This window comes from Musca autumnalis, unplaced genomic scaffold (assembly GCF_047663935.1).
Source record: "Musca autumnalis isolate F117 unplaced genomic scaffold, ASM4766393v1 scaffold_2, whole genome shotgun sequence".
Classification (NCBI taxonomy): domain Eukaryota; kingdom Metazoa; phylum Arthropoda; class Insecta; order Diptera; family Muscidae; genus Musca; species Musca autumnalis.
This window is the reverse complement of record NW_027411755.1, coordinates 245,799,720-246,076,251: the sequence shown is the minus strand read 5'-3', so window position 1 is coordinate 246,076,251 and position 276,532 is coordinate 245,799,720. Positions and strand designations below refer to the sequence as shown.

The window sequence follows — 276,532 nt, the reverse complement described above, 5'->3', positions numbered from 1 at the left end:
AGTATTTATATTCGTTCACAGTTCTTAGTTCTTCACCTTGGTAAGCCCATTTCTCTCTTGCCGATAGCTTTCCTCCATTCCTAAATACAATGATCTCTGATTTTGTGTGGTTTAGTATACTGTGTTATTCGCCTCGAATGGGGACAAGTAGGGGTGAGTAATATCGCAATGGTTCGAATGGAAGGAAAATATAGCAAAACATTGATACAGTTCTCGGTCTACATACCGCACGAGGATTACCAACCACCAGGTAAGGTCACTTTCACTGGGAAAACAGTGACACAAATGTCAGAGCACAAAACATCGATCAAGAAGTTTAACTCAAAAAATTGGTCTTCGGACTCATTGAGCTAATATCAATCGGGGTGTATTCATTGATATGAGAGATGTTTCGCTTGTCATTTCGGAAATATTTTTGGGAATATATAGACTAGCCTGTTGACTTGAATAATAAGTTTCCTAAGATATTTAATATTAATAAGTGGTTGCAGGGATATTAAGAGCTTTTTTGGTTATTATCAAATGAAGTACAGAATTCCACATGAAAATAGCATAATCTTTGTAATCATAACAATACGAGAAAAGAACTTTGTGGGTATTCGATGGAGTGGCCGTTATAGCCTACAAAGTTTTCACCGTTGGTTTACTCTGTTGCAAGGTCATCGTGGGCGTATCAGCACGACGGGCGTACGGCATGAACAATTTGACTCCAAGTTGCCTGAAACAGAGTTGGTCTGAACATGAAACTTATTTCGCTGAGGCAGGTTTATGACTGTAAAAGGCTTGGCGGTTGAGTTGCCTGATTACTCAACTTGCGTTACAACAACCACATGAAAACTTCAAGAAACAACTTGGCATCACTTAAGCTAGGGTCACACTAGGCAAATATTTGCTCCAGCGAAAGGGAGTGTGTGTGTACTGAGAGCAAGTGAGCATAAATTTCCATGCATTGATTGCTTTTGTGTTTTTCTTCGACCTTTCTATATTTTATGGATGAATAAAATTTTTCGAGCTTGAGGTCAGTAAAATATGTTTATTTATTTATATAATTTCTCCGATATTTCGAAATTCCATGAATTTCATCTTCAGGGAGTTCTTTTTGATCTACAAATAAATAAACGTACGTCTTAAAATCTATATCACAGCATTGGTAAATAATAAATAAAACACATAAAAAAGGAGACGATCGCTTACATGTAAATAATAATAATAATAATCTGACTTAAAACTAGTGTAGTGTGACTACTACCGTCGAATGTTTATATTGCACTGATTACTATTTTTATTTATTGCAACGATCTCCCTCTCCGTGTTAAATGTCTGTAGCAGTATGCTGTGTTGTCAGCAGTGTGACCAGATTTGAAAAAGTGTTGCAGCTAAATCAGCATTAAAATAATGCTAAATAATGCTAAAATAAATATTAAAATGCCAAAAAATAATGCTAAATTTAAAAACGTTATTTTTTAATAAAATATACCCTCCTATAAAAGGTATATACGGTTGGTTTTCCGTTTGTACTGCATTGAACTCATCATAAAGTATATATTCATGATTCTTAGTCGATCTATGCATGTCTTTCCGTGTGTGGTAATCACTCTAGCATCCACAAAAATTGAGATAAGGCACTAAATTTTTAAAAAATGCGTCTTTTGTTTGCAGTCGGTTCAAGTTCGAAGATGGACTAGGTCGGTCCATGTTTTGATACAGCTCCTATAAAACGGTTATATGTTATTAGCTATGATGTGGTATTTAAGGTTCCAAAAACCTTGTCCACCAAAAAATATGGACATAAAGTCCACGTTTTGGAATAGGTCCCATATAAAGGTACCGGCTAGTTAAAGTTATTTTGGGTGTCATTTGAGTTCAAAGTGGTTAAACAACTTCTTCACCATAAATCAAGGATACATGTCCAATTTTTGGTTATGGCTTCATATAACGGCACTATCGGTTTTAGTTTTTTTTTTTTTTTTTTTTTTACATCTTCGGGCAAAGTTGGACATTATTTGGTATTTAAAGTTCGTTGTAGTCTTCTTCTCCATCGAAAATTGAGTACATATGCTCAAGTTTTGCTACAGCCCCCATATAACGGTACCGCCCGATTTCAGGTAGTTTCAAGTTTTTAGATGACTGAATTATTAAGTATTTGGGGTTCCCAGTGGTCCAAATACTTCTTCACCTAAAATAGTGGCATTGGCACTTTCGTAACAAAAAGAAAAACTAACTATTCCATATCAGTTTTGAATATTTCGTGTGAAGGGTATAACAAGTTCAACCTGGGCAAACTTAAAGTTTTTTACTTGTTTTATTTTATTTGCTTATTCACATTTTATTACTTTAAATCAGAGCAAAGACAAAAAAGTTCGATGTTTTGAGCTGTTCAAACAGCTGTTCTATTCAATTCAACCAACATTTATCAGATTTTTTAATAAAAAAGTACTAAAATATCTGAGATTTCGTGGGTAGAATAATGCTAAATTTATAATGGAAAAATGCTAAGAAAAATGCTAAATGCCAAATGGAAATTTTGCGGCTAAATACAAAAAAATAATGCTAAATTTAGCTGCAAAAATGCTAAAATGGCCACACTGGTTGTCAGTGTCCGTTTTGCTGTTGATTCTTCTTGTTTTTGGCAGACTATTAATGTGGAGCATTTCTAATGTAAACCTCTTATTATAGTTGTTCTCAGTTTGTAACACTTTGACTTCGTCAATCAATGGTTCGTGGTTGTTGCGTTTACAGTGTTCTGCGATGGCTGTTTTCTGTGTTATGTTTGTGTTTCTGAGTTTAATGTCGGAACGGTGTGCTTACTTAATTCTTTGTCGTACCAACGTAAAGTTTTCCGCAATTTTCTTGTTGGTTACCACCACATTCAATTTGATAGATCACATTATGTTTGTCCATTCTAGGTATATTGCTTTTTAGTTTACTGAATATTGTTTTTGTAGTGTTGTTTGAGCTGTGGGCTATATATATTTATGTTGGTCATAAATATCAGACTTCTCCAATCTTTCTGATATATTGGGTACATATATCAGTGATTTGTATATTTTTTGTGTATCAACTTCTTTGGGTTCCTTTTTGTTCTTCGGTTTATATTTATTTATTAGAGAGTTGGTTATTCGTAGTGGAAAGTTATTTTGTGTAAGTAGGTATTTTGCGTATTTTCATCTTATTTTCTTTGTGGAATTCCTCATCACTTATACTCATCACCCTGTTGATTAAATTATTAGCTGTATTGATAATAATCCTTTTGGTATGTTTGGAATAAAAGTTGATTAACCTCCCCGAGGCCGTGGGTTTTTGGTACCAGTTCAATATTATCTGATTTTTGTTGTTCCTTATAACTAAAGTATCTAAATCAAATGTGTTCTTCTTTGGCACGGCGGTGTCGATGATTTTCGGTAATTTACACACACACGACCCGAATGCACAGAAAGAGCGTACAAAAGAGAACAAATATTTTGATTTGTTATTGTTTTATAGCTTGCGTGAATACAAACTTACTAACACACTGTTATAAGTTGCCAATATTTTGAATTTTCTCCGTTCTCTTTTTGGTCATGTCTGATCTAAATACGATATTTTCCCGTCAATCTCTTCTTCTAGTGTAAATTTAATGTTTCTGTTAAAGCCATTTAGTGTTGTCAAATGTCTTCTATTGCATCTTCCCTAATTATTGGAAATAGATCATCCACGTATTTCGTCAATATTTTTGGTTTTGTTGATAGTGAGTCCAATGAAGTCTGTAAAAGTGATTCCATGACCAAATCTGCTATTATGGGTGAAGCTGGGGAACCCATTGGCAAGCCTGCCTTTTGTTTGAATATATTTTCTTCGTATATGAAATATCTGTTTTCTTTTATACAGAACTTTACTATGTTTATGAACAATTGTTTTGGTATTTGTATTGTTTACACTCATTTGCTCTCAGTAAGCGCACACTGCCGGTCGCTAGAGCAAATATTTGCCTAATGTGACCCTAGCTTTACACATTTTTCATGTAGTTGTTGTTTTCAACAAGCAACGCGTGCCGTGCCCTTAAAGGCCTGCGTACATAAGCTGCCTTGCCTGCTTACCTTGCTTACTTCTGATAAAAGAATAAAAACGAAAAGGGCAACCCAGTTCGAAATTTCCTCGGCCTTCTTTATTCTTTTATTTTTATTATGTCAGAAATGAAGCAGGAAAGCAACGCAATCAGGCAGAGCAGCTTATGTACGCAGGCCTTAAGGCTTCTTAGAAAATATTTCTAAATTGCTCTGGAAATTGATTTGAAAAGACGTACATTAAATAAGTTAATCACCAATTCTCCTAAAAAACCACAGTGCAAGTGTTTTAAACGTAATACTCGTTGTAATTAGACTTCCTTGAAGCGTAACACTGACGTCCACATCACACAAAAAAAATTAGAAAATACCTCAAAAGTTTGGGCAAAGTACTTTGAAGCGGAAGGTGATAATTGCTGTGTAATATTACATTTTTCGGTAATGTATTATTTTTCCCAAATCCCAAATCAATTAAAAAAAAATTTCGTCATCTAATTTAGATATCCATTGGATGTTGTTAAAATAAATAAAATCCCATTGGGTATTGCAAAACAATAAAATCATTAAATATTTTATTGCACTATGAATTGGCAATACAAGGAATTTCGATTTTGTGTATGTGACATTCAAATGTACTGAGGAAAAAATAAACCTAATTATGAAGTATAGCAATCATTCCTTTGTAATGGCGATACCGTGGATTTGCGATAATGCGTAATTTTTGATAATTCGGAACAAACAGCCGGTCTCTTGAAAAAATCACGAAAATTGGTAAAATGTTTTTTAAGAAATTCAAAATCTGTATAACCACACTTAATTCATAATTTTTAGTTGCTTACGTCAGGGAATGTATACATATATTCTGAAAGGTTTTCACCATAAAAATGATTTTTTTATTTGATGGATTTTTTGAAGAATATTAAATTGTAAAGATATAAAGATTGATTTTCCCAAATTTCTTAACCCAGTCGAATCCAGATCTTGATTAATCGTAATTCCCGAAAATCTGCCTGGTCACTTGAATTATAAATTATCGGGATTCTACTGTAGTAATTAATTATCATTACAGCAAAAAAAACTTGAGTTGTAGTTTTGGTGCTGTAGTGTATCATAAAATCCGTTTCGAACCAATACATATGTCTGATTTCGAATTAGAGTTGTTTGTAGCAAATAATTGAATAGACACCTAACGACGACGACACCTTCACATAATTGCGTTGCTCTAAACTAAAACATAAATTAATTAAATAACTATGTATGGCATTACAACCGGAAAATTGACTCTTAAATAAGAACTGGTTTTCCGCTCAATAGATTTGGAAAATAAATAACATACTCACATATGTTTTAAATTTTACTTAAAACAAAACATATGTATGTACATATGTATGTATTGAAATAGATACTTTCATATGTACCAAATAATTTTCAGCAAACTAGCTAAAGGAAGAATACGACGATATGGACTATGTTGCGGCATGCTACGTGAACATAGCCTACAGCTAGCCGTCATCGCAATACACGACTCCCCACAGTTACTCCAACAGCAGCTCCCACCTTAGCTGTTCCATTTCCCGAAAATGCATAATTTTTCCGGATTCGGTCCTCGGAAAAGACCAGAGGGGTTTAGTGATGGCTGAGCAGATTGATAGCTCTACATTTTGCACGGTCAATGAGGAGGAACCTACCAGAATGTCAACTGGTCTGACAATTGACGTCATATGGCAGCCACTGGCTTCTCTTGGGTCAGACCATCTCCATACCCTCAGCTTTTAGGCTAAAGAGGATATATACCATAACCATAAATGGCCATAAATGTATCTAATCGAAAAAATGGTTTTAGACCCCAGGTACGTTTGGATGAAATGTGTTTCAGATAGTTTGGAGTCGTTTTAGCCATGTCTGTCCGTCTGTCTGGCTGATGCGCACGATAACTCTCGAACGAAGCAACCGATCTGGTCCAAAATTTGGCATTCATAATGTTTTGTCCAAACTTAGTATAAGTTTGAAGATGGGCCAAATCGGTACACCCCATCGGGTACCTCTTCCACAAAAGTTCCAAATTTTTAGCTAAATTTGTGCGCACGATAACTCTCGAAGGGAGTAACCGAATTGGTAATAACTATGCATAAGGTAATATTACTTCCTGGCATAGATCGGGTTCGAATGTAGACTATATTGGTCCAGTACTTCGGGTGCCTCCCCTTTGACGGTAAATTTTTTGTTGGGGGCAAGTCCATACTTCCTGTGTTACTGGCTTAATAACTCCTAGGGTTTGATGGTACCCACTAAAATGGCAAATCCTCAGGATAACTCTCGCAGGGAGTCTCTGATTGGTCCAAACTTTGCACATCTTATTATCCCATCTAGTCATGTATCATGTAGGAATATGGACTATATCGGTCCGGTTCAGTCCGTCCACACAAAATTTGGAAAACTGCAGTTTAACAGCTCGCCTCGGATAGTTTTGAATTTTTTTTCGAAAAGTTCTTCTTGCTGATCCTGTTACGAAGGCGCATTTTTCCGGGGGCAAGTCTTTCTTTCTGAGGTAATGGCCCAAAATCTTAAAAGAAACCCATCTAAACGGGGTAGTACGTAAGATAACCCTCTAAGGGAGAAACCGATTTGGTCCAAAAGTTTTACATCGTATTATTTCTTACAGCATCGAATTATCTCCGAATATTAACTACATCGGACCACTCTTACGGGTACACCCCACAGAAATTTTGAATTGTAGTTTTAGGACTCATCTGGGATCGATTTTAAATTGTTGTCAACATGTTCCATATGCGGTCCTACTTAAGGCGGTTCAATTTTTACGGGGGTAAATTCATAATTCCTGTGAAATTTACCAGTAGTCAGAAGTATTGTCTTGGCTTCTTTTCTTTAGATCTCTGACTGTACATCTGACTGATACTTTCTTACTTGCTGTCTCCATCGGCAGACCAACCGATTTCATCACCTCTGAACGTCGCACTTTTATCAATCATGGGTAAGCTAATTGGCCTATTTTCACAGAGTTCACCAATCACTGCTTCAGAGATCTGCCAAACTCTTCTGATGTTCGGGTAGCACAAAGGACGTTCCGAGACATCATCACAGTTGCAGCCGCATGCCATATACCTGCTAGTCGAATATTCGAAATGAGACCAAATTTCCCAGCAGAGGCGACGGGATTAGTAAATGAGTGTGATGAGATTCGTCATACCAACCCTGGTGACCCCAGAGCCAGGCAGCTGACACTGGAAGTTAACAGCTTGGTCGATGAACATAAACGAAACAAGTGGTTAAATCATCTGAAGAGTTGCAACATTGGAGCCGGAATATGTGAATTGTGGGAAACGTTTAAGTCATACTTGAACCTTGGAAAAAAGGAAGATAGGACGTGGCAAGGCCACGCTAACATTTTGTCGAGTACCGCTCGAGTGAAAGGGCGAAGCGAAGATTTCTACGTCACATTAGATATCTTCCTGCCGATGACGAACCACCACAATTTACAATGTGCAATTAGGATCTCTGAATCATACAAAGCGTTGAGCACTGTAGGTTTCTTCCTGCAGAGGACGAACCATCACAATTTACAATGGATTGCTGTTGTCAACAGGAACGCTAGATCATCCAAAACTTTGGGTCATGGTAATGCTGAAACAGCTGAATGAGCCGGGAGTCGAGTATCTAACTAAAGATCTCAACCTGTCGGTAGCCATCCACATTGTGCCGAAGCGTAAAAAAAAGTATTGGTCCCGCTACGGAAGCCAGCAAGAATGACAGCAAAGTTGAATCATACAGACCGATTTCGCTTTTGCCGTCCGTAGCAAAGACTCTTGATGCTTCATTCATCTCCAGCGTTAGAAATAGCTATCCAGTTGCTGGTCATCAGCCAGTTCCGCACAGCAGGAGTAAAGAGCTGCACACCATCTCCACACACATTAGCTGAGAATCCAACCAGAGCAAGCCGTGTGACACTGTCAAGCAATCCACGCTGTTTGAGGACATTGGACAGAAAACCCTCCAGCCATGTTTGAAATGTTGGATAAACAACTATATGCGCGGACTCCAGACATACGTGGAATCCAGGACCGAAAATTCCATGTCCCGTAAAGGCGAAAAGGGAGTTCCCCAAGATGCGGTGATATCCGTCCCCTCCAGACGGCACTTATGCTGGTAATTGGATTTCAGGTACCTTCCCTGATGTCATTTGTGAAAGGCTTAAATCCTATTTGACTGATCTTACCATGTTTTTCCACGTGAGGAATATGAAAATAACCGCCACTAAATTTGCGGCCACTCTGGTGAACAGAGATGGCAGAGGTGAGTAATGAGTTGAATGTCATGGTCAACGGCATGTTCAAGTCGTCCGAGGTCTTCAAATCCCCAGCCGGCAGCACTTAGAATGTAGTTAAAGAAACCTTATTGACCACATATAATGCGACAGGTCGAACTAAGCTTTACGGTTCCAGTGTGGTAAGCGAATATTAGTTGAAACATATTCAAACCTGTCAGAATGCCGCCCTGAGAACTGCAACAGGGTGTCTCCTCATGTCTTCAGTGGACCATCTACATGAGGAGATAAATATTCTTCCAGTAGATCAAAACAATGACATGCTTTCGTTGCAGTACTTGCTCGGGTGTTACCGTGATAGTCCACCCAATCACCAAATGTTGGATAGGTCTCCTCCACCCAAGTATGTCAGGGAGGGATACTTTCGCAAATGCCACAAACAACTATCGTCAATTGACACGACAAACCAGAGTAGTTTTTGATCAACTACGCTCGGGATGGTGCAAGCCTTCTAAATTCCTATAGAGCAAGGATTGATGACACCGTGCCCAACATGCGGCACAGGCTCACACGACACACTGCAAGTTTTCAACTGCCAAACCAACTCAATTAACTCTAGTAGATTTCTGACTACAAGCCATTGAAGCACCCAATTTATAGAAATGGAGATATACCCATAGCCAGATGAAGCAGGAATCTGTCATTTGTTTTTCCGGTTTTGGTCTATAGATGCGAAACCGTCCAAAATTCAAACAAATGACCAAGCACAAACATGTGGCCAACATCTCAATATACCACTTTCTAGAACATATGAACTTTCTGGTAATGGTTCTTAGAGGTCTCCAGCTCTGATCTATAGAATCCAAAGCGATAACATTTAATAGATACCTAATTTTTCGAAGGAACTAAAAGCCGAATTACGACAAAGGAACTAGTTGAACAAATGAACTGGTCATAGTTCCAATTGTTCTACAGATGGAATAGTTATTTTAAAATAGTTCGGTCAGGAACGTCTAGAAACGACACTCATATAGGGACGTCGTAAGGCGCGACGTCAACGACAGAGAGCGAAGCCGATCGGCTCGAAGCCGGCTCGCAGTTGCCGCCGACGTTTTGGGCCAGATCTGAGCCGCCGCCGATGTGAGCGGCTTACATCGGCTAGTCGTTCTTTTGGTATGTTGTTAGCATAAAAACAATAAAGTTCAAATGTTGATAAAAACATTTATCTTCAAACAACCACTAATTTTTTAAGCCCATTGAAGAATAACATTTGTATTGATGATATTATTAGGATGATGATACACTGTTTTGTGTGTTTTATTGACGATACATGGCAACCCCCTAAATGTTACTAATTTTAAGTGAGATGGCAATCCCATCTTAAAACCGTTTTATTTACAATTGTGAGCTCAAGTGAAAACAGGAAAAGTATTATTCTAATAATTTCAATAAAATGTCGCAACGAGATATTAGTACCTATTTTATAGCTAATTCCGCACAACACAGGATTCAAGCAGACTCTGACTCGGATGAATCAGATAACAATATCCCAAATGTTTCGTTTCCAACAGATGTGTCCGAGTTTGAAGATCTCCTCAAAAAGCAAAATGATTTGAAAAGAATGCAAAAATTCGTTCTGAATGAAGCTGGTGATGTTGGAAATATTTTGGTGATCTTTACTTCAACAAAAAACATGTACTTCAGAAGTATAAATTCAGAAGTCTGTTTAGAGAAAAAAGATAATTTAAAAAGGTAAGAACACGTCGATTTTATTATAATAGATAACTTATTGTTATTCTTAAGTTTTGGGAAGAGGACAGCAACATCGAAATATTTAAATCATCTACGGAATGTGCACATCATGGATGTAAAATCTTTAAACAGCAAAAAAACTACTATGATGACGAAAAATGCTTTGGAACCTCTGTCAAGTGGCAACAACAAATATAAAATGTGCTGCTGGGATTGGCAGCCGTTTAAAATTGTGGAAAGGCCTGGCTTTAAAAAATTTGTTCATTGTTTAAACCTACTGACAGAACTGTGGCCACTACAGCGTTAAATGATGTATACGATCTATACTTCGAAAATGTAAAAAAAATGCCTTAAAAATACACCAAAAAATTTGACGTTGGTTACGGATATGTGGTCTGCAAAGATTTTAATATGACAAACGTGACGTTGAAAACTGAAATATTTCCGCGGCCACATACTGGATTGGCAGTCATGGACAAAATTGAAAAGGCATTATCAGAGTTCAACATTCAAGACAAAAAAATTTACGCAGTAACAGATGGAGGATCAAACATTGTAGCAGCTTTGAAAATGAAAAATATTACCAGGTGTGGATGTGTGGCGCATTCATTGCATCGATTTTTAATGCACGACGTACTAGAAAACGAGCGCTTCCAAAACTTTAAGCAAATAATAGCTAAATTAAAAAAAAATTACGGAACTCTCGTTTATAGCCACGAGGAAATTTCAAACCTTCAAAATGTCGTGGAACAGGGAGCACTTTCTAAAATATTCTCTGAAGCAGAGACAATTTTGAAGAGCAAGAACAATCCGAGCGGAACAATCCAAGTTCCGAACAATTTACAAGTGGAGATGACTATTTCAACGAAGAATACGAAACCTTTTTAATACTCCGCAACGCAAATCTTTAAAGAACTCTGTGCCAACAAAGTGGAACTCTCTACTAGCTATGATAGAAAGCTACACTAAAAATATTTCTGTCATAAATGTAGCTCTGGTGAAGGCAAAAGAAGAAGCTCTTATCATAAGTTGTCAATAGATTTGTGCAATTTCGCCCTAGACAACATAAAAAACAGATTTAAGATATATCGAATATATATCGCAAAAAAACTGTTAAGTTCAAGAAAAATATTTTAAAAAAATTCCGAAACAATCCCCGAATTCTATGCAACTTCTATATGATGTCCTGGATCCCTTAACAAAAGAAGCATTGGTTCTGGAAGAAGTTGGCAAAACTAAGGAATTTGAAAAAGTTCCACTGTCGTTTGAGCCATCAACAAGCAAGTCTGCCGAACAAGCCGCAAAAAACAGGTATTATGATGTATTTATTGGATGTTTTGACATTGTACTAAAATTATCGCTCTCGTAGAAATTATCAGTGAGCCGTCAAAGAATATTGGAGTTCATGGGGTCATCAACTAATAGTTCTCAAAACGACATAGAATCCGAAATAAACAAATATTTAGAGACTATGGTCGATGCTGTAGAGCCATTAGATTGGTGGAGAGAAAACAAAGATGTAAGTCGAAGATGAATATATTTGAACGCATTTATAATTTGTTGTTTTTTAGATCTTCCCGAATGTTACATTAGTGGCGAATATGTGCTTTGGGATTCCAGCCACATCATCATCAACCGAACAATCCTTTTCCGGAAACTATGTAAATGCAAAGAGGAGCCGGTTACACCCCGCAACAATTAAAAAGCAATTATTTATACATGATAACATGACTATAGTGGAATCTTTATTATAGGAACGTTTGAAAGTGCATTTATTTTTACCAATATAAATGTGATATATGTATAAAATACAATTTAATCACTATAAAATATAAAAAATAAAATGAAATTAAAGTTAAAGTAAAGTTTTTTTCTGTAACAGCCGATTATTTCAGTTGATTTTTCGTAGACGCTGCGAATATATCGGCTAAGCCGACGTCGAAAATCTTCCTCTGCTTAAGTTGACTTTTAGCCGCCGCCGGATGCTTTGCATGGCAGCCGTCGCAAGCCTCGAATAGACATCGGCTTCGTTCTCTGGTCAACGATATTTATAGAGACAATTAAACAGGATAATTCGCACATAACGTAAGAATCTTCAAATTTAAATATGCAGTGTGAAAATATAGATTTATTTTGCTACATTTGCGGGCATTAAGTGAAAAAAAAGTTGCAAAAGTTATCAAAAGGAAAAAAATCTTATTACCAGCTAGTGAGTTCAGGAGAGCATAAACGTTGTTTTTTGGGGAACCAGATTTGGCGGGTGATAATTACACCCCCAATACAGTGTGCAGCTCATGCTATAATTATCTCATAATATGGTTAAATGGAGGCAAATATAGTATTAAGTATTTTAAGCCGGTAAGCTGGATAATTCCCCAAGGTGATCATGATAAAAGTAGTTGCTATGCGTGCGTAAATTACACAAGTCGCCTGAATCGGAATGCTGAGAAACTGAAAATGTATAAAGCAACTGAAACAGCCTAAGCCTGAAAATTTTATTTCGACGAGACCGCCAACTCCAGATCCCAACACTGAATTTACAGGAATAGCAAGTAAAACCACTATATATTAAGATCAGTTTGATACCAATTATGAGCCCGAACACAAACCAGATGGACCACAACTTATATCACAAATAGATATCGATTTTATTGTGGCCATACTATCGCAGAGACTAGCTATTTTTTTAACAGCTTTTTTAAAACAACCGAATGAACGAAACGTGAAGTCCACCGAATGACGAAACGGGAAGCCGAATTTCAGGGCCTCTATTCATTAAATGAAGACAAGTCGTTCGCTTATTGCAACGACATTAAAGCTTTGGTTGACAAAATGGGAATGACGTATATAGGTAGCGAGTGGCCTTAAAGCGGTATTGTTGCATGTTTCAAACAAAATGCCTGCCATTCCTGTCGCAATTGGCACAAACATGAAAGAATGTTATGAAACATTGAAACATATATTGAAAACAATTCAATATCACGAACATAAATGGAAGATTTGTTGTGATTTTAAGGTTATCAATATTTTACAAGGGATCATTGATAAGAGCGGCTTTCCAAAAATCTTTTGTTTCCTTTGTAATTGAGATTCCCGATCACCTCTAAATCAATATAATTGCAGTTCGTGGAAACCAAGGGGAAGTATAAAAGAACAAATTGGACAAAATAATTTGATAAATGTGCCCTTAATAGACAACGCCCAAGACATCTTGCTGCCACCGCTTCACATAAAATTGGGAATTGTTGAAAAATTCATCGAAGTGGCGGTTGTGAATTGCCCAACTACGTTCAAATACTTAAAGAAGAGTTTCCCAAAGCGAAGCGATGAAAAGATTAAAAACGGTATTTCCATAAATTTATGTTATTATCTATGTATGTATATTCATGTTTCATTTAACATGTTTGCTTAATGGTCCTGATATTAGAAGGCTATTCAAGAGCAACTTTGAATCATCGTTTGACGAAAAGCACTGATTGGCATGGATATATCTTCAGCGTGTATGCACCAGAGTCCTGGGAGGGGATCGAGATTCGGAACCAGAAGCAATAGAATGGGTGAAGGAAATGCTGTATTATTTTGAGAAAATCGGTGCATTCAATTTCGACTTTAAAGTTGCATTTTCTTCACTTCCATATTGACGAGTTTATTAAACAACTCCCATTTGAATCCAATGAACAAGGTGAACGGTTTCACCAAACCACAATGTTCATGGAAAAAAAGGTACAAAGGCAAAAAACTTGACGCATTGCTGGCAGAAGTACTACCAATTTTTTCTGCTTTATTAATTGATTTATTTTCGAATTATTTGTAGATATGTTGGTGGAGGATCACCCTGCATGATGTTGAAGAAGTAGAAAACACTGATCATAAAGAGCAGACAGACGAGCTATTGGACGCCATAAGTTCTGAATCGAATGCGGAAAAAGAATTAAACACTCCACATGAGAGAGTACGATTCGCCAGTCCAGAAGCATAGACTAATGAAGGTGTAGACGAAGAATTGTTCTCAGCATGTTACTTAGTATGCTCTGTAATAGTTAGATGACGTTAGTGGTAACTTTTTTTTAACATTGAGCTACTACACGACATATTTGAGCGAAAACCATAGCATATCGAGAACATATTGAGTGGAAGGGCAACATCTATAAAAAAATAAACACATTAAAATTCTCTATCTATAGATTATTTTGTCTATGGAGCTACTACACGACATATTTGAGTGACAACTTCAGGATATCGAGAGCATATTGAATGGATTGGCGCCATCTACAACAAACAAGCACACTACAACTTTCTCTGTCTATACGATTAATTAGTCTATGCTAATGAAGGTGTAGACGAAGAATTGTTCTCAGCATGTTACTTAGTATGCTCTGTAATAGTTAGATGACGTTAGTGGTAATTTTGTTTAACATTGAGCTACTACACGACATATTTGAGTGAAAAACACAGCAAATCGAGAGCATATTGAGTGGAAGGGCAACATCTATAAAAAATAAACACATTAAAATTCTATATCTATAGATTATTTTGTCTATGGAGCTACTACACGACATATTTGAGTGACAACTTCAGGATATCGAGAGCATATTGAATGGATTGGCGCCATCTACAACAAACAAGCACACTACAACTTTCTCTGTCTATACGATTAATTGGTCTATGGTACACACCTTATGTTAAAAACCTTTTAAAACAACAGGGTAGTTCAAACACTGTTAGTAATTTTTGTAGCTACCGGGTGTCTCAGATTATGTTGGCATTCTGTTATCAGCAGTAACGAGTCATGTTAAGTATTTGAATAAAATGCAAGGGACTGCTAATAGATGTCGCCAGTCAAGAAAATTTATATTTTATTTGAAAGATAAAGTAGCAAATAAAAATCAATAAATTGTTTAAAAGATTTCCCATATTGTTGTTTAAATCTTTCATGACAAAGTTCTACCATACCATTTTATATTTTAAGAAGTAAAAAAGTATCAGTCGGCTTTGCCGACAGAGATATACCCTCAGCCTGTGTGAATTGAAACGTACAGTTTTGAAAATTGCCGACAAAAAAAAATATATATATTTGGTTAGAAGTTCAAAAGTATTGTGGAGGATGTACTGGAAGGAATGGACCGACATAGTTCATTTTGGAAGGGGATCTTATTTGGGAGTCATTCCTTTTGATAGATATTGTGCCCACCAGTCATTTCGGTTGGTCTGAAAACATAGACTTGCCCACGAAAAACATAATATCGAGCGTTTTTATACCCTCAGCCTTTAGGCTAAAGAGGGTATTTACACTTTGATACGACCAAAAATGTGCCTCATCGAAATAATGGTTTTAGACCCCAAGTATGTTTGTACGATATCCGTTTCAGACAATTTTGAGTAGATCTAGCAATGTCCGTCCGTCTGTCTGTCTGGCAGGCTGGTGCGCACGATAACTCTCGAACGGATCAATCGATTCCGTTCAAATTTTGGGTATCGAAATATTTTTTCCAGATTCGATTTAAGTTCGAAGATGGGCCATATAGGTCCACTCCTTCAGGTACCTCCCCACAAATGTTCAAAAATTGTCGCAAAACTTGTGCGCACGATAACTCTTGTAGGGAATAACCGATTTGGTCCATACTTTGCACATCGTGTAATTTCTACCAAACTTAGATGAGGTTCCAATATGGACTCAATCGGTCCACTCCTTCGGGTACCTCCCACACCAAATTTCGGAAAAGTTCAGTTTAGGACCTGGTCTCGAATCGCTTTGATTCTTCTTTACGCATGTTGTATTCGCTGTCCTCTATACGACGCTGTAAGTTTTATTAGGGGACAAGTCCATACTTCCTGAGAAAATAGCCTGAAAGTTACAAAAAACCCTATGACACCGTGTGTGGTGGTTGGAGCGCAAGATAACTCTCGAACGGATCTGCCGATTCGGTCTAAAAATTGGCTTTCGTAATATTTTGTCCAAACTTAGTTCAAGTTCAAAGATGGATTATATCGGTCCACTTCTTCCGGTACCTCCTCCACAAAAGTTCGAAAATTCGGAAAATTTGTGCGTACGATAACTCTTGAAGGGGGTAACCGATTTGGTCCATACTTTGCACATTATGAAAGATGAGGTTCCAATATGGACTCAATCGGTAAACTCCTTCGAGTACCTCCCACACAAAACTTCGGAAAAGTTCAGTTTAGGACCTGCTCTCCAATCGCCTTGGTTTTTGTTGTAACATATTGTATTCACTGTCCCCTATACGAAGGTACAAGTTTCCTCAAGGGCAAGTCCATACTTCCTGAAGAAATAGTCTGAAAGTTGAAAAACAAACCCTATGACACCATGTTTCAGGGTGGAAGCGTAATATAATTCTCGAACGGAAATGCCGATTCCGGCCAAAATTTGGCCTTCGTAATATTGTTTCCTAACTTACTTTAAGTTCGAAGATAAGCCATATCGGTCCACTCCTTCAGGTACCTACCCCACAAAAGTTCAAAAATATTCGGAAAAATTGTGCGCACTCATGATGGGAGTGACCGATTTGGTCCATACTTTACACATTGTCATAACATCTACCAGATATAGATCAGGTTCGAATATGGACTATATTTGTCCACTACATCCCGTACCTCCCACACAAAATTTTAGATAAGTTCACTTTAAGACCTGCTATTGAATCACTTTGATTTTTGTTGAAGCCACTTACATTCGCTGCCTCAATTACGATGGTAAAAGTTGTTTCAGGGGCAAGTCCATACTTCTTGAGAAACAGCCAGAAAGGTGTAAAAACCCCCTATGGCACCCCCATGGTCTATGTCGGTCCATTCCTTTAAGTACGTTTTCCGCAAATTTTTTGAACTTTAATCCTAGTCAACATTTTTGTCGGTTCATACGACTAAAATTTTGAAACCCCCTAAATACATAAGTTTTTTGTGACAAAGTGTTTCAATTTGCACAGGCTGAGGGTATATCTCTGTCGACAAAGCCGACTGATACTTTTTTACTTGTTACAACTTCGGACAAATTTCTCAGGAAGTGTGGACTTGCCCCTGATAAAACTTGGCACCTTCACCCAGAATCATAAAAGTAAGAAATGTTGTGTAGCGTTACGTAAAGCTATTTTAAAGGTTTTTTAGTTCATTTTATATGTAATATTGACACAAAGTATATAAATTCAATAGAAAGAGTTCACAAATTTTAGATACAAGTCCTTGGATGTTTAGGATTGACAATGAACCTATCCGACCACGTTCTGTATAGTTCCCATACAAAAGTTGCGCCCGATATTTTAAAGTTTTTAACCAAATTCTCCAACAGAATCGATGCAATAACTAAAAAAATGTTGAAATGAATATTTTGGTGTATCCCAGAAATTTCAACCACATTAGCTCTTTTTGGCATTTTGGGTTCTAATTCCTGCAGATAATTGCTAAAATAGGTCCAGGTTTTCACTATCGAAAGATTTTCAGTATTACGAAGTTATTAGCCAGCCTATTTTTTAACAAGTAAGAAAAGCGTTAAGTTCGGTCGGGCCGAACTTTTTATACCCTCCACCACAAATTTCAGCCATTACAACCTTCAAAATACAGAAATTCGGAAGGTACCGTTCTATGGGGGCTATATGATGGCGTGGACCTATACCTTCAAATTTCTGAGGAAAAGTTTTATACGCCTAAAGAAGACTAAATACCAAATTTCAGCCATATCGGTGTGATAATGAGGCTAAAACGTTCAAAATATCGAAAATCGGAGATATTGTCAACACGTGGACCTATATAAACATTTTATGGTAGAAATGTTTCTTAGCCTCTGGAAACACAAAATACAAAGTTACAACCGATTCTTTGGTCAAATGGGTCTAATACATTCAAAATATATTAAAATGACGCGTACTTTATAAGGGGTCTTATGTGGGGACTACACCAAAACGTGGACCTATATAACTCAACTTTGGTAGGAATGTTTTCTGGCCTCTGAAGACACAAAATACCAAATTACAACCAATTCTATGGTCAAATAGGTCTAATACATTCAAAATATATTAAAATGACGCGTACTTTATATGGGGCCTTATATGGGGGCTATACCAAAACGTGGACCTATATAACCCAACTTTGGTAGGAATATTTTTTGGTCTCTGGAGACACAAAGTACCAAATTACAACCAATTCGGTGGTAAAATGTGCCAAATATCTTAAAAATTCCTTAAAACGACGACGCGTCACGCGTCATTTTGTATGGGGGCTATACGAAAGCGTGGACCTACATAGCCCGCTTTCAATACCAAAAGTCCTACGTAAATATAACATATTTTCCCAAAATTTTATCAACCTACGTCAATCCGTTCGGACGCTAGAGTGATTTCCACAGACGGACAGACGGACAGACAGACAGACGGACAGACGGACAGACGGACGGACATGGCTATATCGATGTAGAATTGCACGCTGATCAAGAATATATATACTTTGTGGGGTCTACAATGATTATTTCGAGTAGTTACAAACGTAGTGACAAACTTAATATACCCCCATCCTATGGTGGAGGGTATAAAAATATAGTCTGTAATATGGATTTTGGAAATACGTTTGGTGAGTGAACCTCCTTGCAGAATGTGGTCAAAATAGATCCACGTTTGAAGGGATTGCATTCGAGAATACGAGGAATGGATATATACAGTGTTTATGTGGTGGAGGATATAAACAGTTCGGCCCGAACATAATACACTAACTTTCTATTTTGTGTTATTTTTGCCTTATTAAGTTTTCAATTGAACACATTTTGACCACAAGGACTGATTCTGATAAGAAGATCTTTCTCAAAAAGCTTTTAATGTTATTTGAATACCAATTATTAATTAATTGAAATAAATACTCGAATCCGCATTGAAATAAATACTCGTATCGAATATTTCAAATCAAAAATTATCTACGGACTCTTTTCCAAAACTGTTTGTATATCCTGCTATTGTGAGAATATAATAATTCTTTTATGTCATAAAAACACCAAAACTTTACTATTTTACCAGTAGTGATAGAACTCGTGCAAGCCAACTAAAAGTTTCAGAAAATAACATAAAGAAAAAAAGAAGAGATTCTTATTAGGATTGGGGCGATTGAAACTACAACTCATAGACTGCGAATCCTATTCGCAGTACTGTTTGTGACTACGAAACACGTATTTGATCTTAACCGTAACAGGAAAATTTGCGGGGATATCGATATATAGAGCTTTTTTATCACACTAGTCTACGAAAAACATAATATTGCTCCTAGGAAAACTTTCGGTGAAAATGTCCAAAGGATCCTCCAATAGACCCTTAACCACACAAAAATTTTGAGAATTTGTGTGGGTGGTACCACAAGATTGGACAGATAGTGCCCAAATTTGAACATAAATTAGGTTTCGACAATATTTAGAGATCCAAAGTTTGGACTAAATCGGTAGCTACGTCTATTTTCGAACTACTCCTTCCGGTACGGACCTATAAGCACCACCTTCGAATTTCATCTAATATTCGAAGAAATATTACAATATCCAAAGTGTGGACGAACGTAGTATTCGGTTCGAGCTCTCCAGCCACTACATATGGTGCCATAGGGGTTTTTTTACAACTTCCGGGCTGTTTTCTCAAGAAGTATGGACTTGCCCCTGAAAAAACTTTTACTGTCGTAATTGAGGCAACGAATGCAAGTTGCTTCAACAAAAACTAAAGCGATTCGGGGGCAGGTCTTAAAGTGAATTTATCCAAAATTTTGTGTGGGATGTACCCGAAGGAGTGGACAAATATAGTCCATATTCGAACCTTATTTATATCTCGTAGCTATATTAGAATGTGTAAAGTATGGACCAAATCGGTTACTCCGATCAAGAGTTATCGCGCGAATAATTTTCCAAACATTTTTGAACTTTTGTGGGGGAGGTACCTGATGGAGTGGACCGATATGGCTTCTCTAAGTTTGCACAAAATATTACGTAGGCCACATTTTGGACCGAATCGGCAGGTCCCTTCGAGAGTTATCTTGCGTTCCAACCACTAAACACGGTGTTATAGGGGTTTTCCTACATTTCAGGCTATTTCCTCAGGAAATGTGGACTTGCCCCTGATGAAACTTACACCGTCGTATGGGTGGCAGTGAATACAAGTTGATACAACAAAAATCAAAGCGATTTGAGAGCAGGTCCTAAACTGAACTTTTCCCAAATTTTGTGTGGGAGATACCCGAAGGAGTGGATCGATTGAGTCCATATGGGAACATCATCTGAGTCTGGTAGAAATTTCACGATGTGCAAAGTATGGACCAAATCGGTTATTTCCTTCAAGAGTTATCGCGCGCACAAATTTTCCGAACTTTTGTGTGGGAGGTACCGGAAGGAGTGGACCGATATAACCCATCTTCGAACTTAAACTAAGTTTGGACAAAATATTACGAAAGCCAAATTTTGGATCGAATCGATTGATCCGTTCGAGAGTTATCGTTCGCTCCAGCCAGACAGACAGACAGACGGACATTGCTAAATCGACTCCAAATTGTCTGAAACACATTTCGTCCAAACATACTTGGGGTCTAAAACCATTATTTCGATGAGACACATTTTGCCCGTATGAAAGTGTATATACCCTCGTTAGCATTAATGCTGAGGGTATAAAAAACCGGCTGAGTCCGGCTGAGATTTGAACCCACGCCCACGAAAACATATGAAGATGTTGTCACGACGTGTTAGTGTTCAAACCCCAACTCAAACCTTCCAAAGGATGCGCTAAAAACGCGTTTGTCGTGGAAGTCTTACAAATTGAACAGACCAATATTCGTCATTGTAAGAACGCATTGCATTGGAGAAGTAAAAGTTCGATGACAGAGAAGTCACTCCCACAGCCGATAAATTGGTGGTTGTGTGCGTTCGTTTTCACTTGCAATACAATTTTCGGTCATTAAAACTCAACTCTTCGTTAAGGGTATGAACCTTTGCACCTGAAATTTGTCCGCATAGGTCCACCTCTTCATATAGCCCCCATAGAACGGTACCTCCCGATATTTTTAAGGTTGTGGCCTCAACATCACACTGAAATGGCTAACATTTTTTATTAAGTCTTCGTTGGGAGTATAAAACTTTCCACCTGAAAATTTTCAGTATAGGTCCACGTCTTCAAATAGCCCCCATAGAACGGTACCTCCCGATTTTCGGTATTTTGAAAGTTGTAGCCTCAATATCCCACCGAAATGACTGAAATTTGACATTTAGTCTTCCTTGGAGGTATAAAACTTTCCACCTGAAATTGGTCGGTGGTGGTGGTCCACGTCTTCATATAGCCCCCATAGTAAGGTATCTCCTGATTTCCGGTATTTTGAAGGTTGTGGCTCTGGTTATACATTTCTCTATTTTATTGACTTGTCTGAAGAGGATTTTAAACAGAAAAATTGTGCACAAAAACATTTTTGCACCTAGTATTGAAATATTTGTTGCATACGAAAATATGTAAAGTGCATACATTTTGCATATGCATATTTTTATGCATTTTGCATAATTTTGCATATGTCTTATGTTTCGATTGCAATTTAATCACAAGCCAAAAATACGCCCAGTCCAAAAATTTGACATGAATCGGACCAAAAATAGGGGTTGCATAAAATTCCGCTGTCTACACTTAACGAATGTTTGAGCATTAATTTCGTTTACGGTTGTTTTTAGCAACAACTTTTTAGTGATAGGAAAAAATTCTGGTGGGAATGCAACTTATAGCAGATATTAGCATTTTATGGAACATTATTATATTTTTTCTTTTACTACTGAATGGATTTGAAAATACAAAATAAAATAATTTAGTGGCTTTAAAAATATAATTTTTACATTGAATGTTAATTCCAAGGAGGTCCTCCTTGAAATTGAATGATCACTTTTAACTTAAAGTTTAACGGAACGCTATAAATCTGTTCGGAAAATCCGAACTATAAAAAAAGAAGACTTATAATAATGGGGGTATGATGTACAATAATATTTTTTCTACTACTATAGAGAATTATAGTAGAAGACTAGAAGACTTATAATAATGGGGGTATATATTTTTTCTACTACTATTTAGCAACAAATTTAAATAAAATATGAATACAAATTTTTGATTAAGGCAGTAAAACAATTTTCTAATTGGTTATCGAGATACATAAAAAAATCTTTCGACATTTTAATGAAAAATCTGACATGATAATTAGATTAATATTACATTATATGGGCCACAGTATAATATTAATTTATAACAATCCCATGTTATTTTCCAATTGGTAAAATACAAGTTGACTGATTTTCCCCAACGTCATTCCCAACAACAACACACAACAAATATATATGGGAGTTTCATAAAAAGTTGGTATTGTTAATAGAAAGATAAGACAAGAGGCATATTTGTTAAGTGTGTCTGCAAAATTTTCTAGCAGTTATCAGCATTTGATTATTTCAAACAAAAGAGAAAAGGCGAAAAAATACAATGCCTTTATTTAATAAAAAAATCTTTATTAGTAGGCAACTAACAGTTAACCTGCCAACAACCATTCTTGCTATGTTAGCACACCCACCCACACATAGAGAGAGATAGCGAGAGGGAGTTAGAGAAAAACATAGGCAATTGTACAATTGTTATAAACAAAAAACAATTGATTTTTATGGCGTTATTAAATTTAACATAATACGAGTATTTTTATGCTATTAAAAGAAAAATATCTCCATCGTAATATAAGAAATGCTACATCACAGTGGTGCCAACAATGCAGTTTTTTAAAGCGCTGGAAATTTTACAAAATATATTGCTTTTAGATTGTTTCTTTTATATAGTTAGAAGTATTACTCTTTATTTTTGTCGATTTGATCTAAAAACCTTAAATATGCAATGTTTATGCCAAATGTAAATTCTCACAAAATCGCTCTACAGCAGTGTTAATCACCACTGGGCTCGCGAGCCGTGTCTGTGTCAACACACACAATCTCAATTGTGGTGAGTTTGAACGTTGCTCTCGTCACCGATCATCTTCTTTGTTTTAGCAAAGAATTAACGCACATGATGTTTATCTAGAGAGGGGATAGATAATCTCGTGTGTGTGCCCAACACAAACGCAGCAGTTGAATTTGTTGTTGCTGGTGAACACTGCTCTACAGCAGACGTGACCAAAAAGAGAACAGCCCAAAATGTGAATGTATTCAAACTATTGGCCACTTATGACCATGTGTTTCTGTGTTTTTATGGACGCACGCCACAAAACAAAAACAAATCAAAACATTGTCTCTTTTTCGTACGCTCTTTCTATGCATTCGGGTCGTATGTGTGTAAATTGCCGAAAAACTTCGGCACCGCTGTGTCAAAGAAGAACACATTTGCTCTACAGCAGTGTTCACCATCAACAACAAATTCAACCGCTGCGTTTGTGTGGGGCAAACACTCGAGATTATCTATCCCTCTCTAGGTAAACATCGTGTGCGTTGATTCATTGCTAAAAGAAAGAAGATGATCGGTGGTGAGAGTAACGTTCAAACTCACCACAATTGAGATTGTGTGTGTTCACACAGACACGGCTCGCGAGCCCAGTGGTGATTAACACTGCTCTACAGCATTGTTAATCACCACTGGGCTCGCGAGCCGTGTCTGTGTGAACACACACAATCTCAATTGTGGTGAGTTTGAACGTTGCTCTCACCATCGATCATCTTCTGTGTTTTAGCAATGAATTAACGCACACGATGTTTATCTAGAGAGGGATAGATAATCTCGTGTGTGTGCCCAACACAATCGCAGCGGTTGAATTTGTTGTTGCTGGTGAACACTGCTCTACAGGCATTGTTGACAATTATCGACAGTTAAACTTATTGTCGTGGTAAAAAAACGTATACTACAAAAATTTGTGAAAATTGGATCAGATTTCGATATTGCAATAAAGGGCCCAAAATACCTAAAATCGACCAAATATTGGATCCTAGCCATTCAAAATCCCTTTTCAGCCACGACAATGAACAGTTTCATAAAGAAACGAAGAAAACCCAAAACACAAATTTTGAACTCCCGACGTCATTAAAATATCGTCTGCTCCGTCGGAAAAGGTCGTAAGTCCCTTTCAATAAATTTTTCAGGAGGAAGAAAAAACATTTCTGCGCTTTATGTATTAAAGATTTTATTATGGTGGTAAAGACAGTATTTTTCGTTTATTTATTCCGCTTCAATACCTGTACTTTGTTTGATAAAATTCCTTCGCGTTTGGGAGATAATTGGATGTCTTTGGACTTACGACCTTTTCCTTGTACAGTTTTGTATTTTTGTAGGGACTTACGACCTTTTCCTACAATTTACGGACGTTTTTAAAATAAAATATTTATACTTTACAAAACAATGTGGATAGGGTATTATAAGTTTGTTTTGTCCAATATTCGTGTAACAGCGCGAAGTATTCGTCGTAGACTCCTTCCCCTTGCCACTTTTTCATATCTTGACAAGATAAAACGATCTAGCTATGTGTGTCCGTCCATCCATTAACAATTTTAATAAAACTCCAGGCCTCAATTTTTACCGATCATCACGAAATTTTCTAGAGAGGTCGGGTTCCGACCAGAAGTGACCCCATTAGATGTTGATTATGATCGAAAGGTGTGAAATGGACCAAATCCACAATTTTTACCCGACTTTGTAGCTGTCCTGTATATCGCAGTAATATTCCGATCGGAGAGAAAATGTAAGAATGATTTGAGTTTAAGACAAAGAATAAGCTTGCACTTTAACATGGTGATGAGATAATTATTAGCGGGTTGAATGGACCAAAACTTTTGTGTGAAATCCTATATATAAAACACAATGTTTCGGGTATAAAACTTTCTCCCATAAATTTGTCTATATAGGTCCACGCCTTCATATAGCCCCATAGAACGGTGCCTCCCGAATTTCGGTATTTTGAAGGTTAGCCACATTGTTTTACCGAAATTGCTGAAATTTGCTATTTAGTCTACTTCATAAACGAAAGGAAACTAATTGAAGTAAAATTCAATACAACTCATGGTGGAGGGTATAACAAGTTCGGCCTAGGCGAATTTAACGACGTTCTTACTTGTTATTGATATTCACTTGCATATCCCAACTAATTTGCGATGCCAAAAAAATTTAATTGACATAAGAAAGGGTAACATGAACTGTTCATAACTGGGCCAGCATCGTGGACCGGTTCGGCTAATATTTAATATAAAACATGACACATTGTACTTACGGCCTTGCATTTTTGCATTACGACCTTTTCCTTTAATTAAATTTCATGATTAATTCCGTTATTGTAAGTGGTTTCTTAGCTACATTGTAATCCAAATAGTGTCCTTTTTTGTCTTCCCAAGTATTTCTGCCCCAAGTCACTGCATATTTTGTTTTTGTCTGCAAACCATGTAGAATCTTTAGCGTGCAATGTATTCCTGCGTTTAGGAAGTTTATCATCAGAGCTTTCAGAATCACCGCGAAAACCATAGGGAACTAGACCCATGACACCATGGTCTAATTCCATTCCAAATTCATACTGCTCTTTGTTAGCAAAAATCATGATGCCTTCTTAGATTAATAACATTTCAATCAATTATTATTTTAGAATCATTTAATAATATAAACATTGCACTTACCCGTCCGTTAGAGGGTATTACTTTATTGAATTCAGAATACAGACTAATCTCGTTATGTGAATAAATGTCCCTAGAGAAACCACAAATTACCAGTTGATAAAGTTAAGTAAGATTTTTTTTTTTACAAATTTTTCAATATATGAGGTATTTGAACAAATACAACATCCCAATTTGTATCAATGAAAAGGCCAGAAGTCCATCTTTCATAATCAGTTCGCTTATAGGGGGAAAATAGATTTCAAATGTAAATTTTCGTTGCAATATAGAAATGATCATATTTTTGTTCAAAAGTTTGGTCCACAGACTCCGCCAAATATCATCCGATTATCATCCAAAGCTGCAGGCTAGTTCTTTACATTGCACGATGGGGCCAATAGCAGGTTTTCGAGGCAAAAAGTCAATTTTTGAAGTAAACAATTTGAAAAAAATAATAACGGATTTCGATTGCCAACACTCTGAATCACTAAAAATAAAAAAATAAATCAATCTGGTAACATCACATAGCGACATACTGATCTGGCAATGGTGACATATTTTCTTATGCATCATTTTCCGACATTCATTATAAATAAGTAGTGAAAGCATTTTAGGCGCCAAAAGGAACATTTCAACATTTTTAAATTTTTTAAACATTGAAAGCTCTTCAATGGGTATGTAAAATAAGATAGTGTTAACAAATAATAAAAATGTTATGTGTGGTAAATGTATTTTTGAGTTAAGATGTTATGTCGTTTTTGGAGTATTTTGCTTTGTTATCCATGTGTTCTCTGGAGTATAACTTTTGAGATCTAGGTAGATCTAGGATATTATATATATGTGGTGAAAGGTATTAATGTGTACTATCATTTTGTGAAAAAATTAGCTGCGCCTAGCTGCGCCTTTTCATAAACATCTGATTTCAGATGTCGTAATAGTTACAAATATGGACATTTTTATGTTTTGGTTGGAGAATAATCGGAAACCCATTAATGTTATCAATTGGATTTCGGAAAAATTTAATAGATGTATATAATAATAATATATAATTTCCAAGACATCGCAGACAAACTTTGGCTTTTGTAGCGGAATCTTAGCCGATTTTACTAAATTTGGAACCTTGTTTTATTAACTTATAACAAACCACAGACAAAACCATGAAGTTTGAACATATGTATATAGGGAGCTATTTCTATATCTGAACCGATTTCAATATAACTTGAAAAACTTATTTGTAGTCCGAATTCCGTAACATTTTCCAATTTTTTTTGTAATTTGATGGAATTTGCATGCTTGGTCAATCATTTGCCTGAAATCGGGCGAACATATATATGGGAGCTATATCCAATTCTGAACCGATTTCAATATGATTTGCCAAAAATGTTTCTATACCAAAATCCGTCACACATTTCAAATTTCATCAAGATTGGACATACATAGCGGGATTGGTGACCAAATACCTAAAATCGGGCGAAAATATATATGGGAGCAATATCAAAATCTGAACCGATTTCAATATAACTTGGCAAACTTATTTGTAGTCCTAATTCCGTGGTATTTCCCAAATCGCATATAAATTGGGCAGAATTTGCGCGTTTGGTCCATCAATTGCTTGAAATCGGACGAACATATATACGGGAGCTATATGTATATATGAACCGATATGAACCAAATTTGGCATATTAGTTTCTAAGCCCATTATAAACATCTGTACAAAATTTGGAAGGTCTAGCTTGCCCCAGTGATTTGTTGCCTCGAAAACCTGTCATTGGCCCCATCGTGCATTGTACCCCAACCATGGATGACGTTAAACATTATATCTGAACTACATTAGCTGTAGTATTCTTTTAAATTATACATTTTCCTGTGGACTTACGACTTTTTCGTACTCAAATTTGTACGTTTTGTGGACTTACGACCTTTTCCGACAATGGCAAAACACATAGAAAAACGCGACATACTACCATTTGTATCATACGACGTGTTTTGACTTGTACTATCATCCTGTAACAAAAACGCGATTTCCAAAAAAAAGTGGACTTACGACCTTTTCCGACGGAGCAGACGATATATTGCTTTAAATCAAGACCTTTTTGAAAGATTCTAACATTTCATTACTTAAAGCCGGAAGAACATGCAACTTAATGAATGAAGCCAGAAATCCTCTTATGTGACGAGGTCTTTAATCAAACAACAACTTATCAAATATGAACAATAAGCTCTTAAAATGTCCCACTGTGACAAAAAATTGCTGGTGGTCCAATAACTATCAAAATGAAGTTTGCATTGTGCACTTCGCATCGCACTATATGCCCAATGGCAGGTTTCTGAGGCAATAGTAACGGGATTAGATTCTTAACACTTCCCAGCAAAAAAAAGTCCTTCCAAAATCATGGGTTTTGTAAGGGATTTTTGGCAGCCGTAACTACTCACAAACCCCCTTTCTTCCCCATTATTTTTACAAGGGCATGTCGCACTCAGTTTGTAGTTATTTTATGACCACTAGAATAACTAGTTATTCTGTGGCCACTAGAAGTTGAAAAGTAAGGTGAAAAAACTTCTATTTTTAGAACAGTTGATGTAGAGAATTTGTTTTTATTATACCCTCAGCCTTTAGGCTAAGGAGGGCATATACACTTTGATACGATGAAAATGTGCCTCATCGAAATAATGGTTTTAGACCCCAAGTATGTTTGGACGAAATGTGTTTCAGACAAATTGGGGTCGATCTAGCCATGTCCGTCCGTCTGTTTGTCTGTCCTGCTGGCTGGAGCGCACGATAACTGTCGAACCGATGAACCGATTCGGTTCAAATGGCTTTCGTAATATTTTGCCCAAACTTAGTTTAAGTTCGAAGATGGGCTATATCGGTCCACTCCTTCCGGTACCTCCCCCACAAAAGTTCGAAAAAGTTCGGAAAATTTGTGCGCACGATCTCTTTAAGGGGGTAACCGATTTGGTTCATACTTTGCTCATCGTCAAATATGTACCAGACTTAGATGAAGTTCCAATATGGACTCAATAGGTCTACTCCTTCGGGTACCACCCACACAAAATTTCGGATAAGTTCAGTTTAGGACCTGCTCTCGAATCGCTTTGATTTTTGTTTTAGCAACTTGTATTCACTGCCTCCCATACGACGGTACAAGTTTCAGCAGGGGCAAGTCCAAACTTCCTGAGAAAATAGCTTGAAAGTTTCACAAAACCCCTATGACACCGTGTGAGGTGGTTGGAGCCAAAGATAACTCTCCAACGGATCAGCTGATTGGGTCCAAACTTTGGCCTTAGTAATATTTTGTCCAATCATAGTTTAAGTTCGAAGATAAGCCATATCGGTCCACTCCTTCAGGTACCCCCCCACAAAATTTCAAAAATGTTCGGAAAAATTATTCGTACGGTAACTTTTTGAATTGGTCCATACTTAACACATCTTAATATATCTACGAGATATAGATCAGGTCCAAATATGGACTATATTTGTCCACTTCATCCAGTACCTCCCAAACAGAATTTCGGATAAGTTCACTTTAAGACCTGCTATCGAATCAATTTTATTTTTGTTGAAGCAACTTGCATTCGCTGCCTCAATTATGATGCTAAAAGTTTTTTCAGGGCAAAACCACACTTCTTAAGCAGACAGCCCAAAGGGAGTAAAACCCTCCTATGGCAACGTATGTAGTGGCTGGAGATCGACTTCCATAATGGTAAATGTCGATCCATTCTTTTAAGTAATTCCCCCGCAAAACTTCTGCTCTTTAATCTAATCAAAATATTTGTCGGTTCATGCGTTCAAAATTTTTAAAACCCTCTAAATACCTATGTTTTATGGGAAAAAATTGTTTCAATATACACAGGCTGAGGGTATATCTCTGTCGGCCAAGCCGACTCGATTTCAACTGTCAAATCCATAGGTTAAACGTCAAATGAAATGCAGATGAGCTTTCATTTGACGTAGATATAGACGTGTGATGTATTTTTGTGTAGTCTGTACTGTATTGTTTTTTGGAATAGCACTCTCGGTATCGCGACGTATCCGTTAAAAAAGTGTCTAATGAAAAAAATAAATAATTTTATGATTTCCAAATAACTTTAGATTAATTGACTCCATAAAATTGCATGCGACCAATCGTAAACGTGTAAAACACGACAAACTCTGTTGCAAAAACAGTTGCAACTTTTGGTATTTTTTGAGTAGAGTTGGATTTTTTTGCACAAATACCGAATACAACACTGTATTTTTGGTGGATTTGTGCCGGATTTAAAATAAACCCAACCATGAGAAGATGACGTAGGGGATGAATGATACCAAGCAACGGTCTTGACCGGCAAAACGGCAAAGCCCAGGATTTATCTTGGTCCCTCATTCATCTCAAGTGGAGGGAGGGGAGGTCCCCCGTGGTGTCACCTGGGGAACTGCCTTTAACACCCGTTAAAGGTAGTGAGCTAACAGGTGCCGCGCGTTCACCCATAAGAACGTTAAAAACTTGGGTTTGGGTGTCGGGTTAGTAACCCTCCCCTAGAACAAACATCCTACTATGAAAAAACGAAAGAAAAGAAAAACAAACCCCTCCCGTTTTAAGGACCATGATCTGCGAATCTGCACCTGGAATGTTCGCACTCTTTATAGAGAAGGTGCAGTCTTCGCATTGGCAGACGTACTTGAAAAGTACAAGGCCGATATTACTGTCATACAGGAAATACGATGGATTGGGAAAGGCGTCACAACAACACCTAAAGGTGACGCACTGTATTATAGATGCCATGACGTAAAGCATGAGTTTGGTTGCGGATTCGTAGTTAGTCGGAGACTAAAACATCTGGTATCCAGCTTAACCCCAGTCAATGAAAGACTTACTGCAATTCAAATAAAAGCTAAATTCTTCAACATCAGCTTTATTTGCGCTCATGCTCCCACTGAAGAAAAGGACGAACAGACCAAAGATATATTTTACGAGTGCTTAGAAGAAACATATGACCGTTGCCCTGCCCATGACATTAAATTCATTCTAGGCGATTTTAATGCCAAAGTTGGAAAGGAGAATATCTTTGGCCCAACAGTCGGGAAATTCAGTCTCCACAGTGAAACATCTGACAATGGTATGAGGCTGATAGACTTGGCAGCTGCAAAAAACATGGTAGTTAGCAGTACCAGATTTAATCATCTCGATATTCATAAGGGCACCTGGCTGTCTCCAGATCAATGAACAAGTAATCAAATTGATCATGTTGTGATAGATGGAAGGAGTGTCGTGCTGCTACCGCAGAGAAAAATACGGCATATAGAGCCACTTTACAATCAGTAGCAACGCGTAGCGCACGAGAGAGATATCGGGAGAAAAGGAGAGAAGAGAAACGTCTTTTCCGCAAGAAAAAGAGAGAAATGGAAAAGCGGGAGTGTGAAAAAATCGAGATGTACAGGAGCCAGAATGAAGTCCGAAAATTCTACCAAAGAGTGAAGCATCAAACAGATGGCTTTGGTACAGGCACATCCTCCTGTAGAGACCAGCAAGGTAATCTGGTAACAGATACAGATAGCTTGCTCAGGATATGGAAGGAACATTTCTCCAATCTGCTGGTATTCAATAGTAGCGAAGACGATGATACCACAGATCCAATTCCAGAAGATGGTATAGAATGTATACCGCCCGGCCAAGATGATGTAAAAACAGCTATCAACCGGTTGAAGAATAATAAAGCAGCAGGAGCCGATAGATTACCAGCCGAGCTGTTTAAAACCGGAGGCGACGCGCTGTTAAGGTGTATGTATCAGCTAGTTAGCACCATCTGGCAGGAAGAACGCGTACCCGACGATTGGAACCTGAGTATCCTACGTCCCGTCCACAAGAAAGGAGATAAGACTGTATGCTCAAACTATAGGGGCATAAGTCTTCTCCCTATTGCCTATAAGATAGTGTCAGGGATATTGTGCGAACGACTAAAGCCAATGGTCAACGAAATAATTGGACCATACCAATGTGGCTTTAGACCTGGCAAGTGCACCATTGACCAGATATTTACCCTGCGGCAAATCCTAGAGAAGACCCAAGAGATGCAGATCGACACATTTCATCTTTTTGTCGATTATAAAGCAGCATTCGACAGTCCCCTCCGATCAAAGGTATTCCACGCAATGTCTGAATTTGGTATCCCCACAAAGCTCATTCGGCTTTGTAAGATGACATTAACTGATACTAGGTCCTCAGTTAAAATTGGAAAGAACCTCTCCGAAGAATTTTGTACCAAAAGAGGTTTCAGACAAAGAGACAGCCTTACGTGTGATCTTTCCAACATTTAGCTGGAAAAGGTAATACGAGATACAAATGTCAAAAGAAATGGCACAATTTACACCAATAGCCACATGTTATGCTGATGACATAGACATCATGGGACGATCAGTAAAGTAACTGATACCTTTATGAAGGTCGAAGCAGAATCTGCGAAAGTGGGTCTGGCGGTAAACGGCGATGGTGTCGACGCGCAAAGCGTCCATAGAGCTCGGACCAACCGTGGAAGTTGGTACCTACAATTTTGAGGTAGTTAAAGACTTCGTCTATCTCGGCACTACCATAAACACAACAAACAACATCAGTTGTGAAATAAGAAGAAGAATTGTATTGGCCAACAGATGCTACTATGGTCTAAGTAAGCAATTTAAAAACAAAGCCACATCTCGTCAAACAAAAATAACACTATACAAAACGCTGATACTACCCGTGCTAATGTATGGCTCCGAAGCATGGGTACTTGCGCAAGCAGATAAGGCAGTGCTTGGTGTGTTTGAGAGGAAAATTCTTCGAAAGATCTACGGGCCGATTTGCGTTGACGGCGTATGAATACATGTCCCGTGGCGGTGCGCGCAGAATCGGCAGGCCTAAGCTTCGATGGAGCAAACAAGTGGATGAAGAAATGGAAAGGCGCGGTATTCCAAAAAGTCAAGCGAAAATCAGAGAGGAATAGAGATCTTTTCTTAGTTCGGTCTATGGAACAAATGTTCTGTAATGGGCCAAATAAGTAAGTAAGTAATGAGAAGATTTAATTTTTGTATGGCAAATCTGGTCAGATTTGAGCAGATTAAGCAAATAAATCCTCAAGAAGTGAGGATAATCCCGCGTGCTATAATCCCGCAACAATATATATATATATATATATATATATATATATATATATATATATATATATGTGTGGTAGAAGGTAATTGTGAGTACTACGTGTGTAAAAAACTATCCGCGTATGGCCATGAAAACTTATAGAAACCAATTAGTAGATAGGGTGGCAATTAAAAATTTGGATATCTTTAAGTATTGAGCTGGACTGGGAGTGGGACTTGTCAATATGGCACAAGTCGCAATATTTGATAGTAATCTTATCAGAGTTGTACCAAGCATTGAAATGACGATTAGTTTTGACTGTCAGTTTTGCTAAAATAATCGGTTGCTTGCCAGTGTGTTTTTTGTCAGTCATTAGGCAACCGCAAAATATTTTGTGGTTTCTGGACAGTTTCACATTAATCGATATTTCCCAAAAATCGACAGTCAAAACTGATCGTGTGTAACCCGCTTTAGTTTTATTCCCGCACATCGAGAAAAAAATACTTGGTCGACGGTTTTCGTCACCAGAAAATGCTGTTAAAGTGTTCAAAAATAATATTTTGGAGGTGTCTCAAAAAAATTCCTCGACAATTGGTTTGAGTGTATAAATCTCCAACATTTTAAAAAATAGTAAAACCATTTTTGATGATAAATATTCGCGTTTTAATGCTTTGTTCAGAAACTAATAGTACTTACAACGAATTAAATATTTTTAAAACACTTCAACAATGTGTGTTACGGCGCATTTTGAATTTTTATAATTATATAGTATACCATAATTGAAATTCAATCAATCATCTGTCCAATTTGGGATTCGACGTTGTATGGGCAGGGCAGAGATATGATTGAGCCTGTAAGAAGGTGTGAAAAATAATAGAGCCAACTCAAGTTGACAAGAACAAATTGTAAAGCATTAAAATTAAAATCTATGTAAAAACGTTTATCTTCTTTCATTAAACTTTGTTTTTTATGAAAAAAAATCGCCAAATTGGCAATATTGTTTTAACATAATAAATGAGGGGAATGATCTCACTGTTAACTGTTTGCAGCAAAGAGCTACTAACAGAGACTGTGCAAATGAGAGAGAGAGAACATCTATTTCACTCAGTAAATGTTACTGGCAAAAAACAGATCGGTGAAGTAAAGATTTTTTCTTGAAAATATTTCAAGAAATAGTAACATACGACGGGTGGAATTTGTGAGATCGTATAGAAAAATAACACGGTCGCATGAAGTGATTAACAATATAAATAGTAATTGGAGAAAATTAAATTATAACAAAATTCAAAGTACTTGAATTAAGGCGGAAAATAAATAAACAAAATAAGAAGGAATGGAAAAACGGAAAACAAATTGCAATTTGATAAATAAAAATCAAAGAAAATTTAATGAGACAGACGACATGTGTGAGAAGAGTATTGCTAAAGAGGTTAAAACATAGTGAATAATAACAGCAACAACAACACACAGGCATAAAAAAACAAATGTGCCCCAACCCCAAAAAATGTGGGCCGATATAAAAAACCCAATCAAATAAAAACAAAAATGAATTTAAAATTAAAAAATATTAAAAGTGGAAAATAATATTAAAAAAATACAACAATACGCACGCACTCATACTCGCCGCAGTATTTATCATTATCGAACAAAGAAGAAAGAAAATCCAAACAAAGTTCAATTGTGTGTAAAATTTAATAATAATAAAAATAAACAAAAGTCCAACTTTTTTTGAGTTTTCTATATTTTTTGCATTTTATTTTGTTGTTATGTGAGACAAAATAACCAACAACTGTTAAGAAGTTCAGCAGTTTGACACTCAAAACCACTTTTACAAAGTCAAGTCGGCATCGAACACAACATAACAAAAATCAACTGCAACAACAACATCAAGAGTAATATTGAAATTTGGATTAATTTTTTATTTGGCATAAAAATTTATGAAGACAAGAGGCAAAAAAACAACACATTTTTAATTTATTTATTAAAAAGGTATGAGTAATAATTTGTCCATTCATAGCTTTGAGAACTATATTTTTAAATGGGAAAAGTGTGTAAAAAGAAAATAATTTTATATAGTTAACATATGTTTTATTTTAATACGTACTATGTACACAGTATGATGTCCGTATGTATGCGCCTACAGTGTTGGGGAAAAATCTACATGCATTTCTTTATATAATTAAATACCTCTTATTGGTATCTAATTTGGCATAAGACGGGCTTACGAGCGACCTCCCGATTCTTCAGAAATTTTTATAACATCGTTGTCCCAAATACAACTATATTCATTTCTTCCTATGGAAAGTATGGCCTTCCAGAGATATAAGCTAAAAACACATCCAACGTTTGAGTAAAGTTTTGTGTTGGGCGTCGAGGAAAAAACAACAACAACAGGGCGACGCCGACACCAAAGTCCAGCGTGGATCTCTTTGCCGGCATGGATCTCCCAAAATTGTTTGAGAAGATGGTTACTAAACTACTGTCTTTTCAAGTTTCTTCTATTCTGTCAAATCGTCAATATGGTTTCCGGAAAAGTCGGTCTACCATAACAAATTTGCTTGAACTTACTTCAATTGTAAATGAAGCCTTCAGAAATAGTTGCCAAACAGATTGTATTTACACCATAGACTAATGAATCGTATAGACAGAGAAAATTGTAGTGTGCTTGTTTGTTGTAGGTGTCGCTCTTACAACCAATATGCTGTGTGTTCACTCAATTGCATTTTATGTTTGGGTAAATTGCAAGATTTTGTTGATTTTTTTTATTTGAGGATGTAGATCCGGCCAATATTACGCACATATTGTCTTTTACCATCATAAATAGTTTAAAAATGCATAGTAAGTCCCAATTTACATTGGGCGAGTTTACTTGCGGCAATTGTCATTTTGTAGGAGAGAGAGGTGAGGCATATGGTAACCCTTTGCCTCTCAGCACCCTCTCTCATCTACAAACTGACAATTGCCGCAAGTAAACTCGCCTAATGTAAATAGGGACTTATTGCCATTTTAAAAATTGAGTATCCTGTAATCTGACTCAATTCTCATTGTGTGAGAGAATTTAGGTGAGAGGATTTCTCAGTCTATTCTTTTGTTAGTCTATGATTTACACTGATTTTAGTAAGGCTTTTGACAAAGTAAATCACGAAATACTGTTAATCAAATTAAAATCTATTGGGTTTTCAAATTCATTATTGAAATGGATTAAATCTTATCTATGTGATAGAGAGCAAATGGTTAAATTTGGTGCTGCAATCTCGAATAAAATAAATGTCACATCTGGGGTTCCACAAGGGAGCCATCTTGGACCGGTATTATTTACATTGTTTATAAATGGCCTGCCAAATGTTATACAAAACTCTAATGTTCTTATGTTTGCCGACGATGTCAAAATATTCAGTTCTTTTAGTGATGCATCGAGTCAATATCTTCTTCAATCTGATTTAGACCGTTTTTGCCGTTGGTGCAATACAAATTTGTTAGAGCTAAATGTCCTTAAATACAAACACATGTCATTCTATAGACTAATGAAAATTTACACTCATTATTTAAATGAGCAGAATGTTGAACATGTTGACTCTATTAATGATTTGGGAATCCTTTTAGATAATCGTCTCAATTTCAAACAACACATATCTAAGTAGAGGGGTAATGGCGGTTCCAGATCACAAAAGCGCCTTTTTTGCCTATTCGGCCCACTGTGCAGGCTGTGTGTGTGTGTGTGTGTGTGTGTGTGTGAGTGTGTGTGAGAGAGAGAGAGAGAGTGTGTGTGTGAGAGAGAGAGAGTGTGTGTGTGTGTGAGAGAGAGAGTGTGTGTGTGTGTGAGAGAGAGTACAAGAGAGAGAGAGATCACTAGATCGAGAGAGTATTTGGAGAGATCTTAAATGTAAACATAGCTTAAATATATACAAAATATTAGGGTGTCTCAAAAATATTACCTCCAAAAATATTAGGGTTGCCACATTTACCGCTTAAATTAAAAAAAATTACGTTGAATCATGAAATATGGGGTCCCCAATGTGAGAGTTAGCATAAAGACCAGCCCTAAGAAGCAATTCTTACCCGAACAGCCCTATTGTGCGAGAGAGTTTTATTCAAACAAATGTATGGCATTAGAGAACATATGAGAAAACTAAAATAAGAGAGAGAGAGTAAACTAATAGACGGTTATACGTTTACCCATTTACATGCATGTATCTCCAGATAGTTAGGATAAAGACCAGCCAAAAGATGCAATTTTTGTCGATTTGAACCACTGTGCGAGTCAGTTGGAATTAAACAACTGATTGAGTGGAGTATATCTAGAGGACCACATTTAACCTGTATATGTGTGGGAGGGAGCCAGATCTTGATTTCGGGAGAGAGCCACATTTAACCTGTATATGTGTGGGAGGGAGCCAGACCTTGATTTCAGGAGAGAAACACATTTATCCTGTATATGTGTGGGAGGGAGCCAGACCTTGATTTCAGGAGAGAAACACATTTAACCTGTATATGTGTGGGAGGAAGCCAGACCGAGAAGTTGAGAGAGAACCACATTTGATCGCTAATGTAAACAAAATACATTTCAATATATGTCTATCCGTAAGCATGTCGAGTCATGATCGTAATCAAAGTGGATTTTTCCGTCCGTCCGCCAGTCCCTCTGTGAGCATGTTCAATCATGTTCATAACTTAACATATGTATGCCCAATTAATTTCACAATATTGTGAAATTCATGTTTTAGCATACTACAGTTTTCGTATAAAAAGCAAATAATCTTAAATAAGCTTCAATGTATACCCAATTAATTTCACAAGTTTGTGAAATTATTGATGATGGTCAGGTTTGTTCGTCTTTTGAATTTCATAATGCTATGAGTTGAGATGAATGTCAGAGTTTCTCATATTGCAACAAAAACCCAAGAATAAACATTAAGTGACCATGAAATGATTCGTACAAATTCTCTCCTTTGTTATATTCCATGTTAGCGTACTGGTGATCGATACATTGACCAAAAATTTGATTTTTTGTCACCGAGCATTTAGGCAATTTGTTTACATTTAGACAAATGTAAACAAATCTGCAGTATTCAATGCTGCAAGAATATTTCTTTGTTCGTAGGAAATCTTTCCCTTTGTGGGTATTACCCAGTTTGAGTCTGCAATGCATGTGTTTATGTTGACCATCAGGTGGTGGGGGGGGGATAGGGGGTCAAGTGTGATGTGGAGGGGTATGGTTGAGGGCGGATTTTGATTCTGGAATACAATCAATACTTTGATTCATCCAAATAATTATATATTGATGGGAATTGTTGAGAACATCATCAGTACTTAACAAGTCACGGATTATTCAACATCGCATTCCAAAATTCTAATTGCTATAAAAATGGCTCCCCATATTTGTAATTATTGTGGAAATTCTTTCAATGTTAAACGCGAATTTTTTAAACACGTAAAATTGCATTGTAAAGATTGTGGACAATTGTTTGGCGATGCCAGTCAATTAAAATTTCACCAATTGTCACCACATACTAATCAACAAAAACAACAAGAACAACCAACTGTATCGCAGATGAATGCACCTAAAATAGACAAAATTAATCGGGCCGATAAGCTATGTGCAGAGTGTAACGTTACAGTGAAGAATATGATATCTCATATTCGAAGTGAGAATCATCGCAGTGTTGTTAGAAAAAATCCGTAATAAAAAAATATACAATAGATACATATAGAGAATGCTTATATGATAAAAAGGTTTTGTATGACACAATGTATACATTTAGGTCAAGACAGCATACTATAACCACAGACAAAATTACAAAAATATCTCTAAGCCATCACGACGACAAACGTTTTATAAGAGAAGATGGTATAAGTACATATGCTTGGGGCCACTATAAACTAAACAATATAAATGAGGATTTAAACACGGATAATTTAGATTCACCTGTCCCAATGGACATTGATTAAAATGTAAATATATTAAATTAAGGAATAAAAATAAATTAAGGAATAAAATCTAATGTATAAATATTGGTTACTAATTGCCTTACTGCTAGTATTTAAACATATTATCATTAAAATTTCAGCATTATTTTCATGTTACTTTTTAGAAATTACACATGGTATTTGTACTAATCTTTTTTATCAATGTTTTACTAAATAACAATATATTATTAATAATAATACTAACTTTACACATAAAAACCATTATTTTTACTAATTATCTATGTACTATTACAAACTACATACATTTATAACGTTTTTTGAAAAAATAAAACAATACTTTTTATAATTGAAATTACAAAACAATGTGTTTTATTTTATTATTGAGTTTACATGATATAATGGTAAGTATGCAAAGAACTTATACTATTTTTCGAACGATTCCAGTCAATGGAACATACTCCACCAGACGATCATGGATAATTAAGCAATATGCTGAGGTATTTTGAGGAATTGGTGTATTGGTTTCAAATTGAATTTTTAAATCGATGGGTCCATTCTTCACAGTTTCGTTTTGATTACTGATATCAATAACAGCAATTGGGTTGTCTTTAAAACTTGCATATGTGAGAAGTGGTTGTGGTTCCCTCATATAATACGATTGTTGAAACTTGGCATACATGTCATAGAGTACTGCATAACGATTTTCTCCAAACTTTAGATTCAAATCATCATATGGATAAGTTTCAGAGTTCAAGTGAACTTTAATGTTTTGAAGTTCACAGTGTTGTAGCTTGTTGTCTCTTTCAAATATCAAAGCAACGTATCGAGGTCTTTCATGATTGGCAGACAATTTAACACTCCAGCTGTGTTGTCTTCCACCAGCAAAAGTTGGATTAAAGTAGCAATCCCAGCTGCGGAAAGCTATCGGTAAAGTTTTTCCATCCTTGATTGTTTTCAAGAAATTGATTTTTCTATAGTCTGACAAATGAATGTGTTGTACTTTCCAAACAATGTTTGTAATGGTGAGTTGAATTTCTTCGTTTTCAGTAGTTGAATAACATGCATTTTTATCGTTGGCGCTTCTCAAGAGAATCAGGTCATGTTTACTGTTGCAAATTACTTTATTAAAGTCCTCTGCAAAGCCCAGTAGACGATTCAAGGGAACACAAAAATTGAATGAGCTTGTATTAACGTCACCATCTGGAGCCCATCCTGCATTACTCATAACCTTGCTTTCGGATTCACTTAGAGAAATCCAATTTTTAACTTTTGTTGTGGTACCCAGATAACGAGTACGATCAATTTCAATTCCATTTAGTTCATAGCGAATTTCATCAAACATGTAACCCACACAGTTATTCCTTAGTTTAGCATTCTGCGAAACACCCCCCTTTGAGTTTTTCAAATTTCCTTCAATGTATAGATAGCTCTCCGATGGTAGTATGTAAAGATCTTGATTTTGTATACTTATACGAATTTCATCGTTATTTTTAAATGATTGAATATATGGAACATAGCTATGGTAGTCTCTCTTCACAATATTCTCGTCAGAGAGTGGGCGCTCATTAATATCGAGTATTTCAGACATTTGGTTTGACTTTTAATTTTATAAGCTTTAAAAATTCTTTATTTTCCTTGCTGAGAGGAGGTCTTGACGGTTTGGCGCCTTGATGATGAATGTGTTTTGGTGTTTGTTTATGGGTGTATTTATTGTAAATAATCATGGCTGTCTGGGTCTTATATGAATTCGTAGCGTAATTTCTTCTCCTCTAAAGTTTATCAAGCGGCCTTCTTGATCTAATATGAGTATCTCCAGATGACTTATTTCTTTGACGTTCACCGGCAAATAAATGAGATTCATCGGTCTCTCTGCCAATTTATAGCCTGGAGGGACGTCAAGAGCGAATTCGTGCAGAATATGAGCAGGCGACCCATTCATGAATGAGCCGGTAACAATATTGCAATGTATTTGTATGGCATTAACCTTTAAAATGTTAACTGGAAGGTTTGAAATGTGCTTTTTGCCAGGTTCCAAAACTTTTCCGGTGAAACCAAAGAGTTTTGCAATGGATTTTTCTTTATCAAAGTATATGGGATCATGAGAGGATAAGATCTCTATCTGTAGCGTATTATTGTTGGCTTTAATCTCAATAGATCTGTTAATGTGGATTGCTCTATACTGTGTCTCCAAGTAGTGAGCAATGTCTTGTAGTTCATATGATCCTATGGGTATCTTTATAATTTTGTCTCCGATATGGAAGAGATTGTTATCATTGTCCACATTTGGAATGGAATTGTAGGATTGAAAATCTATTAAACAGCACTCATAACTACCCTCTCCCAATTCAATAGGAGGTGAATAGTTTGAGTGTAAAATTGATGATTTACCCGTCAAAGTAAACGTTGTTGACATTGTAAGATTCTTTCTAGTAATAAGTAAAACATCAAATATACATATGTTTATATAAGGGTTTTATTTATTTTATTAAAATTATTTAAATGTGTTAAGTTTACAATACATTTGTCTTATCTATCCAGGAATTATGCTTGTTTGAAAATCCCAGCCATTTAACAAAGACTTTATCACCCTTTGTTTTTAATATTTTTTCTACTAAGTATGTGTTGGGATATTTTGTGGGTAAAAGTTCTTCTTTATAGAAACATCCATGTATGGGATTTCCTTCGTAGTCTTCTAGTAAATAAGTAGCAGGGTTGGTTAATCGTATTCCTCTTATTTTGAATATTTCTGTAGTCCAATTTGGTGTATACCCCTTTTCAAATTGATGTTTATATTTGCTGATCCGTACATGATCACCAGCACGAAGATTTTGCCTCTTAAAGATTTTTATGTGGTTATATACAGTTTTTAACAACATCTGCTCATTCGATGAGTTTACTTGAATAGGTGCCATTTTTATTGTTCGATGACGAGTTTTGTTGTATTGATCAACCAGGTCTCTATAAATATCAATCCATTGATAATTTCCATTGAAGCTAAACTCCTTCCACATCATGCCCTTTAAAGTTCTATTGAAGCGTTCAACAATTGAGGCTTTCAAGACACTGTATGTAGAGTAGTGGTTTATTGAATGTTTCTGCATTAATTTTTTAAATTCCTTGTTGAAAAATTCTTTTCCATCATCGGTTTGCAAATTCTTTGGAATTCTTCCATCTTTCAAAATTTTTTCAAATGCTCTATATACTTCTGTTGCTGTTTTTGTTTTAAGTGCTTCGCACCAGGCAAATTTCGAAAAGGTGTCGATAACAGTAAGCATAAATCTATATCCCCTGTTTGTTTTGGAATAGTTGCCCATTTCAACTAAATCAGCTTGCCAAAGATCATCGATCCCCTTTGTAATAACCCTTCGTCTTTTAAAATTTCTTCGTGCTTGAGAGTGGAGTTCGTTCACCAATCCTCGCTTTTCCATTATTCAAGTTTTGGGGGATATATTAGAGCAATTGAGTTGAATGGAGGTTGAGATAAGACTTTAAAAATTTCCTTATGTGATTGTTTGAGATGGGATATTTCTTCTCTTAGTTGAGTACACTCCTGAATGATATTTTGGTTTAATACTTCTTGTATGTGCTTGATTTGTGAATGTATGTATGCTTGGTTGACCGCATCCGTTCCTTCTGTTGGGGGTGCAACGTTCCTAATTTTTTTATTTTGCACGTCAAGGTTGTTATCTTCGTCAATATTAATTCCCAGTATTCTCGAAACATTTTCTCTTACTTCTATTGAGTGGGTTTTTGGATTATAATGATGACCAAACTTGTCAACAGTCATAGGTTGATTGTTTCCTTTAAAGTTTACTTAATAGATTATGTTGCCTTCTCGCAGTTCTTCGATAATGGAAACAATCTCATTAGTATGATTATTGTTTCCGGCTTGTTGTGACGCCATCAACAGCTTTAATCGTTCTACCAACTCGTTGGGATCGTCCCAGTATATATAGTTGGGTTTACTTGGACTTAGTGTCATTAAGCCTTTGCCACTGTGAGTATCCCCCATTAACTTTTTAATTATCCGCTTATATTTTTGTCCTTTGTTCCCCTTGATTCTACCATTAGGGTCATAGTTTATTTTAAATGCATTTGAGTCCAACAAGATTGTTTTATATATGTCGAGTTCTGTAGGATCATATTTTTTGGGGTTTTGATAAAATAAGAGTTCAAACAGTCCTGGTGTAAATGCCCAATTTTTATTTCCAATCGTAATCTTTTCATCGCTGATTTTCAGTGGTTTATCTCCAAACATCCATTCACCATTTTCATCTTTATGCGGTCCATATACTGTATCTAGTTTTTTATTTTTCTTCAAGAGTGTTAGACTAATAGGATCGTCTTCATCATCCTCATTTTCTGAATAAAATGTGTCATCTTTCGAGGTGTTGTAAGTATCATCATTTTGTGAATAATCTCCTTTATCCTCTTTCCCCTCCAATATACTTGGTTCAAGCTTAATCTCCGGTTTATATTTTTTAAAGGGTGTACTTGCGACAAAAGATTCTCTAAATGAATCCATATTCTCCTTCTTGGGTGCAATCATTTTGGTTGCATTCTCAGTTGAAAGCTTTAGTAGTTTGTTTATGGGTTCTGTTAATGGTTTAAAAGTGTTTGTCAATTCAGTAGTTTTAGCATCTTCGCCCATTTTAATGCTTTGAAATTTTCTTTTCAAAACATTTTTGGACTTTACAAGTCGTTTCAACATTGCTTCCTCCATGGTTGCAGGTGTACTAATGTAAATATACTATATAACATCTTTTAAATAATATTATGGTTGAATAAATGTATGAAAGCCTTTCCGATATCTCCCAGAGTGAATTTCATCATCTTTAGAAATCGTCAGAAATCCATACTTTTCTTTCCAGCATTCATGACACATGTCTTTGAAGATATCAAAACTCATGTCACATCCAACATGATCGTTGTATATGTGTCTTAAATTCAGATCGTCTTGTTTAAACATGATTATCATATTGGCATTATCACGCAACAAATGCTTTGGGATACGGGTGTATGTTTGACATAAGTAAAATGAGTCAACATTCTTATGTCGTCCCATACTAAAGTAGTTTTTAATATTGTTTTGTTTATCACACGCTACATCGTCAAAAATCATGATTGAGTTTGGTTTTATTTCATCTGGTTGTATAACATCATCATTATTGGTGAATGTAAACAACCCCATCCCTTTTACAGAGGAAATCAGTTTCTTTAGGTACTCATATGACGGTTGATATAGCGATTTTGAATAAATGTAAACATTTTCAAATTTTAATCCATTTGGGCTTTCAATCAAACTAAGCATAACATTCGTCTTTCCACAGTTTGATGGACCCACTATTAATGCTCGTATAGTATTGGGTAACAAAGTACTATGTCGAGGGGTTTTCTTTTGTATAAAGTCCCCATTTCGTACTGTAATTTTAGCTTGTTGCTCAACTAATCTCATGTTTACAACTAATGACTAGTATAAGAACACATGACTATTTATAATATATATAATCAATTTACATATATATTTTGTTTAGCACGTGTGAAAAAGTATAAAATGATTGTTTACAACGCAAAACGATTTATTAGAAAGAAAGCCGTTAAAGGAGGAGGACTTGTAAATAAGTTGATAAACTCTCTTCCAGTCGAACTTCATCTACCAGGTTATCAATTTTGTGGCCCAGGTACAAAGCTAAGAAAACGTATACAAAGAGGAGATCAAGGTGTTAATCCACTGGATGCTGCCTGTAGAAAACACGATATTGCTTATTCACAGAACAAAGATATTGAACAACGACATATTGCTGATCGTGAACTAACTGAACGAGCTTGGGAACGAGTAAAATCAAAGGATAGTAGCATTGGAGAAAAAATAAACGCATATCTTGTAACTAATATAATGAAGACAAAGACAAAGCTTGGAATGGGGATGGGTAATAAGAAACCCAAACAAATACTTGGTCAACAAATATTTAAAAATGCTATAAAGAATGCAACAGATTCCCTTAAAAGCGTTAAACCAACTGATATTAATGCTGCCATCAAAATAGCAAGGAAAGAAATACAAAAGACATTCCGAGGAAAAAAGTCAAAGGTGGTCATACCAAGAGTAATAAGGGTATCCAAAAGGGGAGGATTTCTTCCTCTCATACCTATTCTAACTGGGTTGGGAGCGTTGGGTGCATTAGCTTCGGGCAGTTCAGCGATAACCAATGCAGTTTTGAATGCTAAAAAAGCTAAACAAGAGTTGCAAGAGCAAACCAGACACAACAAAACCATAGAAGCTATAGCTATGGGTAAAGGTCTCTATCTCAAACCATACAAAAAAGGCTATGGAATTTATGTTGATGAAAATGAAACGCCAAAAAACTAATAAAACAGCTACCCAAAGGTCCACTTGCCGATACACATATAAATACCTTTGGAAAAAAATACATACCTCACTTTAGAGGTGTTTATATGCGAGATAAACTACCTAAAAAGCCTTATCGAATCGAATGTGGTGTCGTAAATTTGGATATTGACAGTGGGCCTGGCACACATTGGGTGGCATATTATAAGAATAATAACATCATCGACTATTACGATAGTTTTGGGAACCTTCAACCTCCAGCTGAAATTTTACGTTACTTGGGATCAGCTACAACATATAATTATAAACGAGATCAACGTTTCAATACATACAACTGTGGACATCTTTGCTTAAAATTTTTGTTGCAAATGAGCAAGATTTTATAAATAAAATACACCAACAACAAAATTACTCACTACAGTCTAATACAACTTATCCAAGATGTCGTACCTAATCCAAAGATCGGATGTCGCATTTGCCGACTTTCAATATTGTCATGGAAATGATAAAACCATTTTCATGAAGGAGCTATCATTTATGTGTGGAACTTCTGTTATTCCGAATCATTTTTTGTTTCGACCACCTTATAGTGCAAAGGAGCTTGATGGAGAAGCACTCAGAACAATCAACTACACCAAAGCACATGTGAATGGATTAGACTGGACCGATGGAGAAATCTGCTACAATGATATCGAGGATGTTCTCTCACCATTAAACAACTATCAATACGTTTTTGTAAATGGGAAAGAAAAGAAATGCTTTTTGGAAAACTATCTTCAAACTAATATTGTTAATTTAGAAAGTAATATGAATCTTAGAACTCGTCAAGATTATTTCACCAACTGTCCAATTCATTTAGATTCTAAGTATAAATGTGCTGTTAATAATGTATTTAAGATATTTGTTTTCATTGAACAGAAATGGTATTATATTCGTGATATAATACAAGATGGATTGTAAAAAACCAAAACATAAAATAAAGATTATAAATAAAACAACAAAGATTTGAGTGTTTTAATTTTTCTCAAATTTTATTCATAGAAGTGCAAGCAATGAATGTGAACAATAATACTAATATTGTTTAAAACTCTCTGGTGCCGCAAACATCTAGACCAATTTCAGGGAGGATATCATCTAAAATATCTTGATTGATGGGAATATTGTTTGTATAAAGTCTTCTCATTAGCGGGCAGCTGTATGACATTCGTAAATGCTCTGCAACAGGACAGTCAGCTTCTTCCCATTGATGAATAACTAATTCACAAAAATAACATCTGGTCAAATCTCCTATACCAATATAATAAAATCCAACTGCAGCCATCGTCTTTGTATCTGGATACGGTAATGGCCAACCATTGAAGGTTTTTAAACGCTCGTCTTCCCTATTAAGCGCAGACATCTTTCTAACTAAAGTACTATTTTCATACTGAAACCTCTATCCCCCCAAATTTAAATAAGAACCCACAGCAACTTTAAATTTTATAAAAATTCTTTATTTTTGTTTAATACGGTGGATAATAAAATGTTGGAATTTCCAATTGTTTTAACTCTAATTTATATACATCTGCTCCGCTGGAATCTTTCAGGGTAGATTTTGTGATAGCATATCCTCCACCAGCTAATTGTTTCACATGGTCGTCTCCTAGTGAAAGAAATCTTGTTGGCAAGTAAAGAATAGAGTCATTTATCCTCAATACAATTCTCTCCCCATATTTTGTTTTGCTCTTGAATGCTCCGGTGATGATGTAATCCTTGTTGTCCTCCATATCCTTCAGAGGAATTATTGATTTGATGTTGAAGGAATTGAAGAAAGTAATTAAATCTCCGCTCGCCATGTCTTCACTTGTACTTTAACTTTTATACTGTGAATCTTATTTTCAATTTTTTGCTTTTTATACGAAATTTGTCAACCACCATCAATAATTTCACAATATTGTGAAATTAATTGGGCATACATATGTTAAGTTATGAACATGATTGAACATGCTCACAGAGGGACTGGCGGACGGACGGAAAAATCCACTTTGATTACGATCATGATTCGGCATGCTTACGGACAGACATATATTGAAATGTATTTTGTTTACATTAGCGATCAAATGTGGTTCTCTCTCAACTTCTCGGTCTGGCTCCCTCCCACACATATACAGGATAAATGTGTTTCTCTCCTGAAATCAAGGTCTGGTTCCCTCCCACACATATACAGGATAAATGTGTTTCTCTCCTGAAATCAAGGTCTGGCTCCCTCCCACACATATACAGGTTAAATGTGGCTCTCTAGATATCCTCCACTAAATCATTTGTTTGACTCCAACTGACTCGCACAGTGGTTCAAATCGACAAAAATTTCATCTTTTAGCTGGTCTTTATCCTAACTATCTGGAGATACATACATGTAAATGGGTAAATGTATAACCGTCTATTAGTTTACTCTCTCTCTCTCTCTTATTTTAGTTTTCACATATGTTCTCTAATGCCATACATTTGTTTGAATAAAACTCTCTCGCACAATAGGTCAGTTCGGGTAAGAATTGCTTCTTAGGGCTGGTCTTTATCCTAACTCTCACACTGGGGACCCCATATTTCATGATTCAACGTAATTTTTTTTTTAATTTAAGCGGTAAATGTGGCAACCCTAATATTTTTGGAGGTAATATTTTTGAGACACCCTAATATTTTGTATATATATTATGCTATGTTTACATTTAAGATCTCTCCAAATACTCTCTCGATCTAGTGATCTCTCTCTCTCTTGTTCTCTCTCTCACACACACACTCTCTCTCTCACACACACACTCTCTCTCTCTCTCTCACACACACTCACACACACACACACACACACACACACACAGCCTGCACAGTGGGCCGAATAGGCAAAAAAGGCGCTTTTGTGATCTGGAACCGCCATTACCCCTCTACTTATCTATAATTACAAATAAAGCTTATAAAAACCTGGGATTTATCAAGAGATGGAGTAAAGAATTCACAGACCCGTTGGTAACAAAACAACTGTTTATATCATTTGTTCGCTCCAAGTTAGAGTATGGTTCTATTATATAGTCCGTCTATTCTATCCAAACAAAAGCTATCGAATCAGTTCAAAAATAATTCCTTTTATTTTGTCTTAGGGACCATGGCTGGAACATTCAAACCTTACCGTCGTACAAATACAGGTTAAATTTAATAAAATTACCTACACTAAAAAGTCGTCGAACAATGCTAAATGTTACATTTATTTTAAACGTTATTCAAGGAAAACTATTTGCTGATTATATTCTCCAAAACCTTTATTTTAACGTTCCATTCAGGCTAACACGCAACTATCAACTATTACAAGTACCTTATTATAGGTCAAATTATGCAAATAATGACCCACTACGCCGTCTACTCTTGGAATTTAACAAATTTAGTAACATGATTGATGTCTCTGAAAGTCGAGAATCGGTAAAGAGAAAAATTATACTTTCCCTAAACAGTTAATCTATTTATATAAAAACACTGAACATATGTATTATAATATATTTTAGTCTGTAAGGATTATATGAATCTATAGACTTAAGAAATAATAAAAAATATGAATACGTAAAAACGGCCAAAACTACACAAAACTTTACCCAAACGTTGGATGTGTTTTCAGCTATAGGCCCTCAAAGTTCTACAAAAATGGCGTAGCCGTGAAAGTCTTAAATCACCGTCCAAAGTCCGGCTATTGGATAAGCTTATAATTTAAAATAAAATTTCGTTAGCGCAGCCGACTTTTATACCTGTCCATAGGTGAAAATTTAAATCTATTCGAAAAATATTCCAATTTAAAAGAAAATTTTGGGCCTAAGGGGTGTTTAATCGCGACCCTGGGATTTCTTTGAAATTTTTTACACAAGATAAAAATATATTTTTATGTAGAGGATGTCCATGTTTCCCGAGATATTGGCATTCAAAGTACTGAAAGGGGCAGATCGCGCGTAAATCCGACTTGTCCCTCTAATTTTATTTACTTTAAATACAAGATCTGTTTTTGGATGCTTCTATGAAATCCCCTCAAAATTGACAGTGTTATACCATTTTACATAGGTGGGTAAATACACGGGTATGTTGGTTATAAAAAAATTTATCTTCCGAACCAACTCATTTAGCTGACCAAAATTTCCCCCAAATACGTTCTTAATATACAGGGGGAGGCTGAAATCCCTATAGAGCGCGTCGCAGGTGGCGGATGGCGAATGCTTCCCATATGTGGAGGGTGGCGGATTTACGAATACTTCTCGCATATGGGTGGTAGGAGGGAAATCAAATTGTGGGTAAAAACTATTATATAAGTAATATAGGACAAAATTCAGTCTGAAATATTACATGGTCCATCTAATAGTAAATTTTATTAATGTACATTTAAACGGCATACAGAACAAGTTAAAATGAACAATTAAACATATTATTTAAACACAGTGTTTTTGCAATATTAGATCATAACATCACTCTCACTATTAGTATCACTCCCAATACAAATTATGGAAAAGTTAGGCGTAGAGTGGGTAATACCACTGGACGTGGATGGTGATTCATCCAATATTGGAGATAAATTTAAGATTTCCTCCTCAGGGCATATATTTTTCTGGGAATTACACCTTTGATTTTTAGCTTTATTGCAGAGATTCCAATTGTGAGATATGAAACATATTTTTGCAGCAGTATCTGCACTTAATCTGTTTCTCTTTTTGTAGTGAATAAAACTGTGAGTGCTGAATGAGCGTTCTTTGGCTGCTGATGTGCATGGAGCAGTCAAAATACGAACCGCTATCATTCTAAGTTCTTTTGTGACGCAAACACTGTTCCACCATGTAGTAGGATATATTTCTTGTACGCAGCTCCATACAAAATCTTTTGACCATAGATCCTCTATAGCTTTATAGTTTGCTAGACCCGTCATTACATTTACATTAAAATTTAAACCCATATCATGAATAAATTCCATCGCAATTACAAATTCAGATGAATTTAAGTCATGCCCAACGCTATTGCGGTCAAGTAAACTTGCTGCCAAATGTATGGGTTTAATCGTTTTTTTTTCGTCCTTTTATCAAAGGACGACAATAATTCTTTTTTTCGTCATCATTAATTTCGTTGTTGCTGTTAATGTATTTTGCAGCTTATTACGAATGTCTTTAAATGCAAAATTCACACGATGTATATTGTGTTGATTTGATTCGAAAAAGGTTGTCCATTCAGCTATAGGTTAGAAGAGTTGTAAATTGATGTCTAACGTGTTCCAAAAATCTTCCGAGAGTAATGATGATTTTGTTGTTGAACTCGGGTTATTTTTTCATGCACAACCAAGGCTTGAAGGGATACTTTACTGTTCACTAAGCTTTTTAATGAAGTAGCATAACTGCCCCATCTCGTTTTAACTGGGAGTTTTAGCTGTTCTCCAGATCCTTTTTCTTTACAGATCTTAGCAAATGTGCATGAAAGGACCTTACAGTATTTAATAGTTTTGATTATATCAATAACTAATAAAAAACAGTTCTTCAGCGTGGGACATTTTAAAAAGTCTTCGCTGAGCAAATTAAGGCAATGGGCTACACATCCTTGTGGTACTACTTGTGGATATACCTTTTGAACCTCTTTAAATGCACCCTGCTTATTCCCAGCATTATCGCCAGTGAGAGCTATAAACTTGTGCTCACCGTATACATTCATTACTTTAATAATTTCTTCGGCGATATATGCTGAGGTGTGCTTGTTGTCTTCAGTTGCCAAGCTTCGGACAAACACCATCTCGGTCTTTGAGATTAAAAAGTTGATTACACCTTTACTGCGCACGTTGCTCCAACCGTCACACTGCAGATGCATGTAACTTGCTGCCTTCACTTGCTCAGTAATGTTTTTCGAAGTTTCATCATATATCTTGTTCAAGTACTTGCTGGAAATTGTCTTTCTATTTGGTAATTTAAATGAAGGATTGAATTCTTCGAAAAATTGCTGCCAAAGTGGATGCTCAACCATTGAAAAAGGAGCTCCAGATACAATAATGTTCTGGCAATTATTTGTATTCATCGCATATTTTGAGGCTCGAGTTTGATGGTGGAAGGGAAGTTTATGCGCTTGAAACATCACTGTAGTGGTTCGAATTTTGCAATTGGATGTTCTGTTGACTTGGAATCATTTCACTTACTTCATTTCTTAACGTAATTGGGCACTTGACGTAGTTGACCAAATGTTTTGTCATTTTATTAATATTTGGGAATTTGTAAACCGTGTTGCAGTATCTGCAAAGAACTGCCTTTGAGTTGCTTGGATTTGTTGCAAAATGCTTCCATATTCGTTCATTTTTAGGTCTTCCTATCTTAAAAATGATTAAATTTTATTTTTCCATTTAACAGTCTTCACATTTTAACGCATACCTTATCCACAGATTAATCAGATAGATTAATGTATTTTATACATGTACAATACTTTTTTAGCGGTTCTAACTTTTATTTTAAATAATTTTTTAGACGATTGACAAATAAAAATTTTCAATTTTGTTTTTTTTTAATACCCTGAAAAGGTATTTACCAGATATTTACCCAAGTTTTGGGTAAATACCGGGAAGAATCCCATCTATAACATTAACGAACTGATAAAAATGGCGAAATCACATGAAATAACGATTATTCAAGGTGACTTTAATGTCAAAATTGGAAGCGAGAAGGTATATGGTATAACAGGAAAATACGGCTTGGGAGAAAGAAATGATAGAGGAGATAGGCTAATAGAGCTCTGTCAAGAAAATCTGACTGTTACCAACACACTTTTTCGATTATATCCCCGAAGGCTTTACACATGTAAATCGTCACAAGATAATAGAGGAAACATAGTACGGAACCAAATCGATTTTATAATCATCAATAGATGGTTAAGATCTTCTGTGACAAAATGCTCAACATAACCAGGAGCAGACGTACTCTCAGATCACAACCTTCTGATGATGAATATGCGAATAAAATTGGCAGTAATCCAAAAAAAGAAAACATCCCGTAAATCAACAACCAACAACAAAAAATGAAATCAAGCACCTCCTAAACCATAAACTTGAAGATATTGATGTGAACGATATGGATAATGTATGGAATAACGTCATAGAGGCAATTTACATTGCAAACAACTCCCTAGGAAACAGTACAAGAAAAAAATGACAGATGAAATTATAAAACTTCGAGAAGAACGAAGAAAGTATAAAAACGTAGATTACGAAAAATATTGGGAAATTAATAAGGAAATCCGCGCTGCGACACGGGCTGTAAAAAATGTATTACTTAATCAAAAATGCGGAGAAATTGAACACATTCAATACATGCATGACGACTTTAACCTACATAAAAAGTTGAAAGAAACTGCAGGAATTTACAGAAAAATAGCTCCAGCAATTCTTGTAGATGAAAATAACCAGCCGATCTTCGAAGCAACTGAAAAAAAGAATTTATGGAAAAGATATATTGAACAAATGTTCACACATGAAAATCGATCAGAAAATATAATCGACTTGAATGCTGACGTCACTGGAACCCCTATTACGAGACCTGAGGTGGAACAAGCTCTAACGTCTTTAAAAGACAAGAAAGCAACAGGGCCACTATACAGGCCAATATCCATATGATGGGCTAATCTCAACCTTTATTGCAATACCGAAAAAATCAAATGCAAACAAGTGTTGCGACTACAGACTTATTAGCTTGATGTGCCACATTCTACAATTATTTCTTAAAATGATCCATAAACGGATATATGCCAAATGCCAAATTTCTGCGGACCATTATTAAGGGAAATGTTCAAGGAAATCTAGTTTGAGGCAGAAAAGAGTTATCTTGGATTAAAAACATCCAGGATTGGACTGGATACAGTAATGAAAGAAATCTAACACACGCTGCAAGAAATAGAGAACTAATACCACTAACATAACATAAAATGAAGTATATAAAATAAAATGTACAAAGAAAATATCTATTATATTGTATGATCGCTTTATATCCGAATACCGGATGTGCAAATAAAGAAGAAGAAGAATATACATTGCTTTTGGTATCGATGTAGCACCCCCAGATAACGGTAATGTTTGCAAGGATATTTTTTTACCCAAGATTAGTCCGCTTTTGGAAGGTCATACCCGGCAGGTCTTAGAGGACTTTAATGCTAATCATTAGTTGTGGCATTCGGTCAGTCATAAGTAGACATCGGATTTTGCATATTTTTTAATATTGAAGATACAAAGATTCTGCTTAGACCAAAATTCGTTTCAAAGAAATCTAAATTCAATGGCAGGGTCATATTTCGTATTTATTTTGCATATTTTGCATATGCACAATATATGCATAAAATATGCAAAATATGCAAAAAATATGCAAAATATGCAAAAAATATGCAGAATATGCAAAAAATATGCAAAATATGCAAACAGATTTTGGCCGAAAATCGTCATAAAAGTCGTAAAATTGTCATTTAAAGTTGGAAAAACCATCAAAAAATACATAACAGTGTTCTAAACTAAGACTATTGACCGTAAACTAAGACTATTGACCGTATAACGTCGATTTTTTCAGCAGATTAATTTGTTATTGAGACCATTTACGACAGTGTGGTGTAGGGTATAAAAATATGGTACCGTAATACCATTTTTTTATTATTAAACTATGTAAGAATATAAAATTTGATGAAATATCAAACGTTTTATGTAAAATTCAATATTTTCTTTTTTGTAGCATCTTAATTTAATTTGTAGAATTGGGCTGGTTTTAACTCAAAGACCAAATCGATCTCGGATTTTTTAGCCAGGGAGCCGCCTAAACCTTTTAGTATTATTCGATTTTAAGATTGCCAAAGTTTGAGCACAATTCGAATACGAGTATGTTAACACGTGGTACTGGGGCCTCGAAGTTATGTAAATCTATTTTTTTTGCTATTTGGCGACTTCGACAGCCTATATATGTGAAACGGTTAAAGCTACTTGCCCGTATTACGCATTTAATTAAAAGCTATTCTGTTCTTAACATTTCTTGCTCAACAACAATGTACGTAAGTGTTACTGAATTCGAATTAATAAACCCAATGTCCCGAAAAAGGCCTTAGGGCAAAAATGGAGTCTATTTAACAAAAAAAAACAACTTTTTTCTTCCTATATTATCAAATTTTAGCGAATGAAAACGAATATATTTTACTTTATTTGAAAATGTTGCCTATTATGGGGAAGATCTATTTTAATATTAATTTTAATTCATTTCTCGTTGGAGTCGAGCTTAATGACCGATGATGTTTGCAAGTGAAAAAGGAAAGCCGAAGATTCGAACCCTCACAACCACCATTATGTGACATGGTTCGCCTTTTGTAGAGACTCATCAGACATATCGGCCGTGGAATGGCATCGCTATCCATCAAACATTTCCTTTTTCAAATGAAATTTTGTTTTTACAAAGATGGACATTTGTACATTCATTGTATGGCTTCAATGACAAACGCTTACATTTTGTTCATACATATTTGAACTTACTTATGCCCGTAATTTCAACGTCTGGGTATACGGGTACGCAGCTACCTATTAGTTATCTTTGCCTACGCGCATTTTCTACATGCCATTTACCGAGGCGTGTAATGTTTGAAATGATGTGGTAATATTGGTGATTTTCATTCATGATTTCGCAAAATCATTGCCACATAGAAGTGTTTTACAAGTTTTAACACATTGGCAACGATTAACCAGGTACAATCCTTGGTGTAAGTAACACGGCCGTTTTTGACTCAGTAATGTTACCTATGCGTTGAAATTATAAAATGTTGCTTACACGGGATATATCTGTGAACTCATAGATAATTACGCGTTGAAATTACGGGCATTAAGGGACTGACATAATGTGGTTTTGGAGCCATTTGGGTACAGGACAACTTGGTGATGAACTCGACTCCTTGCTATGTCGCTCACAATTTTCATGTTATTTACCCTCCTTTACCCCTCCTGGTAATTGATGTGCTGTGGTCAAGTTGCAGAATCTTTTTCAAGAAATTCGGAGTTAAAGTTTAATCTCTTGAACAACAATTAAGTCTCACTTGTAATTATGCCTGGTAAACCTTTTTCTAGGAATTTCGGCAGTTGATTTTTGTAAATTTGGATCGATTATTTCTGGAGAAATTTCTATCTTTGCTTTGTTAAAATTTTTGTCGTCTTTTGGATCTTTACGGTGTTTTGCACTATCAGTTCAAACAATGCCAGACAAATAAGTTCAGGACTAAGGTACCACATATGATTTATCATTTTGCTATTTCCTTTATCTGATATTTGTTTGCGAATGCCTTTCGTATTAAGTAAATCTTCAATGCGGTTAAGGTCTTGTTTTGGACCTAAAAATATGAATATCCTTTTCACTATTTTTTGTATTAAACTCAATCTATTGTCTCTATTTCTTTTTAACCTATTGATAATGTTTACCCAATATATCCTATATTATATCTATATAAACATTATCTTGTTCATTATACGTTTTGTAAAATCAATAACCCAAACTCTCACTTATAACACTTAGTTGTTGTCGTGTGGGATACCAAATAAATAAATAAAATAGAAAAAATCATTCTGGGGGCGTCCAGTCTCGAACGATTTAAACGCAAGGTGCTTCTACAGGCTCTTGTTCTTGGGAAGTGGGCTGGGCAGTAGTTTTAAAACACTCTCGCCTACTTCGAACTTGGATTTGTCAATCGCAGACTATTCTTATAGAAATCGCTTGAATATGTTTGGTTGATGTCCGGATGTGCTTCCAAACTTGCAGTCAAAAATCCCTCTCAAAGCTAGACCTCGTTGAAAATCTATTGAAATACGAAAACATAGACAAACATAGACAAACAAGTATCAGAAAAAGAAAATAACAAAATAATAAATCACCTGTGGATCTTAGTCCTGAACTTGTTGGCTTGGCATTGTTTGATCCAACGGTGCAAACGCCGTAAAGAGTCAAAAGGCAACAAAAATCTGAACAAAGCAAAGATTCAAATTTCTTTAGAAATATTCGATCCAAACTTCCAAAAGAGCAACTGCCGAAAATCCTAGAAAAAGATCTGGCATAATTCTTGTTGTTCAAGAGATTAAACATTAACTCCGAATTTCCAGGAGGCGCAAAGTATGGTAAACAACTTGAAAGTTGCGAACTACATAGCAGAGCGTTCTTCAAGTAGTCAGCTGTACCCAGAACCAAAAAACCACATGATGTCTGACTCTCGAATAAATTTAATTTAGAACAAAATGTCAAAGACATTTTTTTTTCATTCCAAAAATTGATAAAAATGAAGAAAATGTTTTTTTAATAGTCTCCATTTTCGCACAAAGGCGTACCTAGTCACGTTTTTCGGGACATTGGCTTTATTATCTCGAATTCTGCAATACTTACGTAGTTTGTTGTTCAGCAAGAAATGTTAAGAACAGAATGGCTTTTAATTTAATGCTTAATATGGATAAAAAGCTTTAACCATTCCAGAGAAATGGGTCGCCGAAATCGCTAAATAGCCAAAAAATCGAGATTTTCATAACGCCAAGGCCCCAGTGGCACATGTTAACATATTCCAATTGTGCTCAAACTTTGACAGTCTTAAAATCTGACCCAACTAAAAACTTTATGCGGTTGCCGCCTTAAAAAATCCGACACCGATTTGTTCCCTTTGAACAATAACCAGCCCAACGCTACAAATTATTACAAAGAAAGTATTGAATTTTACATAGAGCGTTTAATATTCTATCAAATTTTATATTTTTGCATAGTTTAATAATACAAAAAATTGTATTACAATACCATACTTCTATACCATACACCACACTGTCGTAAATGGTCTCAATAACATAATAATCTGCTGAAAAAAAGATGTTATACGGTCAACAGTCTTAGTTTAGAACACTGTTATGTATTTTTTGATTGTTTTTCCAACTTTAATTGACAATTTTACGACTTTTATGACGATTTTCGGCCAAAAACTGTTTGCATATTTTTTGCATATTCTGCATATTTTTTGCATATTTTGCATATTTTTTGCATATTTTGCATATTTTTTGCATATTTTGCATATTTTTTGCATATTTTGCATATTTTTTGCATATTTTGCATATTTTTTGGCATATTTTTTGGCATATTTTTTGCATATTTTTTGCATGTTTTTGATATGACCCCAAATATCGAAAAATTGACCTTTAAAACGCCTAGATCCAAAATTTGAGTCCAATCGGATGAGTAATAAAAAACATGCAAAAATCCGATGTCTAGTCATAAGTGTAAACATGTTTGTATCGTTTTTCTTGTGTTGGGAGCAGCCAGCCCGGAATACCTGCTTCGGATTCGTTTGGTCCTTGCCGGGACGGAGAAAACCCCAGGACCAATTTATTTATGCTCTGTTTGTCACATCCGCATCCACCACACTCAAACTTTGGTGAAATGCAAAAGTGTTGGGAGTGAGGGACTATGTTGCTATGCGCTGCGTGAAAACAGCCCCCAGAGAGTTGTTTTTGTAGAAGCTTCTAAATGTATGTGTATGTCTTCATTTCATTGATTCCGCTCTGCCTCCAACTCCAAGTCCAAAGAGGACGTAGAAAAGTTACAGCGTACCATGCGGACCAGTGCCACATGATGGCACGGGTCTAATAAGAAATGAGGCGTCTACACCAACACAACTCACTTTTGCCTTGGCAGCCGTTGTTCTTCAGCTGCCACGGATGGACAGCATTCAAACGATAGGCCACATAAAGCCTCAGCGACTGTATCAGTGTGAATATCTCCCAAACCTGCCTGATAAGCTTGTTGATCTAGAAGCTCTCTTTTGTATCTTTGGGCCTCCCTCTTCCCTTCCGCCTGGGCGGCGGGTGTCTATGCATAAAGTGGTGCTTTGGATGGGTTAACATCCAAGCGAATATTGCATCTACATGAACTTGTTGTGCCTACGCATCGGCAATATCTTAGACTCCTCATTTATATGGTCCACCGAAGACATGAAGAGACACCCTGTTGCTGATCTTAGGGCTGCATTCTGGCAGGCTTGCAAGTTTTTCCATTGCGCGTATCACTTACGTTGACATAGCTTACCACAGACCGACCTATCGCATTGTATGTGATTAACAAGTTTATTTTATTCCCTCCCCAAGTGCTGCCGCCTAGGATATTGAGGACCTTGTTCCTGCTTCTCATCTTATCGCAAATAACTGTGGCATGCGAGGACAACTTATGCATGCTATCGAATGTGACCACCATGACTTTGTGGTAATTTGTGATCGGAATCATTGAACCATCGACCTGTACATTCAGTGGAAGCTTCATTTCAGCCGTCCATGTGTGTGGATGTTGGGGCGCATATGTTCATATTGCTCGCGTGGAAGAACTCAACAAGAGCAATGACACAAATGCAATCGACGGTGGGACCTGACACCATGAGCGTACAATCATCCGCAAACGTTAACTCAATTCCGTCGGAAGGCCGTGGAATTGCGGAAAGGTAGAGGTTAAACAGTTCCTGAGATATCAATCCTCCTTTAGAAATTCCCTGCTTCACTCTTCACGATGTGGACTTCTTGTTTCTGAATTCCACGTATGACTGGCGTGCACACAATTAGTTGGTGACGCAGCGTTTCAAACAAGACCGTAGGGTAGTATTCCCGACATTCTCGAACACTTGACATGGCTGACCATATCAAAAGCTTTGGTCAGATCCAACGCTACCATCACTGTTCTGTGGCATGGATTGTTCTGGTTGAGACCCCGCCTAATATGTGTGGAAATGGCGTGCAGTGCTGTTGTGGTACTGTGCTGCTTCGGGAATCCGTGTTGATGACCCGCAACTGGATAACATGCTCGGATGCTGGGGAGGAGTAACGCGTCAAGTATCTTTGTTACTGGTGATAGAATTGATATCGGCCTGTACGATTCGCCTTTGCTGGCTTCACCTTTGTTTTCCTACTGGTTTCAGCAGCGGGACCAACCTGCCCATCTTCCAGGCTTTGGGAATTATTAGGGTGGCTAGAGATAGGTTGAGGACCTTGCTTAAATACTCAACTTTCAGATCATCCAGCTTTTTTAGCATCACCATTGAAATTCCGCCAGGTCCAAGCTTTGGACGATTTTGCGCCTCTAAAAACATCTGCAACATCACCCATCGTAAATTTTGGTGATTCCTCCTCGGCTGGAAGAGATCACAAACGACGTAAAACACTTCTCATCGCCCAGTAACTTTCTGCGGTTCAATTCCCTTAGTGTTGGCGACATTTCCTGAGTATTTCCCATGAAAAACTTACTCGGTGATAAAAAAATATGTCCAACATCATTGAGCCAATATGAATCGGCGTGCATTCGTTGATATGGGAGAAGTCTCGCTTGTCTCTTCGGGGATGTTGTGGAAACATATGTATGTGTGTATATAATATCAATATTTGACTGTACATCAGGGTCTTCATCTCCTTCTTAAAATTCTCCATATTCTGGGGCAGCTCCGCAAGCATTGCATGGTACCAAAACGCCAAAACGGTACCATCGTGAGAGCATCTTAATCCTCTTAACGCCGTTTATTTCAATGACCGTCATTAAACTTTTGTACATCACTGTAGTTCAATTATGCTCACATAAATTAATTTTATGCGTTGTTTCCATCGACGTCTATCGCATAAGAAGAAGCATAAGACGACGACGAAAAAAAAAAACAAAACATACGATCTCTTCAAATGTTGTTGCTGTTAATATTTCTTCTTCTTCTAATTGCCCATTATGTTGGGGCTTTTTTTGAGTGGAGCAAATGCTGCCATCTCTTCATAGTTTTCAGGAGGGTGTGTGGGTTTTGTGCGGTGGTGCTCAAAATATTTTGTGCATTAGTCTCTCTGAGCGAGTCTTTCCTTTGCTAAACCACGACAGATGAGAATAAAGAGAACATGCGTTGTTGTTGCAGTCACGTTAACGTATATGGATGATCTTGGCTGGTTTGTGCAAATTCAAAGTTTGAAATTCAAAAGTAATCGCTCTCTTATGCTCTTCTTGGAGTCTTAACATAACATAATTTCTCTTCCAGAGTCTCCACGAAAAGAGGGGCGTTGACATATTAGGAAAATTTGAACAAATGTTAACAACTGGACAGCAAGAACAACAACAAAAACGCCAAAATAAAACAAAAAAATTCAATGCAAATATCGGTTCGTGCGAAGGTCGTTTTTTGCTTTGTAAAACAAATGAGTCGGTTATTTTCATTCAATAATTTTTACCAAGAGAAAGAGAGTACCTACCCATTTAATAAAGCTCTTCAATTTGAAGTGTGATGATAAAATAATAATATTCAACAGGTGTTTGAAATGTAAAATAGATTGCTATTGTAGAACAGGTTGTTTCGCATAGTTTTAAAATGTATACATTTTGAACTACAATTTGTATTTCGCTGAATACCGAATGTCCGCAACTTGAACAGACAGCATGTCGTCACTGAATTAAAATACAGTCGAAGTGTCAATTGTTAAAAATTCCTCATGTGCCATAAAACATATTGATGTAATTCAGTGTGGACGATGCCAGGCAAGTTTTCCAGTAAAAAATGAGGCGTGTTCGATAACCCAACATTTTGTACAAATTTGTACAAACGATGATTTTGTAAATTTTACTCTCTGTATAGAAAGGTAATGATGGAATACTTCAGACTTAAGCAACGATATGATTGAATCTTCAACTAAAACAAAAGAAACATTTGTACAAACTTTTACAAAATGCTGTTCGATAACAAACTTGTTCAATAAGGGGTAGTTTACACTATATGTAAATGTCATATGACACGAAATAAAAATATTCCATATCTACCCACGGAGGCAATGTGGAGACGTAGTTTTTTTACATTTTTGCTGGTGTAGATGCACAGAGTAAATCGCGTAATGAAAATCTCCAATATTGTACATATTAGCGAATATATAACGATGGGAAATTTCATGTCATATGACATTTACATATAGTGTAAACTACCCCTAAAAGAACTTGCAAATACTTATTACTTGCGAAGTTATCGAACAGACCTATGGTATGAAGAAAAATTACAAAGAAAGCGCGACAGTCACAGCTCACTCACAATTGTGATGACTCGAATAGAGAATGTAAAATATGTAACATGCGTGAAACTGAAACGATGCAAGATCTCTTGGGTGAGGTAGGGTTGGAAGATACTAAGCAACGACCCTGACTGGTTTTAACATTACAAAGCCCATGACTTATATTGGTCCCACTTTCATTTAAAGTGGACTCTGACCTATCCGAGGAATCACCTGGGTGGCTGCCTTTAACACCCCTTAAAGGTATTGAGCTAACATGACCCATAATAATGATAAAAACATGGGTTAGGTGTTGAGCTCGTAACTCATCCCGTCAAAAGACAGCTTTGTATGGAATGAAAAACAAACCCTCTAAAATTTACCATGATCTGCGATTCTGTACCTGGTGCAGTTTGCGCACTGACAGATGAACTTGGTAAGTACAAAGCTGATATTATCGCCTTACAGGAATTGCGATGGAATCCGGCGGACGATTATCTTTGCCATGAAACGAAACATGAGCTAGGTGTTGGATTTATGCTCCGAACGAAGAGAAAGATGAACAGACCACGGATATATTCTACGAGCGCTTAGAAAGAGCATATAACCGCTGCGCTGGGCATGGCGTTAAGATTGTTCTAGAAGATTTTAAATTCTGAGGGTACATATCTTTGGTCTCACGGCAGCAAGTTCAGCCTTCATGAGTTAACATCCGACAGCGGATTAAAGCTGCTCCATTTTACAGCGGGTTCCAAAATCTTGATATACACGTGCATATCCCCAGATGGGAAAACCAGATTGATCATGTTGTGATAGACGAAATACACTCTTCCATCTATGGTACGATCAGGGGTGTCGTAAGGCGACTTAAGAGAAGAACGCGGCATACAGAGCAACCCTCCTACCTTTGGTAGCAACACGAAGCGCCAAAGAAAAATATCGCCTTTTTAAAAGAAAAGAGCAAGAAAAACGTGTGCATGAAAAAAACGGGATGTTCAGGAGTGAGAATGAAGTCCGAAAATATGATCAGAGTGTAAAAACACTAGACTATGGTGCAGGCAAAAGATGATGAAAGGAATCTGGTAATTGATACAAATGGCGTACTGAGGATCTGGAACGAGTATTTCAAGAAGCTTTTAGTATGGAATATGGGCGACGTTGAAGATACGCCAGAACCAATCGCAAACGACGACGTTGAATGTCTACACAGCTGATGGCCTGCCTGACGTGCTTTCGAAGACCGGTGTCAAAATGCTAATAAAGTGTATGCATCAGTTAATTAGCGAAATTTGGCAGGAGTACTTTGTGAACGTCTAAAACCTATGGCCAGTAAAATAATCGGGTCATACCAATGCGGTTTTAGACCTGGATAATCAACAATTGACCAAATCTTCACTTCTTCGCCAAACTTCTCCGCCAAAATTTCAATATTTTCGGTTAAATGTAGTTTAAGGGATCAACATCATCATTCTGAAATTTTCTCAAAAGGTTGTCCTTGTAATCCTGATTACAACGATCAATTTTCTTTCGCGAGCAAGCGCATGACTTCTGAAATAATTGTCCGACGTTGACCAACTGAAATGGCTGATGAGCACGTGACGTGACCCAACTGCACAGTGGTGGCACTTACATTGCATGGTGTGAAACTGAAATTGTTATCAATTGGCCATAGTGACCTAAAAACACGCTAAGTAAAATATTGGGGTCTTAGGTCCAAAATTTTGCGTGGTTGCCATGTAATGAATCATTCTGAATTGAAGTATTTTACTGTTACCAATAATGTTTCAACCGAATTTGCTGTAATCCGGTACCACGAGTTTTTAATGCATAGTAAACCTCCCTGAGAAAAATTATCAGTATTAGTCCATTATTTGGTATACTCCCTATATGATTTTTATATCGATTTATTTAGGCAGATGTCAACCAAATATTCTAAGCGAATATGTTCTTATATTGAACTCAGACTTCAGAACACAACCTTATAACGAAATGTCATATCGGTCCCCTTTTGACCACAGCCTCCATGTGGGTTTACCATCCTTTTCTTGGTACCTTATAAGATTTAACCACATTTGTCAGCCAAAATATATGGCAACCCTTGCAATTTAGAGGAATTTTCATAACTAGAAAAAATAAAGCTAAGGCAATTTACTAAATGAGTCAACTTAAGGCGTTAATAATAGTCCTTTGTTTCACAAATTCCCTTAGATTATAACCATTTTTTCTCATTTTTAAAGGCAATTTTTTCTTCAAAATTAGTCATGTTTGTGAAGCTTTTTCTCCTTAAGAACCGCGACAAATTTGGAATGTTTTGAAGCGATTTGCATTTTCAAATTGTTAAAACAGTGTCATGAATATTTTGATTTTTGTCGTTGGGCGCATCCACTGTGAACTGGCGGATGATCATACTATTTTGTTCTTAAACTAGGAAAATCACTTGCGATATAACCTGCTCAGATCATAATAGTGTGATCACCTGCCTTAATCTATATTTTCCGCTGGCAACATTGCTTTACTGTACCCTACATCTAATGCTGATCATTCGAAAAGTACTGTACGCTTTTCATTTTGCAAATGAAAATCTTATAACCTTTCGAATTTGTGCCATGGAATCAGCGGCAGGAATTAAAGATTAATTAGCCTTTGACAAAATAAAGACAAGTAATGAACGCATTTACATTTTGAGGGCGCCACACCGCCACCATTTACATCTTGATAAGAAATAATGATTTGCGGTTTGAAATCTGTCATGATGGATGTAATATATTTCAAAACTAATAAATACACATATAAATAATAGTTCGATTGTTTGATTGATGCCGCTGAAAATTTTGTAAAATAAGCTAATTAACAATTAAAATGTATTACAAAGTATTTGAACATAACAATGGTGTATAGGAACGGAAGTTGATTAGGACATACTCGTACAGTTGAACTTCTCTAAAACGTAGTTGTTGAGGAGAAAATTCGTTGTGAAGAGACAATTTCCTTGAGAATTCATATTTTTTGTTTTATAAAAAAAATCGTTATGGAGGTGTTCGACTGTATTCGTATGAAATAAGACGAATATGAAAAGAAATACAGGCTTTTGGCTAACCTTGGTTATACACACTTTGATACGAATAAAGCGAGGAGACACCATAAAGGTTTTGGACCACAAGTATGTTTGGACGAACTCGGTTTCAGAAATTTTGAGTCGATTTAACCCTGTTCGTACGTCGTCTTATTGGTTCAAACTTTGAACCACGTGATATTTCCAAACTTAGATTAAATGATTTAAATAGATTCACTCCTTTGGTTACATCCTGCAAAGGAGTTAAAATTTGTTAAATTTTTGCAATAATTTTTGGTGTAGTTTAAACAACCAGTGGCTTTAAGTGGGTTAATATAATTATGTTCAATTTGTGGATTTTTTTCTTCTAAAGAGTTAAATCATTCGGTTCAAAATTCCTATTTCGTAATATTTTGTCCAAACTTAGTTTGAAGATGGCTCGTATCAGTCCACTCCTTCGGGTACCTACTCACAAAAGTTTAAAACTTTTCGCTAAAATTGTTCGAACGATAACTCTCGAAGGCAGTAAACGATTTGGTCCATATTCAAACCTGATCTATGTCGGTATATCGGTAACCTCCCACGCAAAATTTTGGAAAAGTGTAGTTTAAGGACTGCTCTCGAATAGCTTTATTTCTTTTTGCATCAACTTCTATTCACTGCAAGGCCATACTTCCTAAGAAAATGGGGCGAAAGCTGTAAAAAACACCTATGGCACCATTTGTGGTGGCCGGAGCTCAAGATAACTCTCGAATGGATCAGCCGATTTGGTCTTAAATTTGGCCTTCGAAATTTTTGACTAAACATAGATCAAGTTCGAAGATGGGCCATATCGGTCCCCTCCTCCGGGTACCTGTCCAAAAAGGTTCAAAACTTTTCGCTTAAATTGTGCGCCGCATAACTCTCGAAGGCAGTAACCAAACTGCTCTCGAATCGCCTTGATTTTATTTGCAACTACTTTTATTCGCTAGGCAAGTCCATACTTCATTAGATGAAGTTCGAAGATGGGTCATATCGGTCCATTCCTCCTCCTCAAAAGTGCAAAAAAATGTGACTAAAAAGCTACGCAGGATTATCTTGAACGTAGCAACCGATTTGGTCCAAACTTTGGATCTTCTAATATTTTGTCCAAATTGGTTAATCTTGGAAAATGGACCATATCGGTCTTCTACACAGGAAAAAACGGCATCTCTAACATATGTCCCAAACATATTTTGCAGCAAACAAATATATGTTTGCAACAGTCCCAAACATAACATATGTTTGGGCCCTGCAAACAAATATTTGTTTGGGTGCAAACTAATAGTTTGTCCAAACTATTATTTTGTCCATCGTTGAACGCTTCTCGTTAGATGTAAAATAAAACACATTCTCCTCAAAATTAAAATCATCAACGGGAAATCGGCATCTGAAATCAAATTGGTATATCCATATTTCCATATTTCAGGGTGACGTAGGGGATGGAAGATACCAAGCAACGGTCCTGGCCGAATTTAACATGGCAAAGCCCAGGATTTATCTTGGTCCCTCTTTCATCCCAAGTGGACACTGACCCCCCCGTGGTGTCACCTGGTGAACTGCCTTTAACACCCGTTAAAGGTAGTGAGCTAACATGTGCCGCGCGTTCACCCATAATAACGTTAAAAACTTGGGTTTGGGCGTCGGGCTAGTAACCCTCCCCTAGAAAAAACAGCCTACTATGAAAAATCGAAAGAAAAGAAAAACAAACCCCTCTAAAGGTGACGAACCCCGCACCTGGAATGTTCGCATTCTTAATAGAGAAGGTGCAGTCTTCGCATTGGCAGACGTACTTGAAAAGTACAAGACCGATATTACTGCCATACAGGAAATACGATGGATTGGGAAAGGCGTCACAACAACACCTAAAGGTGACGCACTGTATTATAGCTGCCATGACGTAAAGCATGAGTTTGGTTGTGGATTCGTAGTTAGTCGGAGACTAAAAAATCTGGTATCCAGCTTCACCCCAGTGAATGAAAGACTTGCTGCAATTCGAATAAAAGCTAAATTCTTCAACATCAGCTTTATTTTTCGCTCATGCTCCCACTGAAGAAAAGTACCAACAGACCCACTGAAGAAAAGTACCAACGAGCGCTTAGAAGAAACATATGACCGTTGCCCTGCCCATGCCATTAAAATCATTCTAGGCTTAAACGTAGCAAACAAAGTACGAACAGACACAACACGAAAGTTAGACATCGGTAAGCTGCAATCACAACAGATAGCCACAGCATATTCCACTCAACTAGCCCAATTGCTTAATCTAAGCACTCCTCATCCCGATAACATATCAGCGCAACATTGCCCACTCCATGCAAACAGCCGCAAAATCCATACTTGGATACCAGAGACCTCCACCAAGGAATCCATGGTATGATCAGGAGTGACGTGTTGCCACCGACGAGAAAAATGCGGCATATAGGGCTACTTTACAATCCGTAGCAACGCGTAGCGCACGAGAGAAATACAGGGAGAAAAGGAGAGAGGAGAAACGTCTTTTCCGCAGGAAAAAGAGAGAGATGGAAAAGCGGGAGTGTGAAAAAATCGAGATGTACAGGAACCAGAATGAAGTCCGAAAATTCTACCAAAGAGTCAAGCATCAAACTGATGGCTTTGGTACAGGCACATCCTCCTGTAGAGACCAGCAAGGTAATTTGGTAACTGATACAGATAGTGTACTCAGGATATGGAAAGAACATTTTTCAAATCTGTTGGTATCCAATAGCAGCGAAGACGACGAAGATACCACAGTCCCAATCCCAGAAGATGGTATTGAATGTATACCGCCCAGCCAAGATGAGGTAAAGACAGCAATAAATCGGCTGAAGAATAACAAGGCAGCAGGGGCCGATGGCTTACCAGCCGAGCTGTTCAAAACCGGAGGCGACACGCTGATAAGGTGTATTCATCAGCTAGTTAGCACCATCTGGCTGGAAGAACGAGTACCCGACGATTGGAACCTGAGTATCCTGTGCCCCGTCCACAAGAAGGGATATAAGACTGTATGCTCTAACTATAGGGGCATAAGTCTACTCCCTATTGCCTACAAGATCGTGTCAGGGATATTGTGCGAACGACTAAAGCCTATGGTCAATGAAATAATTGGACCATACCAATGCGGCTTTAGACCTGGCAAGTCCACCATTGACCAGATATTTACCCTGCGGCAAATCCTCGAGAAGACCCAAGAGATGCAGGTCGACACCTACCACCTTTTTGTCGATTATAAAGCAGCCTTCGACAGCCAGACAGAAAGGTATTTCAAGCCATGTCTGAATTTGGTATCCCCGCAAAGCTCATCCGGCTTTGTAAAATGACTTTAATTGACACGAGGTCCTCAGTTAAAATAGGAAAGAACCTCTCTGAAGAGTTTGGTACCAAAAGAGGTTTCAGACAAGGCGACAGCCTTTCGTGTGACCTCTTCAACATCCTGCTAGAAAAGGTTATACGAGAGGCAAACGTCAAAAGAAGTGGCACAATCTACACCAATAGTCACATGTAACTTGCTTATGCTGATGATATAGACATCATGGGCCGATCAGTAAAAGAAGTAACTGATACCTTTATAAAGGTCGAAGGAGAATCTGCTAAAGTGGGTCTGGCGGTAAACGGTGAGAAGACCAAGTTGATGGTGTCGACGCGCAATGCGTCCATTGAGCTCGGACCGACTGTGGAAGATGGTTCCTATAACATTGAGGTAGTAAAAGACTTCGTCTACCTCGGCACCTCCGTAAACACAACAAACGACATCAGTTGTGAAATAAAAAGAAGAATTGTATTGGCCAACAGATGCTACTTTGGTTTAAGTAAGCACTTTAAAAACAAAGCCACATCTCAAACAAAAATAACGCTCTACAAAACACTGATACTACCCGTGCTGATGTATGGCTCCGAAGCCTGGGTACTTGCGCAAGCAGACATGGCAGTGCTTGGTGTGTTTGAGAGAAAAATTCTTCGAAAGATCTACGGACCAATCTGCGTTGACGTGAATATCGACGTCGCATGAACCACGAACTGTATCTGCTATACAACGACATGAATATTGTTAAACGTATCGAGATGCAGCGATTGCGTTGGCTATTCCATATCATAAGAATGAGCGATGATGAACCCGCTAAAAAGGCGTATAAATACGGACCGCTTGGCGGTGCACGCAGAATTGGCAGGCCAAAGAATAGATAGCGCAAACAAGTGGATGATGAGATGAAAAGGCGCGGTATTTCAGAGTGCGATGCAACAAATAGAGAGGAATGGAGATCTCTTCTTAGTTCGGCCTATAGAACAAATGTTCTGTAATGGGCCAGCTAAGTAAGTAAGTATATCCATATTTCAAATGTATGCATTTCCATTCATCATTTTAATTCAATTATAAAATTTCCATTTAATTTATAAAAAGCACCATTTCTTTGAGAAAACACAAAACACTTGTTTATTGACTCTCTTTACCATCTTTACTCAAGGACTGCCTTGGGTAAACTGAAGAAATAATTTTCTCTTTCTCGGAAAAAGAACAAAAATATTTCATATCATTTTTTCCATTTCCTCTTCGCTTGCTAGGTTTGTTAACTGTTACAGAAAAAATCGCAACAACAACAAATAACGGAACACACGTGTTTGGTCGCATATCACATACACACCACCAAAGCAAAAGCAAACCTTTACAGCGTCCCTTCGTCGCTTCTACGTCTTCTATTGCACCATACACACTGCTCTTTATTATGAAATAAGCGAGAGCCCTGTGGTTACGCTCTTTGACAAAAATCCTCTCTCCACCCATAAAAAATATGTTCTAATATAAAAAATATTTTGGTATACAAAAAAATAAAATTGAGATATGTTACAAAATGTTGCAAACATATATTTGTTTGGATCCAAACATATTATGTCCCAGTCCCAAACATATATTTATTTGGATCCAAACATATTTCTGTTAGGATCTGTTCGAACAGAACCTAGTGGTTCTGTTTACCGCGATATTATGTTTTTTCATGGGCAAGTCCATGCTTCCTGACGTAGTGGTGGAGGGCGCGCTATTTATCGAAAAAAATTACTCCCAAAATAAAATCCACTTCCAAATGGACTTTCCGATGCATTCACCTCCGCAACAATTTTGAGCTTTAATCCAAAATTATACATATATTTTTGTATATGCAAGTTCAGTTCATACGTCAAAAAAGTGCCACACAATCTGAAAACCCCGCTAATACATAATTATTGGGGTAGGCTCCTAATTTTTCAATGTATCTCTAAAGGCCTTACAGCTCAACTCGAAAGAGAATTAATTAAATATCACTATAAATGGCCTTCGCCTTAATAAGGCAAAAATAAAAAATTATTTCAGCATGAGCCAGGCTGGGAGTCGAACCTGGGTCTCCGACAACTGAGTGTCAAGGTTGCCGGTGTCTTAGCGTTCCAAGCCACCATCAACTTGTCAAAACTTTAGTAGACAATAATTGATGATCAAATCAAAAAATAAAAATCTTCTGATATAGAAGAGCAATTACTAATGATGTAGGAATAAAACTTACCGTAGTATTTGTGAACATTGAAAAATGGGATTACCAAGCAAGACTATAGGAAAAGTTTGGAGTTTCAATTAACTGACATAATTTCGCATATACATTTATCTAATGAAGTGCGATATATATACTAGTTTCCAAGCTTTGCCTTCGTCTGCCACAACAACATCCTAATACACCTGAAGATCGGCTTTACTACCCGTGAAACGTAGTGTAATGGTTGGATGCGTGGGAATTCGATAGGCTCCTAATTTTTCAATGTATCTCTAAAGGCCTTACAGCTCAACTCGAAAGAGAATTAATGAAAAGGTTTTTTGTTGCGTAGCCGGTATTCGATTCTATATTGTCCACTATATGAAAGTTTCAACTCACACAAGCTTAGGGTATAACTCTGTCTACAAAGCCGACTGATAGGCTGACTTCCCTATCGTCAGTTGCTTTATTTCTGATCATTTAGTTTCGAGGAACAACGTATGAGTGTGCAACTGAAATATGTTGACCAAGTTTAAACAACACAAAGCAATTGACGATACGGAAGTCAGCCATCCTTTTTTACTTGTTTTCAAAACAGACTCCATTGAACTTGTCCTTCTACACAATTTCAGTCACTTACCTTTTTTCAACTTATCTGAAAATTGTGGAATTTACTGGAAATCAATCCTGAATTCTTTAGCTTGAAAGCTCTACTATAAATGAATCATGAAAATTATTTTCATTGGAAATTATTTTACGTCTTATCACATACAACAGTATATAATTTATATATGTACTACACATGTAAATAAAAAATAAAACAAAACAACAGCGGAGCAATTATCACACGTTGCCCAGCTGATTCGCTATGCATATGTAACATTCATTTTCAAAGAGAAGAGGGGAAGAGTTGGAGTATAGAAAAATAAGAAAAAACTTTGAAGTCATTCATTTCAGATTTGCATATCAAAATTGTGCTTGAATAAATTTCGAAAACTAGCAGAATTTCCTATAAATAATAATGTTCATTTATAAGGGCTTAAATAAAGGAAATTGTATAATTTATAATTAAATTTTTCAATTTTTTTTTTCAAAATTTATGCAGGTAATTTTACTACACAAATCTATTCTATAACCATTTTCTATGTATTTGTTTAAATTATTTCACAATTTTCAATAAATTATAATGTATAGAGAATTCTTATTTGATTTTGAAAATTTATGCAGGTAATTTTAGAGTCAATTTTTTATACATTCAAATTATGTAAAGGGTTTCCTCTTCCGGTCGGTCATCATCATCATATCATCATCATGTAAATATTTAAAATTTGTTTGTGGTTGTTGTTGAAATCCTTCCTTCAGTGGCAATTTAACATCTTTTTGGTAAACATTGCATTCCAAATTACAATTACAAAACACTCACTCTCCCTTCCTTCCTTTTAGAATAATGTTTTATTATTCAACAAAGTGTGAAAATGAAAATCCAAAAAATTCTAAAGATCAAAATCTAAACAAATTATTCCATGTCTAATTACGTGATGATCTTGACTCTGAATAGAAGGAAATTGATCTGCAATAGGTTGTTATGTCTGCTACGCTGTGGTTGCTCCCCGCCACTCAGTGGTGTGAAATGATGTAAAGAGGGTTTTGTAATACTGTGTGTGGTTTTCAGTGTTTTGAGAATTAAGAAATCAAATATCTGGCATCTGTGTTTTATATCTCTATCAGATATTTTGCCTTCCTAAACGACCTATCCATTCAAGATCATATTTCTTAATTTGATAATCAAAAATCATCGCCTCAATTTGAATGCATTGAAAAACAAACAAAGTTACATGAAGAGCACTCATTCAGCACATGTCGATTTAGTTAAATATAATTGATATTTGTTTGTTTTTCTTGTGTGTTTATATTTAAATTGAAATTACTTTGCTATCGAAAGTGAAAGGGCGTTGGCACTGGGCTATATCAGCGGCCAAAACAATAACACGGCGTTGTTGTGAAGCGAAACTATGAACAGATTCCTAATTATACCCTCAGCCTTTAGGCTAGAAAGGGTATGTACACTTTCATACGGGCAAAATGTGCCTCATCAAAATAATGGTTTTAGACCCCAAGTATGTTTGGACGAAATGTGTTTCAGACAATTTGGAGTTGATTTAGCAATGTCCGTCCGTCAGTCTGTCTGGCTGGCTGGTGCGCACGATAACTCTCGAACGGATGAACCGATTCGGTTGAAATTTTGGCTTCCGTAATATTTTGTCTAAACTTAGTTTAAGTTCGGAAATTAGCTATATCGGTCCACTCCTTCCGGTACCTCCCCCACAAAAGTTCCAAAATGTTCGAAAAATTTGTGTTCACGATAACTCTTGAAGGGAGTAACCGATTTGGTCCATACTTTCCACATCGTGAAATTTCTACCAGACTTAGATGAGGTACCAATATGGACTCAATCGGTCCAAGCCTTCGGGTACCTCCCCACAAAATTTGGGATAAGTTCAGATTAGGACCTGGTCTCGAATCGCTTTGATTTTTGTTGCAGCAACTTGTATTCACTTCCCCCCATACGACGGTACCAGTTTCGTCAGGGGCAAGTCCATACTTCCGGAAAGTTGCAAAAAGCCCATATGACACCTTGTGTAGTGGTTGGAGCGCAAGATAACTCTCGAACGGATCTGTAGATTCGGTCCAAAATTTGGCCTTCGTAATATTTTATCAAAACATAGTTTAAATTCGAAGATGGGCTATATCGGTCCACTCCTTCAGGTACCTCCCCCACAAAACTTCAAAAATGTTCGGAAAAATTTTGCGCACGATAACTCTTGATGGGAGTGACCGATGTAATCCATACTTTGCACATCCTATTACATCTACCAGATATAGATCAGGTTCGAATATGGACTATATTTGTCTACTCCCTATGGTACCTCTCACACAAAATTTCGGATAAGTGCACTTTAAGACCTGCTCTCAAATCACTTTGATTTTTGTTGAAGCAATTTACATTCGCTACCTCCAATACGACGGTAAAAGTTTTTTCAGGGGCAAGTCCATAATTCTTGGGAAAAACAGCCCGAAAGGTGTAAAAATCCCTATGTCACCATATGTGGCGGTCGGAGAGCACGGTAACTCACGAAATGTTCAACCGATTTGGTCCAACATTTGTTCTTCGTCATATTATATCCAAACTTGGTTTCATGGGCAATACCGGTGCACAACTTTCGAGGCAACCACTTGAATTTGAATTTGGTCCAAACTTTTGATTTCCTAATATTTTATCAAAATTTAGTTTAACTTCCAAAATGGCCCATATCTGTCCTCCCTAAGGGTACCTGCCCTACCAAAGTTCAACATTTGTGTCTTAATGCAGTTAATTCCTAATGCACATTTTTTTCGGCAAGTTCAAATGTCCAAAAAGGGCCACAAAATTCTGAAGAGACCTTAAGTACATTCGATCTGTCCGTAGCTAAAAGTTTCACTTCACATTGGCTGAGGGTATATATCTGTCGGGAAAGCTGACTGACTCTTTTTTACTTGTTTTAAAAATAATTAGGATTTTCGTGGGAAGCAAAAGCAGTTTTGGAACTTTACAGGGTAAATTTTTAAGCCTAACTGACAGACCCAATTAACACATTCTTCACCTTAAATAAATAAACTTACTTAGCTGGCCCATTACAGAACATTTGTTCCATAGGCCGAACTAAGAAAATATCTCCATTTCTCTCTGTCTATTGCTTCGCTTTCTGGAATACCGCGCCTTGTCATCTCTTCATCCACTTCCTTGCGCCATCTATTCTTTGGCCTGCCAACTCTGCGTGCACCGCCATGAGGCATGTATTTATACGCCTTTTTAGCGGGTTCATCATCGCTCATTCTTATGATATGGCCTAGCCAACGCAATCGCTGCATCTCGTGGTTCATGCGACGCCGATATTTGCCGTTAACGCAGATTGGTCCGTAGATCTTTCGAAGAAATTTTCTCTCAAACACACCAAGCACTGCCTTATCTGCTTGCGCAAGTACCCAGGCTTCGGAACCATACATCAGCACGGGTAGGATGAATGTTTTGTAAAGCGGGTTTTTTGTTTGACGAGTTGTGGCTTTGTTTTTAAAGTGCTTACTTAAGCCAAAGTAGCATTTATTGGCCTAAATAATTCTTCTTTTTATTTCACAACTGATGTTGTTTGTTGTGTTTACCGAGGTATGCGAAGTCTTTTACTACCTCAAAATTATAGGAACCAACTTCAACAACTGGTCCGAGCTCAATGGACGCATTTCGCGTTTCACACGAAAGGCTGTCTTCTTGCCTGAAACCTCTCTTGGTACAAAACTCTTCGGAGAGGTTTTTTCCTATTTTAACTGATGATCTCGTGTCAGTTAAAGTTATTTTACAAAGCCGGGTGAGCTTTGCGGGGATACCAAATTCAGACATGGCTTGGAATACCTTTGAACGCAGCGGACTGTTGAAGGCTGCTTTATAATCGACAAAAAGTTGGTAGGTGTCGATCTGCATCTCTTGGCTCTTCTCCAGGATTTGCCGCAGGGTAAATATCTGGTCAATGGTGGACTTGTCAGGTCTAAAGCCGCATTGGTATGGCCCAATTATCTCGTTGACCATAGGCTTTAGTCGTTCGCACAATATCCCTGACACGATCTTGTAGGCAATAGGGAAAAGACTTATGCCCTTATGAATATGGAGATGATAAAATCTGGTACTGCTAACTACCATGTTTTTTGCAGCTGCAAAGTCTATCAGCCTCATACCATTGTCAGATGTTTCACTGTGGAGACTGAATTTCCCGACTGTTGGGCCAAAGATATATTCTTCTTTCCAATTTTGGCATTTAAATCGCCTAGAATGTTTTTAATGTCATGGGCTCGGATTTATACACTTTCATACGACGAAAAGGTGTTTCATCGAAATATTGGTTTTACACCCCAAGTTTATTTGGACGAATATAGTTTCCGACAATTTGGAGTCGATTGGGCCATGTAAGTTAAGCCTCGAAGGGAGAAACCGATTTGATCCAAACGTTGTACATCGTATTATGTATCTGACCCAAAGAGTTGCGCGAATTATTTTAACCGCCTGTTTATAGAGCACCCATAGACTGATAGCCCAAATAGGGTGTGTTACTTCATATAAGAAGAGCCCTCCCAGCCGAGAAGGTACCACCACAATTTAAGATGGGCTATGTTGCAGATGTCATACGAATCGCGAAATTATCCAAAGCGTTCGGTCGACACGCAATATCAATGGTAATGTTTAAGCAACTGGTTGAACCGGATATGAGTATTTAATACCAGAAGCCTGTAAAATTGGCAGGGTGATCCCGCTATTGAAGTCCGGCAACTATGACAGCATAGGTGAATCATACAAGCCTATACAGCATTACGCGTCATATCTATACATATCGGTAGATGACTGAACCTGAACAGTCGGTGCGACCGAACTGTCATGGTGGCACTTGACCTATCGAAGGCCTGCGATACCATCAACCATGCCAAGCAGTTTGACCAAGACCAATCTCCAGCCGTGTTTGAAAAGTTCGATAATCAACAATATGTGCTGACGACTGCCATTTGTGGAATTCAGAAACAAGAGGTCCAAAACTCGTAGAATGAAACAGGGAGTTCCCCAAGGCGGGGTGATATCTCCGAAACTTTTCAACATCTACCTTTCTAAAATTCCACACCCTCCAGAGGGCATAGAGATCAAAATGTATTCGGATGATTGTACGATATTGGCGTCGGCGTTCGGCGGTAAAAACAATTGTCATATTGTTTTTCAAATAGTATTATGGAATTTCGGATAATACTATTTGACCACAAAGTAGAAATACAACTAATAAAATATGCAATAGTATGCTAAGTCGACTTAGCATGTTTTCAAGTTCTTTACATTTTTATATTTAACGTCCTTTAACTTAAATTCTGTCAAATTTTGGTAATAATCGGTCAATCCGAACAGAAGTTATAAACAAATATTGACTTAGCATATTACTGAAGTTAAAAAAAACTTTCCACACTTTGAGAGCTTCTCCTGCAAAACTCACTTTTTAGATTTAGCATACTATTATTTGGAGGTGTCGATATTGACTAAAATATTTATCGATTTTTTATACATTTTTTTCATCAAGAAAATATTTTTTTAAGCAAAATGAGGAATATTTTGATAAATATTTTTGTCAATATGTGAAATATTTTTTCAGTTGTATTTTTGTTTTCTGTAGTGGGATTCTGTAACTCATTTTTGCTGTTATCGATAATTGTCGGTAAAATTTAAATGCTTATAATTTCGATAATTAACGAAATTTTTCGGTAAGTTAACGATGAATAGAAAGTAGTCGCTAGCCTCTACCGACACAAACAGTGATGCCAACTTTTCTTTATGTTTTTAGTCATAATTTTGCGATTTAATTTTACCGATTTTTGTCGGTAACAGCAAAAATGAGTTACAGAATCCCACTACTGATCAAATAATTTTATCGAATTTTGTCGATATCACAATTTTTAATTGCCGGAAAATCGATACATTTTGAATCTTTGAATTTTTTTTTATCAAATGGCTAAAATTTTTTTTCTGTTTATGATGATCCACACTATTCACCACCTGGAGGGCTGAAATGAGGCTCCCACTTAGCATATTAGTCGATGGTGTACTGATTCTTATCACTAACTACCCCAAAATATTGGGTGCAACGTTCGATAGCTGCTTTAAGTCATCCGCACATGCCACAGCTATTTCTGATAAGATCATAAGGTCCTTAAAGCGCTATGCAAAGACACCTTGTTGATCTCTAACAAAGCAATAGGCCGGTATGTGATAAGCGATGCGACGCCAGCGTGGTATTCAAATGTTAGCGCTACGTAGTGGAAGAATATTTAAAACTGCCAGAATGCCGCACTGAGGACGGCAACAGGTTGCCTCCTCATGACACCAGTTGACCATCTCCATCTTCATGAGAAGGCGAAGATTTTACCGGTGCAACAACAAAACAGGTTGTCGGTGAGATAAGCGAGAAGCTTTAGTCCAACGAGCCTATCAGGCAGGCTTGAATAGCATTCACACTGATGCAGTCGCGTGGGTACTTGCCTTGACGGCTCAACCCCACGGTGTTCTCAGCACCGGGTTGATTACAGGCGACCAACAAACGCCCCTTGCACCATAGTGAGGTACCAATTGTGTTCAAGAGTTTGGTCCTGTTCACCACCTTGTCTTCCCATGCCTCACACAGCCGGTTGCAATGCAACTCCACATTCAAGCCGAAGACTCTCCCCGCGATTTGGGTACAACCACAGCCACCACGATACTCCCGACTCCAACTACCAGACTAGGTCCTTAGACCTAGGGGCAACTAGTACCTGTGGTCCCAGAATTTAGGTCCTGTTTATGTATGAATGCGTAAGAAAAAGTACCAAATTTGAGTGTGTTTTTTTTTTAATTTGTTTTTTTGTTTTGAAGCAAAAGCAAAGGAAATAATATTTCCAAAACCAAGGTTTGGGTGAGTTTCATGCGCACACATTTTCGTTTCGAAATACATGAACAGGGGGCAACTCTGGTACGACCTCGTAACTATAAGACTACTACCAGTTGGTCTCCAAACGGAACCGGGACTGGTGGCCGGAGTACAAAGATACAGTGTGGATACCGTACTTGGTAGCAAAAGAACGCCAGCTGTCAAGGCAAACACGAGTGGTTTTAGCCCAGTTAAGATCTGGACGATGCAGCCGCCAAAATACGTGTCGGGCTTGAATTGATGCCACGATACCCATGCCGCATTTGGATTTGCACCACACTACACGCTGAATTTTTTTAGCTACTAGCTAACCTCACTCGCCTGTCTCCTGATTCTTTATGGGCGCAACCAGCCCAAGTTGAAAAATGTTTGAGTCTGGATACAGAGGAACCAGAAACCATTCTTTGGACATGGGTTTTTTGCTAGGATAATTGGGTACCATGGTATGCACACCCGCCTTGCACTTAGAACGTCTGCGGTTCGATTCCCAGGCCAAGAAACATCATATTTTCAACGGTGGAAATATACCCCCAGTAATGTTGGCGACATTTCCTGAGTATTGCAGCCATGTAAAAATTCTGTGCTAGTGGTGTCTGAAGACATGCCGTTCGGACTCGGCGATAAACAGTACACGTAGAGAAAAAAATATGACTGATCTAACAATATTCGAAAAGCAAAGTATGTATTGTAAAGATATTGTTAAATTCCGCATATAGTATTGTGAGCCCAACAATCGATTTTGTTAATTACAACAATTGTTTTTGTCATATCCAACAATAGTTGTTGTCAAATCCAACTAGAGTTTTTGTCTGCTGGACAATATTATTCTCTTTTCTTCGACAATTTTATTCTCTTCTCTCGGTATTCGATGCCGTGGAGAAAAAAACAACAATTTTTGTGAGTTTTTTTTGTATGAGTTCCATCTTTGTTCTTTTGTGTGTATGTACACCATGATATTCTTGTTTTATTATACCCTCCACCATATGGAGGGTATAATTAAATTTGTCATTCCGTTTGTAACACATAGAAATATTCGTCGGAGACCCTATAAAGTATATATATTATTGATCAGCATAAAATTCTATGTCGATTTGACCATGTCCGTCTGTCCGTCCGTCCGTCCGTCAGTCCGTCCGTCAGTCCGTCCGTCTGTCTGTCTGTTGAAATCAAGATACAGCTCGCAATTTTAAAGATAGAGAGTCAAAATTTGGTACAGAAGTTGCTATTACTTGCAGGATGGTTGGTATTGAAAATGGGATATATCGGTCCACGTTTTGATATAGCCCCCATAGAACGGTACCTCCCGATTTTCGGTATTTTTAATGTTTTAGCTTCATTATCACACCGAAATGGCTGAAATTTGGTACGTAGTCTTCTTTAGGGGTACAAAACTTTCTCCCAGAATTTTGTCGGTGTCGGTCCATACCTTCATATAGCCCCCATAGAACGGTACCTCCCGTTTTTCGGTATTTTGAAGGTTTTCGCTTCATTATCACACCGAAATGGCTGAAATTTGGTACGTAGTCTTCTTTAAGGTTACAAAACTTTCTCCCAGAATTTGGTCGGTGTCGGTCCATACCTTCATATAGCCCCCATAGAACGGTAACTCCCCTTTTTCGGTATTTTGAAGGTTTTCGCTTCATTAACACACCGAAATGGCTGAAATTTGGTACGTAGTCTTCTTTAGGGGTATAAAACGTCCCCTAGAATTTTGTTGGTATCGGTCCACACCTTCATATAGCCCACATAAAACTGTACCTCCCGATTTTCGGTATTTTGAAGGTTGTGGCCTCAATATTCCACCGAAATGGCTGAAATTTGGTATTTAGACTTCGTTGGGGGTACTCAAACTTCCCCTTTAAATTTGGCGGTATAGGTTCACGCCTTTATATAGCCCCCATGGAATGGTACCTCCCGATTTTTCGTGTTTTGAAGGTTGTGTCTTCAATATTCCACCAAAATGGCTGAAATTTGGTATTTAGTCTTCAATGTGATATAAAACTGTTCGCCAGAAATATGTCTGTACAGGTCCACTCTTTCATATTGCCCCATTTCTGACTAAAATTCGTCGGTATAGGTCCAGGTTTCGATGTAGCCCCCATAGAACGGTACCTCCCGATTTTCGTAATACTGAAGACTGCGACGTCAATATTCAACCGAAATGGCTGAAATTCGTTGTTTCGTCTTCCAAGAGTAATAAAATATCCCAGTCCACGTCTTTCTATATCCCCATAGAAGCGTACTTCTTGATTTTCGGTATTTTTTAAGTTTTAGCCACATTCTCTTACCGAAATATAGGAAATTTGGTATTTAGTCTTCTTTGAGCCTTAAAACTTTCCGTAAGAAATTTGTCGGTATAGATCGACGTTTTGAAATAGCCCCCATAGAATGGTGCCTCACATTGTTTTACCGAAATTGCTGAAATTTAGTATTAAGTCTTCTTCATACACGAAAGGAAACAAATTATTCCATTTTACTTCAATACAATTTGTGGTGGAGGGTATAACAAGTTCGGCCCGGCCGAACTTAACGCCGTTCTTACTTGTTTTTTTCTTCTTTCTCATTCTTCTTTGTGTTTTGATAGTTGAGTTACACCACAATCTGAGAAGTGTTTTTGGTCGTAATTTGTGATTTCTTTTCATATTTGTTGTAGATGGTATTTCTTATGTTGGGGGTTTCTTCATTCAATTTGTTGTCTTTTTAGTTAGACCTGGCAAAACCTGACCATGTGTTGTGTTTGTCAATGCTCACAATATTATACGTGACATTTATACCATAGTTATGTGGAAAGTGTATATGAGAATTATATACGATCAAATCAAAAACTTCAGTAACAGGTTTACTGGGCTGACAATAGTTTTTGTAAAAATTCTACATTATGACAATTCCTACCATAGGTATTGTCAATGATTTTTACAATATTGAGGAATTTCGCAAGTTGTTTTTGTTTCGTATCTTTTTTGACATTAAGACCATAAGCCTATAGAAACAGATAGCCACAAAAATTCATGTGATAGGCAAAAACGTCGAGACACGTGTCTTGTCTTGTGGTCTTCTATCACGCTGCGGTCTCAGAATATGGTCAACAAATTACACACAGTGTTACTTACTTCTTCTTCTAATGATACATTCCATTCATTATATTGCAAATATTTATTTTTATTTCGAATTGTATTAGATGGACATTCAAGCTTCTTTTACGAGTATGTCCTAATGAGGCAGAGGTCTTGGTCTCATTATAATTGTTGTGTAATATTAAATTTATAATAATACTCGTAATGAATAATTTTATAATTTTAAATTTAAACTGTGGATTTTAAGTCATTGCCCCAACGCTGTATACAATTTATAACCGCTGGCTTGTGCGGTTGGCATGACAAACAAATTAATTTGATAAAATCGAAAGGTTATAGAAAAGACATCCAGAACAACAAATTAATATGTTTGCATACGAGCAATTTGTTTTAAAACAAATTTATTGTTGCAAAATTGGATGATAAATAAAAGACAATTATGAGAAATCGACAACATTTTGACAGTTTGATGACTAACAATTTTATATTATTTAAGTTTTGCAAAATAATTTCGCATTAGTTTTAATTGTTGATAATTTTACTCAGAACGATCGCTTAAGTATTTTATTTTTGCTTTGAATTTAAATACTGTAGCTACTTAAATCGAAAACACGTTTTATGTGGGTTTATTTATAATGACTTGGTAAATTTGTTTGCAAAAAAACTTACAACAAAGCTGATAAGAAAATGTTTTTGCTTCTATTTCTATTATGCCATATGGACAGTTACTGCGGTGAGAAGGAAGAGGAAACAACACATTTTTTGTCAGCAAATTTGTGTAAAGACGTGGAGGTTAATTTTTGAAACGTGTGCATTGAATAGAGTTACCATTAGGAAAAAAATGAAATCTATTAAATGGCATAATTGATAGAGGAATATTGGTTTGTAAAACTCAAGGCCTCGACACTCCTTGAAAATTATTCTTTAAAAAATCCACAGATAACACTGTGAATACAAATTTTGGGGCAGAGCTAATTCCTTTCGGAGATGAAAGCCCTTGGTGAGTATATTAAGAACCCCGAAGGACAGATCCGTCGTGAGTCGAACTTCCGCGTTATGGCGTAATGACATTTCTGCTAGATACCCTGTAGGCCATCATGAATTAGCGTTATATCTTTGTTCATTGTTGCTTTAGTTTATTTTTGAGATGACATGTCTTCAGTCAAATCGAATGAGGACTATTTTCGCTTTCTTCAATGTCCTTTTCGTCCTTTATTTTAAGCTCCGCTATAAAAGTACCACAAGATGACTTTTTTCACGCCTTTGAAAACTCCCTTAAAAAATATTCTTAAAAAATACACGCCTTTGAAAACTCCCTGAAAAAATATTCTTAAAAAATCCACGCCTTTGAAAACTCCCTGAAAAAATATTCTTAAAAAATCCACGCCTTTGAAAACTCCCTGAAAAAATATTCTTAAAAAATCCACGCCTCTGACAAACCTTGAAAAAATATCCTTAAAAAATCCACGCCTCTGACAAACCTTGAACAAATATTCTTAAAAAATTCACGCCCCTGACAAACCTTGAACAAATATTCTTAAAAAATCCACGCTTCTGACAAACCTTGAAAAAATATTCTTAAAAAATTCACGCCTTTGAAAACTCCCTGAAAAAATATTCTTAAAAAATTCACGCCTTTGAAAACTCCCTGAAAAAATATTCTTAAAAAATCCACGCCTTTGAAAACTCCCTGAAAAAAATATTCTTAAAAAATCCACGCCTTTGAAAACTCCCTGAAAAAATATTCTTAAAAAATCCACGCCTTTGAAAACTCCCTGAAAAAATATTCTTAAAAAATCCACGCCTTTGATACTCCTTGAAAAAATATTCTTAAAAAATCCACGCCTTTGACACTCCTTGAAAAAATATTCTTAAAAAATCCACGCCTCTGACAAACCTTGAAAAAATATTCTTAAAAAATCCACGCCTCTGACAAACCTTGAAAAAATCCACGCCTCTGACAAACCTTGAAAAATATTCTTAAAAAATCCACGCCTCAGACAAACCTTGAAAAAATATTCTTAAAAAATCCACGCCTCTGACAAACCTTGAAAAAATATTCTTAAAAAATCCACGCCTCTGACAAACCTTGAAAAAATTTCTTAAAAAATCCACGCCTCTGACAAACCTTGAAAAAATATTCTTAAAAAATCCACGCCTCTGACAAACCTTGACAAAAAGATCCACGCCCCTGACAAAAAGATCCACGCCCCTGACACTCGTTGAAAAAAATATTCTTAAAAAATCCACGCCTCTGAAACTGCCTGAAAAAATATTCTTAAAAAATCCACGCCTCTGACACTCGTTGAAAAAAATATTCTTAAAAAATCCACGCCTCTGACACTCGTTGAAAAAAATATTCTTAAAAAATCCACGCCTCTGACACTCGTTGAAAAAAAATATTCTTAAAAAATCCACGCCTCTGACACTCGTTGAAAAAAATATTTTTAAAAAATCCACGCCTCTGACAAACCTTGAAAAAAATATTCTTAAAAAATCCACGCCTCTGAAACTGCCTGAAAAAATATTCTTAAAAAATCCACGCCTCTGACACTCCTTGAAAAAAATATTCTTAAAAAATCCACGCCTCTGACAAACCTTGAAAAAATATTCTTAAAAAATCCACGCCTCTGACAAACCTTGAAAAAATTTCTTAAAAAATCCACGCCTCTGACAAACCTTGAAAAAATATTCTTAAAAAATCCACGCCTCTGACAAACCTTGACAAAAAGATCCACGCCCCTGACAAAAAGATCCACGCCCCTGACACTCGTTGAAAAAAATATTCTTAAAAAATCCACGCCTCTGACAAACCTTGACAAAAAGATCCACGCCCCTGACAAAAAGATCCACGCCCCTGACACTCGTTGAAAAAAATATTCTTAAAAAATCCACGCCTCTGAAACTGCCTGAAAAAATATTCTTAAAAAATCCACGCCTCTGACACTCGTTGAAAAAAATATTCTTAAAAAATCCACGCCTCTGAAACTGCCTGAAAAAATATTCTTAAAAAATCCACGCCTCTGACACTCGTTGAAAAAAATATTCTTAAAAAATCCACGCCTCTGACACTCGTTGAAAAAAATATTCTTAAAAAATCCACGCCTCTGACACTCGTTGAAAAAAATATTCTTAAAAAATCCACGCCTCTGACACTCGTTGAAAAAAATATTCTTAAAAAATCCACGCCTCTGACAAACCTTGAAAAAAATATTCTTAAAAAATCCACGCCTCTGAAACTGCCTGAAAAAATATTCTTAAAAAATCCACGCCTCTGACACTCCTTGAAAAAAATATTCTTAAAAAATCCACGCCTCTGACAAACCTTGAAAAAAAGATCCACGCCCCTGACAAAAAGATCCACGCCCCTGACACTCGTTGAAAAAAATATTCTTAAAAAATCCACGCCTCTGAAACTGCCTGAAAAAATATTCTTAAAAAATCCACGCCTCTGAAACTGCCTGAAAAAATATTCTTAAAAAATCCACGCCTCTGAAACTGCCTGAAAAAATATTCTTAAAAAATCCACGCCTCTGAAACTGCCTGAAAAAATATTCTTAAAAAATCCACGCCTCTGACACTCGTTGAAAAAAATATTCTTAAAAAATCCACTCCTCTGACACTCGTTGAAAAAAATATTCTTAAAAAATCCACGCCTCTGACACTCGTTGAAAAAAATATTCTTAAAAAATCCACGCCTCTGACAAACCTTGAAAAAAATATTCATAAAAAATCCACGCCTCTGAAACTGCCTGAAAAAATATTCTTAAAAAATCCACGCCTCTGACACTCCTTGAAAAAAATATTCTTAAAAAATCCACGCCTCTGACAAACCTTGAAAAAATATTCTTAAAAAATCCACGCCTCTGACAAACCTTGAAAAAATTTCTTAAAAAATCCACGCCTCTGACAAACCTTGAAAAAATATTCTTAAAAAATCCACGCCTCTGACAAACCTTGACAAAAAGATCCACGCCCCTGACAAAAAGATCCACGCCCCTGACACTCGTTGAAAAAAATATTCTTAAAAAATCCACGCCTCTGAAACTGCCTGAAAAAATATTCTTAAAAAATCCACGCCTCTGACACTCGTTGAAAAAAATATTCTTAAAAAAACCACGCCTCTGACAAACCTTGAAAAAATATTCTTAAAAAATCCACGCCTCTGACACTCGTTGAAAAAAATATTCTTAAAAAATCCACGCCTCTGACACTCGTTGAAAAAAATATTCTTAAAAAATCCACGCCTCTGACACTCGTTGAAAAAAATATTCTTAAAAAATCCACGCCTCTGACACTCGTTGAAAAAAATATTCTTAAAAAATCCACGCCTCTGACAAACCTTGAAAAAAATATTCTTAAAAAATCCACGCCTCTGAAACTGCCTGAAAAAATATTCTTAAAAAATCCACGCCTCTGACACTCCTTGAAAAAAATATTCTTAAAAAATCCACGCCTCTGACAAACCTTGAAAAAATATTCTTAAAAAATCCACGCCTCTGAAACTGCCTGAAAAAATATTCTTAAAAAATCCACGCCTCTGACACTCCTTGAAAAAAATATTCTTAAAAAATCCACGCCTCTGACAAACCTTGAAAAAAAGATCCACGCCCCTGACAAAAAGATCCACGCCCCTGACACTCGTTGAAAAAAATATTCTTAAAAAATCCACGCCTCTGAAACTGCCTGAAAAAATATTCTTAAAAAATCCACGCCTCTGACAAACCTTGAAAAAATATTCTTAAAAAATCCACGCCTCTGACAAACCTTGAAAAAATATTCTTAAAAAATCCACGCCTCTGACAAACCTTGAAAAAATATTCTTAAAAAATCCACGCCTCTGACAAACCTTGAAAAAATATTCTTAAAAAATCCACGCCTCTGACAAACCTTGAAAAAATATTCTTAAAAAATCCACGCCTCTGACAAACCTTGAAAAAATATTCTTAAAAAAACCACGCCTCTGACAAACCTTGAAAAAATATTCTTAAAAAAACCACGCCTCTGACAAACCTTGAAAAAATATTCTTAAAAAACCCACGCCTCTGACCAACCTTGAAAAAATATTCTTAAAAAATCCACGCCTCTGACAAACCTTGAAAAAATATTCTTAAAAAATCCACGCCTCTGACAAACCTTTAAAAAATATTCTTAAAAAATCCACGCCTCTGACAAACCTTTAAAAAATATTCTTAAAAAATCCACGCCTCTGACAAACCTTGAAAAAATATTCTTAAAAAATCCACGCCTCTGACAAACCTTGAAAAAATATTCTTAAAAAATCCACGCCTCTGACAAACCTTGAAAAAATATTCTTAAAAAATCCACGCCTCTGACAAACCTTGAAAAAATATTCTTAAAAAATCCACGCCTCTGACAAACCTTAAAAAAATATTCTTAAAAAATCCACGCCTCTGACAAACCTTGAAAAAATATTCTTAAAAAATCCACGCCTCTGACAAACCTTGAAAAAATATTCTTAAAAAATCCACGCCTCTGACAAACCTTGAAAAAATATTCTTAAAAAATCCACGCCTCTGACAAACCTTGAAAAAATATTCTTAAAAAAACCACGCCTCTGACAAACCTTGAAAAAATATTCTTAAAAAAACCACGCCTCTGACAAACCTTGAAAAAATATTCTTAAAAAATCCACGCCTCTGACAAACCTTGAAAAAATATTCTTAAAAATCCACGCCTCTGACAAAGCTTGAAAAAATATTCTTAAAAAATCCACGCCTCTGACAAAGCTTGAAAAAATATTCTTAAAAAATCCACGCCTCTGACAAAGCTTGAAAAAATATTCTTAAAAAATCCACGCCTCTGACAAACCTTGAAAAAATATTCTTAAAAATCCACGCCTCTGACAAAGCTTGAAAAAATATTCTTAAAAAATCCACGCCTCTGACAAAGCTTGAAAAAATATTCTTAAAAAATCCACGCCTCTGACAAAGCTTGAAAAAATATTCTTAAAAAATCCACGCCTCTGACAAAGCTTGAAAAAATATTCTTAAAAAATCCACGCCTCTGACAAACCTTGAAAAAATATTCTTAAAAAATCCACGCCTCTGACAAAGCTTGAAAAAATATTCTTAAAAAATCCACGCCTCTGACATAGCTTGAAAAAATATTCTTAAAAAATCCACGCCTCTGACAAACCTTGAAAAAATATTCTTAAAAAATCCACGCCTCTGATAAAGCTTGAAAAAATATTCTTAAAAAATCCACGCCTCTGACAAAGCTTGAAAAAATATTCTTAAATAATCCACGCCTCTGACAAACCTTGAAAAAATATTCTTAAAAAATCCACGCCTCTGATAAAGCTTGAAAAAATATTCTTAAAAAATCCACGCCTCTGACAAAGCTTGAAAAAATATTCTTAAAAAATCCACGCCTCTGACAAACCTTGAAAAAATATTCTTAAAAAATCCACGCCTCTGATAAAGCTTGAAAAAATATTCTTAAAAAATCCACGCCCCTGACAAAGCTTGAAAAAATATTCTTAAAAAATCCACGCCTCTGACAAACCTTGAAAAAATATTCTTAAAAAATCCACGCCTCTGACAAACCTTGAAAAAATATTCTTAAAAAATCCACGCCTCTGACAAACCTTGAAAAAATATTCTTAAAAAATCCACGCCTCTGACAAACCTTGAAAAAATATTGTTAAAAAATCCACGCCTCTGATAAAGGTTGAAAAAATATTGTTAAAAAATCCACGCCTCTGACAAACCTTGAAAAAATATTGTTAAAAAATCCACGCCTCTGACAAACCTTGAAAAAATATTGTTAAAAAATCCACGCCTCTGACAAACCTTGAAAAAATATTGTTAAAAAATCCACGCCTCTGACAAACCTTGAAAAAATATTGTTAAATAATCCACGCCTCTGACAAACCTTGGGAAAATATTGTTAAAAAATCCACGCCTCTGACAAACCTTGAAAAAATATTGTTAAAAAATCCACGCCTCTGACAAACCTTGAAAAAATATTGTTAAATAATCCACGCCTCTGACAAACCTTGGGAAAATATTGTTAAAAAATCCACGCCTCTGACATACCTTGAAAAAATATTCTTAAAAAATCAAGGCCTCTAACACACCTTGAAAAAAAATATTATTAAAACATCCACACCTCTGACACACCTTGAAAAAATATTTAGAAAAAATCCACACCTCTGGCAACCCTTGAAAAAAATCTTAAAAATATCAACTAAAGTCGTGAATGCAATGCTACCGAACAAATGTCGTATTAATTTACACTTTTACTTAGTAGAAAATTATGCCATCAGTTAAGTAGGCGTTATTCAACGACCACTAATGGAAGCTCAATTGCCCTGCGGTATGTCATGTTCAGTTGAGATGATATTTGCATCTCATAATATGAGTATGTCAGTAAATTAACAAGTTCTAATTGGCTATTTACATAAGTAAAACTGAGAAGTGCTAATTACAAAAAAAAGAGTATTTAAGACCAAAAACAAGTTATGCAAAACTGAGATCTTATAGGTTGGGTAGAGTGATCAATGAAACTTGGGCACATTGAATTTTAGGTGGACATGAACATCTTAGAATAGTTAAGAGGGGGGCTTGATCAGTTTGGCCTACAAACTTTAACACTTAGACTCGATGTGTCATGACAGGACATCATCATTTTCATGCCCAATCAACCTTTGCATCGGCTTGACATACCATGTCTTCGTTTATTAGAATTGCTTGAATTATTGTTGCCGGAGACATGACATGTCTTGAATTGGTTTATGCCCCAAGGCTTGATTGAAGAAACAAGTGGCTTGGTCAGATGTCGTCTAGTGTGTAGTTAACTTTGAATTATTTTCTATTTTAAAAACTGTTAAGGATCTCAAAACTCATGTGTCATGACAGGACATCAAGTCGGATCAATCTTTTTATACCATTGTACTTAGTAAGTGCTAACCACTTGATTCACTTGAAAATGTCTTGATCGTGTCGTGTGCAGACTTGACATTGTAATGATCAGTTCATGTAAGATGACATTTGCAGACCGACCTTTTAGTCGTTTTAGTTGGTCGTTTATTAGAACAGCTTGACTTGTTGGTTGTGTCGACATGGCATGGCATGCATGACTTGTTCAAGCATTGGAGCATAGCTTGCATGAAGAAGCGAGTGACTTGGATTACTTTGCATCGGCTTGACATGCCATGTCTTCGTTTATTAGAATTGCTTGACTTGTTGTTGCCGGAGACACGGCATGTCTTGAATTGGTTTATGCCCCAAGGCTTGATTGAAGAAACAAGTGGCTTGGTCAGATGTCGTCTAGTGTGTAGTTAACTTTGATTTTTTTTCTATTTTAAAGACGGTTAGGGATCTCAAAACTCATGTGTCGTGACAGGACATCAAGTCGGATCAGTCTTTTTATACCATTGTACTTAGTAAGTGCTAACCACTTGATTGACTTGAAAATGTCTTGATCGTGTCGTGTGCAGACTTGACATTGTAATGATCAGTTCATGTAAGATGACATTTGCAGACCGACCTTTTAGTCGTTTTAGTTGGTTGTTTATTGGAACAACTTGACTTGTTGGTTGTGTCGACATGGCATGGCATGCATGACTTGTTCAAGCATTGAAACATAGCTTGCATGAAGAAGCAAGTGGCTTGGATTATTTTTTTATAGAATTTGGCACACTTAACACAGTTCTTTGCTTAGATCAGCATCATCGTTCATAATTTTTGAAATTCTGCTTGTTCATTGGATACTTCATTCTCCACTTAACATGTGTTTATTATTTAATAAAAAAATTATGCAATTATTCAAGAAAACCACAGCGTCTCCAATTTCCTTTTGTCGGTTAATACAACACAACAATTTTGATTCATTCACAAAATCTTTTTCATAATAAAATCATGCGATCAATTGCCAGCATTCAGCCAGCATCACCCCCGAACAATGCTTCTTAACACATAATTTTTATATTAAATGACAATTGCAAAGCTGAAAGTATGCAGGAAGCTGTTCGCAATTGGAAAACAACAGGTCCGCCAGACTATTGATATGATGTGTGGTATGGCTACGCTGGTCGGTCGGTCGATTAGGTATTGCGTTTCAAATTTTGCTGCCACCACTAGCAGGCCTCTTAAGTTTCAATAGAAATAAATTTCTTGATTTAAATTTTTACTTAAAGTGATTTTTTTTATTTTCAACTTTTTATTCATTTGTGGATTTATTATTATTTGTAAATAAGTGAGTGAGGCGACAAAGTGAACGAACTAACGAATTAATGGCAAGGCATCTTGTGCGGGTGTACGAACATTAAGGTGGGTTGAAAGGAAACGAGATAAAAACTCTGAAGGTGATGACTTTTCGACTTGATTCATTGATGGAACTGTTTGACATCGCCAAGATAAAAGGCGATGGATGCTCATGAGGAAAATAACCTCTGAATACTGCAAATTGACAGCAAAGGCCGCATTGGATACTCCAGCGGCAGGCCTGCTGATGCCAATACCTTCCACCTATCAAAGCGAAAGAAGAAAATGGAGGCGATCACCAAAGTAGAAAGAAATTCATTTCGGGGGTCACTAGACCACACTTGACTTTTTTGAAGCAAAATATTCAACCTTAAAAGCACACTTTGTACGTCCCTGAAAGCAAACGATGTTAACGATTACCAGCTCAGAGATACCTGATTGTTCCGAAAGTAGCACGGGCTCATCGCACAGCAGCTGAAATTCTCATGTCATTCTACACGCAGAGAAAAAAATATGATTGACCCAACAATATTCGAAGAGAAAAATATGTCTTTACAATACATATTTTTCTCTTCGTTACTATTGTTAGATTCCGCATGTAGTGTTGTGAGTCCAATAATCGTTTTTGTTAATTACAACAATTGTTTTTGTCATATCCCACAATAGTTGTTGTCATATACAACAATATTTTTTGTCTGCTTGACAATAGTGTTCTCTTTTCTTCTACAATTTTATTCTCATCTATCGGTTTTTTATTTTATCTTTGTTCTTTTTTTGTGGATGTACACCATGAGATTCTTGTTTTTATTTTTTTCTTCTTTCTCATTTCATTCATTCATTCATTGTGTTTTGATAGTTGAGTTACACCAACACGATCTGAGAAGTGTTTTTGGTCGAAATTTGTGTTTTCTTTTCATATTTGTTATGGTTTTATTTATGGTATTCCTTATGTTGGGGTAGGTACTTGGAGGATGAGCGCAATGGAGTAGTTATGTTCCTTCATTCAATTTGTTGTCTTCTTAGTTAAATCTGGCAAAACCTGGCCATGTGTTGTGTTCGTCAATACGTGACATTTATACAAAAGTTATGTAGAAAGTGTATATGAAATTATATACGATCACTTCAAAAATGTCAGTAACAGGTTTTCTGGACTGACAATATTTTTTGTAAAAATTCTAGATTATGATAGTTCCTACTATAGGTATTGTAAATTGTTTTTACAATATTGAGGACTTTCGTAAGTTGTTTTTGTTTTGTATGTTTGGGGCAAACGATGGTATTTTTGGATTGCAATTGCAATGCTTGAACAAAACAAATGAATTGTTGGAACAAAAATTGATATTGTTGTTCCAACAAGGCGAAAAATATTTTTTCTCTGCGTGTAGCCTGAAACCCAGAACAGTTTACGTAAAATCTGTTCAATAATTTCTTGATCATTGACTGTTCAATGGTCAACTATTCCTCGCTGAAGATTATGATTCTTCTTTACTTGTTTTTGTTTTCATAATTGACCCCCTCTAATGTCTAAATGTATTGTTATAGATAAACTGTAGCTTTTCTTTGGCACTGCTTTTCTATATTACAACAAAAACATTTAATTTACTACAATAAATGTTTTACCCAATTAGGAGGGAGACGATGTGTGAAAAGAGAAGTACATTTTCTCGAAACACGCCACCATAAAAATAGGCCTATTCACAAGCAGCGATTAGAGGTGTGTCAAATCACATCACTTTGTTAAATATTTATTATTGTTTTGTTGTTGCTGCTGTTTTGTTAATAGATTTTTGTAAACAAATCCGCCAATTTCAATAGTTGTGAAATATTTCAATAAATATGCAAATATTATTATATAAATTATTATAATTTTTAATTGTTTAATTGTTTTTAATAGTTTTGTTTAAAAATAAACTGGCAGCCGGTAATAAGATCACTACGTTAAACAGGTTTTCCTTGCAAAATAGTCTATTCAGAATCTCAACAAGTTCAGTGAATTTCAATTAAAAATATGACAACTGAGACTTAAATCGGAGGTCAATCAAAGTGATAAAAATATTAATTTTGACACATTTTGGAACGTTAAAGAAGTTCAAAACTTTAATGTTAGAAAGCTTTAATGTATTTAAGTTTATTTTGATTAGGCAACAATTTGTATACTCTCAAGGAACTTTTGTAAATGTCATAAGTGAATTGAATTTGAATTGAGCTTTGATAACTGCAAATGCAAACAAAAATCTCAAATAAAAACAAGTAAAATGCGTTAAGTTTGGCCAGGCCGAACTGAACTAATATGGAATTCCCACAGTTTTAGTTAGAGAAGTTCTTTTTTTGACCACTGGAAACCCAAATACCTCATTTTAGTTAATTAGTGCCCGTAATTTCAACGCCTAGGTAAAAGGGTAGGTATCCAGCAAAATTAAATGTAAGTGGTTCTATGTGAAATCATGATTTTACTGGTTCTTTTGCATGAGTTAAAATGAAGTGGTGAAAGATCCCATCTTTTGCATCGAATTATCATGAGTTCGACTGGAGTCGTGAAAATCCCATCTTTTTCATCGAATTATCATGAGTTCGACTGGAGTCGTGGAAGATCAGATCCTTTTCATTGAATTTTGATGAGTAAAATTGAAGTCGTGAAAGATCCGATCTTTGTAATCAAATTTTCATGAGTGCAAATGAAGTGGTGAATGATCCGACTTTTATCATAATATTGTCATGAGTTTAAATAAATTGATAAGTTTCCGTACAATAAATGATCAAATAATCATGTACCCGAATAATTGTTTACTTGCAAAAGTAATTGTTGAAATGAAAATAAAAGTCAGAAGAAAGTGATCGATAGTGGCAAAATTTACATATTTTTATTAAAAATACTATGTAAATTGTTAGAAAACAAAAAGAAAAATATATTTTGTGTTTGGAAACCTGTTTCATTTTGTGGAATTAATAATAAGTATAAAAGAGGTCCGGTCTATAAACCATTTGAGCCATTTGATGACAAAACTCCAATGGAAAGACCAAGTTGAATATGATTGCATTGGTGCAAAAAGTAATGACAAAGAACTGGTGCAAAATGCCATGACAATGAACTGGTGCAAAACGCAATGACAATGAATTCGTGAAAGCGTGTATCACCCACCCCCTTGTAAATTTCATGGGTGATTCACCCGAATTTTCATCGATGCCATGTTGCCATGTTGCCCATGATTCAACTCGTGATTTGTCATCGAACATTTTGCTGTGTAGCTACCCATTAGTTACACTGTGCAACATTTTTGAGCCATTCGAGTGCAAACAACTTCTGTCCAGAATTTTATGAATAGGCATAAACCATATTTGGGTTTTGTTTTCTTTGATCGGATTCGGTTTTTATGGCCTCATCTAAACATGGTTAAAGATCGAATTTTTAAAACAAATCGGGGCTGTATCTCTGAAACCAATAAGTATCTTGTTTTGACATCTGCAGCAAACTTGTAGATAAGAGTAAAAAGAAAATATTAGGAGGAATAGTGAACACGAAAAACTGCATTTATTGCCTCAAATTTTATAATATATCTGAAAATTGTTAAATGTTAAATTCTTCTTAATGTTACTTTTTGGGAAAATATTCTCTGGAATGTAATACACAACTCTTCAGAACATTACATTGTTGTAAAATGCATCTATCGCCTTGTTTATAGCAAATTTTTCAACAACAATTTGGTAAATATTTCAATAATTCATTGAAATCCCCAACATGAGAATAAACAGCGTGTGTGAACATTGTTTGAAATAAGTTTTGTAAAAGGTATGTTATGAAATACCCCTTAAACAACGTGAAATAACAATTTTAGAGTTTCAAAATGTTCTGAAGAATTGATGGTCACATTTTTTGGAAAATTTTTAGAATGGCTACTTGGCTATATTTTAACGAGTTTGATGCGATAGATGCAGCTTTTCATTTTTCATCTGTTTGAAACATAAGTTCTACTACTTAAGGGCTACAATATTGCTGAAGACTGCAAAGCAAAATTCTTATTAGTTTCGGAGATAAAGGTCCGATCACTGGAAAAAAGGCTCATTTTAGCTCGGTTTAGATGAGGCCATAAAATCTAAACCCGATCTGAGAACACAAAACCCAATTAAGGTTTTTGTAGTCTCAATATGTACTTTCAGAAAATGACCATTAGAAGTTGTTTGCATTTCCAGTGTTGCACAGTGTTATCTTTACCTACGCGTTTGGTAATTTCTACGTGTCATTTATCGAGGCGTGTAATTTTTGAAAATATGTGGTAACATTGGTGATTTTCATTCATTATTTCGCAAAATCATTGCCACATCGCCGTGTAGCTAGTTTCATTCTGAAGATAGCGTGATAACAACAGACGGGCGGACGGACAGGGCAAAATCGACATAGAATTTTACGCTGATCAAGAATATATACTTTATATTCGATGAATATGGGTCACTAGAGTCAAGCTCAAACGAGGTAGATCTACTGGGCAGACCGGTGTATAAGGTGGGTAAGTCCTCATCCCCCGCTTCTTGTCCGCACCCAAAACGTTGTAACCATCACAAGGTTGCAAGCTACAGCTTCGACTCATAAAGTTTACGATTTCGCCGAATCTGTTGCGGGGACCGTTGCAATTGAATAGAAGGAATGATACCCTTTCGGAGCACTGGACAAAAATATGTGGTGTTCGATCCCGCGTGTTGTTGGTGAGGATGTCTCGTATTCAGACAACGACGAAGATCCGGCAGCGGATTCTTTGTACTGGATTGACCCGAAACCAAAAACATTTTGACCACCGCACAGTGGTCGAAATCACTGATTTAGCGGCGCGAAATTAATAACTAGGAAACGAATGGAGGTAACTTTCTGAAACTTTGCACAAACTCAGTCTGTGTCCGTGGGTAATAATGCACTAAATATGAACAACATTGGCTAATATTTTGGTATAGCCTCTATATAACGGTACCTCCTGATATCGGTATTTTAAGGATTTAAGCCACCCTTTCTTTCCAAATTAGTTGTAATTTGGTACTTAGGGTTTCTAGTGATCACTAAACCTTTTCACAAATTGTGGTCATAGGTCCACGTTTAGGTATAGGCCCCTTTTAAGGTACCTCCCGATTTTCAGTATTTTGGGGGTTTAAAGCTACATTTTCCGGCCAAATTATGTGTAATGTGGTATTTGGGGTTCCCAGTGGACACAAAAATACTCCACCAAAAATTTTGGATATAGGTCTACGGTTTGATATTGTCCCCATATAACGGTACCTCCCAACATTCGGTATTGTTAGGATTTTGTCTACATTTTCAGACCAAATAAGCTGAATTTTGGCATAGGAGGTTCTCGTTGGTTATACATCTTCCCCACCAAAAATTGTGAACATAGGTCTACATTTTGATATAGCCCCCATATAACTGTACCGAGAGATTTTAGGTATTTTGAGAATTTAAGCTATTTTTCAAGACCATTTATCAGCAAGATTTGCAGCTAAATTGTGGTTATTCGGAACCTAGGAAGTCCAAATTAATTAGTAAAAAATTAGACTGAACCTCAGTGGACATTGGTAGTTACGCTCCATTCAACAAAAGTATATTGCACTAAAAATAAAAAAAAAATAATTTTTGAAAATTGATTGCTACATAACTATCTAAGTCCCAATTTACATTAGGCGAGTTTACTTGCGGCAATTGTCAGTTTGTAGGTGAGAGAGGGTGCTGAGAGGCAAAGGGTTACCATATGCCTCACCTCTCTCTTCTACAAAATGACAATTGTCGCAAGTAAACTCGCCCAATGTAAATTGGGACTAACTTCAGGCCCCAAACATTTTTTTTTAAATTTAACTTACACCCTCCCCTATCAATAAAAAATAAACTTTGTTTAGTTTTATTACGAATTTATTAAACAATTAAACAAATATGAAATCAGGTTTTTAGCAACAATTTTGTTAAAATCTGATGTATCAAAATTTCTTGCACTTGACAGTTACCAACTGAGGGAATATTTACAACAACAAAAAATTTTAAAACAAAATATTAGTCAGCAGAGTGTCTGTAATCGATACAATGGAAAACATTTCGCAATTTTATACTTTGATTTTTTTACTTTCGCGCCGCTAGATCAATGGTTTCGACCAGCGTGCACCGGCTCCATTCCACGATCTAACCCTATGTTGCTACAACAACGATGTTGGAGACTCGCTGGAAGATGATCTGGTGCAGTATGCACCAACATAACTCCTATCTCATTAGCCCTGTAGGCGGCTAAGACCTGTTCAGCCTTTGAATTGCACCCATTACCTCTCACCGAAGCAGACATATGTTGAATGCGGATCTGGTAAACATAACAGATCCATTTGTTATTCGCTATACCGACACGGACCAGGCATATTTGGATATATTGCCGCTCCCATAATGAAAAAACTATACGAACATAAACACATGATTATAGAGATGACGACCCCTGGTCCAAAATTTCTCCGAGTCAAACCGGTACATAGAATCGGCCGGCGTGAGGTTGATTAAATGAACGTCGGTGTTTTCGCTTCATATCTTGATTTAGATTTGTGTGTAGAATTCATATTTCACAGTGTCTTCAGCATCTTCTGTGGGCACATACCACTTTATTATGGTGACGTTTCTTACATTGCTCTTGAATCGAGCCATTATCACAAGGTCAGATATTGGTCTACATGTCTGCAACGACCTCTTTAGCGTTCTTCGACATTATGATCCCAACTCCGCTTTCATTACCATTTTCTTTTCCACTGTACATAGTTATCGTTTTCTGTGGTAGAGTCATCGCTCTTACTCTATCTTATTTCGCTTGTACCTAAGACTTCGATTTTATATAATGTCATTTGCGGTTCTAACTGTGCAAGCCTAGATGATTAACGAAGAGTTCGTACATTCCCTACATTCTTGCTTATTTAGTGTTGCCATTTTCCTCTGGGTGGTGCTTTCTCCTGTCATTCCTATTTTAAGTTATCCTCGTGCTTTGGTGTTAAAACCGAGGTTGGTTATTAGAATGTCAATGGGCTTCGGATGGATTTCATCTGGACTTCATCGCTTTTACACCATCTCATTTCGCTTATACCTAAGACGTCGATCTTATACGATGTAATTTTCTGTTCTAGCTGTGCAAGCTTTGATGCTTCACGAAGAGAATGTACATTCTATTGGGCAATGAGAGTCCTATTTTGTATACCCTACGTCATTGTCATACGAATCTGTTGTTGTTCGTTCTGTCTTGTAGTAGTTTCGTTAATCAGTGTTTTACTCTAGCTAAGTACATGATTGGTCGCTGTAGGCTGCCTGTCCTAGGTGGTGAGGTTGCCATATATCGTGGTATTTGCTTATTTAGTGTCGCCATTTTCTTCTGGTTGGCGCCATCTCCTGCCATTCATATTTTGGTTGTTGTGTTGATACCGAGGATGGTTTTAGAATGCCAGATGTGTTTCGGATGGATTTTTTATTCAAGCTAAGTAGATGATTGGTCTGCTATTGCCTGTCCTAGGTGGTGAGATTGTCATCTATCTATGTTTGCCTAGAATCAATGTCTCCTTGAATTTGTGTAGTGGTTGTTGTTGTAGCCCCTGCAGGTTTTCCACGTATGAAAGAAAGAAAATTTAAGGTTAAAAATAATCCAATCCAAGGAATATTGCTGCTTGGATTGGATGTGTCCAAAGCGATTCAGGTGTCAGTGTTGTGGGTTTTTGTGGGCACATGAAAAGATGCCTAGTTATGTACGGAGACTGTACACAATCTGGGCACTCGTTTTGTATTTCAAGGTGTAGGAGGCATAGGTAACTATTTAGGTACCTCGATAGTCCAGACCTGAGCTGTGCTAGAATGCATCTGGTCTCTCGTGGTAGCTTAGTTTCCTCTTCGCTGATTGGAGGAGGTCTGCCACCTAAGACGACACTATAGGTGTAAGCATTTATAGCTTCTTGTACAGCGTTTGTGTGAGCTAGGTTTATTGCTCGTTTAATTTCTGTCTCATTGGGTTTGTTCAATGGGGGAAGAGTGTGCTTGTCCCTCCTGAAGTCCCATCTGTTTGGTGTGTCCCTCTCTGAGGGGGGATTTATGAACGTGAGGTGATTTGGGTGGGTTGGGGAGAGACACTTTAGTTGGTGTTGTTTTGTGAGGAGTTTTGAATGTCTTTTGACATTCAGCATCTGGCATTCATGATGCAGATGGTCTTCGGGCGCTCTAGAGTGACATCCCGTTGCCAGTCTGAGGGCAGTGTTTTGTGTTATTTGGAGGTTATCCCACTGAGTATCACTAATATTGGGGGTCCAGACTGGGGCAGCGTAGTCAAGTAGTGGACGGCCTATGGCTTTATCGATTGCTACGATAGTTTCTTTTTCTTTACCCCATGTGCTTCCAGTTAGAGCTTTGAGGGTTTTGTTTCTGCCACCTACCTTTTTTGCCGTTAGTTCAGAGTGTTTACAGAACTGGAAAGTATTGTCGAAGGTGACTCCTAAGATTTTGGGGTATTTGACAGTGGGTATGGCATTACCGTTGATATTTATTTTTAATGTTGTATTTACCTCTTTTGTCCAGGTTGTGAACAACATCGCGGAGGATTTGGGAGCTGAAAGTTTTAGATTTCGACTTTCGAAGAAGTTTGAGAGGAGGGGGAGATACTCATTTAGTCGATTTTCTATGGTGGAGATTTTTCTGTCAGACGATAGTACACTGCAGTCGTCTGCATAGGATATGAGACTGATGTTTGGAGGTGGGGTAGGTGCTTTCGCCACATAGAAATTGAAGAGTAGTGGTGATAGTACTACTCCTTGAGGGACCCCTTGTTTGGCCAAGTAATTTGCCATACATCTCTTCAAAGAATTTGGTAGAGTTGTCTCTTTGATATCATTTAGGAGTGTGGAGTGGCAGACTGTGTCAAAGGCCTTTTACACGTCCAGGGCTACAGGTACTGTTCTCTTGTGAGGTCTTTTGCTATTGAGCGACTCAGCTATGGTTGCTGTTATTTCGCAGAGGGCTGTGGTCGTGCTCCTTCCCGCACGAAAACCATGTTGGTGCTCTGCGAGTTGGAGGTGCTGGGAGAAGTATGGCTTCCAGGATTTTTATCATCGGAGATAGCAGGGTGATTGGACTGTATGACGATGCTAAGTGTGGGGGCTTCCCCGGTTTGGGGATGGGGATAATTTTACCTATTTTCCACGTATCTGGTATATCAAGAGAGTTCATGCAGATATTGAAGGAGTAGGCTGGGAAAGAAATGCCTTTGGGACCGATGTGCTTTAGCATTTTGGTGGCCAGACCGTCCGGACCGATGGCCGTCGAGCTTTTGGCAGTTTTGATGGCGTTTGCAACATCTTCTTCGGTTTCTTTAATGACTGGAAGTGACGTTTCAACTTCCTACGCGTGTTATTTCTGTCGGTGGAGTGTTCTACCAATTGACGACAGAAGGAGGAGGCAGTTTTCCCATGGCTTTTGGGAGTGTTGCTGTCAAAAGTAACTGCTATTTTGTCGTTTCTCCTTGGATTGGAGAGGTTTTTTATGGTAGACCATAGTCTTTTGTTGCCCAAGTCGGATTCTTCCAAGTGTTTTCTCCATTTGTCCCATTTATGATTTGCTACGAGCCTATCAATTTCTTTCTCTGATCAGCTGGATCAGTTGCTCTGATAGCGTCCCTTTAATTGGCTAGTCTTGTGGCTTCAGTGGGGAAGTTTGGCCTGATGTGCGGAATCCGTCTCGAGGGAATACACCTCTTGCATGCGTTTAGAATGATGGTTCTGAAAATTTTTTCACAAGCGGGTGTTGTGTTTGGTAGAGGGGTGTTCATGAACTTGTTTTCTGTGGTTGACGTGAAAAGGTTCCAATCTTCTGACGAGGAGAACTCTGATTCTGTGGAGACGTTTATGGTTGTGGGAAGGTGGTCCGAATTAAGGGCTATGTTTACATGCCACGAAGTGATTATGGCTAGATCGGGACTTGTGATGGTTATGTCGTGGGAGATTCTACATGTTGCAGTAATGCGTGTAGGGTGGTCTTCGTTCATGACACAGTTGTTCGTGTCATCAATCTGTTGGGCAATGAGGTTTCCTCTTTGGTCGTTACCTAGTTCTGAGAACCAGGATTCGTGGTGAGCATTTATGTCATCGAGAAGGATGGTGTTTCCCCCAGATAGGTATGGTCTTATGTCGGGTTTGAAGCCTGTTCGGCATGCTGACTCCGGAAGGATGTATATATTTATGAGGTTTAGCTCTTTCCCGTCAGTAAGAATCCTTATACCCTGAATTTCTATGTGGGGATCACGGCTTGAAAGGGGAAATGGGCTGTAAGTTATTGAGTCGTGTACAATGAACGCAATTCCTCCGCCAGCGTCTTTTTCACGGTCTTGTCTTATGATAGTGTAGGCAGATGACCTTGCTAGGGTATTTCTGCTGGTCATTTTTGTTTCTTGTACCGCTGCGCCGTCCATGAAGTCAGTGACTTCTGTGATTTTACGGGTCAGCCCGTTACAATTCCATTGGAGGATTTTGGTTTTGTGGGGCTTGGCAGTTGTTGTTGTTCATTTCCTTATTTCTAGGCAAACTGGCTCCCGTTTAGTTTTCCCCCTATAGTGAAATGTTGGATATGGTATAGGGCAAGAATATGCACATGATTCTTCGCAAAAAGACTGTTTATGAACGTTTGCAGCTAGTTTTAACCTCATTTACCGCTTCGAGTAAAATATACTCAATTTTACCTGCCTGGAGATAATTTGGGAGCGACTCACGTTTTTCAATGGAACAAACGTGCTACGTCCTTTTTTGATTCGGTGTAGTATACCTTCTCTGCTCGGAACATTGTCGCTTATAATGATCCCAAGGTATATTTCGGGGATCTCCATTCAACCGACTGCTCCACAATTATTCGCAACGTGTTCACGTGGTCAACGCACGGTCTGTGCGGTCGGAAACCCATCGTTTCTCTTTTCAATAATGGTTCCAATGGTTCACCAATGCACTCGGTCATGATATGCGATATTACTTTCCCTACTCCACTTCAGTTCCTGCATTCTATGAGGTTGTCTTTTTACGTAGTTTGATTATGTTGGGTAGGGTATCACTTATCCAAAAGCTCTGAACTACCGGAAGTATAATCTGCGCACTGATTTCGGTATCAGCTGTTAGTAATTCTGGTGGTATATTGTCAAGACCAGGTGCCTTGTTTTAGATACTTGATAGCTTCTATAATCTCGTTCCGGTTTTGTTCATGCCTTCCCTATGTATCATGTATATCAGTATTACTTCTCCACATTTTATTTCGTGTTCTTAGCTTCGGTGTTCACCTTCAACCTTACCCGTATCTTCCATCAAGACGAAACAAAAGAGGTTAACTCCATCCTTTAATTTATTTTTCTAAAACTTGATTTTTTCCCTTAATGTCATCTTTTGCCGCCTTCCACTATTATTTGTTTACATTTGTAATTTATTGTTTATTTTATTAAATGTTAATTTTATTATCTGTCAAACACAATTCTGTTATTAACAGCTGTAATTCTCATACTTTCATTTATTTACAAATTCTCTCATTTTAATATATTTATTTTTTTTTTCTCTTCTCTTTTCATGTTTTGTTTTTATCTCCCCATGTCAACTGAACCCAATCAATTCTCGCTCTCTGTTTGGCTGATGATATCTCTCTCATGTGGGTTATTCATTCATTGATAAAAAAACAGCCGAGTGGAGCATAGATAGCCAGACCCACAAAACAAAAACAGATCGTTACTCAAATAATTTTAGGAAACTGTTGACAACTTTCAAGGTTGGGCCATCGTTCTTAACCGTCACGAAAAAAAATTACGTCTACGGGTATAACGGCGACGGTGTTCGTTCGGTAGTGTTAAACAAAGTTTCCGGTTTACCGGTTCCTGCGGCGGCGTTATGACTTCGCAGCAATGTTTGTGTATAAAACGTTTCCTAATTGTCGGTATTGGGTGTCTGTCGATCCTGGCCGGTGTCTATCTGTATCTGAATTGGATAGAAATGTTTACGGAAATGCGTGGAAAGGTAAGTAATCGTGAGTGAGGAAGAAGTGTTTGATTGCAAAGAAAAGTGAATGTATGATGGAGGGAGTAAATAAATTATAATGGAGGTGGAATAGTGGAAAACATGAGGGCATTATGTGCTATGAAGTTTGTGGATTATTTGCAAAGTGTGTTAGAAGTTTTTTGCCCTCAAAAAGAAAAAAAAACAAAAACAGACAACTAAACCTGTTGATTTACTTTTCACAATTTGCTTGCCATTGTTGATTTACTTTTCTTTACCCCTTTATCTAATCTTATATACGGTGGTGAAATTTAGAAAAAAAAAACTTGGCGATAACTACCATTTTTTGCCTGCAGCTGGCTGGTTAGCTATATTCATGACACTTTAATTCAGAACAATGAGGAATAGAACAAAAAATTTAACAAAAATTATTATTGCGCAAAATTTTGAATAAACAAAATTTACTACCAATTTAAATATAGTATATGCGAATTTTGAGCAACACTAGTGCAATGAACTTTTCGGGAGCACTTATTTTTGAAAACAAATTTTATTATTATGAATAAAACGTGTTCAGACATTCTATAACAAATTTAATGTTTTGCTAATTGAATTGCAGCACATTAATTTTAATATAATGTCGGTCTGCGGTAATGGTTTTTCATGAGATATGTTCATCTAAATTATTTATTGCCGTCGAGGTATTTCGCTTCTGCCTTGACAAGGGGCAATATATTAATTTTTTTAAAAATTCTACCCCAAATAACTTTATATTGTATCTAATTTTAAGTCAAAATACCGGAAGGAGTTGAAGGATATAAGCCATCTACGAATTTGATGTACCCAGATTGGGTAGCATGTCTCCCATCCCTCCTCAGATGGCAGATTGAGACATGTTCTGGAACACGAATTGGAACATGGAACGTCCGAACTCTCTTGCTACTTTCCAAACTGGCACAACTATGTAAGGAATTCAACATATATAAGCTCTTACTACTCGCCTATCAATTGAACTTACGTAACCAAAGGATCCTTAAACAACAACTCAAAGCAATGCCTTTTGAGCAAATTTACCGATTCAAAATATTCACATAATAAATAAATTTCAGATTGAATCCGAAGAAGGTTTAGATGAAGCCATACTCAAGTTCACTGCACTAATTCAAGAATCCGCTTTCAAAAGCATTCCCAACGGAAATCCACTGCAAGTCCACAACACATACCCACCATATATAATGGACAAAATCCAAAAGAAAACTACGTAAAAAGTGGCACCAAACAAGATCTCCCTACGAATATTCTTCCTATTACTGGCTTAGAAATTTTATCCAATATCTTCAACTCAGCTATCCGCCTCCAATACTTTTCGATTTAATGGAAAACATCAGAAGTAATTATGTTACCTAAACCTAAAAATAAGGGCAACCGCAAATCTGGAAATATATAATATTACTGCAATATGCTATCGGTAATGACACGTCCTACAAAACAAATGTGTGACTGTAGCAAACACGTTGACAGGGAACACATGAACATTCAAAGCTGAAACTGGAACGAGATTACAGAAGCTATCATTTCTCTACGAAAAAACAAGGCACCTGGTCCTGACAATATACCACCAGAATTACTAACAGCTGATACCGAAAGCAATGGGCAGATTATACTTCCCGTAGTTCAGCGCTTTTGAACAAGTGAGTCCCAACCCAGTATAATCAATAAACTACCTAAAAAAGGCAACCTCACAGAATGCAGGGACTGGATAGGTATATTGCTAATGAATGCAGTAGCAAAAGTAATATTGTATATCATGACCGAGCGTATTGGCGTATTACCCGATTTCCGACTGCACAGATCGTGCGTTGACCACGTGAACACTTTGCGGGTAATTGTAATGCAGATTGGTTGACCTACACAGAGCTTCCAGGTATATCTGGCAGGCACCAATTTCAAGATTCACTGTATAGGTTTCACTTTCCTCTTGATATGGGGATGAGGTCTATCTTTCACCATAAAAACGTAACCGGTCAGAATTCGTAATTGAAACTCGCTCCAGTTTTAATTCTATATTTGAATATTTCTCGCGTGGAAAAAGTTTGTAAGCTCAAGCAAATAGGAGTTTAACCTTTCGCAAATGACATCAGGTGAAAGGTCTTGATCTTGAAACCTTCTGAGGTCACCAGAAGACCTCTTAGATCTACTATAGACAACAGAAAGCCTCACGAGGACAGCAGCAGATCTCTTAGGTCACCAGAAGAACTCGTTTGGTCTTCAAGAAACAACTGAAAGCCTCTTGGTTTATATTAAGGACAATCTAAGGTTACTTGAGTAATTTCAAGGTCAACAGAAGACCTCTTGGATCTGGAAAGCCTTTGGGGTGATTCTAGGAGAACAAAAACCTCTTGATACCTCTCCTAAGGTCAACCGAAGACTTGGGTCTTCTCTAGGGAACTGAAGGCCTTTCCATGCCTTCTTAGCACAACAGCAAACTTCTTAGGGCAACAGAAGACCTCGTTAGATCTTCAAGAAACAAGGAAAAACCTCTTCGGTTATTCTGAGGACTAATTAAGAGCAGTTAGGCCTTCTAAGATCCACAAAAACCCTATTGTGTTTTCTATATACAACAGAAAGCCTCTTCTGGGTCTTTTGTTGACCTTAGAAGGTTTCAAAAGGCCTTGGGTTGTCATTAAAATATACCTAAAGTTTTCCTTTTGTCTGTTAAAAATCTAAAGAGGTTTTTTGTTCTTCTTAGAAGACCTCAAAACCTCTTTAGATTTTTAACAGACAAAAGAAAAACTTTAGTGATATGTTAAGGAGTCCCCAAGACCTTTTGAAACCTTCTAAGTTTAACAGAAAACCTCATTTGTCTTCTTTAGACAACAGAAAGCCTCTTGAGGTCTATATGGACAACTTAGGGCAATAGACGAACTCGTTAGGTCTTCAAGAAACCACGGAAAACCTCTTGAGTTTTGATAAACACAACCTAAGATCTCGTACAATTATCCGCATACGTAACAATCTCAACGCCATCTGGAAAGGGTGAAATACAGAAAATGTAGAGCTTAAACAGTTCCCGAGATACCAGAATACCTTGAGAAGCTCCCTGTTTCAATCTACAGACTTTCGACCCCTTGTTCTAGATTTCCACGTACGGCTGGCATCCATCATTATCCACCATTTCAAAATTGGTCGGAGGGTATTCTGCTCAATATTCTCAAACAGCGTGGAATGCTTTAAAGGCTTTTGATAAGTCGAGCACCATCAAAACCTTCTTCTGTTGACGGCTTGTTATGGTTTGAGCCCTTGACTAATTTGTGTGGAGATGGCGTGCACTGCTTACTCAGCTGTTAATGATCGGTAACTGAATATCTATTTCTGATGCGGGTAGAAATAAAGTCTCAAGAGTCTTTGCTACGGGCGACAGAAGCTGATATGGAGGTGGCTAGCGAAAGGTTGAGAACTTTCATAAGAAACTTAACCCCCAGGAAGATATATAATGCGATACGGACTCGTCTCTTCGCCTTGTCATACCCAAGGTATGACAATGAAAATGATTTGCGCACCTCTTCGTATCTGTCAGCTTAACATAGCCAAACGTGACTGAGGTCCTATCTTTTTTCTTTCTATGGTTCGAGAGTGACCTAACCATTGTCCACAATTCACTAGGTGACCAGTCCCGACATGTATGGTATCAAACTGGTAGTAGTGTCGATTACAAAGTCTGACCAGAGACTCTTTTTCTGCCGAAAGCTAGACCTCAACTCCTTACCAAGAGAGAAGTGAAGCCTGTACATTGGATCTTTAAATTGGTGCCTACGGAATAGACCTGGGAGCTGAGTGGATAGCAACAACTCTCTAAAGAGCACTACAGGTATTTCTAAAGGGGCCCTGGTCGACGCTTGTAATCGCTGCCCTAGTGCAGTGGTGCCCATCTTCAACGTCACAAAATCCAACAACGTCTGATCCACATGGGCAGCTTCCTGGTCTGTGTCGGACTTCATTAGGGGCGGCAGTAACACAAAATTTTCCGCCCTTGCGGGTATTAAGATCGAGACCAGTAAAATCTTCATTATGGCATACTGGGCATATAACTGTATATTTACTTATCCCCTAGCCTGACAGTTGTAGTATTCCGGAATCTGAGTAAGTGTAGTGAAATATTCATGCTGCATCTGCCTCCGTCCTACTAACACCTAGGAAATCTTTAAAAACGCTCTTAGTTATATCACCACCAAGATGGGTGCGAATTTTCATGCTTGTCCTGGTTTATACGGTTCTTGCTCTGAAAGCAGTTTCTCATACAGATTCTGCGTCAACCCTCGCATGGCCCAACCTGCTTATATAGATAACCATGGGACCGCAAAACGTAACTTCACATCGGTTTCAAGTTTGGACCCAATTACAATATTTACCAACAATGAAGTAGATGGAGCTAACAACCCTTTTCAGACAAGCGGAATGACGAAACGCACCCCGCCCAGGGTTGTAACGGCCACAACGAGCTTCTTTCTAAAAATATAGAACAAGGGTGACCAAAATGGAGAAGACGACAAAAAACACATGGCACACGTTAAACTTGGAAATAAGCTAAGCAGCGATGATGCGAAAAACATCCACAAAACCCTCAGAGACGCTCACGCTTATTTCCTAATCCCGCCGTCTCTGTTAGGAAAATTTGTTCTCACTTCGAGTATTCGACCAGCAGGTATATAGCGAGCGGTTGCAGTAATGAACATCAGAAGGCACGGGAAGTTGTCTGAAGCGGTGATTAGTGAACTCTCTGAAAATTCGCCAATTATATTTCCCACGACTGATGAAAGTGCGGCGTTCTGAGGGAATGAAATCGGGCGGCCTGCTAATGGAGACAATACTGGGGAAATGGTCTGACCCAAGAGAAACGAGGTGTTGCCAGGTGATGTCATTTGTCAGACCAGATGACAAGATGTTTTTGTCTGGCGAACTGTATCATTCTCTGCTAGTTGTGGTAGGGGCGTGTAGAGCAGCAATATACTAAGGCAGTGATATATGCCTCTTGTCATTTCGCAGGACCGAATGCTACAACTCATGATGACCATTAAAATCCCCCTGAGAGCATACTGTTATTACTTTCCAAAAGCGGTCTCATGTTGGGCCTTTACTCTGGAGTAGATAGCTCCTTATTGAACAGATTGGTGCAATAGGAGAGGTCCCCCAGCTCAACTTCGGGCATGATCTTTCCTCAGTACGTTGTAACCATTAGAAAGTGCTTAGGTGTTGTTGAGCTTATCATCATGTACCACCCCGACCATATTACTCTTCCGAAATCAACTTGCTTTTATTCGAAAAAAAAAATAATAGCGGTATTCACTCATGGTGGTAAAGTCGCAATGTAGATCTTGTACATCTTGTTAATATTGTAGATCTACAACTGTTTACAATACCTCAACAACAAAATACATGCAAGTTTAGTTTACCACAGAGTTGTTAATTTAAGAGCAGTACACATTGTCAGCTTTGAATGTCGATATTTCGCAATTATCGATTACTGTCCACAAAACATTTTGCGGTTGTATGATGAATGACAAAAATAAACGGCCACACTAGCAAGCAACAACAAAGCTGTCATTCAAAACTGACAATGTGTACCCAGCTTTACTCGACGTCATGGCACAATTACCCGCACAATACATCGTAAAATTTTGAATATGTTATGTCAAAACTTTCTTTATGTTGTTGGGGAAATTACAACAAAAACATTTTTTATAAAGGAATTTGACTTTTCATGTTCGATCAGCTGGTGTGATACCACTACCTGGTAGTTCTGCCATGCTCGACGTAAAAGTATTGTAAACATTCCATTGTACTTTTACAAGGGTGTAGAACAGCTGATTGTTTTGGCGTCACTTTGTTGTGATTTTTATATTATGTCGGAGTTTTGTTTTGTGGTAGAAAAATGGGAAAAATAAAAAGAATAAAAGATTGGAGGCAATGAAAAAACAACTTTTTATGAAAAAAGTGTAATAAAACTGAAACTAAAAGATAGACTTACTACGACGATAAGATGTTTGATTTGTTTACAATATTTACAAAAAAAGACGTTCACACTTCGTTGTAAAAAACCCATATAGTGCATTAACAAGAGCTGTAAATCTACCACCATGAGTGAATACCGCTAATAATTAACCTACAATCTATAAGAACAGTTCTATGGGAGCTATAACGAAATGTGGACTCATGTTAACAGATTTTGGTAAAAATAATATATGTATATACATATATAACAAATTGAATTCTAAAAAAAAATACTTGCAATCTGTAAACTAGTGTAATATCACTTCGAGTCATATGCCTGGGCACTGGATATGATTTAAAATTATATCAGTTAATTTATTATATATTTTTTATTTTTGCCAAATATATTTTCAACAAGTGTCCATTGCATTCTTCTTCTTCTTGCTGTTTCGCTTTGTGATTGATGAATTTTGATAGCAGAAGGTCTTTTCGCTACTGTATACACGCTTTGATAGATAGTTTTTTATCAGCGAAAATAAAAGTCATTTCCAAAAAAAAAAAAAACGACAAAACGATTTTATAGTGGCCTCTTTGATTGAACAGGTGCTGGCGTTCGTTCTATTGCAAAAAAAAGTAATTTATTTTCCATTGTTGTTGAGGTTATCTTTATGAGAATTATTATCTACAATTTTTGTTTGTGTTTCTTCTTGTTACATGGAAGCCAAATAATGATAATGACACAATTATTGGCATTTATTCCAACAAAAGCTATGCCCCGAATACCGTCCTCAAATAGCTCTTGCAGGTTTTGTCTTCCTCTTTTTTTTTTTATTTTTTGAGTTTATTTGAGGCCAATTTTCAATTTGTAAAAAAACGAAACAGTTGCCTAATTTTTTGTCGTACGTGAGCAATTCTAAAAGTGACTGGAATTTTATCTAAAAAGATAATTGATTTTGATTCTTCAGTCCAGTAGAAAAAAATGCTTAATGATGAACTGATTTATGGATTTAATTTCAGGTTTTAAATGCTCTCCGACTGATTGACCTTTTTGTTTATAAACGATTATCTCAATGTCATGAACAGTCTAGTTACATGCGTTTAGAATATGAAGAACTTATCATAATTAAAATAAATAGGTACCAATGTTACCAAATTGTTCCGATTTGGAAGTTCTAATATGAAGTACAGGAAGCTATTTCCATACAGGTGGTGTTTTTAGACACGCCGTTCCTTATGGGTTATAAAAAGTGGGTCTCGTATCATTAAGATGATATGAATCGGGGTGCACTATGGGATGTTTTTGAAAACATAGCTTCTGGGTTATAAAAAGTGGGTCTCGTATCATTAAGATAATATGAATCGAGGTGAACTCTGGAATGCTTTTGAAAACGTAGTTGGAATTTTACCTTTGTCTATTGGTCAAAAACTACAAGATATAAAATAAAAATAAAATATGTTCACCAATATTTATAAAAATACGTCATTGCTAAAAAACCCCAAATCAACTTTAAAATATATTGATTTATTTTGATGTGATACACGCACACATGTTTACCTGTGGATAGACCAATTGTGATCTACAGATAAGGCGATTAATAGGTTGGATTAGTAATGAATCATATGAGTAAGTTGATTACACGGTGCGACAGAATTTGTAAACAAAATGTTTTCAAAAATTGTAGTTTACTATACTGAAAAATCTACGTTAAAAAATATTCTTAAAAAAATCTAAATTTTTATTATACATTAATATTTTATTTTTTTATAATTAATATTTTAATTATCATACTTTATATTTTATATTTTATATTTTATATATTATATTTTATATTTTATATTTTATATTTTATATTTTATATTTTATATTTTATATTTTATATTTTATATTTTATATTTTATATTTTATATTTTATATTTTATATTTTATATTTTATATTTTATATTTTATATTTTTTATTTTATATTTTATACTTTATATTTTATATTTTATATTTTATATTTTTTATTTTATATTTTATACTTTATATTTTATATTTTATATTTTATATTTTATATTTTATATTTTATATTTTATATTTTATATTTTATATTTTATATTTTATATTTTATATTTTATATTTTATATTTTATATTTTATATTTTATATTTTATATTTTATATTTTATATTTTATATTTTATATTTTATATTTTATATTTTATATTTTATATTTTATATTTTATATTTTATATTTTATATTTTATATTTTATATTTTATATTTTATATTTTATATTTTATATTTTATATTTTATCTAATATATAAAAGACAATGTGTGTATGTTACTATGTTTGTATGTTTGTATGTTCCGAATAGACTCAAAAACGGCTGAACAGATTTTCTTGAAAATTTCAGATAATGTACAGGGAACAGCGGTGGTGAAAATAGGCTATATATTTTCTTGAATGGTCGTCGCGGAAGTGAAATATCGCGGTCATTCCAAATTATTCAAAAACGAAAAGACTCGAAAACGGCTGAATAGATTTTTTGGAAAATTTCCGATAATGTACTGGGAACACCGGTGGTGAAAATAGGCTATATATTTTCTTAAATGGTCGTCGCGGAAGTGAAATATCGCGGTCATCCTAAATTATTCAAAAATGTACTATTTCAGATAGTATAGCAAATTTTAGTAAGCGTGACTATAAAACCGCTATAACACTGGCTTCTATGTGTGGGATAACGCGGTCAACGCCATATTTTGGAATACAGTAAAATCCCAATAACTTGAGATGTCACGATAAAGCAATTCCGAAAAATCGATTGGGAAATCTTATAAAATTTTGTATGTGAAGTTTTTAGGTCTGAGAATAGGTCGTAATCTATTTATTTAACCCGCCAAGTGTAGTGACCGGTGGTCCTCCCCACAATTTTTTAAGAAAACCGCGAAATTCAAGATACTTTTTAAAATATTGTTTACAAATTGTTTGCAATGCTATGGTAATTACTGTCTTGACCCTGAATGGTCGTCGCGGAAGTGAAATATCGCGGTCATCCCAAAATTTTCAAAAATGTATTATTTCAATTAATTAGAACGTTCGTAAGCTGTTTTTATACGACTGAGAGTAGTGACCGGTGGTCCTCCCCTACAATGTTTTTAATAAAATCTGAAATCGCGGTAATCACAAAGTTTTCAAAAATGTATTATTTCAATTAATATACATAATTTTAGTAAGCGTGACACAAAAATGATATAAACACTAGCTTGAACAAGTGGTAGTGGCCGGAGGTAGTGACCGGAGGTTCTCCTTCAAAATTTAAAAAAAAAAATCTGAAGTCCATGATATTTTTGAACGTATTGTTTACAGATTGTTTGCAATACTATTGTAATACTGTCTTGACCCTGAATGGTCTTCGCGGAAGTGAAATGTCATGGTCATCACAAAATGTTCAAACATTTATTATTTCAGATAATATACATAATTTTGTAAATGTTCTTAAAAAACGCTACAAACCCTGAACACTTAACAATAAGTGGGATAGCTCGATCAACTCCACATTTTGGAATACAGTGAAATCCCGATAACTTGAGATGTCACTAGACCGAAATTCCAGAAAATGATTGGACATCAGACAAAGTTATTGATATACAATACAATATCATCATTAGAATCAGAATACCGCGATAGTGTCCGATTTTTGAAAATATTACAATTACGGATAAAAGCTCAAAATGTGGGAAGTGAAACTTCATGAGCATTGATTTCAGTTTATAGTTTATAGTAGTAATTTTTTATGAATTATATAAATGGTGCCATACATATACCGAAGGAACATACATTTCGCTGAGGGGTATTATACCATGCAATAGTGGTAAAATAGAGCGCGTAGAAAAAAGGCGTTACGTTCGATCGGGCTGAATGAGGTTAAATCCACCAAAAATAGAGAAAATTAGTCGCCACCGTTCTATGGGACCTATGTATATCAAAACGAGGACGTATACTGAAAATTTTCTGCAAGACTGTTTACGACCCCCTACAGTGGCTATATCTCCGAACTATCGAAAATCGGGAGGTACTGTTTTTGGGAGATATATCAAAACGTGAACCTATAGCTGTTGCACACCGAGCGCAAAGAAAAATGCGTGTCTTTCGGTCGATCCGAATATTTATGCTCTCATCTTTAAATTATATTAAAACCAGGTTACAGCCATTTTGGTGTGATAATGATGTTAAATCCTAAAAAAATAGTGAAAATCAGCCGGTACCGTTCTATGGGAGCTGTGTATATCAAAACGTGGACCTATACTGACAATTCTCTGCAGTAATATTTATGACCCCAACCGAGACCAACAAACCAATATATAGCAATGTTAATTGACCTGCACCGACCATTATATGTGGGTCACAAATCGCTTTAAACTGTCCATTTATGGTGAAGGGTATAATAAAAGAGATTTTATATCTTAAATTTGGGAATGGAATTTATGTCAAAACATTGACATCAATACTGGACAGATAACTAAAGTTTACACAGAGAACCCAAACAACGGGCCAGCAACGCGGACCGGGTCAGCTAGTATTTTATATTTTATATTTTATATTTTATATTTTATATTTTATATTTTATATTTTATATTTTATATTTTATATTTTATATTTTATATTTTATATTTTATATTTTATATTTTATATTTTATATTTTATATTTTATATTTTATATTTTATATTTTATATTTTATATTTTATATTTTATATTTTATATTTTATATTTTATATTTTATATTTTATATTTTATATTTTATATTTTATATTTTATATTTTATATTTTATATTTTATATTTTATATTTTATATTTTATATTTTATATTTTATATTTTATATTTTATATTTTATATTTTATATTTTATATTTTATATTTTATATTTTATATTTTATATTTTATATTTTATATTTTATATTTTATATTTTATATTTTATATTTTATATTTTATATTTTATATTTTATATTTTATATTTTATATTTTATATTTTATATTTTATATTTTATATTTTATATTTTATATTTTATATTTTATATTTTATATTTTATGTTTTATATTTTATATTTTATATTTTATATTTTATATTTTTTATTTTATACTTTATATTTTCGTTGGCCCTTTAAAAATAAATTACAAAATCCATTATTATGAAAAGTTGTATATTCTATTTTTTCTCAATAATGAATCGCATGACACTATGAACAGATAAAGGGTAACCTGATTTTGAATAAAAATAACAACATTATGATGACTCATTTCTTGGGGATTTCTTTTCCTTCAATGATTTTGCAAAACTTTTTTTTTTACAATCATGTCTTCTGCTTTATCTCTGTCTTATTGTACAATGACATCAACTAATTCTTATCTCTTACTTTGTTTTATTTTTCTGTGTCTTCATAGGAAATGGCATTGAGCCCCACATCACCAACCTATGACGGTTGGAAAGTGTCACCGCTGCCACTAGATTTTGATGTTTATCTATTCAATTGGACAAATCCAGAAGATTTCTATGTGGGATCACCAAGAAAACCCAGATTTGAACAATTGGGACCCTATAGATTTCGTGAAACACCCGATAAGGTGAATATTGTTTGGCATCCAAGTAATTATTCGGTGTCATTTCGTAAAAAGGCCACATTTCAATTTGATGCCGAGGGTAGTAAGGGGTCGTTGGATGATATTATAACCACTGTGGATACAGTGGCTCATGTAAGTATGAATTTTGGTTACTAAATAGAAAAAAGTCTAATTTTCTGTTTTTTTTCTCTTCCAGTCAACTGCGCTACGTGCCAAAGATGCCAGTGGCTTTCAAAAAGGTATTCTGGCCATGACTCTAAGCAGTCGCCAAGTGACAATTACAAAAACCGCCGATGAATGGCTATTTAAAGGCTACAAAGATCCCCTGGTGACAATCGGAGGATTTGTGGCAAAATTCGTTAAAGAAGTTGAAGTACCCTATGATCGTATAGGTTGGATGTATACGGTAGGTGGTCTTGATACTACCAATTAAGACGTTAGAAAATATTAAAAATGTTACTTTCTTCCTTTAGCGCAATGGCAGTTCCACCTATGATGGTCATTTTAATATCTACACGGGTGCTGATAATATTGAAAAAATGGGTCAAATCTATAGCTGGAACTATAGAACACATAATGGTGTCTTTCCTGGTGAATGTGGTCAAGTTAAGGGTTCAATGGGTGAATTTTTCCCACCCAATTTAACACCCGAAGATACGGTATGGATGTATGTACCAAATGTATGCCGTGCAGTACCTTTGGAATATACAGAGACCGTAAGAGTTCATGGTGTAACGGCTTATAAATATAGTGGAAGTCGAAGATCAGTGGATAATGGTAAGGATAAAAAAACTGTAGGCAAGTTATGTAATGGAAACCATTTCGAATCTGTTTGCCCATATTTCAAATCTATTTATCATCATAGGCAAGTGAAATAATCGAATCGGTTTCCATATAATAGGTCCAATACAAAAGCTCGTGAAATTTTAAAAATATTTTTCTTGAATTTTTAAAAATATTTTTAAGAGAATCTGCAAAGGCTCGTGGAATATTAAAAAATAATTTTAGGGCTGGTGAATTTTTAATAATAATTTCGTAGAACCAACAAGGGCCGGAGATTTTTAAAAATATTTTCAGGGAACCTACAAAGGCTCGGGGATTTTTAAGAATGTTTTCAAGGAACCTACAAATGCTCGGGAATTTTTAAGAATATTTTCGTAGAACCTACAAAGACTTGTGGATTTTTAATAATATTTTTAGGGTGCCTACAGGCTGCTGGATTTTTAATAATATGTTCGTAGAACCTGCAAAGGCTCTAGGATTTATAAAAATATTTTTAAGAGCAAAGGCTCGTGGAATTTTAAAAAATACTTTTAGGGTGCCTACTAATGCTGGCGAATTTTTTCTAAAATTTTCGTAGAACCTACAAAGGCTCAGAAATTTTTAAGAATATTTTCAGGGAACCTATAAAGGCCCGGGGATTTTTAAGAATATTTTCAGGAACACCTACAAGAGTATTTTCAGGTAAACCTATACTTTTAGGGCATCTACAAAGACTCGGAGGTTTTTAAGAATATTTTCAGGAAGCCTACAAAGGCTCGTGGATTTTTAAAAATATTTTCTAAGAACTTACAAAGGCTCGGTGATGTTTTAGAATATTTTCAGGAAGCATAGAAAGGCTCGTGGATTTTTAAAAATATTTTCAAAGAACTTACAAAGGCTAGGTGATGTTTTAGAATATTTTCAGGAAGCCTACAAAGGCTCGTGGATTTTTAAAAATATTTTCAAAGAACTTACAAAGGCTCGCTGATGTTTTAGAATATTTTCAGGAAGCCTACAAAGGCTCCAGGATTTTTAAAAATATTTTCAAAGAACTTACAAAGGCTCGGTGATGTTTAGAATATTTTCAGGAAGCCTACAAAGGCTCGTGGATTTTTAAAAATATTTTCAAAGATCTTACTAAGGCTCGGTGATGTTTTAGAATATTTTCAGGAGGCCTACAAAGGCTCGTGGATTTCTAAAAATATTTTCAAAGAACTTACAAAGGCTCGGTAATGTTTTAGAATATTTTCAGGAAGCCTACAAAGGCTCGTGGATTTTTAAAAATATTTTCAAAGAACTTGCAAAGCTCGGTGACGTTTTAGAATATTTTCAGGAAGCCTACAAAGGCTAGTGGATATTTAAAAATATTTTCAAAGAACTTACAAAGGCTCGGTGATGTTTTAGAATATTTTCAGGAATCCTACAAAGGCTCGAGGATTTTTAAAAATATTTTCAAAGAACTTACAAAGGCTCGGTGATGTTTTAGAATATTTTCAGGAAGCCTACAAAGGCTCGTGGATATTTAAAAATATTTTGAAAGAACTTACAAAGGCTCGGTGATGGTTTAGAATATTTTCAGGAAGCCTACAAAGGCTCGTGGATTTTTAAAAATATTTTCAAAGAACTTACAAAGGCTCGGTAATGTTTTAGAATATTTTCAGGAAGCCTACAAAGGCTCGGGGATTTTTAAAAATATTTTCAAAAAAACTTACAAAGGCTCGCTGATGTTTTAGAATATTTTCAGGAAGCCTACAAAGGCTCGGGGATTTTTAAAAATATTTTCAAAGAACTTACAAAGGCTGATGTTTTAGAATATTTTCAGCAAGCCTACAAAGGCTCGACGATTTTTAAAAATATTTTCAAAGAACTTACAAAGGCTCAGTGATGTTTTAGAATATTTTCAGGAAGCCTACAAAGGCTCGTGGATTTTTAAAAATATTTTCAAAGAACTTACAAAGGCTAGGTGATGTTTTAGAATATTTTCAGGAAGCCTACAAAGGCTCGTGGATTTTTAAAAATATTTTCAAAGAACTTACAAAGGCTCGCTGATGTTTTAGAATATTTTCAGGAAGCCTACAAAGGCTCGAGGATTTTTAAAAATATTTTCAAAGAACTTACAAAGGCTCGCTGATGTTTTAGAATATTTTCAGGAAGCCTACAAAGGCTCGTGGATTTTTAAAAATATTGATAGTGATAGTTTAGAATATTTTCAGGAAGCCTACAAAGGCTCGTGGATTTTTAAAAATACTTTTAAGAAACATCCAAGGCTCGTGGGTTTCTGTGAACCCCTACAAGAAGCCAATAGCGCTTGTCGATTTTAAAAAATATTTTTAGAAAACCAATGGATCATATTCCCATATTTCGGTGACTCCAATTCATGTTCACATAAAAGTTTATCTTACGACTATATAATCGATAATGTATTTATTTCCCTCATATTTCCCTCTCTTTCTAGGTACCTGGTATCCCGAAAATAAATGCTTTTGTGTCAATGATAAATGTGAAGCATCGGGGGTCTTTAGCATAGCACCCTGCAAATACAATTCTTCAATTTATATGTCCTATCCCCACTTCTACAAAGCAGATCCCGTATATTTGGAAGCCATAGAAGGTTTGAAACCCGAGAAGGAGAAACATGAATTCTTTATGACATTGGAACCAAATGCTGGAGTTCCCATGGATGTGGGCGGTGGATTTCAGGCGAATTATCTGATGGAACCTGTGTCGGGAATAAGGTAAGGCAATTTTATAAAATGGGAAAAAACAAAAACGTTTTAAAGTATTCTCCATAAGAAGGATCGCTTCCTCCACTGGTACCGACCACAGGATATCGGAAGTCAATCAGAAATATTAACTACAAATACTTCTCCCGAACATTTCCAGAGAATTATACAGTTGGTTTAGTAGTTTTGCAGTTTAAAAGAGGCACAGTATTAGACAGGCCTATAATCCTTCTTAGAGCCTTTTGGAGCAGTATTTGACTTTCTTTGCCTTTGTCGCCGCCTTTTTTGAAAAATATTGCACAGTTTTGTGACAAACGGCCGATCATGTTTTTTTGTGGGCTTATTAAGTCGACTATTCCACGGCGGCGAGTTCTTCGACGCCGATTGATCCGCAACCTTTCTACATCATGTTTTTTTGTGGGCTTATTAAGTCGACTATTCCACGGCGGCGGGATCTTCGACGCCGGATTGATCCGCAACCTTTCTACATCAGCGTCCCGGCCAGCGTATTCCACCTACATACACATGTTTGTTTTTGTATCGTTTTACTATGTTGGAAGCAAACTATTCCGCCTGGATTATTATGGTCCGTGCCGAGACGGAGGAAACCCCAGGACTAATTTGGATGTGCTCGGTTTGTCACATTCGCATCCGCCACACGCGAATTTCAGTGAGATGCAATTGATGTCGGAAGGTCATAATCGACAAAAAGTGACCTAAGGTCACTCTAATGCAGTCCTAAGTAATGGCCAGAGGGGTATATCGTTGGCCGAGCAGATCGATAGGTCTATGTGTTGCACGGTCAATGAGGACGCTCCTACCAAAATTAGCGGAGAGTGTCACATTTCGTCAGATATATGTAACTATCGTGTCACAGATCAGACCATCTCCCTGTAATTGTCTCCATAAGTAGATCGCTCGACCTCATCACTTCTGAACGCAGCTCATTTTTAGAGTGTTCACCAATCACCGCTTCCGAGTGCTTCCCAACCCTTCTGATCTTCGAGTAGCAGAAAGGACGTTCCGCGACATTTTCATAGCTTCAAATAAGCGAAGTGAGACCAAATGTCAAGGCTGAGGCGGCGGGTCTATAGCTTTGTAGAGCCAACCCAAATTTCAAGGCTGAGGCGGCGGATCTATAGCTTTGTAGAGTCAACCCTACTGATCCCAGGGTTAGGGAGCTGAGCCTGGAAACTGATAAATTGGTCGGGGAGCTACCCAACCCTTCTGATCTTCGAGTAGCAGCTGCTCAAATAAGCGAAATGAGACCAAATGTCAAGTCTGAGGCGACGGGTCTATAGCTTTGTAGAGCCAACCCTACTGACCCCAGGGTTTGGGAGCTGAAACTATAAACTAATGAGTTGGTCGGTGAGCCCAACAACATTGGAGCTGGAAAAAGTGAATTGTGGACAATGGTTAATTCACTCTCCAACCATGGGCAAATAGAGATAGGACCTTAGTCAGGTTTGGCGACATTACGGTGACTAATCCGAAGAGGTAATCAAGTTATTTTAATCGGCAAGTTTTCGAGCACCCTGGTAGGGACAAGCCGAAGACAACAGTTGGGTGAACGTAGGACATGGAGGAGACCACCCTCCGGACAGGGTTTGAAACGTCGAAACCCCATAGAGTGAAGTAGGGAGTTCCCAAGGGTAGGGTATACCTTTCAGGTATACTATTTGAAACGTCCAAGCCCCATAGAGTGAAGTAGGGAGTTCTCCAGGTAGGGTAATACGGAACAGCTTAACCTTTATCTTCCACGTACTCCACCCCTCCAGACATTCCACTTCCTCTAGGCTTACGTATGTGGATATCATTTTTGAAAATCTGAACTCCTATTTGTTCGAACTTCCTATCATGAAAATACCCGCCACTAAGTCTACGGCCACATGGACTGCTGACATAAGCACAGAGTGGGACGTCATGGTGATAATTTCGACCACCTCAAGATTCTAGGGGTAACATTCGACAGCATGTCCACCTAGTCCGTGCATCCCACAGTTAGCTGCGACAATCTGAGATTTACTAACAAGGTCGTCAAGTCCCTAGCCCTACAGCACTTGGGGTGCAAAAAAAAAACATAAAAGCGACGGGTCGGTCTGTGGTATGCTATGCGGGGCCAGTGTGATCCCCGAATATAAGTGTAGCGTGATGGTAAAATATTCAAAACTGTTAGAATGATGCACTGAGAACTGCAACAGGGTGCCTCCTAATGTCTTCAGTGGACCATCTGCATGAGCAGACAAAGATTCTTCTAGTATAGCAACTCAATGGCAATACTTGCTCGGGTGATATCGTGAGATTTATCCTAATCACCGTATGGTGGATAGTCCCTAGCCCTGCAGCACATGGGGTGCAGATGCGACGCCAGAGTGGTCCCCGAATATATGTAACTGCAACGTGATAGTAAAATATTCAAAATGGTTAGAATGCTGCCCTGAGAACTGCAACAGGGTGCTTCCTGATGTCTTCAGTGGACCATCTGCATGAGCAGACAAAGATTCTTCTAGTATAGCAACTCAATGACAAGCTCTCGTTGCAATACTTGCTCGGGTGAAAGCGTGAGAGTCATCCTAATCACCGTATGGTTTATAGAATTGGGGAAGACTTAGGATCATCATGATCTACAGAGAGATAAAGGTCCAATGTTATAAGAGAGAAATTCGTGTGAATGCAGTCCTCGGAGAATATCCACCATCTACCGCAGCTGACAGTCAGCTGCCACGAAAAACTAGAGTAGCTCAATTAAGCTCGGGATGGTGCAGCTGCCTAAATTCTTACAGGGCAAGGATTGATGGCACCGTGCAAAATATCCGCCCATCATTCGAAGGAGGCCCCCACTACACACTACACCTTTTCAATTGTCTACTTGAGGTCTATTTCTATGACACAAATGTTTTATTGTGGTTAACGAGGGCACAGTTAACCCAAAGGTTGAGGGTATAAAATAGATAAATATTTAGACATTATTCATCCATAATTTTTATTAAAGTAATACAAAATTTCCCTTTTCTTTCCAGACCCTATCACAACATACCACGTACCTTTATACCGATTATGTGGGCTGAGGAACGGGTACGTGTTACACCTGAAATTGCCTCCGACATTGCCTTGGTGCCGTTGATTGTTTTAATTGGCCAATTGATAACGGGTGTCCTGTTTGCATTGGGCGCCATTATGATCTGTTGGTATCCAACGAAATTCGTGACGCATCTTTGTCAAGATCCCAAAGGGAAAAATGTACTACTTCGATCATTTTCTACGGCGAGTAAGACTACTACTAGTGTTAACATAACTCCTGCTGCAGCTAACAATAAACGTAAAGAAAAGGTGTCTCTGCTTGAACGTAATGCTGGTGTAAGTTTATTGCGGGCCCATAGCTCGCAAACTGAGGGTCTGCTAAGTGGTGGTAGTAGTAATACATCTTCACAACACAACTCAACTGATGTGATATCGTGTTAAGGGCTGTGCGGTAGCGGCAATTTGGGCAAGGGAAATTGCTTACTTGAGTCCAGAGTGTAAGTGGTCCTAATGTAAAGTAGTTTTTCTTTGACCCACTGTCGTTGTTGTAAAAAATGTATTTTTTCTTGTGCTATTTTTTTTTGTAAATATTGTATTAAAATGAATTAAAAGCATACATATTTGAAATAAGTTAAAAAACTGTAATAATTTATACTCTATTTTTTATTTCTTTTCTTGCATGACATTTGCATTTGTAAAGTCCGATGTCAATGGCTAGGAAATTAAACCCAACTAGAACAACGAATGACAAATAGTCTACCTTAATATTCTGTCCTAAAATACAAGCTTTTATTTAGATTAATTTAAATATATAATACAAATGAAATTTAGACAAGTTGTCATTGTCATCCTCAGGCTGTAGCTCACAACCCATACTCGCTCATATGATATGTCATCTCCCATTATATATAATTGCCTTTGAAATAAACACGGTGCTACCAAAATGAGAGTAAAACAAGGTGTTTAGAAACCCCCTAAGCTTTCCATGTAAATATTTTTGAAACACTGTGCCATTATCACAAGTCCAAAATCATGACTTCTCGTCCAAATAACAGCCGTTTGCAAAATACACAATTCTGTTTAAACAAAAAATAGCTATTCTTTTATTGTTAGGAAAACAAAAGTAAGCCGGGAAGGCTATATTAAAAAGACAACGTTTCAAGTCACGTTCACAACAAATGAGATTGATCTTTTTTTCTACATAATTAACTACAAGTACACACATCAGACACTCAAACTTGTGACCTGCTAGCTAGCTACATAGATATACCAATTTATATGTTAAAATAGGTAAGGAAGAGTCAAATTCATAGCAGCCATCTATTTATAAAGCTAATTAAAATATTAAAAAAAAACTTTAAGTTCAAATAAAATTAAAAATAACCTTCTCCCAAAAATTAAAAACCAAAAGTTAGGAAAAAATAAGTTTTTTTTGTATAAGAAAATCTTATTCTAAAAATTGTAAATTCTTAAAATTCTAAATCTTTACCAGTGAGTTAATTTTTTCTTAAAAAAAGTATTTTTTCAAAATTGGATTTTGATTTTTCATTATTTACATATAATGTAAAATAAACCCCATTTATATATTTAAGTTGCAGTGATATCATGAAAAATAAGCTTTCATTCAAAATCATATTTTGATTGTAGTTATAATTGAATTATAATTAATTTTCATATTTGTATTTGTAATAAATATTTGTATTTATTTCACATATATAAAACAATATATTTATATTGGATATTTGTATTAGCATTTATAAATAATAATTATTTACATATATATATATATATATATATATATATATATATATATATATATATATATATATATATATATATATATATATATATATTTAGTATTTAAAGCCCAAAAGAACATATATTAATAAACAAAAATATTTTTAAAAAATAAAGAAAAAAAATGAGAATAAAAACATGAAGTTAATGAAAAAATTTTTATTGTATTTCTTTGTATACAAACAAGTAAACAAGTGGATTTTTTAAATCATTTTTATTGCCCACCTATAGCCCCTTGGGCGTGGATTTTTTAAATAATTTTCATTGCCCATCTATAGCCCCTTGGGCGTGGATTTTTTAAATAATTTTTATTGCCCATCTATAGCCCCTTGGGCGTGGATTTTTTAAATCATTTTTATTGCCCACCTATAGCCCCTTGTGCCTTAATTTTTAAATCCTTTTTATTGCCTACCCTATAGCCCCTTGGGTGTGGATTTTTAAAATCATGTTTATTGCCCACCTATAGCCCCTTGGGGGTGGATTTTTTAAATCATTTTTATTGCCCATCTATAGCCCCTTGTGCCTTAATTTTTAAATCCTTTTTATTGCCCACCTATAGCCCCTTGGGTGTGGATTTTTTAAATCATGTTTATTGCCCATCTATAGCCCCTTGGGCGTGGATTTTTTAAATCATTTTTATTGCCCATCTATAGCCCCTTGGGCGTGGATTTTTTAAATCATTTTTATTGCCCACCTATAGCCCCTTGGGCGTGGATTTTTTAAATCATTTTTATTGCCCATCTATAGCCCCTTGGGCTTGGATTTTTTAAATCATTTTTATTGCCCATCTATAGCCCCTTGGGCGTGGATTTTTTAAATCATTTTTATTGCCCACCTATAGCCCCTTGGGCGTGGATTTTTTAAATCATTTTTATTGCCCATCTATAGCCCCTTGGGCTTGGATTTTTTAAATCATTTTTATTGCCCACCTATAGCCCCTTGGGCGTGGATTTTTTAAATCATTTTTATTGCCCACCTAAAGCCCCTTGGGCGTGGATTTTTTAAATCATTTTTATTGCCCATCTATAGCCCCTTGGGCTTGGATTTTTTAAATCATTTTTATTGCCCACCTATAGCCCCTTGGGCGTGGATTTTTTAAATCATTTTTATTGCTCACCTATAGCCCCTTGGGCGTGGATTTTTTAAATAATTTTTATTGCCCACCTATAGCCCCTTGGGCGTGGATTTTTTAAATAATTTTTATTGCCCACCTATAGCCCCTTGGGCGTGGATTTTTTAAATAATTTTTATTGCCCACCTATAGCCCCTTGGGCGTGGATTTTTTAAATAATTTTTATTGCCCACCTATAGCCCCTTGGGCGTGGATTTTTTAAATAATTTTTATTGCCCACCTATAGCCCCTTGGGCGTGGATTTTTTAAATAATTTTTATTGCCCACCTATAGCCCCTTGGGCGTGGATTTTTTAAATAATTTTTATTGCCCACCTATAGCCCCTTGGGCGTGGATTTTTTAAATAATTTTTATTGCCCACCTATAGCCCCTTGGGCGTGGATTTTTTAAATAATTTTTATTGCCCACCTATAGCCCCTTGGGCGTGGATTTTTTAAATAATTTTTATTGCCCACCTATAGCCCCTTGGGCGTGGATTTTTTAAATAATTTTTATTGCCCACCTATAGCCCCTTGGGCGTGGATTTTTTAAATAATTTTTATTGCCCACCTATAGCCCCTTGGGCGTGGATTTTTTAAATAATTTTTATTGCCCACCTATAGCCCCTTGGGCGTGGATTTTTTAAATAATTTTTATTGCCCACCTATAGCCCCTTGGGCGTGGATTTTTTAAATAATTTTTATTGCCCACCTATAGCCCCTTGGGCGTGGATTTTTTAAATAATTTTTATTGCCCACCTATAGCCCCTTGGGCGTGGATTTTTTAAATAATTTTTATTGCCCACCTATAGCCCCTTGGGCGTGGATTTTTTAAATAATTTTTATTGCCCACCTATAGCCCCTTGGGCGTGGATTTTTTAAATAATTTTTATTGCCCACCTATAGCCCCTTGGGCGTGGATTTTTTAAATAATTTTTATTGCCCACCTATAGCCCCTTGGGCGTGGATTTTTTAAATAATTTTTATTGCCCACCTATAGCCCCTTGGGCGTGGATTTTTTAAATAATTTTTATTGCCCACCTATAGCCCCTTGGGCGTGGATTTTTTAAATAATTTTTATTGCCCACCTATAGCCCCTTGGGCGTGGATTTTTTAAATAATTTTTATTGCCCACCTATAGCCCCTTGGGCGTGGATTTTTTAAATAATTTTTATTGCCCACCTATAGCCCCTTGGGCGTGGATTTTTTAAATAATTTTTATTGCCCACCTATAGCCCCTTGGGCGTGGATTTTTTAAATAATTTTTATTGCCCACCTATAGCCTATTGGGCGTGGATTTTTTAAATCGTTTTTATTGCCCACATACAGCCCCTTGGGCGTGGATTTTTTAAATCATTTTTATTGCCCACCTATAGCCTATTGGGCGTGGATTTTTTAAATCGTTTTTATTGCCCACATACAGCCCCTTGGGCGTGGATTTTTTAAATCATTTTTATTGCCCACCTATAGCCCATTGGGCGTGGATTTTTTAAATAATTTTTATTGCCCACCTATAGCCTATTGGGCGTGGATTTTTTAAATCATTTTTATTGCCCACCTATAGCCTATTGGGCGTGGATTTTTTAAATCATTTTTATTGCCCACCTATAGCCTATTGGGCGTGGATTTTTTAAATCGTTTTTATTGCCCACCTATAGCCCATTGGGCGTGGATTTTTTAAATCATTTTTATTGCCCACCTATAGCCTATTGGGCGTGGATTTTTTAAATCATTTTCATTGCCCACCTACAGCCTATTGGGCATGGATTTTTTAAATCATTTTTATTGCCCACCTATAGCCTATTGGGCGTGGATTTTTTAAATCATTTTTATTGCCCACCTATAGCCCATTGGGCGTGGATTTTTTAAATCATTTTTATTGCCCACCTATAGCCCATTGGGCGTGGATTTTTTAAATCATTTTTATTGCCCACCTATAGCCCCTTGGGCGTGGATTTTTTAAATCATTTTTATTGCCCACCTATAGCCCCTTGGGCGTGGATTTTTTAAATCATTTTTATTGCCCACCTATAGCCCCTTGGGCGTGGATTTTTTAAATCATTTTTATTGCCCACCTATTGCCCCTTGGGCGTGGATTTTTTAAATCATTTTTATTGCCCACCTATAGCCCCTTGGGCGTGGATTTTTTAAATCATTTTTATTGCCCACCTATAGCCCCTTGGGCGTGGATTTTTTAAATCATTTTTATTGTCCGCCTATAGCCCCTTGAGCGTGGATTTTTTAAATCACTAACACTCGAGCAAGTGCTGCAACGAGAGCGTGTCATTGTGTACCGCTGTACCGGAAAAATCTTTGTCTCCTCATGTAGATGATCCACTGGAGACATGAGGAGGCACCCTGTCTCAGTTTTGGACATTCGCGAACCATACTGTAGCCGCATAGCTTACCGGCCTATCGCGTTATATGTGGTCAACAAGGTTTCTTTATCTGCACCCCAAGGGCTGCCGGCTAGGGACTTGATGATCTTTCCAGTTTATTGCAGATTGCTGTGGCGTATGGCGAATGTGACCTCTAGATTTTTGGGACATTTTGTGGTCGGGATTCTGCTAATGTCGACCACGACATTCAACTCTCTTCCAAACTGCGCTGTCCATATGGTGAACAGAGTGGTCGTAGATTTAGTGGCGGATATCTGCATACATATTCATCGAGTGGAAAAATGTGGTATGATCGGTTAAATAGGAGTTCAGTCCTTTACAGATGTCATCAGGGAAGGTACCTGACACCAAGATCGTACAATCATCCGCATACGTTACGATCTCGATGTCGTCTGGAGGAGGTCGAATACAGGAGAGGTAGAGGTTAAACAGTTCTGGAGATATCAACCCACCATGGGGAACTCCCTGTTTCACTTTACGGGATTTGAAGTTCTTGAACTGCTGTTTGGCCTTAGTGGAGATTTGTGGTGGTTTTTAACACAACTTTTCAGTTGGCATCCCTGTTTGCAATTGACATTTGAGCCACTTGTAGTATCGTCCATTCTTGTAAAACACATTTTTGGCAGCTACAATGGTTTCCATTGTTGAACAAGCAAAGCCAGGAACATAAATTCCGAAAAACTAATTGTTAGGATTTTATAATAAATAAAGCAATGTTTATATAATTCACTAAAATTATTACATGTGTTTTAATAAAATCCTACAGAATTAGGGATCCGTAAGAAACTTGTACATAGGGGTTGTTGTGTAGGATATCACATAGTCGGTCCCGTCCCGACTCTAGCCTTTCCTTACTTGCTTTCCCTGCTTATTTTGTGCATCAATATTTCAAAATTACCCTTAAACTGGATTCAATTTGCGATCATTTCCTTCGATACATTACAAAATCCCCAATAGTCTGGTGTTGGGTAAATAGAAAACATTAAGAGATATTAGCACAATGCGAAGTATTCTCTTACTTCCAAAGTTTGAAATACAAAATATTCGACTCTTTCTCTATAGTACTCAGATAAACTACCTTTTTAACAGCGTTTGTTTTAATTTTTATTTTACTCCCGCAAATTCTCACTTCTGGGGGGAACAACTGAATAACAAATATCAGTAACATCGCCATTAGATGGCCGGCCGTATTTGTGTGAAGTTGAGGTGCAATAGGTTGTTGTTTTTTGCACTGAAGGTCATCCATCGGCAGTAACTGAAGGTTGCAAAAACGACAACAATTGAGTGAAATACGTGAAACGTGAGGACTCTTCGGTATTCGAGCATTAAAAAACGTTATTAAATTTGTTAAATTTTAATTTAAAGTAATTCTTGCCGTCAAATTGAAATAAAGTGAAACGAAAAATTTATTAAAACACAATGGCTAATCTACGCGCCAATAAACAAATGGAGTGCAATAAATGTTTATTTGTGGTGATACTTGTTGTAGGTAAGGTATTATTATTATTGTATTTATTTTTATTGTTATACTCTACATTGGGTGATTATGAAACAGAAATTAACACGTTCGCGGACGAAAAAAACACCGAATTATTTTTGGTTTCGAACTGGCTTTCAAATTTGAATGTAATACATTCACGTGAGCGAACTTGTTAAAGTTTGCGACTCAACAATTTTTAAGCGATCTACAGTGATGAGCATTGTTGGAAGAATGTTTACCACTTTTAACTTAAAACAGCTGTAAGTAAATAAACGTTGATTGACTGAATTCCGCCAAATTTTTGGAAATACTTCTTACAACAGCCGCCCCGAACCGGGGAGTAATTATTGGTGTTTAGACAAGCTTAAACACCAATTGAAGTTGCTGCCCTTAGAGCTGTGAGCTGCCAAGGAAGGTGGCAACAAACATTCAGTTCTGCACGAAGACACAAGTATTGGATTATAAAGGATGGGAAAAAACATTTAACAACAATTAAAAAATGGAACTGTTTTTTTTTATAGCAGGGGGTGTTTACATGGTGGAACATCGGCCACAATGAGGAAAGAAGACTGTCTTCACTGTCTTCTACTCATAGATTGAAATTAACATTTTTAGTTCATAAGTGGAAGAATTGAGTCTTTATACCCTTAGCCTTTTTGGCTAACGAGGCCGGGCCTAATAATGAAAATGCGAATATTTATCTTACTTACTTACTTAGTTGGCCCATTACAGAACATTTGTTCCATAGACCGAACTAAGAAAAGATCTCCATTCCTCTCTGATTTTCGCTTGATTTTTGGAATACCGCGCCTTTCCATTTCTTCATCCACTTGTTTGCTCCATCGAAGCTAAGACCTGCCGATTCTGCGTGCACCGCCATGTGGTATGTATTCATACGCATTTTTAGCGGGTTCATCATCGCACATTCTCATGATATGGCCTAGCCAACGCGATCGTTGCATCTCTATGCGTTTAACTATATTCATGTCTTTGTATAGCTTATATAGCTCGTGGTTCATACGACGTCGATATTCACCGTCAACGCAAATCGGCCCGTAGATCTTTCGAAGAATTTTCCTCTCAAACACACCAAGCACTGCCTTATCTGCTTGCGCAAGTACCCATGCTTCGGAGCCATACATTAGCACGGGTAGTATCAGCGTTTTGTATAATGTTATTTTTGTTTGACGAGATGTGGCTTTGTTTTTAAATTGCTTACTTAGACCATAGTAGCATCTGTTGGCCAATACAATTCTTTTTCTTATTTCACAACTGATGTTGTTTGTTGTGTTATGGCAGTGCCGAGGTAGACGAAGTCTTTAACTACCTCAAAATTGTAGGTACCAACATCTACAGTTGGTCCGAGCTCTATGGACGCTTTGCGCGTCGACACCATCAATTTGGTCTTTTCGCCGTTTACCGCCAGAACCACTTTCGCAGATTCTGCTTCGACCTTCCTAAAGGTATCAGTTACTTCCTTTACTGATCGTCCCATGATGTGGCTATTGGTGTAAATTGTGCCATTTCTTTTGACATTTGCATCTCGTATTACCTTTTCCAGCAAAATGTTGAATAGGTCACACGAAAGGCTGTCTCCTTGTCTAAAACCTCTTTTGGTACAAAATTCTTCGGAGAGGTTCTTTCCAATTTTAACTGAGGACCTAGTATCCGTTAAAGTCATCTTACAAAGCCGGATGAGCTTTGCGGGGATACCAAATTCAGACATTGCGTGGAATACCTTTGATCGGAGGGGACTGTCGAATGCTGCTTTATAATCGACAAAAAGGTGAAATATGTCGATCTACATCTCTTGGGTCTTCTCTAGGATTTGCCGCAGGGTGAATATCTGGTCAATGGTGGACTTGCCAGATCTAAAGCCACATTGGTTGGGTCCAATTATTTCGTTGACCATTGGCTTTAGTCGTTCGCACAATATCCCTGACACTATCTTATAGGCAATAGGGAGAAGACTTATGCCCCTATAGTTTGAGCATACAGTCTTATCTCCTTTCTTGTGGACGGGGCATAGGATGCTCAGGTTCCAATCGTCGGGCACGCGTTCTTCCTGCCAGAAGGTGCTAACTAGCTGATGCATACACCTTATCAGCGCGTCGCTTCCGGTTTTAAACAGCTCGGCTGGTAAGCCATCGGCTCCTGCTGCTTTATTATTCTTCAGCCGGTTGATTGCTGTTTTTACCTCATCTTGGCCGGGCGGTATACATTCTATACCATCTTCTGGGATTGGATCTGTGGTATCATCGTCTTCGCTACTATTGGATACCAGCAGATTGGAGAAATGTTCCTTCCATATCCTGAGCACGCTATCTGTATCTGTTACCAGATTACCTTGCTGGTCTCTACAGGAGGATGTGCCTGTACCAAAGCCATCTGTTTGATGTTTCACTCTTTGGTAGAATTTTCGGACTTCATTCTGTCTCCTGTACATCTCGATTTTTTCACTCTCCCGCTTTTCAATTTCTCTCTTTTTCTTGCGGAAAAGCCGTTTCTCTTCTCTCCTTTTCCCCCGATATCTCTCTCGTGCGCTACTCGTTGCTACTGATTGTAAAGTAGCTCTATATGCCGCATTTTTCTCTTCGGTAGCAGCACAACACTCCTGGTCATACCATGAATTCCTTTGTGGAGGTCTCTGGAATCCAAGTATGGATTTTGCGGCCGTTTGCATGGAGTGGACAATATGTTGCCATTGTGTTGTTATGTTATCGGGACAAGGAGTGCTCGCGTTAAGCAATTGGGCTAGTTGAGTGGAATATGCTGTGGCTATCTGTTGTGTTTGCAGCCTATCGATCTCCAACTTCCGCGTTGAGTCTGTTCGTGCTTTATTTGCAACGTTTAAACGGGTACGTTCCTTTGCTGCAACAAGGAAGTGGTCCGAATCAATGTTTGCGCCTCGGAACGATCGTACATCCAACACGCTGGATGAATGTCTTCCATCTATTACAACGTGATCAATTTGATTACTTGTTCTTTGATCTGGAGACAGCCAGGTGCCCTTATGAATATCGAGATGATTAAATCTGGTACTGCTAACTACCATGTTTTTTTGCAGCTGCAAAGTCTATCAGCCTTCTACCATTGTCAGATGTTTCACTGTGGAGACTGAATTTCCCGACTGTTGGGCCAAAGATATTCTCCTTTCCAATTTTGGCATTAAAATCGCCTAGAATGATTTTAATGTCATGGGCAGGGCAACGGTCATATGTTTCTTCTAAGCGCTCGTAAAATATATCTTTGGTCTGTTCGTCCTTTTCTTCAGTGGGAGCATGAGCGCAAATAAAGCTGGTGTTGAAGAATTTAGCTTTTATTCGAATTGCAGCAAGTCTTTCATTCACTGGGGTGAAGCTGGATACCAGATGTTTTAGTCTCCGACTAACTACGAATCCGCAACCAAATTCATGCTTTACGTCATGGCAGCTATAATACAGTTCGTCACCTTTAGGTGTTGTTGTGACGCCTTTCCCAATCCATCGTATTTCCTGTATGACAGTAATATCGGCCTTGTACTTTTCAAGTACGTCTGCCAATGCGAAGACTGCACCTTCTCTATAAAGAGTGCGAACATTCCAGGTGCAGATTCGCAGATCATGGTCCTTAAAACGTCTGCGGGGTTCGTCAACTTTAGAGGGGTTTGTTTTTCTTTTCTTTCGTTTTTTCATAGTAGGATGTTTTTTCTAGGGGAGGGTTACTAACCCGACGCTCAAACCCAAGTTTTTAACGTTCTTATGGGTGAACGCGCGGCACATGTTAGCTCACTACCTTTAACGGGTGTTAAAGGCAGTTCCCCAGGTGACACCACGGGGAGGTCAGTGTCCACTTGAGATGAAAGAGGGACCAAGATAAATCCTGGGCTTTGCCATGTTAAAGCCGGTCAAGACCGTTGCTTGGTATCATTCATCCCCTACGTCACCCGCGAATATTTATCATAAAAAAATGCCTTAGAAATCAATCAAATTTTTTTTTTTTTGATATTTATCATCAAAAATAATTTGATTGATTTCTAAGGCATTTTTTTTTTGCATGACTTATACACTTTTGCAAGCGCTCAAACCTATTTTTTGAACGCAAGATCCCCCAAAAATATTCTTAAAAATCCAAGCCTGTTTGGCCTGAAGGTCCCTCAAAAAATATTCTTAAAAATCCAAGCCTGTTTGGCCTGAAGGTCCCTCAAAAAATCTTCTTAAAAATCCAAGCCTGTTTGGCCTGAAGGTCCCTCAAAAAATATTCTTAAAAATCCACGCCTGTTTTGCCAGAAGGTCCCTCAAAAAATATTCTTAAAAGTGCACGCCTGTTTGGCCGGAAGGTCCCTCAAAAATTTTTCTTAAAAAACCACGCCTGTTTCGCCGGAACGTCCCTCAAAAAATATTCTTAAAAATCCACGCCTGTTTGGTCTGAAGGTCCCTCAAAAAATATTCTTAAAAATTCACGCATGTTTGGCCTGAAGGTCCCTCAAAAAATATTCTTAAAAATCCACGCCTGATTGGCCGAAAGGTCCCTCAAAAAATATTCCTAAAAATCCACGCCTGATTGGCAGGAAGATCTTTCAAAAAATATTCTTAAAAATCCACGCCTGTTTGTCCTGAAGGTCCCTCAAAAAATATTCTTAAAAATCCACGCCTGATTGGCCGAAAGGTCCCTCAAAAAATTTTCCTAAAAATCCACGACTGATTGGCCGGAAGATCTTTCAAAAAATATTCTTAAAAATCCACGCCTGTTTGTCCTGAAGGTCCCTCAAAAAATGTTCTTAAAAAACCACGACTGTTTGGCCGGAAGTTCCCTCAAAAAATATTTTTAAAAATCCACGCCTGATTGGCCGGAAGGTCCCTGGCCTTAGGCCCCTTAAAAAATAAAAATCCACTTCCATGTGTGAGAGCGCGCATCGTCAGGCAAACAAATGATGGTGTACCTCTTAGAATTGACGTTGCTCAAGGGGAGACAGGCGACCGTTTGTTTCGAAGTGCTTCTTCCACGATTTCGGATTTATTGTGCAATCGATGAAAACAGTCTACGGAACATTCCTAGTTTGACTATAATCGTTCTATCGATTTGAAATTTTCACCATAGATAGATCTCGATGCCCTGATTATGAAAATATAAAATTTTGCCGGCGGTCATAACCGGTTATCCATTTATTTGAACCGAAATTACGGTTAAAAAACCGGATATATACACCTATCCAGAAATGTAATATTTCCAGCTGTATATAAACCAGTTACAATTCTAAAGCAAATTTTGTGTACGCGGGCAAAAGTTTCTTTAAAACTGTAAGTTCTCTTAAAAATATATAGTAAAAATACACTTTTTTCTCTAACTCCCAAACCGGGTTTAGCACCTTAACAGAAAATAAATCATTAAAAAGGTGTTTTTTTAAGCTTTCATTTGATATCGGTTCAGAAAACCCGGTTATACATCCGATTTTTACCCGTACTTACGGTTCAAATAATCGGATAACCGGTTATGACCGCCGGTAAAATTCCATATATTCGTAATCAGTGTATCGAGATCTATCTACGGTAAAAATTTCAGATTTATCCGACAGTTATAGCTAAACTAGGAATAAGCTAACTAAACATTTTAGGAGGGTGCCGCATAAAAAATCCGATATCGATTTTTTAAAACCACTCTATTTACAACTCCTATAAATTATCACATTCAAACGGTTTGAATTTTCACTAATGGACTTACGTCATTTTGTATTTCATTATAAAAATACCTTTGTTTATATTACACGTGTAATGTTGTTTGTCTGCTTTTCAAACAATGTCTCCTCTCCATAATTTCTCTTATCAAACCAAAACTGGAATTTGCTCACGTGTATGCCCCCATCTGTATACATAACAACAAGTACCGACCCCCAAAATATTTATGCGTGTATATATAGTGTGGTCAACTTAGCCGATTTTGTTTAAATAATGTCAAAAAGCGTTAAAATTAAACCATTTTATTTTAAAACCAATATAATAGCCATTAAAGCAACCTGGCTTTTGGAAGACACATGAGCTACTTTCTGCATTAGCATTGAGTTGAAAAATAATGGGTTATTTTTTAAAAATTGTACAAGGCGAAACTACTTACTTATCTCATAAGTAAGTAATGAGTACGGTAGCACAGAACATGTAGGTCCGTCTACAAATCCGAGAGTTGTGTGTTCAACGCTCACTGCCGGCAAACAATATTTTAGTTAACAAAAAAACAGAAAAAAGATTAGTTGGAGTCTGTTTGGCTAAAAATCATAAGTTCGTATGATCATTGCATGGAAATCCAGCAAGGAGCAAAATAAAAATATGAAGTGTGTTGAAATTAAAATCAAATTCACCTCAACTTTTCTGAAAATAGAACAAATTTGTTTTAGTGTATTTTCAACGTCTAGTGGCCAAAGAATCTTCTTCTTTATTTGCAAATTAGGTATTCGAATATAAGCGACCATACAATTATATCATACTCGTATTAGCTCTGTTCCTTTACGTTCAAGAATCTTCAAGTTTTACCACTTTTTACTCGAAAAGCGTTCCTTTACTTCAGAAACCATACAATTCATATGGGACCAGTTTACAACTTTTGCTATTTTTGCCGGTTTTACCATTTTCGGAAGTAAAGGAACAGACAAATTATATTTCAATTACATACAGTGAATGTCAAAAATATTCGGTTTTCAATTTCACCAATAATAACACCTCAGTATTTAAGAAGCCCATGCCCAATATCCAAAAAACCAAATACTTAAAATATGTTGGTCTTGTGCCAATTAAAAAATGTATGTAACATGGATCCATGGCAACCCTATAAGCGAGAATAACAAAGAAAACTCTGTTAACCCTGTTTTCTATGCGTCAAAATATTCGGCTTTTGTAACTTTTGTTAAATATTTTCCCAAAAAACAGGTCATTATCAACTTTTTTCTGCAATTTTAGTATACATTTTAATAATTGCGAACAGAATCATTGTTCCTGTGTGTAAACAGATTATATTTTATAGCAAATTATTAAAATTTAGCCCTAGCGAAAAACCCTATCCCAGAAAGGAGAAAACTGGTTATATTTCATTATAAAAACATTTCAACCGTTTTTATAATGAAATATAACCAGGAAAGGAAATTTTGCGTATTTTTAAATATTTAGTCGAATATATATAGTTGAAATAATGTGCAAAAGTCACGAAACTATAGGAATAATAGATTTCGTGAAACACATAAGCCAGCCAAAACCAAAGACTAGGAGGGAAATAGAGCAATCTTCTGAAAAATTACTGCTAAATCGCCCTTAATTTTCTTGAAATTCGTTGCCGAGTCCTAAATGACTTTCAGAAGAAAGAAAAATATGCACTTGCATTCCAAAACAATCGTATGTTTAAAGCTTCTAATAGCCTTGTAAAAAAATATTTTTGCAAAATTTTAATTAATTGAATTTTGATCGAGCTAACATGACCTAAGGAGTTTGCAAATATATATATTAGGTGTGTTCGTTTACGTGATAATTTGTACAAATTTGCACAAATTGTTACGAGATGTTGTTCGTTTACACAATTATCCAGCAAAAGAGAGCGAATTGAGAGAGCACTTTTGACAGTTGTGTGACTGAGAACTTACAAATTCTTGCTGGGAAAATTTGTCCAGTAAGAATTCGTAAGTTCGATCAGCTGTTGAATAATCAGTTGATTTGAGTTGTTTTGTTGTAAACAAAAAGAAACAAGAGTTGTTAAAATACAAATTTACATTTGATTTTTTTGCCAATTGGAAAATTTATGGACGGAAAAAAGTAAGTAAAAATAAATAACTAAAGACTTTCGCTGAACTTTTATTTTAGGTGGCAAAATTTTTTTATATAGCCGGCCTTCGGCCGGGGGTTTAAGACTTTCTGTTATGGACAGGAGCCAATCTAGGGAACAGGAGCAACATTTTCTTTTAAATTAAAATTTTTCTCTAAGTAGCCGACATTTAACAAGGGAATTTTCGGAACTTCGGAGGTCCATATATCGAGAAGTATGGACTTCCGCAAAAAATGTTATATACATATATATTTGTGATGAGGGTAACGAGACCTACCTGTGAAATAAACTTGGTCCCGATCCGAGCTTAATGAAAACATTCAACTTAAGCCTTAATTTTAATTGATTTGTAATGTTTACATTTTAGGACAGGCTGTGGTCGTGCTTAATGTATGTATTTATTTACCCTCAGCCCCCTGAGGCTACATCGAAATAACGGCTTTGGACCCCAAGTATTTTTGAAAGAACAGCTCTTGGAGCATTTATGTGTACCTCCACATAATCTTATAAGTCCAATTAAATAACTCTCGGAACATCTTGGGGTTATCTCCCACACAAAAATTGAAAGGTGCAAGAGGGATTGGATTTAATCGAGGCACCCAAGAGTCTTCAAACATTTTTGGCTTTGTTTAGAATAGAAGGTACGATTCTTGGAGCATTGATACTATGGAAATGTACCCCATAGAAATAATAGTTTGACCTCAAGTATGTTTGAATGAAATCCCTTTCGGACTTTTTGGAGTCGATTAAACCATACCCGCCAATCTGTCTGTCCGACTGGCTGGAGCGCAGGATAACTCTTGATTTGTTCCAAATTTGATTTGATTTATGCAATATTTTGTCCAAACTTAGACCAGGTTGAATCAAGTCCGGAACTTTGGAATAATAAAATTTCTTCCAAACGTACATCGAGTTCCAAGAGTGTTTTCATTGGAAACATCTGTCCTGTTTACAGTGATGTAATGTGTTTCGTGGACAAGTCCATGCTTTCTTAATCCAAACTTTCGCGCACCGTAATATTTGTTTCACACTTAAATCAGCTTGAAATTTTTATACCCTACACCACCTTGTGGTAAGAGGTATTATGTCTTTGTGCATTAGTTTGTAACATGCAAAAGGAAACGAGATAGACCCATAGTTCCTTTTAGGGATATACATAGAATCACTTTCTGAGTCGATTTACGCATGTCCGTCTGTCCATGTATTTTTTTAAACAAAGTACAGGTCGCATTTATTGTCCGATTCGCATGAAAATTGGGGAAGATAGTTTTTTTTGGCAAAAGGACGAACGCTATTTATTTTGGTAGAAATCGGTTCAGATTTGGATATAGCCCCCATATATATCTTCGCCCGATTTAAGGCATAGCACGAAATACGCTATATATGTCCTATTTCAATTAAATTTGGAATGTGCGACTGTATTTACTCCAGAAATAAGTGTGCCGAATTATATAGAAAACGGTTAAAATTTGGATACAGCAGTTTCCTTTTATTATTCATTTTTTTATTGTTCAATTCTTTTTATTATTTTTAAGCGCTCGAAATTACGATTTTATTTATTTGCGCCAATCTCTTTGTTTTTATTGATCAGCTGTTATCTTACAAATGTTTTGTAATGTCAGCCATGCACGCGTCTTTACGAAAAAGTTAACTACAACTCTCTGTCCCATACAAAAACCCAAAATAGCATTCTCTTCTTGTGCATCATTGTGTAATGTGCTGTTCGTTTACTTTTTGTATTTTTTTCTCTTGTGAGAGTCAAATTGCTCTTTTTTCTCAGTCACTTCTTGCTGAGTAAATGTTACGGGAAAAGTAAACGAACACACCTATTTTTATGTGTTAATGGAAAATTTTTTGAATGAAATATTCTAAAACTGTCAACAGTCTGACATTGTATAGTTAGCATCACTGTACAAAAATATTACAGTACTCTCTTACAAAATTGTGCTCTCACAGAGATGCCAACACACTTGTTACCTCTTGTCCGGTGGTGCTCAAAATATTTGGGCATAAGTCTCTCCGAGCGAGTCTTTCCTTTGATAAACGACGACAGATGAGAATAAAGAGAACATATGTTGCTGTTGCGGTCACGTTAACGTATAAGGGTGATCTTGGCTGCTCTTGTCACTCTTCTAAACAATTGATGGGGAACGCAAAACAAAAACAAAGAATGAAATAATAAACAAAAAATCTCATTACACAGACTTTTCATTAGTCAGTTTTGTGTGTAGTTTCGTTCAAGTTCAAAATGTGTTCAATGTGTATAGAAATCAATATTTTAATTCAAATATTAATATAAAAATTATTAAAAATATGAAAAGAGAAATCGAAAAAATGTTGAGGTCTAAAATAAGAAGTCAGCAAAATAATTGTTAATAACGAAACAAAAAAAAAACATTACCATAAGGCCTACTAACTGCTGATGATACAGTGATGAACAAATGAAGGTGTACAGTTTATTAAATCGCCAAATTATTTGCAGCGTATTGAGTTATGTTATTTTTGCTATATGGATTCGAATGTTAAATTAAATTATATTCAAAGCAAAATGCATAAATCATGAAAGGTGTCTTCTAAGAAAATCTCAAAAGAGTAATCCAATACCAAACTACCTCAACATATTTGAAATACTGTGGAAAATTTCTGCTAATAATAACGAAATTCAACATACACACAATGCTACGTAGAAAATCAGCAAGTTCATTTCCTGGTAAGTTATAGATAATTGAATAGATAAAAATATATGATAGCAATGTATTTATGTACGTACGTATTTGCATGCTTATATCGTCATCTGAAATGCCCAAAGGTGACGATATGTATTTATAACAAGTTATAATGGAGTTAGGATCAACCGGCCAAAAATCTTCACAAAGAAGATGACTATGTATGAAAAAAGTAACGTTCAAATTGGGAGATAAGACTTTTCAATACATACATAATACAGGTAATATATTTGATATAACTATTTAGGGAACAATAGGAAGGCTCATTGTTAAGACGAACATGTACAATATAGCGTTAGGTCCAAAAACTCAAAGCTCGAAGGAGAGTAGGACCGAAAAGAAGCCCCCTAAAGAAAAACAAATATATAGGAAGCAACAAAACCATTCTTGAGTATGACACCACAAATCAACGCAGTCTGCAAAAAATCTCTTACGGTCAACTATCTAAAGAAGTAAGATGACTACTATTTGGGACGTTTGGGGGTCCATACCTCAGGAAGTATTGCTTTCCCTAGCAAAAAAGTATATCGGCGTTGTCATGATTATAAGGACGATGAAGGAAGGACTAGAATGAAAAAGGAATGAACAGAAATAGTGAAGCTAGTTTTACTTTTGCATACATTTCTTTCGTTTTAGTTTGCCACCGTACGATTTTTAGAGCTTTTGGGTCATTATGTCATGAAACGTGGACTTTTCCACGAAGACAATTTATATCATTGTAATCAAAATCACAACGTTGTTGTTGTAACAGTGTTTTTATTTTATACCCTCAGCACTTATGCTAACGAGGGTATATACACTTTCATACGGGCAAAATGTGTGCCTCATCGAAATAATGGTTTAGACCCCAAGTATGTTTGGACGAAATGTGTTTCAGACAATTTGGAGTCGATTGAGCAATGTCCGTCCGTCTGTCTGGAGTTCAAATTTTGGCTTTCGTAATATTTTACCCAAGCATAGTTTAAGTTCGAAGATGGGCTATATCGGTCCACTCCTTCCGGTACCTCCCCCACAAAAGTTCGAAAATGTTCGGAAAATTTTTGCATTTGCCCATCGTGAAATGTGTTCCAGACTTAGATAAGGTTTCAATATGGACTCAATCGGTCCACTCCTTCGGGTACCTCCCACACAAAATTTCGGAAAAGTTCAGTTTAGGGCCATCTCTCGAATAGCTTTGATTTTTGTTTTAGCAACTTATATTCGCTGCCCTCCATACTCCATACTTCCTGAAAAAATAGCCTGAAAGATGCAAAAAACACCTATGACACCGTGTGAGGTGGTTGGAGCGCAAAATATTAGTAATATTTTGTTCAAACATAGTTTAAGTTTGAAGATAAGCCATATCGGTCCACTCCTTCAGTAGTGGGATTCTCTATGGCATTTTTTGATTACCGACAAAAATCGGTCAAATTAAAACGCAAAATTACTAATGAAAAGTTAAAATAATAGTTGACAACACTGTTGCTATCGGTAGAACTTTGCGACTACTTTTTATTGGTCGATAACTTACCGAATAATATCGTTAATTACCGAAATTATAAGCATTTTAATTTTAACGATTTTTGTCGATAACTAAAAAATGTGTTAGAGAATCCCACTACAGGTGCCTACCCCACATAAGTTCAAAAATGTTCGGAAAAATGTTTCGTACGGTAACTTTTGAAGGGAGTGGCTGAATTGGTCCATACTTTACACATCCTAATATATCTACTAGATTTAGATCCGGTCCACTCCATCCGGTACCTCCCACAAAAATTTCGGATAAGTACACTTTAAGACCTGATATCGAATCACTTTAATTTTTTTGAAGCAACTTGCATTCGCTGCCTCAATTGCGATGGTGAAATTTTTTTAGGGGCAAGTCCATACTTCTTGAACAAACAGCCCGAAGAATGTAAAAACCCCCTATGGCACCATATGTTGTGGCTCGAGATCCACTTCCATAACGGTAAATGACGATCCATTCCTCTTGTATCTCCTACTTTTTTACTTGTTTTTGTATGTTAATTTGTCTGCTTAATCTGGGTCTATCTCCAGTTCTAGGAATGTGGCTGCTTCAATGGCTTGTAACCACAAAGCTACTGGAGTTACTTAAGTAAGTTTAGCAGTTGAAAAGGTGTCGAGTGTCGTGCGGCCTGTGCGATCGATCCCCAGCGTAGTTAAGCTAAAAATACTCTGGTTTGTCATGGTAGCTGTTGTGTATTTGTTGAAAATAAGCACGCGTTTGATACTGATTAAATAATGATGCTTTATTTAAGCTCTGTTCCTTTACGTGCAAGAATCTTCAAGTTTTACCACTTTTTACTCGAAAAGCGTTCCTTTACTTCAGACACAATACAATTCATATGGGAGCATTTTACAACTTTTACTACTTTTGCCGGTTTTACTATATTCAAAAGTAAAGGAACAGACCATTAATAAATAAGTAACAACAAAGATATATGTAAAAGATTAACAATGGAGTCGAACGGTTTGATCTGGTTGATAGTTGAAATCGAAGTGAACAAGTTAATCATAACTAGTAAGTAAAATGGCTATTACTAAAAATGTAACAAATACTAATTAGTACAAAAGATACATTAGCATTGAGTAGAAAAACTTAACAGTGCAGGGTTGCCATCAAATATCAATACATCATGAAATACACCACAATCTCCCAGGCTTAAAAAGTGCTTTGCCCGAATGGTAAACGAACAGGTCTTCTTTACAACTCAATCGCATTGAATATTCAGGAGCTGCAGGAACATTTGAAGAGTCTGAAGAGTTGACAATATTAATTACACATTGATTTTTGTTCGTCAAATTATTCTCAGAATGTGTTGAATTTGTCGAATTGATGTTGCTTAGTGAAACGAAAAGTTGATAGTTTGCAATTAATTATTTTAAAACTGATTTGTGGTTCATTGCTGTGCTGTTTTTGGTTTCTTCCTCGCTTTCTCCCCGAATTAATTGTTGCAATTTCGACTGAAAATGTTGTTTTTGTTTCGATTGTAAACTGAATGTTCCAAATCGGCATCATTGAAATTGATATTTAAGTGGCGTATCCAAGTACGGCCCACTACTGCTGGATATTTTGAATCGACAATGTATATTTCTTCTATTGATTTTCTGTTTTTATATTGCACTTGAATGGTAACAACACCCATTGGCACAAACACTTCACCGGTATATGAACGAAGTTCTATACTGGATTTCCGTACCGGATTATTTATTTTCAGTTTTTGAAATTGATTTTCCGGTATTAGGGTATATGCGGCACCAGAATCCAACTCGAAACATTGATTTTTTCCTTCAATTTTTATTTTTGTGTAAAAATTTTCAGTATCCTCTGTTGCTGTTTGTTTATGTTTTTGCACTTGATTGATACCAAAAAAATCACTAGTGTCATGTGTATGTGATGAGCTACTATCGAACAGCTGATTGCAATTATCGATCGAATTTGTATATTTGTCGATTTTTGTTTTCCTTTGATTGATTTTCTCCTGAATGCACACTTGTTGTAAATGGCCGACTCTCCCACATAAACGGCACTTTAAGTGCTGTTTTACATTTAAGCGATTTGTCTTACGATTTTTTGTCTCCTTTTTGTGGTGGTTATTCTTGTTAGGCAGAGATGCAAAACATAGTAAGAGAAATTGAAACAAAATTTAGTTTTGCAATGAATTTTGTGCATAAAAAATCATTTAAAGCATAAAATGATTATTTGTTATAAGCATTTTAAAATTTGTATAACATATTTTTATAAAATACCTTCTTTTTACATTAAGTATTTTTAACAAAATGTACACTTGGTACCATGTTACAAAAAAATGCAACCCTGTGTGTGAAATTTACGAAGATGAGCAAAGAGGAGACAAAAAATCGTAAGACAAATCGCTTAAATGTAAAACAGCACTAAGGTATTTTTGTTTATTTTGCACTCATTAGCGAAGTGATTTGTCTGTCCACAACGCACACACATACCATTAAGTCCCAATTCGCTGTAATTAATTTTACTTTGTGTTCTTCGGTTGTTATGATGGGTTTGATTGCGGCTTCGAATCTTGTTGATTTGGCGGCTTTCTTGAACTTGGTTGATTTGTGTTGATGTGTTTTGAGAGATAACCATATTGTTGATTTTTGCTGCTTCGATTGTTGTTGCTTTTTCAACAATCTGTGTAAATGTTGCCTCGGGCGTTTGAAGTAGTTGCTCGCGTATATAATCATCTCTTAAGCCTCGGATGAATTGAGAGCGCAAAAATATTTCTGCCACTGATTTTTTGCATTGACACACAAACATACATGCACTGGCTCGCTGTTGAAGAATTGCAACAAATTCTGATATGGTTTGATTTTCATTTTGAATTTCACAAAGAAACTTGTGTTGCTCCACCAAAATATTTTTCTTCGGACAAAAATGAGAAGTTAGAAATTGAATGATTTCGTCGTACTTCAAATCACTAACGTTTCTTGGGGCAGCTAAAGTAGATAGAGTTGAATATACAGGTGAACCGATATATTGTAACAAAAGCTTTGCACAGGTCGCTTTGTCGTCGAACACTCCTTTCAGCTGCAAGTGAAGCTCCAACCGTTCCTTGTACGTTTGAAAATTTTCCGTTTTAGGTTCGAAGGCATCGAAATTTGTAATTATTTGCACATTGGTGGATGTTGAAGTTGAAGCTTGTTGCTGATTTTGCATTGCTGTTGCCATTGTTGTAATGGCTTCCAACAGTTTCGCCAATTGATTTTGATCCATTTTAGGTTATGGATTTTGTTGAAGTTGAAAATAGATATTTTTTGCACAAAATCTTATTGAGAACTCTTTGAACTTGAGTTTATCCTCGTCGCCAATTCTTTGTTGTGTATTTGTTGAAAATAAGCACGCGTTTGATACTGATTAAATAATGATGCTTTATTTAATAAATAAGTAACAACAAAGATATATGTAAAAGATTAACAATGGAGTCGAACGGTTTGATCTGGTTGATAGTTGAAATCGAAGTGAACAAGTTAATCATAACTAGTAAGTAAAATGGCTATTACTAAAAATGTAACAAATACTAATTAGTACAAAAGATACATTAGCATTGAGTAGAAAAACTTAACAGTGCAGGGTTGCCATCAAATATCAATACATCATGAAATACACCACAGTAGCTGACGTTCCTCAGCTGCTACAGATGGGGAATGTTCTCCGAGGGCCGCATTTACATTCATTGTTTATGCATCTGCGACTGCATCCGTGTGAATGCTATTTAAACATTCTTGGCTCTCACGGTAACATCCGAGCAAATACTGCGACGAAAGCATGCCATTGTGTCGCTGTACTGGAAGAATCATTGTCTCCTCATGTTGATACTCAAAATTACAATGGCTACCTTCAATGAAAATCTCAAAACAATCCTCGAAAAGCCCTTAAAAAGTGTCACAAGGAGTACCTGCGGTGAAAATGTCAGAAATGTCCTCCTTTGTGAGGGCGGTATCCGAAGGTGCTGCCCAATGCACTTTGAAAGAGGTTTTACGATTTGCAAAGTTTCGGCCAAATCAGAGAATCAATAAATTACAGTGATCATCACCCATATAAACTTTAGCTGGTACCGGCAAGTTTTTTCAGTGTGTTAAGGCCATTACCTCAGGAAGTACGGTATTGCTGGTCACTCCCTTCAGGAATCACAGAAGACCATCAGAGTGTCCTTTATGCCCGGAAGGCCATCACATAATCCTATATCTAAAGAAGACCGGCATAATGTCCTCTGCTTACAGATGCCCTTCAGAAGGTCCTCTATCTACTGAAGACCACTAAAAGATCCTCCACCTATCGAAGACCATCAGAGTGTTCTTTAGGTTAGGTTAGGTTATAGGATGCGCAGCTGCTGTAAAAGGCAGCCACTCCACTCGGAGACCTTGTGGTCCATTGTGATCATCCTGTTTTGTTGAGATCGGATATTGTTGTTGATATTGTCTGTTGTTTGGTGGTTCTGCATGTGGTTCTGTGTGTGATTATGACCGTTAATGTGTGGTGATATGATGATGTGTGATGATTTTTGCTGGTGTATATGTGATGGTGGTTGTGTAAGTGTGGTGATAATGGATATTGCATCTATGGAGTTGATTGTTGTGATGTGATGGCGTGTGGTTGTGTGTTCGACTGGATACCAGTTTGTTGTTGCTGGATGGGGGAGGAAGAGGTAGGAGAGGAAGAGACGGGTCGGGGGGTATAGGAGAAGGATGAGGGAAGATAAAAGAAAAACAAGAGAGGTATATTAGTTATTAGTGTTCTCTATGTACGGAAGGCCATCAGATTGTTATTTATCTGCAGAAGACCAGCATAATGTCCTCTACTTACAGAAGATCAACGGAAGGTCCTCTATCTACTGAAGACCATCAGAAGGTCCTCTATCTATACTTAAGACCACTAGAAAATTATCCACCTACAGAAGACCATTAAAGTGTTCCCTAAGTATTAAACACCAAGACAGAAGACAATCATAATGTCCTTTGTTTACAGAGGACCATAAAAATAGCCTCTATTTACAGAAGGCCTCTAGAAGATCCTCCACCTACAGAATACCATTAAAAGATCTCCTTTTTCAAGAAGATCATCAGAACACCAACGTACACAGAAATTTCTTTTTGACCTACGCACAGAGGGGAAATTTGTGTTAAAAGTTGATCAAAAGCCCTAGAAAGGTTATTTATAGTCCGATTGATATAAAATTTTGCACAAAGCATATCTTCTGTACAAGGATTAATCCTATAGGAAATAATGAAAATCGGTCCAGATTTGGATGCAGCTTCCATATATATTCGCATCTAATATGAGATAAAAATGCACCAAAATCACTGAAATTTGACATATGAAACCTGAAGTAGCCTAAAAAACATTGAGCCAATTTTCAAACAAATCGCACAGTTGATTATGTAGTCCCATATACATATATTTCATTCCAAAATTTTATTTTTTGAAACTTACTTAAATTAAATTTTTCTCAATTCATATGAGAAAAGCCGTGAATGTTTCTGAATAATGCAAACATATTTGACAGGTGTTGGTTTAGTCTGATAAATACGAGCCCCGGTTAAAAGGCGGAACAAAATTTAGTGTGAATAAATCTTGCAATTCCATATAAAAATATTTCATATTTTAGTTGAGAAAAATTAGATTTTTTCGGAATATCGCAAATATGCGCAATTTTTTATGATTGAATCTGATATTTGAGACACAAGCGCATAAAACATTAGAAGAAACTATGGTCGGGAAACGACGGGGAAATAGACTTTTTCATTATCGAAATTGTAGTAATCTTAAAAATTATCATTAAAAATGTTCATAAAGAGGATATGTATCACCATTATTAAAGAGCAAAGATATATAACCAATCTGAAAATTTTAAATGCTAATCTTGTTCGGAGACTGTACAAAAACAATAAATCTTGAAAAATATAAATTTTCGCGAAAATAATGTCATTTTAATGTTCACCTAATTTCTTTGTTTTCGAAAATTTAATTTTTGTTTTCAGTATGGCTGAGTTCAATCGACTGCTGCATTGGATTGGTTAATCTTACAAAGTTGAGGATGGTTATAGCAAATGTAGAAAAGAGTCTGGTTGCCGTTTATCAAAATTTTTTCATAAAAAAACGATTTTCATATTTTGAGTTTTGAGCAACTTTAGGCATATGTTTCCCCTCTGTGCTACGGGGCAAATATGACTTTTTGAAAGCAAAATGTTCGAAAAATATATGAACAATTTTCATTTCGGGGGGCCAGGGCCACTATGCCCCACCATCCTGCGTACGTGCCTGGTGCAGAAGACCATCAGAAGGTCATCTTTGTACAAAAGACCATCTGAAAGTCCTCTATGTGCAGTAGACCATCTGAAAGTCCCTATGTGCAGAACACGATTAGAATGTCTAGAAGACTAATTAAACAAAATATTAAGAACTTAAGCTATTTTGTATTTTCCCTAGCGACGTAAACGCGTGCATTTGCACTTTGCTTATTTTCTGCACTCGTTGTCAACCACATAAATAGAAAATAATTTAATAAACTCTAACCCACCCACCCTCACATACCATCCCCCCATAAACAACGTAATATAATTCAACGTCTTACTCTCTGTCTTTCTCTTTACAGCCCTTTTGCAATCTCTCAATGCGGCTTCCGTTCAATTTCCAAAATTAGTCAATGGAACAACTGAGCCAGTGAATGTCTCACGCTATGAGTATACCGTTGATGGTACGACGACGTCCATCAGTCTATCGAACACTGCCGGAAAGGACGGTCAGGATAACGAAGAGGTGAATACAATCAAATTCAATATGCCATCAAAGAATGGTGATGGTAGTGGAAGTGCAACAAATCTAACGGCTTTAACATGGGCTCATGCAGTCAATAGCCAAAAGGAGTTAACGGATGCTCTTAACAGTAAGTAGAGAGAAGTTAAAATCTGTATTGGAAAAAGAAGTGTATGGAAGGCTCCGTTGAATTCTAAAATAAATGCAATGGAAATGAATTTTTATGAAACAGCAGTTGGTGACGTCTATTTGTTATCCAATGGACATAAATCGAATGTCACAAAGAGCCAATAGATGGAAAATGTTATTCAATTTTTAATATGAAATTTAATATTATAAGAAAGACTAGTAAAAAGGAATTTAATTTGTATGTTTCCTAATGGCCTTCATATTCAAGTATCCCATGTTTGAAACTTGACTACCAAATCCCACTCTTGGTCGCTGTTATTTTCATATGATGCCCTGATTGTAGTAACATTTGTCTTTTTCATCTTCCAGGCGACATTGATATGATTGAGGCCGATATTGTTATGGGTAAAATCAATGATACCGGGCCCGATATGCCCGTAATGGCCCATCCACCAGCCAATAGTTCCGATATATCGCTCGATTCTTTTTTGGAACAAATCAAGCTTTACAATGACGAACATAAAGAGAAAATGAAAGGTGTGAAATTGGATTTTAAATCAATAGAGGTATTTGAGGGGGCTCTAAAGACACTGGAAGCCAAGATACCAGAGGTATATATCGATAGTTCATTAATTGATACCAATCACTAATTATTTTGCCCCTTTTCAGATGACTTATCCCATTTGGCTAAATGCCGATATCATAAGTGGACCAGTAAATCAAAACAATACAATACCGGTTGATCCGCAACGTTTCTTTGCTGGTTCCTCAAAGTTCCCACAAGCTGTCTTGTCAATTGGATGGACGACACAATGGTCTTCAGCGGCCAACAATGGTTCCTATACACCTCAAGAGATTGCCGCCATGATATATGCCATAAAAGAAAATAATGTAACCGATTCGGGACAACCAATAACTTTTCCTGTTAGGGCTGGTATTGCCGCAAATAGTCAAGATGAGTTACATGATTTGGTGAAGGCAGTAAATGGTACCAACAACAGCACCTTAACAATATGGTCTTCGCAGAATGATTATGTTGATATTGCCAAATTGAGACAATTGATATTCTCGTTTGGTTTTGATCGTGTCTATTTGGATGTTCCTGAGGAGTTGTCGAGTCAATTGGATTTGGGAAGACAGGATGATGATAATGATGATGGAAATGACAATGGATCTGGCAATGGTGCAGTTGCGACCAACACCACTTTGACATCTCTAGTGAATTTTAGTTTAATAAGTGCTGGTCTTTATTTGTTTAGTTTATATTTGGAGAAAATTCGACTTTAGGAAGAGATTAACTAGGAAAACGTGAAACTTGACTATTAGATGTGACGATATAATACGATTTTTACTGACCCAATAAAAGTAAATATATTTTAAATTGTTTTAAAATGTTTGCTTAATTTTTGCAAAGAAAAATTCTGTTAAATCTTAAGATCTCAAATGAAAGGTGTTGTCCAAAGACAATTTTCACAATACAATCAAACTTCTCTGTTACGTAGCTGTGATGATAAAGCAACAGGTCCGAAACAAATCACTGGCGACATCTATTGCAATACATCTGGGTTGGAATGCGGATGTGATAAACAGAACATATCCAAACCGGTTCTAGTCCAAAGAATCCGAAGCAGACGCACATATCGTGACACCCCGTTCCCATTACCGAACAAATAGATAAATTGCCTGTTTATAGTGACAAAATGTCTACAAAACTATTTAATAATAGGGCAACAAAATGGATTAATGCCCTCTATGTACGGAAGACCATGAGAATGTCCACTACCTATAGAATACCAAAGCCGGTCCTCTGTGTACTGAAGACCATCAGAAAGTCCTTCAAGTACAGATAAAATGGATGAAGAATTGGCCCTAAATATATGCTTGACATATCCAACAGCGACTAAGCGAACAATATATAAGGGATGCATACAAGGAATTTCCAAAAAATACCGGTCAAGTCGAAAGCACAAGAACAACCCTCAGCAAAAACAACACGATTCGAAAAATGACCTTTATCTGGATATAAACACATAAGTGTTTAACTTTTGTGTATGAGGTACCAGAAAGAAAGGGGCGATATAGTCCATACTGAAACTTTAGGAAAGTTTGTGAGAACTACTCAATTCATTTATTATGCATGGACCATCTTGCCTATTAAAATTAAATACAATAATAAACCAAAAAAGATATTACAATGTTGAAAGTTTTGACGATGTCACTCGAGTCATTATCTTAGGGGTCGATTATGGATAGCAACCCAACTCCAGTAGCGTTGCCGATAGCAAATTTATTGATAAAAAATCCAATTTCTACATTGAAATTCTTATTTTTTTACAACTAAATTAGTAGCTGAAGGTTCAAAACACTGATATTGAATGAATTTTTCAATCATTTCTGTCGTTTCACTCATTTTAATTGTTGATTTTCTTTTCTGGCAACGCAACTACAGTTGAGTTGCTATCCATAATCGACCCCTTAGATAGTATCGGGTTCCTCAAAAAGAAAATTATATTCTTATCAGGACCACAAGTATTTCCTTCGGTAAACCTTTCAAAATGATCCTCATGGAGGTAACTGGTATGACCTCAGAGAATTTTAGATCTTTCTGTTTGGAAGAAATATTACGATGTATAAAGTTCGAGAGTTATCGTGCCTACCAGCCGTTTTATTTGTTGATCGTTGGGATTTTTAGAGCTCCAGGACCATATGGACTCACCTGCAGAAAAAATATATCGCTGTAATGAACACCACAACAACAACTTTCGGTAAAATGTTCTAAGCAATCTTCGAACAATCCTTAAATTGCACTCAAAAATGTTTAACCTCTTGCGGGGAGATACCCGAAGGAGCGATTTGCAGAAGATCGGGAAAACTATGCGGGTTATTCTGAACTAAAATTCTCCATGAGTGTTTTTTCACTTTCTTCTTTAAGTTGAAATGGCGGAAAGGCAACGCACGCGTGGAATTTTTGTTTAGAATAACCCCCTATATGTTTCGGCGTACAGAGGTCCCGGTGTTCGGGTGTAGGCGAGTCGTGGATGATCAGGATCTCGATTATTTGGCGTGGGGATGTGGGCGATTTGAGCATGTAAGTAATTCGTATTTGAGCTTGCTCCACGTTGGGGTGAAGGCGATACATAGATGTTGTTGATGTAGTAGCATTTACACCTATGTAGAAGCATAGGTTTAATGCTGGGTTGGCAGCCGCTGTCCGAAACTCTATGGTTTCGAATCAATCCGGAACGAAAGACCCCGCTGCCGAGGGATTGATCTTGCTCCGCATTGGGGTGAAGGCGACATATACAAGGTGGCGCATCAGAAAATGCTATAATTTTTGCCATTGGCCCCTGTTCTGTTTTGACATTTGTGTAGTAAACACATGCGAAATACACGTTGATAAACAATGTTACGCTACACTGCTCCAGAACGCGGAATATTGGTGACTATTTATTTGATCCCGGAGTATCCGTTCTGCAGAGAATATTGCTGCTGTAGCCGAGGATGTCACGGAAGCGCCTTCGACATAGACCAGATGACGTGACACGCAAATGGGTATCAGTTGACGGTCTTTACAGCGAATTTTGGTACCGATATTTGAAGATGTTTCCGTACATAGTCCAGACGGTGCATCAGTTGTTAAACGCTGACCGCCAATCGCGTCTAACATACGATCAATCCATCCGTAATCACCACCAAGAGGAAGATAGGTTATAGGATGCGCAGCTGCTGTATGGGCAGCCACTCCACTCGGAGACCTTGAGGTCCATTGTGTTCATCCTGGATATTGAAAAAACTGGTTGAAGATATTCTGGTGTGATGTGGATACGTATGTGTGACTGTGGTTGTGTATGGATGAAGATTGTAGGTGATGTGGTTGTGGATGTAGGTTCTGGGGGTTCTGATCTGGTGTATGTATGACTTTTCGGCATCTTAGTTAGTGGTGGTGATTGTTGGTGGATTGATGGTTATGGATGTGATTTAAATGAGACCATAGGTGTGGTGATATGGTGTGAAGGTGTTGCCTGTGGATGAGAAATTAAATGTAGCTGGGGTGCGTTAGACAATGCTACTGTGTAGAGGTGGTGTTTGTTGCAATCCCAGTACGTTGGAGCCATTTCAGGCCTTTAGCAAGGTGAAGTATATCGGACGGCTCTGCTTGGCTAAATGCTGTTAGTGATTGGATGGTATGTACCCCCATGGTACACAGTCTTCTGGAAATGAGCATAGGACAGCGGCATAAAAGGTGCTCAATCGTCTCTATTTCTTCCTCATCCTCGCAAAGCCTACAGTAGTCGGCCAAGTCTTCTTCCCATTTACTCGTCATGGATCTCGTTCTGCAATGACCCGTGATGATCCCCACTGCTAGTTTCAGGTCTGGTTTCCTCATTGAGAGCAGTGAGGCGGTTCTTGTCTTCGACGGGACTGGCCAGATTGCCCTTGATGTGCTGCAGCTGGGCAAGTTTTGCCAGTGCTGGCAGAATTTTTCCCGACCTTTTTGTATTATCTCTCTCCTGAAGTGGCACAATGGTGAATTGATAGAGTTGTCGATTTCAATATTTTGTGACTCCGATCCGCAGCGTGCCAGTTCGTCGGCTGCCTCGTTTCCCTCGATGTTGCAATGCCCTGGGACCCAACACAAGGTGACGATTGATTTTAGTGGCTCCAAAGCGTGTTTGCAATCCAGAACTGCCGCGGACTTGATATATAGGGACATGAGAGATTTTAGGGCCGCTTGACTATCAACAAAGATGTCACCGGTCCAGATATATCCCCTCTCATGTTGTTAATCAGTTCCGCGGCCTTCCTGATCGCAAAGATTTCAGCTTGGAAGACACTGCAATATTCGTTCAGCTTGTATGAAATACGTAGATCCAGGGAATTGCTATAGACACCTGCTCCTGTGACTGATTACATCTTAGAGCCGTCGGTATAAATCTCTATACCGTCTAGAGGTGGGCTACTAAGTGTCCAATCATCCCTATGGGGTATATGCACCTTCGCTGCCTCGAACGACATTTGTGGTGACATATAGTAGAACGACCTTTGGTCTCAGACCCCAACTCTTACCAATGGAGTTCTTGCAGGAATATAGAGCTATAAGACCTCTCTTGGTGCGCTCCTCGACGTTCCTTTTCCACGTGAGTTGGTGGTCAAGAATGACGCCGAGGTATTTGGCTTCCGAAGAGAGTTCAAGACTAACTCCATCCAGCACTGGTAGGTTGAATGGTCTGACCTTCCTTTTATTTGTGAACAATACTAGCTCTTTTTTCGATAGGTTCACTCCGACTCCGTTGTTAAGTGCCCATCTAGATAATTTGACTAGAGCTCCTTGCAAGAGTTCTGATAGTGTCTGTGGGAACTTCCCACTGAACATGATGACAACGTCATCTGCATACGCGATCGTCTTTATGCGCTGCCTATCAAAATCCTTGAGTATTTCATTTATCACTAGAAGCCACAGTAGTGGTGATATTACACCACCTTGAGGTGTACCTCTAGTGACCTGCTTCCTAATGGAACTTCCACCGATGCTTGAATTGATTATTCGGCTACTGAGCATGTCGTCAATCCAATTGACCAGTATAGTCGAGACACCTAGATTTATTAGAGAGCTGTGTATGGATTCGAGTCTAACCTTATTGAAGCCCCCCTCTATGTCGAGAAATGCCGCTAGCGTATAGTCCGAGCCATCCATATTCCTCTCAATATGTCCAACTACCTCGTTTAATGTTGTTTCCACCGATTTGCCTTTTAGGTAGGCATGTTGGGCGGAACTTAGGTCTGTGGCTGAAAACTTGGCTCTAATGCCAAGGTCCAGCAGCCTTTCTAGAGTTTTTAGTAAAAAGGAGGAAAGACTAATTGGTCTATAGTCTTTTGGAAGTGTGTGGCTTGACTTCCCCGCTTTAGGGATGTATACCACAGTCACTTCCCTCCATAGAACCGGTATGTACGATAAACACAAACAAGCCCTGAAGATACGTACCAGATGTGGAATCAGTGACTCCAAGGCATTATGTAGCATTGCGGGTATGGTTCTATCTGGTCCGGGTGATTTAAAGGGCTTGAAAGTGTTTATGGCCCATCTTATTTTTGGCTGACTGATGATCTCATCAATAGCACTCACATCTGCATCTACGGTGGCATGGTTTTGTATCGTTGGAACGTCAGTTAGTTCTGATACATCCATGCAGTTAGATGATTTTTCATCAAAAATAATCATGAGTGATGAGGCGCTCCAGACTTCTTTTTGTGGGGCTTTTTGAAGTCGCGGGTTTATGTCAGCAAGCTTCAGACTCTTTCAGCTCTTAAAGACAATATCCGCCAAGAATGTTAGGACCTATCGCCAGAAGTTTTGGACAAAGTGATGTAAAATGCCATAAAAAGGGCTCAAATGACAATAAACTGTGGCTGCGGCCATTTATCTGATATCATATCTTCGACTTGGTGTTAAAAAAATTAAAAGACCTAATAAAAATAATCCACAAGAAAAATCAAAGTTTTTCATTTTTTTTTTAAACTACAGCCAAAAAAACTTCGGAAGATTACTTTTGCGCCACCTTGTAGATGATCGGGGTCACCGATTCCATTGGAACAGTAAACCGAACCTCCTGTGGAACAACGACCCGTCGGCCCAGTGGAACAATGTTCTAGAAGAACAACGACCTATACTAGTGGTATAGAGAACCTACCTTTCTATGGAATAGAGACCGGAAAAGCCCAGTGGAACAAAGAACCAGTGGGTCGATTCCGTATTGCGACACGAGTCGTGTCGCGTTGTCAGTCGTCTCTGCGACAAAATTTAAAATTTGTATTACGTAAAGCGATAGAAATTAATCGCTGATAACTTGTTATCGGCGATGTAGCGGAGCGTTTTTTGTTTTGATTTGAATAAATGAGAAAACAAATATCAGAACAAACTGTAAAAAGGGAATATTTTTTTAAAATTATAAGCTCAGTGGAACCAATTTTTGATGATAGAGGAGATATACTTAAGAAGACACTTAAGAGGGAAATCGAATCAGGAGGGTTGGCGGAGGGAAATCGAATCTTTTAGAATTGCATCAGTATTGTGAGTAGTAGTAGCGAAGCACTAAACAGAGAGAGTTGGAGATCTTTTCTTCGTTCGGTCTATGGAACAAATGTTCTCCCAGCCAAAAGATGACATTCAATCAGGGGTGCAAGTGATCTAGCATGACATCTTTTTAGCATCTTCATCGATGAATTTTATATGAGCGTGGACCCCAAAAGATGACGTTCTTTTCTGGATCCTAAGCATGTCATTTTAACCAATGCGTTGACATGTCATTTCCACCAATGCTTTGGCATGTCAATTCCACCAATGATTTGACATGTCATTTTCACCAATGCTTTGACACGTCATTTTCACCAATGCTTTGACATGTCATTTTAACCAATGCTTTGGCATGTCATTTTCACCAACCCCTTGGCATGAAATTTTCATATTGTTTGGAAAATGGAAATGCTGTATTGATATATGGTTTTCATGAAAAACAAAACAAAATTCAAACGAATTCATGAAATAACTACTATTTATCAGTTTAGTTTTTCAAAAGTTTACATCCAAAATTGCAATGCAATCACCACCGCTGCAACGCAAAAGATTACTCCCTCCGTTCTCCGCAACTGATATTCTTTCATCTTACAAAAGGTTTTTTCAATTATCTTCCCATCACCAGTTCAGATTTCGACATGGACTCCAAATGCACTGCTTTAAGTATTTTTATTTCGTAAATTAGGTTTTATTTTATAATTTTGTTATTTTATAACAACATTTTGGTAATTTATACTCTTTTGTTTAGTGACGGAAATATGTAGGGATCTACAACCCGGCTTACTTTAGGCATCTCTAAGAACAAAATGTAACGAACGGGGAGGAGAGACTTTTTATGGAAAATACCATTTATGATTAATTCATTTATTTTTAATTGTTTCTTTCCAAAAGTAGTTTCTTCTTTATTTTCAGATTCTTGTTTCTTTTCGTTTCGGACTTTTTTTTCAAATTCCAAGAAGCGAGATTTGATTGATTTCATTCTATGTCAGATATAGAACAGACAAGGGAACTTTTAAAATAGCAATGTGTGCAGTCCGATTCTATTTTTAGCTCGATGGTTGGGACTTCATATAATACCAATTGTTTAGAAATTTTAGTTGTTTGATATGCAGGAAATGTAAGACAACATCACGACGACAGTTCTAACAACTTTGGTCTGTTCCAGAACCTGCAAGAATCTACTAATTTTTACTACGATAACAATTTTTCCTTTATGTTATCGGAAAAACCAGTAAGGAAGGGATCAAAGTCGGGCGGGGCCGACTATATGATACCCTACACCACTGTGAATATGTAAAATATAAATCGGAGCTATATTCAGATCTAAACCGATTTTGATATAATTTGGCACATTTATTTCCAGACCGAATTCAGTCACACATTCCAAATATCATTGAAATCAGACTTATATAGCGTGTTTGGAGCAGCAAATATGCGAAATCGGCCGAAAATATATATGGGTGCTATATCCAAATCTGAACCGATTTCGATATAATTTGGCACATTTATTTCTAGACTGAATTCAGTCACACATTCCAAATTTCATCGAAATCGGAAATATTCAATTCAATTCAATTCAATTTATTTAACTTGTAATTCAAAGCCAACCGGCCCATCAATGTAAATTACAAAATGCGTGTTTGGTACAGAAAATACGTGAAATCGGCCGAAAATATATATGGGGGCTATACCAAAACTGGGACCGATATAGTCCATCTTCGAACTTGATCTTCCGACGGCAAAAAAAATGGTATTCCCCAATTTTCAGCGAAATCGGTCAACAAATGCGACCTGTATGTTGCGAACGGACGGACGGACGGACATGCATAAATCGACTCAGAAAGTGATTCTATGTATATCCCTAGAAGGAACTATGGGTCTATCTCGCTTCCTTTTGTATGTTACATACAAATGCACTAACACATAATACCCCTTACCACATAGTGGTGTAGGGTATAAATAGTAAAAATTAGTAGATTTTTGCAGTACTGGAACATACCAAAATGAAAATAAACAGGTGTGTAAATAAAAACACAAACATCATCTCTATTGGATCGATGGAATGGGTACAAATGCTGATGAAAAGATCGGATCTTTCACGACTTCCTTTGCATTGGATCAAATCCTAATGAAAAGATCGGATCTTCCACGACTTCCTTTTTCCTTTCCTTTGAACCAATGCAAAAGATGACATGAAATCACGTCATCGCAAAGAACCCCTTCCGTCAAATTTTGCTGGGCTGTAATGGGCCAGATAAGTAACTACTTGGAATTTCATAAAAATCATTACTTTCCCTAAAACCCGGGATTTATGGGGTGTATGTAAATCTTTGTACCTAACTGTATATTTTTTGCATTTAAACATGATCAGACCGCTCCAAAATAATCGTATACTCGAGTTAATTGACGAACAAAAGATCTTAGAACAGCGGGGTTACTCTGTATTGCGATGCGTTTGGTATTTTGTTAACTCAAGATATTTGCATTAACGCACGATTTTGGCATACGCTTTTGTATTACAGATTGCGGCGATGCATTTTTCTTTCGCATCGCAATAGAGAGTAACCCCCCAGTTTGAGAGTTATGTCCGGATGCAATTATAGTATATACTTCGCCTAATTATCTCTTATGCAAATTTTATATTCGTTAAATGGACGGCTGACGTCCGTATTATCAATTGCTTTACAAATGACAAATAATATACAACGTTTTTTGTTTTTTTTTTTTTATCGCCGATGTACTTAACAACTACGAAGCTACGTGTTTCTTAACGTCAAAAACAGGTATTTTTAACGGAGGTAAAAAGCAAACAAGTATCAATGTGTTGTCTGATGAATTTGCAGGTGATTTTGAAAATTTTGTAATTAAACCAAAAAATATATAATTAAAATGGAAAATGGATGATTCGCGAAGGTTAGTATATATAAATAATAGCAATTATGTATAAAAATTTTGTTTTTTATTTACAGTGATTATATGGAGATTCGAGCAAAAAAAATACTTCTCACAACAAGGCTGCGTAATGAAGGAGATTTTCGTGCGAAGCGAAGAAAGCGGACAGCTTTATGGGAACAGGTCTTAAAAAAAATTAAAGATCCATCCACGCGCGGTGATATTTCGAGAAAATTTTTAAATTTTCTAGTTACGTGTAATAGGATAAAAACGCGGAACAAAACTTCTGGAGAAGCACACTCAGCAAATTTTGACTGGAGGTTTCATTCACGCATTGTGATAAATTTAAAAAATGTTCAAACGGAATTTGTGCGACCGCATTCTTCATGTTTGTTTTCCCCTAATAACATATGTCAGCTGTTCCACATCTTCAATGTAGACAATATCCACAGTTGCATTGTTGTGTACAATGCATGAGTGTGCAACTGAAATATTTTAACTAAGTTCACAAAATACAAAGCAATTGACAATACGATGGTCAGCCGACATTAAACTTCATTTTATGAAATAGATTTTTTGTGTTTTCATCTCATAGTCTCCAATAACTTGGCAGCTCTAGGCGTTGCAAGGGGTTTTTCTAAATGATAAGATACGACCAGCTTATCTTATGAAGAGACAAGAAAACTTTATCACTCAATAATAATTAGTGGCCAATTTTATAACATAACTTTAAATACAAATATATCAAGATATTGGTACTATATAGACCATGAAGTATTCATATTATGGTATTACTTTTCGTTGTAGTACTATATTTATTTATTGATAAATTAAATTGTTTTGCTTTTTGGGTTATTGTAAACAGAATATTAAAAAAAATTTAAATAAGACCTTATAATGACTATAAAATATATAGTGTAAATAAAAGCGATTAAAAAAAAACAATTAAATTATGAACAAAATGTAATGTATGACTAAAATGTTAAGTTGATTTGAAGCACCAGTGTAGATTGGAAGCAATTAATGAAATATATACTTGTTCAGTTCCAGAACTGCAAGAATCTACAAATTTTTACCATTTTTTTTTGATATCGTAGCAAACATTTGTAGATTCTTGCAAGTTCTGGAACATCCATAATTCTATAAATGTTTTAGAAACTCATTTTCGCAATTGTCAGCTAGAGCCAAGAGAAACTTGAATGTTTTACATTTTATTTAGTTCTAACTGATGCATGAAAGGAGATAAGATAATATTATAATACGTTTTAAAATATTGAAATGAACTCATTTTGAGATTTATTCTTAATACCAATAGAGATTATCGAATTTTCACAAATATAAAAATTAAAAAAAAAAAACGCAGAGAGCAAATAAAAAGTTTTTGGAACTTATTGTAAGGTAAGGGAATACGAGATTATACGCAGTGGTGGATGCTCCAAATCAACATCACGAAACTCGTGGGTAAATGATAAAATATAAAAACTGAACACTGTAGCAATAACCCATTCCGAAATGGAACTAATTACATGGAAATACCAACCGCCATCCGAAGGATACCTTTATTTTTTAAAAAAGAAATTGTTTCATGTTTTAATAAACAACAAATCCATTAACAAAATAGAAACAGTTGGACTTACCATTTTCTGGGATTTGATCCTTTGAAAAGAATATGCGACATAATACCGGTAACTGCCAGCAGTATAAACAAAATTGTACAACACACAGACATGCCCAACCTCAAATGGGCATTTGGTTTTGTGCCAGCTATGGGATAGACCATATATGAAATCAATGCCTGCATCCAAAAGTACAGGGTGCCAAAGCCAAAACAACAAAATGCTCCAATTAAATGTAGAATGCGTACATTTGTCTCTTGGAAATTGCCCACAATGCTAATTCCCAGACAGGAGGCAAACCCAAACCACACCGCCAAGCGATTATAACGTAACAAATTAGTGCCCAAGTCAGGATGGTGCTCAAAGAGTTGTAATATTTGGCGATAACGTATGTAGATTGTAATACCCACTAAACAAAAGAAAAAAAACATGTTTAACAATTAGTTGTTAATGAATCACATCAGCAAAATTAATTCTGTGTGTGCGGGGGGGAATCCCATACTCACATAATACACTTCCAATATTTATCATTTGCCCAAAAACACAACTCTCCGGTGAATATGTGGCTGCGTCGCTAATATAGGGTACGGTGGGAACAACATGACCTTGCAAAACTGCAGCAATGTAACTGTAATTAAATAACATTTATTTAGGCTTAAACATCGTTTAGAGGAAACTCTAAGATCTAATCCGAGGGTGCCCATAAACAACGTTATATTGTTAATGATCAATGTCAAGACCCACTTCCCCCGGAGAACTATATTACGATATAACGACCCGAGAGTTGCCCATAAACGACACTTGTTCCATTAACAAAATTAATTGTCCATGTATCAAAAAACAATAAAAGATTACAACGCAAAATCTTCTTGACTCGAAAACAAAAAATTAACTTACGTTCCGAGAAAAGTGACTTGAAATATTAGGAAAACAGCAACTGGAATTAAATAAACTTTAGACATTTCTTATCCTGTCCACTCGCTGCGATAAGAAAAAAACTATCCGCTGCAAGCTTTATACACAACCCGCAATTTACAACAAATAAAATAATTTATTTTTTATTTGCAAAAAAGGTCTCTTTGTTTATGTTTGTTTTCTATTTGTTCTCATTTGGTACCGAAAACTTTGGCGAGAGCCGTGTTTTGTTTGTCAATTTGGTTGAAAGTAGTGGAGAGTGATTACTGAACGATGGAACGAACGTAAGTACGGACGTATTGCTGACGTATGTCACCTACGTCGTTGTTGCATTATTTAAAAAAATCATGTCCCGTTCCACATTAGAGTGATTTCAAGGAAAGAATATCATGAAATTAGTTGTTCTTAGAACGAGGTTTGTCCCGGTCCGCACTAGCGTGAATTTTATTAAAAAATTTCATGAAATTAGGTGTTCTTAAATCGAATTCCCCACTACAGCAACTTTATGATTTTACTCTACTATGGACGTCGATCTAGAGACGCATAATTTCATGCAATTTTTTCAATGAAAACACTCTAGTGTGGACCGGGACTACTCAATTTCATGAAAATATTTAATTGAAATCACTCTACACCTTTTTCAGAGCTAATTCGAATTATTTTAATTGTAATTCGAGAATTATATTTGTAATTCGTAACATTTAATTTGTATTTGCGGAAATCCATTTGTAATTTGAATTACTCCCTTTGTAGTTAAATTATTCCATTTGTAATTCGAACTCATGATACAATGATACAAGGTAACCTCACGCTCACAGCTCACAGAGTTGTATTCGCTTTGCCGTCCCTTCATTGACAAAATGATTTTGACAAACTTTGTATGTATATGTTAAAATATACATATGTATGTATGTATGTATGTCAGTTATATTTACACTTTTAATTTGATAAAAAATTGTATTATTTCAAATTAAATTTTTCAAACAATTTGGAATCGATTCTTCCAGTTGGACTGGAGCTTAACTCTCGTATGGATCAGCCGATGTGGCACACACTTTGGGTATTTTCTGTGCTGTCGAGAAAAACGTGCAATTGTTTATTTACTTCCGATGCTGAAGAAAAATTTCGAGTGTTGTCAAAAAATTCTTTCTTCCAAGGTCCTTTGGAAAGAATGTCGATGATATTCAAGCCCATAGCCCAGACTGATAACAAAAAGAAGAAAAATTAGGCAAAATCCACAAATGAAGCACCTACTGGGGAAAGGGTCGCTCGAACCACCTTCTATGCCTATGGAATCTGATAAGGATGAAACAATGCAGTCATTGCAGGACGGATTAAGGAGGGATAAGATGAAAAAACAAACACAACAGCAAAAGCAGCACCAACATTACTCGAAGTAGCTAAAGGCTCTTTAATAGAGGATGTCGAAGAAAAACAATTCACATGTTCTGCTGGACTGTTGCCTTCCGACGCGGAACGCGACTCACAGCCGACCGTATGTGCCGAGGCCTTAAGTGCTTTTGAGGAAAAGTTTAAGGAACTACTAATGAGAAGACGTTCCGTTTCTTTAATGAACAACTATACACTATTAACAGTAAGGAGGCAGGTACCTCAGAAGGTGTACTCCATGGATTTGGTTAGTTGTCAAGATTATATAATTTCCTGTGATATGGTCAGCACACCGCTAAATACACACTCTTTAAATGTGGCAGTCTATTTTTTGTATTTGATGGGTACAAATTTGAAGGATTACCTGCTGGAGGCGAATCGTGTACTGAAAATGGATGGCATGATGTGTGTGGTCGAGATTCAATATACAATGTCAACGATTTTGTAAGACAACTAGACTCTTTTGATTTCCAGTTGATAAGGAAAGATGTTGGTCAAAAAGTTGTTAAAAGGCTCGCAACGCTTGCAAAGTGGTCAATGTATCAGTACAGAAAACGATAAATCTATATGCTGTGCATTTTGGATTACATTAATGCTTAGACATTTAGTTTAGAATGTGTATGTATATCGGTCCCATCCCTCGGGTATATCCAACACAAAATTGTTGGTGCAGTTTGGACACAACTTTTGGATCGTTATGAAATTTTTGCAGCATTTTTTTCGTAGGCAAGTACATACTTCTTGAGATAACCCAAAGGCTCAAAAATCTGTGATTGTCCCAATTAAAGTGACTGATGAGCACGATTACGAATATAGTATCAGCTTTGCCCGAAATTTGCACATCGAAAAGTTTTTGCAAAGGTACAACAATTCAAAGAGGATGCTTACATAGATTTACATTTTTTTCCAAAGGTATTCCTTGTGATCCTTGTATTATTCTTAAAGGTAGAAACAGATTTCCATATAACGCATACACATTTTTTGTAATTGGCCAGTTAGGGCGAATACGATTTTTAAAAATAATTTTTATTAATTTCTTGTTGGAGCTATGCTGAATGGTCAATATGTTTTACATAAAAATAAAAATATCTTGTTTTCTTTTCATTCGTTTCGTACTCAGTGTGGAAAAACCAGCCAAAGCAACAGCATCCTTGGCCACAACCGAAGTAGAGACATTCAATTTGTTGGCTTACGGATTCATGTTCATGAGTAGATGAACATTGACCAGCGAAGATCTTTGAACTCCTTTCCTTTAGGAACACCTGGCGGAACAATTCGGTATTTTCACAATAGGTAATCTTTTAGGTCCTGATTCCAACGGTGTCCCAGAAATGTATACTTTCAGAGATATAGGCCTCGAAAGTTCCGCAAAAACCCTAAGATGAACTTAAGTAAAACATATGCACTTATCTCGAATCCTTAGAAATTTTGTTACAATATACAATAAGTATAGGAAAAGTCCACAGAAATAGGCCTATGGACAGGTGTCAATCTCGTGGATGGAAACAAAATTAATTTTTAATTGTAAACTTTTCTATAAATAGCCAGCCTTTGGCCGGAGTTTAGCCTTCCCCATACATGTGTATTGTATACTGGTTTGCTCGGGAGGACAATACTTACTTATATGCCTGTAATAAAATTTTTTTGACACGGGTTGAATTTAGTAAATACGTTTAACTTAAGTCCAAATTGGAGTTTTAGTGAAACTTTGGAGGAATATATCTCGGGAAGTATACATTTCCGGGACAAAAGTTTACACCGTTGGAATAAGGACCGTAATTCCGAAGATAGTGGGGACAATGACAATCTTTTCTTCGGTCACATAACCTGACATTTCAATCAATACCATACGTTCACTTAAAGGTTCTGGGATTGTGTGTATAACATTGACCGTGGAATGAAGAGGACACGTGATAAAACCACGGGGACATGCAGATAGTGGTAGAGATTTTGTTCAGGATCTAAAAGTTCCAGCAAGGCTGAACTGGGATCTCCTTGATTGCCACTGAAAGAAAAGGGTAATTGAAATAATAAATAGCTATTTTGGGAAAAGTGGGAACGTTTGTCTTACCATTCAATCTTATCCACCTCTTCAATAAATACAGAGGATTCACTGTCTTGGTCTTCTTAATACATGGTACCTTCCCAAAGGAAAGATAAGCCAAGATCTTCTTGGATGGGTCACAAAGACGAGACTAATCGGAGTTTGTCATCACGCGTTCAGAAAGAGTTCGCTAAGGTGAGCTATTCAGATTCGGTCGAGCCAATTTCACAAGTTCCCCTTGTCAACATTCATAATTTCAGTGACGAGAAGGCACAATCCAAACAATGGGCCAGTACGGTGGATTCAAAATGAATAAGACCTTCCCAGAACAGAATTACCTAAAAATAGGGGTGTTTTTGATCTTCGTGCGAGGAAGACAACTCGTTGCCGAGATCAGGGCGAACAGAAACCTTGAACACTTCCTTCATTTCTATTATTCTAAAATCTGTAATACCGCGAATAACGATACAACAACTTTCAAGTTAGAACTCTTTATACGTTCTGAGGACCGAGAAACATAATTTCGATATGCTTCTACACTGTTTTAGCGGATTTTCACAGAATTTCGACATACATGTCCACACCGCTTACCATGTAATACATATTTTGGGATTTTGTCCCAAAATTACGAACATACTCTATTCTCCAGCCACAGAAAAGCCCTCCATGAACCAATAGAACACCGAAAAGGTAAACTTTCCCACATTCTCGCGATATATGTAAATATTTATAATATTTATAAAAATATAAACAAAAAGTAAACAAATATGTTGTTTTGTTGTAATTGACATACAATAACAACAATAACTTTCATATTGTTTCGAATGCATGGTTGTATTTGGCAGCTCAAGGACGGTTTTTTCAAATGAGATTACCTTCTTATTCTGCCATGATTCGAACTATTCCTATTGTAATTGGAATTATTCCATTTGTAGTTCGGATTATTCCATTTATAATTCGAATTATTCCATTTGTAATTCGAATTATTCCATTTGTAATTCGAATCATTTTATTTGTAGTTTCAAATAAAAAAATTCGAACTTCAATTGGAGTAATTCGTATTACAAATGGAATAATTCAAATTTCGAAAGTCGCCAAACTAGCCAATCAAAAGCCGACAAACATGTTCCAACTTTTTGTTCGCCCAAATTTATCGTAAAGCCGAAAACTCATCCACTTTTCGAGAATGGATGACATATAACTGTACAAAAGTGATTCAAACACCTCCCCAATCCACGGATTTGAATCCTACAGATAATTTGGGTGACGTAGGGGATGGAAGGTACCAAGCAACGGTCCTGACCGGTTTTAACATGACAAAGCCCAGGATTTATCTTGGTCCCTCTTTCATCTCAAGTGGACACTGATCTCCCCGTGGTGTCGCCTGGGGAACTGCCTTTAATGAATTTCACTAAAAAATTGCATGAAATTAGGCGTTCTTAGTACGAATTCCCCACTACAGCATTTTTATGAGTTTACTCTACTATCGATCTAGATACGCATAATTTCGTGTCAAAATTTCAGTAAAATTACTGTAGTGTGGCCCGGCGCGTTCACCCATAAGAACGTTAAAAACTTGGATTTGGGCGCAAACGTTTTAAGGACCATGATCTGCGAATCTGCCCAAAAAGGTACAGTCTTCGCATTGGCAGACGTACTTGAAAAGTACAAGGCCGATATTACTGCCATACATGAAATACGATGGATTGGGAAAGGCGTCACAACAACACCCAAAGGTGACGCACTGTATTATAGCTGCCATGACGTAAAGCATGAGTTTGGTTGCGGATTCGTAGTTAGTCGGAGGCTAAAACATCTGGTATCAAGCTTCACCCCAGTGAATGAAAGAATTGCTGCAATTCGAATAAAAGCTACATAAATTCTTCAACATCAGCTTTATTTGCGCTCATGCTCCCATTGAAGAAAAGGACGAACAGACCAAAGATATATTTTACGAGCGCTTAGAAGAAACATATGACCGTTGCCCTGCCGATGACATTAAAATCATTCTAGGCGATTTTAATGCCAAAATTGGAAAGAATATCTTTGGCCCAACAGTCGGGAAATTCAGTCTCTACAGTGAAACATCTGACAATGGTATGAAGCTGATAGACTTTACAGCTTCAAAAAACATGGTAGTTAGCAGTACCAGATTTAATCATCTCGATATTCATAAGGGTACCTGGCTGTCTCCACTTCAGAAAACAAAAAATCAAGTTGATCATGTTGTGATAGATTGAAGACATTCATCGAGCGTGTTGGATGTACAATCGTTCCGAGGCGCAAATATTGATTCGGACCACTACCTTGTTGCAGCAAAGGTACGCACCCGTTTAAACGTATCAAACAAAGTACGAACAGATACAACACGAAAGTTAGACATCAGTAAGCTGCAATCACAAGAGAGAGATGGAAAAGCGGGAGTGTGAAAAAATCGAGATGTACAGGAGCCAGAATGAAGTCCGAGTCCATCATTGACCAGATATTTACCCTGCGGCAAATCCTGGAGAAGACCCAAGAGATGCAGATCGACACCTACCACCTTTTTGTCGATTATAAAGCAGCCTTCGACAGCCCGCTGCGTTCAAAGGTATTCCAAGCCATGTCTGAATTTGGTATCCCCGCAAAGCTCATCCTGCTTTGTAAAATGACTTTAACTGACGCGAGGTCATCAGTTAAAACAGGAAAGAACCTCTCCGAAGAGTTTGGTACCAAAAGAGGTTTCAGACAAGGATACAGCCTTTCGTGTGATCTCTTCAACATCCTGCTGGAAAAGGTTATACGAGAGGCAAACGTCAAAAGAAGTGGCACAATCTACACCAATAGTCACATGTTACTTGCTTACGCTGATGATATAGACATCATGGGCCGATCAGTAAAAGAAGTAACTGATACCTTTATGAAGGTCGAAGGAGAATTTGCTAAAGTGGGTCAAGCGGTAAACGGTGAGAAGACCAAGTTGATGGTGTCGATGCGCAATGTGTCCATTGAGCTCGGGCCGACTGTGGAAGTTGGTTCCTATAATATTGAGGAAGTAAAAGACTTCGTCTACCTCGGCGCCTCCGTAAACACAACATACGACATCAGTTGTGAAATAAAAAGAAGACTTGCATTGGCCAACAGATTCTTCTTTGGTTTAAGTAAGCGTTTAAAAACAAAGCCACATCTCGTCAAACAAAAATAACGCTCTACAAAACTCTGATACTACCCGTGCTGATGTATGGCTCCGAAGCCTGGGTACTTGCGCAAGCAGACATGGCAGTGCTTGGTGTGTTTAAGAGAAAAATTCTTCGAAAGATCTACGGACCAATCTGCGTTGACGGTGAATATCGACGTCGCATGAACCACGAGCCGTATCTGCTATACAACGACATCAATATAGTTAAACGTATCGAGATGCAGCGATTGCGTTGGCTAGGCCATATCATAAGAATGAGCGATGATGAACCCGCTAAAAAGGCGTATAAATACGGAAATGAAATGAAAACTTTTATAACTAGGCGTTTACACCAGACAGTTTGTCTTCAAATACAACTCTGATTTACTAACACATACATACATTTGTCGTTTGTCTCTCAGCTGTCCATCATTTTTTCCCAGACAGAAAGGAAGCATTTTTGTAAAAAGAAGTGAGATAATAATTGAAATGTGTTGAAAACAAAAAAGAAGGAAAACAAAAATAAATCGATGATTTTCATTCAAAATTTTACAACTGTTTTTGCAGTTGTCGGGACGCCTACGTCACACAAGCAAGTTGTGGGATTTTGACAATCAATACATGAAGTTAACTGTCCTGTCATTTGTAAACGCAGGGTAAAGGAGAAAACTGTCGAATGGAAAAAAATTACAAAGGAAATATTTTTCATTTCAATTTTTTATAGAACACGAATCCAGCCCCAGGCCTCATGGTAGAACAAGAAAAGGTAGCAGCAATACCCAGCTGACTGAACTGGGTTGTAGTGTTAGTGTCAAATTCCATTCGACATTTTATGTATTTATTTCTATGTTCGATGTATATTAGGGATATATATTTTTGAAGAACAAATTTATTCATCAGAAAAAAAAAACTATTTCCCATAAAGACGGCTTCATATCATTGACATGTAACCTCCTCCAGGTCCGAACGACATGCCGCACACTAAAACATCGCTTATAGAGGCGGTACAATTTTGTTAATATGTGTGGTATTTTGTTAAACTTGAAAAGAATAAAGCCCTAATAAACATGTGCTTTTTTGTTTTCAAAAGCAAATGATTGAAACATCTTCTCTTTTTTCAATGAATTACCAGCGACCCGAAACATTTTTGCAAGTATTCTACTTTCTGCGAGAAATTATGCATTTAGTGGAATGATATGGAAACATTCAAATTGAAAATCTAACGAGTTTTCATTCATGTTTTCCAAAATATTCAATCAAATGTGAAAAAATATTAGTTTTTTAAATTCCAATAATTTATAGACATTTCCTTGTTTTGTTTACATTTACGTTGACACTAAGGTTTACAAACAAAAACAAATTCCTTTGTGGTTGTTGTTCGAGTTGTATTTGTTGTAGTATTAACTTTACCTTGTATTTGTTCTACCATGCCCAGGCCTGGACAATTCCTGAAATGTTTCCATTTACGGCAAACGGAGCAAAATCATGGTACGAATATATTCCATACTTTGCATCGATGCAAAAATCAGCTGATTTTAAGGGGCTTGTTACAGAGCCCAAGATCTATTTAACAGGTCACGTAAGTAGCACAACAACAACTCTATTTTGGCCGAAAATTCTTCAATATGTCAAAATATTTGTTTACGTTTTCATACAATTTATTCACAATAACAAAATATTTGACAGATTGAAACCAATCAGCTGGCCGTTTTACGCCACCTTATAATTTCATCATGACAGAGCCTAGAAAAATACATATACTATTTTGCTATATTTTGATGTCGGTGGCACCTTGTTTATTGCACCTTGCGTATGTCTGTACGATAAACGTACTTCACGTTTACGTACATGTTAGGCATTCAAATAAACAACACCTCATTCTGCAAAAACAAACAGCTGTTCTTGAATTTGCAACCAAAAGAACTGTAAAAAATACAGTTTCTCTCAAAGATAAATAAACGTTGGAACGCTGTGTTGCAATCAAATTGCAGACGGAGGATTGAGGATTAATATTTTGCGGCGGTTGGCTGTTTTGCCTGTGTTAACTGGTGGTTATAAAAAATGTAATTTACAAACGTAACGTAAACAAAAAGCTATAAATAAATCAACTAAAAATAGCAGAAAAAAGAAGAAAAAGGAATTCAATGTAATTACAAAAGAAACACAAAATTAAATGTCAAGACCAGTGAACAAAATTAAAAATAGTAGTGTGCTTGGAATTTATTGCCAAATTGAAATAAAATTAGCCGACTAAAATCTCACACAAAATCACACTTTGTTGCATTGTAGTTGTGAGAGTGTGCGTGCGTCCGTTTTTATATAGTTTGAAACAAATTAAATTTCAATGTCAAAAAATTTCCCCCAAAGAACCTTCCCAAATAATTATTGCGAAAGCCTAAAAAATCAATCAAAAGAAAATTATCTGTATTCAACAATACGAAGTGTGTGAAGTGGAGGAGGGTAAGTGCGAATGCATGAACGGTTGTGGGGAGGAGCGGGAAATGAATCTAAAACGTGTGCCAGGGATTTTTTATCGAATGGAAATAAATAAGATATCGTCGGGAAGGAATTTTTGCAAAGAAAAAAAAAAATGCAATTCAAGCATAATTCAAGTGCAGCAAAGACAAACATGTGTTTGTTTTGATTATTGGGCTAAATGAGAGCGAAATAATAAAGAGTGGAGAGAGTTTGTTGTGGATGCCGGTAATAAACAGTGATGTCAATTTGGTGATTTTCTTAACTTCATCACCTGTTGCCGGTTTTTAAGGGAAGAAGGAAGGGATTTTTTTTAAGAAAAAACTCGGGTTAGTACTTTAAAACTTTTTAAATTTAAAAAGGAAAAAGTGACACAAATTTGCATGTACTGGAACAGAGCAATTCGACACAACTCTAGTTCAGTAAAAACTCTCCGTTTTTTTTTGAAATTTTTTCCCGAAGTAGATATTATTGCTGATCACGGAAATGTATAATTTTCTTGGGGGGACGGACCCGGTTATTGGATCCGAAAGTCCGGGTACAAAACCCAGGTTAGACCCGGCTCTACTGAACCAAGAAAATTATACATTTCCGTGATCAGCGCAACAATATCTACCTCTGGAAAAAAATTCAAAAATCGGAGCGTTTTTACTAAACTAGAGTTAAGTCAACAATTCTATATGATAGTTAATGATACTTACTTAGCTGGCCAATTACAGAACATTTGTTCCATAGACCGAACTAAGAAAAGATCTCCAATTCTCACTGTTTCGCTCTTCGCTTTTTGCAATACCGCGCCTTGTCATCTCTTCATCCACTTGTTTGCGCCATCTATTCTTTGCCTGCCAATTCTGCGTACAACGCCAAGCGGCTCATATTTATACGCCTTTTTCGCGGGTTCATCATCGCTCATCTTATGGTATGGCCTAACCAACGCAATCGTTTTATCTCAATACGTTTAACTATATTGATGTCGTTGTATAGCAGATACAGCTCGTGGTTCATGCGACGTCGATATTCACCGTCAACGCCGATTGGTCCGTAGATCTTTCGCAGAATTTTTCTCTCAAACACGCCAAGCACTGCCATATCTGCTTGCGCAAGTACCCAGGTTTCGGAACCATACATCAGCACGGGTAGTATCAGTGTTTTGTAGATCGTTATTTTTGTTTGGCGAGATGTGGCTTTGTTTTTAAACTGCTTACTTAAACTAAAGTAGCATCTGTTGGCCAATACAATTCTTATGTTTATTTCACAACTGATGTCGTTTGTTGTGTTTGCGGAGGTGCCGAGGTAGACGAAGTCTTTTACTACCTCAAAATTATAGGAACCAACGTCAACAGTTGGCCCGATCTCTATGGACGCATTGCGCGTCGACACCATCAACTTAGTCTTCCCGCCGTTTACCGCCAGACCCACTTTAGCAGATTCTCCTTCGACCTTCATAAAGGTATCTGTTACTTCTTTTACTGATCATCCCATGATGTCTATATCATCAGCATAAGCAAGTAATATGTGGCTATTGGTGTAGATTGTGCCACTTCTTTTGACGTTTGCCTCTCGAATAACTTTTTCCAGCAGGATGTTGAAGAGATCACACGAGAGGCTGTCTCCTTATCTGAAACCTCTTTTGGTACAAAATTCTTTGGAGAGGTTCTTTCCTATTTTAACTGAGGACCTCGTGTCAGTTAAAGTCATTTTACAAAGCCGGATGAGCTTTGCGGGGATGCCAAATTCAGACATGGCTTGGAATAACTTTGAACGCAGCGGGCTGTCGAACGCTGCTTTATAATTGACAAAAAGGTGATATGTGCCGATCTGCATCTCTTGGGTCTTCTCCAGGCTTTGCCGCAGGGTAAATATCTGGTCAATAGTGGACTTGCCAGGTCTAAAGCCACATTGGTATTGGTCCAATTATTTCGTTGACCGTTGGCTTTAGTCGTTCGCACAATATCCATGACACTATCTTATAGGCAATAGGGATAAGACTTATGCCCCTATAGTTGGAGCATACAGTGGACGGGATGCTCAGATTCCAATCGTCCGGTACGCGTTCTTCCTGCCAGATGGTGCTAACTAGCTGATTAATACACCTGAACAGCTAGGCTGGTAAGCCATCGGCTCCAGCTGCCATATTATTCTTCAGCCGAGTTATTGCTGTCTTTACCTCATCTTGGCCGGGCGGTATACATTCTATATCATCTTCTGGGATTGGATCTGTGGTATCATCGTCTTCGCTGCTATTGGATACCAGCACATTGGAAAAATGTTCCTTCCATATCCTGAGCACGCTATCTGTATCTGTTACCAGATTACCTTGCTGGTCTCTACAGGAGGATGTACCTGTACCAAAGCCATCTGTTTGATGTTTCACTCTTTGGAAGAATTTTCGGACTTCATTCTAGCTCCTGTACATCTCGATTTTTTCACACTCCCGCTTTTCCATTTCTCTCTTTTTCTTGTGGAAAAGGCGTTTCTCTTCTCTCCTTTTCTCTCTGTATCTCCCTTGTGCGTTGCTACGAATTGTAAAGTAGCCCTATATGCCGCATTTTTCTCTTCGGTAGCAGCACGACACTCCTGGTCATACCATGAATTCCTTTGTGGAGGCCTCTGTTGTGTTGTTATGTTATCGGGACAAGGAGTGCTCACATTAAGCAATTGAGCTAGTTGAGTGGAATATGCTGTGGCTATCTGTTGTGTTTGCAGACTATCGATGTCCAACTTCCGCATTGTGTCTGTTCGTGCTTTATTTGCAACGTTTAGACGGTTACGTACCTTTGCAGCAACAAGGTAGTGGTCCGAATCAATGTTTGCGCCTCGGAACGATCGTACATCCAACACGCTCGATGAATGTCTTCCATCTATCAAAACATGATCAATTTGCTTACTTGTTCTTTGATCTGGAGACAGCCAGGAACCCTTATGAATATCGAGATGATTAAATCTGGTACTGCTAAATACCTTTTTTTTTTTGAAGCTATAAAGTCTATCAGCCTCATACCATTGTCAGATGTTTCACTGTGGAGACTGAAATTCCCGACTGTTGGGTTAAAGGTATTCTCCAATTTTGGCATTAAAATCGCCTAGAATAATTTTAATGTCATGGGCAGGCCAACGGTCATATGTTTCTTTTAAGCGCTCGTAAAATATATCTTTGGTCTGTCTGTTCGTCCTTTTCTTCAATGGGAGCATGAGCGCAAATAAAGCTGATGTTGAAGAATTTAGCTTTTATTCGAATTGCAGCAAGTCTTTCATTCACTGGGGTGAAGCTTGATACTAGATGTTTTAGCCTCCGAATAACTACGAATCCGCAACCAAACTCATGCTTTACGTCATGGCAGCTATAATACAGTGCGTCACCTTTAGGTGTTGTTGTGACGCCTTTCCCAATCCATCGTATTTCCTGTATGGCAGTAATATCGGCCTTGTACTTTTCAAGTACGTCTGCCAATGCGAAGACTGCACCTTCTCTATAAAGAGATTCGCAGATCATGGTCTTTAAAACGTTTGCGGGGTTCGTCAACTATAGAGGGGTTTGTTTTTCTTTTCTTTCGTTTTTTCATAGTAGGGTGTTTTTTCTAGGGGAGGGTTACTAACCCGACGCCCAAACCCATGTTTTTAACGTTCTTATGGGTGAACGGCGGCACATGTTAGTTCACTACCTTTAACGGGTGTTAAAGGCAGTTCCCCAGGTGACACCACGGGGAGGTCAGTGTCCACTTGAGATGAAAGAGGGACCAAGATAAATCCTGGGCTTTGCCATGTTAAAACCGGTCAGGACCGTTCCTTGGTATCTTCCATACCCTACTAGGTATTTAATATCCAGATAAATATCCATACCCTTACAAATATTTTTAGGTGGCCATCTGTCTATAGAAAAAACCGACAGAAGGTCTTCTACGTGTAGAAGACATCATTAGGAGTGATTGCTCCATAGTACACCACTTGTCATCAGATCTGTCTTCTTAGATAATCCGACCTCTTTACGTCGCAAAACGTCAATGTAGGCCGCCCGACTGTGAAGAGAAAATAGAGATGATCGAACATCTGCCATCAAAATTTTCTGTAAAATTCTGTCGTTTTCTAAGTGAATATATGGTCAGTTTTCTGGTATATGTATCACCCCCAAATCTAACGGTTAAGAATCCTTCTTAGCATAGGCAGCACTTTTTGAATATTTCGATTTCACTTCATGGATAATCTATTCAACGCCTCCGAGGACTGATTCGTAACTCTCTCTCTCTCCCTGTGCTTTATTGAGATATTCACCTAATTTCCTAATTTTCTATTTACCTTCACCTGCACTCAGTGTTATTTTTTGTTTCTTTGTGACCATAACAACAATTAGTTGAGATGTCACTCACATGCACGTACTCAACCCCACCAACCCTTCTACTTGATAATGAATGAAATGAATGAAAATGGCTTTACGTTCGATTTTCTGTTGTTGCTGCATCGCATTATGACCAAAACATGCTATTGGCACTAACTACAGAAGGATGACCTCTTTAGATTTTATTCTTTCTAATTGCTGAACTGTTGGGGGAAATTATTTTAAGTATTTAACAAATATGCGGCGGCGATATGGGTTTGTGTGTGTGTGCCTCTTGTTAAGTGGGCGGGATTGCAAATGTATCAATTAATGATTGTAAAGACAGTACAATCCAATTGGCGATGATACGGATTAGCCAACGGAATAAAAAATCTATCCGTGACTGTATAAACAATAAAAGCAGGACTTTGCTTCGCCTCAAGTAGACTGCTTTATCGGGAAAGATTTTCTGAGAATGAAAGTAGTTTTACCATTTATTCAAAAACTAACGCGACTTTTAGCAACTGCATGATTGCGGGAATCAACTTTATCAACATAGTTGTCCTCTGGCATCGAAAAATCGAAGCATGTGCTGTTTCTGTTGTTTATTGTTCCCACGTTTGCATCATGTCTGATGAATATGCCAATTTTTTAGCATAAATTGGCAGGATAGAAACTTTACAACGGTCATCGTAGCAATTCAAGGCTATATGTATTTGAACATTTGGTTATATTCAGAATTGACTGCAGATTTAAGCGTTTGATTTTTCATCATTTTGTTATACCGCCAGTCTAATGGCCGAAGAGAATATATACAAATTGATACGAGGATGTCTTCTGTCTGTTGGAGAGCCAATTTGGAGCGCCTTAAGAGGACTGTTACTAATGAAAACCCCGTTATAAGGTTTTCTTTCTACGGAAGAGCCCGTTAGAAGAACTTTTTACCCATATAAGACTCCGTTAGGTAGCTTTATATTTATAAAAACCCCCCGTTAGACGGTCATCTATATAAAACTCCTCTAGAAGATCACCTTTTAAGGGTGCTCCAAAAATAGTTTAAAAAATCCACGTATATTGGCCTTTAAGGGTGCTCCAAAAATAGTTTAAAAAAAACACGTATATTGGCCTTTAAGGGTGCTCCAAAAATTGTTTAAAAAATCCACGTTTATTGGCCTTTAAGGGTGCTCCAAAAATTGTTTAAAAAATTCACGTGTATTGGCCTTTAAGGGTGCTCCAAAAATTGTTTAAAAAATCCACGTTTATTGGCCTTTAAGGGTGCTCCAAAAATTGTTTAAAAAATTCACGTTTATTGGCCTTTAAGGGTGCTCCAAAAATTGTTTAAAAAATCCACGTTTATTGGCCTTTAAGGGTGCTCCAAAAATTGTTTAAAAAATCCACGTTTATTGGCCTTTAAGGGTGCTCCAAAAATTGTTTAAAAAATCCACGTTTATTGGCCTTTAAGGGTGCTCCAAAAATTGTTTAAAAAATCCACGTTTATTGGCCTTTAAGGGTGCTCCAAAAATTGTTTAAAAAATCCACGTTTATTGGCCTTTAAGGGTGCTCCAAAAATTGTTTAAAAAATCCACGTTTATTGGCCTTTAAGGGTGCTCCAAAAATTGTTTAAAAAATCCACGTTTATTGGCCTTTAAGGGTGCTCCAAAAATTGTTTAAAAAATCCACGTTTATTGGCCTTTAAGGGTGCTCCAAAAATTGTTTAAAAAATCCACGTTTATTGGCCTTTAAGGGTGCTCTAAAAATTGTTTAAAAAATCCACGTTTATTGGCCTTTAAGGGTGCTCCAAAAATTGTTTAAAAAATCCACGTTTATTGGCCTTTAAGGGTGCTCCAAAAATTGTTTAAAAAAATCCACGTTTATTGGCCTTTAAGGGTGCTCCAAAAATTGTTTAAAAAAATCCACGTTTATTGGCATTTAAGGGTGCTCCAAAAATAGTTTAAAAAATCCACGTTTATTGGCCTTTAAGGGTGCTCCAAAAATTGTTTAAAAAATCCACGTTTATTGGCCTTTAAGGGTGCTCCAAAAATTTTTTAAAAAATCCACGTTTATTGGCCTTTAAGGGTGCTCCAAAAATTGTTTAAAAAATCCACGTTTATTGGCCTTTAAGGGTGCTCCAAAAATTGTTTAAAAAATCCACGTTTATTGGCCTTTAAGGGTGCTCCAAAAATAGTTTAAAAAATCCACGTTTATTGGCCTTTAAGGGTGCTCCAAAAATTGTTTAAAAAATCCACGTTTATTGGCCTTTAAGGGTGCTCCAAAAATAGTTTAAAAAATCCACGTATATTGGCCTTTAAGCGTGCTCCAAAAATAGTTTAAAAAATCCACGTATATTGGCCTTTAAGGGTGCTCCAAAAATAGTTTAAAAAATCCACGTATATTGGCCTTTAAGGGTGCTCCAAAAATAGTTTAAAAAATCCACGTATATTGGCCTTTAAGGGTGCTCCAAAAATAGTTTAAAAAATCCACGTTTATTGGCCTTTAAGGGTGCTCCAAAAATAGTTTAAAAAATCCACGTTTATTGGCCTTTAAGGGTGCTCCAAAAATAGTTTAAAAAATCCACGTTTATTGGCCTTTAAGGGTGCTCCAAAAATAGTTTAAAAAATCCACGTTTATTGGCCTTTAAGGGTGCTCCAAAAATAGTTTAAAAAATCCACGTTTATTGGCCTTTAAGGGTGCTCCAAAAATAGTTTAAAAAATCCACGTTTATTGGCCTTTAAGGGTGCTCCAAAAATAGTTTAAAAAATCCACGTTTATTGGCCTTAAAGGGTGCTCAAAAAATAGTTTAAAAAATCCACGTTTATTGGCCTTTAAGGGTGCTCCAAAAATAGTTTAAAAAATCCACGTTTATTGGCCTTTAAGGGTGCTCCAAAAATAGTTTAAAAAAATCCACGTTTATTGGCCTTTAAGGGTGCTCCAAAAATAGTTTAAAAAATCCACGTTTATTGGCCTTTAAGGGTGCTCCAAAAATAGTTTAAAAAATCCACGTTTATTGGCCTTTAAGGGTGCTCCAAAAATAGTTTAAAAAATCCACGTATATTGGCCTTTAAGGGTGCTCCAAAAATAGTTTAAAAAATCCACGCATACTGGCCTTTAAAGGTGCTCCAAAAGTAGTTTAAAAAATCCACGTATATTGACCTTTAAGCGTGCTCCAAAAATTGTTTAAAAAATCCACGTTTATTGGCCTTTAAGGGTGCTCCAAAAATTGTTTAAAAAATCCACGTTTATTGGCCTTTAAGGGTGCTCCAAAAATTGTTTAAAAAATCCACGTTTATTGGCCTTTAAGGGTGCTCCAAAAATTGTTTAAAAAATCCACGTTTATTGGCCTTTAAGGGTGCTCCAAAAATTGTTTAAAAAATCCACGTTTATTGGCCTTTAAGGGTGCTCCAAAAATTGTTTAAAAAATCCACGTTTATTGGCCTTTAAGGGTGCTCCAAAAATTGTTTAAAAAATCCACGTTTATTGGCCTTTAAGGGTGCTCCAAAAATTGTTTAAAAAATCCACGTTTATTGGCCTTTAAGGGTGCTCCAAAAATTGTTTAAAAAATCCACGTTTATTGGCCTTTAAGGGTGCTCCAAAAATTGTTTAAAAAATCCACGTTTATTGGCCTTTAAGGGTGCTCCAAAAATTGTTTAAAAAATCCACGTTTATTGGCCTTTAAGGGTGCTCCAAAAATTGTTTAAAAAATCCACGTTTATTGGCCTTTAAGGGTGCTCCAAAAATTGTTTAAAAAATCCACGTTTATTGGCCTTTAAGGGTGCTCCAAAAATTGTTTAAAAAATCCACGTTTATTGGCCTTTAAGGGTGCTCCAAAAATTGTTTAAAAAATCCACGTTTATTGGCCTTTAAGGGTGCTCCAAAAATTGTTTAAAAAATCCACGTTTATTGGCCTTTAAGGGTGCTCCAAAAATTGTTTAAAAAATCCACGTTTATTGGCCTTTAAGGGTGCTCCAAAAATTGTTTAAAAAATCCACGTTTATTGGCCTTTAAGGGTGCTCCAAAAATTGTTTAAAAAATCCACGTTTATTGGCCTTTAAGGGTGCTCCAAAAATTGTTTAAAAAATCCACGTTTATTGGCCTTTAAGGGTGCTCCAAAAATTGTTTAAAAAATCCACGTTTATTGGCCTTTAAGGGTGCTCCAAAAATTGTTTAAAAAATCCACGTTTATTGGCCTTTAAGGGTGCTCCAAAAATTGTTTAAAAAATCCACGTTTATTGGCCTTTAAGGGTGCTCCAAAAATTGTTTAAAAAATCCACGTTTATTGGCCTTTAAGGGTGCTCCAAAAATTGTTTAAAAAATCCACGTTTATTGGCCTTTAAGGGTGCTCCAAAAATTGTTTAAAAAATCCACGTTTATTGGCCTTTAAGGGTGCTCCAAAAATTGTTTAAAAAATCCACGTTTATTGGCCTTTAAGGGTGCTCCAAAAATTGTTTAAAAAATCCACGTTTATTGGCCTTTAAGGGTGCTCCAAAAATTGTTTAAAAAATCCACGTTTATTGGCCTTTAAGGGTGCTCCAAAAATTGTTTAAAAAATCCACGTTTATTGGCCTTTAAGGGTGCTCCAAAAATTGTTTAAAAAATCCACGTTTATTGGTCTTTAAGGGTGCTCCAAAAATTTTTTAAAAAATCCACGTTTATTGGCCTTTAAGGGTGCTCCAAAAATTTTTTAAAAAATCCACGTTTATTGGCCTTTAAGGGTGCTCCGAAAATTGTTTAAAAAATCCACGTTTATTGGCCTTTAAGGGTGCTCCAAATATTGTTTAAAAAATCCACGTTTATTGGCCTTTAAGGGTGCTCCAAAAATTGTTTAAAAAATCCACGTTTATTGGCCTTTAAGGGTGCTCCAAAAATAGTTTAAAAAATCCACGTTTATTGGCTTTTAAGGGTGCTCCAAAAATAGTTTAAAAAATCCACGTTTATTGGCTTTTAAGGGTGCTCCAAAAATAGTTTAAAAAATCCACGTTTATTGGCCTTTAAGGGTGCTCCAAAAATTGTTTAAAAAATCCACGTTTATTGGCCTTTAAGGGTGCTCCAAAAATAGTTTAAAAAATCCACGTTTATTGGCCTTTAAGGGTGCTCCAAAAATTGTTTAAAAAATCCACGTTTATTGGCTTTTAAGGGTGCTCCAAAAATAGTTTAAAAAATCCACGTTTATTGGCTTTTAAGGGTGCTCCAAAAATAGTTTAAAAAATCCACGTTTATTGGCTTTTAAGGGTGCTCCAAAAATAGTTTAAAAAATCCACGTTTATTGGTCTTTAAGGGTGCTCCAAAAATTGTTTAAAAAATCCACGTTTATTGGCCTTTAAGGGTGCTCCAAAAATTGTTTAAAAAATCCACGTTTATTGGCCTTTAAGGGTGCTCCAAAATTTTTTTTAAAAAATCCACGTTTATTGGCCTTTAAGGGTGCTCCAAAAATTGTTAAAAAAATCCACGTTTATTGGCCTTTAAGGGTGCTCCAAAAATTGTTTAAAAAATCCACGTTTATTGGCCTTTAAGGGTGCTCCAAAAATTGTTTAAAAAATCCACGTTTATTGGCCTTTAAGGGTGCTCCAAAAATAGTTTAAAAAATCCACGTTTATTGGCCTTTAAGGGTGCTCCAAAAATAGTTTAAAAAATCCACGTTTATTGGCCTTTAATGGTGCTCCAAAAATAGTTTAAAAAAATCCACGTATATTGGCCTTTAAGGGTGCTCCAAAAATAGTTTAAAAAATCCACGTTTATTGGCCTTTAATGGTGCTCCAAAAATAGTTTAAAAAAATCCACGTATATTGGCCTTTAAGGGTGCTCCAAAAATAGTTTAAAAAATCCACGTATATTGGCCTTTAAGGGTGCTCCAAAAGTAGTTTAAAAAATCCACGTTTATTGGCCTTTAAGGGTGCTCCAAAAATTGTTTAAAAAAATCCACGTTTATTGGCCTTTAAGGGTGCTCCAAAAATTATTTAAAAAATCCACGTTTATTGGCCTTTAAGGGTGCTCCAAAAATAGTTTAAAAAATCCACCTTTATTGGCCTTTAAGGGTGCTCCAAAAATAGTTTAAAAAATCCACGTTTATTGGCCTTTAAGGGTGCTCCAAAAATAGTTTAAAAAATCCACGTTTATTGGCCTTTAAGGGTGCTCCAAAAATAGTTTAAAAAATCCACGTTTATTGGCCTTTAAGGGTGCTCCAAAAATAGTTTAAAAAATCCACGTTTATTGGCCTTTAAGGGTGCTCCAAAAATAGTTTAAAAAATCCACGTTTATTGGCCTTTAAGGGTGCTCCAAAAATTGTTTAAAAAATCCACGTTTATTGGCCTTTAAGGGTGCTCCAAAAATAGTTTAAAAAATCCACGTTTATTGGCCTTTAAGGGTGCTCCAAAAATAGTTTAAAAAATCCACGTTTATTGGCCTTTAAGGGTGCTCCAAAAATAGTTTAAAAAATCCACGTTTATTGGCCTTTAAGGGTGCTCCAAAAATAGTTTAAAAAATCCACGTTTATTGGCCTTTAAGGGTGCTCCAAAAATTGTTTAAAAAATCCACGTTTATTGGCCTTTAAGGGTGCTCCAAAAATAGTTTAAAAAATCCACGTTTATTGGCCTTTAAGGGTGCTCCAAAAATAGTTTAAAAAATCCACGTTTATTGGCCTTTAAGGGTGCTCCAAAAATAGTTTAAAAAATCCACGTTTATTGGCCTTTAAGGGTGCTCCAAAAATAGTTTAAAAAATCCACGTTTATTGGCCTTTAAGGGTGCTCCAAAAATTGTTTAAAAAATCCACGTTTATTGGCCTTTAAGGGTGCTCCAAAAATAGTTTAAAAAATCCACGTTTATTGGCCTTTAAGGGTGCTCCAAAAATTGTTTAAAAAATCCACGTTTATTGGCCTTTAAGGGTGCTCCAAAAATTGTTTAAAAAATCCACGTTTATTGGCCTTTAAGGGTGCTCCAAAAATAGTTTAAAAAATCCACGTATATTGGCCTTTAAGGGTGCTCCAAAAATAGTTTAAAAAATCCACGTATATTGGCCTTTAAGGGTGCTCCAAAAATAGTTTAAAAAATCCACGTATATTGGCCTTTAAGGGTGCTCCAAAAATAGTTTAAAAAATCCACGTATATTGGCCTTTAAGGGTGCTCCAAAAATTGTTTAAAAAATCCACGTTTATTGGCCTTTAAGGGTGCTCCAAAAATAGTTTAAAAAATCCACGTTTATTGGCCTTTAAGGGTGCTCCAAAAATAGTTTAAAAAATCCACGTTTATTGGCCTTTAAGGGTGCTCCAAAAATTGTTTAAAAAATCCACGTTTATTGGCCTTTAAGGGTGCTCCAAAAATAGTTTAAAAAATCCACGTTTATTGGCCTTTAAGGGTGCTCCAAAAATTGTTTAAAAAATCCACGTTTATTGGCCTTTAAGGGTGCTCCAAAAATTGTTTAAAAAATCCACGTTTATTGGCCTTTAAGGGTGCTCCAAAAATAGTTTAAAAAATCCACGTAGATTGGCCTTTAAGGTTGCTCCTCTCTTCATTTAGGAAAATTAAATTTCTTAAGTCGAAAACAACAACAGTAGTCTGATGGGAAACAATGCTGCCGACTACAAATCGATCATTGATGTTTAGAAAAAGATAAACACAAAAGAGATGGATAATGTAAAAAGTAATTGATTTGCATGATCTTCGTCGATTCGATCGATGGATGGATGCATGGCAGGAAGGAAGAATAAAAACAACACTGTCCGTCCACCAAGTTCCCCTTTTGTCTAGCCATGCGTTCGCGCGATCTTGTCCCAAAGACAAACGTTATAGCCACATAGCATAGAATCAACAAACTATAAACAGTGGTCGCACATAAAGGAAAACGAGAAGAAATCTTGGGTCTTTGCCACACATTTAAAATAGATTGATTCAGTTGCAGTTGCATTTTTTAACATAACGGTTGTGTCACATCGGCGGTGATTAAGATAAAATTTCGGATGAAATAATAACGAAAGCAATAACTTTCATAATTTATTCTTTAAATTGCCGACAACGACGACGAACCACCGACCGACCACTAATGCGCGCCTCCGAATTTATATTCTCGAAAATAAAAACGTATCGAAACAAACGAATCGGAAATAAATTGAGAAACGGTTATTTTATTTGAAAAAATAAATTGTGAAATTTTTTTCTTTTAGAAAACCAAATTTAAAATTGGAGCAAAGCAAAGCAAATGTAAGATAATGGCCCCGATAAGTGAAAAAAGAATGTCAAACCAAACGCATGAACAGCAGCAGCCGCAACAACAACATCAAGGAGGAGACATTATACATACAACGACAGCAACAATACAATTGAGTCATCCTCAGCGGCATACGACTCAGCATCATTATAATCACCACCACCACCACCATGCCAAAGAGAATACCTCCACAGCCTTGCGCGCCGCCAATGCTAGTCCCAATGTCAAGGGTTTAGAAATAAAAGATTTTCACGAATCTTGGCTGGAAGAAATGGAGGTGTACAAAGATATGATGCATGTGCCGAAACAGAAACATGTGCCACATACCCAATTGTTGGGTTCTCACAATCATGCCCATACACCACAAGGCTGCCAAATCGACAACAACAATCATCATCTGCAGCAGCAGCATCATCATCAATCAAGTGCTGCCAATAAGATGTCGTCACATTTGATGGCAACAACACCAACTATTAGCAAGTCAGCATCATCTGAGACAAGTCCAACAAAAAATACGATCACCCGTGTGAGTATAATTACTAATGGAAGTGTCATACGTCGAAATTTAAATGACAACAAAAACACAAAAGTGAAAGTAACCTCAACGTTGGCCGCCTCTTCTGATACTGCTGCTCCTAAGCAGAGGAAATCATCACCCAAAGCAGCCAGTGGACACCAGGTTAGTGTTCTGTGATATTTGAGAATTAATATTTCTGTTCTTTGTTTTTGCGAAATGTGTTTGAGATGTTCCAAAAGACCAATTTCATTTTCATAACAAAACTAACTCTGGCACCCAACTGGGAAGGACATGAAAGGGATCTTTATAGGCGAGTCGTCTTTATAGACGAGCTGAAAGGAGTCTTTAGACGAGCTGTAGAAAGTACTTTTAGACGAGTTGTAGGTATTCTTTTAGACGAGCTGTAGGGAATCTTTTTAGACGAGCTGATGGTAGTCTTTATAGACAAGCTGAAGGGACTCCTTATAGATGTGCCAAAGGGAGTCTTTATAGACATGCCGAAAGAAGCCTTTGTAGACGTGCCGAAGGGAGTCTTTATAGACGAGCTGAAGGGAGTTTTTATAGACGAGCTGTGGGAGTCTTTATAGACGTGCTGAAGGAAGTTTTTATAGATAAGCCGATGAAAGACTTTATAGACGAACGGAAAGGAGATTTTTAGACGAACGGAAAGGAGACTTTTTTAACGAGCTTAAGGGTGTCTTTATAGACGAGCGAAAGGGAGTCTTTATAGACGAGCGGAAGGGAGTATTTAAAGACAAGCGGAAAGGAGTTTTTATAGACGAGCGGAAGGGAGTTTTTATAGATGAGCGGAAGGGGTCTTTATAGACGAGTGGAAGGGAGTTTTTTTAGGCGAGCTGAAGGGAGTCTTTTTAGACGAGCTGAAGGGAGTTTTTTAGGCGAGCTGAAGGGAGTCTTTTTAGACGAGCTGAAGGGAGCCTTTTTGGACGAGCGGAAAGGAGACTTTAGACGAGCGGAAAGGAGTTTTTATAGACGAGCGGAAGGGAGTTTTTATAGATGAGCGGAAGGGGTCTTTATAGCAGAGTGAAAGGGAGTCTTTATAGACGAGCTGAAGGGAGTTTTTTAGGCGAGCTGAAGGGAGTCTTTTTAGACGAGCGGAAGGGAGTGTTTATAGACGAGCTCCAGGGTCTTCAGAGACTCAAAGGAGAGAGCTCAAAGGAGTATTTATAGACGAGCGGAAGGGAGTCTTTATGGACGAGCGGAAGGGAGTTTTTATAGATGAGCGGAAGGGGTCCTTATAGACGAGCAGGAGGGGCGTCTTTATAGATGAGCGGAAGAGAGTCTTTATAGATGAGCGGAAGAGAGTCTTTATAGATGAGCGGAAGGCACTATTTATAGATGTGGGGAAGGGAGTCTTGTTAGACGTGCGAAAGGGAGACTTGATAGACGAGTTGAAGGGAGTCTTTATAGACGAACTGGAGAAGGTCTTTCCACGAGCTGAAGGGAGAGTTTATGGACGGACTAAAGGGAGTTTTAATAGAGTTAAAGGGAGTCTTTCTGGACGATCTTATAGATAAGCCGATAAAAATCTTTATAGACGAGCGGAAAGTAGACTTTTTAGAAGAGCGAAAGGGAGTCTTTATAGACGAGCGGAAGGGAGTCTTTATAGATGAGCGGAAGGCAGTCTTTATAAACGAGCGAAGGGAGTCTTTATAGACCAGCGAAAGGGAGTCTTTATAGACGAACGGAGAAGAGTCTATAGACAAGCGGAGGGGAGTCTTTATAGACGAGCGCAGGGGATTCTTTATAGACGAGCTAAAGGAAGTCTTTATAGATGAGCGGAAGGAGTCTTTATAGACCAGCGGAGGGACATCTTTATAGACCAGCGGAAGTGAGTCTTTATAGATGAGCGGAATGGAGTATTTATAGATGAGGGGAAGGTAGTCTTTATAGATGAGGATCTTTATAGACGAGCGGAAGGGAGAACGGAGTATTTATAGACGAGCTGAAGGCAGTCTATATAGAAAAGAAAGGGAATCGTTATAAATGAGCTGGTGGGAATCTTTTTCATAGCCTTTACACATTTTCTTAACGGACTTTTTTAGAACTAGAGAACTGTAGAGTCTTTTTAGACGAGTTGTAGGGAGTATTTTCTACGAGATGTAGGGTGACTTTTTTAATTTTTGTACAAGTCCCAAACTGATATCAATTTGTATTAACCACTATGTCGTAATCATTGTGCATTTCCTTTTCTTTTACCCATTGCCTTCACTGTTCATGTGTTTGTTTGTTTGTTCCCCGCTATACGTCAAAACGCTTCAAATGCTTCGCTTAACTAACCGAATCAAGTTGCAATTAAAGAGACCACGAGAAGAAACGCCAACAAAAAAGGCGGGAAGCGGTGGTAAAGCCTCATCCGCCAACAGCTCTAGTCACCATAGTGCTAAACGTTCGGGACATAGTACAAATGACACAACAACAAATCCGATTGTCATCACTACTGCAGTTGCAATCAATCCCAAAATGGGCAATACTGTTGCTCCACAAAGCCCTAGTAAAATAACTACAAGTCCAAGTCCTAAGACCACCATTGCTGCTGATAACACCACAGTTAGTAATAAAAATAACTACGCTTACACATCCGCCGCTGCTGTCCCCTCATCCTCCCTTCCACCATCTACATCATTACTAGCCACAAGTCCTAAGAATAATGCCAAGATCATAGTTAATCAATTCCATGCCAGCAGTTTGCTTAATGGCCATCAATTGGAAGAAAAAGAAAAAATACTAACCCTCAATGGTCTAAATCATGCCAAAGCCGCCACCTCAGCCTCTGCTTATGAGGCTAGCTTTTATGCAGCCAATTATTTGAATACTGATAAGGCACGCAATAACAACAATAATATTCCCAATGGTATGCCACCCGCCACTCGTTTTAGCCAAGGCGAGCCGCCCAATAATACTAGTAGTAATTATATTGGTGTCTCTCTAGCTAATCAAGGAATCATCAATGGTGCTCCGAATCAAAATGTTGTTGAATATGTTGATGATGATGATCCTAGTACAGGTGAGACTCACTAAAAACTGATTCTATAACAATAAGTTAATTATAATTTGTTTCTAATTTTCTAGCTATCGATGATGTTAATACCGATACGGATAGTGATTTTGAAGAGGACTATGTTGGTGAGCCATTCCATTTGGAAGATGATGCCGATGAGACACAACAAAGCAAAACAAGTAAGGCACCAGATTGACTTACTAAATTTCAAAAAATTTTATAAAAATTCCCTTTCTTCAGAACCCTACTTCTACTATACCCCCAAGTCTATATTATCGCCAAGTCTGTTCCCCAATGTTCCACCCTATTTAAACTATTCTTCACATGCGGAACGAGGACCACCTATGCCAGCCCAATTACATAAAGTTCTTAAATGGAAATTGAGTATAGCTATGCCAAAAATTGTAAAGAGAGTTGTTCTGAATTCAGGATTTCGTATTATTAAAAGTGAGGTTATCTTTACGAATTGCAAACATAATCTTAAAAATTTAATGTCTTTTTTTTTCAGACACAACGGATTGGATGGCCGTTTGGGAAAAACACATGAAAAGTCCTGGTTTCCGAACAATACGCTCCCATCAAAAGTACAATCATATGCCTGGATCATTTCGCATTGGTCGCAAGGACAGCATGTGGCGTAGCATAAATGATAAAATGAAGAAATTCGGTAAAAAGGAATTTGGATTTATGCAAAAGTGAGTAGAATTTGTAAAGACTTCAAATACCAAGAGGAGAAAATTCCTTCGGGACGATAAAAAATTCCTCCGAAGACTGAAGGGAGTCTATATAGACAAGATGAAGGGAGTATTAAAAGACGAGGTGAAGGGAGTCCTTATGGATGAGCTCAAGGGAGTCTTTATAGACGAGCTGAAGGGAGTCTTTATAGACGAGCTCAAGGGAGTCTTTATAGACGAGCTCTAGAGGTCTTTGTAGACGAGCTCAAGGGAGTGTTTATAGACGAGCTCAAGGAGTCTTTATAGACGAGCTCAAGAGAGTCTTTATAGACTAGCTCAAGGGAGTCTTTATAGACGAGCTCAAGGGAGTCTATAGACGAGCTCAAGGGAGTCTTTATAGACGAGCTCAAGGGGTCTTTGTAGACGAGCTGAAGGCAGTCTTTATAGACGACCTGAAGGGAGTCTTTATAGACGAGTTCAAGGGGTATTTGTAGACGAGCTGAATGGAGTCTTTATAGACCAGCTCTAGGGAGTCTTTATAGACGAGGTCAAGGGAGTCTTTATAGACGAGCTCAAGGGAGTCTTTATAGACGAGCTCAAGGGAGTCTTTATAGACGAGCTCAAGGGAGTCTTTATAGACGAGCTCATGGGAGTCTTTATAGACGAGCTCCATGGAGTCCTTATAGAGAGCTCCAGGGAGTCTTTATAGACGATCTAAAGGGAGTCTTTATAGACCAGCTCTAGGGAGTCTTTATAGACGAGGTCAAGGGAGTCTTTATAAACGACTTCAAGAAGTCTTTATAGACGAGCTCAAGGAAGTCTTTATAGACGAGCTCAAGGGAGTCTTTATAGACGAGCTCAAGGGAGTCTTTATAGACGAGCTCAAGGGAGTCTTTATAGATGAGCTCAAGGGAGTCTTTATAGACGAGCTGAAGGGAGTCTTTATAGACGAGCTGAAGGGAGTCTTTATAGACGAGCTGAAGGGAGTCTTTATAGACGAGCTGAAGGGAGTCTTTATAGACGAGCAGAAGGGAGCTTTTTTAGACGAGCTGAAGGGAGTCTTTATAGACGAGCTGAAGGGAGTCCTTATAGACGAGCTGAAGGGAGTCCTTATGGACCAGCTGAAGGCAGCCTTTATGGACGAGCTGAAGGGAGTCTTTATAGACGAGCTGAAGGGAGTCTTTATAGACGAGCTGAAGGGAGTCTTTATAGACGAGCTGAAGGGAGTCTTTATAGACGAGCTGAAGGGAGTCTTTATAGACGAGCTGAAGGGAGTCTTTATAGACGAGCTGAAGGGAGTCTTTATAGACGAGCTGAAGGGAGTCTTTATAGACGAGCAGAAGGGAGCTTTTTTAGACGAGCTGAAGGGAGTCTTTATAGACGAGCTGAAGGGAATCCTTATAGACGAGCTGAAGGGAGTCCTTATGGACCAGCTGAAGGCAGCCTTTATGGACGAGCTCAAGGAAGTCTTTATAGATGAGCTCAAGGGAGTCTATATAGACGAGCTCAAGGGAGTCTTTATAGACGAGCTCAAGGGAGTCTTTTTATAGACGAGCTCAAGGGAGTCTTTATAGACGAGCTCAAGGGAGTCTTTATAGACGAGCTCAAGCGAGTCTTTATAGACGAGCTCAAGGGAGTCTTTATAGACGAGCTCAAGGGAGTCTTTATAGACGAGCTCAAGGGAGTCTTTATAGACGAGCTCAAGGGAGTCTTTATAGACGAGCTCAAGGGAGTCTTTATAGACGAGCTCAAGGCAGTCTTTATAGATGAGCTCGAGGGAGTCATTATAGACGAGCTCAAGGGAGTCTTTATAGATGAGCTCGAGGGAGTCTTTATAGACGAGCTCAAGGGAGTCTTTATAGATGAGCTCGAGGGAGTCTTTATAGACGAGCTCAAGGGAGTCTTTATAGACGAGCTGAAGGGCGTCTTTATAGACGAGCTGAAGGGCGTCTTTATAGACGAGCTGAAGGGCGTCTTTATAGACGAGAGCTGAAGGGCGTCTTTATAGACGAGCTGAAGGGCGTCTTTATAGACGAGCTGAAGGGCGTCTTAATAGACGATCTGAAGGGCGTCTTTATAGACGAGCTAAAGGGCGTCTTTATAGACGAGCTAAAGGGCGTCTTTATAGACGAGCTAAAGGGCGTCTTTATAGACGAGCTAATAGTCGTGGTGAAGGACGTATTTATAGACGAGGTGAAGGGCGTCGTTATAGGCGAGCTGAAGGCGTCTTTATAGACGAGCTGAAGGTAGTCTTTGTAGACAACTCAAATGACGTCTTTATATACCACCTAGAGGGCGTCTTTATAGACTACCTAATGGGCTTCTTTATAGACGACCTAAATGACGTCTTTACAGACGACATTAAAGATGTTTTTGTAGACGTCCTAATGGACTTCTTTGCAGACGACCTTGAGGACGTCTTTGTAAAGGGTGTCTTTATAGACGTACTAAAGCACGTCTTTCTGGACGACCTAAAGGACGTATTTGTAAAGGGTGTCTTTGTAGACGACCTAAAGGACGTCTTTGTAGATACCTAAGACGTCTTTATAGACGACCTTAGAAGTCTTTATAGACGACTTAAAGGACATTGTTGTAGGCATCCTAAAAGACGTCTGTAGACGTCCTAAAAGATGTCTTTGTAGACCTCCTAAAAACGTCTTTATAGACGACCTAAAGGACGCCCTTATAGACGACCTAAAGGACGTCTTTATAGACGACCTAATAAACGTCTTTATAAACGACCCAAAGGGCTTCTTAATAGACGACCTAAAGGGAGTCTTTATACATGATCTGGACGGAATAATTTGTGCGTATGCCGGATAAAGTCCTTATACATGATAAGAAGGATTAGAAGAAAGTCTTAATAGACGGGTTGAGTATTTTATTTATAGACTAGCTGAAGAGTGTCTTCACAGACAAGTAGGAGGAATTCTTTATAGACGACCAGAAGTGGGCCATTTTAGAAGCGCTTGAAGGCATTCTCAATAGACGACCCGCACATGCCTTATAGCTTCTATATCTAATAAAGGTATTTTTCTTTCATTGCAGATCCTATGTAATGCCTGAAGAGTTAGAGCTCTTGAGAAAAGCATGGCCTAGAAATGTGGCACGTCGAACCAAATGGATAGTAAAACCGCCGGCAAGTGCTCGGGGAACGGGCATAAGTATTGTAAATAAATGGTCACAGTTCCCTAAAGATCAGCCGTTGGTAGTACAAAAGTAAGCTTCCAAAATCAGCCATTTAAAAATGCAATTAAAATAACACTATTTTAAACCCCTGTTTTTCAGGTACATTGAACGACCTCTGCTCATAAATGACAACAAATTTGATATGCGTATCTATGTTGTATTGACCTCCATAAATCCATTGCGCCTGTATATGTACAAAGATGGTTTGGCACGGTTTGCTTCGGGCAAGTGGTTTTCTCATTTGATAACCCTTTGGAATTTCTTTACTAATCGTATCAGCTTTCTCTCTTTACAGTTAAATACAGTTCCGAGTTAAATAGCCTTGATGATGTCTGTATGCATCTAACAAATTATAGCATTAATAAATTCTCCGATAGTTATGACAAAAACGAAGATGTCAATGCGTGCCAGGGTCACAAATGGACATTGCAATCATTGTGGTCATGTCTCGAGGAACGTGGTGTAAACACCAAACGCCTCTGGGCCACATTGCGTAATTTGGTAATCAAAGCTTTAATTAGCGGCGAAGGAGGACTTAATCGAATGTATCGCCAAAATGTTAATTTCCGTTATAATTGTTTTGAACTCTTTGGGTTTGATGTTTTGCTGGATGAGAATTTGGTGCCATGGCTGTTGGAGATAAATATTTCACCATCATTACATTCAGATTTGCCGCTAGATTTACATGTCAAGGGTCCGCTGATACAAGCTGTCCTCAACACCGCCCTATATCAGGTACCACCAAAGCTTACGGAAAAGCAACAGAAGGACATTTTGGAAGAGTTAAAACTCGAAGGTCCCTTGTGTCATGATAGGCGGCTATTTACCACATGCCTGCGTAATGAAGAAATTCGTAAACATAATCAATTCACAAATCGTTCCATTGAAATTCGTGATGATTATTTGGAAGCTATTTTGGAAAATTTACTACCTGATGATGTCCGCTGTTTGCTGCTAAGTGAGGATGAATTGAATCGTTGCAGTCCTTTGGAACGAATATTTCCAACGCCGAATACTTATCCTTATTTGAAATTTGTCGATAATCCACGTTACTATAATCGGCTGCTGGACGCATGGGAACATCGTTATGGGCATTGTCGGGAAAAGGGCAGGGAACTGTTGAGACAATACTGCCGTGATAAGTATCATCTTATTGTGGCCGAAGCTGCTTTTGAAAAGGTATGGAGAACATGATTATTTAGTATCTCGGCTAGAATTCTGAAGGGAAAAAGAGAGAGTAAGAAGGAGTCTTTATAAAGAAGGAGAGTATTTATAGACGAGCGGAAGGGAGTCTTTATAGACGAGCGGAAGGGAGTCTTTATAGACGTGTGGTAGGGAATCTTTTTACAGACGAGCGGAAGAGAGTCTTTATAGACGAGAGAAAGGGAGTTTTTATAGACGAGCGGAAGGGAGTCTTTATAGACGAGCGGAATGGCGTCTTTATAGACGAGCTGAAAGTCGTCGTTATAGACGACCTTAAGGACGTCTTTATAGACGAGCTGAAAGGCGTCTTTATAGACGAGCGGAAGGGAGTCTTTATAGACGAGCGGAAGGGAGTCTTTATAGACGAGCGGAAGGGAGTCTTTATAGACGAGCGGAAGGGAGTCTTTATAGACGAGCGGAAGGGAGTCTTTATAGACGAGCGGAAGGGAGTCTTTATAGACGAGCGGAAGGGAGTCTTTATAGACGAGCGGAAGGGAGTCTTTATAGACGAGCGGAAGGGAGTTTTTATAGAAGAGCGGAAGGGAGTCTTTATAGACGAGCGGAAGGGAGTTTTTATAGAAGAGCGGAAGGGAGTCTATAAAAGGGCGGAAGGGAGTCTATAAAAGGGCGGAAGTGAGTCTTTATAAACGAGGGGAAGGGAGTCTTTATAGGCGAACAGAAAGGAGTGTTTATAGAGGACCAGAAGGTCGTCTTTATAGAGAGTATAGATGACCTTTTCATTTTTAAATATTTTTCTGTGTGGATTTTTAAATATTATTTTTCAATATTTAAATATTTTTTTTTTTTCATTTTTAAACATTTTTCTGCGTGGATTTTTAAATATTATTTTTCAATATTTAAATAGTTTTTTCATTTTTAAATATTTTTTCCAAGCGTGGATTTTTAAGTATTATTTTTCTTTAATATTTAAATATGTTTTTTTTTCATTTTTAAATATTTTTTCCAACCGTGGATTTTTAAATATTATTTTTCAATATTTAAATATTTTTTTTTCATTTTTAAATATTTTTTTCCAAGCGTGGATTTTTAAATATTATTTTTCAATATTTAAATAATTTTTTTCATTTTTAAATATTTTTTCCAAACGTGGATTTTTCAATATTATTTTTCAATATTTAAATAATTTTTTTTTTCATTTTTAAATATTTTTTCCAAGCGTGGATTTTTAAATATTATTTTTCAATATTTAAATATTTCTTTTTTAATTTTTAAATATTTTTTCCAAGCGTGGATTTTTAAATATTATTTTTCAATATTTAAATAATTTTTTTTTCATTTTTAAATATTTTTTCCAAATATTTAAATAATTTTTTTTTCATATTTAAATATTTTTTTCAAGCGTGGATTTTTCAATATTTAAATAATTTTTATTTTCATTTTTAAATATTTTTCCAAGCGTGGATTTTTAAATATTATTTTTCAATATTTAAATAATTTGCTAGTTTTTAAATATTTTTTCAATCGTCGATTTTTAAATATTTTAATATTTTTTTAAGCGCGGATTTTTTAAATATTATTTTTCAATTAGGTGGCATTTTTATTGGGATAGCTTTTACAAATATTTAAATAATATTTTTAATTTTTAAATTTTTTTTCAAGGGTGGATTTTTTAAATATTATTTTTCAATATTAAAATATTTTTTTATTTTTAAAATTTTTCAAGCGCGGATTCTTTAAATGTTTTTTTTTTTTCAATATTTAAAATTGTTTTCAAGCGCGGATTTTTTAAATATTATTTTTCAATATTCAAATATTTTTTTCATTTTTAAATATTTTAAGCCTGGATTTTTTTTTAATTTTGGGGGTTATTCCGTGAGTTCTGTCTTTTGTCAATTTAAGGGAGAAAGTAGAAGAGAAAAAAAACTTACGGGGAATTTTGTCAGAATACCCCAATTATTTTATAGAGGAGCTGAAGGAAATCTTTATAGAACCCAGAAGGAGTCTTTATAGTCGACGATAAAGGGGTCTTTACAGACGGCTGGAAGGGAGTTTGTGTAGGCAGATAGAATTTTAGAAGAGCCTGTAAAAGGAATTGAATGTCACGTTATCTACTTGAATACTTCCAGGAACCCAAAAGTAAAGTAACGGAAATTGATGTGCTGCATGTCAAAAAGGAAGAAACAGAACCATCGGTTGATGGTGTAAATGCCAATCCTTCAACAACTGATGACAATATACCAATTCCTGTTTTAAATTTCAATGCTACGGATATTCCAGGCGATGCTGCTACAACAGTACCAAAGTCACCACAAGCTTCTACGTTATTGAATAACAAAGCTGATGATAATGCTCATCAAAACACTACCAATACTACTGCTGCCCACCATACCAATGAAGTGATGCAACCAACAAAAGAAGTTTCAACTAATTAAACGAAAGTAAATCAACAAAAGGAATCGGTTACTACAAATTCACCCGCCAAAAGTAAAACGCCTAATAAGACGAAACAACAAGTAAGATTTTTAGCGATATAATGTGAATGTGATAATAATTATAATTTTTATTATTTTTTATTTCTTTTCTATAGGAAACTATTACAGAACGTAAACATAAGACTGATATTAAAGCTTCATAATGTTTGCTGTTATTTGCCGCCAATCACCAGAGTTACTATAGTCCTGAACAAATTCTTCTGTAGTATATTGAAAATATATTTTTAAATGTTTGAACATTAACATTTATAGCCGAAAAGACAACAACAACCAACTAACTTCTCAGAGATCATTTACAAAAAAACAAGTGAAGTCAACAACTTTGTAAATGACAATTGAATTGATGATAATAAAAATTTTAAATGAAAACAAATATCTTGAAATGTGGTTACAAATTTATAAAAACTATGATCTGGCCGGTAATTAATTGCATTCTGGATGGAATATGCTGGTGAAAACTTTGAATTGGGTGTGTGTGTATGATATGTTGGGATTTAGGTATGGTTTCATGTTTGAATAATGGATGGAGTTTGTGGGAACTATTATGAAATTAAAGGGATTGAAGGAAATTCAACCAAATCTGTAGGAAGATAAAACTTTTATGAAATTGTATTTGCGTATTTGCATTTCAAACAATTTCCAATTTTAGTCTATACTTTTTTCTATGACTATATGTGATACAATACCACCAATTGATGTCTTCATTTGCAATAATTAATTCTCCGATTCCATGCCAACACTTATAATCCTCTCCGATTCCATGCCAACACTCCAACACTTATAACATAGACTAAAGAAACACACAAAACCTGTTGATGACGACAGGCAACCAAACCAGCAATTCACACGGACTATTGATAGTAATAACGGTTCGGAAAATAAACCATCTGCACAACCAAACCCTATCTTTAGATGTTATGAGAGGAAGGTTTTTCAAATTGCATATAAACCTATTGTAACCGCAGAGAAAAAATTGGCTTTAGATGTTATGAGAGGAAGGTTTTTGATATTGCATATAAACTTATTGTAACCGCAAAGAAAAAATTGGCTTGTTCGTGTAATTGCCACAAAAATGAAAATTTATCTGAATTATTGGATATTACAAAACAATTCAGAAATGAAAATCAGTCCCTGCACCAGGAAATAGAGCGTCTGAAATACTGTTTAAAAAGAGAGATACAATTTTAAATAACTACGAGAAGGCAGAGTTTAAATTGAGGGAAAAAGTGGAGGAATTAAGCACATCACTTAGGTCTTTGCATGACAATGTAATACCTTTAAAGGATGTGGAAAATAAGAAAACAATTGAGTTCTGTAAAATGATTTGTAAACGCAACACAAATTATACTGTTATGCAAAAAAAAAAAAAAACATTGCACAATGCATATTCTTGACCAGTAGAAAGGGGTACAGATTTTTAAGAACAACTTTGGATTTTAATCTACCACATCCTTCATCATTATTAAACTGGCGTCCTATCAAACGTGTGGAATTGACCCCACAGTAATTCATAACATAGAAAATAAGGCAGCAACATTTTGTAAAAAGGAGCGGCAGGTTCTCTTAGCCTTCGATGAAATGGAGATTAAAAAGGAGTTAGAGTACAACAAGGCTGAAGATGTGGTTGATGGCTATGAGGATTTTGGAAGAAGAAAGCGGTGTGAAAAAATGGCAACAAAGGCTCTGGTGTTTATGGTTAAAGGTATATGCAGCAACTGGAAGTATGTATTGAGTTTCTGCGCCTTAAGTAAGGGGGCCGATGGTGGAACATTAAAAGAACTACTTTTTGATTATTTAAATGCCCTACAGCAACTCGGATTGGATGTTAGAGGGATAGTATGTGACCAAGGGTCAGGTAACCAAAAATTACATTCCCTACTAATAAATCCCGGATCACCACCACATTTCTTTCATAACAACACCAAGATTGTATTCCTGTACGACTTTCCACATATATTTAAATCTGTGAGAAACAATTTATTTTCAAACAGATATACCGTCAATGGTAATCCCATTCGGAAGGCATATATTGAAGCCGTATATGAGCACGATAAAAAGAATTTCAATGTCAAGCTATGTCCAAAGTTGACAGAGAGACATATACACTTGTCTAATTGGGACAAAATGAATGTGGCAAGAGCAATCCATATACATATTTAGTAACACTCTAGCATCGGCCATAGAAACACTCATTAATAATGGCGACCTTCCACAAGAGGCAACACACACCAGCCATTTTTTGCGGCCCATGAATACAATTTTTGATCAATTGAATGTAAAAAACTCCTTTTCCCCGAATCCCCACAACCAGCCTATTCGTAAAGGATGCACAAAAATAGAAGGTTTAAAAAGTGCTATAAATTTTCTCCAAAAAATAAAATATAATAAAGAGGTGCGGTGCGTCAAGGGCATGATAGAAACCATCGAAGGCATTATAATCCTGGCATATGAAGTCTTCAACGATTGTGAATATGTTGACTACATTCTGTCAGGTAAACTATGTCAGGATGCTCTCGAAAATGCTTTCTCAAGATTCCGAGCCCAAGGAAACAATAATCATCCTTCTGTCCGAGAGGTGCGCTGCCAAATTTGTACGCATCGCCGAAAATTTTGAATAGTGCCCGTGGCAGCGCAGCTAAAAACTGCAAGGATGATAATGATGTATTTTTAGAATGGAGCAAAACAATTATGGATGCACCTAAAATGAAGATTGAGGAGGATCAAGATCACTTGAAAGAAATTGTCTTATTTTTGGACTCCGCTGATGCCTTTCAAAGTAACACCACGGAAATTCAAGCAGAGCGATATGTTGTGGGTTTTACATTGCTGAAGACAATAATTAATAAAATTAACTGCGAAAAATGCATACAGTCTTTGACAAAGGATAGCATTGAGAAGAGGGCTTCAGAATATTTTTTGAATCTAAAAAATTATAGTGACTCTAAAGCTTCAGTATTCAATTGCGATAATGTAGGAACGGTTCTGTGATAAAAGTAGCTGAAGTTTAAATGTGATTTTATTTATTTAATTATTTATTGTATTAAGTATATGTTGTGGAGTCCAGTTTTTAATACTATAAGGAATAAATAACGATAAAGAAATAAGAAAAGTGAGTTAAACTTAAGTGCAATTATTAACAACTAGCCATATACTAAAATATGTTAATTTTCATTTACTTTGTTACCAGAATTTCAAATAAAAGACGCTCTTGATAAAGTTGGAAAAAGCAAACATGAAATGAAGATTCTATTTATTATCATTTAAAACAAGAACTGACCAAAAAAGCCCAATAATCAAGAAATTTAAAATAAACAGTATTTTAAACCGTATTAAAAATTATTTTATTTTGTATTTCTTTGATGTTTTGATGCCAAAAATACACTTTTTTGAGTTTTCGTGTTTGAGTAACTTGACGGCGAAAAATTGAGTATTCCTTCGTCTATGTTTTCATTAGTCTATGTCTATGCTATGAGTCTATGATTTTATTTTGAGTTTCGTTTTCAGCATACTCAATTCGAACATACTCGGTGAGATCATTCCTTCGTCTATGTTTTCATTAGCCTAAGGCTGCGTAATATCCATCTGTTGGAAACTTGCCGCATTACACATTAGATGTATATACATTTTTAGTCTATGTTAGCTTCGTTCCCGTACTTTTTAATGGTAAAACTCGTAAAAGAGAGAACTGCAAAAAATTTGTTCTCACACACAAGTTTTTTAAAATAGTTCGGGAACGGAAAAATGGAAAATACGACAAAAAAAAAAAAACTGGAACAAATGTCAAAGTCGGCGTATCAGCCAATCAGACGCCGGCAACCATGTTACTATTTTTTTACTCGCCCAAATTTGTCGTGTAAAAAGTTTTTAAAGAGAGCGTCATTCAGTGCCATTTTTGTTTAAAGAGAAGTGAACATTTTACAACTTTTTTGTGTACGGGAACGCTTTTTCGAGTAAAATGTGTAAAAGTCGTAAAAATTGTAAAAACTTTTTAGTTCTAGAACACAGCTGTTATTAATCTATGCTTATAAACTCTCTGATTCCTCAGATTTTTTCGTTGTATTCGAAAATATATTTAGGGATGGTGTCACTGCTACAATTCCAATAAAAAAATTGAGTTGTAGCAAAGACACGGGAATTTTCCTACCGCCATCTGGTGCTCGTAATTAATTGAATCTATTCGTGATACAAACCGCTACAACGCATTGCCAACTACAATTACGTTAACCCATGTAGTGAGAATGATTTTCACATTGAATCAGTAGATTTGGATTATTTACAGAACAGATATTTACGATTATTTGAAGAGATGAATTGATGGATGGATTAGCGCAGAAGCTTAAAGTTTTTAAATAATATTTTAGGTTGAAAAGTAGATTTCAATAAGAACATTCTTAAGATCTATGGAAGCGTGGATTTTGGATTTTTATTTTTTTCAAACGTGGATATTTTAAAAATATTTTTTAAATATTGTTCCAAGCGTGGATTTGTTAAATAATTTTTTTAAACGTGGTTTTTTAATAGTTTTTTTTTCAAACTTGGATTTTATAAATATTTTTTTAAGCGTGGATTTTATAAATATTTTCTTTTCAAAATGTGGATTTTATAAATATTTTTTTCAAATGGGGGTTTTATAAATATTTTTTTTTTCAAACGTGGATTTTATAAATATTTTATTTTCAAATGTGGATTTTATAAATATTTTTTTTTCAAACGTGGATTTTATAAATATTTTATTTTCAAATGTGGGTTTTATAAATATTTTATTTTCAAATGTGGATTTTAAAAATATTTTTTTGTTGTTTTAATATTTTAATCAACTATTTTATTAGTGGAAAAGATTTGGCATTGTTCGCCAAGGGGTAAGGCAGGGAATACTATAGTTTCGATCCACGACACTGGATCTCATCAGTTCTCTTGTTTCTTGTTTGTGGATATTCTCCACCGAAGTTATTTTTCAATAACTTCTTCAACAAGAAACTTTTTATACCCAAACATCAATCGTCAGCTCGAAGTATAAAGGTAAGCAAAGAAAAAGTTCAATGAGAAGTTTTTCCTTGGCAACCTCATACGAAAACAATTCAAACCTCTTCCACTAGTATGTGTCGTCGAATTTAAACGAATGCACACACCAAAATTTGCTTGGTCTGTTTTACAGCAAAAACAACACACGTCGTGCCAGTGTCTTCAATTAGAAGAAACTATTGTATTCCCTGCCTTACCCCTTGGCGAACAATGCCAAATCTTTTCCACTAATAAAATAGTTGTTTTAAAATATTAAAACAACAACAATGGGATTAAGCCAGACTATTTTGAAAAAAAAAAACAAAATTGCAAACGGTATCCCAATAAAAAAAAAAAAAAAAAACGCCACAATGCTTCTAATTGAAGACACTGGTACGACGTGTGTTGTTTTTGCTGTAAAGCAGACCAACCAAACTTTTGGTGTGTGCATTCGTTGAAATTCGACGACACATACTAGTGGAAGAGGGTTGAATTGTTTTCGCAGACACTTTCGTCGGAGTTGTATGAGGTTGCTAAACTATAGTATTCCCTGCCTTACCCCTTGGCGAACAATGCCAAATCTTTTCCACTAATAAAATAGTTGCTTTAAAATATTAAAACAACAACGTGGATTTTATAAATATTTTTTTTTTTTCAACAGTGGATTTTATAAATATTTTTTGTTTCAAATGTGCATTTTATAAATATTTTTTTCAAATGTGCATTTTGTAAATATTTTTTTCAAATGTGGATTTTATAAATATTTTTTATTTCAAATGTGGATTTTATAAATATTTTTTCAAACGTGGATTTTATAAATATTTTTTCTTCAAACGTGGTTTTATAACTCTTTTTTTCAATCGTGGATTTTATAAATATTTTTTTTTTCATACGTGGAATTTTTAAATATTTTTTTCAAGCGTGGACTGTTTTTGTTTATTGTCGATCTTTGATTTTTAATATTTATTCTTGTGATTTTAGTTCGGCTGTAGGTCATTGCAATAAAACAACGAAATTTTGTTTTTGTTTTTTTTTTCAAGTGTGGATTTTAAATGTTTTTTGTCAAGCGTGATTTTTTTAAATATTTTTTCAAGTGTTTTTCCAGGGTATTTTAAATATTTTTTTAAATGTATTTTAAGTGTTTTTTGAAGTGTGGATTTTCAAAATATTTTTTTAGCGTGGTTTATCGAAATATTTTTTAAGCGTGCATTTTTTATATTTTTTTCAAGCTAGAATATTTTAAATATTTCTTTAGAGTGTGAATTTTATAAATATTTTTTCAAAGTATGGATTGTTTAAATATTTTTTAAATGTTGGTTTTTTAATATTTTTTCAAGAGTCGATTTTTTTTAAAGCGTGGATTTTTAACATATTTTTTTTCAAGAATGGATTTTTTTAATTTTTGTTTTCATGCGTGGATTATTTAAATATTTTTTGCGACAGTCGATCTTTTTTTTTCAAACATATTTTTTCAAGAGCGGATTTAAAAAAATTCTCAATATTTTTCTTCACTATTTAAATAATTTTATAAATATTATTTTTTAATATTTAATATTTTTTAATTTTTAAATATTTTTTCAAGAGTGCATTTTTTAAAATATTATTTTACAATATTGAAATAATTTTTTTTATTTTTAAATATTTTTTTGCAAGCTTGGATTTTTTTAATATTATTTTTCTATATTATTATTATCATTATTATTATTTTTATATTTAAGTAATTTTTTACAAGCGTGAATTTTTTGAATGCTATTTTCAATATTAAAATAAATTTTTTATTTTAAATATTTTCCAAGCCTAGATTTTTAATTTTTAACTATTATATTTCAATATTTGAATAATTTCTTTCATTTTTAAATATTTTTCCAAGCCTAGATTTTTAACTATTATATTTCAATATTTGAATAATTTCATTTTTTAATATTTGTTCAAAAGCGCATTTTTCAAATATTATTTTTTAACATTTAAATATTTGTTTGAAATATTTTTATGAGTGGATTTTTTAAATATTTTTTTGCAAGAGTAGATTTTTTAATTTTTTTTTCAAACGAACAATTTTTAATTTTTTTCAATAGTGGATATTTAGAAACTTTTTCAATATTGTTTTTCAACATTTAATTAATTTTATAAATATTATTTTTCAATATTTACTATTTTTTCATTTTTAAATATTTTTTAAGAGTGAATCTTTTTAAATATTATTTTACAATATTTATTAAATATTTTGTTTTATTTTTAAATATTTTTTCCTAGCGTGGGTTTTTTAAACATTTTTTTTTTCAATATTTAATTAATTTTTTTAATATTTTTTCCAAGCGAGGATTTTTAAGCACTATTTTTTAATATTTAAATAACTTTTTTATTTTTAAATATTTTTTCCAAGCTTGGATTTTTTAAATGTTATTTTTCAATATTTAAATATTTTTTTTGTTTTAAATATTTTTTCCAAGTGTGGATATCTTAAATATTATTTTTCAATATTTAAATAATTTCTACCATTCTTAAATATTTTTTCAGGAGTGCATTTATTAAATATTTTATATTAATTTTTTTTTTCTATTTATTTGAAAAATTTGCCTTTTTAGGCGAAGATCATTTTTTAGTATTAATTTTTAAATTTCTTAATCGAGCTTTATGATCTATAATGCAAGGGTAAAATGAAAGCCGACGATTCGAACCCACACACCCAAAAAAATTGTTTATAAATATAATTTTTTCAAGGGTGAATTTTTTGAAATATGAATTTTCAATATTAAAAACAAAAATATTTTTATATATTTTTTTCACGCTTGAAATTTTATAAAGTTTTTGAATTGTGGATTTCTTAATATTATTTTTTCAAGCGTGGATTTTTAAAATGCAGCTTAAGGGCTGTACGAGGACTGGTAAGAAATTTTTACCGAATGTACTTTTTGTGATCCTGTTTATTTTTAATGATCCTGTTTTTCGTGAGAAAGTCCATGTTATCTGTCATAATGCTCTAAAAGGTCTAGAAAAAAAATTACGTTTACGATAACATCGTAATATTTCTTTCAAACTTAAATCAAGTTCGAAGATGGACTATATCGGAAAACACCCTCGGTTGCCTCCCACTCAAAAAATCAAAGTCGGTGCTTCCTGACATTATGCTCTAAAGTGACCGACTAAAATTGCTGGTAGGCAAGGTGGGCAAAAGTACATTACTCCCAACATAATACAAATTTATATAGTAATATTACTCGTATAGCAGTATCCCTTTCAATCCTTTTTCTGCAGCCTAATATAGCGCAACTACATCACTAATAGACTCTGTAGCGAACAACATCCTTTATGTGTGTCCCTTCTTATCTGTCTAATGGAATTTTATCATCATCATTAGATCGAAGATTCATTCATTGTGGAAAAAAAAAACAAATATTGTGGCGCATCTTCAAAAGGACATCAACGGGCATGCAAAAACAAAGTATAGTATGCCGTAATAGAGAAACGAAGAGTGAAAAAAGGTTAACAAATGTGTGTAATCTATACTTTAACTATGTTGTAGTTGATGATGATAATGATGATGATGGAACATTGAAGAATTATTTGCTACTCAAAGAGCTTATCAAAGATCTTGGGTTAGCTCTTCATTTAAACAGCACAGTGGACGGCAAACTCTTAAGAAAAAAAATGAAAAAAGCAATGCTTTCTCTACTTTGATTGTCCTTTTTTCGGCACACAAGGATCTGCAGCACTCTTATCATCGATAGCGCCCAGTGGCAGGCGTTAATGTGTCTTAATGAAGTGTTGCTGGCATGGCATGGCTTTGTGTGTGTTCTTCTCCTGTCTATTGCTTTTAATGTCTGCATGCTACTAAATAAGTACTTAGCTGGTACTAGTTATGTTGTTTGGCTTAGGTAGAGTTCGCTTGCCTTTGAAGATTAATCACTGCAGATTAGAGTGACAACTACTACCAACTACTACGGTGCTGACAGTTGGGAGTAATGAAAGTGATGTTTTAATTTATTGGAGTTTTGTTTGTTTGCTAAGATGAAATTGTCGTCCCTCTTGGGAATTGATGTGGGTGGCCGAGAGCAGTTTTCTCGGGAGGATAATAGTTTTTTAATTTTGTAAAAAATAACATAAAAAGAAACCCAATCTTATCAAGAGGTAAGTCATAATAAATATCATTAGGAGTCTTTAACTAGGGTGGCCCTTTCACGGAGGAGCGATAAGGAGTTGTTTTACCGCAATTAATTACAGAGATATTAACCCACATGAAGAGATGAGGCAGTCGAAATAATTGTGGAATCATAAATAAAATTGGCTTGAAAATATTCTTTAAAAAATCCACGTTTATTGCTGTGATGTTGGCTTGAAAATATTCTTTAAAAAATCCACGTTTATTGCTGTGATGTTGGCTTGAAAATATTCTTTAAAAAATCCACGTTTATTGCTGTGATGTTGGCTTGAAAATATTCTTTAAAAAATCCACGTTTATTGCTGTGATGTTGGCTTGAAAATATTCTTTAAAAAATCCACGTTTATTGCTGTGATGTTGGCTTGAAAATATTCTTTAAAAAATCCACGTTTATTGCTGTGATGTTGGCTTGAAAATATTCTTTAAAAAATCCACGTTTATTGCTGTGATGTTGGCTTGAAAATATTCTTTAAAAAATCCACGTTTATTGCTGTGATGTTGGCTTGAAAATATTCTTTAAAAAATCCACGTTTATTGCTGTGATGTTGGCTTGAAAATATTCTTTAAAAAATCCACGTTTATTGCTGTGATGTTGGCTTGAAAATATTCTTTAAAAAATCCACGTTTATTGCTGTGATGTTGGCTTGAAAATATTCTTTAAAAAATCCACGTTTATTGTTGTGTTGTTGGCTTGAAAATATTCTTTAAAAAATCCACGTTTATTGTTGTGTTGTTGGCTTGAAAATATTCTTTAAAAAATCCACGTTTATTGTTGTGTTGTTGGCTTGAAAATATTCTTTAAAAAATCCACGTTTATTGCTGTGATGTTGGCTTGAAAATATTCTTTAAAAAATCCACGTTTATTGTTGTGATGTTGGCTTGAAAATATTCTTTAAAAAATCCACGTTTATTGTTGTGATGTTGGCTTGAAAATATTCTTTAAAAAATCCACGTTTATTGTTGTGATGTTGGCTTGAAAATATTCTTTAAAAAATCCACGTTTATTGTTGTGATGTTGGCTTGAAAATATTCTTTAAAAAATCCACGTTTATTGTTGTGTTGTTGGCTTGAAAATATTCTTTAAAAAATCCACGTTTATTGTTGTGTTGTTGGCTTGAAAATATTCTTTAAAAAATCCACGTTTATTGTTGTGTTGTTGGCTTGAAAATATTCTTTAAAAAATCCACGTTTATTGTTGTGTTGTTGGCTTGAAAATATTCTTTAAAAAATCCACGTTTATTGTTGTGTTGTTGGCTTGAAAATATTCTTTAAAAATCCACGTTTGTTGTTGTGTTGTTGGCTTGAAAATATTCTTTAAAAAATCCACGTTTATTGTGGTGATGCTGGCTTGAAAATATTCTTTAAAAAATCCACGTTTGTTGCTGTGATGTTGGCTTGAAAATATTCTTTAAAAAATCCACGTTTATTGTTGTGTTGTTGGCTTGAAAATATTCTTTAAAAAATCCACGTTTATTTTTGTGTTGTTGGCTTGAAAATATTCTTTAAAAAATCCACGTTTATTGTTGTGTTGTTGGCTTGAAAATATTCTTTAAAAAATCCACGTTTATTGTTGTGTTGTTGGCTTGAAAATATTCTTTAAAAAATCCACGTTTATTGTTGTGTTGTTGGCTTGAAAATATTCTTTAAAAAATTCACGTTTATTGTTGCGTTGTTGGCTTGAAAATATTCTTTAATTAAAAAATCCACGTTTATTGTTGCGTTGTTGGCTTGAAAATATTCTTTAAAAAATCCACGTTTATTGTTGTGTTGTTGGCTTGAAAATATTCTTTAAAAAATCCACGTTTATTGTTGTGTTGTTGGCTTGAAAATATTCTTTAAAAAATCCACGTTTATTGTTGCGTTGTTGGCTTGAAAATATTCTTTAAAAAATCCACGTTTATTGTTGTGTTGTTGGCTTGAAAATATTCTTTAAAAAATCCACGTTTATTGTTGTGTTGTTGGCTTGAAAATATTCTTTAAAAAATCCACGTTTATTGTTGTGTTGTTGGCTTGAAAATATTCTTTAAAAAATCCACGTTTATTGTTGTGTTGTTGGCTTGAAAATATTCTTTAAAAAATCCACGTTTATTGTTGTGTTGTTGGCTTGAAAATATTCTTTAAAAAATCCACGTTTATTGTTGTGTTGTTGGCTTGAAAATATTCTTTAAAAAATCCACGTTTATTGTTGTGTTGTTGGCTTGAAAATATTCTTTAAAAAATCCACGTTTATTGTTGTGTTGTTGGCTTGAAAATATTCTTTAAAAAATCCACGTTTATTGTTGTGTTGTTGGCTTGAAAATATTCTTTAAAAAATCCACGTTTATTGTTGTGTTGTTGGCTTGAAAATATTCTTTAAAAAATCCACGTTTATTGTTGCGTTGTTGGCTTGAAAATATTCTTTAAAAAATCCACGTTTATTGTTGTGTTGTTGGCTTGAAAATATTCTTTAAAAAATCCACGTTTATTTTTGTGTTGTTGGCTTGAAAATATTCTTTAAAAAATCCACGTTTATTGTTGTGTTGTTGGCTTGAAAATATTCTTTAAAAAATCCACGTTTATTGTAGCGTTGTTGGCTTGAAAATATTCTTTAAAAAATCCACGTTTATTGTTGTGTTGTTGGCTTGAAAATATTCTTTAAAAAATCCACGTTTATTGTTGTGTTGTTGGCTTGAAAATATTCTTTAAAAAATCCACGTTTATTGTTGCGTTGTTGGCTTGAAAATATTCTTTAAAAAATCCACGTTTATTGTTGTGTTGTTGGCTTGAAAATATTCTTTAAAAAATCCACGTTTATTGTTGTGTTGTTGGCTTGAAAATAATCTTTAAAAAATCCACGTTTATTGTTGAGTTGTTGGCTTGAAAATATTCTTTAAAAAATCCACGTTTATTTTTGTGTTGTTGGCTTGAAAATATTCTTTAAAAAATCCACGTTTATTTTTGTGTTGTTGGCTTGAAAATATTCTTTAAAAAATCCACGTTTATTGTTGTGTTGTTGGCTTGAAAATATTCTTTAAAAAAATCCACGTTTATTTTTGTGTTGTTGGCTTGAAAATATTCTTTAAAAAATCCACGTTTATTGTTGTGTTGTTGGCTTGAAAATATTCTTTAAAAAATCCACGTTTATTCTTGTGATGTTGGCTTGAAAATATTCTTTAAAAAATCCACGTGTATTGTTGTGTTGTTGGCTTGAAAATTTTCTTTAAAAAAAAATCAACGTTTATTGTTGTGATGTTGGCTTGAAAATATTCTTTAAAAAATCCACGTTTATTGTGGTGATGTTGGCTTGAAAATATTCTTTAAAAAATCCACGTTTATTGTTGTGTTGTTGGCTTGAAAATATTCTTTAAAAAATCCACGTTTATTCTTGTGATGTTGGCTTGAAAATATTCTTTAAAAAATCCACGTTTATTGTTGTGTTGTTGGCTTGAAAATATTCTTTAAAAAATCCACGTTTATTCTTGTGTTGTTGGCTTGAAAATATTCTTTAAAAAATCCACGTTTATTCTTGTGTTGTTGGCTTGAAAATATTCTTTAAAAAATCCACGTTTATTGTGGTGATGTTGGCTTGAAAATATTCTTTAAAAATCCACGTTTGTTGTTGTGTTGTTGGCTTGAAAATATTCTTTAAAAAATCCACGTTTATTGTGGTGATGCTGGCTTGAAAATATTCTTTAAAAAATCCACGTTTATTGTTGTGTTGTTGGCTTGAAAATATTCTTTAAAAAATCCACGTTTATTGTTGCGTTGTTGGCTTGAAAATATTCTTTAAAAAATCCACGTTTATTGTTGTGTTGTTGGCTTGAAAATATTCTTTAAAAAATCCACGTTTATTGTTGCGTTGTTGGCTTGAAAATATTCTTTAAAAAATCCACGTTTATTGTTGTGTTGTTGGCTTGAAAATATTCTTTAAAAAATCCACGTTTATTGTTGTGTTGTTGGCTTGAAAATATTCTTTAAAAAATCCACGTTTATTTTTGTGTTGTTGGCTTGAAAATATTCTTTAAAAAATCCACGTTTATTTTTGTGTTGTTGGCTTGAAAATATTCTTTAAAAAATCCACGTTTATTGTTGTGTTGTTGGCTTGAAAATATTCTTTAAAAAAATCCACGTTTATTTTTGTGTTGTTGGCTTGAAAATATTCTTTAAAAAATCCACGTTTATTGTTGTGTTGTTGGCTTGAAAATATTCTTTAAAAAATCCACGTTTATTTTTGTGTTGTTGGCTTGAAAATTTTCTTTAAAAAAAAATCAACGTTTATTGTTGTGATGTTGGCTTGAAAATATTCTTTAAAAAATCCACGTTTATTGTGGTGATGTTGGCTTGAAAATATTCTTTAAAAAATCCACGTTTATTTTTGTGTTGTTGGCTTGAAAATATTCTTTAAAAAATCCACGTTTATTGTTGTGTTGTTGGCTTGAAAATATTCTTTAAAAAAATCCACGTTTATTTTTGTGTTGTTGGCTTGAAAATATTCTTTAAAAAATCCACGTTTATTGTTGTGTTGTTGGCTTGAAAATATTCTTTAAAAAATCCACGTTTATTGTTGTGATGTTGGCTTGAAAATTTTCTTTAAAAAAAATCAACGTTTATTGTTGTGATGTTGGCTTGAAAATATTCTTTAAAAAAATCCACGTTTATTGTGGTGATGTTGGCTTGAAAATATTCTTTAAAAAAATCCACGTTTATTGTGGTGATGTTGGCTTGAAAATATTCTTTAAAAAATCCACGTTTATTGTTGTGTTGTTGGCTTGAAAATATTCTTTAAAAACTCCACGTTTATTCTTGTGATGTTGGCTTGAAAATATTCTTTAAAAAATCCACGTTTATTGTTGTGTTGTTGGCTTGAAAATATTCTTTAAAAAATCCACGTTTATTCTTGTGTTGTTGGCTTGAAAATATTCTTTAAAAAATCCACGTTTATTCTTTTGTTGTTGGCTTGAAAATATTCTTTAAAAAATCCACGTTTATTGTGGTGATGTTGGCTTGAAAATATTCTTTAAAAATCCACGTTTGTTGTTGTGTTGTTGGCTTGAAAATATTCTTTAAAAAATCCACGTTTATTGTGGTGATGCTGGCTTGAAAATATTCTTTAAAAAATCCACGTTTGTTGCTGTGATGTTGGCTTGAAAATATTCTTTAAAAAATCCACGTTTATTGTTGTGTTGTTGGCTTGAAAATATTCTTTAAAAAATCCACGTTTATTTTTGTGTTGTTGGCTTGAAAATATTCTTTAAAAAATCCACGTTTATTGTTGTGTTGTTGGCTTGAAAATATTCTTTAAAAAATCCACGTTTATTGTTGTGTTGTTGGCTTGAAAATATTCTTTAAAAAATCCACGTTTATTGTTGTGTTGTTGGCTTGAAAATATTCTTTAAAAAATCCACGTTTATTGTTGTGTTGTTGGCTTGAAAATATTCTTTAAAAAATCCACGTTTATTGTTGTGTTGTTGGCTTGAAAATATTCGTTAAAAAATCCACGTTTATTGTTGTGTTGTTGGCTTGAAAATATTCTTTAAAAAATCCACGTTTATTGTTGTGTTGTTGGTTGAAAATATTCTTTAAAAAATCCACGTTTATTGTTGTGTTGTTGGTTGAAAATATTCTTTAAAAAATCCACGTTTATTGTTGTGTTGTTGGCTTGAAAATATTCTTTAAAAATCCACGTTTATTGTTGTGTTGTTGGCTTGGAAATATTCTTTAAAAAATCCACGTTTATTGTTGTGTTGTTGGCTTGAAAATATTCTTTAAAAAATCCACGTTTATTGTTGTGTTGTTGGCTTGAAAATATTCTTTAAAAATCCACGTTTATTGTTGTGTTGTTGGCTTGAAAATATTCTTTAAAAATCCACGTTTATTGTTGTGTTGTTGGCTTGAAAATATTCTTTAAAAAATCCACGTTTATTGTTGTGTTGTTGGCTTGAAAATATTCTTTAAAAAATCCACGTTTATTGTTGTGTTGTTGGCTTGAAAATATTCTTTAAAAAATCCACGTTTATTGTTGTGTTGTTGGCTTGAAAATATTCTTTAAAAATCCACGTTTATTGTTGTGTTGTTGGCTTGAAAATATTCTTTAAAAAATCCACGTTTATTGTTGTGTTGTTGGCTTGAAAATATTCTTTAAAAAATCCACGTTTATTGTTGTGTTGTTGGCTTGAAAATATTCTTTAAAAAATCCACGTTTATTGTTGTGTTGTTGGCTTGAAAAAATTCTTTAAAAATCCACGTTTATTGTTGTGTTGTTGGCTTGAAAATATTCTTTAAAAAATCCACGTTTATTGTTGTGTTGTTGGCTTGAAAATATTCTTTAAAAAATCCACGTTTATTGTTGTGTTGTTGGCTTGAAAATATTCTTTAAAAAATCCACGTTTATTGTTGTGTTGTTGGCTTGAAAATATTCTTTAAAAATCCACGTTTATTGTTGTGTTGTTGGCTTGAAAATATTCTTTAAAAATCCACGTTTATTGTTGTGTTGTTGGCTTGAAAATATTCTTTAAAAAATCCACGTTTATTGTTGTGTTGTTGGCTTGAAAATATTCTTTAAAAAATCCACGTTTATTGTTGTGATGTTGGCTTGAAAATATTCTTTAAAAAATCCACGTTTATTGTGGTGATGTTGGCTTGAAAATATTCTTTAAAAAATCCACGTTTATTGTTGTGTTGTTGGCTTGAAAATATTCTTTAAAAAATCCACGTTTATTGTTGTGTTGTTGGCTTGAAAATATTCTTTAAAAAATCCACGTTTATTGTTGTGTTGTTGGCTTGAAAATATTCTTTAAAAAATCCACGTTTATTGTTGTGTTGTTGGCTTGAAAATATTCTTTAAAAAATCCACGTTTATTGTTGTGTTGTTGGCTTGAAAATATTCTTTAAAAAATCCACGTTTATTGTTGTGTTGTTGGCTTGAAAATATTCTTTAAAAAATCCACGTTTATTGTTGTTGGCTTGAAAATATTCTTTAAAAAATCCACGTTTATTGTTGTTGGCTTGAAAATATTCTTTAAAAAATCCACGTTTATTGTTGAGACGTTGGCTTGAAAATATTCTTTAAAAAATCCAAGTTTATTGTTGTGTTGTTGGCTTGAAAATATTCTTTAAAAAAATCCACGTTTATTGTTGTGTTCTTGGCTTGAAAATATTCTTTAAAAAATCCACGTTAATTGTTGTGTTGTTGGCTTGAAAATATTCTTTAAAAAATCCACGTTTATTGTTGTGATGTTGGCTTGAAAATATTCTTTAAAAAATCCACATTTATTGTTGTGATGTTGGCTTGAAAATATTCTTTAAAAAATCCACGTTTATTGTTGTGTTGTTGGCTTGAAAATATTCTTTAAAAAATCCACGTTTATTGTTTTGATGTTGGCTTGAAAATATTCTTTAAAAAATCCACGTTTATTGTTGTGAGTTTGGCTTGAAAATATTCTTTAAAAAATCCACATTTATTGTTGTGATGTTGGCTTGAAAATATTCTTTAAAAAATCCACGTTTATTGTTGTGTTGTTGGGCTGAAAATATTCTTTAAAAAATCCACGTTTATTGTTGTGTTGCTGGCTTGAAAATATTCTTTAAAAAAAATCCACGTTTATTGTTGTGATGTTGGCTTGAAAATATTCTTTAAAAAGCCACGTTTATTGTTGTGATGTTGGCTTGAAAATATTCTTTAAAAAATCTACGTTTATTGTTGTGATGTTGGCTTGAAAATATTCTTTAAAAAATCCACGTTTATTGTTGTAATGTTGGCTTGAAAATATTCTTTAAAAAATCCACGTTTATTGCTGTGATGTTGGCTTGAAAATATTCTTTAAAAAATCCACGTTTATTGTTGTGATGTTGGCTTGAAAATATTCTTTAAAAAATCCACGTTTATTGTTGTGTTGTTGGCTTGAAAATATTCTTTAAAAAATCCACGTTTATTGTTTTGATGTTGGCTTGAAAATATTCTTTAAAAAATCCACGTTTATTGTTGTGAGTTTGGCTTGAAAATATTCTTTAAAAAATCCACATTTATTGTTGTGATGTTGGCTTGAAAATATTCTTTAAAAAATCCACGTTTATTGTTGTGTTGTTGGGCTGAAAATATTCTTTAAAAAATCCACGTTTATTGTTGTGTTGCTGGCTTGAAAATATTCTTTAAAAAAAATCCACGTTTATTGTTGTGATGTTGGCTTGAAAATATTCTTTAAAAAGCCACGTTTATTGTTGTGATGTTGGCTTGAAAATATTCTTTAAAAAATCTACGTTTATTGTTGTGATGTTGGCTTGAAAATATTCTTTAAAAAATCCACGTTTATTGTTGTGATGTTGGCTTGAAAATATTCTTTAAAAAATCCACGTTTATTGCTGTGATGTTGACTTGAAAATATTCTATAAAAAATCCACGTTTATTGTGGTGATGTTGGCTTGAAAATATTCTTTAAAAAATCCACGTTTATTGTTGTGATGTTGGCTTGAAAATATTCTATAAAAAATCCACGTTTATTGCTGTGATGTTGGCTTGAAAATATTCTTTAAAAAATCCACGTTTATTGTTGTGATGTTGGCTTGAAAATATTCTTTAAAAAATCCACGTTTATTGCTGTGATGTTGACTTGAAAATATTCTATAAAAAATCCACGTTTATTGTGGTGATGTTGGCTTGAAAATATTCTTTAAAAAATCCACGTTTATTGTTGTGATGTTGGCTTGAAAATATTCTATAAAAAATCCACGTTTATTGGTCTGGTGTAATTTAAAAGTTTCAATCTTTATTTCCTTTATCATTTCAATGTTGTCAATTTTGTGCTATGTATAACTTTTCCCTCCACAAACATTCATACATCCTGTCTCCCCCATTCCTTATCAACGTTTGGCATTTATCCAATAAAATATTAGCTGTAAGCAATACAATTACCACAAATTTAACGCTTTTGCATTGTTATTGTTTTCCAAACACAATGCACAGAAATAATAACAGCAGCAACAGAACTTGAACCACCAACAACCGAAAAATCCCCAGAGATTGTAATGCTTTACCCATGCTATCCATCCGTATTGTGTAAAGCATTGATAAGAGGAAAAGCTATGACAATGGGTAGCCATTGTCGTCATCGTACAAGGAAATCTAACTCCAAAGGATTATTCCATGTTTTATTTACAAGCATAGGGAAAGTGAGCTAATGATCTAAATTGGCATTTCATTTCAATTCCCCTGGAAATATGTGAATGTCCGCCGCCCTCATGTTTTGTTTTTCAAACAAATACTCAACACACACAGATAAAGATACAGATACCGGAAGTTAAATCCCCCTTTGGGGAAGTTCGAATAGACAATTTTTTTGGTAGATGAACACAGTTTTAAAAGGGAATTTTTAATTTGAGCTAGTTAAAATATTTTTTAGGATTTTTTAAAGAATATTTTCATGCAGTGATTTTTAAGATATTCAAAAGGAAATTTGGGTAGTAGTAATTTATTTCCAGTACCAACACAGCTCACCTTTGTACACCTCTGTAAAAGTAAACTTTAAAATACAACAACGTTTAAATTGTATTGATTGTTGGCTGGACATACCTCACAAAATACTACCCCCTTGCAACACTCTCTACTAGCCCTTCCAAGGAAAATTGTTTCGTGGTTTTGTTAAATAATTATAGTGTGACTCTACCTTGTGGTCGTTGCATATGAACTACATGCAAGCCCCCACCATTGCTACTACATAAACCAACTAAAAGTGGGGTAGAGGCATGGAAGAGCTTCCGGTAATTTGTTTATTTTCCAATCTGACAAACTAACAATTTATTAAGTTAAAATTAGTGTTTTGGTTTTGTTTCATTACTCCACCCACATTGGTTCGGTCAAGGATCATCTTGACATGCAAGTTATGTCAAAGAATTTTTTGAATGAAAATAAATATCCTCGGCCTGTGATTTTATTAAGAAAAAAAAACAAAAACAGTTTTGTGGTCAGAAGGTCCTTGAGAAAATATTCTTTAAAAAATCCACGTTTTGTGTTTGGAAGGTTCTTGGAGAAAATATTCTTTAAAAAATCCACGTTTTATGTTTGGAAGGTCCTTGAGAAAATATTCTTTAAAAAATCCACGTTTTATGTTTGGAAGGTCCTTGAGAAAATATTCTTTAAAAAATCCACGTTTTGTGTTTGGAAGGTCCTTGAGAAAATATTCTTTAAAAAATCCACGTTTTGTGTTTGGAAGGTCCTTGAGAAAATATTCTTTAAAAAACTCCACGTTTTGTGGTCAGAAGGTCCTTGAGAAAATTTTCTTTAAAAAATCCACTTTTTGTGTTTGGAAGGTCGTTGAGAAAATTTTCTTTAAAAAATCCACGTTTTGTGTTTGGAAGGTCGTTGAGAAAATTTTCTTTAAAAAATCCACGTTTTGTGTTTGGAAGGTCGTTGAGAAAATTTTCTTTAAAAAATCCACGTTTTGTGTTTGGAAGGTCGTTGAGAACATTTTCTTTAAAAAATCCACGTTTTGTGTTTGGAAGGTCGTTGAGAAAATTTTCTTTAAAAAATCCACGTTTTGTGTTTGGAAGGTCGTTGAGAAAATTTTCTTTAAAAAATCCACGTTTTGTGTTTGGAAGGTCCTTGAGAAAATATTCTTTAAAAAATCCACGTTTTGTGTTTGGAAGGTCCTTGAGAAAATATTCTTTAAAAAATCCACGTTTTGTGTTTGGAAGGTCCTTGAGAAAATATTCTTTAAAAAATCCACGCTTTGTGTTTGGAAGGTCGTTGAGAAAATATTCTTTAAAAAATCCACGTTTTGTAGTCAGAAGGTCCTTGAGAAAATATTCTTTAAAAAATCCACGTTTTGTGGTCAGAAGGTCCTTGAGAAAATATTCTTTAAAAAATCCACGTTTTGTAGTCAGAAGGTCCTTGAGAAAATATTCTTTAAAAAATCCACGTTTTGTAGTCAGAAGGTCCTTGAGAAAATATTCTTTAAAAAATCCACGTTTTGTGGTCAGAAGGTCCTTGAGAAAATATTCATTAAAAAATCCACGTTTTGTGGTCAGAAGGTCCTTGAGAAAATATTCTTTAAAAAATCCACGTTTTGTGTTTGGAAGGTCGTTGAGAAAACTTTCTTTAAAAAATCCACGTTTTGTGTTTGGAAGTTCGTTGAGAAAATATTCTTTAAAAAATCTACGTTTTGTGGCCAGGAGGTCCTTGAGAAAATACTCTTTCAAAAATTCATGTTTTGTGCTCAGAAGCTCCTTAGAAAATATTCTTTAAAAATCCCCGTTTTGTGCTCAGAAGGTCCTTAGAAAATATTCTTTAAAAAGTCCACGTTTTTAGAAAATATTTTTTAAAAATCCTCATTTTGAGAAAGTATTTATTTATTTTTTTTAGTCCTCGTTTTGAGAAATTATTTTTTAAAAATCCACGTTTTGAGAAAATATTTTTTTATATCCATGCTTTGAGAAAAATTTTTTTTTAAATCCAAGTTTTGAAAAAATATTTTTTTAAAAACCACGTTCTGAGATATTTTTTTAAATCAACGTTTTGAGAAAATATTAAAATCCACGTGTTGAAAAAAAAATGTTTTGAGAAAATATATTTTTTTCAATCAAAGTTTTGAGAATTTTGAATTTAATTCAACGTTTTGAAAAAAATATTTTTTTTAAATTAACGTTTTGATTTTTTAAATAATCCAGGCTTTGCGATTTTTTTAAATAATCCACGTATTGAGACTTTTTTAAATAATCCACTTTTTGAGAGTTGTTTTTTTAAAAAATCCACGTTTTGAATTTGTTTAAATAATCCAGGTTTTGAGATTTTTTAAATAATCCACGTTTTGAGATTTTTTAAATAATCCACGTTTTGAGGTTTTTTAAATAATCCACGTTTTGAGATTTTTTTAAATAATAATAACAATAATTAGAGAAAATATTTTTGCAAATAATACACGTTTTGAGAAAATATTTTTTTTAATAATCCATGTTTGAGAAAATATTAAAAAACAAGTAAGAACAGACTATAGTCGGACGGGGCCGACCATGTGATACCCTATACCACTAAACGCGTCTTCTTGGGATAAAGTTATAAGATGTGCATTAGAAATTTTACCAATTTTCACACAAAAGTTTTGATCAATTTAACCCGCTAAATATTATCCGATCATACCGTTGACTTGCACGCTACTTCTTCATCTCAAACCAAAACTACGTTTAAAATTTCGCGCCGATCGGACTATTATTGCGACCTACAGAGCGGCTACAAAATCGAGCAAAAATTTTGTTTTTGGTCCATTTCATCCCTTTAACATTTCACGATCATCGCCAAAAACTAATCAGTTATATTCTGGTCCAAACCCGACCTCCATACTAAATTTCGTGACAATCGGTCCATAATTGCGGCCTCTAGCTTGATTACAATTTTTAATGGACGGACAGACGGACGGACGGACACACATCGCTAAATCGCTTTATCTCGTCGAGATATGAAGTTTGGTATACCACATGAGGGGTCTACGACGAATATTTCGCGGCGTTACATGAATTTTTGGGAAAACAAACTTATTATACCCTTTTCCACATTGTGGTATAGGGTATAAAAACCGTTTTGAGAAAATATATTTAAACAAGTGAGCAAAGGCTATAGTCGGGACGGGGCCGACCATGTGATACCCTACACCACTACCCCTGTGCATAAGCTTTTCACTGGTAAACATTTCTTTTAGGGAATATAATCCGACTACCACAAAACATCATATGCCTCTTTCTCTCTGGGACCCCAATAAGCAACCAAAATTTCGTGACCATCCGATCAAAATTACGACATGTAACGTGATTGCAAAAAAAAGGAAGAATTGGATGCATTACTGACTGCTGTGGTATCTCCCTTGTTGGACCACCTTCACCAGCTCACTTTGCACCAATGTAAAGGTAATATTTTCTTCTTCCATCGACAGGCTTTGCCGTTGGAATACCCCGGCTAGAAGCCGATATATTCACAAAGAATTTAAGGTTGTCTCCACATGAGTTTTTCCCCATTCCGACCCCTAAATATTATCTGACTATCACCAAAAGCAATAGGATTCTTCATCTGTGGGGCCCCATCTAGCCCCAAAATTTCGTGACTATCCGATCGAAATTCCAACATGTAGCGTGATTACAAAAGATGGAAAGATTGGATATGTTACTGCCTTTTGCGATATCTGGGTTGTTTGCCCACTTACACCAACATACTTTGCATCAATATAATGGAGATCTTTTCTTCTTTCATTGGCGGGCTTTCCTTTTGGAATATGTACTCTTACCAGAAGCGGAGATATTCGCATACGAAAAAAATGTTGACGTTTCTCCACATAAGCTTTTTGCTTATTCCGACTCCTGAATATTATCCGACTACCACCAAACTTAATAGGCTTCTTCCTCTGAGGCGCCCGCATCAACTCCCAAAAAACGTGACGATCCGATCAAAATTGCGACCTGTAGCGTGATTACAAAAAAATCGGCAAATGGGATGCATTACCGACTATTGCGATATCTCTGTTGTTTGACCACCTACGACAACCTAATTTACATCGCTGCAAAGGTGATATTTTCTACTTTCATTAGCAGGTTTTGCTTTTGATATATCCTGTTCAAAAGCGGAGATATTCGCTTTGAAATAAAATGTTAACTTTTGCTCCAAATAAGTTTTTTGCCTATTCCGACCCCTGAATATTATCCGACTATCACCAAAATCAATAGGCTTCTTCCCCTCCGGGACCTTCATCAACACCCAAAATTTGGTGACGATCGGACTAAAATTGCGACCTGTAGCGTGATTACAAAAAAATTGAAAAATGGGATGTATTACCGACTATTAAGATATCTCCGTTATTTGGCCACCTACGCCAGCCTACTTTGCATCATTGTAAAGGCGGGATTGTCTACTTTCATAGTCAGACTTTGCTTTTAGAAAGTCGCCAACCTATGCTGTGATATTCGTCATTATATCTTAAATCGCAAAAATGAAAAGTTGTGTTCTATTAGGGGCTATTGCGATATCTTCGTTGTTTGACCACCTACGACAACCTACGTTACATCGTTGCAAAGGCGATATTTTCTTCCTTCATTAGCGGGTTTTGCTGTTGATATACCCCTTATAGAAGCTGAGATATTTGCTTTGGAAAAAAAAACGTTGACTTTTTCTCCAAATAAGTTTTTTGCCCATTCCGACCCCTAAATATTATCCGACCATCACCAAAATCAATAGGCTTCTTCCCCTCCGGGACCCTCATCAACACCCAAAATTTGGTGACGATCCGATCAAAATTGCGACCTGTAGCGTGATTACAAGGTTTAGATGGACAGATGGACAGACGGACGGACTGACGGACGGACACTCAGCTCGTCGAGACAATCATTTTGGTATATATAAGTGTGGGTCTACGACCATTATTTCGATGCGTTACAAACTTTTTGGGCAAAACCAACTAATAATACCCTCCCCACATAGTGGTGCAGGGTATAAAAAATCCGTTTAGAAAAAATATTTTTAAAAGAATCCATTTTGAGAAATTTTTTTTTAAATATCCGTCTTGAGAAAATATTTTTAAAAAATCCACGTTTATTGAAAAAAATATTTTTTTTTAAAAAATCCACGTTTATTGAAAAAAATATTTTTTTTTAAAAAATCCACGTTTATTGAAAAAAATATTTTTTTTTAAAAATCCACGTTTATTGAAAAAAATATTTTTTTAAAAAAATCCACGTTTATTGAAAAAAAATATTTTTTTAAAAAAATCCACGTTTATTGAAAAAAAATATTTTTTATAAAATCCACGTTTATGAAAAAAATTATTTTTTTATTAAATCCACGTTTATGGAAAAATTATTTTTTATAAAATCCACGTTTATGGAAAAATTATTTTTTATAAAATCCACGTTTATTGAAAAAATATTTTTTATAAAATCCACGTTTATTGAAAAAATATTTTTTATAAAATCCACGTCTATTGAAAAAATATTTTTTATAAAATCCACGTTTATTGAAAAAATATATTTTATAAAATCCACGTTTATTGAAAAAATATTTTTTATAAAATCCACGTTTATTGAAAAAATATTTTTTATAAAATCCACGTTTATTGAAAAAATATTTTTTATAAAATCCACGTTTATTGAAAAAATATTTTTTATAAAATCCACGTTTATTGAAAAAATATTTTTTATAAAATCCACGTTTATTGAAAAAATATTTTTTTAAAAAATCCAAGTTTATTGAAAAAAATATTTTTTTTAAAAAATCCACGTTTATTGAAACAAATATTTTTTTAAAAAAATCCACGTTTATGGAAAAAAATTTTTTATAAAATCCACGTTTATGGAAAAAATATTTTTTATAAAATCCACGCTTATGGAAAAAATATTTTTTTAAAAAAATCCACGTTTATGGAAAAAAATTTTTTATAAAATCCACGTTTATGGAAAAAATATTTTTTATAAAATCCACGCTTATGGAAAAAATATTTTTTATAAAATCCACGTTATGGAAAAAATATTTTTTATAAAATCCACGTTTATGGAAAAATTATTTTTTATAAAATCCACGTTTATGGAAAAAATATTTTTTAAAAATCCACGTTTATGGAAAAAATATTTTTTTTAAAAATCCACGTTTATGGAAAAAATATTTTTTATAAAATCCACGTTTATGGAAAAAATATTTTTTATAAAATCCACGTTTATGGAAAAAATATTTTTTATAAAATCCACGTTTATGGAAAAAATATTTTTTATAAAATCCACGTTTATGGAAAAAATATTTTTTTTTGAAAATCCAAGTTTATTGAAAAATTATTTTTTATAAAATCCACGTTTATGGAAAAAATATTTTTTATAAAATCCACTTTTATGGAAAAATTTTTTTTAAAAAATCCACGTTTATTGAAAAAATATTTTTAAAAAATCCACGTTTATTGAAAAAATATTTTTAAAAAATCAACGTTTATTGAAAAAATATTTTTAAAAAAATCCACGTTTATTGAAAAAATATTTTTAAAAAATCCACGTTTATTGAAAAAATATTTTTAAAAAATCCACGTTTATGGAATTTTTTTTTATAAAATCCATGTTTATGGATAAATTATTTTTTAAAAAATCCACGTTTATTGAAAAAATATTTTTAAAAAATCCACGTTAATGAAAAAATATTTTTAAAAAATCCACGTTGATTGAAAAAATATTTTTAAAAAATCCACGTTTATTGAAAAAATATTTCTAAAAAAAATCCACGTTTATTGAAAAAATATTTTTAAAAAATCCACGTTTATTGAAATAATATTTTTAAAAAATCCACGTTTATTGAAAAAATATTTTTAAAAAATCCACGTTAATGAAAAAATATTTTTAAAAAATCCACGTTTATTGAAAAAATATTTTTAAAAAATCCACGTTTATTGAAAAAATATATTTAAAAAATCCACGTTTATTGAAAAAATATTTTTAAAAAATCCACGTTTATTGAAAAAATATTTTTAAAAAATCCACGTTTATTGAAAAAATATTTTTAAAAAATCCACGTTTATTGAAAAAATATTTTTAAAAAATCCACGTTTATTGAAAAAATATTTTTAAAAAATCCACGTTTATTGAAAAAATATTTTTAAAAAATCCACGTTTATGGATAAATTATTTTTCATAAAATCCACGTTTATGGAAAAATTATTTTTTATAAAAACCACATTTTGTGAAAAATATTTTTTATAAAATCCACGTTTATGGAAAACTTATTTTTTAAAAAAGAAGTTCTATTGAAAATATAAATTCAAAAAATCCGTTTAATATTTTTAAATCCAATATGGAATTTTTTATTCCTGATTCCTTAATTTCCTCGTGCCAATGGTAGACCACTTCTGTCTCTAAAGTCTCACACAAAAGGTAATTATTTCTTTGAAATAACAACAATAAAAAAAATTTGTGATTTAAAAGAAAATATAAGTGGAGTAATTTTCTAATAAAAGTGTGAGTGGGAGGGGGTGGGTGGTTTTAGGTATAAAATTATGCGTGTGAGTGTGTGTGCCATGAGTTTGCGGTGTGAATACATGAAATAAGGACTTGCGCCACAAAAATACATTGAACCCATCTTCATTGTGTTTAAAACATCCTTTGTGAAATAAGTGGAACACTGTTTAGCTCCCCTCCCTCCCCCTTCCCATTGAGCCCTTAGCTTAATAGCGGATAATAACATTTAACTTGTTTAAAATATGAAAAGAAAAGAACCTGCGTGGTGGCATGGCATGTTTTGTGTCTGTGTATGCCTTGGTCACATATGGAAATGTTCGCATCGGGTCATCAGTGTCATCAATAATTGTATCCTTTTGCTTCCATTCTTCCGTTGAATTTCTAAAGACCATCGCATAATAGCATGAACACAATAACGCTGATGTTTGTAAATGTTTTACCCTCGATAGTGTGTTTTATTGTATAATTTTAATAAATAGTCATGATGAGGTTCGACGGGTGACCCACCCACACCCATTTCAGCTACCAGTTGTGTGGAAAGCTCTGCTATTGTTTGCGGGTTTTAAAAAGTTTTCATTTTTATTGTAAATTGCTTTTTCATTAGCGTCTAAGTGGTTTTTCAATCACCTGTGATATTTACAGGATATCAGAGGTCATCCTTTTTGTTGAATGCAAATGATATACTTTGTGACAGTGGTGGCTGGTTGGTTGGTTGCCTGACTGGCTAGCTGATGAATTATTAACTCCTTAATGGAAAAATGAGTCAAAATATTTGAATGATTGTTTGGAAAACAGGATGTCTTATTGTTTTATAATATGGCAAAATAGAAAAATAACAACAACGAAGAACATGAAAAAAATATCACATATCCCTGGGAATAAGACACATGTGAGCCAAAGGAATATGAGAGCATGTGTGTTTCTCCCCCCATCAGTGGTATGATGAGAACACATATGTCTGCCTGCCAGCCTACCAGCTAGCCAGCTTGACTACCCATATGTACATATATGCACACTTATGTATGTATGTAGGTATCACATAAGGACTCTTTGTGGCAAAAAAGTAGGCGTGCTGCTAATTACTTTCCACATTTTATCCCCCTTTCATCTCCAGGAAACCCTTTTATGATTTTAGCATGTATGCTGCTGCGTCTCACACACGCCTCTGCTTCTGTTTCTGCTACTGTGCGTATGTGAGGATGGATTATTTAATCATATGTGAACGATGATGAGGTAAAATGATCCTCGAAATCTTTTAATCAAAATCTAATATCCAAAAAACCCTTTGCCGAAATGTGTGATGAGTTACAGAACACCGGCCCATTTCAATCAACAGAAAAAAGGCGGTTTCGGCAATAGTTCAAGGGTTCATGTTTACCAAAAGGTGCCGAATTTACCAATATTTTCAAAATTCTAAACACCATTCGATCTACGATAAAAGTATTGAATTTTCAAGGTGGAGCGGCATAATTCAAACCGTCTTCACATTTGTGTAAGTGTGTGCGGGGGGAATGAAATTAGTTAGATACCCACACGTCAGGGTTTACAGGGTAAAGTGCAAAATGGAAAAGAGAAAACACAATAGCCAGACATTAGAGCAGCCTCCTCCTAACCATTGTCAAGTAATTTGCAAAGAAATTTCTAAAACACAAGGCATCTATTGATCTCTCTAAGCAAACTGATCCTTCCTTGCAATCACGGATCGTTTCCATGCCAACTTTACCTTTGGCAAATTGATTGCGATTATCAGTAATCAGATATGTAGAGATCTTTGTTCAATATTCATTATCTTAAGATGTACAAATGAACAGGTCCTTTGTTAATGCTTCACTTTCCTCACTTTGTTTTTCTCTCTCCCTCTCTGTGATTGTCATGTAATCCAAGATTTTTCTTAACCTAAGCATGTGTGTAAAAACCTTTCAAGCCAAGATTGAATTACGCAACATTCAATCTTGGCTTGAAAGGTTTTTAACCCCCTTCTGCTAATGGGTTAGATAAGCAGAAGAAGCATAAGTGTATGTATGGTGAGGATAATGCATGATTAGTTGGTTTTGGGGGGGAAAGATTGAAAGAAAGGTGTAAATAATCCATGTGTTGTTTTGTTGCCTTGTGATAAAGATCGGCAAACTTAAAGGATAGTTTTTAGCGAATTTTTTTTTGTGTAATTTGGGGAATTATGAACACATTTTCAATAATCTAGGGCATCGATTTGGCAGATGTTTCTTCAAAGAAACACCTTTAATACCAAGCATGACGAGAAACCGGACTATCCGTATTTTATACTTTATATTTTATAATTTTATACTGGCCGAACCGTGTCCGGGTTGCTGGCCCGGTTTTTTTGGTTCTCCATTATATGGAGGGTATAGTTTTTGTATCACTGAAATAGCTGCAATTTTGTATTTATTCTTCATTAGGGATATGAAACATTCCCAAGGTCCACATTTTGATGTTGAATGGTACCTCCCGGTATTCGGTGTTTTGAAGCTTTTAGCAGTTTTGATATACATAGCTCCCATAGAACTGCACCGCCCGATTTTCGGCATTAAATTTGGTGTTTAGTTTTTCCTGGAGGTATAAAATATTCCCGGATATAATATTCGGACCTGAACCTGCAGGCTTTGATATAGCGTCCTAAGAACGGTACATCCCGGTTTTCGGTATTTTCAAGGTCTATTAATCCAAATTGGTTATAAATTGGTTGTTGGTCTACGTTGGATATCGTAAATATTCCAGCAGAGAATTATCGGTGTAGGACCACACTTCGATATATGTAGCTCCTACAGAACGGTACCTTGTTATTTTCGATAGTTTGGAAGTTTTTGCATCATTATCCCATCGAAATAGCTCAAATTTGGTAACAATTCCTGCAGACAATTTTCGGTATAGCTCTACGTTTTGATATAGCTCCCATAGAACAATATCTCCCGATTTTCGGTGTTTCAAAAATTATGTAAAAACATCGGCTTCTCCTTAGTTGTGAAATAAAACACATTTTCTTCAACGTTGAAATCATCAGCGGGAAATCGGCATCTAAAATTAAATGATTATATAATGTAATAAATAGGTACATCCATATTTAAAATATACACATGTATGTATGTATGTATGTATGTACACGCAGAAAAATTTATGTTAGAAATATGTTTGGATCGAAACAAATATATGTTTGGGACCGGTTGCAAACAAATATATGTTTGGATCGAAACATAATATGTTTGGGTCCAAACAAATATATGTTTGCAACATTTTGTAACATATCTCAATTTGATATGTTTGGGTAAAACATACTTTTTATGTTAGAACATTTTTTTCATGGGTGGAGAGAGGATGTTTGTCAACGAGAGTAATAACAGTGCTCTCGCGGCTGTGGAATGCTGCTTTATAATAAAGAGTTGTGTGTATTGTATAATAGAAAACGTAGAAGCGAAGAAGGGGGCTTTGGTGGCATGTATGCGTCAAACTCGTGTGTTTCTTGTTTTGTTGTTGTTAACCAACGAAGAAGAAAAGAAGAAATGATATGAATTATATTTTTTTTCTTTCTTCAGTGTTTTAGTTGCCTTTGTAGAGTCAAGACGGTAAAGTGAGTGAATAAATCAGTGTTTTGTGCTTTCTTAAAGAAATTGTGTTTTTAGTAAATTAAATGCCCAATACATTTTAAAATTGAATCGGAAAGTTGAATGGAATTATTTTATTGGACAAGGAAGAAATCGCATTTAATATTGGTAATTACATACATACATACTTATGTATATTTGAAATATGGCATATCCATATTTATTTAATACCTTACATAATCATTTGATTCTAGATGCCGATTCCCCGCTGATGATTTCAACTATGAGGACAATTTGTTTTATTTCACAACTAAGGAGAAGCGTTCAACTACGTTTCTATATATTTTTCCTTTTTAAAAGTGTGACTACAAATTATTTCAATCAGTTTTTCTTTTATTAAAGTGTGTTATGTATTTCTTTGGAATTTTGTATGTACCTATGTGTTTGTTGTTCTTTTGCCTTTTAATAAAAAACCACAACATTTGTGTGTATACTATAGAGATAGCCAGTGAGCTCTTACTGAGAGCAAGTGAGCACACATTTTAAAGTGTTTTACATTGAATTTTACGCTCCCTTGCTCTCAGTAAGCGCCCACTGGTGCATGTGTTTGTTTTTTTTTTGTGCCTTTTGGGTTTGTATTTTTTTGCACCCAAACATATAAAATGTTTGCACCCAAACATAAAATTGTTTCCACCCAAACATATCTTTGTTTGCACCCAAACATATATTATGTTTGGGACTGTTGCAAACATGTATATGTTTGCTGCAAAATATGTTTGGGACATATGTTAGAGAGGCCGATTTTTTTTTGCGTGTATATATATATCACCAATATTTTTGAAAATTCAACATAGCTGAAGCCAAGGTTTACCCTTTTAGAATACGCGACTTGTGGTTCTATATTATACAAATTAAATATTTTTGGATAAAATGAAATGTTGTTGGACGTGGCAAAAAATATTGGCCTTAAAAGATAATTTGTGTGGAAGCTGTGGCTATATTTAAGTTAAAAATGGGTAAAAATGAGTTGAAGCCACCATGTCTTTTTTTGTTTTCTCTCGATTTGTGAGTAAGCCACACTTCTCTCGATTTTCCTGTGAAAGTAAAAGTAAAAGCAAACTAAATAAGGATTATCTCACTAATGTATTACTTTTCAAAATTTGAACTGCTTCTAGCATTAAATGATGCTGACATTTTGAAGCCAGATTTACAGTGTTTTTTGAAATTTTCTTTTAATTTAATTCCGCAAACAGGTTTTTCAAAAAATCATATATAGGATTGCAGTACTTGCGATTCTGAGTTGTTTGATACGACTAATGTGAATGTAGTCTGCACAGCTTCATAGAAATCTACATCCAAATGCGGAAATGTTGTGTGAACATTTTTGTAAAAAACATATTTTTCGGGCCTAATTTTTACAATTGTCATTCGATTTCCTCGTACTTGATTGCACATTTTAGTTTTTTACGTCCATATCGATGTAGACTCTCATGGTGGACATTGAAATCGGATGCGGACAAAAATTGTATGCACTTTGCGCAAATTAGCGATATTTTATAGACATTTTAATGCTAGGATGCAGCTGATGCTACATCTTAGCCTCCAAATTAAATTTCGAAAAATATATACAAATTATCAGATATGGTCGTGCTGTACATGAAAATCACATGCGGACAAAATGATTTTGATAATTACGCGATTTAGACGTATTTTAAAATGCATATAAATAAAAATGGGTAATTTGACCTCTATTTCCATTTCAGAAGCTTTGACATATATCCTCATCAACCCAATTAGCTTCCCTAATGGGAAAGCTTTAATATGAATGTCAATAAAGCAAAATCCGTTTATTTTGTTGGGAGATTTAAGCAAAATTAAGGAAGTATTCCTATACATTTTTACAACATTTTCTACTACATAATGCATGTGAAAAAAATATTTTTTCAAACAAAAAATTATTTTTTGACCAAAATATGTGCTTATTTTGACTGCAACATCCAAACTATAACACCAATCTGTGTGATTGCAGTCTCATTTGATTCGCCGTGAAGTTTGGATCCACAAAAATTTTTTATGTAATTATATGACCACTAAATGGACATTAATTTTGAAAAAAGTAGACTTATATTAAATAATTTACCCTTTTTTTCTGAAATGGAATATGAAATAATTGACAATATCCCTGATATATCGGTTCATCCGTTCGAGAGTTATCGTGCGCACCAGCCAGTATATTTGTTTCAATGGATTTTGGGTTAGGGATTCTTAATCCGATAATATCGATAGAAAAAACTATCTATCGATATTGAGTTTTTAAAAATAATCGATACTATCGATGTTGCCATCAATTTTTTGCCAGCTCAAATGTAGCTACCTCCCGATTTTCGATTTTTTTTTTGGTCTTAGTATCATTATTCCTCCGGCCATTTCGGTGTTTTTTCTATCGATAGATAGTTTTTTCTATCGATATTATCGGATTAGGAATCCCTAACCCAAAATCCATTGAAACATTCTGTTTTTTTATTTAGCCTTTATAGAATGGTACCTCACGATTTTCTCCCTTGGAGGCATCAAATATTTCTGGAGATAATTGTCGGTATAGGCTTACGTTTTGATATAGCCACCATAAACCATACCTCCCGATTTTTTGGGGATTTTTTTTTTGTTTTAATATCATTTATGGTGAACTTAACGTCATTTTTACTTCTTGTTAACAAATTGCTGATTAATTGAACCGTTGTGGCGGAGGTCCCCTCCATATTTCGGTATTCTCACATTGAACCTACACACAAAATTTCATCAAATTAGGTCCAGCACAATAACAGCCTTTAATTGTGATGATACGCCGCTTTGCTGGCCCGTCGTTTTACTGATCAAATCACAAATTTTAGACTTTCTAGTTATTTAACCATCTTTGAAATTATGTTTTAATTTCGGCCAAGTGACATTTTACATTATGGGATTCTATTATATTCCAAAATGTGGGGTTGATCGCGCCTTCCCACTTATTGAAGCCAACGTTTTTGTTGTCAAGCTTACTAAAATTAAGGATATTATCTGTAATAACACAATTGCGAAAAATTGGGCTGACTGCGATATTTTACTTCCGAGATGACCATTCAGGATCAAGACAGTTATTACGATAGTATCGCAAGCAATTTTTAAACAATACTTTCAACAATTTCTTGAAATTCGCGTTTTCTTAAAATTTGTTGTGGGGGTACCCGGCCCCTCCATCTAGCCCTATAACAAATAGCCTACGACCTATTCTCAGATAAACCCGTCAATAAACCCATAATTATAAAAGTGCATAAATATTTAAATATAAATGCATTGTCGAAGACTGTGACGAAGTTTACAAATGACAAAGGGGTGACAAACAATTGATAGAAAAAAAAACTAAATTAGGTGATGAAGCCAACGTCACTATTCCCTGTCATCGAACTTAATTCATGATCCAGTTAACTTTTTTCTTTCAATTGACAATGTGAAAGTGGGCGCGCTTTTGTATCTTCTTCATTTGTTTCGTCTCCATAAAGCTATGCGCACAATAAATTAAAACATTTAAACCCAGCAGCAGACGAATTAGGCAAATTGATCAACAAACTAAAAACTTTTGGGAAAATATCCAATACTTTTGCTTCGCTATTATAACCAGGTAGCACACAAATATTTATATGTAAGCAATTATTGAAATTCGACTGTGAATCTGTTATCACAAAAGAATTGTCATCAATTTATGGCAGCTGAGAGATATTGTTTCCATTCATATTCAAATTATTGTTGGGCTTATTTTTAAATGCTTTGAAATTATGCTAAGTTCGGTGTAGATTGAAGAACCAGACCAGATGAAAAACAATCCTCATAAATTAAAAGAGATATTCAAATGCATTGAATTCAAGTTGAAAAGATTGTCCACCAATGTTTTAGTTTTTCTAATCATAATGTGTTGATGTCTTCATCAGGGGTTTGGGTCATGTTTTGAAAAAGAAAAATATTTTTGAAAAAAAAACGAAAAAAAATAAAAACAAATAACCAAACCGGCAATGGGATTTAAATAAGATGTTCAAAATTGTATTGATAAACTAATGACTAAGTTGTTCGTTCGGTTGTCTGTCCAGGCCACAACAGTATGAAACCATCTAGCCAGTCAGTCCACCAGCCACCAATTGATGTTGATGAACTGATAAGCCTATTTAAGCCTCATGTTGTCACTAAATTTTTGTTTTGTTTGGTTGTTTACACCAACGGCCATAAATCGTTGCACTGCCCAGTCACCCATGAATGCCCTTAATGGGTGATTTTGGATGGAGTGTGTAGCCATTTAATCGAAACTAAATGTGTTTTATTTTGCCGCCTCTATTATATTTTGATATGGAGTTAATTGAAGCTGGGTTTGGACAAATAGTTCTAAGAAAAGCTTTGTTGCAACATTACTTTTGGAAAATATAACGTAACTGATGTACCGAGGAATGTTTGCAGTATTAACTAACATTAACCCATGAAGGTCTGAGGGAGTCTAAGTTGAACTTTACCTAAAATGTTTCTATCCTTTAGCTGTTGAGATTTGAAACTTGAATTTTTCTTCATAGATTTGGTTTGATTTTTTTCAGCTACCATCGATTATTTGACTCCATTTCTTTATCTTAGCATTATTATTGTAATGATAATGGTGATGATAATGATAATTATTGTAGACCTTACGATCACAATCAGCATCATAAAACCTAGAGTTTATACACTTATGTACCTCCACACAAACATTTGCCTATCTCCTCTATCTCTCTCTCTTAATGGCTTAACTGTCTGTATGTATTGATCCACATAATTTGCATAGTCGCCGTTAAAATCAACTCAAAGTGTCGATAAGAAGCTGCTGGCTATCCATTAAGCCATACAATGTGACAGCGATAAAAACAAATTTATCCAATATTACAACAACAACGAAAGACGGGAAGAAATATTGTAACACATTAAAAATTGTTAAAGTGACCAGAGGCAATCAAATGAACCATTTTGAATGGCGATCAAGATAAAGGGTTACTTTATGATATGGAAAATGGCATCAAAATAAATACCAAATGTCAAATACATTAACATAAATAAACAATTTTATTTGTTTTGATTTGATTTCTTTATTATCGAGAGGTGGAAATTATTACAACAAATTGCGACAGTTATTTGAGAAGTTATCTCCCCCGTCCCTTTGACATAAAGCGGTTACGTTCAGTTGAGTTAACAATTTTAAAATTTTGAATGCATATTTTCAAAAATGTTTAAAGATTTTTAGTAGCTCCCTTACAACACAATAGGCGTGGAATTTTTAAAGATTTTTAGTAGCTCCCTTACAACACAATAGGCGTGGAATTTTTAAAGATTTTTAGTAGCTCCCTTACAACACAATAGGCGTGGAATTTTTAAAGATTTTTAGTAGCTCCCTTACAACACAATAGGCGTGGAATTTTTAAAGATTTTTAGTAGCTCCCTTACAACACAATAGGCGTGGAATTTTTAAAGATTTTTAGTAGCTCCCTTACAACACAATAGGCGTGGAATTTTTAAAGATTTTTAGTAGCTCCCTTACAACACAATAGGCGTGGAATTTTTAAAGATTTTTAGTAGCTTCCTTACAACACAATAGGCGTGGAATTTTTAAAGATTTTTAGTAGCTCCCTTACAACACAATAGGCGTGGAATTTTTAAAGATTTTTAGTAGCTCCCTTACAACACAATAGGCGTGGAATTTTTAAAGATTTTTAGTAGCTCCCTTACAACACAATAGGCGTGGAATTTTTAAAGATTTTTAGTAGCTCCCTTACAACACAATAGGCGTGGAATTTTTAAAGATTTTTAGTAGCTCCCTTACAACACAATAGGCGTGGAATTTTTAAAGATTTTTAGTAGCTCCCTTACAACACAATAGGCGTGGAATTTTTAAAGATTTTTAGTAGCTCCCTTACAACACAATAGGCGTGGAATTTTTAAAGATTTTTAGTAGCTCCCTTACAACACAATAGGCGTGGAATTTTTAAAGATTTTTAGTAGCTCCCTTACAACACAATAGGCGTGGAATTTTTAAAGATTTTTAGTAGCTCCCTTACAACACAATAGGCGTGGAATTTTTAAAGATTTTTAGTAGCTCCCTTACAACACAATAGGCGTGGAATTTTTAAAGATTTTTAGTAGCTCCCTTACAACACAATAGGCGTGGAATTTTTAAAGATTTTTAGTAGCTCCCTTACAACACAATAGGCGTGGAATTTTTAAAGATTTTTAGTAGCTCCCTTACAACACAATAGGCGTGGAATTTTTAAAGATTTTTGGTAGCTCCCTTGGAGCACAATAGGCGTGGAATTTTTAAAGATTTTTGGTAGCTCCCTTGGAGCACAATAGGCGTGGAATTTTTAAAGATTTTTGGTAGCTCCCTTGGAGCACAATAGGCGTGGAATTTTTAAAGATTTTTAGTAGCTCCCTTACAACACAATAGGCGTGGAATTTTTAAAGATTTTTAGTAGCTCCCTTACAACACAATAGGCGTGGAATTTTTAAAGATTTTTAGTAGCTTCCTTACAACACAATAGGCGTGGAATTTTTAAAGATTTTTAGTAGCTCCCTTACAACACAATAGGCGTGGAATTTTTAAAGATTTTTAGTAGCTCCCTTACAACACAATAGGCGTGGAATTTTTAAAGATTTTTAGTAGCTCCCTTACAACACAATAGGCGTGGAATTTTTAAAGATTTTTAGTAGCTCCCTTACAACACAATAGGCGTGGAATTTTTAAAGATTTTTAGTAGCTCCCTTACAACACAATAGGCGTGGAATTTTTAAAGATTTTTAGTAGCTCCCTTACAACACAATAGGCGTGGAATTTTTAAAGATTTTTAGTAGCTCCCTTACAACACAATAGGCGTGGAATTTTTAAAGATTTTTAGTAGCTCCCTTACAACACAATAGGCGTGGAATTTTTAAAGATTTTTAGTAGCTCCCTTGGAGCACAATAGGCGTGGAATTTTTAAAGATTTTTAGTTGCTCCCTTGGAGCACAATAGGCGTGGAATTTTTAAAGATTTTTGGTAGCTCCCTTGGAGCACAATAGGCGTGGAATTTTTAAAGATTTTTGGTAGCTCCCTTGGAGCACAATAGGCGTGGAATTTTTAAAGATTTTTGGTAGCTCCCTTGGAGCACAATAGGCGTGGAATTTTTAAAGATTTTTGGTAGCTCCCTTGGAGCACAATAGGCGTGGAATTTTTAAAGATTTTTGGTAGCTCCCTTGGAGCACAATAGGCGTGGAATTTTTAAAGATTTTTGGTAGCTCCCTTGGAGCACAATAGGCGTGGAATTTTTAAAGATTTTTAGTTGCTCCCTTGGAACACAATAGGCGTGGAATTTTTAAAGATTTTTAGTAGCTCCCTTGGAACACAATAGGCGTGGAATTTTTAAAGATTTTTAGTTGCTCCCTTGGAACACAATAGGCGTGGAATTTTTAAAGATTTTTAGTTGCTCCCTTGGAGCACAATAGGCGTGGAATTTTTAAAGATTTTTGGTAGCTCCCTTGGAGCACAATAGGCGTGGAATTTTTAAAGATTTTTGGTAGCTCCCTTGGAGCACAATAGGCGTGGAATTTTTAAAGATTTTTGGTAGCTCCCTTGGAGCACAATAGGCGTGGAATTTTTAAAGATTTTTGGTAGCTCCCTTGGAGCACAATAGGCGTGGAATTTTTAAAGATTTTTGGTAGCTCCCTTGGAGCACAATAGGCGTGGAATTTTTAAAGATTTTTGGTAGCTCCCTTGGAGCACAATAGGCGTGGAATTTTTAAAGATTTTTGGTAGCTCCCTTGGAGCACAATAGGCGTGGAATTTTTAAAGATTTTTGGTAGCTCCCTTGGAGCACAATAGGCGTGGAATTTTTAAAGATTTTTGGTAGCTCCCTTGGAGCACAATAGGCGTGGAATTTTTAAAGATTTTTGGTAGCTCCCTTGGAGCACAATAGGCGTGGAATTTTTAAAGATTTTTGGTAGCTCCCTTGGAGCACAATAGGCGTGGAATTTTTAAAGATTTTTGGTAGCTCCCTTGGAGCACAATAGGCGTGGAATTTTTAAAGATTTTTGGTAGCTCCCTTGGAGCACAATAGGCGTGGAATTTTTAAAGATTTTTGGTAGCTCCCTTGGAGCACAATAGGCGTGGAATTTTTAAAGATTTTTGGTAGCTCCCTTGGAGCACAATAGGCGTGGAATTTTTAAAGATTTTTGGTAGCTCCCTTGGAGCACAATAGGCGTGGAATTTTTAAAGATTTTTGGTAGCTCCCTTGGAGCACAATAGGCGTGGAATTTTTAAAGATTTTTGGTAGCTCCCTTGGAGCACAATAGGCGTGGAATTTTTAAAGATTTTTGGTAGCTCCCTTGGAGCACAATAGGCGTGGAATTTTTAAAGATTTTTGGTAGCTCCCTTGGAGCACAATAGGCGTGGAATTTTTAAAGATTTTTGGTAGCTGCCTTGGAGCACAATAGGCGTGGAATTTTTAAAGATTTTTGGTAGCTCCCTTGGAGCACAATAGGCGTGGAATTTTTAAAGATTTTTGGTAGCTCCCTTGGAGCACAATAGGCGTGGAATTTTTAAAGATTTTTGGTAGCTCCCTTGGAGCATAATAGGCGTGGAATTTTTAAAGATTTTTGGTAGCTCCCTTGGAGCACAATAGGCGTGGAATTTTTAAAGATTTTTGGTAGCTCCCTTGGAGCACAATAGGCGTGGAATTTTTAAAGATTTTTGGTAGCTCCCTTGGAGCACAATAAGCGTGGATTTTTTAAAGATTTTTAGTAGCTCCCTTACAACACAATAGGCGTGGAATTTTTAAAGATTTTTAATAGCTCCCTTACAACACAATAGGCGTGGCATTTTTAAAGATTTTTGGTAGCTCCCTTACAACACAATAGGCGTGGAATTTTTAAAGATTTTTGGTAGCTCCCTTACAACACAATAGGCGTGGAATTTTTAAAGATTTTTGGTAGCTCCCTTACAACACAATAGGCGTGGAATTTTTAAAGATTTTTGGTAGCTCCCTTACAACACAATAGGCGTGGAATTTTTAAAGATTTTTGGTAGCTCCCTTGGAGCACAATAGGCGTGGAATTTTTAAAGATTTTTAGTAGCTCCCTTACAACACAATAGGCGTGGAATTTTTAAAGATTTTTGGTAGCTCCCTTGGAGCACAATAGGCGTGGAATTTTTAAAGCTTTTTGGTAGCTCCCTTACAACACAATAGGCGTGGAATTTTTAAAGATTTTTGGTAGCTCCCTTGGAGCACAATAGGCGTGGAATTTTTAAAGATTTTTAGTAGCTCCCTTACAACACAATAGGCGTGGAATTTTTAAAGATTTTTGGTAGCTCCCTTGGAGCACAATAGGCGTGGAATTTTTAAAGCTTTTTGGTAGCTCCCTTGGAGCACAATAGGCGTGGAATTTTTAAAGATTTTTGGTAGCTCCCTTGGAGCACAATAGGCGTGGAATTTTTAAAGATTTTTGGTAGCTCCCTTGGAGCACAATAGGCGTGGAATTTTTAAAGATTTTTGGTAGCTCCCTTGGAGCACAATAGGCGTGGAATTTTTGAAGATTTTTGGTAGCTCCCTTGGAGCACAATAGGCGTGGAATTTTTAAAGATTTTTGGTAGCTCCCTTGGAGCACAATAGGCGTGGAATTTTTAAAGATTTTTGGTAGCTCCCTTGGAGCACAATAGGCGTGGAATTTTTAAAGATTTTTGGTAGCTCCCTTGGAGCACAATAGGCGTGGAATTTTTAAAGATTTTTGGTAGCTCCCTTGGAGCACAATAGGCGTGGAATTTTTAAAGATTTTTGGTAGCTCCCTTGGAGCACAATAGGCGTGGAATTTTTAAAGATTTTTGGTAGCTCCCTTGGAGCACAATAGGCGTGGAATTTTTAAAGATTTTTGGTAGCTCCCTTGGAGCACAATAGGCGTGGAATTTTTAAAGATTTTTGGTAGCTCCCTTGGAGCACAATAGGCGTGGAATTTTTAAAGATTTTTGGTAGCTCCCTTGGGGCACAATAGGCGTGGAATTTTTAAAGATTTTTGGTAGCTCCCTTGGAGCACAATAGGCGTGGAATTTTTAAAGATTTTTGGTAGCTCCCTTGGAGCACAATAGGCGTGGAATTTTTAAAGATTTTTGGTAGCTCCCTTGGAGCACAATAGGCGTGGAATTTTTAAAGATTTTTGGTAGCTCCCTTGGAGCACAATAGGCGTGGAATTTTTAAAGATTTTTGGTAGCTCCCTTGGAGCACAATAGGCGTGGAATTTTTAAAGATTTTTGGTAGCTCCCTTGGAGCACAATAGGCGTGGAATTTTTAAAGATTTTTGGTAGCTCCCTTGGAGCACAATAGGCGTGGAATTTTTAAAGATTTTTAGTTGCTCCCTTGGAACACAATAGGCGTGGAATTTTTAAAGATTTTTAGTAGCTCCCTTGGAACACAATAGGCGTGGAATTTTTAAAGATTTTTAGTTGCTCCCTTGGAACACAATAGGCGTGGAATTTTTAAAGATTTTTAGTAGCTCCCTTGGAACACAATAGGCGTGGAATTTTTAAAGATTTTTAGTAGCTCCCTTGGAACACAATAGGCGTGGAATTTTTAAAGATTTTTAGTAGCTCCCTTGGAACACAATAGGCGTGGAATTTTTAAAGATTTTTAGTAGCTCCCTTAGAGCACAATAGGCGTGGAATTTTTAAAGATTTTTAGGAGATCCCTCCACATTTAACGTCAGTATGATCACCGCTCACTCTCAGTGACCCCCCCATACTTTAACTCATTTGTCAGGTAATTTTCCTTTTGTTTCAACTCATGGTAGTTAATGGGGTACCACTTTTGAATTCCTTTCAAATCACTGCTGATACCATTGATTCCTCACTCCCATCCCCTTTGACTAGCGCACTTATTGTTCGTTCCCAAATGGAGATGTTGTTATATTAGGTGTTGGTGTCACTTTGATCACATCACATTGTTTGGTGTTGTTTGTTAAAACGCTTTTTTGTTTCTTCTTTTATTTTAGATTTTGAAAAGCCAGAAAACGGAGTGTTATGCTGTCGTCACTGTTGTTATCACGGTCATTGTCATGTTTAAATCACCACGCGTTTGAAAGAGGGACTCTAAGATGATGATGACGATGATGCTGATGGTTGTTGTTTTGGGATGACGTTGATTGTATTAACTATAATAATTATGGGGTACAACCGAGCGGCATTGAATTTGTACAAAAGCCGGCGGGCTGAGGTTCACACCATGTAAAGAATGGCCGACGAAATGCTTCCAAAAGATGGCTAAATGGACAAAAGGGATAACTGGTGGACGGACGGATGACTTAAATTGGTGCATCTTAATTTGGTTTGTTTGGATGTTATTTTGTTTCGAATTGTCTGTTCGAAACCATTCCTCTCCCTCTTGTTCCCATAGGTGTTGTTGTTTTTTCTATTCTTTTTCATATCAAAACCAGTGAGAAAGAGCGGAGCAGGGGGTTTTAATCTTCAGGTGTGTAATCATTTGTGCTTTTCTTGTGTTGTCAACATATCAACCAGCCATTCAGCCCCGCTCAGACCTTATTGTTGTTTTGTTATTTAGTGGATACCCCATAAGGAAATTATGCTAAAGCCAAGCGACAATGGTTTCAAAAATGTGCTGCGGCACGTTTGATCGGCTGCGGATATTATTTTGTGTTATTAAGACTACTAGATAGGGCTGGCGAGGAGAAGGAGTAGGAGGAAGAGAAAAAAAAATCATATTCATATAGCTATGAATGCATCAGAGCTCGAATGCACAGCATTCTGTCTGCTAGGGACAGACATGTCCAAATCCAGATAAATGCTGCAGCCATAGCCACTGCATTAGCATCAGTCTAAATAAAGACATCATCAGGCAATCAAAGCTAAAGACACAAGGGAGTCAGACAAATATTCAAAGGTCCACACAACCAGACGGTGTAATGTTGTCGTTGACGTCCTATGGAAGCCCGAAATCTCTGTTGTGGCCAGTTTTAATAATTATGGCTTTTAATCTTTTTTCTCTTTTGGTTTTGTCATTTTTCATTGGACATTGGCTATGTCGTTGGACAAATGGAAATGAAATCATTTACGATTCAATACAAACATTTCATATCATCCGCATATACAAGTTACACGTGCATAGAAATTGCTGCATTAATGCTGTTGGTGTTTAGTGATGTGGAGAATTTAGAGGATTCGGTTCACTTCACTAAAAATATTTGTAAAACATCCGCGGGCATTTACTTAACAAAATATTTTTTCAATAGACTTTGATTTTTTTAAAAATATTTTTTTCAATAAACGTGAGTTTTGTGAAAAAAACATTTTTTTAATAAACGTGGATTTTTTTAAAAAAATTGTTTCAAAAAACTTGGATTTTTTAAAAAATATATTTTTTCTATAAACGTGTATTTTTAAAAAAATATATTTTCCATAAACATGTATTTTTTAAAAACTATTTTTCCAATAAACATGGATTTTTTAAAAAATATTTGTTCAATAAACGTGGATTTTTTAAAAAATATTTCTTAACAAACGGGGATTTTTTAAAAAATATTTCCTAATAATAGTGGATTTTTTAAAAATTATTTTTTCAATAAACGTGGATTTTTTAAAAATTGTTTTTTCAATAAACGTGGATTTTTTAAAAATTATTTTTTCAATAAACTTGGATTTTTTAAAAATTATTGTTTTAATAAACGTTGAGTTTTTAAAAATTATTTTTTCAATAAACGTGGATTTTTTAAAATTATTTTTTCAATAAACGTGGATTTTTTAAAAATTATCATTTTAAAAATCTTGTCTTTTTTAAAAACGTGGATTTTTTTATAAATTATCTTTTTAATAAACGAGGATTTTTAAAGTTACATTTTTAAAAATCGTGGATATTTAAAAATGATCTTTTTAAAAAACGTGGATTTTTTAAAAATATTTTTTTCAATAAAAGTTGATTTAAAGAAAAAACATTTTTTCAATAAACGTGGATTTTTTAAAAAAAATATTTTTTCAATAAATGTGGATTTAAATAAAAAACATTTTTTCAATAAACGTGGAATTTTTAAAAAAATATTTTTTCAATAAAAGTGGTTTTTTTAAAAAAATATTTTTTTTAATAAAAGTGAATTAAAAAAAAACATTTTTTCAATAAACGTGAAGTTTTTTGTACTTTTCAAAAAACGTGGATTAAAAAAAATATATATTTTTTCAATAAACTTGGATATTTACATAAAATATTTTTCAATAAACTTGGATATTTAAATAGAATATTTTTTCAATAAACTTGGATTTTTAAATAAAACATTCTTCAAGCGGGGATTTAAAAAAAAATTGCTTCAAGCGAGAATTTTTAAAAAAATATTTTTTCAAGCGGGGATTTAAAAAATATTTTGTCAATAAACTTGGATTTTTAACTAAAATATATTTTCAAGAGTGGATTTAAAAATATATATTTTGTCAATAAACTTGTATATTTAAATATTAAATTTTTCCAAACGTGTATTTTCTAAAAAAAAAATTAATAAACTTGGATTTTTAAATAAAATATTGTTTCAATAAGCCTAGATTTTTAAATAAAATTTGTTAAAAAATATTGTTTCAAGCGGGGATTTAAAAACATATTTTTTGAAGCGTGTATTTTGTAGAAAATATTTTTTCAATAAACTTGGATTTTTAAATAAAATATATTTTCAAGCGTGGATTAAAAAAATAGTTTTTCAATAAGCTTGGATTTTTAAATAAAATATTTTTTCAAGCGTGGATTTTCTAAAAAAAAGTTTTTTCAAGATGGGATTTTTAAAAGAGTCGGCTTTTTAAAAAAATATTTTCTCAAGCGTAGATTTTTTAAAAATATTTTAAAAGCGTGGATTTTTTAAAGCAATATTTTATGAAGCTTGGATTAAAACAAAGATCAAGCTTGCATTTAAACCAAAGTTTCAAGCGTGTATATTATTGTATATTTTTGAAGCGTAGATTAAAAAAATTAAGCGTGTAGTTTTAATAAAAAATATTTTGTAAAGTGTGAATTAAAAAAAAAGAAAAATTGGTGCGTGCATCTTTAAAAAAAAAATTTCTTTGGTGCGTTCATTTAAAAAAAAATTATGCGTGCATTTTTTGAAATATAGTTTTTGATGCGTGAATTTTTTTAAAAAAAAAATCTGATGCGTGCATTTTTTAAAAAATATTTTTGTAAAAGATATTTTTCGAAGCGTAAGTCCACGCTTTGAAATTTATGAGTGAAGTTTTTAATAAATACTTTTTAAGCTTGGACTTAAAAAAATTAAGTGTGAAATTTTAAAAATATATAGTTTAAGTTTCTATTTTATTTTTAAAATATTTTTTTCAAGCGTGGATTGTTTATATTTTTTTTCAATCGTTGATTTTTTTTTACCAAAAATTGTTTTCCCAGAATGACTTTTTATTACATTTTTTTTCAAGCGTGCATGTTTTTACAGAAACAATTTTCAAGCTTGGATTTTTATTACAAATATTTCGTCAAGCTTGGATTTTTTTTAATATTTTTCAAGAGTAAATCTGGTTACAAAAAATAGTTTCAAGCGTGCGTTTGTTTTACATTTTTTAAGCGTTAATTTTTTTGCAAACAGTTTTCAAACGTGAATTTCTTAAAAAGTATTGTTTACAATGCGTAGTTGTTGTTAATTATACCCTACACCACTATGTGGGGAGGGTATTATAAGTTGGTTTTGGCCAAAAAGTTTGTAACGCATCGAAATAGTGGTCGTAGACCCATACTTATATATACCAAAATGAATGTCTCGACGAGCTGAGTCGATCTGGCTATGTGTGTCCGTCCGTCAGTCCGTCCGTCCGTCTGTCCATCTAAACCTTGTAATCACGCTACAGGTCGCAATTTTGATCGGATCGTCACGAAATTTTGGATGTTGATGGGGGTCCCGGAGGGGAAGAAGCCTATTGATTTTGGTGATGGTCGGAAAATATTAAGGGGTCGGAATGGGCAAAAAACTTATGTGGATAAAAAGACAACGTTTTTTTCCAAAGCGAATATCTCAGCTTCTGTACGGGGTATACCAAAATCAAAACCTGACAATAAAAGTAGAAAATATCACCTTTCTAATGATGTAAAGTAGGTGCTCGTAGGTGATCAAACAACGAAGATATCGCAATAGTAGCAAATAAAACTCCAATTTTAATTTTTGCGATTTTAATTATATTGACGAATATCACAGCTATAGTTGTAAACTTTCCAAAAGCAAAGCCTGGATGTGAAAGTAGAAGATCCCGTCTTAACAATGATGCAAACTAGGTCGGCGTAGGTAACCAAATGACGGAGATATCGCAATAGTCGGTAATACATCCCATTTTTCTATTTTTTTGGAAATCACGCTACAGGTCGCAATTTTGATCGGAACGTCACGAAAATTTGAGGGTTAATGGGGGTCTCACAGATGAAGAAGCCTATTGATTTTGGTGATGGTAGGATAATATTTAGGGGTCGGAATGGGCAAACACTTATTTGGAGAAAAGTCAAAATGTTATTTCAAAGCCAATATCTCTATTTTTTTAAGAGGTATATCAAAAACAAAACTAGGCAAGGAAACTACAAAATATCACCTTTACAACGATGTAAAGTAGGTAAAGTAGTAGGTTGTCGTAGGTGGTCAAATAGCAGAGATATGGCAATAGTCGATAATGCATCCCATTTCCCGATTTTTTTGTAATCACGCTACAGGTCGCAATTTTGATCGGATCGTCACGAAATTTTGGGGGTTAATGGGAGTCCCACAGAGGAAGAAGCCTACTGATTTTAATGATGGTCGGATAATATTCAGGGGTCGGAATGGGCAAAAACTTATTTAGAGAAAAGGTCTACGTTTTATTTCAAAGCCAATATCTCTGTTTCATTAAGCGGTATATCAAAAGCAAAACCTGGCAAGGAAAGTAGAAAATATCACCTTTACAACGATGTAAAGTAGGTTGTCGTAGCTGCTCAAACAACAGAGATATCGCAATAGTCAGTAATGCATCCCATTTTCCGATTTGTTTGTAATCACGCTTGTTGTAATCACGTTTTTTGGGAGTTGATGCGGGTTCCACAGAGGAAGAAGCCTATTTAGTTTGGTGATGGTCGGATAATATTCAGGAGTCGGAATAAGCGAAAAGCTTATGTGGAGGAAAGTCAACGTTTTTTTCTTATGCGAATATCTCCGCTTCTGGTTGGAGTATTCCAAAAGGGTATACTCGACAATTGAAGAAGAAAAGACCTCGTTTATATTGATGCAAAGTATGTTGGCGTAAGTGAGCAAACCGAGATATTACAAAATTCAGTAATAAACCAATTTTCCATTTTTTGTAATCACGCTACAAGTTGGAATTTTGATCGGATGGTGATGGGATGGGGGCTCCTATTGATGTTGGTGATAGTCGGATAATATTTAGGGGTCGGAATGGGGAGAAACTCATTTGGAGACAAATTCAAAGTTCTATTCTTTGTGAATATATCGGCTTCTAGTAGTGGTATTCCAACGGCAAAGCCTGTAAATGGAAGAAGAAAATATTACCTTTACATTGGTGTAAAGCAGGTTGGCGAAGGTGGTCAAACAAGGGAGATACCACAATAGTCGATAATGCATCGAATTCTTCCATTTTTTGTAATCAAGCTACAGGTCGTAATTTTGATCGGATGGTCACGAAATTTTGGTTGCTTATGGGGGTCCCAGAGAGAAAGAGGCATATTATTTTTGGTGGTAGTCGGATTATATTCCCTAAAAGAAATGTTTAGCCGTGAAAAGCTTATGCACAGGGGTAGTGGTGTAGGGTATCACATGGTCGGCCCCATCGACTATAGCCTTTGCTCACTTGTTTTATTTTATTAATGCGCGTAGTTTTAAATAAAATATGATTTTTAATTGGGTTATGTAAAATATAAAATAAAATATGATTTTATATAAAAAATATTTTTTTTTTAATTTTTTTGTTCATTACGGAAATTTTTAAAAATATTTTTTGAAATGCGTGGGCTTTCTTGAAAATATGTATTTGAAAATTGTAGCTAAAAAAATAAAATGCGTGGATTTTTTAAAAAATATTTTTTAAATGCGTGGATTTTTCAAAAAACATTTTTTAAATGCGTGGATTTTTTTAAATAATTTTTTAAAAAAATATTTTTTAAATGCGCGGATTTTTAAAAAAATATTTTTTAAATGCGTGGATTTTTTTAAAATAATTTTTTAAAAAAATATTTTTTAAATGCGCGGATTTTTAAAAAAATATTTTTTAAATGCGTGGATTTTTCAAAAAATATTTTTTAAATGCGTGGATTTTTCAAAAAATATTTTTTAAATGCGTGAATTTTTTTTAAATAATTTTTTAAAAAAATATTTTTTAAATGCGCGGATTTTTCAAAAAATATTTTTTAAATGCGTGGATGTTTTTAAATAATTTTTTAAAAAATATTTTTCAGTACTGGATTTTTTAAACGAGAATTAAAAAAACAAGCGTGGATTTTTTAAAAATATTTTGAAATGCGTGGAATTTTTAAAAAAATATTTTTAAATGCGTGGAATTTTTTAAAAAATATTTTTCAATAGCGGATTTTTTAAAATTATCTTTTAAAACGAGAATTTATAAAAAAATCAAGGGTGGATTTGTAAAAAATATTTTTGAAATGCGTTTAATTTTTAACAAATATTTTTGAAATGAGTGGAATTTAAAAAAAAAAAATATTTTTCAATAGTGGATTTTTTAAAAATTATCTTTTCAAACGGGAATTTAAAAAAATCAAGCGTGGATTTTTAAAAAATGATTTTCAAAAGTGGATTTAAAAAAAAAAAGATTTTCAAATGTAGATTCGTTAAAAAATTTTTTTAAACGTGGATTTTTTTAAAAAAGTTTTTTTAAACTTGGATATTCTAAAAAAAATATTAAACGTGGATATTCTAAAAAAATTTTTAAACGAGGATTTTTAAAAGAGATTTTCAAACACGTTTATTTTTTTAATTATTGTTACCAGCATGGATTTTTTAAAAATTATTTTCATTAGCGTGGATTTTTTAAAAATTATTTTTATTGGCGTGGATTTTTTTTAAAAATTATTTTTATATTTTTACTAGCAAAGTGCCCGCTACTTCGTATGCGGAAAGGATATAAAAAACAAATAAACAGTATAAAATATGAAAATGGCGAACACTGAAAATTTTATTGCACTAATACCAATTTTAATCAATATTTATTGTTATTTTAGTACTGTTCGAATCCTCTTTAGTTCGATTTGAAAAAGATCAGCAGTATCTCACCCTTACATATTAACAGCGATACCAACTTTGCACACCAATACTCACCCTAAATCCAAAGAATACAGATTTCAGCACTGTCTCTACACCCAACAACAAATTGAGTGCCATTAAGTACTCTTCGTACCCATAAGTACGAATTTCCAAAACTACCTCAATCCTACTCTTCAACAATAATCTCAATTCCAAATTTCAGGATTCCAGATTCCAAATCCCAATTGTACGAAATGTAATACTTTTCGTTCTCATAAGTACGAATTTCCAAAACAACCACAATCCTACACTCCAACAAAAATCTCAATTCCACATTTCAGGATTCCAGTTTTATCCATTCACCCAAATCCCCATTGTACAAAATTTAGTACCATTTAGTACTTTTTGTACTCTAAGTACGAATTTCCAAAACTCCTTAGTTCTACACTGCAACAGTAATGTCAATTCCGAATTTGAGGATTCCAGCTCTATCCGTTCACCCAAATCCAATTTGTACTATATATAGTACCATTTAGCACTGTTCGTACACATAAGTAAAAATTTCCAAGAGTACATCAATTCTATACTTCAACAATAATCTCAATTACGAATCCAGGATTCGTTCACTCAAATCACCATCGAACCAAATTTTGTACCATTTAGTACTTTGGTCACTTCATCAGCGACACTCAGTCTAAATTTGAGGAATCAAGCTCTATCCGTTCACCCAAATACAAATTGTACTAAATTTACTACCACTTAGTACTGTTCGTACACATAAGTACGAATTTCCAAAACTTCCTCAATCCTACACTCCACCAGTAGTCTCAACTTCAAATTTCGAGATTCCAACTCTATCTGTTCACCCAAATCGTAATTGTACCAAATTTAGTACCACTTAGTACTTTTCGTACCCATAAGTACGAATTTTCAAAACTATTTCCATTCTATTCTCTAACATCAGCCTTAATTCAAATTTCAGGATTCCAGCTCTATCCGTTCGCCTAAATCGTAATTGTTCCAAATTTAGTATCATTTAGTACTTTTCGTACCCATAAGTACGAATATTCAAAACTACTTTCGTTCTACTCTCCAAGAATAGCCTTAGTTCAAAATTTCAGGATTCCAGCTCCATCCGTTCGCCCAAATCGTAATTGTACCAAACTTAGTATCATTTAGTACTTTTCGTACCCATAAATACGAATTTTCAAAACTACTTCCGTTCCACTCTCTAATAGCAGCCTTAATTCAAATTTCAGGATTCCAGCTCTATCCGTTCGCCTAAATCGTAATTGTTCCAAATTTAGTATCATTTAGTACTTTTCGTATCCATAAGTACGAATTTTCAAAACTACTTTCATGCTACTCTCCAACAGTAGCCTTATTTCAAAATTTTAGGATTCCAGCTCTATCTATTCGCCCAAATCGTAATTGTACCAAATGCAGTACCATATAGTAATTTTCGTACCCATAAGTACGAATTTTCAAAACTACTTTCGTTCTACTCTCCAACAGTAGCCTAGGTCAAAATTACAGGATTCCAGCTCCATCCGTTCGCCCAAATCGTAATTGTACCAAATTTAGTACTTTTCGTACCCATAAGAACGAATTTTACAAAACTACTTCCATTCTACCCTCCAACTATATCTTTAATCCAAAATTTCAGGATTCCAGCACTATCCGTTCGCTTAAATCATAATTGTACTAAATTTAGTATCATTTAGTACATTGCGTACCCATAAGTACGAATTTTCAAAACTACTTCCATTCTACTCACCAACAGTAACCTTAGTTCAAAATTTCAGGATTCCAGCTCTATCCGTTCGCCCAAATCGTAATTGTACCAAATTTAGTACCATTTAGTACTTTTCATACCCATGAGTACGAATTTTCAAAACTACTTCAATTTAACCCTCCAACTGCAGCCTTAATTCAAAATTTCAGGATTCCAGCTCTATCCGCTCAGCCTAAATCCAAATTGTACAAAATTTAGTACCATTTAGTACTTGTCGTACACATAAGTACGAATTTTCAAAACTGCTTCCATTCTACTCTCTAACATCAGGATTCCAACTCTATCCGTTCGCCTGAATCATAATTGCACCAATTTTAGTATCATTTATTACTTTTCGTACCCATAAGTACGAATTTTCAAAACTACTCCCATGCTACTCTCCAACAGTAGCCTTAATTCAAAATTTCAGGATTCCAGCTCTATCCGTTCAACCTTTATCCAAATTGTACCAAATTTAGTACCCTTTAGTACTTTTCGTACCCATAAGTACGAATGTTCAAAACTACTTCCATTTTACTCTCCAACAGTAACCTTAGTTCAAAATTTCAGGATTCCAACTCTATCCGTTCGCCCAAATCATAAGTGTACCAAATTTAGTACCATTTAGTACTTTTCGTGCCCATATGTACGAATTTTCAAAACTACGTCCATTCTACCCTCTAACAGTAGCCTTAGTTCAAAATTTCAGGATTCCACCTCCATCCGTTCGCCCACGTCGTAATTGTACCAAATTTAGTACAATTTAGTTCTTTTCGTACCCATAAGTACGAATTTTCAAAACTACTTCCATGCTACCCTCCAACTGTAGCCTTAATTCAAACATTCCAGGATTCCAGCTCTATCCGTTCAACCTATATCCAAATTGTACCAAATTTAGTACCCTTTAGTACTTTTCGTACCCATAAGTACGAATGTTCAAAACTACTTCCATTTTACTCTCCAACTTAGTTCAAAATTTCAGGATTCCAACTCTATCCGTTCGCCCAAATCATAAGTGTACCAAATTTAGTACCATTTAGTACTTTTCGTGCCCATATGTACGAATTTTCAAAACAACGTCCATTCTAACCTCTAACAGTAGCCTTAGTTCAAAATTTCAGGATTCCAGCTCCATCCGTTCGCCCACGTCGTAATTGTACCAAATGTAGTACAATTTAGTATTTTTCGTAACTATAAGTACGAATTTTCAAAACTACGTCCATTCTACTCTCCAACAGTAGCCTTAATTCAAAATTTCAGGATTCCAGCTCTATCCGTTCAACCTTTATCCAAATTGTACCAAATTTAGTACCCTTTAGTACTTTTCGTACCCATAAGTACGAATGTTCAAAACTACTTCCATTTTACTCTCCAACAGTAACCTTAGTTCAAAATTTCAGGATTCCAACTCTATCCGTTCGCCCAAATCATAAGGGTACCAAATTTAGTACCATTTAGTACTTTTCGCACCCATAAGTACGAATTTTCAAAACTACGTCCATTCTACTCTCCAACAGTAGCCTTAATTCAAAATTTCAGGATTCCAGCTCTATCCGTTCGCACAAATCATAATTGTACCAAATTTAGTACCATTTAGTACTTTTCGTACACATGTGTACACTTTTCCTAAACCACCTCCTTATGTCAACCGTACCTTTTAACCTTGATTCTCACACAAAATTTCAACCTATAACCTTTATCCGTTCGCAAAGTACGAATTGGCACCAAATTTAGTACACTTTAGTACTTTTCGTACACTTATAGTTCGAATTTCTAAAAACCCGTTGGTACACCTTCCATCAGTGACCTTCATTCCAAATTTCAAAGTTCTAGCTTTACCGGTTCGCCAAATACAAACGGTACCATATTTAGTACCTTTTAGTACCCTTCCAGTTCGAATTTCCAAAAACCAAGCCTTATCTGTCACCTTCGGACCAAGAGTGACCCTCACCCAAAATTTCATGATTCTAGCTTCAGCCGTTTCGTCTGGGCGTTGATGAATCAATCAGTCAATCAGTCAGTCAGTGAATCAGTCACTCTACTCTTTTATTAATATAGATAACAATATCATTTTATTTTTTATTTTTTTAAGCTTATATTAAAAAAAAAATCCTTCGAAAAAATGGGATTTCTGAAAAAAAAAAAATATTTTGAAAGCCTAGGTTTTTTAAAAATATTTTTTGAAACGTGAATGTTTTTAAAAATATTTTTTCAAGAATTGTTTTTTATTAAATACTTTTCAAGGGTGGATTTAAAAAAAACTAACAGACATAGGTTTTTCGGCTTATCTCCTTGATTCTCTAAGTCTTTTCATTCCAAAATTAATATGCATAATTTTCTGTATTCCTGCATTTCTTACAGCTCCATTAATGTGGTAAGTAGTGGGATTTTGTTTGTTGATTCCAAATGCCACTATTCAGAGTGGATGATTGTTGGCACCGTCATCATCAGCGGCATCAAGTTATCAGAAAATGAACAAGAATGTCAGTGCACCAAGTCACAGTGGATCTAAACTTATGGTTTTGAAGACGAGTGATCCATACCGCTATATACATATCAGCCAGTAGTGTAAAATTTCTCTATTAAACTTTGCTTTAAATTCCCTGGACTCTCTTAAAAGCGGTATCCCCTTGTATTTTACAATGGTGTTAGCTGGAAATATTTGTTTTTTTTAAGCTATTCCTACTTTGGTTTGTTAACACAGTGCAACACTGCATCTAGAAACATTCTTGACAATTCCACCAATTTGATTTCCATCCGCTTCTCCATAGTCGGGTAGGATCTTTGCTGCAACAGCCTCTTAAAGAATCTCAAAACTTATTGTTATTGTTACGAATATTAACAATTTTGTCATTTGATTGTTGCTGCTACGAGTTGTAGTTGTAGATTGGTTAGATGGCTTACCGGTCAGTTGGTTAAAATGCCGCCATGGATTTTTGTGTGATCTTCGTTAAATTATGTTGTATTTAATCGGTTTCTGACAATTCGATACGGTTCGTTTTGAGAGATACGTATTTATTTTTTTTTTAACGTGGTTTTTGTTGGATACGATTCGGTTTGTTTTTGTTATTAATGTTACCTTAATAAGCCGTAGATTGGCATTATTGTCGTTCTGTTTCACTTCCCTTGATGATGGTGGTGCTGATGATTATGTTGTCCCCAAATTACCTGCCTTGGATTATTAAATTGCCATTCTGTGGTAAAGGTTTCATGTGTTTTTTTTTTTATTAAGAATTGTCTTCTTTTGTTTAATAACATTATTAAAATTTTTCTGCAGATTTCATGTAAACAGGTTTGAATATCATCTCATTTTGGGAGGTTTTATGAGTTTTTTGGTATTAAAATCCCCAAGAGTGTGTGAAAATTTTATCTTAAATTTGGTGTAAATCCTATTTGTGAATCTATTTGACAAGATTTTGTTGAATTGTTAGAAAAAAGTGTCAACATTTTCACTAGGATTTTGAAGAGGGAGCGTCTTCAGAGAACTACGAATTAGTGTCTTGTGTCACCAATTGACAAAGGGATTCTATTGAGTTTAACCCATTGAGACATCACGGTTCTGAAAAAAAATATTTTAGAAACATCCACGCTTTTGTAAATAATATATAAAATAATCTAATCTTAAAAAATATATAAAAGAAAATTATAAAAATTCCAAGCTTCTGGAAAGATTAAAAATATGTACGTTTCTGAAAAAAATCGAAAAATCTAAGCTTCTAAAAAAAATATTAAAAATCACGCTTCTGATAAAATAATAAAAAATTACACTTATGAAAAATATTTTAAAATATTTAAAAAAATCCACGCTTTTGAAAAAAATTTCAAAAAATCCACACTGCTAAAAAATGTTTCAACAAAATCCACGCTTTTGAAAAAAGAATTCAAAAAATTCACGCTTGTGAAAAACTATTTCAAAAAAATCCACACTGCTAAAAAAAAATATTTCAAAAAACCCACACTGTTAAAAAAAATATTTCAAATAAAACTAACCTTTTCAAACAATATTTCAAACAATCCACGCTTTTGAACATATATTTCGAAAAAGTCCACACTTTTGAAACCATAATGCAAAAAATCCACGCTTTTTAATAAATATTTAAAAAATTCACGCTTTTGAAAAATAAATGAAAAACCAAGCTTTTGAATAAATCGCGTTTCTGAAAAAAATAAAAAAATCCAGGCTTCTGAAAACAAAAAATAAAAAAATCCACGCTTTTGAAATAAATTAAAACACGCTTTGAAAAATTCACACCTTTGGGAAAATATTTTAAAAAAATACTGATTTTTAGAATCAAATTTTTAAACATCCAAGTTTTTGAACAAATATTTAAAAAAAATCACGCTTTCGAAAAAATATTTTAAAATATACAAGCATTTAAAAAAGTATTTAAAAAAAATACACGCTTCTGAAAAACAATTTTAAAAATTTCAAAGCTTCTGAAAAACAATTTTAAAAATTTCAACGCTTCTGAAAAAAATTGAAAATGTCCCCGCTTCTGCAAAAAATATTTAAAAAATATCAACACTTTTAAAAAAATATTTTAAAAAATTCAGGCTTTGGAAAAAATATTTAAAAAAATTCACGCCTTGGAAAAAATATTTTAAAATATCCAAGCATTTAAAAAATATTTCAAAACAATCCACGCTTCTGAAAAAATATTACAAAAATATCTACGCTTCTGAAAATAATACTTTAAAAAATTCCACGCATCTGAAAAACTACTTTAAAAATATTCACGCTTCTGAAAAACTATTTTAAAAATATCCACGCTTCTGAAAAAATATTTTTAAAAAATCCACGCTTCTGAAAAAATATTTTAAAAATATCCACGCTTCTAAAAAAATATTTTAAAAATATCCATGCTTCTGAAAAAATATTTTAAAAATATCCACGCTTCTGAAAAATATTTTAAAAATATCCACGCTTCTAAAAAATATTTTAAAAATATCCACGCTTCTGAAAAATATTTTAAAAATATCTGCGGTTCTGAAAAATATTTTAAAATATCCACGCTTCTGAAAAAATATTTTTAAAATACCCACGCTTCTGAAAAAATATTTTTAAAATATCCACGCTTCTGAAAAAATATTTTTAAAATATCCACGCTTCTGAAAAAATATTTTTAAAATATCCACGCTTCTGAAAAAATATTTTTAAAATATCCAAGCTTCTGAAAAAATATTTTTAATATATCCACGCCTCTAAAATTATTTTAAAAACATCCAGTCTTCTGAAAAATATTTTTAAAACATCCACGCTTCTGAAAAACTATTTTAAAAATATCCGCTCTTCTGAAACATATTTTAAAAATATCCACGCTTTTGAAAAATATTTAAAAGATCCAGCCTTCTGAAAAAATATTCGAAAATAATCCCCGTTTCTTAAAAAAATAAAAAAATACAAATCCACGTCTCTGAAAAAATATTTAAAAAAACAAGCTTCTGATTTTTTAGAATATCAGCGGTTCTGTAAAAATATTTTGAAAATATCCAGGCTTCTAAAAAAATATTTTAACAACATCCACGCTTCTGAAAAAATATTTTAAAAATATCCACGCTCCTGAAAAATATTTTAAAAATATTCACGCTTCTGAAAAAAATATTTTAAAAATATTCACGTTTCTGAAAAAAAAATATTTTAAAAAATCCACGCTTCTGAAAAAATATTTTAAAAATATCTGAGCTTCTGAAAAAAATATTTTAAAAATATCCACGCTTCTGAAAGAAATGTTTTAAAAACTTCCGCGCTTCTTAAAAAAAAATTTTAAAGTATCCACTATTCTAAAAATATTTAAAAAACATACATTTTTCTGAAAAATATAATTTAAAAATATCCACTCTTCTGAAAAAATATTTAAGCTTCGGCAAATATTTAAAAAAATTCTACTTATCTGAAAAAAAAATTTTAAAAATCCACGCTTCTGAAAGAAAATACTTAAAAAAATTCCACTTATCTGAAAAAAAATTTTAAAAATCCACGCTTCTGAAAAAATGTTTTGAAAATATCCACGCTTTTGAAAAAAATATTTTGAAAATATCCATGCTTTTGAAAAAATATTTTTAAAAAATCCAAGCTTCTAAAAAATATTTTTCTTAAAAATCCGTGCTTCTGAAAAAATATTTTTAAGAAATCTACGCTTCTGAAAAAATATTTTGAAAATATCCACGCTTTTGAAAAAAATATTTTGAAAATCTACGCTTCAAATCTACATTTTTAAAAAATCCACGCTTCTAAAAAATATTTTGAAAATATCCACGCTTCTAAAAAATATTTTGAAAATATCCACGCTTTTGAAAAAAATATTGTGAGAATATCTACGCTTCTGAAAAAATATTTTCAAAAAATCTACGCTTCTGAAAAAATATTTTTAAAAATATCCAATATCCATATGTCAGTGCGTTTTGTAAACATTTTTCTCTGCAAAGAGGAAAGTGATGAAGTTAAGCCAATGGGGGAAACTCCAGACTTAGCAATCATATCCACGCTTCTAAAAAATATTTTCTTAAAAATCCGTGCTTCTGAAAAAATATGTTTAAAAAATCTACGCTTCTGAAAAAATATTTTTAAAAAATCTACGCTTCTGAAAAATATTTTTAAAAAATCTACGCTTCTGAAAAAATATTTTGAAAATATCCAAGCTTTTGAAAAATATTTTTAAAAAATCTACGCTTCTGAAAAAATATTTTGAAAATATCCAAGCTTTCGAAAAAATATTTTGAAAATATCCAAGCTTTTGAAAAAATATTTTGAAAATATCCAAGCTTTTGAAAAAATATTTTGAAAATATCCAAGCTTTTGAAAAAATATTTTGAAAATATCCAAGCTTTTGAAAAAATAATTTTTAAAAAATCTACGCTTCTGAAAAATATTTTTAAAAAATCTACGCTTCTGAAAAAATATTTTTAAAAAATCTACGCTTCTGAAAAAATATTTTTAAAAAATCCACACTTCTAAAAAATATTTTCTTTAAAATCCGTGCTTCTGAAAAAATATTTTTAAAAAATCTACGCTTCTGAAAAAATATTTTCTTTAAAATCCGTGCTTCTGAAAAAATATTTTTAAAAAATCTACGCTTCTGAAAAAATATTTTTAAAATATCCACGCTTCTGAAAAATATTTTTAAAATATCCACGCTTCTGAAAAAATATTTTTAAAATATCCACGCTTCTGAAAAAATATTTTTAAAATATCCACGCTTCTGAAAAAATATTTTTAAATAATCTACGCTTCTTAAAAAGTATTTTTAAAAACTCCATGCTTCTGAAAAAATATTTTTAAAAAATCCACGCTTCTAAAAATATTTTTAAAAAATCCACGGTTCTGAAAAAATTATTTTTAAAAAATCAACGCTTCTAAAACAAATAATTTTTAAAAACTCCATGCTTCTGAAAAAATATTTTTAAAAACTCCATGCTTCTGAAAAAATATTTTTAAAAAATCCACGCTTCTAAAAATATTTTTTTAAAAATCCATTCTTCTGAAATTGTTCTTTTTTAATCCTCGCTTCTAAAAAAATTTTAAAAATATCCTCGCATCTGAAAAAATTATTTTAAAAATATCCGCGCCTCTGAAAACATATTTTAAAAACATCCACGTCTCTGAAAAATTATTTTAAAAATATCCGCTTCTGAAAATATATTTTAAATATAGCTACGCTTCTAAAAAATATTTTAAAAATAGCTACGCTTCTAAAAAAAATTTTTAAAAAATCCACGCTTCTGAAAAAATATTTTTACAAAATGCACGTTTCTGAAAAATATTTTTAAAAAATTCACGCTTCTGAAAAAATAATTTTTTAAAAAATCCACGCTTCTTAAAAAATAATTTTTTAAAAAATTCACGATTCTTAAAAAACAATTTTTTAAAAAATTCACGCTTCTTAAAAAATATTTTAAAAATATCCACGCTTCTTAAAAAATAATTTTTTAAAAAATTCACGCTTCTTAAAAAATATTTTAAAAATATCCACGCTTCTTAAAAAATATTTTAAAAATATCCACGCTTCTTAAAAAATATTTTAAAAATATCCACGCTTCTAACAAAATTATTTTAAAAAATCCACGCTTCTGAAAAATATTTTTAAAAGTCCATGCTTCTGGAAAAATATTTTTTAAAAAAACCATGCTTCTAAATTTTTTTTTTTAAATCCATGCTTCTGAAAAAATATTTTTAAAAAATATTTATTTTTTTTTGAAAAATTATTTTAAAATTATCCAAGCTTCTAAAAAAATATTTTTAAAATATTTACGCTTCTGAAAAATATTTTAAAAATATCCACGCTTCTAAACAATTATTTTAAAAATATCCAAGCTTCTAAAAAATATTTTTAAAATATTTACGCTTCTGAAAAATATTTAAAAAATATTTACGCTTCTGAAATATTATTAAAATTACAAACGTTAGAAAAAATCCTCATTTAATAGTTCTCCTCAGCCTCCCCTTTATCTCGGTGAATACCCTATGGGTTAATGAAAACACAAAGACGCAACAAGAAAAATCTCAAAGCAAAGCATATCTCTCTTGCTATCTGTCAATGTGTAAAATCCCTTGTCTTTGTTATCTTTGTGCAAAAGATTCCTCATTTGTGTTTTCAACATCGGCTTAATCTGCTTAAATTTCATCAAAACTATGCAAAATTGAGTTTAAATCTTTTGACAAGACTGATTTGTTAACAAAAACATCAACGTTCGGTTGAGCGGCGGTCCCAATGACCGAGAGACCGACCGCTCGTTCATTCGTTTGTAAAGTGACAAACAACTTAATTCGCTGTGTTGTGTTTTGGGGTCGAGCGGAGATGGTTCTCCATATGTCCAGAAGCCTACAAGCATTTAGATGTTGTTGTTCTTGTTGTTGTCGTGATGGCATTGTGAAACGGTTATGAATATAAGGGATCCCTCGTTTCGGAAATAATTCGATCAATTTTCTGTCGAATGAGTTTGGATGGATGGATGGTTGGGGGGAATGAACACCCGCTGTTTATGGTATGGCTTCTTAAATTGCCGAATGCCAAATGTTTTTGGGAAATATGCTTAACTTTGAAGTGTTCAGTTCGGTTTGTTTGTGTATGTGCATGTGTTTCCATAACTCTGTTTGGGCTACATACGCAATAAAAGGCTATCGATCTATGACAGTTGAAATCACAATGACCCTTAATACCGGTTGAATGTTGTTGTTGTTGTTGGATAACCATGAACGGTGAGGGGAGTAGTGTTGGTTATGTGGTTAAGTAAGAATAGAGGTATCCTGCTGTTGTCTCACCCAAATATGATAAATCGCTTGACAACATATTTTAAATTTTAATTTTATAGCTTACCAATCTTTGTCACGGCTTGTGTTTTTTTTTTGGTATTGGTATAAAGTTTTTTTTTCCCATGCACTACTGTTCGGTAATGAGAAATAAACCCCTTATCCACTACATGAAAGACATTAAAATGTATAAAATATGTAAATATGGGTCCAAAACTAAATCTAATAGGCTTTTCCATTTGCAGATTTGCATTCTCCACATGTCAACATAGGGGAAATATAAAGGAGGTAGAGTAAGGATGCAATGCCGACTTCTGTGCTTCGTAGACACCCCCGCAGTATTCCCCAAAATTAACAAACTCGGCTCACAGGGGTCTGTTGTTCGTACCCCGGAGATGCATCATTCCAGCATTTCACTTACAACGATCTCCCCAAGAAAGTTAGCGAGATGTTGACATTATGAGTCAGAGAAACTTCATGGTCATCGCGATCCAGGAAACGACGCTTACCGTCACCTGCAGCTAACAATGTTTTGCAGTAGGATCGTACAAGAAGCTGGGGAGGAGGCACATTCCTGTAGACCAGTCCATATCATTGGAGCATGACCCTGGTGACCCATACATGTGATATATATAATGGTAGCAGTAAATTTGGAACTGTCGAGGTAGAGGTGCTTAATGTGAACATGCCTCCGATGCATAGGTGGACATTGCATTAATTCGTTTTTGGAAGGCAATAACTGTCTTATCATGAACTCTAGCATTCCTCCAAGGCAATGACCAATGGGATACAGCGCCGGTGGAGCAAATTTATAATTCCACATTTTACACGTTGAACGGAGACGCTCCTAAGAGAATAAGAGGAGACTGCCACACCTTGGCATATATAGCCATTGTGGCTGGGGGTATGACAAGTTACGTATCCTGGCAACTCACCATTTCGCTTGGCTCAGACCACCTTTTTTCATCATCCCTAACTAGCGCACGAGAGAGATATCGGGAAAAAAGGAGAGAGGAGAAACGTCTTTTCCGCAGGAAAAAGAGAGATATGGAAAAGCGGGAGTGTGAACATATCGAGATGTACAGGAGACAGAATGAAGTCCGAAAATTCTACCAAAGAGTGAAACATCAAACTGATGGCTTTGGAACTGGCACATCCTCCTGTAGAGACAAGCAAGGTAATTTGGTAACTGATACAGATAGTGTGCTAAGGATATGGAAAGAACATTTTTCCAAACTGTTGGTAGCGAAGTCGACGAAGATACCACAGGTCAAATCCAAGAAAATTTTATTGAATGTATACCACCCGGCCAAGATGAGGTAAAGAAAGCAATAAATCGAATGAAGAATAATAAGGCAGCAGGAGCCGGTCTGCTAAAGTGGGTCTGGCGGTAAACGGTGAGAAGACCAAGATGATTGTGTCGACGCGCAATGCGTCCATTGAGCTCGGACCAACTGTGGAAGTTGGTCCCTATAATTTTCAGGTAGTAAAAGACTTCGTCTACCTCGACACCTCCGTAGACACAACAAACGACATCAGTTGTGAAATAAAAAGAAGAATTGTGTTGGCCAACAGATGCTACTTTGGTTTAAGTAAGCAGTATAACAAAAATAACGCTTTACAAAACACTGATACTACCCGTGCTGCTGTATGGCTCCGAAGACTGGGTACTTGCGCAAGCAGACATGGCAGTGCTTGGTTTGTTTGAGAGAAAAATTCTTCGAAAGATCTACGGACCAATCTGCGTTGACAGTGAATATCGACGTCGCATGAACCACGAGCTGTATCTGCTATACAACGACGTCAATATAGTTAAACGTATCGAGATGTAGCGATTGCGTTGGCTAGGCCATATCATAAGAATGAGCGAAGATGAACCCGCTAAAAAGTCGTAGTACTACGGACCTCTTGGCGGTGCACGCAGAATTGGCAGGCCAAGGAATAGATGGCGCAAACAAGTGGATGGAGAGATGAAAAGGCGCGGTATTCCAGAGTGCGAAGCAACAAATAGAGACAAATCGAGATCTTTTCTTAGTTCGGCCTATGGAACAAATGTTCTGTAATGGGCCAGCTAAGTAAGTAAGTAAGATTTGCATTCGCTACCTCCATTACGGCGGTAAAAGTTTTTTCAGGGGCAAGTCCATATTTCTTGGGAAAACAGCCCGAAAGGTGTAAAAAACCCCTATGTCACCATATGTGGCGGTCGGAGAGCACGATTTGGTCCAACATTTGGTCTTCGTCATATTATATCCAAACTTAGTTTCATGGGCAATACCGGTCCACAACTTTCGGTACTTCTCCCCAATGTTTAAAAAATGTCACTAAAATGCTAGGACAATATCACTCGAATGGGGCAACCAATTTGGATCGCCTAATATTTTATCAAAATTTAGTTTAATTTCTAAAATGGCCCATATCGGTCCTCCCTAAGGGTACCTGCCCTACAAAAGTTCAACATTTGTGTATTAGTGCAGTTAATTCCTAATCCACATTTTTGTCGGCAAGTTCAAATTAGGGTGTCCAAAAAACCGGGGTTTCCAAACAAAACGGTTTTCGGTTAACCGAAATTTTCAATTTTTTCAAAAACCGGTTTTCGGTTTTCACCATTTTTCAAAACCGGTTAACCGGTTTAAACCGGTTTTGTTAAATAGGTACAAAATTGCTTATAATTTATAGATGGTTGATTAAAAATGTGCGACAAGGGGTAAATTAAGTATAACGACTTCGTTATTATATAATTATCTCAAAATATCCTTGTTATTTGGTATTCCATCTCGAAATGGGGGCTGCAAAATAAAGGCAGAAATTGTGCTCTAACAATGGTAAACCATACAAATATAAAATTGTCTACCAAAAGGATAAAGTTTACATTTCATTAAATCCGGATTCTTCGTATCGATTTGCAAACCTCAAGTTAGCGTGAAATGCCTGAATCCAACATTCATTTTGTTACCGTTACCCTTTATAACCTGTCATTCGTCTAAAGATTGTGCACAGATTTCCCCTAGTAAGGCTGATCATAGTGAACATTCGGCGATCTGTTTAATAACTACTATGTTGGACTAAACATTGGTTTTAAATTGTAGCTACTACAGCTCTAGTTGCTAGTTCACTGTATTGGTTCCAAAACGTGTGAATAACGTCATACAAACTGCCGTGTGATATTACGTATACGCAGTTTTCATATAAAAACGATGTGGGATATTGGAACTGCGTAGTGAACTAGATCGTTCAGTTGAACTAGATTGGCACAACTTTACATTTCAAACAAAAAATATTTCAAATTTAAAGGGTAATAGTTAAGTTTAGTTTACATTCAAGAAAACGATTCTAGTGAAATATTAAAAATATCACTATTTTTTTAAAACCGGTTAACCGACACAAATAACCGGTTTTGTCGGTTAACCGAAAATTACGTTTTTGGCGAAAACCGGTTTCGGTTTTGTAACTCAAAACCGGGTAACTTCAGGTAGATATTAGAATCTTGGAAAATAATATTTATGGCAAAAGAAGTTTAGAAAAATATTAAAATTAATTTAAAATGTATCTATTTTTCCCTATTTTTGAAAAGTATTTAGAGTTAAAAAGTACCGGAACATTTTATATAGAGGTTATTCCAAAACGAGAATATATCGAGATGATGTTTGATACTAATATTTTCAATCCCTTCAAAATGCACAATTCACAATCTGAGCCAGTTTAGTTGCAATATATGCCTAAAATTTTCGAAAAACACCAAATTTGACTGTACCTCTATATGGGGGGTTTCCAAAACATTGACCTATATTGGCAGATTTTCGCACGATGAATTCTTAAGCATTCAGAACTATAAATCCTAATTTACAGATAAATATACTAAACAAGTAAAAAAGTATCAGTCGGCTTTGCCGACAGAGATATACCCTCAGCCTGTGTATATTGAAACAATTTTTTTTCCAAAAAACGCATGTATTTAGGGAGTTTTAAGAATTTTGGGCGTTTGAACTGACAAAAATGTTGATTATGATTTAATATCAAAAGTTTTGCGGAGGAGATACTAAAAAGAATGGATCTCCAGCCACTACATATGGTACCATAGGGGTTTTTTAGAACTTCAGGGATGTTTGCTCAAGAAGTATGACCTTGCCCCTGAAACAACTTTTACCATCGCAATTGAGGCAGCAATGCAAGTTGCTTCAACAAAAATCAAAGTGATTCGAAAGCAGGTCTTAAAGTGAACATGTATCCGAAATTTTGAGTGGGAGGTACCGGATGGAGTGGACAAATATAGTCCATATTTAAACCTGATCTATATCTGGTAGATATATTAGGATGTGTAAAGTATGGACCAATTCGGCCACTCTCTTCAAGAGTTATCGTACGCACAATTTTTCCGAACATTTTTGAACTTTTGTGGGGGAGGTACCTGAAGGAGTGGACCGATATGGCTTATCTTCGAACTTAAACTATGTTTGGACAAAATATTACTAAGGCCAAACTTTGGACCGAATCGGCAGACCTGTTCGAGAGTTATTTTGCCCTCCAACCTCCTCACACGGTGTCATAGGGGTTTTTTGCAACTTTCAAGCTATTTTCTCAGGAAGTATAGACTTGCCCCTGATGAAACTTATACCGTCGTATGGAGGGCAGTGAATACAAGTTGCTAAAGCAAAAACCAATGCGATTCGAGAGATGTTCCTAAACTGAACTTTTGCAAAATTTTGTGTGGGAGGTACCCGACGGAGTGGACCGATTGAGTCCATATTAAAACCTGATCTAAGTCTGGTACACGCTCCACGATGGGCAAAGTATGGACCAAATCGGTTACACCTTTCAAGAGTTATCGTGCGTACAAATTTTCCGAACATTTTCGAACTTTTGTGGGGGAGGTACCGGAAGGAGTGGACCGATATAGCTCATCTTCGAACTTAAACTAAGTTTGGACAAAATATTACGAAAGCCAAAATTTGAACCGAATCGGTTCATCCCTTCGAGAGTTATCGTGCGCTCCAGCCAGCCAGACAGACAGACAGACAGACAGACGGACGGACATTGCTCAATCGACTCCAAATTGTCTGAAACACATTTCGTCCAAACATACTTGGGGTCTAAAACCATTATTTCGATGAGGCACATTTTGCCCGTATGAAAGTGTATATACCCTTCATAGCCTAAAGGCTGAGGGTATAAAAATGTGGTCAAGATTCTCGAAATACATAAAATCGGGAGATACCCTTGTATGGGAGCTACACGAAAATATTGACCTAACTTTATAATTTTTTGCTAAATATTAGCTTAAACAATAATAAATCATATTGGAAGATTTTAGCTTAATCAAATAAGAAATGTAGACAAAACCGTAAAAACACTTCATAGTTTTTATGGTACCCATTTATGAGGGCTTCGAATATACGTCTCCACTCCCTTAATTTGCACCAAACCTCTATTCCGTTATATTGATTGAGGTGAAAACATTCGAAAAATATTAACATTTTATCACCCAAATGCTTCCCTGAATTAATCTCCGTTTTTTGGAATCTTGCCCCAATATGCGCTGGTATTTAACCTACATATCGATGGGCATATCAAAACGTGGAAATTTACCGACAAATTGCGGGAAAAAGTTACTATAGTACTATATAAGACTAAACACTAAATTTCAGCCATTTCTAAAGGATAGTGCGGCTAAAATCCTGAAATACCCTAAAATCCTTAGGTATCATTCAACGGAGGCTATATAAAACGTGGACCTATGTTGACAAATTTCTGAAGGAAAGTTAAGTAGCCTCAAAAAAGACTAAATATGTAGGATAATTTCCATTTCTGTAGGATAATGCAGATAAATCCTTAAAATCTCCGAAAATCGGTCGGTACCGTTCTATGGGGGGCAAACCAAAACGTGGACCAGTGCTGACACATTTGCAGGAAAAGTTTTGTAGGTCCAGAGAAGTCTCAATACCAATCTTCAACCATTTTTATACCCTACACCACTATGTGGAAAGGGTATTATAAGTTTGTTTTGGTAAAAATTCAAGTAACACCGCGAAATATTCTTCGGAGACCCCCAATGTGCTATACCAATCTTCATATCTCGGCAAGATAAATCGATTTTCCGTGTGTCCGTCTGTCAATTATAAATTGTAACAAAACTCCAGGCCGCAATTATGGACCGATCGTCACGAAATTTGGTATGGAGGTCGGTTTCACATCAGAATAGATCGCTAATTTAATTGGTGATGATCATGAAATATTTAACTGGTGAAATGGACATAATTTTTATCCGATTTTGTAGCGGCTCTGTAGGTCGCAATATTAGTCAGATTAACGCGAAATTTTAAATAAGCTAAGAGTATATGACAAAGATGAAGCTTGCAATTTGAGATGGCGATCAGATAATATTTTGAGGTTAGAGTTAAATGGACCACAACTTTTGTGTGAAAAATGTGAAAATTTTTAATATACAGTTTATATCTTTGTTCCTGAAAGACACATTCCTTCCTCGTGAGTTATATTTGGGAGACGATCTCTTGACCTTTCCATTGATGTCAATTATGCTGATGTACGTGATCAGATAACAGAGTTAGAGCCTAATATATCCAGTTTTTTGTTTGTAGTGTAATCATAAACACGCTATTATAGCTCAATTGGTCGCAATTATAGCTCAATAGTCACGAAATTTTGCACGAGGTAAGAGTTTAGGTTGAAGAAAATGTCTAATTTGCATTATGATCTGATATTATTTAACGGGTGAAATATACCATTACTTTTGTAAGAAAAATATACAAATTTTATTTTTGGTCCACATTTTAATTCCTGGAGGGCATATATCGGCAAAGTAGCCTACATATGGAAAAATAACTACTGACCTTTTCCCCCTGATGCAAATTGCAATAACGCGTCTGATGCAAATTGCAATAACGCGTCTGCTCCCATGCTACAAATTGTCTCTATCATGACAGAGAAATTTTCAGTTCAGTTGTCCAATTGGATGTTTTATACAAATATTGCAACATGGGGTCCCTTCGCCACCTATTTTATACCTCAGAATTTACAGTAAAGGGGATACATACAAAATACGACCAAAGATGTGTCTCATCGAAATAATGGTTTTAGACCCCAAGTATGTTTGGACGAAATTTGTTTCAGACAATTTGAAGTCGATTTAGCCCTCTTCGTTCATCTGTCTCCTTTACTGTCTAGCTGGCTGGTGCGCACGATAACACTCGTACTGATCTACCGATTCGAAACAAATTTTATACTTCGTAATATGTTGCCCAAACTTAGTTTAAGTTCGATATAGGCTATACATGTAGGTTCACACCTCCCCCACAAAAGTTCAATATTTTTTTTGAAAAATTGTGTGAACGATAAATGGCGAAGTGAGCAATCGGTTTGGTCCAGACTTTTCATATATTATTATTCCTTCCAGATATAGATCGGGTAATACTATATCTGTCCACACATTCAGGTACCTCCGACACAGAATTCGGAAAAGTGAAATTTAAGAGTCCTCTCAAACAGTTTTGAATTTCTTTTCAGCGGATTGTCCTTGCGGACACCTCTACGATAGTACAATTGCAATGGCATAATCCTGAGATTATGGTCGAAAATGGCAAATCAGCAAGATAGCTCTCAAGGGGATTTTCTGATTGGTCCAAACTTTGCACATCGTATTATTTCATCCAGTCATGTATCATTTTGGAATATGGACAATATCGGTCTCCTACTTCTAGTATTCTCACACAAAATTTGGGAAAAATGCAGTTTGAGGAATCGTATCGGATCTATTTCAATTTTTCGAAGAAGGTTATTTTCATGGTCACTATTGCAACGGTACGATTTTTCCGGGGTTAGTTCATACTTCCTGAGATAATGGTCCAAAAGTTTTAAAAACTCTGCCGGCTCCAACTAACATTACAAATCCGAAAAGAAATACTCAATTTTCTTAATTGTAAGAAACCCAGATGTTCACTGCTTTTACCGTTATATAAAAAAAAACGAAGTGACCCAATTTTTTTCTGATCAACTTTTGTAGCAAAATGCCATTTATCTAAATTTTCCGAAAAGTTTTCATTTTCTCAAGGCCACAACCGCCTGAAGGAGCAATCCAATGTTTTTGCGATGTATTAGAGAGTTCTTAATTACTGTCTTGGCTACAATTTTTGTCTGTGTATTAATTATATTGAAAAACTTAAAGTAAAAATCGGGAGGCTCGATTTTCACCGTAGACCTATGGTCTAGTGGACTTTTTTGCTCAGTCCAATCCCAGGAATCAGAAACGCGAAGGGCCCATTAAGGTTTTCAAATCAACCCGGCCTAATATATATATTTATGCATTTATATATATATATTTATGCACATGGTCGGCCTCGTCCGACTATAGCCTTTTCTTATTTGTTTTCATACAAAAAGGGTGAAATAAATTAATAAAACGGCAAATAAATCAATTTTATTTTTTTTCTATACATATAGCTTAAGTACCAGTGTTCGAAATTTCGAACACCACTTTCCGAGAAAACGAAAAATCGGAAAAATTTTCTGAGTTAATTTTTGAAATCAGTGGGTCCTAATTGCCCTAACAAAGTGCTTTGTTTTTAAAAAATAAATAAAAAAATTTGCCTCGGTACGATGTGGGTTAACCCATTAACTCCCAGGACATAAATGCAAAAAAATCACAAATTGTTTGTCTGTGCTGAAGCGAGTACAATTGGCGGTAATGGGTTAACTCATAAGGTGATTCTAATTTATAAATATAAAACCCATTCAAAACTTTCATATGAAGCCAAATTAAAACAAATTTCAACTCCATGCATCTGTACATGGGCACTAGACCTGGAACGTTAAAACATCCGAATACCTTCATCAAATATATGACAGACATTTTGTTGTTTTGAATCGAACAACAAATAGCTGCTCTCTTTACCAACAAATTGTCGTTACTGTTTGTCCACAAATTGAAATGATTTGTTGTCCAATGTGTCTGACGCTATAGAAGGAAGAAAATGACAGCAGAATCAACCACCAGAAAAAAGGAAACAATAACCACCTAATTAGTAATGAAAAGGTGTTAAACATTAACTACAAATAAATTACAAATTGTTTGGAGATACAAAGAAGTTAAATTAACATGATTTATTTATTTGAACTGAATACAATTAATAGGTAGTGACAAAATCTATGTCGTTGTTTTAAGCGTGATTAATTTATCGGACATATACCAAGAATATAAGACGAGCTATTAGGACTGTATTTTCACGAATACAATTGAGATGTATTGAAATGTGTAACTAAATTTATATTCCACATTGTACGACTTTAATATTTTACTGGGTAGTTTACTTACTTACTTAGCTGGCCCATTACAGAACATTTGTTCCAAAGACCGAACTAAGAAAAGATCTCCAATTCTCTCTGTTTTGTGCTCCGCTTTTTGGAATACCGCGCCTTGTCATTTCTTCATCCACTTGTATGCTCCATCGAAGCTTAGGCCTGCCGATTCTGCGTGCACCGCCATGTGGCGGGTTCATCATCGCTCATTCTTATGATATGGCCTAGCCAACGCAATCGTTGCATTTCGATACGTTTAACTATATTCATGTCTTTGTATAGCTGATATAGCTCGTGGTTCATACGACGTCGATATTCACCGTCAACGCAAATCGACCCGTAGATCTTTCGACGAAATTTCCTCTCAAACACACCAAGCACTGCCTTATCTGTTTGCGCAAGTACCCATGATTCGGAGCCATACATTAGCACGGGTAGTATCAGTGTTTTGTATAGTGTTATTTTTGTTTGAAGAGATGTGGATTTGTTTTTAAATAGCTTCCCTAAACCATATTAGCATCTGTTGGCCAATACAATTCTTCTTCTTATTTCACAACTGATGTTGTTTGTTGTGTTTATGGCAGTGCCGAGGTAGACGAAGTCTTTAACTACCTCAAAATTATAGGTACCAACTTCCACAGTTGATCCGAGCTCTATGGACGCTTAGCGCGTCGACACCATCAATTTGGTCTTTTCGCCGTTTACCGCCAGACCCACTTTCGCAGATTCTGCTTCGACCTTCCTAAAGGTATCGGTTACTTCTTTTACTGATCGGCCCACTTCTTTTACTGATCATCAGCATAAGCAAGTAACATGTGACTATTGGTGTCGATTGTGCCACTTCTTTTGACGTTTGCCTCTCGTATAACCTTTTCCAGCAGGATGTTGAAGAGATCACACGAAAGGCTGTCTCCTTGTCTGAAACCTCTTTTGGTACCAAACTCTTCGGAGAGGTTCTTTCCAATTTTAACTGAGGACCTTGTATCAGTTAAAGTCATCTTACAAAGCCGTATGAGCTTTGCGGGGATACCAAACTCAGACTTTGTATGGAATACCTTTGATCGGAGGGGACTGTCGAATGCTGCTTTATAATCGACAAAAAGGTGATATGTGCCGATCTGCATCTCTTGGGTCTTCTCCAGGTCTAAAGCCACATTGGTATGGTCCAATTATTTCGTTGACCATTGGCTTTAGTCGTTCGTACAGTATCCCTGACACTATCTTATAGGCAATAGGGAGAAGACTTATGCCCCTATAGTTGGAGCATACAGTCTTATCTCCTTTCTTGTGGACGGGACACAGGATGCTCAGGTTCCAATCGTCGGGTACGCGTTCCTCCTGCCAGATGGTGCTAACTAGTTGATGCATACACCTTATCAGCGAGTCGCCTCCGGTTTTAAACAGCTCGGCTGGTAAGCCATCGGCTCCTGCTGCCTTATAATTCTTCAGCCGATTTATTGCTATCTTTACCTCATCTTGGCCGGGCGGTATACATTCAATACCATCTTCTGGGATTGGATCTGTGGTATCTTCGTCGACTTCGCTACTATTGGATACCAACAGTTTGGAAAAATGCTCTTTCCATATCCTTAGCACGCTATCTGTATCTGTTACCAGATTACCCTGCTGGTCTCTACAGGAGGATGTGCCTGTACCAAAGCCATCTGTTTGATGTTTTTCTCTTTGGTAGAATTTTTGGACTTCATTCTGGATCCTGTACATTTTCGATTTTTTCACACTCCCGCTTTTCCATTTCTCTCTTTTTCTTGCGAAAAAGTCGTTTCTAATCTCTCATTTTCTCCCGATATCTCTCTCGTGCGCTACGCGTTGCTACTGATTGTAAAGTAGCTCTATATGTCGCATTTTTCTCTTCGGTAGCAGCACGACACTCCTTGTCATACCATGAATTCCTTTGCGGAGGTCTCTGGTATCCAAGTATGGATTTTGCGGCTGTTTGCATGGAGTGGGCAATATTTTGCCATTGTGTTGTTATGTTATCGGGGCAAGGAGTGCTCGCATTAAGCAATTGGGCTAGTTGAGTGGAATATGCTGTGGCTATCTGTTGTGTTTGCAGCCTATCGATGTCCAACTTCCGCGCTGTGTCTGTTCGTGCTTTAGTTGCAATGTTTAGACGGGTACGTACCTTTGCTGCAACAAGTAGTGGTCCGAATCAATGTTTGCAACTCGGAACGATCGTACATCCAACACGCTCGATGAATGTCTTCCATCTATCACAACATGATCAATTTGATTACTTGTTCTTTGATCTGGAGACAGCCAGGTGCCCTTATGAATATCGAGATGATTAAATCTGGTACTGCTAACTACCATGTTTTTTGCATCTGCAAAGTCTATCAGCCTCCCACCATTGTCAGATGTTTCACTGTGGAGACTGAATTTCCCGACTGTTGGGTCAAAGATATTCTCCTTTCCAATTTTGGCATTAAAATCGCCTAGAATAATTTTTATATCATGGGCAGGACAACCGTCATAAGTTTCTTCTAAGCGCTCGTAAAATATATCTTTGGTCTGTTCGTCCTTTTCTTCAGTGGGAGCATGAGCGCAAATAATACTGATGTTGAAGAATATAGCTTTTATTCGAATTGCAGCAAGTCTTTCATTCACTGGGGTGAAGCTGGATACCAGATGTTTTAGTCTCCGACTAACTACGAATTCGCAACCAACATGCTTTACGTCATGGTAGCTATAATACAGTGCGTCACCTTTAGGTGTTGTTGTGACGCCTTTCCCGTTCTATCGTATTTCCTGTATGTCAGTAATATCGGCCTTGTACATTTGAAGTACGTCTGCCAATGCGTAAACTGCACCTTCTCTATAAAGAGTGCGAACATTCCAGGTGCAGATTCGCAGATCATGGTCCTTAAAACGTTTGCGGGGTTCGTCAACTTTAGAGGAGTTTGTGTTTCTTTTCATTCGTTTTTTCATATCAGGCTGTTTTTTCTAGGGGAGGGTTACTAACCAGACGCCCAAACCCAAGTTTTTAACGTTCTTATGGGTGAACGCGCGGCACATGTTAGCACACTACCTTTAACGGGTGTTAAAAGCAGTTCCCCGGGTGACACCACAGGGAAGTTAGTGTCCACAGGAGATGAAAGAGGGACCAAGATAAATCCTGGGCTTTGCCATGTTAAAACCGGTCTGGACCGTTCCTTGGTATATTTCAACCCCTACGTCACTGGGTAGTTTACTACCCACACATAACCCTGGGACAAGGCGCAAATATGTCCTGATAACATTGCATTGCAAATTGCAAATTTTATCATTTAACGTCATAAATGTCGCTGAAAGTGTGATGTTCTGCTCAAGGTTAGCTTGCAATTTGATTTGCCTGGAAATATATCCACAATCGGAAATCTACCATTATTTTTGGCTCTTTCTATTTTCAATTTTTCGGTTTAGTGGTGACAAAATGTTCACAATGATTTATTTTTCCAACAATGGCTTTTAAATATTTAAATCAAACAAAATTATTCACATTCCAAACAAACGAAAAAAATTCTCTTTCCACTTTGAAGCAAAATATTTACATCTTTTCTACTTTTAAATAATAAATTCCGCAATAAAAATGCAAATATGTAACTGCGAAGCTGTCATGAAAAAGTTTGGGTCTTTTGTGACGACTGTAACTGACTGGCAGCACTTTTCTACTCAGATGCGTATGATAATGCTCCCGCTGCTGTTCCTATTTCGGTTGTAATGGGAGAGAGTATTTAAAAACTTTGTTACGCTTTTAAATATTTAAGCAGTAGTACCCCTTACAACTAACTGGCAAACTGACTGACAAACAGAATGATGAATTTCTGACGAACTGACTGACTGCCTTCTTGGCTCATTGTCAAACTGCCACACTCACCTCGCCTCAACACAAGAAAATGAATAAACAGGAATACAAAGCACGTAATAATTGCATTTGAAATCAACACCAACAGCAGCAGTTACAAGCGGTGGAAGAGGACGATGATGATGATGATGACAGTTGTTTGCAAAACATAGACAGCTTCCATCATGAATTCTAAAAATTCTCCACAAATTTTCGTATTAGTACGCCAGCGTCGTAATACAGATGAACTGAGCATGAGCAATAACCAAACAGTGTCACTTCCCCGTTTGATCCCCTTTTCGTCAATCAGTAAGTAGTTATTATGCTGCAGCTACGTAGCTAGCAGGGAGTACCCTCAACCTGTTTCATTTGTGGGTGGTTTGGCCACCCACTCAAGGCCAGTCGAGTGTCAATGAGTGGTTGTTGTGTGAATGATGTCCGACATTTTGCACGTAAAATTAATCCAGCATTACTAAACGATAGTTACGTGAATGGAGTAATGCACGAGCGAATTTTTAAATACTGGGGATAACGTGAAGAACCTAAAGTGAGGCGGTTTTCTTAGAAAAATAAGTAATATATAAATAATCCTTTATTGTATTTAAAATAATGTTTTTGGGGAAATGTATTTGGGAAATATAAAGTCGATAATATCTGGTCATAGTGAAATTATTTTATCCCGACATATATGGTATACACTTAATAACGCCGGTTGAAATTGGTTCATGGCAAACTTTATCAATACCAGGATGGCTCTAAGATAAACGTGAATAAAGAATTTAATTTTAACGAATTTTCGGAAGATCTAAAATCACGGTGTGCCTTAACCAAATTTAAATGGAAGGTGCTTACACCTGGGAAGTTTTTGCAGATTCTGAAACTACAATGCTCATAGATGAGAAATACCAAGAAACAAAAAAATCGGCGCAGGGATTTTCAAATAAATCGCGATTTAAGTGGGGTTCTTTAGGATTTCACGATTTTGCTTGGAAACCGCGAGTCCTATGTAAATGGGCCTAAAGAAAATGTTGTAGCTGTGAAAATTCTCCACATGATTGAACTTTATGATATATTCGTAGGTTGTACCGTTTTTGAGATATGTATAGAAGTTCAAATTGAGACAGTGCACTGACTGTATCGCATCCTTATAAAACAAAATTGTGATCTTTAAGAAATGTGTAGATTTTAAGTGGACAAAAGCGTAGCATATTTTTAAGAATTTTAGGAAGGACAAAAAGAGGACAATATCCTGAATTTTTGAAAGAATTTTAGAATGACAATAAAAAAGGATTTTTTCCAAAGAAATTTGGCGTGGGATTTTTAAAGATTTTTATAGGAGGTCTATTAGAAGACAAAAATCGTCAAATTTTTTAAGATTATTAGGATGTCACCTAGAGGACAATAATCGTCAAATTTTAAAAGATTTTTAGGAGGACCCTTGGAGGACAACAGGAGTGGAATTTTTTAAGATTTTTACGAGGTCCCTAAGAGGATAATAGGTGTGTATTGTTAAATGATTTTTCTTAGGACCATAAGATGACAAGGCTTAAATTTTTTAAAGATTTTTAGGAGGTCCTTGGAGGACAACAGGCGTGGAATAACTAAAGATTTTTAGGAGGCAAAGACCAGCTTTATTTGCGCTCATGCTCCCACTGAAGACAAGGACGAACAGACCAAAGATATATTTTACGAGCGCTTAGAAGAAACTTATGACCATGACATTAAAATTATACTAGGCGATTTTAATGCTAAAATTGGAAAGGAGAATAACTTTGGCCCAACAGTCGGGAAATTCAGTCTCCATAGTGAAACATCTGACAATGGTACGAGGCTGAGAGACTTTGCAGCTGCAAGAAACATGGTATTTAGCAGTACCAGATTTAAGCATCTTGATATTCATAAGGGCACCTGGCTGTCGCCAGATCAAAGAACAAGAAATCAAATTGATCACGTTGTGATAGATGGAAGACATGCATCAAGCGTGTTGGATGTACGATTGTTCCAAGGTGCAAACATAGAATCGAACCACTACCTTGTTGCAGCAAAGGTACGTACCAGATTAAACGTAGCAAACAAAGTGCGAACAGACACAACACGGAAGTTGGACATCGGTAAGCAGCAATCACAACAGAGAGCCACAGCATATTCCACTCAACTGCTTAATCAAAGCACTCCTCGTCCCGATAACATATCAGGACAATGGCAAAACATAGCCCACTCCATGCAAACATCCGCAAAATCAGTACCTGGATACCAGAGACCTCCACCAAGGAATCTATGGTATGACCAGGAGTGTCGTGCTGCTACCGAAGAGAAAATTGCGGCATATAGGGCTACTTTACAATGCGTAGCAACCCGTAGCGCACGAGAGAGCTATCGGGAAAAGGAGAGAAGAGAAACGTCTTTTCCGCAGGAAAAAGAGAGAGATGGAAAAGCGGCAGTGTGAACAAATCGAGATGTACAGGAGACGGAATGAAGTCCGAAAATTCTACCAAAGAGTGAAACATAAAACTGATGGCTTTGGAACTGGCACATCATCCTGTAGAGACCAGCAAGGTAATCTGGTAACTGATACAGATAGTGTGCTAAGCATTTTTCCAAACTGTTGGTATCCAATAGAAGCGAAGTCGACGAAGATACCACAGATCCAATTCCAGAAGATGGTATTGAATGTATACCACCCGTACAGCAATAAACCGGCTGAAGAATAATAAGACAGCAGGAGCTGATGGCCTACCAACCGAGCTGTTTAAAACCGGAGGCAACACTCCGATAAGGTGTATGCATCAGCTAGTTTGCTCCATCTGGCAGGAAGAACGCATACACGACGATTGGAACTTGAGTATCCTGTGTCCCGTCCATAAGAAAGGATATAAGACTTTATGCTCCAACTATAGGGGCATTAGTCTTCTCCCTATCGCCTACAAGATAGTGTCAGGGATATTGTGCGAACGACTAAAGCCCATGGACAACGAAATAATTGGACCATACCAATGCGGCTTTAGACCTGACAAGTCCACCATTAACCAGGTATTTACCCTGCGGCAAATTCTGGAGAAGACCCAAGAGATGCAGATCGACACCTTCCACCTTTTTGTCGATTATAAAGCAGCCTTCGACAGCCCGATACGTTCAAAGGTATTCCAGGCAATGTCTGACTTTGGTATCCCCGCAAAGCTCATTCGGCTTTGTAAAATGACTCTAACTGACACAAGATCTTCAGTTAAAATAGGAAAGAACCTCTCCGAAGAGTTTTGTACCAAAAGAGGTTTCAGGCAAGGAGACAGCCTTTCGTGCGATCTTTTTAACATCCTGCTAGAAAAGGTTATACGAGAGGCAAACGTCAAAAGAAGTGGCACAATCTACACCAATAGCCACATGTTACTTGCTTATGCTGATGATATAGACATCATAGGTCGATCAGTAAAAGAAGTAACTGATACCTTTATGAAGGTCGAAGGAAAATATGCTAAAGTGGGTCTGGCAGTAAACGGCGAGAAGAACAAGTTGATGGTGTCGACGCGCAATGCGCCCACTGAGATCGGACCAACTGTTGAAGTTGGTTCCTATAATTTTGAGGTAGTAAAAGACTTCGTATACCTCGGCACCGCCGTAAACACAACAACAGATGCAACTTTGGCTTAAGTAAACACTTCAAAACAAAGCCACAACTCGTCAAACAAAAATAACGCTTTACAAACACTGATACTGCCCGTGCTGATGTATGGTCCCGAAGCCTGGGTACTTGCGCAAGCAGATAAGGCAGTGCTTGGCGTGTTTGAGAGAAAAATTCTTCGAAAGTTCTACGGACCGATCTGCGGTGACGGTGAATATCGACGTCGTATGAACCACGAGCTGTATCTGCTATACAACGACATCAATGTAGTTAAACGTATCGAGATGCAGCGATTGCGTTGGCTAGGCCATATAATAAGAATGAGCGATGATGAACCCGCAAAAAATTCGTATAAATACTTGCCACATGGCGGTGCACGCAAACAAGATGGCGCAAACAAGTGGATGAAAATATGACAAGGCGTGTTATTCCAAAAAGCGAAGCACTAAAAAGAGAACATTAGATATCGTTTCTTAGTTCGGTCTATGGAAGAAACGTTCTGTAATGGGCCAGCTAAGTAAGTAAGTAAGTATACGCAAAGGAATTGACATTTGAAATCCAGTAGGTTTGTTAAATCTAGCTATATATAAACGTACCATTAGGCTTGGCTTTTTAGAAGGAACTGCACGCCGAATGTCGTGGGTTCGATTTCCCAGCCAGCAACAGAAAATTTATAACGATGGCAAATATCCCTCAGTTATGTTGGCGACATTTCCTGAGTATTTCAGAAATGTACAATTTCTGTACAAGTGGTGTCTTTAGGACACGCCGTTCGGACTCGGCGATAAACAGTAGGTGCCATATCATTGAGCTAATATGAACCGGGTTGAGCTCGTTGGTATGAGAGAAGTCTCTCTTGTCCTTTCTGGGATGTTTGTGGAACAATTAATAATAAGCGTGGAATTTTTTTTAACGATGTTTAGAAAAAACCCAATCAGGAAAATAGACATTGATTTTTGAAAGATTTTTAGTAGGACTCGAATAGAACAATGGGAGTGGATTTTTAAAGATTTTTAGGAGGACTCTGCAACGTGACAAAATGATCACGCACATAAAACCAACAACAGCAAGGCCACGCTACCCAACAACGTCAAACCAGCCAACCCATACACACTGTTGGTCTAATAACATACATTTATTTGGGAGGGGTGCGTTACAGTGCAATTTGAGTTGACTGACATAATAACAACTGCGGGGTAATTCTCATTCACTTTGTATGACTGCATACTTAAGTATTTCAGTTTGTTGTGGGAACGACAGGCTTGCTACTGCAGGGAGCTAATCACACGTGCTTGAGTACAACTAAGTATTCGTAGTCCGCCAACTTACACGAGAGTGTACAGAGTGTTGGGAAGTATTTTTGAGAGCTACCCCCTTTGTGCGGTGGCTAATACATTCACTACACCTTCAGGTGTTGTTCCACTCCACCTCCGTGGAATTGAATTTGTGATAGATTCTTTGGAAGACCTCCTAGGTCTTTTCCCAAAGTCGTTATGGGGATGTAGAAAACATGGATTTCTATGGTCATTTTGAATACCGAAAAATTTTTGGGCATATTCGGGTTTGAAACCGCTGAAAGTAGATCCTTGAGTTTTGAATGTGCGCTATTGTTGAGAAAGGTTAAGATAAAATTTCCATGAATAAATATTTCTTACATATAAAATATTCTTTATTTATATTTTATTCCCTTTCCGCATACGAAGTAGCGGGTATTTGCTAGTCTATATCTATAAAAGAGTTGAGTGATGATTGACAGATCTATAACGCCCAGATGAAACGGCTGAAGCTAGAATCTTGAAATTTTGGGAGAGGGTCAGTCTTAGGGCGAATGTGGCCGATAAGGCTGGGATTTTGGAAATTCGTACTATAAGGGTGCGAAAAGTAATAAAATGTTCTAAAACTGGGACCAGTTGTATGGCTGACTGACGAATAATCAACGACCAGACCAAACGGCTGGATCTAGAATCTTGAAATTATGGGTGAAGGTCAGTCTTGGGGCGAAGGTGGGCGATAAGGCTGGGATTTTGGAAATTCGTACTAGAACGGTGCGAAAAGTACTAAAAATGGTACCATTTGTATGGCTGACCGGTTTTAAGTAACCGATTAAGCTTATATGAATCAAATAAAATTCATTCGATGATTACAACTTTTCTACTTTCAGTGCTTGAACACTGTCGTAATTGGGGTCGCAAGGACAACTTTTTGCAACAAATTTAAAAACGATGCTACAGCTGCAGTTTTTGCGCTAAAATTTTGAAACTTTAACTAGGTGCTTGAAGGAGTGGACCGATATATACATTATGTATTCGAATTTAATTTATGTTTCGAAGATATCTTACGATATGCAAAGTTAGGAGCAAATCGGTTGGGTTATCGTGACCACAATTCTTGCAAAAATGTTGAACATTTGTGCGGAAAGTACCCAAGGGAATGGACAGATATAGCCCATCATCGAACTTGATATAAGTGTGGACGAAACATTACGGCTGCCAAATTTGGGTAAATATATTGATGCGTTCGAGAGTTATCGAGAGTTTAAAAACTCCAAGACTATTGTCCTCTTAGGGTACTTCTAAAAAAATCTATAAAAACCCGAGGCACATTGTCTTTTAAAAATAGAAGCTCATTGACCTCATGAAAGAAATAAAATAAATCTCCAAGAAATCCAGATTCCTCCAAAAAATCTTTAAAAAAATCTACGCATATTGTCCTCTTAGGGTACGCTCAAAAATTTTCAAAAGATCGAGACCTTATGTCCGTAGGTCGTCCTAAAAATCAATCACAAATTCACACCTATTTCCCTCTTAGGGCCATATGAATCTAAAAAATGAGGCCTTCTAGGCTCTTCGTAAAAATCTTTAAACAACCACGCCTATTGTCCTTATAAGGTCTTTAAAAAATCAGGGCCTATAGCCCTCCGAGCGTCCTCCTCTTTAAAAAAAAGTCAGGGCCTATTGTCTTCTAAGGATTCTTCTAAAAATCTAAAGAAAACTCAGGCCTATCGAGTCCAATTTTTTTGTTTTAAATTTGGACCTTGTATTCTCAGATGATATAAAAACTTAAGTTAAAAAATATCCACTTCAATCCACTCCACATTTATTAGGACGGAAATTTTGATGATTTAGAGCATTTTGAAGATTTTATGCATATTTTGCTTGCGAAGTAGCTGTATTTTCGGAATTTGCACAATGAATGTTTTGAAAACTTGTTTAAAAAAAATTTAATTAATGTGCATTCCTTGACATATACCTAAATAACTGTAATTTTTTATGCATTCTTTAGGCCTTGCTGTTCCCCCTGATAAAATAAAATTGTCGCATAGATGTAGGCCTCGAATTAACTTCCTAAAACGTTTAAAACAAAATTTTTTGTTAAGGCAATGATGATCATAAGTTTTAATTTTGTTATTTTTCTCTTTCGAGATGAGCTGATTCATCAGAAGGTTTTTGTAAATGAAAAATAATGTCAGAGAAATTGTCATCACAAGCCAAGTGTAGTGTTTCGCACTTTGGTGAGAAATGCTCATCAGGTGTATCTTGTGCGGCAATCTGACTATGTCTCTACCCTAAATTGTTTCTTCTATATATACTGAATTTATTGCGAATTTGCAATTAGGAATTCAATACAACGGATTTTTTTAAGGCAGATGGCAGAGATTGAAAATATACTTCACGTTTGACTACTTGATTTCAATATATTATTTAGAAACAGACTTTGGTGAACATAAGTCAATGGAACAATATTCATTTCTTAAACTCAGGACTTTATCTCAAATTCTAGTGTGATCTTTATAAAAAATGAAAGTATAACTCCCAATTATATGATTCCAGCTTTATCCCCACACCTAGCACCCAATTTAGTACTTTTCGTGTCCCTATAGTAGTATTTGCAACACCACCTCCATAGCTCGGCCCACAGCGACCTCCAAACATAATTTCAGATTTTTACGCATTTAAAAAATTCCTTAGCTAAACAAAAACATTGACCCTTATGCAAAAATTTGGAATTCCAACCCAATCCGTTTATACAATACCAAAGTGTACCAAATGTAATACTTTTCGAACACATAGGTTTAAGTTTCAGAAAGAACCTACATATTTATATCCAAACTATACCCCAATCGCAATTTACAATTCAGGCTTTATCTGTTCCCCTAAAACAAATTATAGTACTATTTAGAACTGTACGTATAAATAAAAATCAAAAACTACTTTCATACATCAGCTCTGCCTTTCACCTAAATCCAAATTGCAGCCAATGTAGTACCATTTAGTACTTTTCATAGATATAAGAACGAATTTTCAAAACTACCTCAAACCTACATTCCAACAGTAATCTTAAATCTAAATCTATCCGTTCTCTCAAACTCAAATTGTACTAAATTTTGTACCATATAATAAACTTCGTAAACTTATGGTTCGAATTTCCAAAAACCCTTTGGTACATCTTCATTAGTGGCCCTCATTCCAATTTTCAGGATTCCAGCTCTATCCGATCACCCAAATCCAAATTGTACTACATTTAGTACCATTTAGTACTTTCGACCTTTGGTCCATCTTTGTTACTCTTCATCATTGACACTCATTTCAAATTTCAAGATTCTACCTCTAACCGTTCACCCAAATCCAAATTGTACTAAATTCAGTACTTTCGACCTCTGCTCCATCTTTGTTACTCTTCATCACTGAAACTCATTCCAAATTTTAAGATTCCATCTCTAGCCGCCAACCCAAATCCAAATTGTACTAAATTTAGTACAATTTAGTACTTTTCGACCTTTGGCCCATCTTTGTTTCCCTTCTTCAGTGACCCTCATTCCAAATTTCAGGATTCCACCTCTCTCCGATCACCCGAATCTAAATTGTACTAAATTTAGTACCATTTAGTACTTCGACCTTTAGTCCATCTTTGTTACTCTTCATCAGTGACACTCATTCCAAATTTCAAGATTCCACCTTTGACCGTCCAGCCAAATCCAAATTGTACTAAATTTAGTGCCATTTATTACTTTTCTACTTTTGGTCTATCTTAATTTCTCTTCATTAGTGATCCTCATTCCAATTTTCAGAATTCCACCTCTATCCGTTCGCCCAAATCACCACTTTACTAAATATAGTGTCATTTAGTACAAATTAGTACGAGTTCCCAAACCTCCATATTTTAATCCTACACTCCAACAGTAACCTGAATTTCAAATTACGGGATTGTACCTATATCTTGATCCCAAATTTCAGGGATCCTACTCTATCCTTTCACTCAAATCTAAATTGTACTAAATTTAGTACCATTTAGTATTTTTCGTACCCATAAGTACAAATATCCAAAACTTCCTCTATCCTACAATCCAACAGTAATCTTAATTCTGCATTCTGCATTCCACCTGTCCCCGTTCACCAAAATCCAAATTGTACCAAATTTAGTACTTTTCGTACCCATAAGTATGAATATCCAAAACGTCCTCTATCCAGCAATCCAACAATAATCTTAATTCCAAATTTCTGCATTCCACCTGTCTCCGTTCACCCAAAGCCAAATTGTACCATGTTTAGTACCATTTAGTACTTTTCGTACCCACAAGTACGATTTTCCAAAACTACTTTAATCCTACAATCCAAGAGTAATCCTTTTTCCAAATTTCAGGTTTCCTGCTATATCTGTACTAAATTTAGTATCATTTAGTACTTTTCGTACACATTAGTACGATTTTTCTAAAACCATTTAATTACATCAACACCACTTCCCAACCTTGATTTCCATACCAAATTCCATGATTCTAGCTATATCTCTTCAAAATATACAATTGGAACTAAATTTTGTAAATTTGAGTACTTTTCGTACACTTAGAGGTCGAATTTCCAAAAACATGTACATTTTGTTAACTCTCCCTCAGTTACCCTCATTCCGAATTTCAGAATTCCAAGGGTACCATATTTAGTACACTTCTAGGTCGAATTTTCAAAAACCCAGCCTTATCTCACCCCTACACACCAACAGCAACCTACACCCAAAATTTCAACTTTCTAGCTTCAGCGGTTTCGTCTGGGCGCTGATGAATCAGTCAGTCAGTGAATACCTCACCGCACTGCTCTTTTATCTATATCTATATATATAAAAATGGTGTAAAAAATGTATAGTAATTCATAAAATGAGAACGGCTAGGCCGATTTCTGTAAAATTTTTTGTCAATTATTCGTATTTTCGAGGAGAAGGTCTTTACGGAAGACAATTTTGGAAAATCTCTCTGGGAAAGTCGGAAAATTGGAAAAATCGAAAATTGAGTTTTTGTATGAAATTTTATTCCTTAATAGCGAGACGAAGTTCGCCGGGTCCGCTAGTATATGTATATAGATATAGATTATGCAAATAGAGAAGTACATTGATTTCACTTCTTCTGTAGAAAATTACACATCTCAATAGCACATTTTGTGAGTTATATTTCATGGTAAGATGGTTTTTAACCAAACGCTTTAACAAATTTGTTATCACTACCTATAACGGCCCAGGCCAGAGCCTACAAAGGACGATAAATCCTTGAATTGTTAAAGACAATCGGGACCGTTGCTTGGTATCTGTCATAGATAACAGAACTAATATCAAACAAGTAAGAACGGCGTTAAGTTCGGCCGGGCCGAACTTGTTATACCCTCCACCACAAGTTGTATTGAAGTAAAATGGAATAATTAGTTTCCTTTCGTGTATGAAAATTTCAGCAATTTCGGTAAAACAATGTGAGGCAACATTCTATGGGGGCTATTTCAAAACGTCGATCTATACCGACAAATTTCTTACGGAAAGTTTTTAGGCTCAAAGAAGACTAAATACCAAATTTCCTATATTTCGGTAAGAGAATGTGGCTAAAACTTAAAAAAATACCGAAAATCAAGAAGTACGCTTCTATGGGGATATAGGAAGACGTGGACCTATACTGATAATACTCTTCTGGAATATTTTATAACTCTTGGAAGACGAAATAACGAATTTCAGTCATTTCGGTTGGATATTGACGTTGCAATCTTCAGTATTACGAAAATCGGGAGGTACCGTTCTATGGGGGCTATATCGAAACGTGGACCTATACCGACGAATTTTAGTCAGAAATGGGCCAATATGAAAGCGTGGACCTGTACAGACATATTTCTGGCGAACAGTTTTATATCACATTGAAGATTAAATACCAAATTTCAGCCATTTTGGTGGAATATTGAAGATACAACCTTCAAAATACGAAAAATCGGGAGGTAACTTTCTATGGGGGCTATATGAAGGCGTGAACCTATAACGAAAAATTTAAAGGGGAAGTTTGAGTACCCCCAACGAAGTCTAAATATCAAATTTCAGCCATTTCGGTATTGAGGCCACAACGTTCAAAATGCCGAAAATCGGGAGGTACCGTTCTATGGGGGCTATATGAAGGCATGGACCGATACCGACAAAGTTCTGGGGGAAAGTTTTATACCACCAAAGTAGACTAAGTGCGAAATTTCAGCCATTTCGGTGTGATAATGAAGCGAAAACCTTCAAAATACCGAAAATCGGGAGGTACCGTTCTATGGGTGCTATATGAAGGTGTGGACCAATACCGACAAAATTCTGGGAGAAAGCTTTGTACCCCTAAAGAAGACTACGTACCAAATGTCAGCCATTTTGGTAGGATAATGAAGCTAAAGCCTTCAAAATACCGAAAATCGGGAGGTACCGTTCTATGGGGGCTATTTGAAGGGGTGGACCGATACCGACAAAATTCTGGGGGAAAGTTTTATACCCCTAAAGAAGACTACGTACCAAATTTCAGCCATTTTGGTAGGATAATGAAGCTAAAACCTTAAAAATACCGAAAATCGGGAGGTACCGTTCTATGGGGGCTATATGAAGGGGTGGACCGATACCGACAAAATTCTGGGGGAAAGTTTAATACCCCTAAAGAAGACTACGTACCAAATTTCAGCCATTTTGGTAGGATAATGAAGCTAAAACCTTAAAAATACCGAAAATCGGGAGATACCGTCCTATGGGGGCTATATGAAGGGGTGGACCGATACCGACAAAATTCTGGGGGAACGTTTAATACCTCTTAAGAAGACTACGTACCAAATTCCAGTCATTTTGGTGGGATAATGAAGCTAAAGCCTTAAAAATACCGAAAATCGGGAGGTACCGTTCTATGGGGGCTATATCAAAACGTGGACCGATATATCCCATTTTCAATACCAACCATCCTGCAAGTAATAAAAACTTCTGTACCAAATTTTGACTCTCTATCTTTAAAATTGCGAGCTGTATCTTGATTTCAACAGACAGACGGACGGACTGACGGACGGACGGACGGACGGACAGACGGACATGGTCAAATCGACATAGAATTTTATGCTGATCAATAATATATATACTTTATAGGGTCTCCGACGAATATTTCGCTGTGTTACAAACGGAATGACAAATTTAATTATACCCTCCATATGGTGGAGGGTATAACAAACAAAAATGTTATTTGCCGCAACAAATCTCAAATATTCCCATATATGTATGTATGTACATTGCTAGAAATACTTATTAGGCCACGTCAAGGCTAGAAGTTGATTAATATTTTTGCAATAGGTTATTTTGTGCATTTGCCGATTATTATTCTGTTTTCTTTTTGGATTATATACCTCAAGCAGTAAAGCAAAATCACTGCAAAAATATAGATTTCCATTAAAATCCATATTTCATTTGGCTTGACTTGGCAAAAAAAATCGAAAGTGTTTTCTTTAGGGATTTATTTAGGGCTTGTGTTTGTATAGCCAGTCAGTCAGTCATCCCTACGGTGATTTATGGCGGAGGAAACAAAAACAATAAGCTATTGAGCCAAAAATAATCATACAATCCACATTTGCAGACATATTGATGTGCGAACAAACACACTCGCACACATTCAGAAAAAGGGCTCAACATTTTGACTCTATTCTTAATTATGAACAAGCAGACGGATGTTTGGTTGGCTGGTTGATTGGTTAGCTAACAGAAAGGATAGCTGGCTGGCTGGCTGTTGACTGCTGTGCATTGCTGACTGACAGGATTGAGTGCCTTTTGTTCGACATGCTCTCGCTCTCCTGGGCAAACAGCAACAAATGAGCAATATCTCTGCTTGACTCCATTGTTTTCTCTTTTGGGGGGTTGTGCACATGTCCGCAAATATTGGCCATGAATTTTTGCGTTGATGATACCTTCTGTTGGCTTGCGTTTACTTCTATCCTCAGGGAATCAAAATTATACTGAAAAAAATACTAGAAGTAGTAGTCGAAGAAGGAGCTGCCACTTCTACAGCAGCAGCAGCCAACCAACCAGTTTAGCTGGCTTTTGTTGTTGTTATTGTTTAATCTCCTTATTGTTTTGTACTGTTCGCTTATTATCCTGGGGCAGTTTGTTGTTAAAATTTGTTGACAGCATTCGGTTAAATGTTGATAATCAATCATATTTTGTTTTGTATTTTTTCTTTCTGGCACTCTGTATCCTGGGAGAAGGATTTTAGAGTTTTTTTGTTTTTCTTCACTTTTTGGCCAATATAGTCGTCATCGAGAGAGGAAAGTATTTTGTTTTTCCGTTGAAAAACTCAAATTGAAAATTTTTGAAAAATTCAGTAGAATTTTTTCCAGTTATTTTAAACTGTTACCTTGGGAATTGATTGTTGACTGCGTTGGGCAGACAGAAGAATGATGAGGGGCGTTAGTTTTGTTTTCACCAACCTAACCGCATTCTACGTAACACCCAATAAGAGGGTTTTTGTTCGAAGTTGACATTTGGAACAACTATTCAAAATGTAGGATGTAGTTTTTTTTTTCCGCGAAAAGATTTACTCGTGTTGAATTTAAATAAAGGAATAATATTTGCCACTATGGCTTTAAAATTAGACTGTGCAGAAATTATGAAATTAGCATGAAAACATTAGGTCCAAAATATAATCTTCTAGGAATTTCATATAGGTTGTGTTTTAGCCACATGACTTATTTAAATTGATAATATTTGGCATGGGGAAGATTTTTACACCAATTGAAAAAAAATGTTTGTTTCCAGCCCAATTGTTTTTGCCGTTTGTTTAGCATCTAGGCGAGGGAATTCCTCAACGAAATTTTAGTACACTTCTTTTAATTGTCAATCATTTTAACTTCGCCATTCGGACTCGCCCATAAGAGCTTAAACAAGTAAAAAGGCATTAAGTTCGGCCGGGCCGATCTTTTCATACCCTCCACCATAAAATATTCTGAACTAAAATGGAATTATTAGTTTTCATTCCTGTCCACAACTTTAAGTGGGTACTTTCCAAGTAAAAAAGTGTCAGTCGGCTTTGCCGACAGAGATATACCCTCAGCCAATGTGAAGTGAAACTTTCATATACGGACAGATCGAATGTAGTTAGGGTCACTTCAGAATTTTGTGTCCCTTTTTTAACATTTGAACTTGCCGACAAAAATGTGGATTAGGAC

The 276,532-nt window shown here is 35.6% G+C and overlaps 5 protein-coding genes across 17 annotated transcripts; 3 read left to right on the top strand and 2 right to left on the bottom strand.

The window, feature by feature from the left end:
- The first annotated feature begins 33,893 nt into the window (after positions 1 to 33,893).
- Positions 33,894 to 120,945, top strand: pes (peste). The gene is made up of 7 exons (XM_073971287.1): positions 33,894 to 34,743; positions 101,141 to 101,471; positions 112,859 to 113,167; positions 113,232 to 113,441; positions 113,509 to 113,812; positions 116,253 to 116,532; positions 119,541 to 120,945. Exons 2-7 carry the CDS (start codon positions 101,346 to 101,348, stop codon positions 119,980 to 119,982), a joined length of 1,671 nt encoding a protein of 556 aa, XP_073827388.1. The 5' UTR covers positions 33,894 to 34,743; positions 101,141 to 101,345; the 3' UTR covers positions 119,983 to 120,945.
- Positions 120,946 to 126,007: 5,062 nt separating this feature from the next.
- On the top strand, positions 126,008 to 146,617 carry LOC141395431 (protein FAM151B). Of its 2 annotated transcripts, none has more exons than XM_073971281.1 (4): positions 126,008 to 126,336; positions 144,947 to 145,237; positions 145,606 to 145,847; positions 145,906 to 146,617. In XM_073971281.1, the coding sequence occupies exons 1-4, from the start codon at positions 126,267 to 126,269 to the stop codon at positions 146,521 to 146,523; spliced, it is 1,221 nt and encodes a 406-aa protein (XP_073827382.1). In that variant the 5' UTR covers positions 126,008 to 126,266; the 3' UTR covers positions 146,524 to 146,617. The 2 variants fall into 2 exon arrangements, with proteins under 2 accessions (XP_073827382.1, XP_073827383.1); XM_073971282.1 differs by lacking the exon at positions 126,008 to 126,336 and adding an exon at positions 136,237 to 136,816.
- LOC141395432 (uncharacterized) lies at positions 140,112 to 141,691 on the bottom strand. Its single transcript, XM_073971283.1, has 2 exons — positions 140,796 to 141,691; positions 140,112 to 140,314 (listed from the first exon to the last, which is right to left on the bottom strand). Exons 1-2 carry the CDS (start codon positions 141,565 to 141,567, stop codon positions 140,259 to 140,261), a joined length of 828 nt encoding a protein of 275 aa, XP_073827384.1. The 5' UTR covers positions 141,568 to 141,691; the 3' UTR covers positions 140,112 to 140,258.
- Positions 146,618 to 155,995: 9,378 nt separating the features above from the next.
- LOC141395430 (DNA damage-regulated autophagy modulator protein 1) lies at positions 155,996 to 157,976 on the bottom strand. The gene is made up of 4 exons (XM_073971280.1): positions 157,714 to 157,976; positions 157,323 to 157,444; positions 156,838 to 157,225; positions 155,996 to 156,757 (listed from the first exon to the last, which is right to left on the bottom strand). Exons 1-4 carry the CDS (start codon positions 157,776 to 157,778, stop codon positions 156,589 to 156,591), a joined length of 744 nt encoding a protein of 247 aa, XP_073827381.1. The 5' UTR covers positions 157,779 to 157,976; the 3' UTR covers positions 155,996 to 156,588.
- Positions 157,977 to 166,119: 8,143 nt separating this feature from the next.
- TTLL4B (Tubulin tyrosine ligase-like 4B) lies at positions 166,120 to 190,730 on the top strand. Of its 12 annotated transcripts, none has more exons than XM_073971279.1 (12): positions 166,164 to 166,781; positions 179,259 to 179,981; positions 182,139 to 182,691; positions 182,770 to 182,844; positions 182,910 to 183,017; positions 183,079 to 183,285; positions 183,347 to 183,533; positions 186,561 to 186,731; positions 186,801 to 186,925; positions 186,997 to 187,880; positions 189,992 to 190,378; positions 190,453 to 190,730. In XM_073971279.1, exons 2-11 carry the CDS (start codon positions 179,304 to 179,306, stop codon positions 190,295 to 190,297), a joined length of 3,294 nt encoding a protein of 1,097 aa, XP_073827380.1. In that variant the 5' UTR covers positions 166,164 to 166,781; positions 179,259 to 179,303; the 3' UTR covers positions 190,298 to 190,378; positions 190,453 to 190,730. The 12 variants fall into 12 exon arrangements, with proteins under 12 accessions (XP_073827372.1, XP_073827380.1, XP_073827374.1 ...); XM_073971277.1 differs by having other exon boundaries at positions 166,220 to 166,384; XM_073971278.1 differs by having other exon boundaries at positions 166,220 to 166,384; positions 182,127 to 182,691.
- The last annotated feature ends 85,802 nt before the right edge of the window (positions 190,731 to 276,532 follow it).

Coding starts and splice junctions, on each gene's coding strand:
- LOC141395430 (XM_073971280.1), bottom strand. CDS start 157,778: ATGTCTAAAGTTTATTTAATTCCAGTTGCTGTTTTCCTAATATTTCAA. Junction 157,445..157,713: donor CAAGTCACTTTTCTCGGAAC/GTAAGTTAATTT, acceptor ATTTAATTACAG/TTACATTGCTGCAGTTTTGC. Junction 156,758..156,837: donor GGATCAAATCCCAGAAAATG/GTAAGTCCAACT, acceptor TAAAAAATAAAG/GTATCCTTCGGATGGCGGTT.
- LOC141395432 (XM_073971283.1), bottom strand. CDS start 141,567: ATGGATCAAAATCAATTGGCGAAACTGTTGGAAGCCATTACAACAATG. Junction 140,315..140,795: donor CAGCGAATTGGGACTTAATG/GTATGTGTGTGC, acceptor GTGTGCATTCAG/GAGAAAATCAATCAAAGGAA.
- TTLL4B (XM_073971271.1), top strand. CDS start 179,304: ATGGCCCCGATAAGTGAAAAAAGAATGTCAAACCAAACGCATGAACAG. Junction 186,926..186,996: donor TTTGGCACGGTTTGCTTCGG/GCAAGTGGTTTT, acceptor CTCTCTTTACAG/TTAAATACAGTTCCGAGTTA. Junction 187,881..189,991: donor CCGAAGCTGCTTTTGAAAAG/GTATGGAGAACA, acceptor GAATACTTCCAG/GAACCCAAAAGTAAAGTAAC.
- pes (XM_073971287.1), top strand. CDS start 101,346: ATGACTTCGCAGCAATGTTTGTGTATAAAACGTTTCCTAATTGTCGGT. Junction 101,472..112,858: donor TTACGGAAATGCGTGGAAAG/GTAAGTAATCGT, acceptor GTGTCTTCATAG/GAAATGGCATTGAGCCCCAC. Junction 113,442..113,508: donor GTATAGGTTGGATGTATACG/GTAGGTGGTCTT, acceptor TTCTTCCTTTAG/CGCAATGGCAGTTCCACCTA.
- LOC141395431 (XM_073971281.1), top strand. CDS start 126,267: ATGGCTAATCTACGCGCCAATAAACAAATGGAGTGCAATAAATGTTTA. Junction 145,238..145,605: donor GTTAACGGATGCTCTTAACA/GTAAGTAGAGAG, acceptor TTCATCTTCCAG/GCGACATTGATATGATTGAG. Junction 145,848..145,905: donor TGGAAGCCAAGATACCAGAG/GTATATATCGAT, acceptor GCCCCTTTTCAG/ATGACTTATCCCATTTGGCT.